This window comes from Rhinolophus sinicus, chromosome 1, assembly GCF_057876585.1.
Source record: "Rhinolophus sinicus isolate RSI-liver-muscle chromosome 1, RSI-T2T, whole genome shotgun sequence".
Taxonomy (NCBI): Eukaryota; Metazoa; Chordata; class Mammalia; order Chiroptera; family Rhinolophidae; genus Rhinolophus; species Rhinolophus sinicus.
The window spans coordinates 21,535,143-21,823,500 of NC_142501.1; the positions used below are offsets into that span (position 1 = coordinate 21,535,143).

Below are 288,358 nucleotides of genomic sequence, written 5' to 3' on the forward strand. Positions count from 1 at the left end.
AACCTCTCTGAGCCTCAATTTCCTTATCTATAAAGTGAGGATAATAATACTCTACTTCATATGGTTATGGTGAGACTTAAGTGAGATAAATTTAATGCTTGGCAGAACGCCTGATATCTGTTGGGTCCTTACTTTATAGTAGGAATACTACCTAGTAATAACTTAGTAGTGTTATTACTCCAGTTTGTCATTTGGCTGTTCATTCACTCAGCAAGCATCTCCTGAGTGCCTTCCGTGTCTCAGGCACAGTCTCAGGCTCTGGCCTCCTTACAGTAGCAACGATAATATATGGAAGGCAGAGACGCGTTGGGCTTTCAGGCATTGTGAACGTTGTCACTGGCTGTGCAGTGCCAGCCATTATCGTTGGGGTTGGCAAGCCTGGCTCGAAGGACAAGCAAGGGCTTGTCACCTAAGCCTGTCTGATATTGCAATATTATCTTTCGCCTTGTCCCAGTAGAGACTCCTGCTCTCATAATAACAACTCTCTCGTTTTAAACAGTTGGGCTGTTACTAAGGAGAGGCAGGAGAAATGAACCGTCCTCCCGGTTCAAATGTGTGTCCTCAGGTCCCATCTGACAAGTGGGGGCTGGTTGCACAGCATGCAAAATCCCCATCAGCAACCAGCTGCTCCCTGCAGCTCGTGCCCAGGGGCCTCCTCTGACATCCAGAATCCATTCCTCAAATATCGAGGTGGCAGAAAGCGTAGGAAAGGTAACAATGTCCAACTCTTTCCTATACGTAATCATAAAAGAACTCTGCAAAGCAAAGCATTCTAAAATAAAACCGAAAGCAACACTTCAAGGAGAATGCAAGCCAAAGTAGGAGAAGCCATTTGGCAGGAAACCTCAGTCCCACAGTCTGGTCTCTGTGTCTTATTTGATTATTTTCCAGACACCAGGAACTAATTAAAAATGAAGGGGCAGAGCTTCTAACCCAGTACCTTTCAAACCCTCCAGGCTTCCTATAACAGCCATGTGAAAAATCGCACTTGCTCAAATGAGCATCTTCGACTTTCGTCGGAAGACACTGGCGTTTTAAGTAAATCTCACTTTCAGGATCTTGTTTTTTAGGTTAATTATAAAGGAATTCACAGTCATGAAGCTCCACTGTCCCAGCATCTAAAAGCCACATGGTGTAGAATCACTGAATCTGTCATGTTTCCCTTAGTCCAGTTGCCCACCCAGAGCACGAATACCTGGTCCCTACCCCTGACAGATGGAGACCAAGCGTCTCCATGGTAATGGTGACCAAGACCAAGAGCCCACAGCCTCATGTGGAGGCTGCAGAAGTCAGAAGCCCCCAGAAGTCAGAAGCCCTGCCTGCCTTTCAGAGGGGACCCATCGCACACAAGGAGGCAAAGCTGACCAGGATGTGAGTGCCGAGTGTAGGCAGTCACAGGGCTCAGCCCTCTTTGTGCAGTGATGGCCAGAGCTGTCTGCCAGCCCTCCTCCACTATCATTTGTTGGTGCGTTGCTAATTTACTAGTCTGACTCATCCTTGGAGGCAAATACGGGCTCAGTGTTCATTTCGGGAAGTGCTCGGCTGGCTCTGCGAGGTTTGCTGTCTCCAGCAAGCGCATATCCGTCTTGTGGGGCCATTATGTCTCAACAAGTAGCTCAAAGGAGAACACACATTGTCATCTGTCAAACCAACTGTCATGCTCAGCAGCATGTCCCTGCTTGGGTCTACGACCATGTCAGTCTGGTATTGATCTGAAACGTGGTTGGCCTAGAAGCCCATGGGCCTCTGCCATGTGGCCTCTGGAGGCCATCTTGTACCTCCCGCTCCACCTTTGTCAAGTGGGATCCATCCCAAACGGTCCTCCTGAGAATCCTGGGAATTAAGTTAGTCCTGGGGGAGAGGGCATAGGTGGAAAATCAGCATAATCAGAATGCTCTTTCTGTGGGTTTGAAAAACTATAAACAGACACTCATCAGAATGAAAAGTTGGGACAGACTGCACCTGCTCTGTGACCAGTAGGCGTCCACTTCGAATGTGCCGTGACAGCAGGGGATGTTGTCAAGACCCTGCCTCCTTGGGGCCAGACAAAGTCATGTGTTCTCAGTGAGAGAAGACGGAGGAGCTGGGCTGGGAAGAGAAGGCAGAAATAAAGATTCGCATCTGGAGAAAAGAAAAGAAAGCTAGAAGCCGTCTTGAGGGGAGTGATTGAAGGTCTGAAGAAAACAACCTTTCTCCCAGGCACTGCTTGGCTTGGCATTCAGGCCTGACAGGATCTCCTGTCTCTTGCTGATTTGATGATAAAATATGGCGTGGACCCACAGGGAGAGCAAACGCCTCAAGAAATAGATGGATAATTGGCTGTTTGCATGCTCGCTGCTGTAACTGTGAGACACCACACCAGCATGACTAATGCCTCTCCCCTCTGCCTAAATTAGATTTTGATTGTGTTTCAGAGATGTTCACTGACTCACAGATGTTTGAGGTAAAAAGACCCAAACTTCTGAGGAACACCTCCCGTGGAGTGTGTGGGATTGTCCTCACAGGCATGGTTGAGTTGCACCCAGGATTCAGCAGCCCGCCGGAGTAACCCCTTTCCTTCCAAGGCCTGGGGAGCAAGCAGCTGCCTGTGGGGGGTTCTAATGGAGTGGGCTCCTGGGCCGGGGTGGGGGCCCTGTTCCCCATGGAGAGAAGTGGGGAGTCCGCTCCTTTGCGTGGCTATAAGCAAGTGTGTCGTGTCAGTGACTAATGCCTCGCATAGACAGACCTGACATAGGACTTGGAGTGTCCTTTTCGCACAGAATTCCGCTGACTCACTGCCACGTCACGTGGAGCAGTTCAAGGTCTTCACTGGTTCACCTCCCACGGTGTTCCTCAGTCGCTGGACTCGTTCTGGTCTGCAGTGTGCCGTAGTAAACGCTGTCTCTCTTCTCTTGCAGAACTTAGCCTACGAAATCATCCTAACACTGGGACAGGCATTTGAAGTCGCTTACCAGCTCGCACTACAAGCAAGGAAAGGGGGACATTCCTCCACACTTCCAGAAAGCTTTGAAAACAAACCCTCCAAGCCCATCCCCAAGCCCCGCGTTAGCATTCGCAAGTCAGTGGTAAGTAGAAAAGATACAGATGTTCTGAAAACCTTGAGGGGGAGGGAAAGGGGGCTGCTCACCCGGCCCTTGCGGGGTGTGGGTACCGGTTAGAATCCAGGGCCTGCCCTTCTTTTCCATTTCCTTGGCCTCCTCCCGGCATGCGTCCACCCTCTGCTCAGCCTAGTTCCTGAAAAGACTGGGGGACCCTCTGCCTGAACCTAGAGGCTCCCAAGAAAGTTCCACTTTGTCATCTGTGGCAACCCTGGGAGGGGGACTGGGGGCTGCTGCTGTCCTTGGTGATTCTCCTGAAGGTCCCAGCTTGGGACCAATGACATTCCAGAGGCTTTGGCTGCCATCCCACTAGAGGACAAAGCCTCTCACAAGCCCCTGGCCAACAGAGGTTGGCAGAGGTTCACGGTGAAGGTGTCCCCGGGGTCCAGCTAGAGGAAGCAAGATGCACAGGCTGTGGGCAGGTCAGAGCAGAGCTGCCCCCATGGAGAGACCGAGGTACCCGGCCCTGTGTGCTCTCTCCCACCTCTGAGGCTTCCTGCACAGTGGAGACTGTTCAGAAGGTGCCTCCCCTCCTCCTTGTCATCTGCCTTCCTCCAGGAATTTCCTCCCCTGCCCTCCCACAAGCTCTGCAGACATCCTGTCTTAACAGACTTTCATGATTTCAAAGCAGCCTCCTCTGGTAGTAGCAATACCCAGAAGTGGGAAGGTTCCCAACCGGCCTCCCATCTGGTTTCTGCTCCAGCTGCCTGCGCTGTGGCATCCTGGAAATGCTGGGACTCGGGGCAGGCAGGCGTCCCCCAGATGCCTCACTCACACAACCACATATCCTTCCATCTGTCACTCTCTGTTCCTCCCCGCCACCTCTTGTCCCCCAGGGTCACGGGGGAGTGTAGGATTGTTAATGTTCGCAGAGAGGCACCTTACTTTGTGACCATGTAGCTTTTTGTCGACAATCTTCTTTTTGGTTTCTACGTCTGTCACCATTCTTGGCGACTTCAACATCCATGGGATGGTCCCTCCAGTGCCTGGCCCCTCTGTTCCTTGCCAGCTCATTCCCAGGATCTTTCCTCTCCCCGCATCAGCCCTCCACGCCCGTGCTCACCCCTCATCGCCGATCGTCACCAGAAACCGCACATCCCCTGAAAATCTTTGCTTCACGCACCATGTCCTGACCCCTTGGCCCTCCCCACCTCACACCTAACCAGCCCCACCGGCTCCCAGTCCTGACTCACTCCAGACTTACGTGCTCCCTTTGTTCTTCGGTATTTAAGACATCTGAAACTCAGTATGTCCCAACAGAATTCTTGATTGTCCCCTGAGCTGTTTCTCGCTCCCGATCTTTGCCAGCTCAGCAAACGGCATAACCATTCACCATGTTGCTCAAGCCATAAATCCAGAAGTCATCCTTGATGCTGGTCTTCACCTCACCCATGGCCAACCCCTGAGCAGATTCCATCCACTCAACCCCTGAAACAGGTCTCCATCCACTCCTCTCCATTTCCGCTGTCACTCTCCTCACCCTCTCCCACCGCTGCTGCTCTCCAGCATGACTAGTACCTCCCAGCAGCCTCCCTTCCCGCACACAGCACCCAGGGGCATCTTAAAGCAGAGCTCACATCATGGCACCACCGCCCTAGTTTCCCACCCCACTCCTCTGTGACACCCAGGCCTTCCTGTTCCTGGAACAGACAAAGCTCACGCCTACCTGAGGCCTTTGTCCCAGCTGTTCCCTCCACCTGGCACAGTCTCCCCCTAATTTCTGCTGACTCCAGCTTGTCATTCAGCTCTCAGGTACACGAACACTTTTCCTGGACCACCCCACCTGAGGTAGATACCCAGTCATGCTCAAGTCCATCAGCGCTTTTATTTTATTTATTTATATATATATATATATATATATATATTTTTTTTTTAAGCTGCTATTATTTTTTTTTTCATTAGTTTCAGGTGTACAAAACAATGTAATAGACATTTACATTCCTCACAAGGTGATAACCTCCCCCCAATCTGCTACCCCTCTGACATCTCATATAGCTGTTGCATTTCCATTGCCTATATTCCTTATGCTGTGCTTTACATCCCGTGAATATCTATATAGTATATATAATTATAGTTGACATTCAATATTATTCTACTTCAGCTTCAGGTGTATAGCTCATTGGTCAGGCATCACCAGTCTATGAAGTGATCCCCCTGATAAGACCAGTGCCCATCTGACACCCTACCTAATCGTTACATTATTGATTATATTCTCCATGCTGTATTTCATATCCCCGTGACTATTTTGTGACTACTAATTTGTACTTTCTAATCCCTTCACCTTCTCTCCCATCCTCACCCCCTGCCCACCTAGCAACCATCAGGTTTTTCCTCTATATTTCTGAGTCTATTTCTGTTTTGTTTGCTTGTTTATTCTGTTCTTTAGATTCCATATGTAAGTGAGATCATATGGTATTTGTCTTCCTCAGTCTTATTTCACTTAGCATAATATTCTCTAGGTCCATCCATGTTGTTGCAAATGGTAAGATGTCATTCTTTTATATGGCCGAGTAATACTCCATTGTATAAATGTACCAGTTTCTTTATCCAATTGTCTATTGATGGACATTTCAGTTGTTTCCATATCTTGGCTATTGTGAATAGTGCTGCAATAAACATAGGAGTGCGTATATTAATTGAATTAGTATTTTGGATTTCTTTGGATGAATACCCAGGAATGGAATTGCTGGGTCATAAGGTAGTTCCATTTTTAATTTTCTGAGGAACCTCCATACTGTTTTCCATAGTGGCTGCACCAATCTGCAATCGCACCAACAGTGCACGAGGATTCCCTTTTCTCCACATCCTCGCCAGCACTTGTTGTTTGTTGACTTATTGATGATAGCCATTCTGACAGGAGTGAGGTGGTATCTCATTGTGCTTTTTATTTGCATTTCTCTAATCATTAGTGATGTTGATTAATCATGTCTGTTTGCCATCTGTATGTCCTTTTTAGAGAAATGTCTCTTCATGTCCTCTGCCCATTTTTTAATTGGGTTGTGTTTTTTGGTGTTAATTTTTTAAATAAATTTTGGATATTAACCCCTTATCAGATATATCATTGGCAAATATCATCAGTAGGATGGCCTTTTGTTTTATTGATAGTTCCCTTTGCTGTGAAAAAACTTTTAGTTTGATGTAATCGCACATTTATTTGGGGGTTTTTTGCCTCCCTTGCCCAAAGGGATGTATCAGTAAAAATATCACTAAGGGTAATGTCTGTGAATTTACTTCCTATATTTTCTTCTAGGAGTTTCATGGTTTCAGGTCTTACATTTAAGTCTTTAATCCATTTTGAGTTTATTCTTTTATATGGTATAAGAAGGTGATCCAGTTTCATTTTTTTTGCATGTATCTGTTTTCCCAGCACCATTTATTAAATAGACTGTCTTTACCCCAATGTAAATTCTTGCTTCAATTGTCATAAATTAAATGACCATATAGGCATGGATTTATTTCTGGGCTCTCTATTCTGTTCCATTGATCTGTTTGTCTGTTTTTATGCCAATGCCATGCTGCTTTGATTACTATAGCCTTGTAGTATGATTTGACGTCAGGTAGTGTGATACCTCCCACTTTGTTCTTATTTCTGTGGGAGGTATCACAAGATTGCTGTGGCTATTTGGGGTCTTTTATGGTTCCATATAAATTTTAGGGTTATTTGTTCTAGTTCTGTGAAACATGTAATTGGTAATTTAATAGGGATTCCATTGAATCTATCTATTGCCTTAGGTAATATGGACATTTTAAATATATTAATTCTTCCTATCCATAAGCATGGTGTGTGTTTCCATTTATTTGTATCTTCTTTAAGGTCTTATAATTTTCTGAATACACATCTTTTACTTCCTTGGTTAAATTTATTGTTTTTGAAGCAATTGTAAATGGAATTGTTTTCTTAATTTCTCCTTCTGATGTTTGTTATTGGTGTATACAAATGCAACTGATTTCGGAATAATTTTGTATCCTGCTGTTTTACTAAATTCATTTATCAGTTCTAATAGTTTTTTGGTGGAATCTTTGGAGTTCTCTATATATAGTATCATGTCATCTGCAAATAATGACAATTTTACTTCCTCCTTTCCAATTTGAATGTCTTTTATTTCTTTTTCTTGTCTGATTGCTGTGGCTAGAACTTCCAGCACTGTGCTGAGTGAAAGTGGGCATCTCCTGATCTTAAGGAGAATATGTTTAGCTTTTCCCCATTGAATATGATGTTAGCTGTGGGTTTATTATGTATGGCCTTTATTATGTTGAGATATGTTCCCTCTATTCCCGCTTTGCTAAGAGTTTTTATCATAAATCGATGCTGGAGTTTGTCAAATGCTTTTCTGCATCTATTGATATGACCATGATTTATATTTTTCATTTTGTTAATGTAGTGTATCACTTTGATTTGCAGATATTGAACCAACCTTGCATACCAGGAATGAATCCCACTTGATCATGGTGCATGATCTTTTTAATGTATTGTTCAATTCAGTTTCCTAATATTTTGTTAAGGATTTTTGCCTCTGTGTTCATTAGGGATATTGGCCTATAGTTTTCTTTTTTTGTACTGTCTTTGTCTGGTTTGGGGATCAAAGTAATAGTGGCCTCATAAAATGAGCTTGGGAGCCTTCCCTCCTTCTGGATTTTTTGGAATAGTTTGAGAATAGGTGATAATTCTTTTTTTAATGTTTGGTAAAATTCACCTGTGAAGCCATCGGGTCCAGGACTTCTGTTTGTTGGGAGCTTGTTGATTACGATTCAATTTCATTGGTAGTAATCCATCTGTTCAGATTTTCTTTCTTTTTGATTCAGCAATGTAAGATTATATGCTTCTAGGAATTTATCCATTTTTTTCCAGATTGTCTAATTTGTTGGCGTATAGTTGCTCATAGTATTTTCTTTAATTTTTTTATTTATTTGGTCAGTCCTGGTGGCTCATGTGGTTACAGTGCCGCACTCCTAACACCGAGGTTGCTGGTTGGATTTCCACATGGGCCAGTGAGCTGCGCCCTCTACAGCTAAGATTGTGAACAACAGCTCTCCTTGGAGCTGGGTTGCTGTGAGCAGCCAGAGGTTGGCATTAGCTGCTGAGTGCTGCCACGGGTTACTGTGTGCTGCCATGGGCAACTGTGTGCCTCCATAAGCATCCAGGGCCAGCGTGAGTGGCCAGCAGCCATTGTGAGCGGCCGGCAGCCGGCGAGAGCTGCCGTGGGCTACCATATGCTACCATGTGCTGCCATGAGTGGCCGGTGACCAGTATAAGTGGCCGGCAGCCAGCATGAGCTGACGTAGGCTGCTGTGTGCTGCCGTGGGCTACCGTGTGCTGCCAGGAATGGCCGGTGGCCAGTGTGAGTGGCTGGCATCCATCGTGAGTGGCTGGCAGCCGGCGAGAGCTGCTGTGAGCTGCTGTGAGTGGCCGACCAACAACCGGGTCGACCGACTACCTCAGCCGGGGAGAGTGCAAGGCTCATAACACCAGCATGGGCCAGGGAGCTGTGTCCTACACAACTAGACTGAGAAACAACAGCTTGAACTGGAGTGGGAGGTGGGAGGAAGGCAGACGAAAGGGGGGAAATTTTTTTATTTCTGTGGTGTCTGTTGTCACGTTTCTTCTTTCATTTCTGATTTTGTTTATTTGCGTCCTCTTTTTTTCTTGATGAGTGTGGTTTTTCAATTTTGTTTATCTTTTCAAAAAAACCATCTCTTAGTTTCATTGATCTTTTGTGTTGTTTTTTTGTATTTCATTTATTTCCGCTCTGACTCCATCAACCGCTTTTAATTCTGTGCACCATTTATTAACGGAAATTTGTTTATTGTCTAGCTTTACCCACAAAAATGTAAGTTAAATGTCCAGGAATTTTCAGAATACTTTGGGATTTCTCTTAGACTACTGTATTCCTGTTCATGTGGGCCAGATAAATCTGTTCGTGGCAGGTGCCTCCATCTGATGTCACTTTGGGCCCCGTCTTCTGCCAGAAAAGCACTAAGGGTTGGGTGCTCATTGAGTGAGCCTTCTACAAGTCTTCACTGAGAAACATGAAAACATACAGTGAATAATACGGAGGTGCTTTAACGGCCTCAACATCCCATCCCCTCAGCTGCTGTCCCTGTTCCACTTCCCTCAGCTCCAGTTGTTTTCTTGTTGAGAACTATTCCGTGGTTCCTATGAACAGTCCCCTCCTCCCTGACCCCAGCCTGGTGGAGATGCATTCAGATCATACTGGAAGGTAGGCGACAGCACGGATCTCAGATCCTGCGACCTTCCAGCAGGCTTCAAAGCTCAGTGCCAGAGAAGGGCCAGGGGAAGGACTTCCACAGCAAGCTTGCCTAGCATTCCCCAGCAGGACAGGGGGCCGGGGCAGACGTGGAACACCCAAGGATGAGGCAGCTCCCAGGCCCCTCCTAAGAGCTCATGGCTTAAGCCCTACCCGAATGGCCTGTTTGTGTCATGGGGGCTAACGCGGTTTTAACCATATTATATATAGTTCAGCTCACTTTGGTTCAAGGCTCAGCCAGACCTGGCCCTCCTCACCTCTTCACCCTCAGTGGTCTCCCCCTCTGTGAACTGTCTGTCAGCCCCAGACAGCCACTTCTCCTCTCTTGGGGACTTGACACATGCTGTCCCTCTCCCCCTACCTGCACCAGCAAACGCTTGCTTGTCCTCCAGCTCTCTGTTCAGACATTACCTCATTCTTTTAATAGTTATCTATTCAACAAGTGTTTATTGTGTGCCTCCAAATTACTGGGTTGCCAGGAGCTTTTCTAAGTTCAGGAGAAACAGTAGTGAAAAGAACAGATAAAACCCACCTTCATGAGCATACGTTGGCGAGGAGGATGAACAAGTAAACAGATATGATGTGTGTGGCATGAGGACTATAACGAATAAGAGGAGAGCAGGACAGCTGGGGAGCTGTTTTGCACGGGCACACGGGTGAGGAGGTGACAGTCTGCGCAGCAACCTGAGTGACATTAGGGTATAAAGCATGCAAGTGCCTGGAGAAGAGCATCTAGCAGAACATTTGACGCAAACAGTGGCCCTGGCCGTGGACTTGGCATGCAGGGAGCAGCAAGGGGGCTGGTGTGGCTGGCACGCAGAAAGGCAGGTGGGCAGGGCCACCGTACGTCACCTTGAGGACTTTGGGTTCATTCTGTGATGGAGGCTTGCACATCAGGGAGTGGCACAATCTGTCTCACCTCCTCCTGAAGCCCCCCTGGCTCCCTGATGTGGGGTCAGTGGCCTCCCTCTGTGCCCACAGAGCACCCTTGCTTCCCCCTCCTAGCCCACTTCTCAGGACTGAAACATTTCTGTGTCTGTTCCCCATCTGTGTGCCTTGGACAGCAAGGCCTGTCTCATTCACCATCCCCTCTTCAGTGTCTTGCACACAGTCCACATGTAATAAATGCTGTCAAAACAATGAACAAATGATTCTCACAACCAACACCTCTGAAGTCCTGCCAGGGCAGCGTGTTGGTCTCCAAGCAGTGTTAGGATGCATGCCCGAGCCCCCGTACAGGTACCACATAACAGGCATCAGCCTTTCTCTTTTAAAGCAGATCGACCCATCTGAGCAAAAGACTCTGGCCAATCTGCCGTGGATTGTGGAGCCGGGACAAGAAGCCAAGAGGGGAATTAATACCAAGTATGAGACCACGATTTTCTGATACTCACCGTCCTCCCATCCTCGCGGTGCCTTGCACGCCGAGCAGTCTGGAGCAGGCTTTCCTTCCCGCCTCCGTTTCCACCCAGCCCAGGAGGAAGACTGCTCTGTTTGTGTGGCCTTGTCACAGGCGAAATGCCGCTGGCCATTCCTGGGGACGTTCTTTCTGTACCAGTGACAGAAAGTGCAACTGAGAGTTTCCAGCCGTAACCCCTGAGAGGCATGAGTTGAGATTTTCGCTGACTCCCCTCCCTGCCACCACCCAAGGTATTTCTAGTGACTTGGCCCCAACACTTGCTTTGCTATAGTTGGGGATAACGCCTTTAAAAAAAAAAAAAAAAAGTACAGGGGATCTCTAATACTGCCTAAAAGTATACAAATCTTGGGTTTTTCACTGTCAGTTTTAAAGGTAGAATCAGAACCCCCATAAAGCATCTGTAAAACGATGACATCACTGAGTATCCTTTCATACAACAGGACAAAACCATCCCCATGGTTACCAGGAAACCCTGCTTCCAAATTTCTATATTTGTGGATTTTATATGTAATCAATTATGTCAGATAAAGAAAACCTTTACATCTCTGGACTGATTCACAATTTACGAATGATTTAAAACAGAGGAATTTATTATGCACAGAAATATGTGTCTTGTATTAAATATTTTTACTAAAAGAATGTTTCATTAATGCATTGATAAGAAAATTAGGTTAGTTGTGAGGGATATTTCTGGTTTCATTTCAAATAACTAAATTTCTACTGCTACTACCAAGAAGACTGGCTCAGGCCTGGCTAAGTACTGATGACACTCGGACCAGAGCAGGAGATTCGGCCAAGCAGACCGGCGTCCAGCCCAAAGTGCTGATGCAGCCATATTAGCCTGAAAAGATTGTTGTTGTTTTTTTAAATTCTCACAGTGTTTTAAAGAACATATTAAAAAAAATAAATGGGGGCTCCTGCTGTCAAGACCTTGTTTGAGAAAGGTGTTAATAAAATTCTGTTGCAAAAAAAAATTTTTTTTCTAGAAAAAAAAGAAATAAAAAAAAAAAAAAAAGAGAGATTCCAAAGTAATAAAACTCTTTTCTTGAAAGAAAAAAAAAAACAAATAAATGTTTGCTTACTATTTGATTAAATAAAATTTACTTACATTTCTTTAAGGCATTTTAATTTTTTTAATGTCTCTGTGGAGTATTTGTATGATAAATACCATAAGGTATATTTATGTAGTCAAATTATATAAACAGTACCAATATCATTATAGAAAAAAATAACATTTTAATGTATATTGTTCTAACCAATCATATATTGTGAATCCTTTTGAAGTTCACTATAGCGATATTGATAAATTGTGGGATTGTCTTAATGTTGTTGGTTTTTTTTTATTAACCAATATTATTTTAAACCTGAGATTATCAGTTATGTTCATCAGTTGGTGAGTTTGAGAGGATAACTAAATTTTATTTCAAACTGACAAATGTATATGGTTTTAGTTCAGTGTTGAAAAATTTTAATACAATATTAAATTACTTGAACTGAACAGTTCCTTGTATATATTTTGCCTATTCACTGTTGATATGTATGTACTAAAATGGAAGGTAAAATAACACATATATGGTACCAAAAGGAAATTGTATAGGAGCAAAGTAAATAGTCACTTTGCTGAAACAGAAACATATGTGTAAATATGCTTGGGCTTCCAGTTATAAATTTTGTAATTTTTGTCATTATTTATATCCTATAAAAAAGCACACAAAATAAAAAGTAAATTGTACAGCCACTGGTGCTTGGCATCGTTCTGTGAGCACCTTCCTGCCTCCATTTAGGAACAAAACCAAAGGACCAGTCTTCTCAGCATTCACAGCTAAAGGGATCTTTTAACTGGCAAAATTATTGAGAAAATTTGCTCATTTCCAAATTCAACCCATAGAGAAAGATACAGTGGCCTTTAAAGTTTGAATTTCAGCCCCAAAACCACACTGTCTTTGTTGAAAGATTAAAGGAGGAATTGCCAAAAGCAAAATTTTAAAAGAGGAAGGACAACCAAACTGGGATCACTTTTATATTGTTTCCCCAAAAATAAGACCGGGTCTAATATTAATTTTTGCTCCAAAAGACGTAGTAGGGCTTATGTTCAGGGGATGTCATCCTGAAAAATCATGCTAGGGCTTATTTTCCAGTTAGGTCTTATTTTCGGGGAAACACGGCAGGACACCACAGATGGCAGGTTGGGAAAAAATATTTGCACATTTTGTCAGCTCAGGCTGCCGTAACGAAATACCTTGTTTTCCAAAAAAATAGGACCTAACCAGACCATCAGCTCTACTGTGTACTTTGGAGCAAAAATTAATATAAGACCGGGTCTTATTACAAAGACCCGGTCTTATATTATAGTAAAATAAGACCGGGTCTTATATTAATTTTTGCTCCAAAAGGCACATTAGAGCTGATTGTCCAGCTAGGTCTTCTTTTCGGGGAAACACAGTACCATCGACTGTGAGGCTTAAACAACGAATTTATTTCTGTTCTGTTGGCTGGAAAGGCCAAGATCAAGGTGCCAGCAAGGTAGTTTTCATTCTAAGGCCTTTTCTCTTGGCTTGTATGCAGCTGCCATCTCACTGTGTGCTCATGTGGCGTCTTTGTCAGTGCAAGCAGAGGGTGGGGGAGCAGCAAGCTCTCTGGTGTCTCTTCTTCTATGGGCACTAATGCCATCAGAAGGGCCCCACCCTCATGACCTCATCTAACCCTAATTATCTCCCAAAGGCCCATCTCCAAATACTATCACAGTGGAGAATTAGGGCTTCAACATATGAATTTTGAAGGGATACAAACATTCCGTAACAACATCCACCAATCCCGTCATTCTTCCTAAAATACATGCCAGCTGTGAGTTGCATAATACTAGGGCCAATAGAAACACACTGGGACGATCAATGACTCACATTCATATCCTGTGACTTTCAGAAGACCTCCCCGCTGCTGGATCCAAGTCTGTTACTCTCCAGAATACACACCAAAGCAATCTCAGGGTGCTTCTGGCCTGACATGCAGAGGCCCAGAGCACAGCGAGGTGGGGCAGTGACCTTCACAGAAGCACAAAGGGCAGGTTTCATGAAAGAAGGTTTGGGCCAGAAATTTAGATGGTAATGTTTTGATTGGACTACTCTGGCCCCTTTTTCTCTTTGCCAACCATCAAGAGGTCAGTAATCTTATTTGTTATTTCTGTGGACCAAATGCCTCTCTGTATCAGTTATAGTCCCAGCACAAAAGAGATGGCACTCTCCCGTTAGGTAATTTAAGAGTTTAACAAATAGAATACTTACATAGGTGTTGGCAGCAGGTAGGACAACAGAGAGGTGGAGCAGTGTCCCCAGGCTGGTAATGGCCTGAAGTGGATTGGAAAGGAGAAGGCTGCGTGGAGGGGCTGCCAGACAGGTTGAAGGACATGGCCAGGTGCAGGGGCCCTCAGCAAGGGAGCCAGGGATTAAAATACCCTGATCTCACTCTCTACCTTCCATCCTGCATTACCTGAACCCACAGAAACCAGAGGGCAAGGAGCCTGCGGACACAGTCTACACAGGGCAGCCTCCAGTCACCAATCAGGGCAGGGAGGAGGGAAGAGTGGATCTGAGGGGCAAACAGAAGCGAGCCAGGCCACATACTAAAGGGACTTGCAGATTACTTGAAGGGTAAATTTGACAGGTTGGTAACTCCAATATCCATGGGAGTGGGGAATCCTTGAATGCTAATATTATTCCAAAAAAGGACTTCAATTCAATTACGCCATTAATTTTTTTCTTCTTAAATTATATTCTATGATAAATTTGGGTGAATGAACCCTATGAAAATTATGCCTACTTAGTTCACTAATAAGTCATGGAAGTGATTTTTCTCAAGCCATATCAGATTCTCTGTTGGAATACTTGGGAATATTGCTGGTGTGTATGAGGTCAGACAATTAAGTTCGCACACACATCCAAAACAAAAGTGCTACATAGCTCTTTGCTGGATATCACTATGGTCACCTTTGAAGTGCTCCCTTTGGGAAGCTATGCACCAACACCTAGTCTACCCTTCAAAGTAATTTTGGAACTCTTTTTTCTGGAATGGCCATCAGAGCTGTCGTATTATCTTGATGTCCTGAATGTCATCAAAATGTCTTCCTTTCAATATTTTCTTTATCTTCGGGTAAAGAAAAAAGTCATTGGGGGTCAGATCAGGTGAGTAGGGAGGGTGTTCCAATAGTGATTTGTTTACTGGCTAAAAACTCCCTCACAGACAGTGCCCAGTGAGCTGGTACATTGTCGTGATGCAAGAGCCATGAATTGTTGGTGAAAAGTTCAGGTCGTTTTCATCTTTTTCATGCAGGCTTTTCAGCACTTCCAAATACCATGTTTCCCCGAAAATAAGACCTAGCCGGACAATCAGCTCTAATGCGTCTTTTGGAGCAAAAATTAATATATGACCTGGTATATTATTTATATTTATATACTATATTATATTATGACCCAGTCTTATATATAGTAAAATAAGACCAGGTCTTATATTGATTTTTGCTCCAAAAGACGCATTAGAGCTGACTGTCCGGCTAGGTCTTATTTTCGGGCAAACACGGTCGTTAAGTATTTCTCCAGTTGGTACAAATTCATAATGACTAATCCTTCTGATATCAAAAAAGGTTAGCAACATCACTGTAACAAGTTCGTGAACTTCATTGTCAGACCTCGTATAATGTCTGGATATGATGGGGCAGAAGATAGACTTAGATAAAGAACAAACAGCCCAATTTCAAAAATCAATAAAAATTCACACTTGGACTGAGTAACATTGCTCCTAAGCTATTTCTGAAAAGAAATGAAAATCGGGTGAGTGGGCTAGCTTCCAGAGGTCTTCCACAGAATTGGAGTATAATGACCATGTTCAGAAGTCTATAAGGAATAAAGTTTTTAAGACATTAAGTTTTCCAGTTGTTTTTATACAGGCTATTCATTTAGTATGTTTCCGGTGAAAATTAAGCAACCTGACAGTTATAAACACATTTTCTTAAAACAAAACTGAGCAGCCAGCCAACACAGGCCAGCAGAGCCTCCCTGCACCGAGGCCCATCAGGAACCCCTACTCCATTCCTGTTTCCCCCACGTCCAGCCAGCCCCACACCCATTTACTCCTGGCTGTGCAAATGAACCCAGGCATCTGCGTGTCCCAGCAACAGAGTCCTGCTTTCCACAGAAACCAGTTCCAAAGCAGGCTGAGCATTTTCCTTAGGCTTGTTGCCCAATCAGGATCCTGCAAACAGATTCCCTTAGTGCTCACAAACAGAATGTATTATTTGTGGTGGAATTAACCATGAGACTTTGATGCCGACCTGGGGAATGCCTGTCCTACCTACCTGTCTCCTGTCTTCATCTCAAGCCAATGTATTCCTTGAGAACTCGCTGTGCTCAGTGTGGCGCCATTTTACTTTGCTAATGCAAATGTCATTCATTCCCACCCAACATATTGCACTATGTGTGCAACTGAGAGAATCACAGCTGCAAATTATCACGAACATAGTTGTGTTTCTCTCCCAAACCCTAAAGACCTATGTTTGTAAAAGCTTCACAGACGTTTAACTTTCCAAAAAGTAGTTAATGACGGGTGATGCAAAGACTCAGACATACATCAGACTGAAATAGAGATCCTCCATGGAACAGCTCGGGGGGTTCACCCCAGTTGAAGGTGGTAGCCACAGCAACTGCAGTTTTCTCAGAGCTCATTGCTTGGTTCAGACGGCCAAGAGGTCCGCAAGTCGCCTAACGGACTCATGGGCACCATAGAGCTAAATGCGCATTCCAAGTCCTGCCAGTTAGGAAACGTCTGAGTATTTTCAGTGCCACAGTAATTGCATCTGAGATGGAGTCACTCTTACAGCCCAAGTCAGCACACAACACGGTAATTAATAAAAGCCGTTCAAAGCAATCCATATTCGATCCTCATGTAGTAGGTTGGTGCAAAAGTAACTGAGGTTTTTGCGATTATTTTTAACCTTTTAAACCAGAATTACTTTTGCACCAACCTAGTAATTGTCCTCTGGATGTCTCAGTGCCTCAATCAAGCATCCCAACAGCTGCTCCTGGGGGAGCCTGCGCTCTCCCTCTTACTTCCTCCTGTCAATAAGACACGCGAGGAGGGAAGTCAAGATGCCTCCAAGTAAGAAGAAACATCAGCTGTTTTCTGACATTTGAGAGGCTGATTTCTCACCACTTCTCAAAACTGCATGCTCAGTTTTCTGAAACAAAAAAACAATGTGCTCAGTGTCGAGTCAGGGGAGACTGGGAAAGAAGAAAGGCTCAGGAAACCCAGGAGTCCCATTTTAGCAGGCCACTTCTGGCGCGTGGTTGTGGGAGAGGGGAGGGGGCGGTTGCCAACTCAGATGTGTCAGGGCCACAGGAGTGAAGGGAGGGCTGTGACATCCAGAGCACCTGCCTCGTCTCGGGGCAGCTGCTACTCAGTTCCAGCTGACTGTTGCCAGGCAGAAAGGAAGACCCCGAGTCAACATTTTCTAAGAAATCAGGACTCTTAGGCCACCAGATTTTCCAATGCTGGCAACAAATTCAGTTTTAAAAAATAAGTGTGGGCCAAACAAAATTCATGACTGGCTGGGCATGGTCTATGCATCACTTGTTTGAGACTTTCTGAGATTCCACAAAGTTTCAACGGCCTCACAGCTAGATATCCAGTTATTTACTTATCAGAAGAGGAACAGTGTCTGTCACTGGGGTGAGGGGGAGGCAGAGGCAGGGATGCAGGGTCACTGACATCTGTTGAGCTGATCTTATACACCAGGTTAGTTTATGGGACTATCAGGCAGGGGCTAGTAGCAAAGACCAGAAATAACAGTCTCCTAAACAAGGGAGGGGTTGGATTTTTTCTAATGTAACATGAACTTCAGAGATAGTACAAGGCTGGAATGGTAGCTCCATAGTCATTAAAATCCCACGCTCCTGTATTTCTCCCCTGCCATGCCTACCATGTCATCCTCTGCAAGATCACTTCATGATCACAGAATGGCTGCTGGAACATCATCCAGCACATACACATTCCAGGCAGGAAAAAGGACGGTGGGGACCAAAGGGCTCCTGCCTCCCAACTGAGTTAAGTCAACCTTTTAGGAGCTTCCCTGTAAGCTTCACCCCACAACTTCTGCGTACATGGCCACCGGCCACTCCTAGAAGGGGATTAAAATGAAATGTATAGATGCCCAATAGACATATGAAAAGATGTTCAACCTCACTAATCAGAGAAATGCAAATAAAAACTACAATGAGATGTCACCTCAACCCTGTCAGAATAACCATCATCAATAAATCAACAAACAAATGTTGGCGAGGCTGTAGAGAAAAGGGAGCCCTTGTGTACTGTTGATGAGATTGAAAATAGGTGCAGCCACTGTGGAAAAAATTAAAAATAGAACTACCTTATGACCCAGCAATTCCACTTCTGGGTATTTATCTAAAGAAATCCAAAACACTAATTCGAAAAGATGTATGTTTACTGCAGCACTAGTCACAATAGGCAATTTATGGAAAAAAACAAAATGCCCTTCAGTAGACACTGGATAAAGAAACTATGGTACATTTATACAATGGAGTGTTTCTCTGCCATAAAAAAAGATGAAATATTACCATTTATGACAACATGGATGGACCTAGAGGGTATTATGCTAAGTGAAATAAGTCAGACAGGGAAAGACAAATACCATATGATCTCACATGTAGAATCTAAAGAACCAAATAAATGAACAAACAAAACAGAAAGACTCATAGACACGAAGAACAAAATGATGGTTAATAGATTGGAGGGGGGATTTGGGGGCCGGGTAAGCTGTAGGGATTAAGAAATACAAATTGGTAGTTACAAAATAGTCATGGGAATGTGCTACACAGTATGGGGAATATAGTCAATAATGTTGTAAAAACTAAGTATAGTTTCAGATGGTACTAGACTTATTGGGGGATCACTTCATAAATTGTATAAAAGTCTAACCACTACACTGTACACCTCAAACTAGTATAGTATTGAATGTCAACTATAATTAAAAAAAATAGGGATATATATAGTACAGCACAGGGAATATAGTCAATAATATTGTAATAACTATGAACAGTGTCAGATGGTTAACAGACCTATTGGGATTATCACTTTGTGAGGTATATAAATGTCTAGTCACTATGTTGTTTTGTACACCTGAAACTAATTTAAAAAAAAAAAATTAGTGTGGAAGCACCCAGCACAGGGCCTGACAATAAAAGAACCATAAAAAATCATACCTCCCCCTTCCTTCCTCCTAAAAAGGATTTGTTACGTCTCAGACATTTACTTGACAGAGTGGGGCAAATCCAAGGTGAAGGGTTTAGAATCCTTACTAATTAAAGATTAATCAAAATGAAAGCAGATTTCCAACAGCTTCTCCAGCTGCTGAAACCCAAGCTTTGACCCCTAGACTGTTGTTCATCTGCCTTGAAACCAAGAAGATTCCACTTCCAATTGCAACTGACACTCAGCTTGTAGCCCAGTGGGTCTGGGTCTTCCTATAAAGAAAACCAGATTTGGATTCTGGTCCTGGGTTTGTCACTGATTAAATGCCTGGAGTGTAGTTCTTTCTCTATAAATGGGAACTGCATAGTCTACAAATCCACTTAACTACTGTGAAGATAAAATAAGAACTAGGTAGGGCCCAGAGTGGGGAGGTCATGAAGATGTGAAGTCCTGCACCAGCTCCTTAGAACAGCCACCTTGGTCCTCAGCAGGAGTCCTGACTCACCTGCTGGGTGTTTTCCAGTGTGATCAGTTGTTCAGACCACCAAGCACAAACTCAGGCCTGGAATGCTCTCTCTGGTTACTTATTCCAGCGCTGGGTGCTGGGAAATCACAGAGGCATCTCTCTCCTCTCTCTTCAGTTCTGTGTGAGAAGCAGTATTCCCAGTTCTGAGGGACTGACTCATAAATGAATTTACAATGAATACCAGCAACTCATTTTCCTGAATCATAACTGAAATGAAAATTTCCCAACTTTTGGTCTCCTCACAACATCATCTGATTCAGAAGTCCCTGTTGATGTCAAATGACTTCAAAGGCCTGGTCTCTGATGAGTCCCAGGTTTGATGCAAATTCTTCTGTGCCCTCCACGTGAATATACACAACTACACAACAATTCTGTGGTTAAACTCTTAGCCCAACAACAGCTGATTTCCTAATTCAGGCATTTTAATAACCGTATAGTATATCTGTAGTCTTAGACGGAGAGGTTATGGGCAAGGAAAGCTATTCAAGTAACAATCTTCAGAGACTAAGAATTACTAGTAAATCATTTTCTCCTTCTCTAAAGGTCAGTACGTAAATTATGATAACACAAAAACATTTGTTGAGTAATAATAGATCACCTCACTTGCCAACTTATAACACTCAGGGGATATGTTTATTTCATGAAATTTGTAAGCAAATCTTTTCTACCCAAGAAAAGTTTTACTTTTCCCTAATGATGCTTCACAACAAAATGCCAAACTAAAATGGGAAGATAAAGAAAACGCCCGTGAGATGCTACACCTCAATTTGACAGCTTCATGACATCCTGGTGCAGAGGGAGAACACAGAATGTGCCACAGGCATGCGGGCATATAAGAGTGTCAATCATTCACAAATATTTACTGAGGCTCCAGTTGGAGCCAGGCTTGTGTTGGATTCTGGTGTAATATAGACCTGGCTTTCATGGAGCTTCCAATCTAATGGGGGACTCCTATAAGTAAACAACGCAGGGCAACAAGAGCCATGTTAGGGAGAAGAGGATGCTACGAGAGGGCAGGGCAGACCTTCAGCAGAAGGGTCATCTCAAAGAATACTTGTATATGGAGGGTAAGAAGGAATTAGGACAAACGAAAATTAGGCTGGAGAGGGGCAGTACAGAAGGGAGAACAATGCATACAAAGCCAGAGAAGCAAGAGAACACACCGCAGGTCTGGAGTTTTAAAGAGAAGAGACATGACTAACAGGAGCACTTTGGAAAAATCACGCAGAGGGGCAGGACTGGTGGCAGAGACAGCAGTTGGGGACCTGTTGTCAGGCAGAAGATGCGACCCAAATCACACCAAGCACTGTTCACTGAGCATTTTCTTGGTCCAAGCACGAAAGTACTTCACAAGCATTATCTTGTTAAATCCTTCCAACCCTGAGAAGCAGAACTGATAATCATTCTACAGATAACTGCTGATCTCTTCTTGTCTTCTTATTATCTATTATCCCCAATCTCTCCCCCACACCTAAAATGAGTTTGTTTATTTATTGATTGATTGCCTTGGCTGCTGCTTAAAATAGAGCTGGGCACACAGCATATATTCAAAGCATAGAGGATAGGTGGCTGAACGACCAAGCCAATGAAGGAACGTGGCCCAAGATCACACTGAGCGAAGGAACGCCGACCCACTGCATTCACTGCACTTCCCACACTAATTTGCAGATTTTAGTCTCTGCTGGTCCTTCTCAGTCCCCTGTGCTGGTCCCTCATCTCACCAACCTCCAGGCTGCCCTGGACTCAGTCCTGGGCCTCCTGCCTTGACTGTCTATACCCATATCATTGCTGATTTCATCTGGTCCTGTGGTTTTAAATACCATGGATTCACTGATGACTCAGATTTCTATCTCCATCAGAGATTTTTCTCATGAACTCCAGACACTTTTATCCAACCACCTACTCAACATCCCCACTTGGATGCCTAACAGCCATCTCAAACTTACCAGGTCGGAAAATCAGCTCCTTTCATTGTCTTCATCTCGGTTAATGGCAATTCTATTCTTTTAGTTGCCAAAGAGATCAAAACCTTGCTCTCATTCTTGACTTGTCTCTTTCCCAACCTTTATCCAATCCGTTATGAAATCCTATTAATTCTTATCTTCAAAATACACCCAGAGTCCAACTTGTTACAACCTTGCTTCCCCCTAGTCTGGCCACCTTCATTTTGCCTAAATTATTGCAAAAGCTTCTTGTTGGTCTCCGTCTTTCAACCCTTGCCTATCCCCCTTTCAAATTTTTCTCAACTGGTTCCCACAGCCTGAGTGATCAAGTTAAAGCTTACGTCAGATCCCTCCGCTGCTCAAACCCCTCCACTAACTCCTAGAGGCCCTCCACAGTGCCGGCTGCATCTCCTATTATACGTCCCTCACTCACTCTTCTCCAACCACACCAGCCTCTTTGCCAGTTCTGGAAAAGACCAACCCATCCCACTTTCAAGTCTTTGCACCTGCTGTCCTCTCCCTTGGGAATGCTCTCCAGACACCTGTGTGATTCACTCCTGCACCTTCCAGGTCTTCACTGTAGATTTTACTTAGTTACTTTTCATCTCCTCTCCCTAGCCCCCTACTGCAGTAGGGCAAGGACTTCGATTTGCTTACTACTATATCCCCAATACCTACAAAAATGCCAGGCATATGGTAGATTTCAATAAATATTCACTAAATGAAAGAATAAATGAGTTTTCTTTTTCACAGGATCTTCTCCATGCCAACCATACCAGGCAGCAATCATCAGAGACAAAGAAAATTTTGATAGAATTGAATTCGACATAGCTGATAAAGCATAAATAAAGGTTGATGAATTTAGTTTGAAGAATAGTTTACATTTGTTTTCTAATCAACAAAGGACAAGCATGGAGTCTGAAACAATCTAAAAATGTTTTTTAAAAATATTTTAGGAATTTTATTCTTATAAAATTTTTAAAATTCATGTATTAAAATGTATACCAAGGCAAAAAAAAATCCTGTAAACTGTGTCATTAATACAAAACTAACAGTTTTCAAAACATACAAGACACATACAATGTAAAAAAAAATCTTTATATATACAAACTGCAATGTAATTTCCAATAAAAAGGGGGAGACGGATACTTAAAAAATGCTCATCTACAAATACAAAACGAAACCCTCCCCTTGACTGACCACTTGAGCTGTCACAAAATTTGTATAGCTGCATCATGCTAGGCTTCTCTTCTTTCCCGTGTTTGCTTTCTTCCCAGTCTTCCTTCCAGTCTTCCTTCCAGTCTTCTTTTCAATTTATTTTTAAAACAAGGGTCAATCAAGCCTTTTTAAAAGCTATGTCTGCTGTTTAACAGTCCAGTGCTTTTAATTCTAAAAGTTAACACTTTATACTCTTGAGCTATAAATGAGTTTCTAAATATTGTATGCAAATCAAATAATGATGTAGATACTCTGAGAACATACCATTTACAGGAATTTCTTTTATAAAATTAAGATTTCACATCATATTTGCTTAAATCACAGTAAGCCTGTAAAGTAGGTCCTCAACCCATTATTTAAAAAAAAAAAAAAATCCTTAACCATGTAAAAGATTTTTATTCACTCTGTTTATGGTTCCTTCAAAGGCTAAATTGGAATATCTAATCTAAATACATCTAGAGTGGTGTATTCCCCCTACTAATAAACACTAGCAACAGAAACTGGCTCACTGCTTATCTACTGTTAACACTAATACTCATTTGACTTAGTCCCTGTTACAGCAACAAAATTTTTTGAATTTTGGCTATTTTTTTATATGAGAATCACATCTATTATTAATTTATCACCATTTCTCTCAACAGTCTATTTCAGGAAAAATGTTTAGATTTAAGCTGCAATTAGGGTTCCTAATCAGGAGGTCAAAAAGCTAGTTATTGATGCTGATGTGCTTTTTCCCTGTCAAAAGCTATCATTTCTGATTAACCTTGGAGGGAGGAAGAGAGGGAGAAAGCGAAAGAGAAAGACGGAGAGAGGGAAAGGAGATAAGGAGGGCGAGAAGGGGAAGGGAGATAAACTGGTTGGTGGGTTAAAAGTGACATCTTCCAAAGTCACGATGATTTCTGGTACTGCATAGAAAACCCACAGAGACTTCTCTTGAAATTCACTAAGAAAATAGCACTGACAATGCCATTTATCTAAAAGTAAATGAAATTAGAAGAAAGTAATTTTTCACTATGTTGTAGTTCTTAGAAAAATTCTGTTGTTAAAACTTACGATTAAAGTTGGATCCTTCCCAATTATTCTGATTTACTAACATTTAACTGTGGAGCAATTGCTTTAAACAAAAGAAAAAAGTGAAGATTAAGAAAGGTCAAGTTCAGGGGTGGCCGGTTGGCTCAGTTGGTTAGAGTGGGAGCTCTTAACAACAGGGTTGCCGGTTCAATTTCCACATGGGCCAGTGAGCTGCGCCCTCCACAATCAGAATGAAAACGACTTGACTCGGAGCTGAGCTGTCAGTGTGCGGCTGGTTGGCTCAGTTGATTAGAGTGCAGTGCTCCTAACACCCAGGTCGCTGGTTCAATTCCCACATGGGCCAGTGAACTGTGCCCTCCACAACTGGATTGAAAACGACGACTTGACTTGGAGCTGATGGGTCCTGGAAAAACACACCTCCCCGATATTCCCCAATTAAGGGAAAAAATAAAGAAAGCTCTAGTTCAGTCAAGTTCAAGTTCAGCAAAGTAAGAGGCCTAGTATATAAAAAACCAAAGCGAGCGGAATAGTAACCAACTCAGAGACTAACAACTAGAGCCTAGTTATGGCACCGGACTGCCATCAGCTAGTGAGAAAAAGGTAGATAAATAAAATCTGCTCTCTCCAACACACATAATTTTTGCTTCACAGAAAAAACTTAAAATCCAAGACTCACTTATCCAGTGAATTAAAGGAAATGATGCCAACTGTGTGTGCGCACACAATATTTTTACAGCAAATTTAAGGGGTGCAAATAAGGTCCAAGATTGTATTTGGGAGCACCATCTTCCTTGGGTCAGTGTGGTTCACAAATCAGGCCACTGCGACTCTGAGGCACAGCCTGCATAATGACAATATTAAATACACATTTCCTTCAAACTGTTCTCATTCATTATGTCAACCAATATGAATGTATCAAGAGATAATTTTACCAACAATATAGCAAGGTATGTATTTACATTTTCATTTGCATCTTAAGTACAAACTGTTAACAATAATGACGATTATGAAAAACAAGATTAAAGGTGTGTTCATTTGGGGAAAAGCTACAATTAATATTATTCATCCAACCACAAACACTTCTGTAATGAATGCAATCCTGCCAAAAAATTCACAGCTTTAAAAAAAGTTGAAATACACGGTTCATTACATTTTTTTCCAATTCAGAATTAAAAAGAGTTCAACTTACATTAATGCTTAGCTATTTCACTCTAAAATCTGTAAAATATATAAAATACCAAGATTATCAACAGTCACATATGTTTTGAAGTCAGGAGACACGTGTATTTTCTTAAGATTGGTTCCATTTGTGTAGAAAGTCTGTGAGGATTCCCCAGTGACAACATTCCACCACTGTTCAGAAAAAATAAAATTCTCATTAGATTGATAATGACACTGTGTGACAATCCGGAGTGCCAGCCAGATCCTTCAACCTATCACCTCTCCACTCCCAAACTTCAGCAAACGGCAGGAAAGAAGTCTCAGATTAATGCTGAATATAGTATTATCAACCTGGTCAGCCTTTCCTGACTAACCCTGGTGACTGCCTTGCAGCTCCCTTACCCCTAACTCCGCGCAAGTCAGGCTGGAGAAACGTGCAGCCTACGGACAGCTGCAGACACAAGGCTACATGTCCTGTAAGGCCATGGCTGGACTGAACTCGCCTGTGTGCATGTCTTTCAGTGGAATGGACAGAAGAACGCCCTCTTCTCTAAAAAGGCCCCTTTGCAGACGCGGACTGGTATGACGGCAGACACGGAGACTATTCATAGTACGGGCTGCAGGATAGAGTCCTCTCTACTGAATCCTCCCTTTCACTAGAAGTGATCCAAGAGCCCATGACCAGGTTTCTTTATAAAACACCCTATACATTTATTTGCTAAATAAATGTTGAACATCTCAAATGTAGCACATGCTCTGGCCAAGTCCTTCCTTTCCTCTCCCGTTCACTGAATTTGCTAAGATTATAACAGTATTTATATTCATTTGCCAAATGGAGAACATAAAGCTACCCATATATCTCCCAGCCAGAATGAGGGCAAAAGAGACAATGTACATGAACACCTTTTGAAAAGGGCTCAGGTGCATCAAGATTCTGAGTATTATGAACACAATGATGGTGTCCCTCACTTTTGTATCCGTGGCAGTGCCTAGCATTCTGCCTTGCACGCATGACTGGGTCAATTATTCACATTCCCTATCAGTAATAGTAACTGGCAAAAGTACACCCCATGGACTTCAATAAATCTCACTGAAGCAACATGTACTGACTTGAAATTTTCCAGAACTGACAACTGTGCTTTGTAAAAGAGTAATGTAATCAAGACTACACAGGACACTCCACCTACTTAGAGAAAACTGTTTTCAGTTGCTACAGGCACATCATAGAGATAGTAAGGCTCTTAGAGATCACCTAGTCCAAGTGCCTCATTTTACAAATAAGGAAATCAGGGTTCTGAGAGAAGAAAGGCCTTGTCACCCAAGATGACACTGCTAACAAGTGGCAAGGGTGGAACAGTTTCTGGCTTCCTAATCTAGTGCTCCCATTACCTTTCCCTCTGTTAAAGCAGATCACTCTACTTGGAAACACTATACCAGCAATTAATTTGAATATGGACTAAAAAACAATGATATTAAAGTGGTAGCTAATACAGGGAATTTTTAGGGCAGTGAAACCAATTCTGTATGGTGGACACATGTCATTATACACGTGTCAAAATTCATAGCACACACAACAATGAGAGTGAGCCCTGCTGTAAACCTCAGGTGGCAATGACGCATCAATGAACCTTCATCAGCTGTAACAATGTCCCCCTCTGGTGGGGGATGTGGGTAGTTGGGGGAGGCTGTACATGTGGGGGCAGGGGAACTCTGCAGTTCTGGCTCAGTTTTGTTGTGAACCTAAAATTGCTCTAAGAAATAATATGAACTTAAAAAATAGCAGCTAACATTTATTCAGGGTAATGCGCTACTATGTATAAATACTTTACATGGTTAACTCCTTTAACCCTCCCAACCCTATGAGATAGAAATTACTGTGCCCATTTTACAGATAAGAAAAGTGAGGCACAGAGCAGTTAAGTAATCCTGAATCAGTAAGATTATTAACTTAACAAAGCTAATGAGTAGCAGAGCCAGCCTCTGAACTCAGGCAGTCTGCCCCAAGGCTCACTCTCCTGACCATGGCACTCTGCTTCCTCTAAGTAATGGTCAACCTGCATTTATTGCCATGTCTTCCATATTTCAAGTCAGCCATTCTCCTCATGAATATGAATTAACATGGATTTCTCATCATTCTAACAGTACATACTCTGTGCACAGCACAGGTCAACAGCTAATTATATTATTTTTTAATTTACAAGTAGGAATAATTTTGAAAGTTAAGAGCTTTTTAGCTACTGAATATCAACTTTACCTTATTGACATGCAATTTATACAGCTTGGATTCTAAAGTAAACAGACTAAAAAAGGCTTGTTTTATTGGACATTACAACAGCTGCTCCTTTTTTACTTTTAATTTGCTCTGTGCTTTGGATAGTCTCAACACGCTGGGTAGACAGATGCAGGCTGGGTTCTATCATGATCAGTTTAACCATGCTGGTAATCAACAAGAGTGAAGTAGCCTGATTGTCACTTATGATGTAACCTCTGCAGTACAGATATCTCTTCTGCTGCTCGTTTTCAAAGTTCTCCAAGAACTCTGGAAATCTGGTCACTGATCTCGATCACATCTTATAAGCCAGACTCAGGATTATGGGATAGCCTTCCATGGGGCCCAGAGCATCAAATGACATGGTTTCTAGAAGCTCAGTGTCAAAGCTGAGCAGCTAAGGTTTTTAGCAGTTACTACAGATCTAGATTCCCAGCTTCCAACACAAAAGCAGCAATGCTACTCCTCTATCATCCTCAGAGCAGACTAAGAGCTCACTGTTACGCTAAAGGACAAGTAGTGATAGTCTCACATTCCCTGAAAATTTAATAAAGGTGTGCCCAAAAAAGGTATAGGTTAACGCAATGTTGTATAAACAGTGTGGGGACAGAGCCAGGAGTGCAGTTTCCAGGCTCTCGCCCTCACGTGGAAAGGTGCTGGCTCAGGTAGTAAATGGCCATCAACTGTGATTGGATGGCCATCAGCTGTGGCTAGTTGGCCGTCAGCTGTAACCAGTGAGCCATTGGCCACTAATATAACTGCCATGGCTACACTAGTAGCAAATGGGGGCTAGGAAGAAGATGGTGGCTGAGCTAGCAAGCGTGGATTGCAGTTAGCACGACGATTACAGCTTGCAAGTGAGGTTGGTTGGCAGAGAGAAGCGGACGGCGGGTTGCGAATAGTGTGGCTCCTGCTTCCTGTGTCTCCAACCCAGCCACCAGCGAGACTATAGTGGTATGACTCCCCTATCTATGGCTCTGTGGGTGTTCCTTTTTGCCTAGCCACATCCTGCATTCTTATGTGGGGAGCGGGAGCTGAGACCCTGCAGGCCGCCCTGCATGACAAACAGCATTGCATTTTAAATGCAAACTTATAAAGGGATCATAACATATATCTTCCCATAGACCTAAAAACTGCCTTGTAATTTACCTTTTTAATAAGCTAGATTTTTATGTTGAGTAAAACTGCAATTACATGGACCCCCATAACCAAAAACTTCAATTCATTCATTCAAGTATTTCTGAACATCTACACTGTGTTTGACAATCAGAATCATGTCCTACACTTGAATGGTTTCAGTAAAAAATAACAGTATCATAAAATCTACTTGATTAGCAATCTATTTTAAATAGTCAGTACAATATATAATATCGTCTTCAACCCCTTTTATAAATAAACCACTATTCAAAAGCCTCACCTCAAACAGCCCCTCCACAGAAAGCCTCTGCTGCCTCCCAAAGGTAGAACTTCTCCCTCTCCCTTTGTGTCTCCGCTATCCTTCCACAAACATGTCCAGACCGCCCCCTACACTCTATGGAGACTGTATTTGTTTACTGTCTGCTTCCCCCGCAGACTGTAAGCCACCTGAAGGCAAGAACCAAGTCGTAATCACTGTGCCTCACAGCAGTGTCGTACCCTAAGCGCACTCGTACTGAGTGCATGGAAACACAGAGGCGAGCACGACACACAGCCTTGGCCTCAGGCTTCACGCACAGCAAGCCTGTATAAGCCAGCTTACGAACTATGGAATGTTAGGAAGTCACAACACTCATGAACATCAGTTTCTCATCTATAAACCAAGGATAATAAAATTTTGCCTCACAGAGCTGGTTAGTGAGATGACGTAAGTAAAGCATTTTGTACACTATAAAGCAATATGCTGCTGCTATTATTGTTATTATTACTACTACCACTACTACTAATACTTAAAGGAAATTTCACAAATATTTCGAAAGACTTTCAACCAAAATAGTTAATAATTAGCAAGGTAGATAGTAAAATTAAGTTAGACACCCCCACTTTCTAGTCATTCTGATCATCTAAGACTTTGTGCGGCAGTATGAGAGCTCTGGACCGAGAGCATCCCTAACACAGCCACCAAAACTTCCAAGAGGTCGCAGGGAAGAAGCCTGGCAGAGCTCAGTCTCATCACTGCCAAATGGGGATAACAGTAATTGTCCTTCCACCCCGCTGGGTCGTATGAAGACCAACTGAGAAACAAGTGAGAATAACTTAGAAAGTAGGACATAGGCTGTTCTTTTCATTCAGTCTTTGAGGAACCCTTACCTTTAGATACCCTCCAGCAGAAACGAGCATTTTGCTATCTGGAGAAAAGCAAAGGTCGGTCACCCAGCCTCCGTGGGTAGCAGCTCCTTCTTCTATTGAAATCGGAGCACACAAGTGAAGAAGCTCACCGTTTGAGACATTCCATATCTATACAAGCATGATACACAATTCAGTAACAGGGTTACCCAGAAGTTACATATGCAGAGGGTGCCAAAAAAATGTATACACATTTTAAGAAAGGAAAAAACTGTATTAAAATTATGCTGATGGTAACCACTTTGAGCATCTCTTGTAATTGCAGAAGTCAAACGTGACTTGTATTCATCTTTTGTTATCGGTGTATATTGAGCATCACAATTTTAATACAGCTTTCCTTTCTTAAAATGTGTATACATTTTTTTGGCATGTTCTGTACATATCATCTAAAACATATTTGGAAATCTTTCTTAAAAATGTAATTACAATTCAGTGATAACTTAGGAATTTTTTTAGATTGCACTCCTTCCTATTCCAATTTTTAAAAACCACTAATCATAATACAAATGTATTACTTACAATATTTATCATTAATATACTCCAAAAAAATAAAAGGATTCAGAGTAACTGATTAGAATAATGTGACTCTTTTCATTTAATAATAAGAGAATGATGAGAGAAGCAAGGAATAAACAAAAAGGCCTAATAAATAAACTACCTCAAAAAAAAAAAAGAAAAAGAGAACTGTAGTCCAGGATTTACCACCAAGAATGTTGACAGATGTCATTCAAACTCATAACATATACATATTTTAAACAATAAGTCCCAGTAAGCTGTACACACACACACATACACACACACTCACACACAAGAGTTTATTTTACTAGACTCTTATAAGCCCAATTACTTACAGAGGCTAATATTCCCATTTATTTCTACTGACACTTAACAACTGAGCACTATTCTAATTTTTCAAAGATATGCACACCAGAATAAGAAATGGAGGCATTAAAAAAAATCAACTGACCACTGCACTGTACACCTGAAGCTGAAGCTCAATAATACTGTATGTTAACTATAATTTTATATATATATGTATATATATATATATATATATATATATATATATATATATATATATATGTAGTTACGGGATATGGAGTACAGCATAGGAAATAGAGTCAATGGAATTGTAATAGATACACCATGTTTCCCCCAAAATAAGACCTAGCTGGACCATCAGCTCTAATGCATCTTTTGGAGCAAAAATTAATATAAGACCCGGTCTCTTATTTTAATATAAGACCAGGTCATAATATAATATATAATATATATTATATATGATATATGATATGATATAGTATATAATACATAATACGATATAAGTCATATTAATTTTTGCTCCAAAACATACAGAGCTGATGGTCCATCTAGGTCTTATTTTCAGGGAAACACGGTATACAATGTCAGAGGGGCAACAGATTGGTGAAGGTGAGTTACTCTTTGAGGGATGAAACGTCTAACTATTGCATTGTTTTATGCACCTGAAACTAATTAAAAAAAAAAAAAATCAAAATCACCATTTGTAAATGTAACCCAAGAAAATCTAAGAGAATCAAATGGAAAAATTAATCAGAGCAAGTTGAGTAAAACAGCTAGATGTAACATACACATATAAAAATTAATAGCTTTCCTACATTTTGAATAATCAGGTAGAAAAACAAAAAACAATTTTTTTAATGTACTGCAGAAAAATTTTTAAATAACACTCATTTCAAGAGGGGCAATTTTTTCCTTCAGTGGTTTCTGAGAAATGAAACACTCCCTCATAACCAGTAAAGGAGCCCTTTCATCCAAGATGAGCACTTAAAGCAAAAGGACTGTTCCCAAAGCAGCCCTGCCACTTCAGTTGACGTGGCACTGATGTATGAGATGGGGTAGCGAAGGTTGCTCACTTACTCCATACACAGCAGAATCTTAATTTTCCTGGAAAGCCTGACTAATAACACCTCTGTTCCTGCAACCTGCACTCTCTCTCATTCTGCATCATATACAGATCCCTTGAATTTTAAATCCTTCTTTGTGAAAAAGAAAAAGAACAAGACTCTCCTCAAATATACTGGTTCCAAAGCGGCTATCCCCATTGCCTCAACTTGCCCCATCAACTGCCCAATCCTAACACAACCAGGCGCAGGCCGGCCCATGAGGACTGCAACAGTGTTAACGACCTAATGGGCACAGTGCTAAAGAGATCTTCTCTCTCAGGACTGAAAACAGCCGAATATGCAATTCATTTATAATCTAGATAATGATTTCCAAAATTATTTTCCTCACATTCTGCCACTAAAGCCAACCTTTGGTTCAGATCCAAGAACTAAGATGATTCATCCTCAAGCTAACAGCAGAGAACCAACTGCAAATAACTAGGGCATGTGCCTCCTCACAGACACAGGAAATGCTTTCCTCTAACTCTAAACTACAAATCTGCAACACAACATGCACAACAGACAGAACAAAAAATGCCTCGTCCAACAGAACCCCCAGGGCTGTGCTTACATGTCATATTACCACAGGTCCCCAGTGTGGTGCAGAGGGCTTGCCCAAGCTACAGGATGAGCACTGCGGCCAGGTCAGCAAGCACCTACCCTGATTTCTCCGTTGTCATCTCCAGTCGCAAGCAGGGTGCTGTCCACAGAGAAGACAGAGCAGCGCACACAGCCTTTGTGGCCCCTCAGTTCATGCAGAGGCGAAAAGTGTTCAAAACTCCAAATCTGGAAGGAAGTTAGGGTTGTTTAGGAATGGTAAATACATTCGAAATAAGCATCTGCAAACCCTGCCTTGAGTGGTAGTTAGCCATCAATTCAATCACATGGAAGTTCTAACATTCAACAGTTTATAACTTTCATGAAAGGCCCAAGTTCCAACTTGCAACCTCATTCCTTTTTGAGTTTCCCTTTAATTACTCAAGTCAACTTCAGCTCAAGGATCAAAGCCCTTAACTTTAAATTTAGAAGGGAGAACAGTAAATCAGTTAAGAGCAGTCTGTGGCGTGAATCAGACTCGAGAGTGAGTTCTGGCTCCACTGTTTACTACTAGTTCCCTGTGGCCTAAGACAACCCACATAAACTGCTATTGCTTCAGTTTGTGCATCTGGTAAATGGGACAACAGTACCTATAGTGTGAAGATTAAATGAGATAATAGAGAATGAAATTCCTAGCACAGGGCCAAACATATGGCAACCTTTAAAGGTTAGTCACTATACTATCTTATGTTCTTGGCAGTCAAATTCAATTCTTTTCCTTCCATATTCTCCCTCACAGTTCTGTCATCACCATTCAACAAGCATATACCGAAAACTACCATGTTTCCAGCACTGTGAGCTAAGAACTGGTGGTACAAAGATGAACTGGATACAGTCTGTCCTTGAAGAGTTTATAATTTAATCCGGAATACCGGCTTATGAATGGTTAAGTGAATAATTGTAATGTAATAGCTCTAATAAATATGAGTACTCTGTAATGGGAACTTCACCTGAAGGTGAAGCAGCTAATCCTGCCTGAGGGCCGGGAAAGGGTTCACTGAAGAGCTGACACCAAATCTAGGTCTGGAAGAATGAGTCATAATGTTTTGAGGTAAAGAAGGAACACAAAGTTGTGCCAAGCCAAAGTTAACAGAACACACACAAAAAACGAGGGAGAAGGAGAGAAGTAGCCTGGCACAGAGGGAAAAATGTAGCAGAAGGAGATGGTGATGGGCTAAGGCATTCAGCTTATAAACCATCAGGTCACAGAAGTGATTCAGCAGGGGACTCAGACAGCATCAGGGATAAGAAACTGTGCCTCGCACAGACCAGAGGCAGGTCCACCAATGAAGGAAGAGAGCCTGGTCGTAAGCACAAAGACAAGCAGGAAAAGAAGGATCCAAGAGACACTGAGAAGTAACCAACAGAGCACAAAAGACAAGACAGAGTCCCGGGCAATTCCAAGGTTTGTAGTTTGGAAAGAGGCCATTAACACAGATGAAGAAAAAAGAAGAGAAGGAGTATTCAATGCCCCCAACCATCATTTCACGAAAGATGATTTTCAGAAGCATCAACTTACATCAATTATATAAAAACTTACTGTGGGTGTGCAATTAAATGTAAACCCCTTTCAATGCTTTTTATTGCCTATCATATGCAGTAGAGCTCATAGTTGGTTAGTAACAGACAAAATGTAACCAGTAAGGGAGAAATTAAAAACCCTCAACGTCATTCAATCTATTTGACATCAACTAAATGCCAATGGGCATCCTCCAGAAACTCACAAAATATAAGGCAGATATGTAAACTGAAACTTATTACTATATTTCACACATTATTTGGACTCATAATACATAACCAATACCAAAGTTTTATGTGTGCACATTTCAACTCGCTGGCCTACCTTTGCAGTCTTGTCAGTAGAGGTAGATGAAAACTTGGTACCATCAGAAGAAATATCACAAGAAAGTACTGTATGCTGGTGACAGACAAAGTCTTTTTCTATTCTTCCCGTAATTATATTCCATACCTTTAAAGAAAAACTCAAAAGTTGGCACTTTTAACTTTTAACATTTTATATAACTGAGCATAATCAGCTAGAAGACAGATTATAAAACAAGAGCTTTAGCACACTGGTTGTTCCGACCTCTTTAAGTGTCCTTTAGTACAAATGCTCATATAAAGTAGATGTAGTTGATTGTAGTAAAGTTAAAACAAGCAAGAAAAAATAGAAACTTAAAAATGTAAATAGTTACTTATCATCTGTCTGCTTTTGGCTGTCACAATACAATCACTGCAACATTAAAATACTTTTTTAAAAAGAAATCTGTGCTTCAAATTACCTTCACCGTTCCATCAAATGACCAAGAAAGCAGTCTTGAATTTTTCAAGAGCCTGAAGTCTTTCACTGTTTCCTGATGTGCTTGTAAAAAGACATATTCCTCTGACTGCCAATTCCACACCTGAATATCAAAGAATATGTCTGTTATAACCCTCTCCTCACAGTATCCCCCTGGAGGGGGGAGGATGCACACACTTGTCTGAAGTCTTTTATCCCCATGGCATAACACCAAGAAAGAGTGTGGTGTCCCCATTTTACAAACAGAGAAGAGAAAATCGGGTTAACTAACTTGACTAGGGGTAAAATAAAGTACTTTTCCTCTTAAATAAAATTTGTTTTCTTTAGTTTCTTGGAGAGCAGTTAATTATACCAGAAGACAGAGAAAAACCACAATATGCTAGTGAGCTCACCATCTGATTAAATTTTCCAATTACATATTCACAGATTTCTAAACCTCACAAGTTTAAACCAGGTCATGGAATTTCTGAGCTTCACAGGTCTTAGCTATCCCTTCACACAATCCTCAAAATGACAAAAGAGGTGATATAGTACATTATTTTTCACATGGAGTGCCAGGAAGAACTCCTCAGGCACAAAGGGAAAAGAAATTGAAATAATGAGTAATTGGCACAAAATAAGCCATACAAGCATATGGAGACATATAGGTGAACAAAAAGAATTTCATTTCTATGTCATGTCCATGTACAGAACTCTTAATTACTAAATCCAAGCAACTGTATTTAGAGCCTTATTAATTCTTGACTTGAATTTAACAAATGTCTTTATTTAGCACCTATATGTGAGGCAAATATACAAGGATCTAGCATCAAGAAACCTAAGAGACTAGCAAAGAAAATGAGACATACTAAAAACAACAACAACAAAACTCAATAATAGAAGCTATAACGGTAGAGAGAAAAGTTCTGTGGAACTCAAAAGAGCAATTCCTTAGAAAGACTTGATGGAATGCATTCAAAGTAGGCTCGAAGAAAGATCTGGAAGTACGATTCATAAACTGAGGAAGTCATTTCAAACACAGGAATGAATGCTTGAGTTAAAGTATCAGCACAGGAAAACATGGAAAGATTATACGGACCTGATCATAGTTCAAAATCTGGTGGGAGTACAGGAATGATAGGAAAAAAAGGTTGGGAATATTTGACAAAACAGCCCAAGGGGCTCGATGAAGCTAGATTTCTGAGCAGTCTCCAACAGAATTTTCTTCGATTTTTTAATATCAGAAATAAAAAGGTAAAGAAAAACCAGCCACCACCACAGGTATGCACACTGGTAATATTCTGGGTCTGGTTTTTCACTGGCAAAGGTTAAACAACAGAAATGTCTTTAAGGTTTTTTCCTACCAGGCTTAGGCAAAATTGTAAAAGAAATGACATCTCTCTACCCGCCTTCTTGACTCCTTTATCCTCCACACTTAGCAGCCACCCTGCACACTGAGCCCTGCTCTCAGATCCTCTCCATCTCATCTGTCTCGGAGCGCTCATTCACAGACGCACAATAAGCAGAACAAGAGGAGCTGGAAGTGAGAATGACTTTAAAGAGAATAAATTAGGAAGTTCAGTTTTTGAAGAACCCAGTGAGATATGCTGGAGGAGGGGGAAGAAAGAGAGGCTGTTCTGGCTCCCCAAATCATAACAGCAAGGAAAGACACCTGTGCAACTACACACAAATTGCCGTAGACCATTCCCACTAGGAACTGTCTGCTTCCCTCCTCCCTTTAGGGCCGTACTGGAGGATCAGGGGCTACTGTTAACAACTCTTCCTGGTTGACGGGCACCGCCATTCCCAGCTCTTCATTCCTGACCTAGGGCCATGCTGCCGCCCTCCACATCCTGAGCAGACATAACAAAGAATCTGATCATCACTGAGGGAGGTCAAGACGCCCTTAGCAGATTTTGTTGCAGAAGCTTTCTGATAAGGCAATGGTGGCCGGGATACTTTTTTGTTGTTGGATTCAAACATACTGTGCTAATGAATCACCTTACATAACAGCTAAACTTCTACCAGCATTAGTCACAAGTATTAAGGTTAAGTTTGGGGATGTCTCTACCATTAGCTATAATTTTTGCAATGTATATACACTGTAGAATTTTTTTCAGTTATATAATTAATTTTTTTTAAATGCTAAGGAATCTTCCTATACCTACAAGAATCATATATTCTCAAATCATATACTTTGGCTTAGGTGAACATGGCAACTATTTGGGCTTTATTTACCTCAAGGTAAAGGATCAAAAACTACCAAGGCAGACTGCAATTTTCACAACTCTAAATGCTATCATCAGGCAAGGTGATTCTTCAAATGTTGGCAATAACTTTAAATCAACGAACCCTGAACCCCTACAATATATTGCAGGCACTGACAATACAAAGATGATTAAAATAAACCTCCAAAATGGTAACTATGTGAGGTGTGTGCAGACTTGTTAATTAACTTGACTATAGTAATTATTTCACACTGTGTACATAAATCATCACTCTGCATGTCTTATACATATACAATTTTGTCAGTCATACCTCAGTAAAACTGGGGGTAAGGAGACAAATCCAACTAATTATACTAAAACACCAAAAAATGAAAACAAAAATCCAACCAGTCAATTCTTGGAAATACCTACCAAGAGTTTTGTTACATAAATATATACTCATTAAAACATTTTAAATATAAAACGTATACTGAGTAGAACAGAACTTAACTCATATTTCTAAAATAATTTAACTCCGACCCTAAAACTATTCCTAGAAATTATTTCTCCCTCTGGCTGAAAATATCTGATCTTCAAGCAGGTCATAAAACTTATAAATTTAGCTTTGACAGAAAGGCTACACAGTACACATTGTCTCAGCAGAATTTCATCGGATGTAATTTAGTTTTACCCATTCCAAAGCCACCTGGAAAGGAAGAAAGATGAATATTACACTGAGTTTCAGAGCTAATACACCAGTATCATGGGAGCCTATAATAAATAAGTTGCTGTACTGAAGCCAAATTTCGTTCCAATCATATAGGACTCACAAAAATATAACATAAAAAGATTTTTTTCCAAAATAGCTTTTAATAGTGTAAATTATTCTTATCATTAAATTAATATTGCCACCATAAGACATAGACATATACACACACTAAATAAAAATATATAGTAACTTCCATTGAACATATGTATTCATCTATTTCACTTCTAAAATCCTACTAAAATGACATGGTCTACAGAATGGGAAAGAAGATAACAAAATGTTAGAGGAGGAAAGTAGGAGAAGATAACTGACTTAGCAGAACCGAGAAAACAGAATCCTAAAAGCATTAGAGAAAGACAAAAGCAACAAAATTGATAATTACATGGGGATTGATTTCACATTATATGGGTGGCTGGTTAGCTCAGCTGGTTAGAACATGGTGATAATAACACCAAGGTTGCCAGTTCAATCCCCATATGGGCCACTGTGAGCTATGCCCACCTTAAAAAAAAAAAAAAAAAAAAGATAATGGGGATTGATAAAAGGGTGTATGCACTAGTCGAAGGTAGGACAGGTGGAAGAAGAAAAAAAAAGCTAAATTTTCATATAGGGAGGTTAGTAGATAAATCCTCAAAAGTAAAAATCAAGAATTAGCATTACATGCTAAGTGAAATAAGTCAGACTGAAAAAGCAGAGAACCATATGATTTCACTGATATGTGGCATATAAACCAAAAACAACAAAAGAACAAGACAAACAAATGAGAAACAAAAACTCATAGACACAGACAATAGTTTAGTGGTTACCAGAGGGTAAGGGGGGAGGAGAGGTGGTAGATGAGGGTAAAGGGGATCAAATATATGGTGATGGAAGGAGAACTGACTCTGGTGATGAACACACAATGTGATTTATAGATGATGTAATACAAAATTGTACACCTGGAATCTATGTAGCTTTACTAACAACTGTCACCCCAATAAACTTTAATTAAAAAAAAAGAATTAGCATTACAAGCAATATGGGACGTGAAGGTAAAGATCAAAAGAAATATCTAAAAGCTAAAAGTGGTGCTTCTGGAGAATGAGAAATGGGGAGTCTATTTTTCGTAACAGGCCTTGTAATACTACTTGAGTCTTTAAAGTACGTGCATTGGAACTTTAATAAAAAATAAAGTAAATTTAAACAGAACATGTAGCTGGCTTAAGGCTTCTATATCCACAATCCTTCACAATGGTAAACTACCCTTTTTCACAGGATTTTATCATTGCAATAAACATCTTATTCTTAAATTGAAAGAAATCATTTCATTCAGATTTTACTACTACTAAGAAATATAAAGATAAATTATATAAATGTGCGAAAAAGTATAGTTATTGATACAAATCCAAATACCAAAGCAGATGGGAGAATTCAAATGAATCCTTGATATTCAAAATAAACAACCTTCTAGTTCTAAGTCAAACTGCCTGCTTCACCCACAGAAAAATATGAAACACAAATGGGTTTCATGTAAGCCCATGTGCATAGACTGAATGTATACCCAAGGCAATATGAGCTTCAAGAAATGGTTAAAATGCACACCAGATCTAAGCCATAATCGACATGCTCCTCTGCTCGAGTCAGCATTATGTGTGTTAGGAGTTCAATCTCCCTCTCACCTGAATTGTAGAATCATCAGAGCTTGAAATAAGACTCTTCCCATCAGCTGTGAACTGGATGTGCCGTACAGTGTTCTTGTGCCCAGTCCTAGACTGGAAGATTCTGTTGTTTAGGAGTTCTAAAATCTTCAAAGTAGAAAATCACAGAAAATTAATACAAAGAAATTCAGCAACACCCAGGCATTACACCCCAAAGACATTAAATTAAAATTAGACTACAGAAGGGTATAGAGTTTCCATCTCATGGTGCTTACAGTTTAACTAAAGACACACAAATTAATGGTACACATACATACACGCACATCTGTGCACACACACACACATAAACCCTAAAATACAACACTCACTGGAATGACCACATGGCAGTAGAAACCAGTGGTTCTCCCAAGTACTCAATTCATCAAACAAGTGTTAGTCTGGGCTCAGCCTCCAAAAAGAAAATGGCATTTAAGATGGATGAGAGAAATTAAAAAAAAAAAAATCCCAGATGAGCGACAAGGCAAGCTCTTTATAGAGCAACAAAGAGACAAGGTAAGATAAAACATGATGAGGGAGACAGGTAAAGGAAAAGAAGATATGAGTAGGATGGAAGGCAGTGCACTGAGAAGACTTAAAAGGGCTAGTGCAGAGATTAAGAAAGTGTTAACAAAACTCAAAAAATGACGATATCAAAAAGGTTTTCAAATGAACTCATACCCTCCAAAAAATATGGTTCCTTTGCCCAAATGACAATGTACTCAAGGAAGCCTAAGGAAAATACAGATGATGCTAAAATAGGAGATTGTAAAAATGCAAACCAAATGTGCATGTCTGAAAAAGGCACCTTAGAAAGCAAAGGGGATTGTGTGAATGAAAGCCTTCCTGAATGAGCAGGCTGGACAATCTCACAGCTCCTATGGGAGGAGGGCAAGATAGCATAACAGTTGAGCACAGAGGCTCAAAGACACGGGTTTGCATCCTAGCTCTGTCACTTACTGACTTTATGAAAGTTGTGGAAACTAGGCGTTTAGACATCTGTAAAACAAGAATAATAATATCTAAGATCTAGGATGTTACAATAATTCGATGAGAGCATCTGACACAGTAAACACCTAATAAATGGTAGCTGTTATTGTTATTTGATCTTAGGCTGAACCACATAAAACTGCCATTTTATAAGTTAAATACGGTCAAATATTGGTAATTTCACACATTATTTATATTATTTGATAACTTTGAGGAGGATAAGGATAAGACTATTCCCCACCCCCAGGCAAGATGGAAGTGTCCCCATGTGATGCTTCTAACCCAGTCCCCACAGCCAGGTACTACCTCTTCCCCAAGTGACAGGGGAATATGAATGAGGCACACGTGTGTTTTGTGAGTTATTTTTGTAAACTATCTGTAAGGTTCATTTTGAGATCCCTAGATAATAAAAATGAAAAGAATGTAGTGCTCGCTGGGCAACAAGATGGGAAAAAAAGGGAAACCAAGGATCCTTTAGGAAGAGGAAAAAGATGTTCTTTGCATAGTTAGCTGAATCTCTGATAGTATTTGATATACTTGGAGAACAAAAAAACCGACTAGGTAGAGAATAAGGAACACAAAAAGACAAAAGGTATGAGAAACAGCAGAGAAGGCAAACAGAAATACACCACCAACAGAACTGTGTTTTTAGTTTAACAGAAGAATGACGAAGAGAAGCCTTATTTAGGACATGAGGCTGCTATGCCAAACATATTATTAATTTTAAATAAATAAGTGTGCTGCACAGAATGACTTGAAGACCAGAGGTAAGTACCTGAACGGCTCCGTCGTTGCCTCCAAATGCAACGAACTGCAGACGTGGGCTGAAGCAACAGCAGCTAGCTTGCACTTCAGTCAGATAATCAATCTGACCTGTTTTTCCATTAATGAGCTAATGGAAAATAAGCCACAATCAGTTATTAGGCTGTATGAGCAGTTTTTATTCTTCAGAACAGAGACCTCAATTGGAAAAAAATAGTAATAAAACACAGAAAATAACCAACAAGAGCTCCCGGGAGAACAACAAAGGCCTATCCTAGTCTCAGCAGCTGCATTTAGCACTTTGTGCTTTCATTTCATTTCACTTTTGTGGTTCAAATACATTTTCATAAAATAAAATGAGCTTTAAAAGGTTTATAAAGCAGCTGATATGCCCACCACCTGAGACACATCTGTCTGATTTGTAATCCCACAGCTATCTCCACACCCTGTTTTCCATTTCTTCACAAAGCCCATTTTAATAGGGCTATCGGTTGTAAAAATACACTTTTGTAATATTATTCAAGGGGGTTGGTGAAACAAGACTGAGACAGACATTACATAAAAAGACAAATTCAAATTAAAATGGGTTTTATATCCTCCAAATCACTCACAAAAAAAGTATAAATTAAGATTCCCTTTTCTTTTGGGAGAAGGGGACACTGGAGAAGAGCCCATGAGCATAATTTGGGTGGCTGGACTTGTAATGCTTAAACTAAGATTACCCAATTTCATAATATATACCAATGCTAATAATTATTTTTTTAAGTTCCACTAATAAAGATGACTTATCACTCAACTAAAACATGGGATCTGGGTAAACATTTCTCAAGCTTAAATCAATTGTCAGATACCTCTCTCTATGTGCTATAACCTAAAAGTGTTGAATTATTTTTCAATATGAAATAAGCAGTAATCTTTGTTTCAGGTACAAGATTATAGGGTCAATCAATCAAGGTAGCTTTTCCTTTACAATATTTTACCCAGCATGTTCTGATCTATTAGATATTCCAAGTAAAAACTGACTACTAAAAGTTGACTATTTTCTCTCAAAAATCGATTTCCCTATTTTTTTGAAGTGGTGACTAAAAAATGTTTTGTTCACTTAAATGGAGCTATTATTTGTCAGTTTAATTATCTTCTAAACTCTCCCACAATCATTGACATAAAATAAAATGATACTTTTAGTCAGATGACATCTTCTTTAAGTCTCACAGTTATGACAACTGTTAAAGAAAGGTTTCAAATTTAATAAAGCATGAGGACCCTGAACTTGACAAGAAAACTGCAGTGGAAAATATCCCAAGTGGAAAAACCAGTCTGCTAAAAATCAGTAACGAGGAATTCACATTCAATCCCACATCCCAATTCATCCCAGAAATACAGAGCATTTGGAGCTCCTTATCAACATATTAAGGAGGACTGTCAAACTTGTAAAATACAGAACAAACCATATTTAGGGGTGTCTCACAGCTCGACTCTGATCCCCACTGTAGACAAGAAGAAATTACCCAATACCATAGACAATTTACCCCCGATACCAGTCTCCTGAATTTGGAGTCCACCTTGACCCTATAACCAGCCCACCGACTTTTGAAGATAAAAAGGACCTTAGAGGTGAAGAAGTGAGGCTCAAAGAAGTGATGCAATTTACTCGACATCACAGAACTAGCTGACAACAAAGCCAGAACTTGTACCTGGGTCTCCTGAGTGAACAGTCACTGTTCTCTCCACTACATCAAGCTGAGGTTTACAGCTTTAGAACTTGCTAAGCTCTGCCCTACTCTTTGCCAGTCTATCTCAAGCTCTTGCTAGCTCTCGACCCTCAATATGCATGTTCCCTTTACTTCTCCCTCCTCTATTTCCCTTTACTCTCTCCCTCTTCTCTATTGTTTCTCTGTACGTTGTACCTCAACTTCACTATCTCCTTTCATTCTCTTACACATTTCTTGCCCTCTATCTTTCAATAACCAAATCAAGAAAAATCACATGCAAAAATAGCATAAGATCACATTATCACTGCTAAAACCTTTCACTAGAAGTTAACTAGGCACTACCACAAACCCAGCCGGAAAAAAGGTTAACTCAAGTTGTATTCGTGCTCTTAAAAAGCTAATGAAGGGCCTAACCTAACAAACAAACTTTGAGAAAATAGTTCACAGGATCATTAGCCCTCACCTCCCACAGGGTTTCTGTTCTTCCCAATCCTGTCTCTCAAGGAATCCTCAGGGCAAGGGGAATGTCTCAGTAACTTACATAAAGCCAGCTGATCCCTGCCCTTCGTCTCTGGCTGCTGCTCTGCCATCTCTCTCAGCCAGGAGTCTGTCACTCAGCTCCACATGCTGACACATCGTGGAATGGTGCCCTACTCAGCTTTCTGGTTGGGCTGGCCAACATGAAAGCTTCCATGAGGTGCTTGCTATCTCCGCAGCCACTACCTAGCATGCTACCTCCACTTGCAGGACTTCTCCACCAGTTCAACACCAACTGCACTGGACTTCCATGTAGACAACACATTATTTGGGCTAGTTAACGCAGTGGTGCTAACCTGTTCTTGAGCCCCAATGATCCTTAAGGCATCTGCTCTCTGTTACCACCACTCAAAACTCCTAACTATCAATCTTCTGCCAATGGACCTCTGGGGCCCCTTTCTTCTTCAGCAAGGCAAGAAATGCCTCTCTCTCTTATGTGTTTCACTCTTTGTTGAGGAGCAAGGTAGAGAGCAGTCTGGAGTACAACTGTTTGGATCCTAAATGACACAATTCTTTTAATTTTATGTCATAAACCTTTCCTGTACAGGGAATGTAAGAAGCATTCAAGAAATATTTCTTGAACAAATGTGTGAGTAAATGAATAAATGAACAGGCATACTTCAGTACATAAAGCCCAGCTCCTTCCAACTCAGTTCCAATGGGTCAGAGTCCTTCCCACTTAAAGTAATTTTTGTTCTTTCAAAGAGACCCTATTATTCTTTCCCTGCAATAAAACTTCCATTGGTATGCCCTTCCCCCTTGCACACTCCAACAGACATGTTTAAATCACTACTGTGGACAAGTTCAAGGTGGTCCTCATGATATCCTAGACTCCATGCAGATCAAGGAATGTGCTCACAGATACCAACAGACAAGGAATGAGGTGAGACACAAGGTATCTTACTTCTAAATCCTAGCATGTCTGAGCCTCAGCTCAAGACCCATATATTTATTCAATTAATACCTACTGAGCATCTGTTAGATACTATACAATTGTACCTGATCCCAAGTCCAAAAACAAACAAGATTGTGAACTGTGAGTTCAATCAAAACAATTTTTCCAATTGTGTTCTAAAAAAATACTCACTTGTAGACGTCTTGTATTGTCAACTGCAAGAACCATCACTTCATTTTCTTGAAAGGCAACATCTATTTCTTGCTTTAACACTGTAGCAGAGTTCTCACATACTTTCTTTGTCTCCCAGAGCTGATTAAGAGATATAAAAAAACTAAAAGATTACTGTATCCTCTGAAATATTGTAAAGACAAGTCCTAGTCTTGATGCAAGAAACAAAGCAGACTTCACACTTAAAATGCTTATGGTGCCAGAAATTTTTCAATTATTAGATTATAATTCAACAATAAATATTTATTGATTACATGCTATAGTAGGTAGCAGTTAATATTAAAAGTAATGGGTGCTAGAGCCAAAATACCTTACTTATGAATTCTAGTTCTACCTGAAATTGAAACTTTGGGCAGGTTACTTAACCCTGTGCCACTCAAAGGTAAAGACCTCCTGCTGTTTCTCAAACTGTTTGATACCAAGGTAAGGAGCCTGTACCAGAATGTAAATCAACTATATCACTATACACACTGTTAACAGTATTCCTAGTGGTAAAGTTCATTTTTTTAACAAGATTTTCTTGATGAAAGAAACAGTGCATTGATTTACATTCTGGAACAAGCTTACTGAGATAGGTTCTTTAAGTAGCATTGACTTAACCTTTCTGTGTCTGTTTCCTCGGCTGCAAAAAGAACTAAAATGAGAATTAGCAAATGAATACATGTAGCACTTTGTACGGTCGGCATACAGCAAATACTAAATAAATTTTAGCTACAATTTGTACAAAACACTGTTAGATGTTACAGGGACAAGCCAGGGTCCCTGGCCTCAATGAGTTTGTAATTTAAAATGTGTGATTAAATCAGAGGAGCAGTAGAAGAGCACTGGAGATGAGGAGTAAATCAAGCCTATACCTAAATCCAAGGCAGAACTCAGTAAGTACCATAGGAAAAGGAGAGTTATATGGCATTGAAGGAGAGACACTCCCCCAAATGGAATACTAGGAAAGGCTTCACAGAAGCCTCTCCCTGGGGTGCTTGCAGGATCATTAGGATTTCAACAAGGAGACACATGAGGAGGTAGGGTACTCCAAACATAAGAAATCACATAAGCAAAAGTACAGAGGCAGGGAACTACAGGGTGTTAGAGAAAAATGTAAGCAGTCTAGTGTAGGTTACCTGTAGAAATAAATTAGAAGACAGACTGCAGCAGAATGAGGCCATACTGTGGAGAAGTTTGATGGCAGACTTAGGAGTACATATTTACTTTGGTAGGCAAGGGAAACACTCTCTGTTTTTGAGCAAAAATGACATGACTATGTACATGAGGAAAATATCTTGGAAGCAGCACGTAGAAAACCAAGAAAGAAAAGACTTGTGGCAGAAACTGATACAAGACAGGCCACAGGCAATGAGCACCTAAACATGAAATGGAAAAGTAGAAATAAATGATAGAAAATGGAAAGGTAGAATCCTTAGAATTGGCAACTGGGAATTCAAGGTATAGGAAAGAGTCAAAAATTACTCTGAGAAATCAAATGTAATATATTTAAATTAATCAAAATACAGTTTAATCATTGGACTTCTCCAGCACCTGGCTCACAGTAACACTGAATAAATGAGACTGGTATAGTCCATATAATAGTACTTTTCAAGGATAAATATGAATCTAGTAGTTTCCCGTTTTACTTCCCCCAACACTACCCATTAATTTCTTAGTTTATAGGAGGTTTAGCTTACCATCAGTAAATGTTTAAAATGAAAATCTCAGTATTTCTCACCCTGATTGTCTGGTCATCAGAAGATGTCAAAAATGATGATCCATCAGGAGAAAACATCACACAATGAACCCAACTTAAATGTCCTCTGCAGTCAGCTACTTTTAAACACGAGTCCATATTCCACAACTACAGAATAAACACAGCATATAGGAAATAACATTCATAAGCATCTACATATAAAGTGACTTGTGCAGATTATTCATTGTATCATTATTTTTAACAGCAAAAAACTGGAAATAACCCAAATGACCATCAAAAGGACCAAGTGAATAAACTACATTTATTGCACTATGGAATACTATGAGGCCATAAAAGGTAAAGTGAAAAGCACCCTAATAATGACTGGTCTCTAGGATATATTGTTTACAGAAAAAAAAGTAAGAATATATATTTCTGCAAAAGAGTATACATATTATACTATATGTATGTGTATGTGTGTATATGTGTGCAGCGTGTGTGTGTGTGTGTGTGTGTGTGTATATATATATATATATATATATGAGAATGAAATATGTAAACACATAGATGGATACAGATGTGGAGAAAAATAATACATATAAATATCTACTTATATATGCAAAAAGAAACACTGGAATGTTAAACAAAAAAAAATGGTTACCTATGGGGAGGGGTAGGAAAGAATGGAGAGGAAAGGACAGTGATGAAAACAGGACTTCTCTGAATATAACTTACTATAAAGCTTTGATTTGGAATCATGCAAACGTTTTATGTGTTTTTTAAAAATCAATCTAAAAAAAATAGATGAACAGAAGAAGCTTCCATATTCAGACTATTCTCCACTTCATCTAATCCTCATTTTAACCGACTGCAAAACCCTACAATAAATAAACGTACTAATTGTACACATTTCTATTATTCATGCTTATTACAAATTGTCAGTGTCTGCCACCATTCTGCCTGTATTTTGTCCTGAGCTCTGCTGTAAATTACTCAAATATATTCCATTCTAATGAAGTACCATATGTGCCTGAGTTCCTCTCATTACACTCTGAATTACAGACCTACTTTATGATTTCAGAACTACCATGGACAGAACAAGTATTTCATCACATGCCCAGTGGTTTTCAATCAGTGAGTTCTACGGTTACAAATTAATTACATGAAATTTTCTCTCTCCTTATCTCTAGAGTCTAAGTGGGACATACAGAGCTAAAGTACAGAGATGAAAGTGGTTCCACAACTGAAAAATCTCCCTTGAAATCCTTCATTCTCTTCCCTTCTGGTTCTCCCCCATCATTTCTTTGTCACTCACAGCCTCCAAAACCAAGTGCGGATATTTTAAGAAGAAGACAATGTTTCCTAAAGCTTTCTAAGAATAGGGTAAAAAAAATTTTTAAATAATAGGAAAGGCAGAAAGAGGGGTTGCTCCTCCACACCTCCTAAAAATCCTAACAAAACCCAGAAAGGGGAAATTTCCAATCATACCTATCTTGAGGATCTATCTACAGTAAGGTACAAGATCTACTAGCCCATCTGAATCTTTCAATCCAAGGCCTCTGCCAAAGAGAACACTGCCCACAGCACCCTACTTCCTCCCACTGTTTCAAACAGGACAGGAGCCTGTTCACACTCACTGCCTCTGCTTCCAATGGAAGGATTCTGCATCTCCACGCTGAACGGCTATAGCTCAACAACTCTCCTCCCACACCTTCATAGTAAGGGGCAAGTTTGGCAAACTCACTAAAAATGACTGAAATAGCACAAAACACTGAAGAAGGGCTTGCAGCAGTGAAGCTTCCTTTGAAGACAGCCTATGAACCAAGTGAATTTCCCTGTTTTCCAGATAAAGGCCCATCCCCATTTTTCGGGCTGTAATCACAGGGGGCTTCAAATTATCTGGTGGTAAAACTCACTCAAGGAATGAGTAATAACTAAGCTTGGACAAAACGAATCCTTCTTTGGAAGAAAAATATCAGAAAATTCACTGCTCTTTGAAAAAATTAATATATCAATCACTGGATGGGATTCTTCCAGGGCCAGTTAGGTACAAACTCTCAATATAAAATCTATCAGGTAAGTGCAAAATTATAAATATAAACAAGTAATTTCTAAGAGTCATTTTATTCATTAGTGCTTAGCAATGAACATGCTAGGGTAACCAGTTCTAAATTTAACTACCATCTTAGCCTTCTCAGTGATCTAAGAAATCTTAACTGGACCCATCATTCATCATTTCCTTCACAGAAGAGTCTATGCCTGTACTGTTTCAGAGATGCAATGTTTCTGCTTAGGAAACCAGTGGTCACTGCACCATTTCCCCACACCTTGGCACATACTAGCCATTCAATAAACACTTGTTAAATACCGTCGTCCCCAGTATGATTTGTCATACTGTCAATCAAGTCTTTAATCACTGCTAAAGTAATAAAGCAAACTACTGTGTTTCCCCCGAGAATAAAACCTAGCCAGACCATCAGCTCTAATGTGTCTAGGAGCAAAAATTGATATAAGACCAGGTATAGTATATTATACTATATATTATACTATACTATACTATACTATACTATACTATACTATACTATACCCGGTCTTACAGTAAAATAAGATCGGATCTTATATTAATTTTTGCTCCAAAAGACACATTAGAGCTAATTGTCCAGCTAGGTCTTATTTTTGGGGAAACATGGTAGTTTATTATCCTAAAGCTATAGGTCACTATGTTATGAAGAAAATATTCTATAATTTCTCAAGCAAACATCCTCAGCAGTTAATGGTTTAAGTAGCCCATTCTTCATCATCCCTATACCTCTGGAGACCCAGACTTGACAAAAAAATTCAACTACTCACCTCCACACAGTAATGGGACAAAGCCACCACTGCCAAGTCGTTATGGGGGGAGAAGTCACAGTACTGGATGGTGCTGTGATGGCCTGTATAGATTTCTGCCAACAGACTATTGGTATGAACGTCAAAAAGCTGTCAACATAAAAGAGAGAGACATCTATGAAAGTACGGTATTTTTTAAAATAAGCTATACCCAAGTGAATCTAAATTTATTTCTAAAATAATATCCTCTTATTTCAAGTATAAAGTATAAATCCTAGAAAAATACTGTAATTACTGATAATTGGCACAATTATTGACAGTCATAAGATACAAATCAATATATGTATACTTTCAAAATATTGCTCATCTTGAAACATATTTCCTAAAAAGGAAAATTTATCACAGATGATCTCTCAAGCTGGCCTAGAAAGAAAGAAAACCTTTCTGAATAAATGAATGGACTAGCCAAATTAACATACAGAGCAGTTCTCCCTAATGCTTGTTTATTCAAGAGAAAATGGATCCTCACAAATGAAGATGATCACAATAATACAGAGCAGAGGCTTGCTAAAATGAAATTAGTTCAATCACTTCTAGTTCTCTTCAGAGCTACCAAATTACTCCATGACAATGAATAATTTCCCCATTTTTGAACCAAAAAAAGAGCTATTTTTGAGTATTTCAAGCTTCTTCATTTCAATTTTTGAAAGATTTTTAAATGCTGAATATACTCTTCCAAAAGTTTTTGCCAAGTAATAAAAACATTTATACCAATATATAGTACAGCAATTTACGACCAAGGCAGTCTTAGGGAAGGTTAAAAAAAAGCTTCCAGAGCTTCCAGTGGGAGCCATGAAAATGTTCTGTGAATGCACAGATCTGTAAGCAGCACAGCAGTGGAGGCCCACAACAAAGGAAATCATACTGAAACTTCCCATGTCAGATCGTTCTTAAGAACTAGTGGCTGAGAGTGATAGAGGAAACTTGGAAAATATGGATTAGGCAGTTGTCCCAATTATTGGATGGAAAAAAGAAAAGACCTACCACTAGGTTGAGACATCCCCCAGAGCACAGTTCTGAAAACTATGAGGGTTAGGGAGCCTGCCCCAAATCATGTAGCTATACTTTATATCAATGAACAATGTAAAATGCAAAAATCAACAGAAACTTTAATTTTCTTTAAATTAGACTAAATTTGGCTTGTTAAAATACTAATACTTACAAAGACTTTATTTTTTGCTGCCACCATTATCCTAGAACCATCAGAAGACCATGAACAACATTTCACTATCACTTCCAAGTCCTCTTGAGGCTCCTCTGAATTTAGGAAGAACTGCTTCACGTTAATGCTTTTCCTCTCATTGGCTGATTTCACATCCCAAAACTTCGAATTACAAAAATACAAAAATAATTAAGTTTATTTTAATCTCAAATCACAGCTCTAGAAATCCACCTGGATTAAATATCCCACAAATTATTCACTATACTTAATGGATTATTTTTACTTATGCATGACTTTTTATAAGGCCTTTAAGTGCTCCAGTTTCATTCAGCACATTCCTAAAGTGGAAAAAAATTAGAAGTACTGCCTGAAATGCAGAATGCAACACTAAGTAAAACGTTAAAAGAGCCTTGCATGGTGTGGAGGAGGCTAAAGAGGAATTGGTGACAGTAAGGATGTGTTTGGAAGAAAGGTCAGATGCAGAGACGCACGACTTGTCACTGCTGCCCTCTGCTGTATCAGGCGTGAAGTGTGCTTCACATCTACTGTGCACAGCACGGACACTACACAGGACCCAGTCCCAGCCTAGTTAGAACCTAGTAGAGCATCCAGAGACATAAGGAAGTCCCTGAAAACAGAAAACACAGGATATGTTGAAGAAAGCAAGACACCTTGTGTGCTTGGTGGGGCCAGATAGGGCTGTAAAAACAACTGGATCCTGAGGAATGGGATACAAAAGACCAAACCTACTCACTTAGCAGAGCCACTTGAGCAGCACGAAAGACAAAGGCCTTCAAGAAGATCCAGCTTTTTACTCCCTGGGTTTGAGCAGCATCCCAGCTTCACAGAGTAATAACAGCTGCCGTGCCCAGACCAAGAATTGGCCAAGGACAAGAACCAAAAAAAAAAAAAAAAAAAAAAAGCTGCTTCTCAGACTTTAACTCAGCTTTCAAAGCACAGCTCCAAGACAAAACTCGACTTTTCTGGCCAGGCACATTTTTAAATCTCTCGAGTTTAGAAAAGTATTACATACATTCAGAAATATAGCCAAAACCAAAACCTCTCCCCTTGAACAACTGTGGATAAATTGGATGAAGAAAAGAAACATCAGATACTAAAATAATTAGCTTTTCTTGATACTAAAAAGGAAAAAAAAAAATCTAAACATAAATGCCAGAAGCTTCAGTCACAACAGCCAGAATATATGAGAAATCCCTCTCTGTTTCCCTCTTAATACAAAAAATAAAACAACCAGCCTGGATTTAAGATAGAAAAAGAAAATTAACCCTACCCAATTTCATTACATCTGTCTAAACTACATCTTCTGCATGTAGGCCTGACTTGAGCTCCTGTCCAAGGAGTGACGAAATTCCACACATCAAGGGACCAAGTAAATACCAGCATTTCATTCTGAGCAAGTCACTGCACTGTATTTAAGAGACTCATGTGCACCTGAAAAACACATGTTTATCCACCTGGTACCCTAACAAAATGCTTAGAAGATTACAGAGCCATCTGGGACAGGAAATAATTTTACAGTTCTTCATCCTCTCAGAAAGTAAAAGCTTTAGAAGACTTTGACCTTGAAATGCTGTTATCCAACATCATTTTGCAGGATCTCTGCTTACGACGTGTCACTAGATCAGTGTGAACCAGCCAACAACGCCGGCTTAATAGCACTCTGGGAAAGCTGCCACCACACGGCAGTTCTCACCGTGAGTGCAGCAATGTCTGTCCCCTGCTGTTAGTGCTCTGTGCTCTACAATCACATTCTGATACACGTGAAATCAAAATTCTGTCCATGAAAACGTTAAACTTTTTTTTTCTTTTGAATTTGGAGAAGTCTTAATTTGATTTGAAGGGACACAGCAAAGGTTTCTTATCTTGGACACATTTATTAACCACCGTGCTACACGTCACTTTGAGGTTATACAAATAAATCAGACACAGATACTACTCTCAAGGAGTTTACAGGCCAACAGAGGAGGCAGGACACACACATAAATGACTCTAACACCAGATATGTCAGATGTGCCATTTGAGAAGTGAAGGTACAGCATGATGGGAATGCTATACCCAAGCTGTGGGCGTGAGGGAACACTTTTTGCCAAGGTGGCCACCTCACTCTCCTCCCTAAACATTAGCCTAATTCATACTGCCTTAGACAGACAGAATTTCAACACCCGGAAGACAGGAGGTTTGTTTTAATTGGTTAAAACCCAAATGCTTCGTACAATATCTGGCACATCATAAGTATTCAATAAATGATCAACTTTAAGTGAACAGGCAGATTATTCCCATGTTGCAAGCACAGGTAAGTAGACAACAGCGTTATTGAAAGAAATAGGGTTCAGGTTAAAGATGCAGATAGAATACAAACATTCATCTCCACACCCTCCCAAAACCCACTAAAGAGAATTTTTCTCTATAGGCATAATTCACAAGGTGAAGGACAATGGAGGAAGAGATAACCCCAACAAAACTGTAAAGGCTAGAAAGCAGAAAGACAAGTGATAAGGAGACTCCTAAATATTGAATTCTGAGCCAACAGTGAGGAAAGCCACTAAGTAGCCCAATTCACACCAAAGAACTCCTAAAATGCTCAGCAAGTGTTGCACCAGGTACTTGCTGGTAAAGGTGGAGCTAAATCAGGAGAAACTGATGAAAGAAAGTCCCTTGAAATCCCCTCCCCTACTACGCAATCCAGGTTGCTGGGCCCCTACTCTGGCTAAAGAATAGAGGGTTACTCTACACCCAACACAGCTGAGAGCAGGACCACCATTCTGAAAACAGGGAAATTAGGAAACAGTCTCTATTCCAAATGTTGAGAGCTCTGCCTAGACATCTTCACAGAACTTGCCTGCCAGACTTATACCCTACAAGAAGAAAACTGAAGGTGTTTCTCTGAATACCCCACCAGATCAACACAAAAGATCTAAAGAGCCTGGCATCAGGGGTTCACCATCAAAAATGACAGCCAGATAAACCTACAGGGAAACGTATAATAAAGTCCGCAATTTACCATCAGTTTTTTGCTGCTGCACTCCTAAATACAGAGGTTGCAAAAAAACCATACACACATTTTAAGAAAAAAAAAACTGTTTAAAATTGTAATACAGTGAATGACGCTAGCATTCATTTGATTAACGCCATCTTTTGAGCGAAGATCATACTATTGCTACCATAATTCAATTCAACTTCGAAAAGTAACACATAGATAGCATCTCTTAAAATGTGTACATTTTGTGGCACACTCGGTATAAGCAGATATACAAGGATCAGGCAACTAAGACATATCTCTAAAATGTATACAGAAACCAAAACTAACAAGTAGGAAAAAAACACCCAGCAACTATACAGAAATATGAAAACTTCAAAAACACTATTATTAACATCCACAAAAAGATAAAAGATACTGCATCCATGAAACAAGAATAGGATAATATACAAAGGGACCCGATCATGAGAATGGGTACTTAAAAATATGATAGCAGAAATTAAAAACTCACTAGAAGGATTAGAAAATAAAGCTAAAGAAATCTTCCAGAAAACAGGACAAATGGACAGAGTAGGAATGAGAGAAAAAAAATAAGAAAACATCCCAAACAAATAGACATTCTAGAAGGAGAAAGTAAAGAAGAATAAATCAAACAATTTACAGGAAACCTCCAAAACAGAAGGATATGATTTTCCAAACTGAAAGAAGCCATGAAGTGCCAAACACAATGAATGAAAAGAAACCCACACCAACGCACATTATCATAACACTTTCAAAAAGAAAAAATACTGGGAATAAATAGAAGATCTTAAAAGTTCCAAGACAGGAACACAGATCACATATGAATCAGAATGACTTCAAACGTCTCAAGGGGAACTTTGGAAGCCAGAAGGCAAGGGAGTAATGTCCCCAAAATTCTAAGGAAAAATCATTTCCAACCTAGTTTTCTGTATGTATTCAAAAATATCAATTAAGAATGAAGCTAGAATAAAGACATTTTTAGACAGGAAATGTCTTAAAATTTCACCTCCAACAGATTCTTCCTTAGGAAGATAGAGGATTTCTTCAAAGCTGAGAAAATAAATCAAGAAAGACAAGAAATCCAGGAAAAAAGGGGTTTCAACTCAAGAGGAAAAACTAAAGGAATACACAGGATGACAGTAAAGGGAGATCCCAGACAGGCAGGTGGGACACTGGGAATAGTATCACCAGTCAAAACAGAGCAAGACAGAATCCTTCAAGAAAGTTATTTCTAAGAAAAGAAAATTTATCAAATACCTGATTAGTTTGAATTATATAAGAAGTAATTTAGATAAGGGATAGTTTGAAGATGAACTAGTGATAAGCATATTTTAAAAATAAGCAAATGAAAAAACAAAACTGCAATGCTAAATGTACAACACATTTAATCCCAAAGAAAACAAAAAGTTGTATGAGAAAGGACATTCATCATATACTACAAGGCTCAACTGTGATCAGTCACAATGACATAAATTCCAAACATTGATCTAACCAAAATCATGAAACATGCAGAAGCCACAAAAGTGAGTCAAATTTGGAAAGAAAAAATAATTAGTTCAGTTTGGAGCACAAGAAGTTTAAGGCATGAAGTTTTAGTGAAGCGAGAACAACTCGCAGGCAGTTAGGGACGCAGGACACAGCAGCACATAAGAGAAATGAGGGCTGGATATCACACATCTGAAAGTCACTCAGATGACAGTTAAAGCCATGAGAACGGATGAAGAAGGGTGGAAGAAAGGTGACGGAGGTCTGATGCTTGAGGAACAGGTATCTTTTACTGGGCAGGAGAAAGAGTTAAAGAAGGGATTAGAGAGATAAGAGGAGAAAGAAGAAAACACTGATGGCAAATGAAGTTTCAAAAAGGAAATATAGGTGGCCAATGGGGAGCTGAATGCTGGTAATACAACAAAACAAATAAGGTTTGGATAAAGAAAAATATCAGATTTCACACTAATCCAAAGAGCATTAGACTTGACAACAAAAAGAATGAAGACTAAAAATAGAACTGGATTTTATTTTTCAAGGGAATATAGGGAGACGGGACCAGGCTCAAAATGGAGGTTATTTAATTTTATTTTATTTTTATTTAATTTTATTTTTTTATATTAGTTTCAGGTGTCCAAAACAACATAATTAGACATTTACACCCCTCACAAAGTGATAACCCCACCAAGTCTACTACCCCTCTGACATCATATATAGCTGTTACAGTACCACTGACTATCGCCCATATTTCCTATGCTGTACTTTATATCCCATGACTATATAGGTGCCAAAACAATGTACATACATTTTAAGAAAGGAAAAAACTATATTAAAATTATGCTGATGGTAACCACTTTGAGCACTCTTGTAATTGCAGAAGTCAAATATGATTTGTATTCATCTTTTGTTATCAGTATATATTGGATATTTCAATTTTATAATAGTTTTTCCCTTTCTTAAAATGTGTATATTTTTGGCACCCTGTGTGTGTGTGTGTGTGTGTGTGTGTGTGTGTGTGTATGTGTGTGTATTTAATTATAGTTGACATTCAAAATTATTCTACTTCAGTTTCAGGTAGACAGCGCAGTGGTCAGGCATCTACACAATCTACGAGGTGACCCCCTGATAAATCCAGAGCCCATCTGGCACCCTCATAATCTTTACATTATTGTTATATTCCCCATACTGTATTTCACATCCCTATGGCTATTTTGTGACTGCCAATTTGTCCTTTCTAATCCCTTCACCTTCTCCCCCATCCCCCAAAACCCCCTCCCATTTAGCAACCGTGAGTTTTTTCTCTGTATCTCTGAGTCTATTTCTATTTTATTTACTCATTTATTCTGTTCTTTAGATTCCACATATAAGTGAGATCATTTGGTATTTGTCCTCTGCAGTCTGACTTATTTCACTTAGCATATTATCCTCTAGGTCCATCCCTTTTGTTGCAAATGGTAAGAAGCAGAGGTGATTTTAGAAGTCTAGTCATAAAGGGAAAGAGAAAAACAGAGTGACTATTTCAGACGATAATACAATCAAGGAAGAATCAAAGGTTTTTCACTTTTTGGCTTTATAATGCTTAGGAAGGCTGTGGGAAAGGATCCAAAAGAGAAGAAAAACTAAAGATGCAACATAGAGAGGAAATAATGATTGAAGCAAGGTGCCAGAAGGATAAAAAGGACAGTAGGCATAAGTAGAGGACTTTCTGGGCACTGAGATGAGGAATAAAAAGAGGGGAGTAGAGATTTTTTTTACGGCAATTTTTAAGGGAGCTCATGGTGGGGAGCTCTCGGTGAGTGGTATCAACCCTCTGAATAGGTATAAGGTAAGGCTATCACCATGTAAAGATGCAATGACAGGGTTGAGGACACCAGAACAGCAGAAAAGGCTTAGAATAAGCACTATGGTAAATACAGCAGATCAATTTGGGACGAAAAGACCATAACTCAGCAGCAAAGAAGGCCCAGTTGAGTTGCACAACTTAAATTTGCAGAACAGATAAATGGCCTAGTTTCACAACTTTCTTGAACATTAAGCAACCTAATTATAATGGAATAATGCTAAAGATAATGGAATCTTCCCAGAATTTGGAATTAGCAATGGAAGATGGTAGAAGAAACTGGCTTGACATATAAAATGCCTTCTTCTGGAGCCATTCACTTAGTAAAAACCAAGAAATAATAGGCTTACAGGACTGCAAGGATCTCTGATAAGAAGGTTGCCTTAGCCCATCCAAGGGTATTCTGAAAAAACTCCTCTGATATGAATCATCCTAAAGGAAGCGACAGATAACATGTCACAGAAGCCGAAATCCACTTACCTGATTTTGGTAATTCTTACCAATTCTTCCTAAGAATGCTCCCAATATCCACTAACAGGCAGGAAATTCTATAAAGTAGAATTTTACCCAGAAAGGATTCCTAGATGCCCTGAAGTAATTTATACGAAAATGAGTTATCCTCAGTCAGTGAAATCAAAGATGCAAACAGAGGCTCAGCATCAACAGAGTTTACCTTGCTGTAACTTAGAAGTTGTCAAGAAGCATGAACAAACCTCCTCCTCTAGAGAGTCTAAGCAACAAAATAGTGCCCAGGAGGGTTTAAGCATTTCCCTGGAAGAAGTATATGTCAAGAAAATGTATTGAGTGCATGTTTTGAGTACAGCTGTGTTCTATGAACTTTAGAGAGATACAAGATGACAAAATTTCTGCAGATCATAAACCTCATATATTCAACCTTACCAAAGAAACAGAAGACATGTGAAAATGACTGAGCAGTACAAAAATTACAAATAGAAATCAGAAGACAAACCAAGCAGTTTCCATCTATATAAATATAGACAGACAGGTATGTATGTATGTATGTACTCAGAACCAGATGGGTGAATGTTGCAAGAGAACACTTTCTGAAGAAGGCTTTGCATAAAACTTTAAAGGTCCTTAAAAACCATGGACAAGCAAATTGGAGGCCAAAAAATCCCAAGAAAGACTAATGAAACATATATAAGAACAGTAGATAAAATAAATCCCCAAAATTACTTGCCCAGAGTGACAATAAATGCATTGGGGTGAAAAAGAAAAAACTGGATATGAACAGAGGCAGCAGAATGATGGAAGGTGAAGAAAAGCCTTAGAGGTACACCTGATGAACCTGGATTTATCACAATTCATAATATGACATTTTTGCGTCCCAGCTAAAAGTGGCAAGATGAAAATAGAGGTAGAGAGTTATTAGTTATTCTAGCAGCTCTGCACTGGGATAAAGAGAGATGGACAGTGCATCTTAGAAAGCTGTTATTAGACATAAGAGGACAACAGCATGAACCACAACAAACACTACAGACGGGAGGGGAAAAGGTAGACCAAAAGGCAAGGAAGTCAAAGAGAATGGGACATATGACCAAGGAAGAAAGAAGAAACAATAAACAGGATACTAGAATGACAGTAGAAATAGGAAAAATAAAGAAAGTAGGATAAAATTAGCATCTTATTTGAGAAGTTAAGGTGGAGGTTTAAGAAGGACAAATTTAGTTTTTTTAGAACTATAAATTTCAAGAGGCTGAAATAAGCTTTTTTCCCTAGCTCTGAGATTCCCTCACCCATAACTTCTCAAAAATAGGAAATAACATAAAAGGCAGGATGAATAAATCATAAATAAAAGCAGAACCTTTACAGTTTGACCACAGAGACCTCAAAAGATTTTATGAAACTGTAAAATATATAATATATGCTTAAAAATTAAGAATTCAAATTATATGAACTTTAAAGCATAAGGTAATAAACCATTAACAAATAATCATTATAAGCAATTACAGTTATATTAAATGTTCTTGAAAGTTGAAGGAAGAAGCTATTTCTGTATAAATGTAAAAAACAGAAATCTAATACCATAACCCAAATCTAAGCCCATAAAATTACAACCCACTTTAATGATGAACAAAAGCATACCTTTAATGTTCCATCAGCTGAACAACTAGCCAAAAGCTCATCGTCTGGTGAAAATCTGCAGTGATTGACTGAATTGGTGTGGCCAAAAAGGGTATTTCGACATGTGTTTTGATTCAAATCCCAGAGCTATTTGAAAAAAGATAACAAGATAACTGAAAAACTAGTACTGAATGGAGAAAAGTCAGAAATCAGGTAAAGTTCTTTCTTCCCTCTCATTTTCACCTTTTTCAGTTACAAACAGATGTTCAATTCACAGTAACAGAAGGCGTCAAACACAAAGGTGAACTTGCGATTAACAAGTAATGGGGCAGCCCTTAGATCAGCACCTAAATCTACTAAGGGACTCAAAGGCTGGCCCAGGCTTTTAGTCTGAGCACTAAATAACTAACTAAACGATTACTTCTTATTTTAACAGAGCAGTTTGGAATCATTATTATTTTACTCAGCTCTATAATAAGTAATATGCAAAATAAATCACCATAAACATGCTTGAAAGGTACTATGAGGGACGGGGGGCTAAGAGGGAACAAGAAAGAGCAGAAATGCAGGCCCGTATCCCCCCTCAACAAGAAAAATAGGCTGAGCTTCTATGTAAGTTTTCTTTGGAGGATAAAAAAGGAAAAGATTCAGCTTCCTAAAAAGGGGAGAGGGGACAATTTTCAACAAATGTTTCCATATTTTCTTAAATTTTTAAAAAGTAGCTTATTTAAACGTCAAAACACAGAGTCTATGAGGCTTTCCAAAGAGAAATGTTTTACCTACTCCACCCAAAAATACAATGTCTCGTTGCAAAAATGGTGTGACAGAAAGAAAAGGCAGAAACCAAACCAAAAAAGAATCCAAAATAAGTCAGCAGATATTTCTGGGATCCCAGAAAATTTAATGTAGCTATCTTTAGTATGCCACTTAAGAGGAAAAAAAGATACAATACTTTATAATTTGTAATTATAATACATTATCAAACATGTGAAATGAATATCCATTTTTGGTTTTTTAAATTTTTTTCCTATCAGCACTTTTTCCTTCCTCATTCCGATAACAGAACCTCTCTTTGAATCAAATCCCACTTACGATTCAAGTGCAGCTGACCTCACCTCATCTGTCCCATCTCTACATGGCTAAACTTGTGACCCTTGGTCAATCAAGGTTCCATCCTACTGGCCACTGGGGTTATTTAGCAATGAGCATGTAACACAAACGAGGTCTATTAAGAGTTTTCTCTAAAATTAAATCTATGGATCTGGGACTGAGCAAGAGTCTCTTCCTCTGTGCTTATGAGTTGTACAACCTATGTGAGCCTAGAGCTGAGGATAGCCGTATTTCCTGCCAAACAGAGAGAACATGCCTGAACCAACGAAGAGGGAAACAGAGTCTAGAAATGGAGAGGGAGTTAGAGCCTGAGAATGTAGTACAAGCATCTGGAATCAGCTATGCCTGAAGCCACGCTCCCTCTAGTCTTTCCAATTACGTGAGCCAATAATATCTTCTTCGTTGTTGTTGATGTTGTTGTTGTTGCTTAAGCTAACATGAAAGTTTCTATCACTGCAACCAAAAGAGCCCTGATTAATACAATGTAGGAGAAAATCAAAGGAGATGTTCTACTGTGTGCACAAATTTATCCACCTAATTCTCATTACGCACACTTACTTTGAGGAGGGAGTCACTTGACCCAGTAGCTAAGAGAAGGTGATGACTGTTGTTGGTGAAGTGGCAGCAACTGACTTGCTCTGAGTGCTCGTCGTAGGTGTATACTAGCTTCCCAGTCATAGAATTCCAAATCTAAAGAGAACAGAAAAAATAAAATTTACAACTACCCTTTATTTTCAAATAAAGCAAAGCAAATGTGAGCTGCTTTGAGGATGCTATCCATACTGTCTGCCAGATTTTCCCAGTCGGACATGAATACCTCCCCTTCCCTAAAATATGTCAGTATTTTGCCAGGATGTTTTTGTGTTTTTTTAATTAAATTAATTGGGGTGACATTAGTTAGTAAAACTATATAGGTTTCGAGTTTACATTTCTATAATACATCATCTATATACTGCATTGTGTTCGCTACCCAGAGTCAGTTCTCTTTCCATCACCATATATTTGATCCCTTTTACCCTCATCTCCCACCTCCCCTCCCCACTTATCCTCTGGTAACCACTAAATTATTATCTGTGTCTATGAGTTTTTGTTTGTTTGTCTTGTTCATTTGTTGCTTTCAGTTTTATATCCCACATATGAGTGAAATCATATGGTTCTCGATTTTTTCTCTGACTTATTTCACTTAGCGTGATAATCTCAAGATCTGTTGGTGGTATAGTGGTGAACATAGTGCTTTCCAGGATTTTTCTTTTTAAAATTACTTGCAAGTCTATATATATGTCTTTCTATAGCATAATTACAATCTCATGAAAACTTTATATTCATCATGGGCGAAACTTCACATGTTCATATAAATGAAAACAGGCAGAGACGCGCTATAAAGTGGATGGGAGAATGGACTTCAGACAGGAAGGAAGAACTCCAAGGCCTGGCTCTGCCATTCACAATTTGCATGTCCCTGGTCAAGTCCTTGATTTACCAAACTCTCAGTTCCCTCCTCTGTAAACTGGGGATACTTATCCCTGTCCTGCAAATGCGTGGTATTTGATGAGATCAAGGACATGATAAGTGTTCTGCTGGCTTCAAGGTACCAGTGAGGAAGAAAAGGCAAATGGTTCAGTATAAAAAATAAAGGCTTTACATTCTGAGGGAAGCCTAACTTTCAACCCTGGCTGTTAGTTATTATTTAATGTGAGCTGGCGCAAATGACTTCATCTCTAAACCTGTTCCCTCATCTGAAAAATACTTTGCAAGTTGTAGTGTGAAACTGAAAATGTAATATAGGAAAGTATGTAGTATAAAGCCTCATGCAGTGTTCACAATAAAAAGTAATCACCACTCCAATTACTATGTAAGACAACTAAACTGTCTATTCCATCTAATGACAAACAAAAGAAATAGATTACATAATGAATCTTCACTGGGTTTTGGTCTTCTCAGAGGTACTAACGTCCCTCCCACAGCATTTTCTTTTTATCTTATCAAAGCACTCCCCAGAGGTCCAAAGAGTTTCTTTTATTTTGAAGTTCTTTTAATTTCTACTTCTTGCTTCAAATTTTGCATTTGAAAACAGAAACTTGGTATTATTTCCTTTTACTCCACATAACTGCCTCTGGAACTGCTCAGAGTGGCCAACTCCGAGTCTGACTCAGAGCAGAGGCTACAGAGTGAATTAAGTAGTTGGTTGTAAAGCCAACTAGAGAGTCCAATTGATCAAGGTCTCTATTTAGTTTGGATACTACAGAGCCCTCTTCAAGTGGGTGCAAACTCCAGGCAAACTTCCAAGCCAACTTTTTTGCTCCCAGGTCCACTAAGACCCACCTCACCCAGCCAGACTCAGCACTCCACAACCCCTTTGAAAAAAGACTGAGGTGAGGGTCCCCCTCCATTTATCAGATAAAGAGATACTGAAGTCTAGGGGGAAGACTTCAGTATCTCTTATATTCCACATAAATGTTCTGGCTAACAGCCAAATTTAGGGACAAGGGACAAGAAAGGAAAATTAACAGAGGGCAATAAAAATTACCCTGTGTTTATTGTTTTTCTTCTACTTTTTAGACTAGTAACCTAATTATTAGTTTGTTCATGCATCTGGTTTTGCACAGAATATAAACCAGTTCACAAAGGTAAAAAAGTCTGGGTTGCACTTCAAAAATTATGTATTTTACAACAAAATCCAATTTCAGACTGTAATTCTGTACCGTTAACATTGCCAACACAGTCCACTCAAAGATTTCAACTGAATTTAACCCACAGACCAGTCAATAAATTGCAGGCAAATTTGTTAATTTCTAATTGATTTTCCCAGCTGCCTGATCATCCTAGGAATTTCTGCTGGTACATAAAAATAAAAGGTTTTCAGAGTGTTAATTTATAATGGATAAAAACTGGTTTGACTCAACTTAGTACATCAACAGGCAAGAGTCCTTCAACCCTACTTACCCTGGCCCCTCTATTATGGAAAAAGAAAATGACTTCTGTGGTGACTACAACTCAAGAGGAAAATGTTTCCATACCTTCACTTTCTTATCCACTGAGCAGGTTGCTATAAATTTGTCATCCGTAGAGAATGCACAGCAAAGCACTTCATCCTCATGCGCCTTGATTTCTAGAAGTTTCTCTCCTGTTTCAGCTTTGAACACCTGCACAAGCAACAATAAAATCTTTTTTATTATATACCATTTAACCATGAGCTATTATTCAATAAAAATCTTTCCTTAAAAGATTTTAATCATTGTTATTTTGCAATAAAATGAACCTTGGCAAAGCCACTCCAAAAATCAGAATTTGTCAGAATTTGTATATTTTAACATAGATAAGTATCCACTGTTAAACATTTGTAATATCAATAAAAAGAACTGACAGACTATAGCTTCTGTTCTTGAGACTAGTTTGGCAAATTCCTAACAATCAAATAGAAAACACTGCATGCAATACACTCTCTTTCTGGGGCTCAAAAAACCAATTTTAATAAAATTAGTAATACAGTACACATATAGAAATAAGGCTTATAGTCATAATCTTGCAAAGAATAAAGCTAGCCTAAATATAAAAGTTTTAACTAATCTGATTCTGATTCCTTCAAAATCAAAAGGTAGAGCACGAATTTAAAGAAAAGCACTCATTCATGTTTTCAGAAAACAAATGAGAACTTCAAGGAAATTCCTTCAAGCACCTTAGGAAGTAATCTAGTCCAATTCCTACTTACAGTCAGAAATCTATTCCTGAGGCAGTGATAAAATAGGTATTTTATTTAATCACTGTTTTTTAATTAGAGTCCTGTTCACCGTGCTATGAAGTCCTTATGTCTTTTAACAATTATCTCCTCATTACCCTTAGATGGCACATGGATGATGGTAATTAACTGGCAGGGTAAAAGGCACTTCTATGTCACTTGGCAAGTTTAGAATTATGAAAACACACAACCATAGCTTTTAAATCTCTAGAGAAAGCTTTCATAAAACGTTCAAGAGTTTTGGATTTCTCTTTCTAATGTGAAATTTTCTTGAATTTTAGGATTTATGTGTCCGACTATGCAGAGTATTGGGTACATGCCTATTTCAATTTGTATCCAGAGATGTTTTACCTGTAAGGTTTTATCAGCTCCACAAGAAGCTATTCTTTGACCATTTGCAGAAAAGCAAGCATGATAAACAGCATCTGTATGGGGGCGGACAACTAAGCGGGAGAGATGCTTGATGTTTTTTTGGTTTCTAAATAGAAGGAAAAAAATGAACAGAAACCCAATAAATGAGAGTAAAAGCAATTCTTTTCTTTCAGTAATAAACTGTCTTTTAACATAGTTATGTTCCCAAAAATACAAATTCTTTAAATTGCCTACATGTAAATGACAGCATAGATCACCTAAAGAAAAAAAAACATCGTATAACAAAATTGGCATTTTTAAGAGAAATGTTACCCTATATCAAGCAACCTGTCATGTGTTACAAATGTCACTGAGTTGGAAGAAATCTAGTTAGTCAAATACACATCACTTCCCATTTTCTTTTGACGCATTAACATGTACAGAGAAAACATTATATAAGGATAACCTCAAAAAAAAAAAACTCCGTATTTTTCAAAAAGAAATAAGACATGGCAAAATTAAGTTCATTTCCTAACTAAAGTTTGACACTACACACACCATAATGATGATATACTTTAAAACTGCTCTTCTCTAATTATTCAGGTATAAAGAAAAAAAGAAAAAGCAATGTCATTTTCTTTGTATCTTAATCTACTGATTAACTGTTCCACTAATATAAATATAATATTATTTCTCGTGGGCTAAAGGGTAAAGGAGTGTACTGTACACTTAAAAGGAAGTATTAGAACAGTGTCAGAATTTCAATGTCGGTCATTTTGAGTACAAGTAAATGTTAAATGGTATCATGCTTGATTTAAGGTAAAAAGTTAGGAGTTAGATAAATCTAGAGGGCAACCCCACTTCTACTACTTATCAGGTGTGTAAACTTAAGCAAATTACTTAACCTATTAGTTTCCTTTCCTTGTATGTAAAATGGGAGTAATCGTACGTGCTCTTAATAATATCTGGCACATAAAGATGCCAGTGCTATTATTCTTTTAAAAAATCAACTACACACAAGACAGACCAAATGAAAACGGGAACTCAGAGGTAAAACAGACTTAGACCGTGCCTGGTAAGTATTACACTTAACTAAAAGTGATAAAACAAACAACTATAAGAACTAGAGTGATGAGAACCTGGAAGAAAAACACGCAAGTTCACAACCAAAGCTGAGAGGATTAGATAGAGAAAATCCTTTCTTTCCCCTTGATCTATCTACTGAATTCCCCAAACAAAGCTCAGAAAGTGACTTGTCATTAATGATGGGCATATAGTAGATGGCTGAAAGTATTAAATAAATAACAAATGCATGAAAAAATAATTTCTTTGAAAGCTGAAACTCAGTACTGGGGGGGTGGGGAGGGAAGGACTTCTAGTCCTGAAAAATAAGGCATTCTTTGAATATGACCTGGTCAAACCCAGTTAAAAATACAGCTATGAATGATTAACCATTCTATGAAAGAATGGTTAAATGTAATTGAAACGTAGTTGATGGAATGGAAAAAAGCAGCAGCATAAAAAAGTAAAAATAACAAACTCGGGGGCAGCCGATGGCTCAGTTCATTAGAGAGTGAGCTCTCAACAACAAGGTTGCTGGTTCAATTCCCGCATGGGATGGTGGGCTGCGCCCCCTGCAACTAAAGACTGAAAATGGCGACTGGACTTGGAGCTGAGCTGTACCCTCCACAACTAGATTGAAGAACAACAAGTTGGAGCTGATGGGCCCTGGAGAACCACACTGTTCCCCAATATTCCCCAATAAGATTAAAAAAAAAAAAAAAAAAAGCTTAAAAAAAATTTAAATAACAAACAATTCATAAGAAAAAAACTAAACCTGGGCTGGCCCAGTGGCTCAGGCGGTTAGAGCTCCGTGCTCCTAACTCCAAAAGCTGCCAGTTCGATTCCCACATGGGCCAGTGGGCTCTCCCACAGGGACTCTCAACCACAAGGTTGTCAGTTCATTCCCTCGAGTCCCGCAAGGGATGGTGGGCTCTGCCCCCTGCAACTAAGATTGAACATGGCACCTTGAGTTGAGCTGCCGCTGAGCTCCCGGATGGCTCAGTTGGTTGGAGCGTGTCCTCTCAACCACAAGGTTGCCAGTTCAACTCCCGCAAGGGATGGTGGGCTGGGCCCCCTGCAACTAGCAACGGCAACTGGACCTGGAGCTGAGCTGCGCCCTCCACAACTAAGACTGAAAGGACAACAACTTGAAGCTGAACAGAACCCTCCACAACTAAGATTGAAAGGACAACTTGACTTGGAAAAAAGTCCTGGAAGTGCACATTGTTCCCCAATAAAGTCCTGTTCCCCTTCCCCAATAAAATCTTTAAAAAACAAAACAAAACAAAAAACTAAACCTATGCCCATCTGATTATCAAACCAAGTATTAAAATTCTATTTCAGCCACTAACTAAAACATGAATTCAATCAATCTTCCACAAATTTCTATTGAATACCAACTTTTTGGACCAGGCAATATGCTAAATGCTATTCTTAATAACTAATATTTATTGAGCACTTTCTATGATCTAGGTACTGTTCTAAGCACACTATGGATGTGTGCATGTTTCTATACACACACTCGCATTTAATCCTCACAACAATGTAATGAAATAGTACTATTAGGTGAGAGAAATCTAATAACTTTCCCTAGTTATACATAACTATAAATAGCAAAGCTAGGAGTCAAGCCCAGGCAGTCCAGAGCCAGCCTGTATTTTAACCTCCAATCTCTTCTATACTTCAGAACGTAAGGACTATTCCGGGAGACAAACAAGTAAACAGTCACCATAAAAAGAGACAATGCTTTGATATGGGGTAAACAAGTATTCTAGACTATAGATAGATCTAACCTAGCCTCAGCAAGTTGCGGAGCTGCTTCCACAGAGTGAAACCTCTTCCCAAGAAAGTGTTAAAGAATGGATAACTCTGGGAAGTGGGAAGGTGGGGGAAGTTGGGGAGTCTTTACTTTTCATTTTACATCCCTCTAATATTGATTTTTTTAAAAAAACAAAAAACAGGAATATGGATTACTTTAAAATAAAAATCAACAAAAAATTCAATCTTAATTTTAAATAAAAAAATTTTTTAAGAAACTTTTCCCTTCACTGGTCCTTCCCAAAATTCCTTACCCATTCAAGTTAATTACCCACTTCTCATTTCTATCTCTATTTTATATATATCTTTGTTGCACTCATCACATTATATTGCAATTATTTGCTTAAATTTCTTTCTCTCATACTAGAGTGTAAGCTCCTTAGGAAGAGCCTTAGCACCTAGTAACAAGTGCTTACTTAGCACATTACAGAAATTCAAATGTTTGTTGAACTAAACTGAATTAGGGGAATCACCCAAGGCAACCTGACTTATTTGGAAAGAGGGTCCGGGGCTATAAAGATCACAGACATCAACCTAGAGTTCAATTCAGATATAAATTATACATGTGAAAAGACAACCACTTATACTTACTATTTCTAGCTGTAAGAAAAGCATGACATATAGAAGAATCATGGAAAATAAAGCTACACAGACCGAGGGTTTAAATGCCATTCAGCAAGCCACATGAGATTAATCAAGTCTTAACCTCTCTGTGCCTCAATGTTCTCATTTGTAAACTAGGGCAAATAGTATTAACCTTATCAGGTTGTTTTCAAGATAAAATGAATAACGTGAGCATATTGTATATAACAGGCATTGAAAAGATGGGGGTGTATCTTTCCTTTTCCTAACTGATAAAATTAAGGTAAGCAAAACTGAATGACCTCTTTTAGGAGTTAGAAGAATCATGATTCAGTGGAAGTCTAATAAAGGCTATGTGCAAAGCAAAGTGTTAATCCCTTTATATGCAGTATCTCATTTAAATCTTCACAAAAATAGTACCTACCTCAAAGGATTGTTATTTCTATTTTACAAATGAGAAAGGAGATTAACCTATAACTTGTTCAAACTCACAAAACTATTAGGTTTTAGAATTGAGTCCCAAGCCTAGGTTTGTGACTTCAAAGCCCATGATCTTCACTACTTACTGTAATACAATAAGTAAAGCATTTGGTGTTAATATTTAGGATAACTTGTTAAAAATGCCATAAAGGCAAGCATCTATTCTTACGGTCTCTTTGAAAATGCATGTTTTTTCTCTACTTACTTCTCTAGAACTTTTCAGTAAGTAAGAATGCTTATTAAAAGTTCCAGCCTTTCCAAAGAACTGTAGTTAAATCTTCCTGGAGTGAACTTATTCACTACCTGAAAAAATAATGATATCATTAGCACTCTGCTCCGTTTGGTTTTTCTCCTAACCTACTTACATCCACTCCAAGTAAAGCATTCCGTTATCGACCTCCTGCTTGGCCCGCAGCTTAGCTTGCCGATAAACTTCTGAAGTTTCCGGTTCACAGAGACCCAATTGTACAATATTAGGAAATGGTTGTCGTCCAAGAAGATGTCCATTTAAAGATAAAAACTCCTGGAAATTCTCACAGACTGCACAGTCCTATGAACAAACTGAAATCTCTTAGAAACATAACCAGAGGCAAGATCTGACAATTTTCTGTTTCTGTTATCTTGTCATTTTACAGGTTTAAATGAGATATTCTCTATGAGCTAAAATTAAATAGCCAAGCATTAGGTAACAAATATAGTGACCCTCTTCAGACTTTTAAACATAGGGTAAAAATCTTCTTATCAAAGTACTACTTTCTCAACACATTCTTTTCTTTAAAAAACAGTGAACACTTCAGTTCCTTAACTGTCAAGACTTAATCCTAGCCACATTCCCAGTAGGCTAGGAAGAAAAATAAGAATAATCAAAGATCAAAATAAAAGAATTATCTTTCTTTGCCCCTTCTACTCTGCTCATCCCCACTATTAAACCTATAATTTAATGTCAAGAAGTATGTCCTTTAAGGACTTTTTTTTTCATATTAATATATACCTTTTCATCCAGTATATGCCTGTACTCCACAAATTCATGAATCAGATGAGCAGGGCCTACGAGTTCTGTTTTTGCTTTAATCCAATCCAGGGAAAACATTAAAGCACAAAGTTCCTTTAAAAAATAATAATAAATAAGATCAGGTGCCCTGTTAAAAAGATCAAAGAATTTAAATCTACCATCATTATCCTAACACTAGTGAGAGAAACTTAACAGATATTCAAATTTAAAGATGAAAAGTAGGCAACTTAAAAGAAACACATCAATAGTTCCAAAGAAAAACATAAAATTAACCTTATACCTTAACTCAAAATAAATTTTAGTTGGATTAAAGACTTAAATATAAAATAGAACACTTCAAAAAATACTAGAAGGTACAGGTAAATATTTTTGTAACATTAGGGTGAAGGAAAATTTGGAAATCATGACACCAGAGCAAAAAACCAAAAAGAAAAATAGTGGTACATTTAACACATAAAATCTCAAATCTTCAATATAATAGAAAACAATCTAATTAAATTTAAGACAAAAAATAAACCAAGAAAAAAGTATTTACAACACATACGATAAATGAGGGCTTAATATTCCTTTTTATAGAAAATTCTAAAGAAGTAAAAAAGATACACACCCCAATAAAGATAGACAATGGATGAGAATCAATTCACAAAATAAAAAGTACAAATGGCCAAAAACTTTACCAGTAATCAAAGTGGAACAACAAAGATTTAATATTTTGAATATCAGATTTCTAAAGACTCAAGGGTGTGATAAGAATATTAGCTGGAATCAGAGGAAATGAACACTCTCTCATACACTGTTGGTAGTGATGTAAATCATAGAAACCCTTTTAGAAGACAGTTTATCAATAGGTATTAAAATTCAAACTGTACACACCATTTGGCCTAGAAATTACACTTATAAATATGTGTCCTAAGAAAATAAGCAGATGAGTATGCTGAAGCAATGTAATTCTCCATAACCAACTGGTCAATCATACTAGCTATACAATGAAATAGCATGCAGCTTTAAAAATTACATTATTCTATATAGTGACATAAAAAGATGACCAGGAAATACAATTAAATGGAAATAAAACAAGATGTAAGACTCTATTTCTATTACTATCCCATTTTGGTTTTAAAGAATAAGTGTGTGTATGTGAGCAACAAGATGATCTAGAAAAGCATCCACAAAAGCATTAGCAATAATTTTGATCTTCATTTTCTTCATTTTTCTAATTTTTTTCCAATGAAAATAAACTATCATCTTCAATCATCAGGAAAGAAAACGTTAAAAAAGTGGGAAGAAACTGAATCCTGCCACATTATCATATATATCAAAAGTTTTTTAAAATAAGCATTGACCCAGTGATTCCACTTTAAGGAATTTTCAAAAAAAATAGTACAGGAGCAAAGACAAACAAGAATGTTCATTACAGCATCATAAGGGAAAAAAACCTAAAAACAACCTAAATGGTCAACAATTACAGTTTGGTTAAATAAATTAGGGCACTGATATTTACTGGCATCCCTTTATTCCAATATAGGTTATTAAACATAAACGGTATTTTACTAAGTGAAAAAAATCAGGCTACAACACCATTTTTGTGTAACCAAGAGATAATGTACCTAAGTATAGAAAAATTACTCAAAGTACATATGGTTTTCCAAAGTCTTAACATGTGTAGTAGTTAGTTGGCAGTTATGACTTCAAACATCATCTATGTGCAGATGATTCCCAAATTTTATCTTTAGTCCATAATCTTCCCCAGAAATCTAGATTCATATATACAACTATGTACTCAATAATTCCAGTTAGATGTCTTAATATGTGTATCAGACTTAATATACCTTCCCTTTGCCCCCTGAAAAATATTTGTCCTACCACAGACATCCCCATCTGAGATCATGGCAACTGCGATCTTCCTACTGCACAGGCGTGGAGCCATCTTTGACTCCCCTTTCTCTTACAATGCACATCAAATCCATAGCAACTCATGATGACTCAACCCTGATGTCATCACTTTCTTTCTCCTTCCATGGTTTTTTCTTCTTCTGAGCACTTACTAACCCTGACATAGTATAAATTTATTTGTCCACTCTCAGTCTCCCCTTAGAATGTGCGCTCAATGACAGAAGGGACTTTGTGCCTGGGGCACACTCTCATAATGAAGAACGTTCCAGTACGTAACAAGCACTCAATATTTATTGAATGAATATACTTTCTCACCCTCCATTTCCTCTCAAAATTTAAAAACCGCCCATAAAGGAATGCTCCTGGTAAGAAGAGAGTGAATTTTTAGGCGGTTTATATACTGCAATTACTAAGGTACCTTATTAAATCGCTGCAGGTAAGAACAGTAACTAAAACAAAAACAATGACATAGTCTATAATTCTATTTTTACTAATAAAAGAAAATCTTAAACATAAGACACAATAAAAATGAGATGAAAGAAAATAGTTTTCAAATAGGTCATCTTACCTTATGCATGTTGGCACTGGCCATGTGATAGGCCAGAAAACTGTACCAGTACATGCAGTCCTCCTGATCCGATGAGAGAGTATGTGGCTGGTGATGTCTCTGGAACTGAGTGATTATCTTCTTATGTAGATCCTAAAGCCCAGATGAAACATTTCAGGGGATAGAAACAATGTCAAAATCTAAACATCACAGTAACTCCAGCTTCCGAAGCTATTTAAGAATGTACAGAGAATCTCCCCCACAAGACACTTAGGAGAAAATAGTAACTTTACAGTAGACAAACTGGCAGATACCACTTTAACCAAGTGATCAGTGTTAACACCACTTATAATAAGATATATCAACATCCGGATATGATGATGTACCAAGAAGGTCACAACATCACTTTTGTGGTATTCTTGCCAAAAATATATAAGCCTGATCTAGTCAGGAGAAAACATGAGACAAGCCCAAACTAAGGGACACTCTCCAGTATAACTAGCTAGTACTCCTCAAAAGTGACTATGAAAGATAAAGCTGAGAAATTTTGATAGATTTGAGAAAACCAAGGAAACATGACAATTACAATGCAATATGGGATCCTGAATTGGACAAAACAGATATTAGTGGGAAAGCTGGCGAAATTCAAATAAAGTCTGTGGATTAGTAAACAGCATTGTATCAATGTTAATTTTCAGGCTTTGGTAACGTATTATAGTTACATAAGATGTTAACACGGGGAAGCTGAGGGAAGCTGGGGGAAGGGTATATGCATAGAAACTCTGTACTATTATGCAAGTTTTCTAAAAGTCTAAAATTATTGCAAAATAAAAAGTTAAAAAAAAGAATGTACAGAGGTATGAGTACCTGAAGCTGGGTGCGATTCTTCTCTGTAAGGAAATCTACTTGAAGATCATGTAAATGATAGCGAAAAGATTTTCCATTCCGATCACAGAATAGGAGAGACTTATTAACAAACTCCTGCAGTATGTCTTCAACTTCTTCAGTTTCCATGTCCCAGAGAACACATAACACCTAGGAATCATTTTAAGCATTTAATATGCCATAAAAGTATACTGACCAGGATTACAGACAAAGTGTTAAGACAAAATTTGTATCTTAAAACCCTGAATAAGAACCTCTCCATTTCATATGAAGCAGCTCAACCATTCAAGATAGAAAAGAGATTTAAAAAAAAAAAAAAAAAAAGTCAGATGTTTCTCCAGCTTCACAAGAACCACCAAGAAATAGGTAAGTCGTCTGGGATCAACACCAAGCTCTTGATGGAGACCGAGAACAGTGAGGCTTCTGAATCCTAAAACCCACCATCTCAGTCACCAGGTCTTATCTTTCCAATAGCCTCTGTGACAATGTTCTCGGTACTATATCAAAGGTTACATGACATAAATACCCAGTGACGAGAATTGTTGGTCCTTCTATTACCTTTGTAGGCACCTTAACATCCTTCTGAAAGATAGAAAGATCTGTGTAATAATCTTTGATGTCTTCTCTGAGCATTTCAACACTGATAGACATGGCTTCATCCAGAGCCTCATAATCGTAAGATGAAGATTTCCTTATCCTCTTAAATTGCTTATTCTGAAGCTGCCTGAGGTAGTAATCCCAGCGGTTGGGAAAATCACGTAAAAGTGCACCGATTAAAGACACTACGAGAGGAGAACCTACAGAAAAAGCAGTCACAGTGTTAACACTGGCTCATTTCAGACATACCACTAAGAATCAATTTATTCTTAAGGAATCATTTCCTTTGCATGTTATCCAAAGCCTTAAAATACTTACAAATCTTGAATTCACTTTAGGTATTTATTCTAAGGAGGTCATTAGATATAGAAATATTTCCTTTCAGGATATTCATCACAGCATTATTTAAAATAGTGAAAAATCTTAAACAATAACCAAGAAATGACTAAATAAAGTAAATTATATCACATTACCCATTGGTAAATTTTTTTCAAAAGACATTTAATGGTGTGGGAAAATGTTCAAGATTTGTTATATAAAAAGGACAAGATTCAAAATTATGTATACCACTTTATAGTCTCAATGGTTTTTTCAAAGTTTTAGATGTAGTAAAAGAAGACTGAAAGAAACACTCTCATGATACTAATAATTATCAGGTTATGGATAATTTGTATTTATTCTTTATAATTTCACATTTTTTTAAATGTTTCAAAATGGACATGCATCAGCTTTATAATGAATATAAATCAGGTATTTTTTTCCTAAGTTTAAGAGTTTTTTAAGTCAATTAACTTAAAACTCAAGTATGTATTTGATGGCAGAAAGAAAAGAAGGTATTTCTAAGCATTAACAATGATGGAAGAAATATAGATAGATTTGACTATATAAAATTTCTGTATGTTAAAAAATACTACAAAAAAAAAAGACCAGTTAAAAAAAAAATAAAATAAAATAAAAAAATACTACAGTCCTTTTTGAGCCCGGGCCCTTGGCCCTTTGGGCCTTTTTAAGTTTTGAGCCTCATCTTTTGCCCAGCCTGCTCCAAACTCTTTGTACTTTTGCTTCTGATAATGCCACCTTGGGTCCTAGAGCCATTCTCTACTGCTCAGGTCCACTTCTATTTCTTTGAAGTGTACTATCTCTCCTAATAAACTACTCTTTCACCACTTTAAATTAAAAAAAAAAAGTACTACAAATGAAATTAAAAGATAGACCAAAAACTGGGGAAAATACTTGCAAATATATGACAAAGAGTTAATAGCTTCAATAGTTAGAATTCCTAAAAGTCTATTAAAAATACTTTTATCACAAAAGAAAAGTGAGTCAATGATAATTTCTTAAAATGCAAATATTCAATAAACAAGTAAAAAGTTTAACTTCATTAATAAAAATGCAAATTTAGACACCACGAGTTTTCACTTTTCAAATTAGAACACTTTTATAAAATTCCAACAAAAACATTTAATTTTTTTTTTAATTTTATTTTATTAAATTTATTGGGGTGACAATTGTTAGTAAAATTACATAGATTTCAGGTGTACAATTCTGTATTACATCATCTATAAATCCCATTGTGTGTTCATCACCCAGAGTCAGTTCTCCTTCCATCACCATATATTGGATCCCCCTTACCCTCATCTCCCACCCACATTTTTTAATTTTGACTCACTGTATTTTTTATTCTTTGACAGTAGAGGTCACATCTTCATCTCACACCACCACCCCCGCCCATCACTAACATATTGTGGGTGTTCATTAAATACTATTTTAATGAATGAATGAATACCAAAATATCATTATATATTAGGTTGGTGCAAAAAGAATTGCACTTTTTGCAATATTTTTAGCCTTTTAAACCACAATTACTTTTCTTTTTCCCCTTTATTCCACCTCCCCCCACCTCCCCAGTCCAAGCCGTTGTTTCTCAGTCTAGTTGTGTAGGACACAGCTCCCTGGCCCATGCTGGCACTATGAGCCTTGCGCCATCCCCCCACCCCCAGCTGAGGCAGTAGGTCGCCAGTCATAGGTCTGCCGCTCACAGCAGCTCACAGCAGCACACAGCAGCCCACGGCCACCGGCCACTCACGCTGGCCACCGGCCACCATGACACAAGGTAGCCCGTGGCAGCTCACACCAACCTCTGGCTGCTCACAGCAGTCAACTCCAGGGAGAGCTGTTGTTCACAATCTTAGCTGTAGAGGGCGCAGCTCACTGGCCCATGTGGGAATTGCACCAGAGACCTCGGCACTCCAACCACCTGGGCCATCGGGCAGGCCCTAAACTGCTATTACTTTTGCACCAACCTAATATTTAGGGTATCAGAGAAGAATCTAAAATATTAAATATTCTAGTAAAGTTTTTGGATGTTCATGTGCTAAATTGTCATGTTCATTAGCTTAACTTACATAAAATAAATTAACATCTCTATAATCCCCTTATCCACAAAATAAATAACTATACCTTTACATTCTTTTATAATACTATGAGCTTGTTCTGGCAAATCTGCTTTCTTCATATTAACAAAAAGGGATAAAATTTCAAGTCCTTTTTCTTTTCCTAAGCCACTCTCCACGGAGACTACATATTTAGGACCTGCAAAATCATAAGATGTAATATGTAATTTGGTATGCAACTATTTAAATGTAATTGAACTAAAACATAAAAATAACTAAAAAGCAAATTAATAATCCTTACCCATTACTGAGTCTGTAACACTCTTGTCTCTGGTTGTAAGAAGAATCTGACATTGATTGTCAAAAGCTTTTAGCACCCAAGGATCCCAAACATCATCCAAGATCAACAGAGACCTAATTTAAAAAACTGTATTGAGTCACTAATTACATTTTAAGCTTCCTTTAAAAGAGAATGCCATCAGTGTTGTTAAATTTACAAAATAAAAAAAGAAAGAATACATGCCTCATGGTTCTTTCTCTTTTCTTTTTTGTTGTTTTTAAACTTTTATTTTAAATATGTTTTTCCAGGACCCTCAGCTCCAAGTCAAGTAGTTGTTTCAACCTAGTTGTGGAAGGCACAGCTCACAGTGGCCCATGTGGGGATCAAACCGAAAACCTTGTTAAGAGCACTACGCCCTAACCAAATGAGCTAGCCAGCTGCACCCCTCTTTTCTTTGCTATCTCTCTTCCACAACACACTGATCCAAATAAGGAAAAGAAAATTAGAGCCTCCCCCACCCACCCCAAATCAATGCATATTAAAATTAAGGGACTTATTAAAAAGAGGGCTGTGTGTACCACATAAGTACCAGAAATCAGCTACCTAGTACCTAAAAAGAAGTATCCATATAAACGGATTTTGGAAAAATCCAATTCAGTCTTTAAGCACCAAAACCAAATGAGAACTGGGTTCAGGTTAGTATTACAATGAATCATATAACAATGATTATATTTGAGCATTTTTTCCTATAAAACTAGCAATTTCATATGTGTCAACCTAACAGAAAGCACTAACAAGGACATTACTTTTCATTTGGTACACTAGTGGGGTGTTTTTCATCCAAGAAATCAGTTTCTTTATTCATAATGACAAAGAACCTTTGTGTCAATTCTTGACTGGTCTCTTCCAAAAACTTTTTTAAACTCACCAGAACAAGTGGAGAAAAAAACAACTAACACCTGACAGCATAATTATATACTTGCATTTTACCTGAATGGCACACCACTTCTATACACTACAAAAAAACAGACTCTAGATACATATGCAGATTGGAATACTGCAAAAGCATACTAAAATGATGCTGAGAATGAAACAAAATAATTGGATTTATAAGTCATGGTCTGATACATCTGAGAGTGGTTACATTTTCCTGAACAGAAATCACTTTTATTTTTGCAAAGAAGGGAAGTAGGATTAGGGAAAAGACTGAGCAGGAAAACAAGGAATGGTTAGTGGTCTCAAATCTACTTGCTATGGGAAAATGGATTCCAGTGACTATCAAGGGGAAGGGGAGATAATGGAGGGATCTGGAGCAGAAAGAAGCCAGAGAGAACGGAGCTTACCCTCTGTAGTGAGTATCCATCATAAGCACCTAGGAGGCTTTTTCCAAAACTTACTCCTCTCACCCAATATTCTGATATTAATCCCCTTATCAATTTTAGAATCACTGCCATCCTCAGCCACTGTTACATGTGAAAATGTACTACATAGTCAGGTGCATTGGACATTAAAAAAAGTTCAGTGCCATTGCCTAATTCTTGACCAATTTACTGTTACACTCCCAAGGAAGGCTTTATTCATCTTTGTACTTTCAACACTAACATAGGAAAAATATTCAATGCTAGTTAAATGAACAAATTAAAGGAATGGTCACTGGAACATGAAAATCAAACTGTTGACTGAATTCCAAGTTATACTCAACACAAGCAGCAACTAAGCTGCTGTCACCCTTCTGGCTAATGAAAATTGTGAAAACTGTGGTAACAGTGCCTGGCACATAATTATAACAGTATTTATTGAATGAATGAATGATTTAAATAAATAAAACAAACTCTTGAAGTACATGAAAGTAGAAGAGTTACACATATACCCAAAAACTAAGACAACAATAGAAGCGGCCTATTAAATAAATAATCCTTCCTGACTATTTTTTTAGCAGTTGCCTACATTTATTCTGTCTCTTGTTGTATGTTATTCCACTAGAAATAATGGATTTAAGGTAAGAAACTAGCATTTTCCAGCAAAGACCATTCATCAACTCATCTACTTAAGAAAGTATTTCTTGAGAGCCTACAATGGTACATAAAAGACTATGTGGTAGGTAGGAGGCAAAGAAGAGAAAAGTAGCAATTTTAGGCCAGTGGCGGCCACTTTTTGTTTTTTAATACAAGAGCGAGAACAACAGGAGAGCAATGGTTCTTTCTTAGATATTCTACCGAACAGCAAGAAAAGGGTAAAACATATACAGGATGTCACTAGTTAGGTGCACTGGGACTTCATATGCCAACCTAATCTGACCATCTATCTGTACCTTGGGTGTTTGCGCAGCATCAGAAGGCGGAGACGGTCCTTAGCCTCTTCAATGTTAAGTGGAAGCCTCTGGGAGAAACTCTCATCCTCATCCAACCGTGTACAAAGATTCTGCAGTTTCATCAGAAGCCCAGCTTTGTCTTGTTTCCCAACTGAAACCCAATGCACACCCCCTGGGAAACAACCTGGTGAGGAAAAGAATCATAAACTTAAAGACTTCGAACAGGAGTGCTTCTTTGAAAGATTTTACGGATAGGCAGCAAATTTGCTCCAATCTTCAATCTCACCACATCTTCAGCCTTTCTTTGTAGCCTGAATCTAAGAAACATTGAATATATGGATAAATTGAAGTTTGGAGTAAAATCTGCTTTTTATCAATAAAACCTTACCAAACAAAATTTCATAATCTTTGTCCTATGTCATCAATCATCGCTGTACAGCAGTTTCTCACCCTAAACACTCTGGATATTTTGGGTCAGGTAATTCATTACTGTGAGGGACTGCCCTGTGCATTGCAGGATGTTTAACAGCTTCCCTAGCACCTATCCACTACTGCCAGCAGCATTCCCCCTCGCCAGTTATGACATCCAAAAATGTCTCCAAACACTGCCAAATGTCTACTGGGGGGCAAAATCACCTCTGACTGAGAACCACTGATGTCTAAGGATGCGTAATCACTCATTAAGGTTCTCATTAGAGAACAAGTTATGTTCAAGTCTGGCTCTACTGCTTACTAACTATGCGATCTTTAGCAAATCGCTTAATCTGTCTCATTTATTAGCCTGGCATAAGACTGTTTATCCGACCTATTTCAGAGTTACTCTGAGAAATTAATGATATAAAATACGTGAATTTGCTATGTTAACTGTAAAGGGTTGTAACAGACTTACTGGTGATACGGATCTAAGAGCACCTCACAAACATTACGTTTTGAAATAGTAAGCACTATATGAGTGGACATTACTGTTACTATCAACTGTTACCATCATCATTATTGTTAATTAAGCCATAGCATATCCTAAAATACATATTTTTAATTACATATTATCAGAAACCAAAAATCTTAAGTTTTCACAGACTATACTTAATTAGCTTCACATAGATAGAAAAAACAGTAAGAGGCATCCCTATGTGTAAAATATGGTGAACAGTAGTAGCATTAGATCACACCAGTGGCATTAACCATAAGATTTATATTATGTGACGGCAAAAGTATAAGAAAAAGCAAAAAACAGCTACAAACATAAATGAGTTATACCAAAGGAAATTTATTTACTGGTATTCACAAATAAGTACAAAAAGAAATCACTATCTTAAATTTAAGAAATATTTGTATATATGCTCAAAGATTTATAACATATTTTTGAGCATTAGTCTAATAGTTCTACACGTTAATCTATATTTAATCCTCACAGAAGACTATCAAGCAGACACTATTGTTATCCCCTTTACAGATGAAGAAATTGAGGGATACAAAGGTTGAGTAATTTATCCAAGATTATGCAGCTAATAAAGCAGAGATGGGACTCAAACCTCCAGGATCAATGCTCGACTTCTAAACTATTCTTCCTCCACAAGGATATCACTGCAGTATTGTTTGCAACAGGAAAAATCTGGAAACCACCTGCAATGTCCATTTGAACCTCCTCTTTCCCTGCAGGTTTTCAAAGCCTGAGGTAGGCCCAACTGAGGAAGGAGAGAACTTTACATATAAATGAAGTCTGGAGTATTAAATAGGACCTGACATTTTAATTATTGAAATGAGACTGTTTTTAAAACGTTAAGTGACCTGGGGACTCTGAATCTATATACAGCCAGGGAAAGAATCAGTCCCAGAGAAGAGTTTGAAACAGGCAATGAGGGAAAAGAGTAAAGTTGTTTTCTGATTACATCCTACAAACACCAACGCAATGGTTACACATCCACTAAATAAACCTAATAAAATTGCCAAGGTTTATGATCATGAATTTAAATTGAAACTCAGTTGAGTGATTTTCTCCAGCAAAGAGGAAGCAAGTAATGGCCTGGATGAAGCAACAGGGAGTAAGAAAGAACGCCTACTCCATCTTCTAGCATAGAGAAGTAATCAGCTTTCACCCAAGATACGGAAAGAACCCAAGAGCCAAGAGTATGTGCTAAAGAGCAAATGAATGATGGGCAATAAAAATCTAGGGCCAAGCCTACGAGGGGACTGATGGGATAAATACCCGTAGTGAAGATATTATGGAACCAATGGATAAATCTTGATACACCAGCAAACTGTAGTAGTGAACTTGAAGAACAGAATAGGTGGAGATAGGCAAAGAGTATAGAATAGAATGCTTAACATCAAGATTTCAAAGTGGCATCGTTTCTGGTAATGCCAAGGACCGGGGTCCAGGCCAGGGTCCAGGGAAGTATATGGGTGAAGGGGAGCGAAGAAAATGATCACTGCAGATAAAGAGGTCAAGGAACTGAGAGGTCAAGGTTCGGGATGACTCATCCACATAGATACCAAAGTCCCTAAGAATACCAATAGAAGGGCTTAGATTTATAATTAAGAACTCCAATTGTCAATGAATGAGAGGGCAGTTAACATAACTGGGAAAGATTAGAGAAAAGAATCTCAAAGGACAAGGAATTTGGCTGGAGGAGTATTAATAGTGTGGATAAGGCAACAGAGAGTAAGGACAATATCCACCCATTTCCTGGTGCTGAAGTATGTGGGATATAAAGGAAAAGCAGTTGCCACATCACTGAAGACAGCTATGGAGAAGGTGATATATCCTCAGGGAACTGTCCGGTTTCAGATAATGCAAGAAGGAAAACAACTTAAGAAGGGGTTAATGACACAGAGGAGTTTCCTAATCACAGAGGAGGAAGTCTAAATAGCATATGGCAGAAAGGCTTGGAAGTGAGGGAAGGGGACCTAGATCAGAACTTGGCAATGAATGTACTGAGTGTATCTCCATGAGCCTCTAAAAGATAACAAATGACCAGGAGACAGAGAACTCTGTGATAACTGAGGTATGAAGTATGGTTTGATAATCAGTGCCAGTGTCTTAGAAGGAGGCAGACAAGTCCTACATTTTCCTCCTGAAAGCTCCCTGAAGTTCCCTGAAGTTCCCACAGGCTTCCTTCAGTGTAAGTCAACAGTTATAGAGCAGTAAATCCTTGATTTCTGTTTCACTTTCTTGTTTCGCTTAGTGTGGTAGCTGTGTTCTATGGATGTTCATGTTTATAAATGCACAAGGAAAAGTTTGGAAAAATTCACTCTAAACTGTTAACCATGATTATCTCTGGTGAACAATTTAGGAGAAAGGGGAGCAAGGCAAATGAAAAGAATTTTTACTTCTTTTTAAATGAAAATACTGCAATACTTATAACAAAGTTTCAAACTACCTGTTGCCCCTCAGGTTTGTTTTGGGGTTCTTTTTGTTTGTTTATGCTTTCTACTTAAATTTTTTGTAAATCATCCCAGGATTAAAGACAAGGCAAAGAAAGTGCCGGACATAGCTAGACAGTAAATTTTTCAGATTTAAATTTAAGTACCTATTATCTACATAAAGGTCTTCCCTAAATTCAAAACTAAACAACAAGTGCATTATAAGTATATGCAAAAAAAATAAAACACTACTAGCTTTAAAAGGAAAGACAAAGAGACCAAATGACCAACTGATCTGCTAATCTTCTACCATCACAATATGACAGTTAAACACTGAAGTATTAATTCCACGTTTCTGAAAGAATCTAAACATCTTGACTATGGGCACAAGAGGGAGCAATTTAGCCTTGAATGAGGCTTGTACCTATAATTCACTCAGAGAAAAATTGCCTTTATTCAGAGAAAATTAACCCCATCCTACTTTCACATGAGGCTGATCCTACTAGCAATTAATTATCTAATCGCATCAAGGAAATCTTGGGAAGGACAGAAAATAGGTAGACGGCTTCTGGAGAAAGCTTCCACGCTTTAAAAACTCAGGGGGAGAGAGGTTGGAGACTGAGTTCAATCACGAATGCCCGATGATTTAATCAAACATGTTTATGTAATGAACCCTCCATAAAAAAGGGTGGGATTCCGAGAGCTTCTGGATCAGTGAACACATGGAGGTGTGGGGAGAGTAGCGCACCCAGAGAGGACATGGAAGCTCGGAGCCCTTTCCCACACACTTTGCCTTATGCATCTCCTCCATCTGGCTATTCCTTAGTTATATTCTTTTATGATAAACCAGTCATCTAGTAAGTAAAATGTTTTCCTGAGTTCTGTGAGCCACTCTAGCAAATTAGTCAAACCCAAGGAGAGGGAACCTCTGATCTATACTATAGCCGTTTGGTCAGAAGCACAAGTAACAATCTGGAATTGTAATCAGCATCTGAAGGGGGGCGGAGGGGGGGGCAGTCTTGTGGAACTGAACCCTTACTCTGTGGGATCGATCTGACGCTATCTCCAGATAGGTAAGTGTCAGAATTGAGTTTAAATCATAGGATACCCAGCTGGTGCTAAAGAACTGCGGGGTGTGTGGAAAACCCACACACGTGGTGTCAGAAATGAAGTAGTGTTGTAGTTGTGTAGAGAAGACGTATAGGTGTTTTTCCTTAGAGGAGAAGGGAAATGAGAATAAGAAATTGCTTTTTACATCTTTTTTTTTTAATTAAAGTTTATTGGGGTGACAATTGTTAGCAAAGTTACATAGGTTTCAGGTGTACAATTCTATAATACATCATCTATATTGGGAAATTTTTAAAAGGCAATAAATATAGCGAGAAGCTAAGTCTTATACAGACCTAATATAACAATGGGCTATAAAATAAAAAATATGACTGACTAAATCCTCTGTACTTAAGATTTCACAAAAGCATATGAGGAATATGAATTAAGTTCACTGTGCACCAGACAACTGCTATTATCTCTGACATTTTCTCAAAACCAAATGGTTAAAATCTATTCCCAGACCACAATTTACACAACATGATTCCTGGGTAATTAATTCCCAAGTTGATGGTCAATTTTAACCACTAAAATGGAAAATTCACCCCAATAATTGAGAGAGTAATTTTAATTCAGTTGAGCGGCTCACTTTTCACACTATAAATTAGTGTATTATAAATATATATTTTAAAGGAAATTCATCATAATATTGAAAGAAAAACCCAGTTTTTCACACTAAAGGAACTTAAACCAATTTTATCCTGAGATATCTTTGATGATCAACTTTGCAGTAGAGGTTTAAAAAAAAGAGTAAATAAATAAAAATAAAGCCTTGGCCCTGGGATCTTCATAGAGCTGAGTCCCAGGAAACTTTCTATAACGACAAAGGGGGAAAGCCAGGGTTTAGGAAATGGGCATACTTCCAACAAGAGTATGACCAATACTGCTGACAAAGGTTGTGAAGTATACATGAAGCCAGGTGTGTACAATAGATGTCCCCTAGCTTCCATCTTTCTAAATCTCTTAGAAGTATATCATTCATTCCATTAATTTTGTCATCTCATAAACTGTCTTAACCACGGATTTGTGCTATAAACAAGAAAGTTATTTACAACTAGAAATCCGGAACTGTCTTTAGATTCCCCTGGAACTCACTAATGAATGGAGGTAATCAAAGACTGAGGGAGCTACATGACTATTCCTGGCGAACACCCTGAGAACCTACCAGACTCATTAAGATCAGCAGCATACCTGCTGAATGTCCTAAATCCTCTGCTGTACAGAATGCCCTTCTCCACTCCAGTAACTACCCAATACCCTTCCCACCTTCCCTACTCTCCCATCCCAACCTAGACTGCCTGGAAAACTTCTATTCTTCCTCCAAACTCCAGCTAAAATGTCATCTCATTCAGGAAACTTGTGCAATCCACCCTCTTCCCCCAGACAGATAACGCTCCCTTCCTTTGTTCTAACTATGTACCTTATCCTTGTTTCTACTGCTCAATTTATCACATATATCATATTTTCTTAATGTCTATCTCCCCTACTAGTATGTGAGTGAATTCCTTAGATGCACAGACTGTGCTGTCTTTTGGGATCCCCAGTACCCTAAACAGTGCCAAGCACCACATCAGGCTCTCAAGTATTACTGAACACATGAATACCTGCAGCAAGAAAAGTAAGTCACCAGATAGCAAATGAATCAATAAAGCCCACCTATAAAAATCCATCAGTTGCTATAGTCGACTCCTTGGGGCTTTTTCTTGGGGCTTACCATAAAATAGACAAGTTACTAAAGATTTTCATTTTTAAAGATAAGCAACTGATATACGTGTAATTAATTACAGAAATGGAATTAACAGTTTAATACAGGATGCCAAATACATGGGAGAATCACCCACTGGGAGAGTCATTAGGGGAACTGAGTTTCCAAGAATTTCCTTCCCTATAGCACTCCATGCCACAACAGACAGGAGGGTATAAGTCTAGTACTGCCTGAAGGGCAGGGATATAAGCTGAACAACCTTTCAAAACCCTTTTTCAACCCTCGATTGTTAAGATACAAGAGAACTACCACATTTCCCCGAAAATAAGACCTCACTGGAAAAAATGCCCTAGCATGATTTTTCAGGATGCCATCCCCTGAACATAAGCCCCAATGTGTCTTTTGGAGCAAACCTTAATATAAGACCCGGTCCTATTTTCGGAGAAACACGGTAGCTTCATTCCAATAATAAGCACCACCCGATAATGTATAAGTTTATTGATCTGGCTACCCAAGCCTCGTTGTGACAGGCTAAGTAGAAAATAAAATCCAAATTTTTGTTTGTTTTTTGTTTTTTTTTTGTTTTTTTTTATTTATTTATTGGGGTGACAATTGTTAGTAAAATTACATAGATTTCAGGTGTACAATTCTGTATTACATCATCTATAAATCCCATTGTGTGTTCACCACCCAGAGTCAGTTCTCCTTCCATCACCATATATTTGATCCATAAAATCCAAATTTAATCATGCCTGTGGTAGGCAGAATAATAGTCCCTCAAAAACATCCACATCCTATTCCACAGAACTTGTAAATGTTACCTAACATGGCAAAAGGGACTTTGCAGATACAATTAAATTAAGAATTTTAAAATGAGATTATTCCAGATTATCCGGTGGGCCCAATGAGGGCCTTAATAAGAGTGTGGTGAGAAGGTTAAGAGTCAGAGGATATGGAATGACAGAAGCAAAGCTCAGAAAGAAAGAGAAAGATGTGAAGATGCTATGCAATGCCAACTTTGAAAATGAAGGGAAAAACCATGAGCCAAGGAATGTAGGCCATCTCTAGAAGCTAGAAAAGCAAGGAAAAGGATTCTCCCTAAAGCCTCTAGAAGGAACTCAGTCCCGCCGACACCTTGATTTTAGCCTAGTAAGATCTATTTTGGACTTCTGACCTCTAAAACTATAAGATAATAGACTGTTAGTTATCTTAAGCCACCAAATTTTTGGTACTTTGTTACAGCAGCAACAGAGAACTAATCCAATACCTAAAGGTTATCTCCTTAGCCCGTAACACATGGTAATCAAAACTTACCTTCTAAGAAGTCATGATCTCGAACAGCTTCTGCAGCTAATACCGACTTTCCACATCCTGCCATTCCATACACGGTGACCCATCCTGGTTCACCATTCAGTTTGGAGAGTTTCTGCTGAATTGCACTCACCAGCTTCTTCCTAGTAACAAAAACAACCGGCCTCTGTGGTACTCCTCCTTCACACAGCACTGTCCTTACTGAAACCCAAAACAAAACAAGCATAAATGAAGAGAACTTTGTATGGTTACTCAAGTAATACCATAAAAACCCAAGAGAATAAGGCTGAGGCCTTAACCTCAGAATTTCCAGAAGTAAGAAATGTGATTAGCATATTAATTTCAACTTTCTGATTTCTCAGAAAACCCAGAATAAAAGCAAATATATACCTTTCAAGATGACTACAGACAATGGAAATTTCCATCTGTATCTTACCCTATTTTTCTCTGATTCTCCAATCTCTTTTCCTCATATTAAAGATTGGGAAGGAGAGTGTAAAAGTGAAGAATATGGAATTCCTTTCAAGAATATAGATTTCTAAAGATCCTTATTCTTTCCTACACATGAACTCGATAAACACAGAACTGGAGAACTTAAATAAAGGCCTACAAATTGTCTATCTCCAAAAATTAAGGTATGTATATTACCACCTCAGCAGGAGATAGCTCCCTGGGCAGGTAGAAAATGTCAGAGTTAATACAGATGCAAATAAAAACATGTAAATTGGAAAACCTAGCTAAAATTTTTCACATGCATTTTTTTTCACATTCATTTTTCAGTGAACTGATCAGTCTCTTCAGCAGACGCCATCTATAGTAAGACAAAACTGCAGCAATATAGCCATTGCGATACAAATGTGATAGAAGGTATTATGGATACAAACCATATGAAGTTATTCCACCAAATGAATCTTTGCCATTGGAAAAAGGGACCACAGGAATGCCATCAGAGAGAAGAGCAGCAAGATCTTTATACCCTTCATGTAGTAGAGCATTGTAGAATGATATGTAGGAATAATTATCTTTCTTAAGTATCATTTTAATTAGCATAGCTGCTCGTTGCTGCTGAGTGGGCTTAAAAAAAAAAAAAAGTAGTTTAGTATACTACAAAGAACATGTCTGCAACAATTTAGTGGAGACCGGTATAAGCTCTGAAATAAATTCTAAAAATGTTTAAGAAAGCGTAGACTGCCTCTGAGAGCTTTACCTCATTTTTCACTTTTTCCTCCTCTGATACTGTTAGAACTCCAGCACTAATCATATGATCCATTATGTAGGATGTTTTGATGTCCTTTTCCAGGGCTTCTCTATGTTGAAGCAAACAATTTCGAGCTTTTGCATCCATCCTCTCTCAATTTTTTCTCTCTGAGCTGTCAACCTCAGCTACAGCCAAAAAAATCAAAATATTTGTCAGGCCAATAAAAACATGAAAGATGTGTAACTTCATTGGTAATCAAGAAATGTAAAGAAAATAAGATTTCGCAAAGTTTTTTAAATGGGTAAAACCCAATGCTTTTAAAGGTGTGAGAAAAATGGGTATTTTTAGGTATTACTTGAGGTGAGTACAAAATGGATGCAACTTTTCTGGAAGGCAATATAAGATACAGAAGTGTTTAAAATACACATTCTCTTTAACCCAGAAATGCCACTTCTAGGAATTTACCTCAAGGAGACATTCACATGTACATGCAAAAATACCCACAAAAAAGAATTAACAGTATGGATTTAAAAAACTATTTTACACACACACACACACAGACACACACACACACACACACACACACACACACACACGATGGAATATTATACACCCATTTAAAATAAAACACATTTCCAAGTACCAACATGGAAAGATGCTAATGACACATTGATGATTGAAAAAATTAGAAATACGTTCCCAGATACAGCATAAAATGTGTGTTGGCATCATATAAATACAAAGAGATGTTTAGAGGTCTGTTCAACAAAATGTTTGGGTTACTTCTAAGGTAGCAAAACTGGGGTTTTTTTTTCCCCCTTTTTCTGTACTGTTCTATATTGTCTTACTTTTTTTCAATGCACATTTTCACTTTTACAACAAAAATAATTTTTTAATATTTTATAAACATGATCATACTGAAGTCCTAGTGTTTAGAAACTTGTTTTATTTATCCATTATAAGACTAAATAGAGCATTGCTGGTATTGAGTATTAGTTCTTCCTCAAGGTGGGTGCAAGCTCTAGGTCTTCAACGGTAAACACATTTCTCATATGCTCACTCCACTAATGTTTCAGCTGAGCTGCTAAGTATGACAAAGCAACAGGAAATACCCTCTGATGTCATCTCTTGGAGTAAGAGAACACAAAAAAAGAATAACATTCTTTACAGAATAATACTTTAAGGTTCTACTGACTTTATTTAAAATACAACGCAAAATTTTCCATGAGTATAAAACACAGATCAGAATGTTTGCAAGTTTTTAAAACATTAACAGAACTCTACTCAAGGTATTACAGTGTCTAAATGTGTTTATTAATGTATTCATTCAATAAACATTTGAACCTTCCTATGAGCCAGGCCCTGAGTCTAAAGAGAAGATTAAAATCATACCCTGAAGGAATTCACAATCTAATGGAAGAGAGAAATTTCATTAGGATGTGATGTCAAAGTGCAAAAACAAATATAAGCACAAGTAATTTAGATTGCACAAAGAAAAGCAATAGTCATTAAGCTTCAATAACTATATATTTTTTAAACGCCACCAAATGTGGCACTTGCATAGGGAAGTAGAGAATTTCCCTAGCTTGTCAAGTTTCACAAAATGCCCAGCACTGGCATGAAACTGAGAAAAGAAAAAGTTATGACTAGAATCAAGACTATTGTATTTTTTAAATGTTAATAACGTTTTTATTATCTCAATTTAAACATCCCTTAACTTTTAGTAACAAAACTCCATTTGACAAAACAAAAATGAATTTTTTTAGGTTATGGCCAACAGCCTAGCAAATAGACACTCTGACAACCTGAAACTAATGTCCAAGTTTACCCAGTCCTATTACAATTACGTAAACTTTAAACCGCACAAATTGAAGTATTCTGAACAAATTCTCAGAGTCCCACTTTTGAAACCACACAAAAATGAGAACCCAAAACTCTTCATAGATGTGAAATAGAAAGAAGGGCAATTTCATCCAGGAAACCGTTAATAGTTAACTACTTCCTCTTTAATTTCTCTTCCTGATATAGGACGGACAATTCCTTGTCCCAGAATTCTAAGTCCCTAAGCTCGGTACTGAACCTGCAAAGAACCCGGCTCCGGGAGAAAAGCGAGGCGCAAACTTACCCAAACCTTCGTACAAACCTTCACTGAGAAGAGCAGCCCTATGGGGACAGAAATGGAAATCAAATGGGCGTGGGGGAGGCAGCGGAGGCTTCGGAAAGGGAATGCAGGACACTGGGCGCAGCCCCCGTACAAATCCGGGTCTCCAGGTGCCTTACCTGGGCTTCCGCAGCCTGCGGTACCTGAAGACCTCCGCGGACCTCCGACCCCCGGAGAGGTAGGCGTCACCTCGGCGGGCGGACAACACAGTCCCGGGGTCGCAGCCGCCCTCCCGGTGGACGCCACCCCAGACACAAAGGGAGGAGGGTCACTCGGGCTGTCGCTCCTTCCCTCAGGCAGTAGCTGAACCCCTGCGCCCCGGCGCCACTGAGGGCCCTGATTTCCCCACCTCCCGCTCCCTCACCCCTTCTGCCCAAGAAGAAAGCATCCGCGTCCACTTGCACCTCCCCCTCTTTGCCTGAGGACCGCCGAGTAGTCAAAATGCACCCAGCCCGCCCAAACAGGACACCGAGCCCGCGTATGCAAATAAACACTGAGCCCGGCTGGGGCTGCCGCCGCCGCGCGCGCTCCCGCCCCGACTTGTGCCCGCGCGCGCACAAGGAAGCGCCCTTCGCCCCACCCCCCAGCGGGCGCAGCTAAGCCACGGGGACGCGCCGCGTTCCAGTGAGAGGAGGCCCGAGGCGGCGGCGCGCCCGACGTGGCGCGAGCTGCCCCGCCCCACACCGCCCCGTCCCGCCCCCTGGAGTTCCCACGGCTCGCACGTGCCGGGGAACTATGATCTCCTCAGGTCTACAGCATTAACGCAGAGGAAGCGGAAGGTAGGGTCCTCACCTGTCACAGCTAGAGGAACTTGAAGACCGGAGGACGCCTTGAAGCAGCATTGATGGCAGGGAGAAGGAGGGGGCTGGTTTCTGGGCGGCGCTAAATCTGGGCGGGGGCGCGGTCACGGCCGAGGCTTCCAACTGAGACCAAGGCGGCCACGTCCAGCTCCCCCAGGGTGTAGAGGCCGCCCCGGGTTTGTCGTGCTCAGGACCTCCAGACATGTCCGAGGTGAAGAGCCGGAAGAAGTCGGGGCCCAAGGGAGCCCCCGCGGATCTTGGGAAGCGAAGCGAGGGCGGGAAGAACCTCGAGGCCCGGGATCGTAGAGGCGCAGGCTGGGTGGACCCCCGGACTGGCGTGAGCCTGCTGTCGCTGGGGACGTGCCTGGGCTTGGCCTGGTAAGTGGACGTGAGGCCGCCTGGGCCCTGTGTCGGGCCTCCGGTGGTCGCCCCGCTCTTCTCCGGGTCCCGCCTCTGCATCCTCAAACTTACGGCCTCTGTTCTGACTCGACCCCCAAGAAAGAAAAGCCGATTTTTTTTTTCTTTCGATCGTTTCTTGTAACTCATTTTTCCTTTGTACTAGTAACTAGTGCTCTGATAGCTCAGCTGGAGTTGAGGCTGATTTGGGAATGAGTCGGCCATTTCTTAAGAGATGCTAATTTGTCCAAACTGTATGAAGCGCCTGCTACACGTCGGAAGCTTTCCAGTTTTATAAACCCTTACTTCCAGTCCGCTGTGCATTTGTCCGGGACAAATTTGCCCAACGCTATAAATGCCTAATGGCAATGTTTGCAGCCTTAAAAGAATTCATTATCTCAAAGCAGCAAACGTTAATGATTACATCAAAATTTGGAGGATTTCTCATATTTTGGTCAATGTGCATGCGTTGTGAGTTTAAGGTTGTTTCCTAAGCTACAGATTGAATCTTAGTGCTCGCAATCTACAAAAGTATAGCACCTGTGTTCACCTAAAACTAAATATAATTTTTAAACCAAGCAAATAGTGATATATTGGTGTCATGTCAGGAAAAGTTCATATTAGAAATAACCTAAAACCAACTTACTAATTTTATTTTCCCCAGTATATTCTTAGGAATAACCCATTTCATTTTAATAACAAGACTGACTCTTTAAATTAGACTTTCCCTCCATTTTTCACTGATTTTTAAAGTATTTAGAAGATAGTTAACTCATCTTCAGAAATAATCAAATTCTAGAGACTCTGGACGTCCTCCAGTCTAGAACATTTTCATGATACTAGTAAATTTTGGATTATACTTTAGTGGTGACTCATCCGGAGTTGAAGTTAAAAGATTTGTTACAATAATGTGAAATGCTGGTTATTAAATGTTCTCTTCCAAAAACATTTTAATTTACTAATAATGTTATTTTTGTTTATGGAATTTTTTTTTTTATGTTAGAAGAATAAATGTACTGAATTTACTGTTTTAAATAAACTGCTCTTTTATCTTAAAATGCATGGCTTTCTTTGGGTAAGTTAAAAGACCCTTTTTGTATTGGGAAAGTTAATCAGTAATAGAACTTAGTATGCTCAAAGATATGTGTTTCTTCTCTCTGGAACCTTATATAGCTGGTCTTAGTTACTGGATTTATTAATTCTCATTAATTATCCAAAGATTCATATTCATGTGAGATGAATTATCACAAAATGTTTGGCTTTTCAATAATTTGGTTATTGTCCTGGGGAAAAACACTGATAGGAATCTGACAACATAAGAAACATCCAAAACCGTAGATAATTTTTATTAAGAGTTTATTTGAGCCAAAACTGATGATAGTTGCTGGGAAGCAAGATCTCAGATGCTCTGGAGAAGAACACTTCTGCAGTTTCTTTTATACATTTGAAATTAAGGGATTGTAAGGAAGATTACACGAAGGTGGGAGAAAGCAAGGTGGGCATTTGATTACAGGATGGTTAACAAGATTATGTGCTTTTTTGAGGTTCGTTATTTCAAAGGTGTGTTAGCCTAGATACACAAAAACAATGGACATGGCTTGCTTAAGGCAAAGATAAACCTTTTACTAAAAAAGTTACGTACCTGGGGTGTGACTACCCATCCTGACCTGCCCAGTTAGAAATTTATGATCAGATCACCCTGTGAGGTTACTTTCCACAGAATCCTGTTTCGTCCACAAAACTGTTAAGGAAAAACCTGTTGAAAAGCAGAAGCTTTAGCTCAGGAATTTTCAGTTAGTTCCTGCAGTAAAGACACAAACAAGTTACATTTGGTAGGAAGATTTTATTTGAACTGTGTCTTTGCAAAATAATAAAACAATACTCAAAGATTATTTCTAAAAATGGGCAGATTTTATGATTGTTATTAAAATAGTTGACTGTTAATTGCTCTTGTAAAATCTTTTGCCACAAGAGATGAAGTATAAATACTTCAGTCACTGTTTATAGCAAATATTTATAGTAAATTTGGGAATAAAAAATTCTGCTAAGACATTTACAAGCATTTTCTAAATAAAAAAACATTTGGTATCTCAAAATACTTAAAAGCACACTAGAATTATAACAACACCATTGAAAATTTCACCTCTCGAACACATACTAAGCATCTAAAGGTCATTTTTCAAATGTTTATTGAATGCTTACTGTACTGACACTGTCCTGGTTGTTAAAATACAACATAAAAATATTTGCCTATCTGTACTTCTAGCAGTTTATCCATCCTCTCACACTTAGATTAAATTTGAGGGGTAGGAACGGTTGAACCCTTCCACTGCTCAAAGGAGGACTTCAAGGCATCACTATTTCACTGTCTTCAGGCCTTTAGTCTTTGGATCCTTGTTTAGAAAGTAAACAGAAATAATACATCATAACATAAAGTCCTGGCAGGCCATCCTACAAGTATGATAGTGAGAAGAAGCCCCAAAACAGAATGCTTTTCTTCCTGATAGTGGTCTCATCCATCCATTCCATCCTTCATTTGCTATAAACCCAACCCTGGTTTCAATGGCAGACAGGCCTGGGGCTTCTATCAAGGGCAGTAGAAGGGAGCCCTGATCCTTTGTACCATTATAGGTTTGTCAGAGGAGTGGAAAACAGTTGCACAGAGCACTTCAAAAGAGAATAGCTGATGTGATATGCTCTAGGCACTATCTAGGAGCTTTATAAATAAGAACCTGTTAGATCTCTACAACAACCCTATGAACTAAGTGGTAGTAGTATCCCCACTTTACAGGTGAGGAAACTATGGCAAAGATAAATAAAACGTGCCCACGGTGTTTATACAGCTAGTAAATGCAGAGCCAAAGTTGTCTAGCTCTACATACATGCCTCCCTTTGATATTAATCCAAAAAGAGGCCAAGATCCTAGAAATAGAAATTCTTACTCCAGAACTATTTATAGCCCTTTTCTTTCTTCAACTAGAAGTTGTAGTCCTTAGCAGACCCTAATTGTCTTATCTAAACCAGGGAAGATAAGGTGTAAGGAGGCTTTGAACAGCTTCTGTTAGAAAATGCCTCTGAGTCAAAAAAGGAACCGAAGCACCTTGGCCACTAATCTGGATGCCAGTTTTAAAAATAAGTTTTTCAGAATTGATGCTGCCTTCTGTCAGCATTTTTGGTTTCTAGAAAATCATCTTCCTTAATGTTAAAGAGTTAATATTTATAAAGCACTTAGAATAATATCTGGCACATCTAAGTGAAAAATATGACAAATATATTTTAACTCAGCACCATACAAACCACTTTTCATTTTTTTCATTACTAGCACTAAGTCAACTTCATGCTTGTTTTTTCTTACATACACTACTCACATGTAGCAGTGGTGTATCTTTATTTTTCGTGAGAAGCTAACCATGAAAAAAAAAAACACCTACAAATTATCATCAGAGATGATATTTCCCCTAACATGGCAGTGTTCTTCAAGCTTTTAATGAGTGCTGAATTTTGAAGAGAAGTGCAGAGGTAGACAACATTAAAAATATTTAATAAAATGGAAAGTCCTATAATGATGTATTATTGTAGTGGACCAATCTTCACAAAACGTCTTATTTATAATAAATGCTTTTATTCTGAATGTTTATAGGATGAATCCATGAGGTAATACTGTGGAGTAATAGGTGATAAAACTAGTCCCTGAAATCATACTTATTTCTTTAGAATAGTCCTCTATCCCTGGTCTCTGCTGATCTCAGATAAGCCTGTATTCTGAGAAGAATCTCTTAAAAGCCAAGAAGGAAACAGCCAATCAAAACAGAATTAAGCTCACACATCCATCTGTGAAAATTAGGATAATGGTGTTTTCTAATAACCGGAAGTTTTGTTTAAAAGTTCATATTAGCACACACTAGAAAAATCTAATTAGCCTGTACTAGTTATGTAACCTGGACTTAATTAATTCAGTGTTATAGGATAGACACGAGCCATCATTAAAAAAAATTTGTTTCATCCAACATTTTTAAACATTTGTTTAAAAAGCAAAACATCCATTTTTGCTTTAACAGTTTTATAGTAACAGTTAGCCTAATGACATTTATGAGTTTGAAACATCACCACCTTTGCAATGATGCACAAAGCTCAGAAGTCTTTCACCCCCTCCATTGAGTTTAGGAATCTTTAAATGTTTGTCTTTCAACAGCAGTCAGTTGCGCAAAACTGTCAATTATTGGTTCTCACTTTACTGAGCACTCAGATAACCTGAGGAGCTTTTAAAATTTACAATATCCATGTCACATCCCAAACCAGTTAAGCCAGAATTTCTGTGAGTGGGACCCAGGGATCAGTTTTTTTTTAAGCTGCTGGGTGACTCCAACATGCAGTGCAGCTTTTGAACCACTGGTCTGTGTACTCTGATTTAGATATTGACTTCATGTGGTTCTGCTCCACTGGTTTTTTTTTTTTTTTTTAAGATTTTTTTTTTTTTTTAAATTGGGGAAGGGGAACAGGAACAGGACTTTATTGGGGAACAGTGTGTACTTCCAGGACTTTTTCCAAGTCAAGTTGTTGTCCTTTCAATCTTAGTTGTTCAATCTTAGTTGCAGGGGGCACAGCCCACCATCCTTTCCGGAGTCGAGGAATCGAACTAGCAACCTGGTGGTTGAGAGCCCACTGGCCCATATGGGAATCGAACCGGCAGCCTTCGGAGTTAGGAGCACGGAGCTCCAACCCTGCCTGAGCCACCGGCCAGCTCTCCACTGCTTTTTGATGATTCAATAAATACACAAAGAATTTCAACTGCTTTTTCTGAGCCCAACGAACTGAGTCAAAGTAAATGAACCAAAATGGTATTAGAATCACAGCATTTCTTTTCTGCTTGCTTATTTCAAGTTCTATCCACACAAAAGTCCATTTATTGTTTTTAAGGTTGGGATAAGTTTTTTATGCTTCTACCCTTTACTATTTACCAGATGAAAAATGCACTCCAATTTTAGAAGGACATCTGAAGTACACCTATATGACTTGTATTTTTTAGCATAACCAATTGTGCATGTTATACACCTTGCACTGCATATGTGTTCTGTTGTCATTTTGACAATGACTCCTGTTTTCAATAGTTTTGACTTCAGTTAGCTTGCAACTTCTAATCATCATCACCTCTCTGCCTTCCACTCCACTGCGTTTTTTTCTCTTCTACGTTTTAATTTAAAAAATACTTTTTAAAATATAGATAACCCTTGCTTCTACATTTCAGTATAAAAACACTTAATTTATAGCTACTGACCAAATATGGCCTTGAGGAAAATAGTAGAGATCACATATTTTTTTCTAAATAATTCATATTTCTTCCTCCAGAATATTTCTTGTGCATACATCTATAACAGGTATCACACCATCTCACTCACTGAGCTGTGAACTTGGACAGGGGCAGTGTTTCACTCATCTTTGCATGAGTATTCCAGTAAACCGCTGGTCATAGCCGACTTCTAAATGTTGGCTGAAATAAACTAATAAAAGCTGCCACTCCCCATACCAGAATTTATGTTTGGGTATAAAATACTCCTTTAAAATTCATACTTAATGTGGCCGACCCAGTGGCTCAGGTGGTTAGAGCTCCATGTTCCTAACTCCTAAGGCTGCTGGTTCGATTCCCACATGGGCCAGTGGGCTCTCAACCACAAGGTTGCCGGTTCAATTCCTCGAGTCCCACAAGGGATGGTGGGCAGCGCCCCCTGCAACTAAGATTGAACATGGCACCTTGAGCTGAGCTGCCTCCCGGATGGCTCAGTTGGTTGGAGCACGTCCTCTCTACCACAAGGTTGCCGGTTCGACTCCCGCAAGGGATGGTGGGCTGTGCCCCCTGCAACTAACAACCGCAACTGGACCTGGAGCTGAGCTGTGCCCTCCACAACTAAGATTGAAAGGACAACAACTTGACTTGGAAAAAAGGCCTGGAAGTACACACTGTTCCCCAATAAAGTCCTGTTCCCCTTCCCCAATAAAATCTTTAAAAAAAAAAAAAAAATTCATACTTAAATAGGTATGAGTTATGAGGTAGTGATTTTTCTTTTCTTTTCCAGGTTTGTATTTCAGCAGTCGGAAAAGTTTGCAAAGGTGGAAAACCAATACCAGTTACTGAAAATAGAAACAAAGGAATTCCAAGGGCTTCAAAGTAAAATCAGTTTAATTTCAGAAAAGGTAATTATAAACTGGCTTATTTGTGGAGATGTTCCCATTTTTCTTCCCCACTATCACTCTTCTGCCCCAGTTCATAAAATTCTTTTTTCCTGCCTTTTAGACCATTACTATTTTAACTCACTGGACTTCCTAGTACCTCTTTACATTCTCCCTTCAGTCCAATTTAAACTTAAATTACATTTTGGAAAAGCAAGGATTTTATATATATATATATATATATATATATATATATATATATAACAAATGTTATTGTTTAAAAAGACCGATATGCTCATTTCAATATGACCTCAGTTTTCTATTTAAATATCAAGCATCTAGAGCATTGAAAATATGGCTGGAAGTTAGGTATAAAATTAAAACAGAAAAAGTAAAGATCCATCCGTGTTTTTTCTTTACTTTCCACTTGGTAAGCACATATACATATGCATATAAGAAGGACTAACCTAAAAATAAATACTGATTTTGTAGCTAAATGAAAATTAAAATCTGTGTCTTTGTTGTGTTTCTTTAAGCTGCAAATGCAGGTGCATTATTTCTGTGATTCTTAAAAATGTGAGACAAAAAATTTTTATCTACCATGTTTCTCAGGAGAGGGTCTGCTATAATCAATAAGGCATCATATGGGACTCACCTGGCTACTCTACTACCGTGTTTCCCCAAAAATAAGACTGGGTCTTATATTAATTTTTGCTCCAAAATACGCGTTAGGGCTTATGTTCAGGGGATGTTATCCTGAAAAATCATACTAGGACTTATTTTCTGGTTAGGTCTTATTTTTGGGGAAACACAGTAGGGCCCAAGCTATCACTGGGAAACATGCCTTGTTTGTTCATTTACTCACTCACTAACCCTTCGCTCATGCCATAAGGTAGACAAGGACTTGTACTTAGTACCAGGGTGAGCAAGGATGTTACAAAAATAGCCAAAAACAAATAGAGGGTCTGAGTGCAAAAGAGAAAAGCCATGGGCTGAAAATTATGCATCTGCTCGAACATGCCAGGGGATTCAATTGAGCTTGCTGGGGGCGGGGGGCGAAGGGGGTGGATTCTGAGAAGGAGCTGCAAGAGTTGGTATTTTGACCTAGGACTCAAGTTGGAATCTGGTTTTGCTTGTAGTTGTTGGGGGCCCTCAGTGGAAACAAAATGATAGAAAAAATTCCAGGAGATAGACACTTTCTGTACTTAAAAGCTATTAAAAACAAAAGTTGGAGAAAGATTTCCTTTGTAAATGAAAATTTTGGTAGCAATTAAATGCTTTCTGAAATAGACGTTTTAATAATACCATGGGATCCAAAAAATACTCAGTCTTTGCATAGCTCTCTCTTCCAATCTGCCTTAGGAGGAGATTAACCGTGGCTGCCTTTTCACAAAACTGACCCTAATAGCCAGCATAATGCAGTGGGAGGGGAAAACAACTCGACGTGGGCTCTCATCACAACTGTGACCTTGGAAAAATCACTTTACCTTCTCTTGGCCTCCATTTCATCATTTGTTAAATGTGAATAACAAGATTTTTATAAGGATAAGATGAGCTATAGTATAAATGCAAACTCTTTGAAAACTTTCAAGCAATAATAAATTTAAGGTATTATAATAGATCTTTTTTAAAAATGAAAAACTATTAGAATATATTGGCAGCCCATAAATGCTAGCTCTTGTGGTATACTAGTCAGTATATGTTCGCAGATTAAATCTTGAGACCTTATTATCCTGAAAAGTTGATCTTTTCAACCTTTGGGGTCTGCTGGCGGATATTGCCTCCAGTTCATAGTGATGCTCTGAGGCACAGCCCAAACAAGAAATTCCCTTAGGTGAAGAGGAGCTTTCCTCCTCAAAATGCTGCTAGTAAGACAACTCAACCTAACATATTACCAATGTACAAGTATTTCTCAGAACTGCTTTTTAGAGCAACATGTATTACGGCTACATGTGTACGTTAAAATAATTTTTAAACAAGGTTTCAAAGTGGCCTCGTATTATTCAGTAATGTTGCACATGTTCCCAACTATCACCTGAAACTGCTTCAGGTCTTGATTGGGGTGGGCCCAGAAGGTTTATGGCCATTCTTCTTACTAAACATCAAAAAACATATTCTTTATACCCTGAGATAAGGGGACTGCAAAAATGCATAGGACATGGTCTCTTCTCCTAAGGAACTTAGAAGCTCTCCTATCTTTACTTGGCTCATTCATCAGTCTGTTAAAGAGTCAGATTTCGGAGTCACTTCTAAGCCTTTCCTCACTGACCTCCAGACTTCTGATCTCTCCTCTCAGCATCCATTTTCCAGGGCTAATTCTGTCATGACACGCATCATAATCTATTGTGATTTGTTTGTGTGTGTGTTGTTTTAATTCGTTTCCTTTACTGCTCTTTAGAGCAAATGCCATTTCTTTTATCTCTATATGCCTACCAACTAATAATTGAACAGAGGACACTCAATGAGTCTTATTAGTACTCCAAAATATATGATGTAAAAAATCTAAAGCACTAGCTCCACTCTCAAATTGTAAAGCCAGAGGCTATACTATATATTTTATATACAGGGTCTAGCACAAGGTCTGGCACAGAGCGAACACTCAAAACTTCTTGAATTACATGTGCTAAGTGCCAAATAGGTGGCAGAGACATAATACAATATGTGCTATAGGAGTTCAGGCTGAGGAGCTGAGATTGGGTCTGAGCCTTAAAGGAAGGACAGACCTTAGCTAAGCAAAGAGGAGGGAAGAATAGCATATAGAGAGATTATGGAACTTGGCACTTCATCTTAGAAGTATTAGGAAACATTGTGGGGTTTTTCATGTTGTACCATAACGTGCATAGCAGTTTTTTAAAAAGCTTAATCTGGCTGTGGTGTGTAGGATGATTTATAGAGGAAGTAACTAGAAGCAGATATTAGACAATACTTCTAGAATACTTTCCTTGATCATCCAACTCTGGTTTGGATGCCCCCTGTAAGTGCTCCCGTAGTTCTTCCCGTCATTGAATATGTAGACTTGGCTTTCTGCCTAATTAAACTAAGCTGCTTGAGGGCAGAACTGTATTTTGTGCAGTATTATATCTTCAATACAATGCTGCAAACGTAATAATATTCATTTCTAAGCCTTTTTGTAGTCTCTATGGCTGTTATCTATGTGTGAGTATAGACTAAGAGAGGTCCACCATCTGGCCCTTCTATTTTCCGGACACATATTAGGACAAGCCAGGAGCTCTCCATAATTTGCAGATACTTAGAACACTTTACTATTTAACATGAGTTGTCTCACTAAACTGGTTTTTTATTCATTTTTGCCTTTGTGATATCTGTAAGATCTGATCTGGTACCTTCTCTGCAGAGTTCAGTCAATGGTTTCTTTTTTCAGACAGAAACTCTTCCATAATCTTTGAATTTAGCAAAGTTAAATTTTATAACTAAGTTACACTTTCTAAAAAAGCCAAATAACCATAAAAATGATAACTAAGTCGCTTTCCATTAGAGTAAAAAAGAGGGGAATGTGATATACTTCCGGATCCTTTAACATTATTTTTCACTTGAATACCCTCCATGAAAATGTGCAAATATTTAGGATTACAAGTTCAGGTGTATGTATATGTTTCTACCATATGTAGAAACATGTTTCTACATATGTTTCTACCATATGTTTCAACAATTATGGTGCTAATCGGTTTTAAATTTGTTTAAAATTGTTAAGACATATTTTAAGTATGTTAAAGTAATAAATGTTTTTGTCAATATGATTCTGACATACTTGGATATTTTAGACATCTTCAGAATGTGATTGTTAAAGTGTGTTTCCCTAATTGAAAAGTTATTAAGTAGCCTTGGGAATTGTTTTGTGTTATAAATGCAGCTTGAGTCTACTGAAAGTATCCTGCAGGAAGCTACATCGTCCATGTCTTTGGTGACTCAGTTTGAGCAGGAACTATCCAGACTCCAAAGTATCATGCGTGACATTCAAAATAGTGAAGAGATGCTCACTCAAAAGATGCAAAGCCTTAATGAGAAATTCCAGAATGTTACGAATTTCTGGAAGAGAAGCCTAGAAGAAATGAATGTTAATACAGACATTTTCAAATCAGAATCAAAATATGTACATTCTCAAATTACTGTCCAAATTAACTCAGCTGAACAGGGAGTAAAATTGCTCACTGAAAGGCTAAAAGATTTGGAAGACAGCACGCTAAGAAATATTAGAACAGTAAAAAGACAAGAAGAAGATGATCTTCTGCGAGTAGAGGAGCAGCTTGACTCTGATACAAAAGCAGTGGAAAAGTTGGAAGAGGAACAGCATGCTCTCTTTGCCCGAGATGAAGACCTGACGAATAAACTTGCCAACTACGAACCCAAAGTTGAAGAATGCAAGACACATTTGCCAACCATTGAAAGTGCTGTTCGCTCTGTTCTCAGAGTCTCTCAGGATCTGATAGTGACAGAAAAGAAAATGGAAGACTTAACTATTCAGATGTTTAATATGGAAGATGATATGCTGAAAGCAGTATCTGAAATAATGGAAATGCAGAAAACCCTTGAAGGAATTCAGTATGATAATAGCATATTAAAGATGCAAAATGAATTGGATGTTCTGAAAGGAAAAGTTCATGATTTTGTAGTATATTCAAGTACAAAAGAAAAAGGGACTTTAGAAAACTATAATCTAGAAAATAAAGAAATTGATAGTGATTTTTAAATGCACTACATTTATTTCGATGAACCATATTATACATAAATTGTTCTGTGTTTTTGTGTTGATAAATTGCCTCATTTTATCCTACATTGTTGGAAAAGAAGTGAGATGTCCACACAAATGGGTTATCCAGATAATCAAAGCTTATCTTTTTAAGCAATAAAATATTTCATTTTAACCATTTTAATAGAAATATTTCTAAAGTATATATTTGTCTACTTTTAAAAGTAATATTAATACTATAAAATGCTTTTCTAGTAATTAATGGGCATCATCATGAATTTCACCTGTTTGACCCAAATATATTAATGTGTCTAGGAGTATGTACCTCCTCACTAAATGACCCCAGTTTGCTATATTTCAAACCTTATATCTACTTCATACCCCTTTTTTGTCACCTGAAAAGGTAACCCACTGTCAGGTCAGTTGGTAATGTGCCAGTCTCAGCCAGCTCTTCGTTTCCTTTGTAATTGACTGCAGGCTAAGAATCCACACAACCAAGTTCATGGGAATTTTGTCTAAAATAAAAGATAGCATGCTTGATGGAGAGCCTGGGTCCTTTGCTATGAATTAATATGCACTTCTTGAAAACTGTGGCACCTAGGAAACATTTTTCCTTCTTATTAAGGTTCTAAACTGTGTTATAGATACTTGTAAGAATTTATAAATAAGAGTAAATATATTTTCATTGGACGCTTTTCCTACAAATTAAGTGTGTATGCTTTGAAGTATGGACTTTCAGAATATTTTTGTATACCTGTGTTGTTTTTTTAAGGTTCTGACTGTGTTGCAGACTCTTGAGTTTGCTAGATACATGATCTCTAGATAAACTATGCGTATTCTACTTAAAATAAAAATATACCAACGAGCCTGTGGCCTATTTTAAAGAGGAAAAAACAGCCTAATGAGTAATGGTGACAATTATGGTTAATTAAAAGTATGTCATTATTTTAAAGAATCCCCAAACTAATTACCAAACCAAATTTCTTTTACATAGTGATTTTATTTTACTCAAAATTATATAATGGAGTCACAAGGAATAAGACATGGACGTACTGAGATGAGATTAAGCAAAGGTCTAGACATAATTTTCTAATAATGATCATCAGAAATGTGCAGGATGGGGGAGCACATAAGACTTTTATTGGTAAACTGATGTGTCAAGAGTGTCCAAGCTTGCTGTTGAAAACAGAGTCAACTGCATATGGAAGTACTGTTCTTTCTTGTTTCTTCTTACCAATAACCAACTGTAGTCCCAGTTTTATAATGCAATTTCAGTGGAATTAAACACAAAGAACTTGAAAGCAGTCAGTTACAAAAGAATTAGTTGTGGACAGGTAGTTTTATTATGTAAATTTGTACATTTTAGGAAAAATCCCCAAAAGTTCTGTGGTAGACAGCCATGGGTCATAAAAAAAAATAACCTGGAAAACTGCTACTATCAAAGGGCATAGCATTAATTTCTAGAATCTTAACATTAAATTTCTTGACTTCTGAATGTCTAAGTTCTTATCTGTGTGCACTGACAAACTTCTATTTGTTTCCTTTTATTTTCATGCTAATAAAATAGATTATACAGTTAGCTGGAACTTTGCTTTTTCAACCTTTGTCCTGTCAGGGCAGATGTAATCTCTTGTACTCTTCACTTTTTATTTTTTTGGCCTATCACCATATTTGATACATTATTATTATTATTGTATATATCATAGTAATGGTTACAGAAAATAAATGAAAACAGATGGCCACTGTGCTCTATAGTGACTGTTACAAGGAAAATAAAAACTGCCTTTCTCCAAGTATTTCATGAGAAAGCTATGTGTATGTGTATATACACATGTATATATTCCTTTACTCAGAGGTTTCCTTATAAAAAGTTGTCATTAGAGAGTTTCAGATGTACCTAATTTGTCTTCCTGTTTTTCACATTCAACACAAATACTTGAAATTTCAAAAACTTCCCTGTGTACCAAATATTAAATCTTATATTTAGGAAAGATTACCATATTCTAAGATACCTTTTTTTGTATCTTTGTAATTGAGAATAAATTTTATATCAGTCGATTTCTGAGAAAGTACTGGGTCCAATTTTTTTAGTTAAGACATATAAATCACTTATAAAACAGACGCCTAAGTTTTAACTTTTGGATGTAAAGTTTCAATGTATCTTTATGTTAATATCGCCTTAAATTTTGTTTAATGATTAGAAGCTGATGACTAAGTGTACTTTTATATTTTATAAAGAAAAATGTTGATTTATTAGCCTGTATGTTTCCATAGAAAATTAAACTCTTAAGATACAAAGTTAATGGCATTATTTTTAATCTCAACATAATTGTAGACCTTTGTGTGAATCCATAATCTTGATCACAGCTTAAAATAATGATGCTGTAAATTCACCAAACACACACACAAAAAAACTTTTCTTTATAGACTTAGTTCATATTTGCACAGTTGGCAAAAGCTATGCAAATTCACCCAGTATCTATTCAGCTATGAACTATTAATTTAATTCAAATCAAAGTGTTCCATCCCAGCTTTACACATCGCGGGAGGAGAGAACTAACATTTTGGAGCCTATTATATGTCACCGCTAGGGGTCTCCATTCATCGCCATCATATTGACAGGCTCCATGTATTGAGTACCTAGCATATCCCAGTCTTTGTGCAATGCACTTTGCATGTGTTATTACTAATGCTCACCACAGTTTTGCTAGCTATGGAGACCCATTTTACAAATGAGGAAATTGAAATACAGGAAGATAAGAAATCTTGCAATCATAGTGCAGGGTCTGTCCAATTGCAGAGGCCACTGACCTCCCACTATTCTAATGAAACCTGCTGCTGTTCAACCAGGGGAAGAAAAAAAAATCACGAGAAATATGTCAGTGGAACTATCTTGAGAATTTAAAAATCTGTTTAATTCAGCCAAAGTTGGTGGAAGCCAAATGGCAACTGCCATGTTACCATTAAACTAGATTGTAAGTCACTCAAAAGTTGTAAGTGACCTGAAATTGTTTGGGCCTTAGGCATAGGAAGGAATCAATGTTTAGGGAAGAGTGGGAAAGCAGTGGTGGAGAAAGAGCTCTAGATGGGAATCTTCTAATCTAGGCTTTGCCACTAACTGTTTTGGGCACCTGATTTTGGGGCTGTTTTTAATTTGTAAAATGAGGTATTGTATCAAATAATCTAAGATCCCTTCTGGCTTTAAGTGGTTTTAGATTTTAGAGATCAATACAATTTTCAGGTCATTTATTGCAGTTCCTAAAAGATCCTTTAGGAAAGTTTTTGGAAGATCAGTTGGACACAGAAATCATTCCTTTCAACCATGTTGCAGTGCTGTAGACCCAGACAATAGTTAACCATTACAGGACAGCATCCAGCTTAGCACTTTGCATATGTATAGGAACTTGGTAAATATTCAAATTACTGGCTGAATCTTTTGAGCTACTGATAAGACTCTCCAACTCTTCTGTCCATCCTGGGCAAGTAGCTTAAACAAGCCATAAGTACTGTTTTTAAATAATTAAGTAAAATAATTTCTAGACTATTCCTATACTGTATTGAGTTTGTATTTTAGTGCAGATCAACAGAAGTTCATGATAAATTCCTTTTGTAAGCTACCAAGTGAAACAAAGCTTGCTAGCAGTTTCTTAATTATCTGATCCTTCTAAGAATAAACTTAGCTCTTTCTGAGGTGCCATAATTGTGTAACGCTGTTAAGCTACATTTACTCTACCAGAGTAGATACATTACTAAATGATAACCTAGTAATGAAACATAAAAATAAGCCATCTCCTTTTACCCTTGGAGATCCTTTCAGCAAATACACTATTGCAAAACGTTTCCCTTAAAAGGCGGCTTTGCAGTCACTACTTGATTTCCTTCCTGTTTGGCTGTTTCTCATTGTCATACCCACAATAACATTTTTACAATCTAACTTCTCTCTCAAAAAAAATTGGGGACCACCTCCCCCACCAGTAATTAATGTAGCATAAACCTATTGAGGAGAGAAATCCTAAACTATATTTTGAAACCAAACATATATGATGAGGCAACAGCTTGTCATTCCTTTGCAACTATATAGCTGCTCCTTTTTAAAGCTGCCATAAAAGTAATAGTACAGGCATATTAAATTTTTATTTGCATTAAACAAAACTAAGTAATGTTACCAAAATCTCAAAAGTTTAGCTGAGTAAACCAAGCAAACGCAATTTAAGAAAAGTGATTCATGAAAAACATATTGAAGAAATGTACAATCAGTTTGGAAAAAACTTGATGTCTTTAAACAGCGTATCATTTTTAGGCCTGCATATTTGCTTTTTATTCCATATTTTTTCTGAATTTTAAAAAATCCATTATTGATAGTTTTTCCCCAAACTACAAACTGTGAAAGCAGAGACTGTTCTTGATCATACTAGCAAATGTTGAATCAAACTGGTTTTGATTCGTACAAAACTGTAGACAATCTCTATTTTAAAACAATGCTTTCCTAGAAAATGAGCTGAAAAATGTGCAAAAGCCAAACAATTGACTTACACATTATAACTGGAATTCCTTTTTTCCATGTAATCACGATGGATATGTATCTTTGGACATAAGCTTTAATATATTTTATATTTGTCTTTAATTTTTTTCTTCATAGTTGAACACACAATCCATAGTCTTAATCTTCTGATTGAAGCTTAATAGTCTTACCTGACAATTCCTATCTTTATTATTTTAATTGAATAAATATTTGACATATAACGTTGTGTAAATTTAAAGTGTACAACGTGTTACTTTAATAGATTTATATATTCAGCTATGGAAAGGATATCTTGCCATTTGTGATAACATGGATGAAACTGGAGCACATTTAATTTTCAATTTTGTATCCTTTATGAGATCCACATTCTCACTATAATTAACACTTTAATTTTCCCTTTTTCATCTAAATTTTATTAACTTATGGCACAATGCAATAAAATTTCAAGTATTCAAAATACAGTAACTCAACTTCCCCAATACCTCTATATAAACACACACCAGCAACAAAAACTACAACGTGAAATGTTGCCAGGCACTTTTGCGGCTCAAAATGTTCATCAGTTAACATGTCGGTGTTAAACCAAAACAATTCAGATACCAGTATACAATGGAGATGGTGAGGAAGGAGGACAGCTCTGAAACATACAGGAGTTGAGAACCACTTGTATTTGGAATCATGGAATTTTAGAACCTTGGATAGTTTTTGTTTTGTTTGCTTACATGTCTGTCTTCTCTACTAAACTAATAAACTGAGTTGAAGCCAAAAACATAAGCTGTACATGTCTTTGTATCTCTCACACTACGTATGCCTAATAACATATTAGGAACTTAAGAATTAACTGAATTATTCAAGGTCTAATGGATAGATACCCCAGGTAATTATTTATAGTAGTAATGGAACAATAAAGTGTATACACATAGTCTTGGACGTTGGTCCCTTCATTCTAGCACATCTTACAACTATAAATAACTTGTGTTTCAGAAGTTATGTTGCCTTGTCTAACCCCCCTCCAAATCTACCGAAGCTCATCTAAAGGAGGCTTCCTCCTCCCTCTCCAGCCACTGAAAAACAAGTCATTGTCTAACATTTTAGCTCATTTTGTCACTGTCTAGAGGACTGATGGTACAAAAACAACAGAAAAATGTCACTTCCAATGATCTTTTATATTTCCTTCTTATTCATTAGTAATAAACTTAATACATCTTTACCAAATGCTTTCCAGAGGAGCAGTGAAGTTGTGGTTAAAAATAACAAAATTTAAGTTGAATTTTAAATGTTAAGCTTTTAATCAATTTAATTATTGTGGTATATTTTCTTATAGTGTCAGAAGTCTGAAGCTATCATGGAACAATTGAAGTCTTTTCAAATAATCGCTCATCTAAGGCATCTACAGGAGGAAATTTATGAGGTGAAAACTTGGTCCAATAGGATAACTGAAAAACAGGACATATTGAAAAATAATTTGACAACTCTTTCTCAAGATGTTACAAAAGTAGACCTAAGTACAACTTCCATGGCAAAAGATGTTGGTCTCAAGATTACAACTATAAAAACAGATATACGACGTATTTCGGGTTTGGTAACTGATGTAACATCATTGACGGATTCTGTGCAAGAACTAGAAAAAAAAATAGAAAAAGTAGAAAAAAATACAGTAAAAAACATAGGTGATCTTCTCTCAAGTAGCATTGACCGAACAGCAATGCTCCGAAAGACAGCATCTGAAAATTCACAAAGAATTAACTCTGTTAAGAATATACTTTCGGAGCTAAAGAATGATTTTAACAAGCACACAGATATGTTTTTAAGCTTAGAAAGTGACAGAGCTAAAGTTCTGAAGACAGTGACTTTTGCAAATGATCTAAAACCAAAGGTGTATAATCTAAAGAAGGATTTTTCCCGTTTGGAACCATTGGTAAATGACTTAACACTACGCATTGGGAGGTTGGTTACTGACTTACTCCAAAGAGAGAAGGAAATTGCTTTCTTAAATGAAAAAATATCTAATTTAACAATAGTCCAAGCTGAAATTAAAGACATCAAAGATGAAATAACACACATTTCAGATATGGATTGATTTTAAATTACTCAGACTGAAGTAACTTTTTTAAAAAATGGTACCTCTTGTCATGTTATAAAAAGACCAGTAAGTCAGAAATAAGTGTTAGAGTAATACCATTTTTTTTATTTGATTCAATTTTGTACAGCAAAAATAAAATTTTTTAAAGGGTTGAGCATTTGATTCTTCAAAATGAATGTTAAAACATATACTTGCAACTTTATATAGAAAGAACCTTATGCATCTCACACACTAATAAGAAGAAGCAGGATCTGCCAGCCTAGCACTGGGAAATTCAGATGGGGCAGGATCTGAACCCCTACGTACCCTCACTGCCAGGGAGCACAGGATGTGTGGTTGGGGCCCTAACTGGATCTTGCTCACCACATTCAGAGTTAAAAAGAGGTAATTGATTAGATAATATCGGAGATAAGCACTGTTGGGAGTGGCTGACTCTCCCCACCCCCTCACCTTTGGGTTGCACAATATAGATATATCCAACTCCACAGGGCTCTTCTTACACTGTAATAGACACTCCTCCCAGCAAGAGGTCATGTCTGCATTACTTTTCCCTGAAGCGGGGATTTGCTCTTCTGGGACTTCTGATGTGGCCAAGAGCATAGTGAAAGTGATGCTATATGACTTCCAAGACAGAATCCTAAGACTCAGCTTCTGCCTGGCTCCACTGTGAAGCCCTGAAGTCCAGCTGCCCTGAGCTGTAGATGTTGAGGAAAGACTGAGCCACTGATAGGGATCCCTCCAACCTGGATGAGTGAAAAAGCCTTTGGAGATGACCCCGGAGCTACCATCTGACTGTAACTTTGACACACAGACCCGGAAGAATCCAGCAGAGACGCTCCTAAATTCCTGACCCACAGAAAGCTTAAAATTATAAAATCTCAAACTATTGCATTTCAGATGATTTATTACACATCACTGGTGATGCTAATTTACCATAGCCACTGGCTCGGGCTCAGACTGCCGCTCTTTTACCAGTTTGGCTCAAATTTGCACCCTAACCCTGTCTGCAACCCAAAGTAAAGATTGGAACCTTAAACAAGACCAGGTGATAATGATATAGAGAAGTTAACATGCAGTTACCATGTTTCCCCGAAAATAAGACCTAGCCGGACCATCAGCTCTAATGCGTCTTTTGAAGCAAAAATTAATACAAGACTGGGTATTACATAAGACCTGGCCTTTTATTATAGTAAAACAATGAGTATTAATTTTTGCTCCAAAAGACGCATTAGAGCTGATGGTCCGGCTAGGTCTTATTTTTGGGGAAACACGCAAGAGGCATCCAGTTTCTAAATTTAGTTGACTGACCTTACAATATGGATTTGTAACAAAAACATTTCTCTCCCTGATGAGACTCCTTGAAAGTTATTTTCCTGAGGCCCCATCTGTATATTTTACACAAGAGATTGTCAACCCAACCCAGATACTATACACAAAGGCCTCAAGGTAAAATGTAATCAGATTTGAAAAACATTTAACTATATTGTGAATTGGACTTTTATACTTCCTAACCAAAAACTAAGAGTGGCTTACTTCCTAGAAGCTATAAAATTAGTTTAGGCTTAATTTGCAATCAAATTTCAGATGCTCAAGTATGCCAGAGTGTTGCTTTCCAGTGGCATTCACCTACTTCAGTTCACAAACAGGTATCATTCTTAAAACCAAAACTGAAAAATAGCTTATGGTAATTTTTTTGTAATTTTAAGTCAGATTTGTGTGAAGACAATTAAGTTACCTGAAACAGTTTTCAGCTATGGATTGCTTTGGTCCTTTAAAAAACTATCATTTTAAGAATCAGCCTAATTTAAGATTACCTTCTTTTACAAATAAGGATTAGCCAACTCAGGATTTTAAATAGTAAATGGTACAAAAATTTGACTATATGCCAAAATCAACTTGTTAAAATATAACCACAAATATTTGTCCATATTTAAACTACAATCAAATCAAGTTTTTGAAAATTTAAGGTATTTCCTAAAAATATAGGAACTCCCGAGTGACAAAACTTGAAACACATGAAAATTTATGAGTAGGGATAAGAGTATTCAACCAACAATGGTTAGTTTGCATTTTTTCCTCGAGGTCTTAACTTATACTAATTATTCCCATTTTAGGGTTAAATCTTTAAAACTAGTTTTAAAAATAATGATCAAGTCACAGACAAATCATGAATAGCTGGGTTTATTTCAACAGCAAGTTTGAAACTCTTGCCTTAGGCATGAGTACTACAGTCATTATATCAGGAATAGACAATTTCCCACACTGTGAAATATATAAAAGTTCCTTTAGCACTTTCCTCAACACTGACCAACAAGCCGATTCAGTCCGTATTTGCTTTGCTCCATCTACTCAGTTAACCCAAGCTTCTTCTTCAGAGACTCTGGCATCTCAGGTGGAGGAGGGCGCGGGAGCCTGAAGTAGACCTTCACGGAGTCATAGATGAACCACTGCAGTGCAGTCAGAGTGCCAATCATGATGATACGGGCAAAGAGTCCCTTCCAGACACCTGGTTGAAATACAAAACATGAGTGAAAAGGGTACTATACCCAAAAGTGTTATTTCCTTTCTTTAGAGGAAAAACAATCCTACCTTTAAATCCAAGTCTCTGGAGGACCTGAGAAGCACTGCTACCTTTCTCTTTATTCAACACAGACACCACAGAATCAGCAGGGTGAGAAACAATTGCACAGAAGACTCCAGCTGAAAAAAGTCAAAAACATGATTCAATACAGGGTTAAAAAAAAAAAAAATCGTATCATAGCCAACCTTTTCAAGACTAATAAAATTTTCTTCTAGTGCTTAAAAAGTATCAGATTTAGAATGAGACTGACAAGGTTAAAAAGCAGTCTGCCCCAATCCTTCAAAAGTTTTTATATTTCAGATTTTAATCAACACCTTGTCTTAGTATTACAAATTTATTCTTGAAAAACTAAAGAAACAAACAAAAAAAATGGTGCAGCAGTGAAATCAGTACATTCCCAAGCTTAATCATGACATGCAAACCATGAAACAATTCTTTCAAGAACTACTTAGCAAGTATTTATGACTACTGAATGGCATATGAAATGCTATGGGAAGACGTAACTTCTCTGGAATATTTTTTCCTCACAAAATAGGTCAACAATGGAAAAAATTATTTGTCTTTAATTTCACAGATAAGTGTGTCCTAAATAATTCATACCTATGTAACCTGCCACAAATGTTACAACCAGCTGCTCGGCCTTTGTACATTCACTTCGGGGCTTAGGAACCACAAACTTGTACAATGCTTCAACAGTACGTTCAAAGCAGGCGAATTTCATCATGGTGTATGGTATCTGTCTCATCCAGAGTGGAGCAACCCCCTTGTAGAATCTAGGAAATCAGGAGACTTATTTTACCCAGTTGCATATACTCATCTAGCAGAAATTTCTATCACTAACACAGTGTCCGCACACCAGTCAAGTCCTGATAGCAAAAAATGGCAGCACAATTGCATGTCATTTCCATCAGAACCTAAGACTAACATGCAGGTGTATTTATCTCACATGCCAATGACTCAAGCACCTTTGACTGTACAACCAGAAAAGTTGCTGGATGTTTCCTGACTGGAACTACAAGAAACAAGAAGTTTACTAGTAGAACTCAGTTCAAGATTGGCATCCACAAAGGTGGATCTAAGGAAGCATGTTGTGGCCTGACTACATGCAAATTCTTAACTGTGAACACAAATGAGAATTCTAATAAGGCCTCCCCAAAAGTTAACAGTTCATGTTTAGGTCAAATATCAAGTCATTTGTAGACTGACAAATGGTTCCTACTTTAGAAAAAATTCTTAATTCAGGGCTCAGGCCACGTGTAACTTATCCCTGCTCCTGGAGTTTATGTTCTATGTAAGAGGTTGGGGGTGGGAATAGACGTTAAACATTAAAAAGGAAAAAAAAAAAGTCTAGTAGGCTTAATGCTAAAAAATGCAGTTCCCACAAATGCATATTTTTATACTATAAATTTAGGCAAATGTTTACTTACGCATTTAAGCCTTCTTCCTTATACATTTTCGGCGCTGCATCTCTCAGAGTGTTGGCATAACCTGGTTGGGTTTGAATTCGAACCTTAGCAGCTTCCATAGGAGCCAGGGCAATGTCAGCAAAGAATTCAGCACTGGCAGAGGCGGCCAAATACAGTGATGTACGCCAAAGATAGGTGTTCTCCTAATTGAAAAACATGAGGAGGGACATGAATTGCTGTTGCCTTAGCTGTTTTCAACTTAAACGGACAGTTCTAGAAACAGTTAAAATTTCAGACTTTTTAAAAGTGTTTCATTATCATACAGTTCATAGATAACACAAGGATGAATATGTTTATCTCATATCTTCATCAACCACAGTGCTATGTGAATTTTTTTTTTAATACGTAGGTGCCAAGGACGGCTGGTCCTTAATAACCCAAAGGAATCTGTGGAGGAGAAACTATCCCACGAGTGACCACTACTGGACCCTTGTGCTAGATCCAGTTAAATCCTGGCCAAAACTGAGGATGCTTTCTGAAAAAATCCTCAGAGTCTGTCTGATCAACTTCTCCTCAATGCCCCAGGCATGCTGGTTCTGTTGCCGTCCCAGGCAAGCATGCAAGGCACTTTTCCCCTTACCTGGGGCAGGTCATACCCCAGTACCCTCATTCATCTTGCCCTGTCCTATATAACCCCTAGTGCCTGCCACGTGGTGCGCAGAATATCCATGACTCACCTTGCCAAGCCCAAGATGCACCTCGTGATATAATGGAGTGAGTTGTCAATCTCTTTGGACTCTCAACCCAGGCAAATTTTAACTAACAGAATCCCAGAATCCTTCTCTTTAAAAACCGCACAAATTCAACTTATTTGGAAAGCAGCAGTGTATAACAAAAAGAGCACTGAAATCTAATGATGTACATGTTCTTTTTCTCATCCTCTCCGCTAAAAGAGGCTTAGGAACAGAAATGCTCATCCATTCTAAGACCATTTCCTCAGTTCTAAAAAGGTGGGTCAGACAAAAATCTAAGGTCCTTCTGGTCTTAAACTTTAAGTTAAACACTCAGGACTTTCAATTTCAAAGTTAACTCACACACCTCTCCAAGCATGTTGCTGTACAAGACTTTGAAGACTTCATAAAAGCCAAACTTGCAGAGACCCTGCATAGAGTAGCCAATGAAAGTCGGAGCCCATCCTTTAGCCAAACCACGAACACCATCCTCTTTAAGTGTAACTGAGAATCCATTAAATATGCCCTTGTACTTTTGGGGGTCCACCTATATTTAAAACAAGAAAAAAAAGTAATTAAATGTACCAAAAAGCTAACTCTTCTCATAAATATTTAATTTTGTTATTAGTTTTTCCTTTTGGTTCTAAAATAAACTTTAATAACAAAAAAGGTAGGTAAACACAAGCTCATGCATGATATCAGGTTAATATCTAAAATTATCTTTGTGAATATAACTTTTTGTACATTAAGGTCTAGCTTTCTTTTAAAGTCTTGGAGGGTTAGTTAAAATGGTAAAACTCCTACAAAAATACATAATAAAACAGACTCTAACAGGTTTTTTTACCAACCAACTCTACCACTTTTAAAAAATTAATGTTAAAGCTACTGCCTAAATAATAGATAAATCTACAGGTTTATCTTGGAGATACTGCGGGTTCGTTTCCAGACCACCACAATAAAACGAATTATTACAATAAAGCCAAGTCACACAAATTTTTTTGGTTTCCCAGTGCATATAAAAGTTATGTTTACACTGTACTGTAGTCTATTAAGTGTGCAATAGCATTATGTCTTTAAAAAAAGTATACATACCCTATATAATAAATACTTTACTGCTAAAAATGCTAACCATCACCTGAGCTTTCAGCGAATCATAATCCTTTACTGGTGAAGGATCTTGCCTTCCTTTAAAAACAAACAAACAAAAAACCCCTGCAATATCTACTAAGCATAATAGAGCGGAGTGCAATAAAGCGAGGTCTGCCTCTATATCCCTGCTATAGGCTAGCCTATTAAGATTATACTATAAAGTTTTGTGAACTTAAGACAAACTAAATACAAGTTTAAAATGTACATCAATGCAATAATCTGTCTTTTGACATAAATTCACTTCAACAGACATGCATAAAAAATTTTAGCGAAGGTACATTTCAGATCCATTCCATTAACTAAATGGGAAAATATCTCACTGTTTCTGCCACTACTAAAGGGCTGGTATACGTCACCTTCCTTTCCCTAATATTTCACCTTCCTTTCTTTTAGGTAAGTAGACTTCTAAATCTGCTTGGAATAAATTCTGACGTTTATTTTTGTTGCAATAATCCTAATTAAAATATTCTAATTGTAAAAAAAAACTTTTATGTAAGTGAATATACAAGCTATACCCACAAATGCTAAGATACTGTGTATTTTTTAATCTACAAAGTGCTCTCTGCCTTAATCAGTAAGAGATATAAAGTTAGTTTACATACTACACAAAGAGTGATTACCCACTCTGATATGTAACTGCTCATAAAATGACTATTTGTAGTATAAAGAACCAGTAGGCCTTGAAGAGAACTCGAGCCAGAATTCACCCCAACCGCAAAAAACATTTATAGCCAGAATCTGAGCTCCAACAATCTACCCACACTCTTATTTTAAAAGAGGCATTTCTTAGATATAAAACACTAATTAAAATAAAGATCATGAGTTGAAGAAATTCAGGTTTGGTTTCCTACTAAAGTTTCTAGTGGTTGTGGTATCTTCAAATTCTTCTCATTTGTGAAGTCCTTCAAGATTTGGAATTAAATCACACACAAAAGATATGTTCAACGATGTCATCTCAATACAAACCTGCATTCGGCATTTCACTAAATCCAGAGGAACGACTGCAGTGTGTGTCAGACCACAACTTAAGACCCCACCAAAGCCACACAGTGCATAATACTTCATGGAGCCATATTCACAACTGTACTCTGTAATAAGACAAGACACACCATGCATTTTAATATAAAACTCATGTTACTGGTTATCAACTTACCTCCTGGATAGTTAGGTTTCCACACAGCTTGTTAGTAGATGACTACATCTTATATCGTAACAGCCATGCTTCAACTATATGATTTATTTAGCCCAACATGCAAAACAAACCTGCATTCTGCATTTAACCAGATCTAGAGGAACCAATGCTGTATGTGTTGTGCCACAGCTAACAATTCCTCCAAGTCCACAAAGGATAAAGAATCTGCCAGATCCATAGTCACAGCTATACTGCTCTGTTTGATTGAAAAAAAAATCAAGTAAGTATATCTTCAGAGAAGATTAAGGCCATGGGAATAAAAGAGAACTATGCTTCCCTGTGAAATAGTACAACTGAATAGCTTTGGCCACCTGTTTACAATTAAGTTGAAAGATGCAAGTTTCCCTCCTAGTGGGAGTAACAAGAAATTCACTGCCAAAATCAAAACAATCACTTAAAGATTATGAAGAGAACCTCTGCGATAATAACGATCTCTTATTATACCATATTAATTAAAAAAATCGTTTTCTGTATTAATAGCTTTGCCAATTAAAATCAAATTTCAAATTATTAATCGCTGATAACAGTTCAGAGTACAAATCAAATTAAGAAAGAGCACTCGACATGTAAAAGTTTGTATACTTTGATGTTTACCCCAGCCACTAACCACTACTAACCCCACATTTGGATTCCTATAGCAAAAAACTAGAGAAACAAATCCCTGCAACCAAATATATTTACATACTACACAAATGACATTAGCTTTAACTTTCTAAACGGAAAGACAGAAGGCTAGTGCAAGGATTTTTCATCCACACTAAAGACATAACACACACATGATTTTAAAAAAATTAATTTTACAGGCACCATGTAGATAACATTTTTAGGACTCCTACCAATTCGGTTTTCTGGTTTCTCTGTACTCCACTGGGATTTGAAATATACACAATTCAGTTCGAGTTGGATTTAACCAAGAATCCTAAGAAATAAGACCAAAGGGATCCCTACCAATTATTATCTCCTTTCTATCGCCTATCTGAGGCTGCAAGTCGCCTCCTTTACCAACGGTAATAAAACAGGAGACCCAGTTATCTCATATACCTTGGGACAACTAATATTAGACTTCGGAAATGCATAAAGGAGGAGGGAGTATTTTTAAGAAGAGAACTCAAGCCAAATCAAAAAACAGATAATACAGTTAAAACTGCAGGGAACCAGTGGTTAGGAAGGAGACTTTACCCAATACTTAAGTCTGCTGACCAAGCGGGCTCAAGGCACAGAAGATAAGGCGCTAGTCAAGGCCTCTGTGCCTACATTCCCTCGAGGACGTGGAGGTCACAGAGAGCTGTGCCTTGGCCCTTCCACGCCCTTGAGGGAGGGCCAAGGATCAGACACCCAGCGTAGGGTGGACATCGTCTGGCAAGCGAGCGCCGTCCTGCAGCGCAGCGGGCTGGGCGCGTCCTTCCCTGTCCTCCAGGCCATCAAGGCCAAGCAGACCACTAGTGGACATAACGACCGTATCTGGGCAGGGTCTGACCTCACCTTCCACAGCTGCGGCTGCCAGGTTGCGGGAGCGGCGGGGCGGGCCCTGGGGCCCGACCGGGCTGCTGCAGGGGCCCGCGAGGCCATCATGCACGAGCTGCAGGTGGGGCGCGTTGAAGGGGTTCGCCCGCGCCAGGTGCGCCACGGACGAGAACATCTTCCTATGGGAAGAAGGACCGACAGTCAGAGGAAAGGCAAAGGGAGCCGTCAGACCGGCCAAAGTCAACCCCGACCCAGGCCTTCCCTTTTCCCGCCTCCGCGTCCTTGAGGAGGTCACGGCTCCCCAAAAGACGAGGCTGACCGGGCCTACAGCAAAAGCATCGTCCCACAGGAGGTCCGCGCTCCGCTCCCTGTACCTGCCGCGGGGAAGGCCAGGCCACACTCACTCCCTAAGATGGCGAACACACGGACGCTCCTTGGAAAGGCTGCGGCTCACAGAGGCCGAATGTCCTCGGAGCCCTCAGATCTGTGCCCTTCGTGCGTCGTCAGCGTGACGTACACAGTGAGTCACTACAAGCAGGCGGTACCCATTGGCGAAGAAGAGCGCCGCGACCGCAACGTCATCGCGTTCTCCTAGCAACGCTATCCCCGCCCCCTCCGGCCCAGCCCTTCCGGCCAGGCTTCTGCGCAGGAGGATTCGTCCTGCGCAAGCGCGCGTTGTGGGCAGAGTTTTTGAGTGGTGTGGGTGGTATACTCGTGACCTCCGCATTTTGTCCCTTCACCTTGACGAATCTCACCTTGGCGCCAGGGCTTCGGTTCTTTACCTTTAAGTGAGTCCCAGTGTAGTAATCGTTTTTTAAAAAAACCGAATGCTTTATGTTATTATTTCGGTCTTGTGGTTAGAACGTCACTGCACTATTATGTGTCACAACTTATGCCGTTATGGTACATTATTTTTTAGTTCCATCCATTCATATTACACGTAGATATGTCTGCATTTTTCATCAGACTTCAGGAGCGTATTTTGAACGGAAATGTGCAGCAAGAACTGTTTAGACAACTGGCTGCTTCATTACAATAGTTTATATAACATTAAAATATTCAATAAATGCCTTTTTACTCCTGGGAGTCCAGAAATGAACTAGAGTAAAAATGATTGGCAGCGGATGTTTCGTGTTTAATAAATTTAGAAAATCTTCGTTGGAGTCAGTTAAGCAGAGAAGGGACTACTTTAATTAGGGAGTTTAGTAGGGGTCATACTTAAGAGGAAAGAGTGAAGATAGGGAATATATAATATGGAGTCTTTTTAACCAATCTGCTAAAATTAACATTATGAAGGTTGAGGCATGAGGAACTGATTCAATTCTGTTCTAACTAGCTTGGGAACTTAAACTTTTGAGCTTTCCAATCCTCTGTTCAGATACATGTATCTGGACACATGCCAGACTTCTGATTATACCCTGAAGGATTCACGTATCCAGGACCTGCCATTCACTTGACATCCAACATTCGGACTGCCTAATACTTGACTGATAACCTGCCTGGACCAATCCTAGAGCTAAGAATGCAGGACTGATAATTCTCAAGAATGTACATTTTACTGAAAGAACTCTTCTACACTTACAAGGTTTTGCCTAGCAAAACTCCCAGTTTGCCCAGTTTGCAAACTCTTGAGACTCTTCAATAAATCTTTATCATTTATTTCTCGTCAAAGCCTCCAGACTCTGGGTATGTTCTACACCTGTTAGCATTCTGGCTCTGACATTTTCCCAGCTCTTGATAAAGTAACCTTGGAAATTTACTTGAATTTCTATGAACCTGTTTCTTAAATGTAAGATAGAAGCAGTGCCAGCCTCACAGGCTTGCCAACTGTACAGTCACACAGCACCCTGCGCTTGATTTAATGCTATGCTGTCACCATTTTGAAATTCTTAATATATAAATATGTTAAAATTCAACCAAGTAAATTTGAAGATCTTATTGGCCTTATTAAGCAATTCATGAATCCAGCAGCATCACAGCTAGCGATTGGAAGGGTGCTCTAAGAGGTCCAAAATCGAAAAGTTATATAGGAAGAAGTGTGGGCAAGCGAGCTATTAACAAAAGAAAAGAATTATTTTTTGACCAGGATATCTTCTTTTGGGGAAAAAGGAAAGGCAAGAGTTTTTATAATACAGATTGTCTCTTCTTTGGGTGGAGAGCAGGGAGTGGAGAGGACCCATGTAACAGATTACCTTACTGTTGCTTGACCAGAAAATTCCAGACTGATTGAGATTACATTTCTGGGAGAGGCTGAAACTGCAATTAGATCAGGCATTAAATCTATGTTTGGTATCATGGGCTTTTAGCATGAGTGACACCATTTTGGGCTTGTGGTTTTCTCTTTAACAAACATAGAGGCCCTGTGTCATGCAGGGACTCTGCTCCCGCTCCCCGCACAGGAACGCAGGATATGGTGAGGCCAAAAAGGAACACCAACGGAGCCATGGATAGGGGGTTCATACCACTATATTCTCGCCGGCAGCTGGGTTGGAGACACAGGAAGCAGGAGCCACAATCCACTTCTCTGCCAACCAACCAACCCCCTAGCCCAGCCACGGCAGTTATATTAGTGGCTAATGACTAACTGGTTACATCTGATGGCCATCCAGCCCCAGCGGATGGCCATCTGATTGCAGCTGATGGCCATCTAATAACTGAGCCAGCACCTTTTCACGTGAGGCCGAGAGCCTGGAAACTGCTCTCTGGGACTTTGCCCCACACCCTGCATTTTTCATTTTGCATTGGGTCATGCAGATTTTATAGCTGGAACTACATGGGAGTAATACCTATCTTGAAAAGTTTGTAAGAACTCGATAAGACGATTTCTACAAGAGGGGATTTTTAGCCAAGGAGCAGGTTTGGTGAGGGGATCAGCGGATAGGATGTCCCTAAGAGGGTAGGGTAATTCTTGCTGAATTGCCCTAACAGGATTCTTGATGCCGGCAGGCCAAGGTAATCAGATATCACTTGGGGGATGAGGAATTTGATCAGATATCAAGGTTGGGGGATTCTGGCTTAACTGACTTGACAGAATTCTTGTTACACTGGGCTGTTCAAAGACATGCCCGTGGACAGGCCTGGTAGACAAGGAGCTCAGAGGAGCCGAACTAGTGTTTGGTCAAGGAGAGAATCTTACCTTCTAGGATCCCCTGCAATGGATTCTAGAAGCAGTGGGAGGTGTTGGCAATTGGTCTTGAGGATCAGCAGACCCTGCAAGGCAATTAATTCAAGGAGGCCATTACAGATTTTACAGGTAAGGAGAAACTAGGCTTCTCTGGCAAAGGAGGAAGGGATATTTCTACTGGCAAAGGAGGCTCAGCAGAATTTAGGGGTTCACAATCCCAGTGTCCTCTGATCTGCCCATATATTCCCATTCCATTGTTGAGAGTCTCACTGCTGTTCAAAAAAATAAAAAATAAAAAATAAAAAGCCCTAACTTGAACATAAAACCTGAAAAATTTGGAATTCAATTGCAATGTAATTCAAGATTAGATTTTGGGTTTGGTTTTTAGAAATTACAGACTTGCAGATATAGGAAGGCAGTCATACAAACTTTATGGTCGTTTACATCATTTTCAACTGAGACGTTAAAGCCCTGAGCTCATCAATTCCTTTCCCCCAGTTATCAAACATAATTAGGAAAAACCAACTAACTCCACTGTATTCCTTATTTCCGCTTAAATATTTTATGAAAGTATCTACTTGTTCCCCCAAAACCTTGCCTTCTTTAGCCATTTGATTACAGGTGTCCACAAGTGATAATTTTTTGTTAATGCATGCCATGGACAACCAGGGTCACCTTTATTATTGACAACTGGTAATCAGTGCCTTTAAATTCAAATCAGATCAGATAACCCGAATTCAGAGAACCCATTATTAACGTTTGATTCTCCTGGAAATACTTCCAATACCCTGTCTGTATCAGAGTTTGACCAGAGAAGCAAAACTAGCATGAGTCATATGGAATAAAATATTTATTTTAGGGATTAGGCCTAATGAAATGGTGAGAGCTGGAGAAAAAAATTGCCTCTGTGTCTGGGTTGGACCTGAAATTGGTGTAAATCAATAGGAGAGCTGGGCATGAAGTAGGGGTGAACAGGGACAAAATGGCACCCACAAAGACAAACTGGATTCCCTAAAGATTAACTAAGCTTGTGCATCTGTCTCTTATCACCTACAGCGTTGATGGTGCAAGTGCTTATGGGAGCCATGGTGCAGTGCATGCATCTGGCCCAGGATTCACAGAAACTGAAGAAGAAGGTCCAGAAGTTGTGAAAGAGCTCCACACCTGGCCACTGCCCCACTCCAAGGTGAGCCAGCAAACTAGCAACAACGTGTATGAGCTGCCATAGCCTCTTGTCCTATACTGACCTTCAGAGTGTAATGACTGCGGCTTCACTTCTGCCTTTGAAGTCTTGCACTAATTTCCCCCGTGGCCAATCCTAACCCAGAACCATATTTGGGAGATAAACAGAATCTGAGATGCTAGAGAGACAGGACATTCAAGTGGAACTTTCCAACAGGCATTTGTAAACTTAGAGCTAGAGGTCAAGTTTACGCTTAGATTGGAAGATCATCCCTTTCATGGGGATTCACAAGAAAATCCTTAAATAATTCCTAGCACCCATGGAATAGAGGGATATAATAAATTATGCAAAGGAGACTAAAATTCCTTTTCATATCTTCCGTGAGGAAAAAAAGAATAACATCCACTTAGTTGTTGTTTTTTATTAGAAATCCTGTTTGTATTTATTTTTTATTTTTTTTGTATGTCTATAGATACAATAGAGAGAAATTTGTCTCTTTGTATCTGAAATAAGATAAAAATAGACGTCATCATGGGGACATAATTTTCATTCTGGAAAGTTTTAAAAGGTCAAACTATCCCCATTCTTCTATGAAAGGGTATCATAGGTTGGGCCTAGAGTACCTAGATCATGTAAGGTTAGGGGTGACCCCTTCACCAAAGTGTACCCCAAGAGGGCAGACCCAGCTCTGAGGCTCATGTTCAGACTCTTGAAGTCACCCACCTTTGTTCAGGGGGTTGAAAACTGTGAAAGTTATACATGAATATTCAGGGACATTGTATTTTATAGGAAATTAAAAGCAGTTGAATTATTTTAGCCAGTTTTTATCTCTTGACATTTTGAAATTTCCTTCTTTCTGAAATTAAACGTATAAAATCTGGTTTGGCCCAGAGAGGAGAGACATACCTAGATATGGCAGACCCTAAAATAGTCCACATAAAAGGTGCACACACATGTGGCAACTTCAGTCACTCATTGGCTACAAGCTGTCCACTCATTGGCTACCTGGACAGCTTCATATGAGGCCTGTCCATCACAAGTCAGAGCATCCCAAATCTGGTTTCTCATCGAAGAACCTGGGGAGTTGTTTTGGACACAGATGTTCTCAGGCCTGAAAAGATTCTACTTTCTAAGTCTGATGAGGAGTCCTGGACTCTGCCATTTTTTTAAAGATCCCCAGTTGATTCTTATAAACAGCCAGGTTTAGGAACCTATGCCTTAAGAAACCCAAAGGTAAACACGAGCCTGTGGAATGAGCCTGACACTAGTTTCCCATCTGTAAACTGAGATATCCTGAATTACCTGGTTTGCCATGGATACAAAGTGCTTAGTTACTAGAAAGGCTCTCTGCAGATCTGGTTTGATCGCATGCAAGAGCAAGGAGCTAGGCTGTGGTGTACACTGGACAACACCGGGTAACTTCTTAAGTAAGAGAAGTATAAAAGGAGACGGAGATTACCAGCTGCTTAAAAATGGACACAGCCACAGGCTTGGTAACATAAAGGAGATTTTAGGGAGAAATATGTACACCTGAAGAACAGCAAATATGAAAAATAATGAATATAAAATAAAGTCATTACATTTTACTAAAAGGAGTAGAAATAGTTCCTTCCGTTCATCCTTAGAGACATGGGACAGATTATACCCAATACCTAAGTTTCTCTTTGTTTATGCCCTAGATCATTATGAACTGAAATGTTTTTTAGTTTTGTTGTAAGTCATACCTCATCCCACTTATGATATTTTTTGCTGTAGATACCAAGGGCCCTGCTCACAAATGAGCACAACTTAGGGCAATTGCAGTCAGCCCTAAATGAAATTAAAATTTGCAAAAATAATGAAACTTCAGGAAAAAATGTTATTATACCTTTAAACTTGGAGATTAGTCAGTTTGGAAGGAATAGCTTAAGGGAATCAAACATATTCTTTAGAGAGCAATAACTTCAAATATTAGTGGAATTAACTGACTGACCTTATTCTTCTTAGAGAAACTAACTATTGCTGTTACACAATTACAGTTAACCTACATAACCCTAGCAATTACTTAAATTTTCTACAATTTGTGCCACTTTGAAAAATTGTGGAAAAGAAACAGTATTTTTCTTTTGATTTTAAGAACGTCAACTTTAAAAAATACTTAAATCATCTCTCATTTAAACTGTAAAGTCGGAGAAAATAAAAATTAGAGTTTTGTCAACCATCTAATTTACTTGCCCAGGACAGTTTATGGATCAGAATAACTTGTTCCTGGGTGTTTAATCAGACTACTAGATGTCTAAATTAAATGAACAGTATTACTCACGTCATTGTTTAAGTGGTATGAGTGACGCTTAGGAAGCAATTTTTTATTTTTTTTAATATGATTAAATACCTGAAGTCTGTGTAAATGGAAATGTAATTACTCTTACTGTGTTTCCCCGAAAATAAGACCTAACCAGAAAATAAGCCGTAGCATGATTTTTTCAGGATGCTCGTAATATAAAATAAGCCCTACCATATTTCCCCCAAAATAAGACCGGGTCTTATATTAATTTTTGCTCCAAAAGACGCATTAGGGCTTATTTTATATTACGGGCATCCTGAAAAATAATGCTAGGGCTAATTTTCCAGTTAGGTCTTATTTTCGGGGAAACATGGTAGAACTGAGTTGCTATGCATTCTTCATGCATTGGTGGAGTCCAGGATTCTTTTTACACTGTGTTCTTGCACATGAACAGTATAATTTGTTCCAATATTACTACTGTCTTTTCAAACAAATTGTACCCAGCCTGGATGTCTTTATGTATTCTTATTTTCGCAATTTGCATTACATAAATGAATCTTCTGAGTTATGTAGACAAGTTTCAGTCATAAACATTAAGAACTCTTCTACCTTATTTTGCCCTGCCCTAGTCCTTGTTGGCCACTTGTAGTCATTGTTTTTCTAAAACAATCTCCCATTTAGGTTCAATCTTTCAGTAGGTATCTAAGCATCCTTCCTTCTTTCTTGCCCATTTACCAATATATATTGAAACTGCTCTCTGTAATAGTAATCTAGACAACTTAAAAGTTTTTGGAACACCATTCACTCTAGGAAATATTATTGCAAAAAAATAAGAACAAGGCAAAGTAACATCACATATTTTTTAAAAATTGTTGAAATTTTTGAGATATTGCATTAACACAATGGATTCAGGGTAATTGAAAAAGATCATAGGCATATCTCGACTGTTAAAATGTCTAATGTAGCATGATTGTTAAAATATATAAATATATATGAGAAAAATAGAAGTATCCTAGTATAGTAATTTTTTAAAAACTATATAGTAGCTAGGTTAGGCTAGGCTATCTATTTTTAAATTACTTAAAATCTATTGGACACCTAGTTTAGGGTACTGTGAATATTTCCGAAGTTTTGTCTTTGGCTTATCTTCTTTTACATTATCTTCTCAGGAATCTTCTTTAGTCCCATGGGTATCAGCTTTCGTTCTTTATGAAAATTTTTTCAATATTTTATTTTTCATATTTTCTGGGTTTACTTGTTTACTTTTTTTAAAAAATTGAATTTTAAATTTACAGAAGAGATGCAAGAATAGTGCGAAGAATTTATATATACCCTTCACTCAGGTCCCTGATTGTTGACATTTTGCCACATGTGCTTTATCATTCTGTCTCTCGCATTAATTTTTATACACACGTGTATAGAAAGATACACACATATATGATACACTTAATATGTATGAATACATAGATTACATATACATATATACAGATACACATATTTTTTTCTGAACATACGTGGTTCCTCATTACTCCTAAAATTTCAGGGGGTTTTTTCCTAAAAGAGCACAACCATCAAAATCAGGATATGAACACTGATATAGTACTACCATCCAATTTATAGATCCTATCCAAGTTTCCCAATAATGTCATTTACAACAAAAAACAAATCAAAAATACCTTTTCTTCTAGTCCAGGAGCACATTGCGTTTAATTTTCATGTCTTTTTAAACTTCTTCAGTCTGGAACAGTTCTTCTGTCTTTCTTTGTCATTCATGACCTTGGCATTTTTGAAGAGCACAAGACAGTTATATTGGAGAATGTTATTCAATTTGGATTTGTCTGATGTTTTCTCATGATTAGATTTATAGTAAACATTTAGGGTAGGAATATTATAGAAGTGATTCTTTGTTCTTTTCGGAGTGTCATATCAGAAGGCATGTGATGTTGATTTGTCCTCTTACTAGTGAGGTGAGCTTTGATCACTTTATCAGGGTGTGGTTTGCCAGGTTTCTTCACTGTAAAGTTACTATTTTTATCTCTAATTAATAAGTAACTTGTGGGGAAATCCTTTGAAATTACGTAAGTATTCTGTTCTTCAACAAACTTTCACCCACTAATTTTCACATCTATCAATAGTCCTTGCCCGAATCAATTATTGTGATAATTGCCAAATGGTGGTATTTTAACTCCATCCGTCCTACATTTACTAGTATTCTACTGTAGGGAAGCACTTTCCTTTCTCATTTATTTAGTTCATTCTACATCTATTTATATCAGTATGAACTAATGCATTCCTATTTTATTCCATGAGTTATAATATAGTACTAACATTTATTCTGATGGTTACATTGTCCCAGATTTGGCCAGTGGAAACCCCTTTAAGCTGATCCTGTGTTCTTTTGACAAGTCCCCCTCATTTTTGAACACTTTCTTACTTTCTGTTATAGCAAGATGTTCCAGGCTCAACCTTATGCTTTTTCTACCCCAGCCCTGGAATCAGCCATTTCTCCAAAGAACTATGGTACTGTTTAGAGGAACAGAGCATTTAGAAACAAAGATCTGGGAGCAAAATATGCGTATTGCTCTAGGGTATTATTGTTACTAGGCTTTCTCCCATACATACTCATGTCTCCCTCCTTTTCTTCCTTCCTTCCTTCCTTCCTTCCTTCCTTCCTTCCTTCCTTCCTTCCTTCCTCTCTCCCTCTCTCTTTCCCTCTCCCTCTCCCTCCCCATCTATCTATCTACCGTGTTTCCCCGAAAATGAGACCTAGCCGGAAAAAAATTAATATAAGACTGAGATATTATATTATATTATATTATATTATATTATATTATATTATATTATATTATATTATTGTATATTATTGTATATTATTGTATATTATTGTATATTATTGTATATTATTGTATATTATGTTATATTATATTATATAAGACCCGGTATTATATTATATTACATTACATTATATTATATAAGACCCGGTCTTATTTTACTATAGTAAAATAAGACCGGGTCTTATATTAATTTTTGCCCCAAATGACGCATTAAGGAGCTGATGGTTCGGCTAGGTCTTATTTTCGGGGAAACATGGTATCTATCTATCTATCTATCTATCTATCTATCAATCAATCTATCTTTTAAAAACCATGAGTTCACACTTATGCCTCCAATTCTAAATCAAAATACCACAGAATTCAGTCCAGCCTTTTTTATTTTACATATTTGTAACTCCCTTCTCTGACAGAGATAATACTAGTGTTCATTATCTTTTTTTTAATTATTAGTTTCAGGTGTACAAAACAACATACTGATAGACATTTACACCCCTCACAAAGTGATAACCCCAACAAGTCTACTACCCATCTGACACCGTACATAGCTATTACAATACCATTGACTATATTCTCTATGCTGTACTGGTGTCCATTATCTTCAATACATTGTCTCTTATTTCCTCATTTCAAAGAGTATAGAGGGGTAGGCTTGGAGCAGAGAAACAATCAATGAACAACCAGCACAGCAATTATAGAAACTCTGTTTTAAAGCAATCTATTTATTATATTGATAAATTTAGACTCTGAAATACTACCTATAGACAGAACATTGGAATGCCTACTTGATGGATTTGATGTACATACAAACTCAATTTCTAAATTATTCTAAACTGAATTAAAAACCTTGACAATCAAATTATATTGGAAATTATAAGCCAAAATTAAGGCTGCTTGTTTCCTATTAGCTGATTTTCTATTACTTTACCTTTATGCTCATTTTAGTGTAATTATATGAATGTAATGAATAAAGTCTCATAGCATTTTTGATCAGCATGCAATGAGAGCAACTCGACATTTTAAGTGTTACAAATGACATACTATTTGGTAAAGCTCTGGTAGTAGGATATATTACAAACTACAGTGAGTTCCACAGCGACATCTAGTGTACCCTTTTTGTAAAATTGTTCAGACTGTGATTTTATTTCTGAGATAGTAGATTGTGACCTTGTGACTAGGCACTACTTTTATAGTCCTGAAGTAAACAGCCTAATCAAAGTCTGCTTATTAATCCTTATTATGATTTTTTTTAGATTACAGTATAAAATGTGGTATTATTTGGGGTTCTCACTGTACATGTTTAAGCTCGATTAGAATTTACTACAGCAGTTGACGCTGCAGTCTAAAAATAGTTGTTTGGTTGCTTTAAAAATATACTGTAAAATTTTCAGTTTTTGATGAGAAAATTTGAGAAAGTTTGAATTATCTGTAAATTTTAAAATTATTAACTCTAATTCAAAGTTACCTAACACAAGCTATTATAGTATGAAAATGGTATAGAAAAAAACCTTTGTACATCAAAATATTCTGTTTGTAGAATATTGGGAAGTTAGAAATCACCTGAGTGAAAATATCAGAGATATTCTTGACTAATAAAGGAGTAACAAACAATAATAGGTATATGCCTTGGTGTTGCTAACAAACATTCTCTTTAGTGTGGTAAAAGTGCCCAAATAGCTTCAAAGTGACTCATTTACAAAAACAAAACAATCCATGAGTGAACATTTACTGATAAAGCCATAGAACTTTTTTCTGTTGTATCTATTTGGAATAATCTTAGGAAAAGTGTCACTGTTACTATACCTGAAAAAACAAAAAACACCACCTTAGTATTGTGTCTCAAATCCAATTAAATAAACAAAGCTCACTTGAAGCCCTTCTGGCCCCTTAATCAAAGAAAAAATTTGGCTTGCTCTGGTATCTGATGATGGCAGCCCTCTTAGTTAAGGGATCAAATGCTCCCTTAACTAAGGAGTAGAGTCTAAATGTCTGGAGTTACTTTGTTGTGCCTGGTTTGACATTTCTTTGTCGTTATCACAGTAGGAATACACCTTATAATTCCCAAGTAAGAATGCCCTTGCGTCAGATCTGGATTCAAAATTTCAGCCTCTATTACTAGCTGTATGGCCCCATGAGAATTACTTAATCTGTTTGGGCTTTAGTGTCCTCGCCTGCAAAATGAAGATTTAGCCTACTTCCTAGACATGAACAACTATTAATGATAATAAGCATTCTCATTTAGTTCCTAAAATAACTACTTAGGAACTATTTATTTAGTTCATATTGTTTTACTATAAAGTATATCACTGGGTTTTTGATAGTTAACCTTTATCAATTAAGGACCTTCCCTTCTATTGCCATATTGCAGAGTTGAATTTTTATTAATAACGAATGGGTGTTGAATTTTATTGAATGTTTTTTCTGCATCTTTTAAGATTATTACATAGTTGAAATTAGAAGGAACAACATGGTTAAAAAGACTCAGGATTATAAGAGCCCATGATTTTTGGAGCACAATAAAAATAATTCACAAAATCAGATAAAGCTTGAAAATTTTGTACAGTATTTGAACAAAGATTGTACAGATAGATTTTTCATTTTCATTGCTCTGTAACATTTCGCTGTATGCGGTACCACGATTTATCATCCGTTTACCATAGATGTACATTTGAGTTGTTTCCAGGTTTGGGATATTACGAGTAGTGCTGCTACAGATATTGTCATGTATGTGTTTGGTGAGCATGTGAACACATTCAGTTGGGTATGTACCTACGAATGCAACTGCTGAGTTACAGACTACACGATCTTCTATTTTAGTGGATACTTGTTCCAGGTAGTTCCCACTTTAAACTTCCATGCAGAAGAAGGTTCACTTGCTCCTCAGCTTCACGAAACCTAGGTATTCTGTTTTTTCCTTTTAGCCCTTCTGTGTGAAGTAGTATGGCATTCTGGCTTTAATTTGTACTTCCCTACTAATTAATGAAGCTGACCATTTCCCTATTTATTTATAGGACATTTGAGTGTCCTGTTTTGTGAAATGCCTAAGTCTCTCACCCATTGTTCTATTGGTTGTCTGCCTTTTTTTTTCCTTAAGATCAATTTTTAGAAATTCTTTATATATTCTGGATATTAACCCTTTGCCAGACACATGTATAGCAAATATCTTCTCCCATTCTTTGGCTTTCCTTTCCACTCTCTTAATGGTGTCTTTTGGTGAACAGAAGTTCTTAATTTTACTAGAATCCAATTTATGAATTATTTTGTTTATAGTTAACACTTTTTGCATCCTTTTTTAAAAAGCTTTATCTCCTCAAAGTTTATAAAGATATTATTTTCCTATACTTTCTTGAGAAATCTTTATAGCTTTATCTTTTTCATGTAGAGGACAATCCACCTGGAATTAATTTTTAGATGATTCTGAGGTAGGGATCAAGTTTAATGTTTTTCCTTAAGGCTATCCACTTGACACATAATAAAAAAAAAACACATCCTTTCCCCGTTGCACAGCAATATCATCTCTGTCATTTATCAGGTGACTCTGTTCTGTTCCATTGGCCTGTTTGTCTATGGTTGGCACAAAACCACAGTTTAAATTTCCACAGCTTTATAATAAGTCATATTATCCAGCAGTGTGATTGTTCAGCGTTGTTCTTCTTTAAGATTATCTATTCTTGGCTTTTTGCATTGCCATCTAAATTTTGGAATCAGCTAAATCAAAATTTTGTGGGGTGGCCGGTTAGAGTGTGGTGCTGATAACATCAGTTGGTTAGAGTGTGGGGCTGATAACACCAAGGTTGACGGTTCAGTCCCCGCATGGGCCACTGCGAGCTGCGCCCTCCTTAAGAAAAAAAAAAAAAATTGTGTCAATTTTTACACCAAAAAACTGCTGGGACTTTGATTGGGATTACAGTGAACTGGAAAAAAAATTAACATCTTTATATTAACTCTTCCAGTCTATGAACATGGTATTTATTTGGATTTCTTTTTTTTTTTTTTTCAAAATCAGTTGTTTCCAGTAAAAGGTCTTTGACATTATTTGTTAGATTTAGTTTCTCATTTGTGATACTGTTTTTTAAATTTATTTTCCAGTTATAGCTGACATTCAGTATTACTTTTATTAGTTTGAAGTGTACAGCCTAGTAGTTAAACATTTATATAATTTATGCAGTGATACATTTGTGATGTTTTTGATATTGTAAGTGGTATTTTTTTCAGAATTTCATTTTCTATTTGTTTATTGCTGATAAACAGCAACACAACTAATTTTAGTGTGATAACCTTACATTCAGAGACTTTGCTAAATAAACCTATTAATTTTAATAGTTCATTTGTAGATTCTTTTGTATTTTCTACATATATAATCATGTCATATGTAAACAATGAGTTTTATTTCTTTCTTTCTAGACTTTTATTTATTTTTCCTGACTTATTGTTATTTAAAAACTCCAGTATAATGTTGAATAAACATGGTGATGGTGGGCATCCTCGTCTTACTCTTAATTTCAAATGGAAAGCTTTCAAAATTTTGCCATTCAGTATGATGTTTGCTCTAATCACTGATTATGTCTCACAGGTTTTTCATAGGTTGTATCTTTATTATCATTCAGGTCGAAATATTTTTTTAATTTCTGTTGTAATTCCTTCTTTGATTCATAAGTTGTTTGAAAGTGCATTGCTTAATTTCCAAGCAGTTGAAGATATTCGTGATATCATTCTTTATTGATTTCTAGCTTAATTGCATGTGGTCAGAGAATATACTATAAAATATTTCAATCTTTTAAAATTTGGATGTCTTACTTTATGGTCCAGCATGTGGTCAATTTTGATTAATGTTCCAGCTCCAGTTGAAAAGAATATGTGTTGTAAGCAGAATTCTGACTCCCATGACCTTCATCTGCTGATGTTCATGGGTGGATATGTTACGTTACATGATAAAGGGATCTTGCAGATGTAATGATTAAAATAGATTATCCTGAATTATCCAGACAGGCCCACAATAATCACATGAGCTTTGACAAGCAGAAAAGGAAGGCAGAAGAGGAAGGCAGAGATTCAAAATGTGAGAAGGACTTGGCTTACCTTGCTGGCTTGAAGATGGAGGGGGGCCAGGTGCAAAGCATGAGAAGGAATTGAATTCTGCCACAATCCCGAATGAGTTTAGATGCAGCTTCTTCCCGCAAGCCTCCAGTAAAAAAATACAACCCTGCTGAATCCTTGTGTGAGACCCTAAGTGGAGAACTTGGCTAGATCACGCTGTACTTCTGACTCACAGAAACTGTGAGACAATACATGGGTATTGTTTTAAGTTGCTAAATTCATGGTAATTTGTTATGGTAGCAAATAGCAAATTCAAACAACAATAATATGCATGTCTTTGTTGTATAAGGTGTTCTATAGTTGTTACCTCAGTTACCAATTTTTATATAAAACCTAGTTGCTTAAAACCACATAGTGATGATCCAGACTATATAAAGAACTGTTACAACTCCATAAGAAGACAAATAACTCCCCAAATCAGCAAAAGATTTAAGCAAACGGTTCACAAAAGACAATCTACAAATGCCCGATAACATGAAAGGTTGTTCGACATCACACATCATCTGGGAGAATACAAATTAAAACCACAATGAGATATTGCTATACACCTACGATAATAGCCATAATAAATAGACTGTCAATACTAATGGCAGTACTTTCTGATAGGACTGTAAATGTTACAGCCATTTTGAAAAAATTACTGCATAATTCCCTTCTCTGTTACTCTTCCCCACAAATTCTAACTGCCTCAGCATCCTTGAACTTTGATCTCTGTGTCCTCAACTAACCAGAGACCATTGCTCTGCTTTGGGTTCACTCTGCTTTTGTCACCAGCTGGAAAGCACTGTAGGAAAAAAGGGCAATTGTATGCTTCACTTTGTTTCTCTTTGTCAGGGGTCACAGACATGTACTGTTATCTAATGTCAGAAAAAATGTTTCATATATTTTGCTTAGTTTTCTAGCTGTTTACAATGGGAGGACAAATCTGTTACCAGTTATTGTCAGGGCCAGCAGCAGATGTGAAAAGCAATGGTTTCTCACTAATAATAGACAACTTATGTGTTACGAAAGATACTATAAACCAACTGAAAGAAGCTAGGAAAAACCTGAAATGTAGGCATAACATAAAATATTAAAAAGATCAAACCTTTCAATAAGAACCAACCTGCCAAATTACCAAAGACAGGCAAAAATACAAATGGGCAATAAATGAAAATGACCAATAAATAGATGAAAAGCTACATTAGTGTTAAATTAAGTTTCTCAATCTCTTTGATAAGAAATGTTTTTACTTATTGAGGTTCAAAGTAAAGTGAACCAAATCTGAAGTAAATAGATTGATGAATGTTTACATACGTATATATCCATGTTGTCCACCACCTAGATCAAGATACAGAACATTCTGTCACCCTGAAAGAATCACTCAGGTTCAGCTAATATCCACCCTTCGCCGAGGTGGGCACTATTCTGACTTCTATCACCATAGAATATCTTTGCCTATTTTGCTACTTTAGGAATTTTGAAGGGAATCATACACTAAATACTTTTGTCCCAGGCTTGTTTATCCATGTTGTTACATGTAGCTGGAGATTGCTTACATCATGTAGTGTTCCATTATAAGAGTATTCTACAGTTTATTCTCCTGTTGATGGACATGCAAACTATGTCCAATGGGAATATAATTAATAAAAACTGTTAGGAGCATTTACTAACTAGTCTTTTTTTGTGGATATGTTTTCATGCCTCTTGGATATACAACTGAGTGGAATTGCTGGGTTGGGGGGATTAGCATTAGTAGGTACAGTAGTCTTATCTGCAGGGGATACGTTCCAAGACCCCCAGTGGGTGCCCGGAACCACAGATAGTACTGAACCCTATATGTACTATGTTTTTTCCTATACATACATACCTATGATAAAGTTTAATTTATAAATAAGGCACAATAAGAGATTAACAATAACTGATAAAATAGAATTGTAACAATATACTGTAGTAAAAGTTATGTGAGTATGGTCTCTCTCTCTCAAAGCATCTTATTGTGCTGTCCTTACCCTCTTCTTGTGATGATGCAATGATGAAATGCCTGTGTGATGAGATGAAGTGAGGTGAATTGAGACGTTAAGTAAAATAAGGATGACTGGAGTCCAAGCACTGCAATACTGCCACAGAGGATCTGATAACTGAGATGGCTACTAAGTGACTAATGGGCGGGGAGCACATACAGTGTGGAGACGCAAAGGGATGAGTCCTGTCCTGGGTGGGACGGAGCAGGACGGTGCAAGATTTCATCAGGCAACCAAGAACATCATGCAATTTAAAAATTATGAGTTGTTTATTTCTGGAATTTTCCAGTTAATATTTTCTTACTGGGTTGACCATGGGTAACTGAAACTGCGAAAAGTGAAACCACAGATAAGGGGTGGGGGACTATTGTACTACCAAATAGTATTCCAAAGTAATTTTGTAAGCGGTTGCCGTTGCTCCATTAGCTTTCGAGTCCAACGCCTTAACCACTCGATCACAGCCTCCATGAGCTTTCACAAGCTTGATGTCAGTCTCTAGCCACATTCTCAAGTGTTTTTTTGGATATTCCCTTTAGTGAAGGGATTTTTCAAGTTTTTATTAGTTTTTATTTGGGTTGTCTTTTTCTTCTTGAGACTTTTTAAATATTCTAATTAAGTCCTTTGTCAGATATATTATGTATTAGGAGTATCTTCGGCCAATTCTTTTTCTTAACAGTGTCTTTTGATTCACATTTCTTAGTATGAAATCCAATTTATCAACTGGTTAGTGCTTTGGGGGTCTTATTTTAAGAAGTGTTTGCCAACTCTAAGGTAAAGAAGATATTCTCATGTTTTCTTTCAGTTTTTCTGTAGCATCCACTGTCGGCATAACTTAACGGGGAACCAGCCAGCAGAGTATGTGGCAGCGTCCCAGCCTCAGCATCACAAAGCAGAGTATGGAAGGTTATGTGTTTGGAGTTAAGAGAATAATTGGTACAAGTCAACTTACCAAAACTAACTCAAGAAAAAAACAACAGTATTATATCTATTAAATACATTAAATATATATTTTAAAACTTCACACCAAGAAAACTCACTAATGAATTCTATCAAAAATATAAGGAAAACATCAGGCCAATCTTGCGCTCTCAAAGAACGGAAATATATGAATCACTGCTCAACTTGTTCCATGCAATTCTGCAGGGAAAGGATAGGTTTTCTAAAATAAATAGTGCTGGAATTATTATAACTCCTAGAGGAAAAAAAAACTTACCTGGACCCTCACTCACACTACGCACAAAGATTAACTTGCAGTGGATCATTAACCTAAATGTGCAAGCTAAATCAAGCTTCTAGAAGACAACATGCTCCTTCCTGTGAATCTTCACCCAGTGATGCCTCTTCTCCGTAGCAACTGCAGTTCTTTCACTGCTCAGTAGCTGAATCCAGGGTGGTGCCCCTCCTCTCCTTTCAGCTGGCAGCATCCCCTCTTCAGAGGTCTGAGTTTCAGCCCTGAAGGGTCCTGCTCTAAGATTCTAAGTTTTAATAATTCCAACCTCTTCTCTCTGTTTTCTCGGCCTTAGATATTGTAGCTGCTGCTGTTGCTATGTCCATAATATGTCAAAATTCTCGTTACTCTTAGTTACCTACTCAGTAGCTTTATGACTGGTTAATAATTCTTTAAATTATTTCTGTGCAAATAACTGGTGTCACATTTCTGTCTCCTGCTTAGAATATGATACATTAAGAAAATATCCAGAACATACAAAGAACTTCGACAAATTAGTATGAAAGACAGGCAACTGGCACATATGCAAACCTTATTACCGAAATATCTTTTATATGCACCCACCAAGAACATATAATGTACGTGGCATTTGTGGTAATAGCCAAAACCTTGAAACTACTTAAATGCCCATTATAAGTTAAATGGATAAATTATGCTATGTCCACACAACAAAATACATTATAACAATGACAATAATCTACCACTACATATAGAGTACATAATGTGATTTTATTTATAAAGCAGCAAAATCGGGGCGAGGGGTGGAATCCCAAAATCCATGGTGTTATGTTAGCACAGTGGTTGCTCTAGGCGGGTGGTTGGATAGGGAAAGAACTAGAAGAAAGATGAGTCTATGGTGGAACTGTGTATTGATCTGTGTGCTGGCTGTATGGTCTCTCGTTTTAGAAACAAACCCTTCCTTGACGTACTACCAACTCCCGAGTTGCTGCCCTATTCTCTTACGGCTGTTTACGCTTGTCATTAACACTAAAATTCTCACGGAAGTCACCTGATTGTAAATTTAGTAGACATCACTTCTCTGCCCACATTTTACTTAATGTAACTTTAACCATTCTTCAGTTTATTTTTTTTTTTTTATGGCTACTTTTTTTGTTTGTTTGTTTTTCTTCAGGATCCAGCAGCTCTAAGCCAAGTAGTTGTTTCAATCTAGATGTGGACAGCACAGCTCACGGTGGCCCATGTGGGGATTGAACCAGAAACCTTGTTAAGATCACTGTGCTCTAACGAACTGAGCTAACTGGCTGCCCCTGACCATTCCTCTTAAAATGCTCTTCAATGACACTGCATTCTCCTGGTCTTCCTTCGTTATCCATCCCTTAAGTGCTGATATTCATCCTTAGGCCTTTCTCAAATCTGGATAGTCTTACATCTTCCCATCACTTGGAATGTATCTATTTGCTATGGACTCCCAACTCTTTCTAGTTTCTCTACTAAGATTCAGAGTTAACTGAACAGCCAACAATGGATCTCCATTTGGATTTAGTCATAGTATCAGTGCTTACTATATATGTCAAGTATTGTGTTAGGTGCTCGAATTTCTCACAGGGATATCAAGATATTCAAACCCGAAGTTTATCTTCTGTCCCCCCACCCTCCCATTTAGTCTTCCTTTAAAATTCTTTCAGTGACTGGCACCATCTTCCACTAGGCCAATGAAGTAAAAAACCTCCAAGTAATTTTTCAGTTATCCTTCTCTGACGTATCAAGTCTGTTGAATTTATCTCTGAAAGGTAACTCAAACCTACCTACACCTCCAATTTTATTGCTATTCATTCATATTTCATATACAATTTTTTGAAATGAACAGATCAATTCTACAGAAATGTCCATGAATTCCAAAGCAACACTTAACATTGTCTCCAATGCTATGTAGCACGACCAAATTAAATAGTCGTGCGCCCTCATCTGCAGTTTCACTTTCTGTGGTTTCGGTTACCTGCAGTCAAGCAGTCTGAAAATATTAAATGGAAAAGTCCAGAAATAAACAATTCGTAAGTTTTAAATTGTGCGTTGTTCTAAGTAGTATGAAGAAATCTTGCACTGTCCCACACTCCCACCTGTGACGTGAATCATCCCCTTGTCCAGCGCATCCATGCTGTACACGCTCCACACCTGTTCGTCACTTGGTAGCCACTTCAGTTATCAGATTGACTGTCACCATATTGCAGTGCTTGTGTTCAAGGTAGCCATCACAATGCCTATACATCACTCACATGAGTAGTCTTGTCAGAGACCACATTCTCATAACTTTTATTACAGTATACTGTTCTAATGGTTCTATTTTATTATTGTTCATCTCTTACTGTGCCTAATTTACAAATTAAACTTTATCATAGGCAAGTATGTACAGGAAAAAGCAGTATGTACATAGGATTCAGTACTAGGAGCAGTTCCACTTGGGGTCTTGGAACATATCGCCTGTGCGTAAGGGGGGACTACGGTATCTGTATAATCCCCCAGATTAAGATAGCTGTGATAGCCAAACTACAAGTGGAGCCTCAACCATCCCTGCCTCCTGGTATTCACCTGTATACTCCCTTCCCCATTTTGAGTTGACCTGTAAGGCCCATGGAATCTGGCAAAAGTGATGGTATGTCATGTCTAATATTCGGTTGTGTAAATGCTGCAGCTTCAATCATGGGTGCCCTTTCTTTCTTGCATTACTCTGAGAAAGCCAGCTGTCATGTTATGAGGGCACCAGGTAACCTGTCTCCAGCCAACAGCCATTAGGAACTGAGGCCTGCCAACTACATGAGCTTGGAAGATTTTGCCCCACTTGAGGCTTCAGATGACACTGTAGCACTGGCTGACAGTTTAATTACAAAGCCATGAAATCTTGAGTCAGAACCACACCGCTAAATCACTTCCTTGACCCATAGAAAGTGCAATGATTGTTTTAAGTTGCTAAATTTTGAGGTCACATAGCAATAGATAACTTATTTCTTCTTTCAAAGCACAAGATGTGATAGACTATAATTTGTTACTAGGACAAATAAAAGTGCTTTGCAATTTCAAATTACTATTACAACAGCAATGTGTTAAATTCTGGACAATAAAGTCAATAGAAGTCTAGTATAAAAGCATATGATCAAGATTGTATTTTCATCATCAGCTTTGGTTTATTCCAAACAAGCTCTGACAAATATTTGGTTTTGACTTACAAGGGTTAAACATTACTAGTTTCTTGGGGAGGACTCCATGCTCCAAGCCACACCCCAATGGGAGCCTCAAATACAGGCCCATTAAAAGCTTTCATTCCCTTCAGATGAGCTGGTATTGAGGTGGAAGGGAACAAAAAGTGTTAAAAATGAAGTAAACATTTCTTGAAACTTCTTCCGGATCAGCTGGTCTTCTTTCTGGAACATCTCTTGGAGCAGAAGACCCTGAACCCCAGAACTCTGCAAAGACTTGAAAGGCCACACCACCTCCCTCAGCAGGACACAGGTTCACCATTGGTGCTGTGAGCTCATTGTTAAGCACGCATACACAAAAGCGTACAGAAATGTGAGGATTCCTCAGGAGGATCAGGCCATGGGCATATCCCTGTGGGGAGCTGATGGTGAGGGAGGACGCCAGGCAGCAGCAGCTTGCCCGAAGTTGCTTTGAGCTGCCAAGGAGCAGAGGGACAGATGCTCATCCCAGGTGGAGGCCAAAATGTTAGAGGAAAGAGGGCAGCGAGGTTCTTCCTCATAATCTTGTAGACCTGGTGGGACAAGGATGGCATTGACCCTGGACATCGAAGGGATTAGAGGGCTGCTACAGCCATCAGCCAACAGCAGCGTCCACATCTTAGTGCTCCTCTTCCGGAGGCTGCTGTCAGCAGAGCACACGTGAAAGGGACGTCCTCATAAATAGTCTCCATTGGGTGGTAGGGCTTTTGTCCTCACCCTGAACATGCCACCTCAATCAAACACTGAACCCGAACTGGGTCTCTTCTAAGAGTTTAAGACAGTTCTTTCACATAAATGATTCAAAGATATGAGACACGTCAAAAAACCTGAACATTTTGTATCGGTCCCCTCAGCATATGGCTGCATTAGCTATTTCTGTAATCCCAGAAAGTCACAGAATTTCTGTGTTCTGGGACTAGTGAACACCATTTGATGTTCTCTGGGTCATTTCAGAAAGAGTTTGCAGAATTCTTTTGATATGTCTATTAGATTTTTCTCAAAATCTTAGTACCCTTAGGTAAAAGTACAGAATGAGAATCTAAGATGTATTAATATTAAAAGATAATGGAGTAAAAAAAAAATTACTAATTTCTCTCAATAAGATAAAGAATAATTAATAACAATACTTAAATTAATAATAAACCTATAATGTTAAAAAAAAAAGACAGCAATTCATCAAACACACACACACACTAAATAAACCTATATTGTTATTAGTTAATGATATGGTCAAAAATTTTTTTCTTTTTAAAATAAGTTCAAAGTTTTTATTTTTTTGGAAAGAAAAGCAGGTTTATTCAAAATGCCAGCATTCTGTGAGGATGGTGGACTCCTGTGCAAAATCCATCCCCCCAAGATATTTTTAAAACTGCATCCATTAGCTGCCAAACATGATACCTAGCACAGAGGAAGTATCAAATAAATATTTGGAGTGGTAAAAATTTATAAGCAATCAATTCCAAAGCACTGTGAATTAACCTAAGTGTCATCAACTGTCAGTTCAACTAGTGATTCTAAACCAGAACGTAACAAAATTGTTTTGCATCCCCTTGCACTCAAGACTCTGTGTCTCCTCCACTTGCTTTCCAAATCTTTGGTGAGAAGATGGTAGGTGAACTCTGAAAAGCTCTGTGACTGACAGATTGACCACATATGTTCATAACCTCTTCCTGTTGCGAATCTATTACTAAAAGGGGAATTTAAAAATGTTTTAACACAATGACAGAAAATGGGAGAGAAGGGAGACATCAAAAGACAATATATTTCAAAAAACTGTATGGAGATGGAAAACATTAAAAAATAGAAAATGAATTAACAAAGCTAAAGTAGGCTCAAACTTAAATGGCTACAGAGAAAGATTAAACTAGAAGTGAACCTTAACTCCTGAAGAGGTTTGGAACCTAGACACCCCACCAAAGTCATGGAAGGAGCAAGGCTGAATATGAGAACTAGTGGAGAGTATGAACAGAATGTTCATTTTCCCGGTCCCCTCTGCCACAGCATGTGTAACCAGACCCATCATTTCCCAGCTGTGAAAACTTGGGCAAGTTCCTTAACCCCTTTGGGCATCATTTTCCTGATTTGTAGTAAGAAAAAACCTTCTTCACAGGATCATTATGAGGATTAAGTGAGTCAATAAATCAAGTGCATAGAACATGATCTGGCACATAGTAAGCATGCCATAAAACAGTTTATTGTTATCTTAAGCTTTTGATGCTTTTTAATTAATTATAATAGTGTATGTATTACATGAGAATCACTAGTTTAAACAAAATCACCTTTGGGGGGGATGCATGAATGATGAAGAGATAAAGGCACTCTCATCCTTGTAACCACAGCTCCCTGATAAATATACCTAGCAACATCTTTGCTTCATCTCTAAGCAAGACTAACAATCATAAGTGCCAAAGAAAAGTACTAAGACAGTACAACAGATGGGGAGGGAGAGACTGAAAAGTAGTAGTTACCATACTGTAGGGTGGGAGAGCTGCCTCTGTGAGCTTCCCTACACCATGCTGCAAGTATAATGGCTATATATCACTTACGTATGAATAAACAAGGACCTGATTACAATGATTAGAAGCAAAACATAAAGGAGTATACTGAAATGAGAACTAAAACAACAATCCAGAAATATTACATAAGAAATGTTATCAGGAAATCTCAGTCTGTGCTATCTAAAAACCATTTATTGCAATGACAAAACTAGCGGTTAATTACTTTTTATTGTTGAATTATATTGTAAAGTCTACATCTACAATTTAATCAGGAAGAAATGCTTTGCATTTACATCAAGGACACATTCATTCTAATGGAATAAAACAGACACAGACAAAGACCAAATACACATTAAAAAAAAAAAAAAGATTACGTTTTACCTTGTCCTACTTTTCCTATTTTGGACCATACCTTTCCTATTAGAAAATTGATTTTATATACATATTAAGAGTGATTTATTGTCCCACGTTTTAAAACATTAAATGCAACTTCTCACAATTTTTAATTAAAAGATTGAAAACAAAATGGGAAAGTTTAAAAAGAAAGTAAAAATAGACTATTACCTTACAGAGGAAAAGTTGAGTAAACAGTGCCCCCACTGTGGCTCATCTCAAAGAAACACTTTTACTCAGAGAGGCAAACATTTCTGACCTGGGAGTATGTTTCTCACTCCCCCTGCAGGACCAGGCTTACAAACATCTGGTAAATTGCCAATTAGGTAAAAAATGTCTACAAACTATCTAAAAGCTAAATACCAGAATGGGACTAATTCAAATCAGTGTGCTGGTCTAAATACACATCTGTAGCTTTTTCATTTTTTAAAATTATCCTTTTATTTCAGATGATATTTCAAAATAACTTACATTTTTTGTGTGCTTTATGGTCAAAGACTGTAAAATTGAAACAATTTATTAAAGTTTTTGTTTTACTTGATTCTATTGAAATTTCTTCAATTACCTACCATTTTACTTAACCAGGTTATACATGAGGTAAGTTTTAGTTAAAAAATAAAATAAATCAACCACAAAGATAAAGTTAGCCACTTCAAGGGTATACAAAAATCATAATGCCCACCTCATATTCAGAGTTTACAAATTTATGTACTAACTACTGTGTATCCAAGAAAAGTTTACTATGTAATTTAAAAGCATATATCTTTTGCACTTTTAAATCAAATTAGGTTGGGAAATAGAGGGCAAAAAAACTTGGCAAAATTTGTTTTTGGTAACAGAAGACAATGTAATACAAATTCAAATGGAACTTAACACCAGTGTTTAACGTTTCCTACTTCTAAAGAGACACACACTTATTTATCTAAAAAATATTTTGGTAGCAAATTGGTTTGACAAAATGTTTTGCTGTAAATAAAAAGTACAGATTTCCAATTATAGCCTTATAGCTAGCTAAACAGCTTTTAAAAACATATACAGCCAGCTAACAGTTCTCTAAAATGTGTATGTTACACTAAAAGATCCCTGCTAAAAATCAACAGTATTTAAATGGGTCTTACTGAAGTAGAACATCCATGATACTAGAAATCTTTTAAAAAGTGAGTACAATAGGGCTACAACAATAATGTTACCATTAAAAGTTACAGAAGAGATTATTGCCGTACTTTTCCCCATAAACACCATTAAACTTGGTTGCAGTTACAAAAAGTACAACCCCATTACTTTTTCCTTTACTGAATTTTGTTTCATATATCTCAAAAGTTTTTATTCAGCAAACAATAATTCTTAAAATCTTTTCTGTAAGAATTCAAAGTATTTAAATGTGTTGCTTCACATTATACTGCCATGTTTTGCCCTTCTTGTTTCCCAAAATACACAAAAACAATATACATTTTTCTCAAAAATGAAATAAGATGTCCACATTAAAAAAATAAAGCCTACAAAAAAGTTCCAAAGCTAAAAAAGATTATTCATATGGCACGAAGTGATCTCCTACTAGTCCGAAGTCCAAAACATTTAAATGAAGTCCATTTATATATCTTGTCTGCATTTCAATGGAATACATTTGTTGAGGTGAAATCACATTATTTTTAGCTCTTGAGTCAACAAGTGTACACAAATGCTTTTTTTTTTTTTTTTAATAATTATTAAAAATAGGAGACCAAGGTGAGTGTGCCACGAGAGACATTATTTAGTTGGCATCTGTATGGTTATCACGAACAAATTTATAGAACGGATTTCGTTGGTTGGTTTCCATAGCTTGATAGACCAAAAACAAAAAAATGGCCATGACAACAAACAGCAAAATTTTTATCCACATGGGAATGAAGCGTCCCTTTTTTGTTTTTTCTGACTTGACATCTGCCAAGGGAACATATTTAGGAATATATTTAGATGAAAAAGATTCCTCCATCCTGAAATCACTGAGTTCTAATGGTCGGCCTGCAGCCCCTTTGATTGGTCTGCGGCAACTAGCACTGTTAGGAGTGAAAGGGGAAAGAGAAAAATTGATTTTAGATAAAGTCATGAGTTAGATAAAGAATATGTAATTACTACTCCTAATTCCAAAAACATTCCTTGAGGTAAACAGTAGAAAGTTGTCACATATAAAGAGTGAAGTTTGTCAACCTATATAAAACTTCTATATGTTTTCCATTTAAAAAGTTAGATGCATATCTTTTATTAGAAAATAATATTCAGAACATTGATAAATATTCACTAAACTTGCCTTCTTAAAGACTAATATATTTGGGAGATAAGAGGAAAGAAATAAGGTAGTTTTGCTGTGATTCCTTTAGTCCGGAAATAATTCAACAAGTATCTACAGTCTTTTCAATCAGAAAAGAGAAACTCTCAGGGAGAACAATGATTTCCTTCTTACTTCTAGGTTTCTGTGTAGATTTAAAAATAGGAATTAAATAGTCGATAAATGACTTACAATCCTTCAGCTTAAGAAAGTTAATTTTGAAACTGACTCAAATTCTGGTCAAGATGGTGGAATAGGGATTCTGAATTGTATATGTATCACTTTTATAAGAAAAACTTACTAAAAATTAAAAGATAATAATACTGAACATATCTCTGTATTTGAGTACATGGAGACATATACCAAAAACGTTAACAGCTAATATTTCTAATTTGTAAGACTTTGGATGATTTTTACCTATACTTTCTAATCAATGACCAAATTATATGTATAAATACAGAGGAAAAAAGTGTTACTTAACACATAGTTTGTGGGAAACGAGTAAATTCGTCATATCGCCTCTAGTTGGAACCGGCAAAAATTTTGCAAAGTAAATAAATAGAGACCTCTTTTTAAACTAAAACACTGAAAGTTTCATAGAAAAATATCAAATAGATCGAAAGATATGAATATTTTACGGAAAGTCTAATTTTGGCGAGAAAATGTCAAAAAAGCCCCATGTTACGACGCGATTTGGCAGGAAAATGCCCGCTTACAAAGTGTTAAAAACAAACAAACAAAAACCACCTGACTCAACTTTCCACAATAGGAACCGGTGGCTAGGGAGAATTAAATCACACCCAAAAGAACAGTTTGATTCTGAGAACACAGGTATAACTTTGTGAAGAGTTAACAATTAAAATTCCCATTTATATATTAAATAATCATGTTGTATATACCCTAAACATGTAAAATTTTCATGTGTAAATTATACTGCAATAAAGTGGGAAAAAATAAGTGAATAAATAAAAAATGTCCCAATAGAATATACTAATATTTGTTTCAATGTATCTGAATACCTAATTCCTGTAGGTGTAGATGCTTCAAAGGGAAACATTTCTTTAAGAATATCCCTTTCTATTCTTCTTTCCTCTTTTTCTCCCACCTAATAAGAAACAAACAACAGTTAAAATTTAGTATAAAGGTGCAACAATTAAAGTATATTTTTAAACAAAAGTTTCAGAGAATAGAATGCACTTTATCTATCCCAGCTTTTATAACTGCCATTTCTAAATTCATTATCGCCTAAGTATCCACACATTTCTAAGGCTCTTCAAATTTCTTCAAGGTAAAGATATGTTAATGTGATAATGGGGGCGGGGGGAAAAATCGCCACACATTCAAATAAGGTAAAGGCAAAACCCAAAAATTCAGTGCAGCTAATATGGCAGTATAAGTTCCCCCACTAGATTTCTCATGCTTTTCATTAACATTAAGAGTATATTGCGTCTTCCTTTATTAAGAATTTTGTAATAAAATGATCAAATATAGAAGATATCAAATTAGCATGGATCTTTAACAAATTTTAGTATGTCTTTAACCAGAGTCAATCTAATCTTCCTAACTTAAAAAACATAAATATATATTTTTAACCCAATTGTTTTGCTGTGTTTACCTTTATACCCAGATCAAAATAACTTTTGGCAGATTCATTAAAACTATAATGCATCATGCAGTTAGTACTTTAAAGCTTAATTATACGTGAGTTAATCAAGTGAAGCATCATACAGACACTTTAAAGTCCCATTATTTGACCTTTCAGTGAAAGATAGTACAGCCTCCCCTATAGCCCAGATACCCGTTCAGCTCACATCCGTAACAAAGAGAACATGTTACAAGCAGCACACAAATGACCACTCCCTTGGAAACTGGAGCTTAAGAGGCACAGAGTAGCAAGAAGATAGTATTAGCATGTCATATTAGTTACTTTCTCTGTCACTAATAAAGGTATGTCCTTAAAATAATATATGCATATACACACACCCAAACCCACACCACCCCATAAAGAAGTTCTGCTCCCTCCCACTCCAAAGCCAAATAAAAATATTTCCTCTTTAAAAGATCAATGATAACATCGATCTAAATTTTATTCATTTACTTCAGCTCTTGTCAATGGTTTCTTTGGTGTTCTTCGGGGTATGTCTGAGAATTCAGTGATTGGCAGAATAGAAGCTGCATGCTTGAAATTTCCAGTCACCCTATTGACAACCTGCCAAGATTCAAATTATTCAGACTCAGAATTATCCAAACATAACAAAGAAATGTGAAAAAAAGAAAAAGATATTTCTGTAATATTTGAAACTTCCTTAATAAAAATTTAGGCAAAAGGACCCAGAAATGAACATATTGCCTGGTTCACATGTGAAGTCTTATCATTCATTAATTATTTTAGCAAAACAGTGTCCTTACAATACTTAAGATTCTTGTACAATGAATTAAATTTATATATATAGGCTATACTGAAAAATTCTAAAATTCAGAATTATGTGGGGAAAATGAGTTTAAATATTTAAAAACATGAAAATTTGAGATCTGCCAAAATTCACCACCTCCCCAATTCTAATTAAAGGGTAATTTACAAAGAAAACCACTTGTATAGTTTATGAAACATATTTACTAAAGTTTCGTTGCTTGAAGCCATTATAGTTTCAGCTATGGGAGTACTCTCTGAAATTATTGCACCATCTATACGAAAATGTTCTGAAGTATCCACCTGTTAGTTTGAAAACAAAACAAAAACAATAAATATAAAATAACCACTAAAACCCTACCAATCTGAAAACCCAATTCTAAGCAATAAGCCTTGCATCACCCTTTTCCTCGGAGTTCTTCTCGACCCTCTTGTGGATTCCCTAGTTAATGCCTGCAGAGGTCCGCCTTTTGAAGATCCACTTGTCCATTCAGTTTCAGTTAGTCCAGCTTGAGTATAGCTCTATTTAAGCATTGACACATTAAAAAGTCATATTCTAACATCAAACACCTTAATAATGGCCTTATTAGCACACTGAGAAGCCATGAAGTCGCCAAATGCCAGCATTTGCAAACAATGCTATGCCCTCTATATATTTCAGTATGTATCGATTGAACGGATATGTAGGTATCAGAAAATACTTAGTATACAGTAAAAATACACTAGAGTCCAACTATATAGCTTGCAATTATAATAAAAACGAGGGGGGGAGGCACTTCAGTTTATCACTTGCTCCTTCTGTGACTGCTGTTTGCTATTTGGCTCCAGCATTACAGCTGCATCTCTTTAGCTGTCTCAACAAAAAGGCTGAGCATGACTTTCTTTGACTTACAAGGAAGTCATCTGTTACAAGTCAGTTTCCTTTTAAAACAAAATACAAATTTTATAATTGTTAAAATAGATTAAACATTATTTTCGTGCGGTTAGGATTATTTAAATAGAATCAGTTTAAATTATTATCTATACACAGCCGTCTGAACTTAACAAGTCTCAGGTGTCACTCTTCTTAGAAACAGATATTAAAATTGAGCAGCAACAAAAACCTAGGGGTCATTTCTTTCACAAACATGCAAGCCTAGAATGTCACTGCCAAAGCTCAGTGCTACCCACTCCTCACTACAGAAAGGCAAGTGACAAACCACTGGTGACCTTCCAGTCCCAGATTCATTTCTTCCTGAAAAGCCGAGTGATTTTTCCTCATTAAAAAAATAATAAGTTAGCAGGCCCTATATATAACAGATTGAAACCATTAGACTAGTCTTCTCAAACTGAAATTTGTGTACCAGTCACCTGAAGCTTTTGTTAAAATGCAGATTCTGATGCAGTAGCTCTAAGGTGGAGCCTGAAGGTCTGCATTCCAAGTAGGAAGTTATTCAACTTTGATGCCACTATTACCAGATGATACTTTTAAATCCTTTTCACTAGAAAACAGCCATCAATGATTAGTAGTATACTAGAGTGCGCTTTTATTGTCACTTTTGCTTTCAAGCTAATATTTTATTTAGGTAACGGATGTTTTTTTATATCCAAGTCAGTGTCTATTAATTTTAAAGACATATATTTTACTCTCACACTGGACAAGAGCAGTCATCCAGTAAGTATGCTTATTTGGCTGGAACTATTACTGCCAAAACCGCACAGGGTACAATCTCATAGAACTGATTCTGTAATTTCCTTTTGACTCACAATAGAACCTCTGGGTTCCTTTTCCTGCTGTTAATTAGGACATATTTGCTGAACGCACACTTAATGTTAGTCAAAAGACAAATCTGGGAACAAATTATATGTAACAAATACTTAAGAGCTAAATTCCTGATTATTTGAATAGAGGGAAACAATAGTTCTAGTGTCAAACCTGGCAGCACAGTATCATTCGGGCAGCTTTTCAAAATATGTCAAATGCCCTCAGTCCCGCCTTAGACTAACCAAGTCAGAATCTAGAAGGGTCTGGGCACGGTACATTTTTATAGTTCCTGAGGGGATCCTAATGTGCAGCCAGAGTTGAGAACAACTGGCTTAAGATAATATAACTGACTCTGAGGCATCTCAAAGCCAAGTATTGTTTTAAACTACTTTCAACACTACTTCCTCTTTAATAATCAACTGCTCAATGCCAATAAAAATTAGATTTAAAAAATATTCCGGTTTGATAGTCTATCTGGTATTATCAGTATATACTATTTTAAAACTCTTCCAAGAATTAAAAACTACATTGCTTGAAAGTTCTAATAAAGTTATCAGTTATGCAACTGATACAAAATAAAGACCAGATGTTTTACCTTTGTCCATAAAGGTAGGGAGGTCGGGGAGAAAAAACATCCTTTTTCCTTAAAATTCGTTATTGACCAAATTCCAGGGCTTTCCATGTTACGTTTTTTAAAATATATAATTGAAATAATCTCTTCATAAAAGACTTTATCAAATATCTGTTGAAACTATTATGGTTAATAAAAAAGGGCCAAGCTCCATTTAACGATTCTTTATTTTCTTCCATGGAAGGAAACACAAGAAACTCATTGGTTACCTGTAGGAATACTGAAGAATAGAAGTGGGAAGGACACTTTTCCCTATAAGTCATTTATACTTTCTTTTGTTCAGGTTTATTAAATTCTTTAGTTGAGGACTAGCAACCAATTCTATTAGTTCTTTATTTTCATTATCTAATTTAGAATTACTCATCTTCACAGAAAGCTAATTGACAACCCTTCACACAACCAGAAAAGATATTCTGAAGATACAAAAATTTTTTTTCTATCAGAATCCACTATAAACAAGTGACTTTGAGAAAAAAAAAATTAAAAAATAATAAAATTACAATTCAGTGTTATAACTTCTTAGCAAGATGGACCAAACAATTACCAATGGCAAAGAAATACATTGCTATGTAAAATTAGTAGTTAATGTGATTGCTATATGTTCTGTGGCCAAAATCCAAAATAAGAATTGGAGGGTCATCTATTTTGAGCAAGATGTTCTACAAAAGTCCTGAATTTATCATAGAGACAAACAGGTGGAAGAAACAAAAACCTTCTTACAGTACCTTTCGATAAGCTATCAGGTAAAAAATTATTCAGAAAACACTAGGCAGTTGAGGAATGTGACAATGCAGAAGCTGAGCTATTAAAGGAGGCTATAAACCCGTGAGTAAAAATACAAGCTATAAACAAAAAATTTACACAAAACTAGGTTATAAAAGGAAATAGGTTAATTAAAAGCCATCTTACTCTAAAGAACTATCAATTTAAGTAAAACGTGACCAATATAGTTATTTGTATTAATTTTTTAAAAAGCAGGGCCATATTCCTCCGTTAGATATAGGTACTCATACATTGCTGGTGAGAATGCAAAATGCTTCAACTACAAGTATTATGCAGAGGAATTTGGTAACATCTAGCAAAATTACCCAGCATTTTCACTTCTAGATTTCCTGAAGATAAACTGGCTAAAATATTACATGATACATGTAGAAGGCTATTCGTTGGTTCTTTTTTGCATTTTACAAGCTAGCATATAACTGAAAACAATCCATATATTCACCAAAAAGAAAGTGGCTGACTAAATTACAGTACATCCATAAAATGCACTATATAACGCAGTGGTACAAAGCAATGAGGAAGAAGGCTGTACTATATTCTGTCATGAAGTGAATTCCAGGGTATGTGTGTAGATAAGACAAAAAGAAATGTACAATGTATGCTGCCTTTCATCTAAAGAGGAGGTATATAAATAATATATAAATCTATGTAGTTACCTACATTTTCAAAAAGAAACAAATTGCTAACCAAAACTTAATAAAAATGATTACTGGTGGATGGGAAGAACAAAGATAGAAGCCAGATTTCTGAATCAATCTATTTTACCTAAATAAAATCATACACATGTCCTCAATAATAATAAATGAACAAGAAAAAATTATTTCAAGTGACTTTAAGATATTCAGCGTAAGAGAAAAAAGATACAAATATAAAAGAAGTTAAATAGGCCTGAATTCATAAATTTGATGAATTCATGATTTATTTTCTCTTTCTAAAAAATAAGTACTCCTAGCTCTACCTACTGAAAAGGCCTAGAAGCAATGACAACCCAGTAAGAATGAACAACCTAGCATCCAGATTGTAGGTAGCCTCCAAATAATATTTTCTATTACAAGGATTAGAGTTCTTAAGAAAAATGGCCGATATGATAATAGGCAGGAAATTTTAATGAGCATGGGCCATTTTACTGTGCCAGAAAATGAGAAAGACAAATGGGGTCAAGAAAAGGATACAGGAACCAACTCAGTACTTCCCAGTGGCTAAAGATGGCACAGTTTGAACATGAAGAATGACTGCAACTGATCATAAATCAAATATATAAAAATCACAGCAGTAAAAAAAAAAGTATTTATCACCTTTCAAAGTGACTAGGGCACTTTAACTTGAAAAGTGGCAAATAAAAGGCAAGAAGCAAGCATTTATCCTGGCTCTCTTGTATGAATTTTATTTCATGGTAACTAAGCAGTTCATGAGGAAAAGTTCTTTATAAAAGAATTCCAGTTATAAATGTAAAGGAATGAGAGAATGAGAAAAATCACCATCTTACAAACCTCAAATAAAACAATGGGTCTGGGTAATAATCATAAATTGCTGTCATTACCATTAAATGAAAGGGTGACGTGGAACTTTATAATGGATGGATTAGGCTTTCAACATTTGAACCCATTACTAATTAATTCTAGCATCTCCAAAAGGACATCATTTGCCTCCTGAAGTGATGCAGTTATGAAGGCCACACCTTTTATGAAACATTCTTGTCTAAGAAACTGAACCTGAATCTAACCGACCCTCTAATCCGTGTGGTAGCTACTAGCCACATGTGGCAATTTAAGTTAAATAAAATTTAAATTTAAATTTCTCAGCCACACTGACCACATTCCAAGTATTCAATACCCAAATGTGGCCAGTGGCTACCACAATGGACAACAGTTACAAAACATTTCCTTCATCACAGAAAGGTCTACTGCATAGCCCTAAATAAGTCTCACTCCTAGACAGGAAATATAGGGTATAGAAGAGCAAATTCAATGACACTTGAAGAAGCAATCTGCAAAACCCAAAATGTGGGTAATTCTGCGGCGAACTGACCTGGTTTCTTCACCAAATGAGTGGAGAGGAAACAATTATACCCGAAAAAGCTACAGAGTCAAGGGATAAAACAATATAAAACAAATAATATGTGAAGTTTGGATCCTGACTTGAATAATTTAATCATAAGGAACATTTCTGAAACTGGAGGAATTTGAACACAGATATGAAAACTATCAATTTTATTAGGTGTGATAGTGGCATTACGCGTGTATGTGTATACAAACAGCTATCTTTTAGAGATATACATCGAAATACTGACATTTTAATGTATGAAATGATATATCAGATTTGCTTTATTATAATCCAGGAAAAAGGAAAACAAAACTAAAAGGATTTTTAAAAGCTGGAGGGTGCAGGTAAAGATGAAATAAAACTGTTGAGGCTCTATGACTGGAGGGTTATTAAACTCTTCCCTCCACTTTTCTACCTTTTTAAATTTTGTATAATAAGGCTATTGCCTAATTCTGCCTGTTGTTTCCTAAATCTACTCTCCTTTGACCATCCTATTGCTCAGTTTAGATTCCTCAACTCAATTACCCCTTAAACTACCTTTCATACCATCCTTCCTCCCTCATTTTAACCTATTATCTGACCAGTCACACTTTCTTGCTAGCACTCTAGCATCTTGCCTTCATACTCTGGGCCAAAATTCTCCATGCTTATCTATTTCAGTGTCCTTCCCCAAATTTTCCTACGTCCTGTATTAATTGCATTTTGCCTCACCCACAATAAAAAAAGTAAATTTTCATCTAGAATAAGGAAAGAAAACAGTGTAGTCTTAGGGTCAGACTAGCTCCAGAGTTGAGGGAAAAGTCACAGAACACAGGCAAAAGTAAAAGTAAAGTCAGAAATCTAGAAAAACACAAATATAACACTCTTCCCGTCTTTTAAAAAGATTGTATCAGAATTGCATAGGCATTTCCATCTTTTAAAATACTTCTCTTAGAAAGACAAATACCATATGATATCACTTATGAAGAATCTAAAGAACAAAATGAACAAACAAAACAGAAACAGATTCATAGATCCAGAGAACAAACTGATGGTTGCCAGATGGGAGGGGGTTGGGCACTGGGTGAAAAAGGTGAAGGGATTAAGAAGTACATATTGATAGTTACAAAATAGTCATGGGGATGTCAAGTAAAGCATAGGGAATGTAGTCAATGATATGGTAATACCTATGTATGGTGCCAGGTGAGTACTAAACTTATAAAGCGAGGATCACTTTGTAAATTATATAAATGTCTAACCACTATGCTATACATTTTAAACTAATATTTAATGTTAGCTATAATTGAAAAATAAAAATTAAAAAAAGAAGAAGATATGGTCAAAAAAAATACTTCTCTTAAAAAACAGGATGACTGGCTTGAACTATGCTTAGCACAGAATCAAACACAAATGAGACATTAAACATTTTTGCACAGGCTACACTACTGACAAAAAAAAAAACAGAAACTTTAGATTTCTAATGCTATTTGATGAACAACGGAATGAACACTTTGAGTACGCTGGAATCTGGGTGTCAACTATTAACCAAAGGCTAGCACACAGGCAAATTAGTGTTGTCTGGAGATTACTTATACCTAAACACAGCGATCATAAAACTAAATATACCTGATTTTGCTCAACTCTTCTTTGCTTGAGTGTTACTGGAGTCTTTGCTCTGCCCTTTAGTGGTTCTCTCTTCTCAAGCTTGAGCTCTATTTTAGAGTCTGCAAATAACATCAGAGAAACCATTACTCTTCGAAACACAATAAACTATAATCGTCTTAACATTATTTTGGAATGTTGGTTTTAGGCACGTTAATATGTAAAACAAGTTTGTCTATTGATATTAGTTACCTCAACATACCAAAACTGCTTAACCACAATTTATCTTTAAAATTTTTATTTCCCATTCTTATTTTATTCCATTTCTATTTATCTCCCCCACTCTTTAATCTGATCACTACTTCCTATTTATTCTCCTTTCCTTTTTCTAGGACAAAAGCCTGAAACATAAAAGTAAATTCAAACTGTTCCCATGGAGACTTTTCACTAAAAAAAATTTAGATGTGGGAAGAGAACATTAAAATATACAGTTGTTACCATTCTATTGTCCATACAGTACAAAGATTAGTTTTTAAATTAAAATTTGGAATATGAAAAGGAAAAAGCTATAGGGAGTTTTATGGGGAAAAAACCTATATGGTACCAGGCTTATAACAAAGTTAACGCAAGAACATTAATATGTAATTGCAGTTTAAGTCTCTCCTCCCTTCTTTTTTGATGTGATTATAAAAAACCTGGGTACAGCTGAGGAGGTAAGGAGGAATCTTATTGGCAGAAAAGTACAACAAATCACAGGCTAGTTCTTTGTCCCCTCCCCATAATACAAGTAAGATTAACATTTCCTTGAACCAAAGCTAGTGCATATATATTATTTAGCATATCACCATGATGGTTATTAACCTAACTCATATATCTTTTCATAGGCTTCAAAATTCCATTCCCATGTCTTGATTTTATCACTATTTAGAGCTGAATATATTAAAAGACTGATGTAAATTTTAGTTAACTTCTACATTTTTGCAGCCATTTAACATCCTATAGCAAAATTAGTGTCAGTTGTTACTTCTAAAACCTGTTATCAAAACTTCTAGACTTTCTTGTCAGAGATAGAAATGGAATCAATTCTTAAATAAAAGCTTAGTTTTGCATTAATTCAATGCAGTTATACTAAAAAGTAGTCAAAATAGTCATGTGTCTTGCTAACTCTAGTACTGGTCAGTCCAGGATCTACTTACAAGCTTCCCCCAAATGAACAGTGATTTGTACCATGATATTCAAATAGTTCAATCTTTACTTAGGATTAAGGTGTCAACCCCACTTCCCAGTGCTCCTAATAATAAACCTATAAATATACCTATGTTGAAATAGATACTTAGCATTATAAAATCTTAAGCTTTGTTAAGTGAGATTCTAAGAATTAGAAAGCATCATAAGAACCCAATAGTAGTTAAACAGAAACTAAACAAAATCTGTATCAGGTTACAGATTAATTCCTCTTAAAATTTTAAAATTCCAACAGCCAATGAAAACATAGTGCTCAGAGAGTAAAAAACAATATTTAGAATATTTTCAACTACACCGTTGAAATGTCAAGTGAGTTTCAATGATGAAATGATAAAGGGATGTTCATCCACAAATATCTAACTTGTTGCAACTCCAAGAATAAAACACACATACAACATGTTTCTGGAGACCACACAGAACTTCAAATTTAACAACTTTATTGAATTTGCAGAAGCATTCTACAGTAATACATTTTAAAATCACATAGCACTTAGTAGGTACATGTATACATGTACATTTCACAAGACAAATAACAAATAAAATTACTCCCACAAAGCTGCAAAGATGGACATGTGTAGTCTAAGAATATGGCTAAAAGTACCAAAGGGAGCATATTTTGCTTATATTTAATACTATTTCCATAAAAACACAAAGAAATTCGATTATCAAATGCCTCTACAGTTAGACTCTCTCATCTTACAATCATAGAAATGAAAACACAGGATAATATACTGTTTTATATAGACACACAGACACTGGGATATAGTATGATTTCTTATGACTTTTTTAAAAAAACTAACTTAAATTTGCTTTTAGAATTTTGACTAAGCCTATGAATGACAACATACCTTGAAAGTATTACTTTTTTAAAAAAAGCCCCATCGTTCCAGTGTCTAGGTCACCTGACAAACTACAGTGATGGTGAGAATGCACTATCCTTGAATATTATGGTCTGGAGCAGGATTTCTCAGAGTGGTCCACAAACTGTTTGCTACCAGTCCATGAAGAAATGAGGCACTTACAACAGAATATAAATCAGCAGTTTTCTCTATCAATAAAATTTTACCACATAAATAAACCCTGTCATTGATCTAAAAAGGGTCTCTAGATTAAAATTCTGGTGTATGCTTATCTTATCTGTGGATCAGTAACAGTTTGTAGACTGACACCGTGAGTTGCAATGATCTAGAATATTATGAATGATACTAAAGACATAAGTAAAAAACAAAGTGAGAACATAAAAGAAAAATACAGAAAAGTTCTAGCAAGTGAAAAGATATTTAGACCAGTGAAGAGTCTACATATACTCTAGTAAATGGTATTTTCTTAGTTTTGAAGAGTATAAAATAGGAAAGAGTGAACTATTTGAGATAAAAATGTGAAATCGAGAAAGCTTTAAATTATTTTTATCAGGCTTTCTATCTGTGCAACTTCAAAAAAAGGGACATTTCTATGTAGGCAATTACTTTTAAACTATAATTTGATGGCTAAACCCCCATCTGGAGACTAAAAAGACCTTAAAAGAAAATTTGGGGAAACAAGTACTTGAAATGCCTAGAAAATCTGCTAAGTTCCCCATATCAAAGATAGATATCTTTATTTTTAATTTTATTAGTGTTTATTTCCACGCTTTTTAACTACTTTGTGAACTTCTCCTCCAAATAATGTTCCACCTTTAAAGGGAGTCACAGCCAGCTTATTCTTAGAAGCTGGATTAATTTTGCAGTCCTTCAGCCAGAGATAACGGCGACCGAAAGTGGAAGAGCCCATGATTTGGGCAGCCATCTTTACTTCATCAAATGCAGCATCACAAAGAAATGAGGCTGCATCATGTGTTTTGCTCAGAATCCCAAGGGCTTGGTGCACATGACTAGGATCTGAGCTAAGAATTTGTGCAGCCTGACTAATGTCTGCCTGCATAGCCCGAACTACAAAGGCAGTATGGGTTGCAATCTGCAACGCTGATGCGGCAGCTTCATATGTTCTACGAAGTGCTAAGTCCAACTGTTTATCAGTGGAAGCTGCCTGAGTATCTGCTGGTGGAGTGGCTTCGGAAATAAACCCCAGGATTTCATCATCTACTTTTGGAACTGATAATATCTGTGTTGCCTCTTTGGAAGAAATCGGATACTTGCATGCCAGTGAAGGCAGTTGCCTGTCAATTTGCTGCCACTCCTCTTTAATTACTTTCAAAATAGATCCGTGGAAAGGAAAAGATAGTTCTGGGGCATCTGTTTTATCATGCTGTGATTGCTTAGACACTTCTATGCCTAAGGTAGCAAGTGAGTGAGAGACAACAGTTTTGGCAAAAGAAGACATTAATTCAGATCCACCTGTATTTTGAAATGCCACAAAGGAACCCGAATCCTTTTCCTCCTCTGACTTTTTATTGAGTCTAGGCAATTTTCGTGGAGGAGACAGGGATCTAGTTTCTTGAAAATTAGACTGATCAATTCTCTTCCATATGTTTTCTACATCCAGTGGGGGTGCAGAGTTAGAAGTCCCAGGCACATTGCTTACCCCACCCTGGACCAACAGAGAATTGACATAATCTCTGATTGCCTGAGCAAGTGGTGGAGAAATTACTTGTGATCTCTCAGACTCTTCTAGTGTTTTCCTTTTACTGGAGAGAATCGACTGATCTGAACCCTGGGACCTCTCAGTACATACTGGTTGACTTCCACTTTTCTCTCCAGGGTAAATATTTTCTACTACATCTTTATAACAAGTAGTGGTGGTTTCTTTAATCAGTGAAGGAGAAGCTGCAGCAGAGACCAACAGGGCAGCGAGTTCATGCTGAGAAGACGTCGAAGAACTTTTCTCTAAACACCTATCATGGCTAGACTTGGAGGAAATAAACAAATTCCCTCCAGAGGCTAACTTATGCATCTGTTCCCTGCCAGGCAAGGTTGTGGCAATAAGAGGTTCCCTAGGTGGGTATCCCTTAGATGTATGTACTTTCTTAGCTGCCTGTAGTTCAGTCCTGCCCAAAGGAGGACGGGGGGAGATGTCAGGAAAAGAAATACCCTGAAAAAATCCACCAGAGGGAGTAGTTGGAAGTTCAGAAAAAGGAACAAAATCCCTAGTGGACTTCACTTTCTTGTGTTCTTTCTTCTTTCCTGTAGAGGCAAAAGAGGCAGGAAGTTTAAGCATTACTTGTGTTTAAGCTGATTTTATTCTTTGCCTCCTTGCTAACATAGTGCTGTTGAAGGAAAAGACTATATTTCATATTCTGAAAAACCAATTTGACAGGCTGTGCCCTGGCATGCAATGCTTATGGAGATATAAGCAATTTGGGTCAAATTCATGAAATAAATAAACATTTCACATGAATTAAACATTTATAAATACCAACTTTTTCTTAAATTTTAAAAGCTCATTTATTTCTTGCACTATTTTCAAAAATATTTAAATATCATGGTCAAAATTGCTTAAAATAGTCAACTAAAATATGTCAAAATATTTGCTTTCAAGTTGCTTTGAAATCATATTATCCAACAAAAACTACAAATTTCAATGCCTATCAATACAGAAGGATAAAACGTGCCATATGTAAATACTACTGCTATGTATTACTTACAAGGAATAAAAAAGATGTAATAAATCAATGAGATCTTGATAATAAAAAAGTGACAAGTTTAGCATATCATTTATATAGATCTTTTAAAGTACAAAATAATACCATGTATTAGATAAATGCATATGAAAAAGTATTTAAAAATAGGCTGAAAAGATAAACATCAAATTAACGACAGTGGTTGCTTCTATGGAGATGATAGTTGGAAAGGGGTAAGAGGGGGAACTTTGTCTTTATTTTCAATACTTTATTTTAGAAAAATGGTATTTGAAGGAAAAAAGATAAAGGTAGATGGTAATTTTAGATGACACAAAATTAGACATTTGTACTTTTGTTTCTTAGAATTCTCAACAAAAGGTATTTATAAATCAAATTATGTGGAGAATTACTCTAATGATATGAACAAAAACTACATATATCTTGGTAATATTTAAAATTTTGTCTTCATCATGATTACTTTATCTTATGAATCTGAAAAAAATCACATACATTTAATTAACATCATTTAAAATTTTACCTTCCTCGTTGTCACTGTATCTGTCAGAGTCATTACTTCCATTCTGTCTTGTATTTTCTGCTGAAGAAGAAATTGTTGGCAAAGGAGTAGAAGATCTTGATTCTGTTCCTTGTTCCCTCAGTTTCAACAATTTTTTCTCATATAGCTTCCTGGTTGTTCCTGTTAAGGCAGAACTTGCTTTAGTAGTTGTATCGCCTAATGTAAGATACAACTCAGACATTATCTTTAGCAACATTAAAATGTAACTTTCACTCTTTCCCTCCAAAATTTAAGTGCTTAAAAATAATATGTGCAAATTCTTTTATAAAAAGGTGTTTTTCTGGTATTTTAATATATAATTACAACAATGATTCTTTTATAGCATGGACTGCATAGTAGATTGATACAGGTCTTACTAGACCACATACTGAAGAGCTATGTACAACTGAGTATTTTGGGGTGAAAAGCTTTGGACTTTGCCTATTTTCTCCAATACAAAATAACAGTATTTGCCTTTACAGAAAATTGTTATTAACAGATTGCATTCCTCTGAATTACTATGATTAAAACCCTACAACTCTAAGATATTAATACGCCTATAAATAGCCATTCAATTATGGGAAAAGTCCTATAAACGACATTTTAAAAAATTAAATATATTTCACATGATAAAGAGGGTCAGAGGGTACAAAATTCCAGTTATGCAAGATGAATAAGTTCTGGAAATCTGATGTATAACATAGGTCATGGTTAACAATATTGTATTACATACTTGAAATTTGCTAAGAAGGCAGATCTTAAGTGCTCTCACCACATACACAAAAGAAAACTAAAAACTGTTAGGTGATGGATATGTTAATTAACTTGATTACGGGTGATCATTTCACAATTTTATGAATATCAAAACATCAAGTTGTACACCTTAAATATATACAACTTTTGTTTGTCAGTTATATCTCAATATAGCTGGGGGGAAAAATGAACAACTGGTATACCAACATGTAATTTAATGTAATAATTATACGTAATAATATACATTTTTCAGCATCTCCCTTTTGGAATTTTAAATGAAATTTAAATTTAAAATGGATATTAAAAGTCTGCTGGTAATTATATTAACAGGCTTTTAATCATCTATTTAGAAATTGTGTATTAAATAAAAGAATTTAGACAACATTCTAAGTCCATTTACGCCTATAGGAAAAAACAGAATGACAAATCTCCAGTGTTCAAACTTTTACGCAACTCACTCAGAAGATCAAAATAGTACATAGACCTTCCTTATCTTGAGGTTATTGCCAAGATCCTCCAAAATTAAGGCATAATCAGACTTGCAAAATCACCAAAAGTAACCAAATGATGGAAATCCAGTGTATTTAGTTCCAAGTTTTCTTTTTAGTTTGTTTCTTAGGATATCATTCTTGAATTCCAATCAACTCAAGACTTTTTAAAATGCACTTTTAGTAACTGAAAATGGGTACTATGCTGGGAACTGAGTAACTTGAGTTATTGTAAAAAGTCTGTCACTAACTTACTTATTTGAATGAATTTGGACAGCTATGTTACCTCAGATTTTCCTCAACTCACATATAAGACTCACGTGTCTCACCAGGTAGTGTGATATGAGCACCATATGAAACCATCTCAACAACAGAGGCAAACTTGGAGATTCTAGTTCAATTCTCCCATTTTATTTCCCTAATTTATAGTTAAGAAACCTAAGTTCTTGGTCATATATATGTTTAACAACTGACTGGCCCTGGGAACCCAAACTTAACTGCTAGGCAAGAAGGAAAAACGATGGGTTCTGCTCCATAGAAAAGATATTTCACATTTTATCATCTTACCCACAATAGGACCAGGATTCACTCCATATTTCACAAGCTGATCCAGAAGGTCTTCATTAGTGAGTTCTGTTACATCGACATCATCTTTATCTTCTGGTCTGGGTTTATCAGTTTTCCTGGTGGCTTTCTGTAAGTAAAGTCCAGTTATCATTTCCACAAGAATTTAAAAATTAATTTACTATGTAAGTAACACTATATTCAATAAACATGGCAATTCTCCTTCAAGTTGATTTAGTTATATTAAGCCTTGGCAATTTGATTAAATTAAAAGTGATTCACTGTTTGGAGACATTTTCTAAATTTGGTTATAATTACAAAAACCTAATAGCCAAGCAAGTAACTCAAATTTTAGACATTACTGTTAAAATAGTCAGTTGTTGGCTAATCTGTCTAAAAAGGAGGTGATGGCATAAAAAATTCAAACAAGCAAATAGACTGGATTTAAACATTTTCATTCATATAACTGTAAAAACAATTTACTACTGGCTTCTTCCAATAATATTTAAAAGTTTAAATTAACTTAGGAGTTTAAGACTTTACCATAAAGGTTTATTCTTAGCTATGTATAAAAATGATTTCTTTTAAACAAGCATATTAGAATTTATGAAGCCCAAATGAATATTCTCTCATAATGTGGTGACTTTAGAAGCTAGTTTTTGACCCATAAAGGAAGTCAGATATATCACCTCTAATACAGCTTTGCTGCCACACTTAGTTCTACATGACCTTTTCATTAAGAATACAGTAGCTGCCCCTCCTTATCCGAGGGGGTATGTCCTAAGATTCCTAGTGGATGTCTGAAACTGTGGATAGTACTAAACCATACATATATTATGTTTTTAACTATACATATGTACCTACCATAAAGTTTGTAAATTTGGCACAATAAGAGATTAACAGCAACTAGTAAAATAGAACACCAGTAACAATATACTGTAATGAAAGTCCTGAGTAGGACGGAGCTGGACAGAGCAAGATTTTGTCACATTACTCAGAACAGCGCACAATTTAAAACTCATGTATTGTTTATTTCTGGAATTTTTCATTTAATATTTACAGACTGGTTGACCGAGGGTAAATGAAACCACAGATAAGGGGTAACACTACTATTATTAAAAGAACATGAAACAAGCTTTGAGAAAAATTAAAGAAAGTTTTTAAAATGTAAACAATGGCAGGTATCTACTGGATAAAGAACTATATAAACTTCCAAGGTTAAACAGGAAAAGGGAGCAAAAGTATGGGTACCTTTCAGGTTTGTGGCAAACAGCTCTACAAATGACTAAACACTGAACATAACAGGCCGTTTAAATAATGGCCATAAATATCAAAGCCAATTTAGGCCCAAATTACCATTTAAGGAAGAAGAGTCAATACTAGGAATATTTTATGCAAAATGGCAAAAATCATAAAGTTGTATAGACTGCTTACTTTCCAGTGATGCTGGGGAGTGGGGGGATGGGAAGGGGGCATGGGAAATCAGGCACTATATTGACCATGCATTAAAATTTGTTTAACCAACTACAAATTTAAAATACTTCATCAGAAAAGACTGAGAAATTATTTTTTAAAGATAGCTGCTAATAAGAATGATGATGTCAATTTAAGAGAAATCTTTAATATAATTAAAATATGGCTGTGAAAAGTTAGTGATGGTACTTTCAGAAGGCTTTATTAAACATATCGCACTCATCTAAGATCCACAGGCTCAAATCCTGAAGCAACCCATACCTTGCTATCAAAACAGTTGCCTAGAGTCTAAGAGTTCTATATATTAAAGCCTTAGATTCTTTAGAGAAAAGACTTCTTTAATCAGCCTAATCCCAATGTAAGTGAAATGTTTCAATTTTCCAAAACATGTTGGACAGATTGGAAAGAAAAACTCAACGGAAAAACCAAGCAAATTAGTTGTAGATAATCCCTTCGCACCAGAAGAATGTTCAAACTCTAATTATCAACCAAACATAGAGGAATTTCAACTTCTTGCACCAGCCTGAAGTTTTCAAGAAAACTTTCTTTGGCACTCACCATATTCAACCTACTTTTTATTAGTTATTTGTATAAATGCTTTATCTTTTCCAGATGGTGAACTACTTGAGCAATAGTCCCTAAGTCTTGTTTCTTATCAAAACTTCTGGAAAAGTTATCTGTTTTAAAAAGTCTTACCCCATTGTGAGTCCTAATCTTGGGCCTGAGAATCTGCATTTTAATGTGTATCTCAGGTAATTCTGGATGCAGCATTTAAGGAGATGGCAAAAAGCAAGAGTCCTGTCATATTCATATTTGTATCCCAAGCACCTAAAATAAAGAATGCCTGACACAGGAATAGGCATCCGACAGATGTTTTGTTGAATGAATAAATGAATGAAAGTGCCATCTGGTAAGGGAAAAGCCACTTATTTTTTAAAGTCCATTTCTTATTAACAACAAAGGCTTATCAAATCAAAGCAGAAAACCAACTCTCTTATGTTTTCATAAAATAATGAAAAACTACAGATATACCAAGTAATCTTACAAGGTCAATAAATCGGAATAAGGTAAGTCAAATAGAGCAGGGGTTCAACTACTTGATTTTTATTTTTAATTTGTAGGGAGAAAAGTCCCAGGAAAGTAATGCCATTTGATGAAATATCAAATTTAATAAGAATAAAAATTGGGTGACAGGAAGTGTGGCACAAATAATTATCAAGCCAGCAGTTTCAATAAGGAAGGAACCATTAATTGTACGGATTCCTCCCTCCAGAAAGCTATTCCTTTAAGTAAATCATGTAATTTCTTGTTTCATTCAGTCAAAAATACTCAGTACCTACTATGTGCCAGACACTGTTCTCTAGTTTATTCCCAATGACCAGATTACATCTAATATTTTTTAACTTTAAAATCCAACAGTTATAATACCACCTATGAGCTACTCTTATTTCTTAACCTCTACCATTAGTAGCAAAGATGCTGAAGTATAACAATAATTATTGTTATAAAATAGATTCTAGTGAGCACTTATTATGTACCAAGTTATATTCTAAGTCCCTTATGTGTATTAACTTACTGAATCCTAAAAATCCTGAGATAGCTACTAATATTCCCATTTTACAAGGGAGGAAACTGAAGTCAAAAGTTGCACAGCTAGCTCAGGCAATCTGCATACTATGCTATATAGTAACATCTGAATAGACTTTATGTACACATCACTTTTACAAATTTAACTCATCCGGTTCTGAAGAATGTATTATGCTATCACTGTAGTACTGTTTTGACATTAAAAACAAAAAAGAACTACACACTACCACAAATGCGATCTACCGTAATCCTCATCTAATTAAGTAGCTATTAGATTATTACTATTTTCCAAACGAAAATTGAGCAGCTGATGGGCACTGTTCATTTTTCAAGGCCAGTAAGTGGCAGATCCGGAATCTGAATCTATAACCTATACACTTAACACCTTACTGTAGAGTATGATGGCCAATTCATGATTTAATTAACATTTACATCATTAACATTAACTTTTTCTGTTTTGTTCCATGCCTTTAAATATTTTCTGTTAAGAATTCGTAATTCACAAGATTAAACCATTCAAGAATGTTATGCTCCACTGGATTCCAAATAGCTACACTGCTTTGCACCTTGGAAGGAAAAGGCAGATTGCCAACTCTAAATGTTTATTTTGTGTCGATAATCTAGATAATCTCAACATCTAAAATAACTGGTATCACCAAAAATGCATAAAATAAAAAGCTTAGAAATAAGAAAGCTAAAAACCAAAACCAAATTTTGAATATGCAAAGTATTTTTTGTCATATTATACCAAATGAATTTAAAAGACCACAGCAATGAATGAAATAAAACTCTCCTTTAATTGAAAACATTCCTCATAAACCCATGTTTAAATAGAAGGTATATTCTATGCCTTTGACAAATCTACATTAATATTTGATTTGTTTTAAAATGTCAAAAATTCACCCATCTAAAAAATTTGCATTATCTGTAACTTTCAAACATAATTTGGCTTTCTCCTAGATTATAAATAAATACACTCTAAGAAAAGTGAATCTATAGTTATTATACATGGTATACCAGCAATAACTAGAATATAAAATATATACATAAAAGGAATGTTCTAGAGAATTTATTACTATAAATGCCTTAGGTTCTTTTCTTATAAATTCAAGATATTTTTCCTATGCCTGATAAAACGTCTATCACACTCCTAAGTTAAATTATAACTCACTTTTATTTAATGTGCTTTAAAACAGAAAATGATGCTACTGACCAACTACTATTAACTTTTTCAAATTGTTGACACCATTGAGCCTAGCCAAGGGTACACATTTTTGAGTTTTAAACACTCAAGGTAGATAAGACTTAAATCTATGGCTATGAAATAATTTTTCTCTACATGTATCAAAATATTAGATGAGATTTTAAAGGGTTTAGCATGCCACTGGACGGAACAGGTTCTCTTAAAAGGTTAATTCCTTTCACTCAGCTTATTTGCGTAGTGCTAAACATCTTGGATGACATGGGAAATTTGTTGAGATGAGTAATAAACATGATCAATTATCATACAAGAAAAGCTATTAAGTTATAATGGTGGTGGGTGGGGTTTGCAGAAATCCATATCCAGTAGTTAAGAGCATGTGGTAGAAACTAAAAAACGTTGGATAACTGAATTAAAATTTAAAATTTTTACACTCAGGTCTTCTTACAACCCAAAGAACACTGGGTGGATTGGAACATACTCTTAAAAAGTTGCTGAAGGAAAAACATCAAAACCAAGATCGATGTTTCTGTCGAAAATGAATCAACATCAAAATAAGAATGAATAATCCTATTATAAACATACAACCAAATACTTTCATGGCTGAAAAATAAAACGTATGCACATAAGACTAACATAGGTTTCTACAGAAGATCTGCTTTTTTAAAATGTGCTAATGTAAATGGAAAACATTTCACTTTCAACCAAATCTTTACTGAAATAGCTTGAAAATTACTTCAAGAGGGATTTGGGGAAAAACAAAGGGTATGCTTTACTTCAAAAGTAAATTTCTGTTTATTATGGAGCAATCAAGGGGCTTTATTTTTTTTTTAATATTTGTAAACATTTATTTTCTTGAACTGAAAAAGGCTTGCTTACATCAGCACACATTGCACAGCCTTGGAAATTACACAAATTGAAAAAAAGGTTTCTTGTTCAGAAGTGCAATGAATCTTTGCTGTCCATTGATCCACTGCAAACAATGAAAACAAATTCTAAGCCACTTAAAAAGTTTCCAGCACTCATCAAATGTATTCCCTTAGGTGACAAAAAAAACACAAAAGAAGGGGAGGAGAATGCAAATAAGTGGCAGTTATTGAAGGGACATCAAAAGTGGCTTGCTTTAAATCCACAAAAAACAAGACATCAGGATCAGTAAGGTGCGGGTGGCCTTTTATTTATTGAACAAATATTTATTTGGCACTACTATGTGCCAGGCACGAAATTAAAACGTAACTTTTAAAATTCTCTAAAGCCCAGGCTAAGATTTAATTAAGTTGATATGTATCTATTACATCTTTCATTTCCACCTAGGTAGTCCAGAAAGGATATCAGACAGACTTTTAACAACTAAAGTTAAACAACATAACTTTGAAAGCAGCAGTACTTTTTGGTTTTGAGTTATACTAGTAATCAGTAGCAACAACTCCAAAGTCTACATTGTTTTACAAAGCATTCATTGTACGTTACACCACTTACTTTTTGCATTTTGTTAGGATTTGAAGTCTGGTAACTATGCAGTTTCACAGCAATAAAATAGCATACAGGAACACACAGAACAAAAAAACCAAACTATTGTCAAACAAAATATTAATTAGCTGGAGCCAATTTGAGATTTACCCGGGATTAGAGAGTCCAAATTTCGATACCGACATATCAAAATGTCATGAAATAAACCTTTCTCCTGATTCTGAACCTTTCCCTTTCCTCATGCAAAATTTACCAAAAAGGAAAAATATCCAAAAACCCAAGCCTCTAGAAAGTAGAATTTTCAAATATTTCGGCCTCAATGAAAACCGCTTAACGAGTATTTTTAAACGCTCATTTTAATTTACAGTAACGCTGCCCCGCGAAAAGATGGCCTGTCGTGAAAAAGAATAACGCAAACAAGAAAAACATAAACGGTTCAAAAAGCCCTCCACATAAAAAAAAAAAACATAAAAAGGCGGGAATTTATTTCAAATTTTGGTTAGAAATTAGTATGCACAAACTGCCCTCCAGGGAGCGCTCTGAGACTCGGTTAACTAGTCATTTCGGTTAAGAAAGCGGGAAAACACGCCAACGTAACCTATAGCAGTTTCGGGCTAACCCCTCCTTAGCGCTTTCAAAAAGGGCTCGAAGTCCCAGTCCAAATACACACTCCTGGCAGCCGCAGATCAAGGAACACCCAACCACCCGCGTGAGCCCGTCACCCACGCTCAACCTCAGAGCACACGCCAACTTCACACCTACCACACACACACACACGGCAAAGACACCAGCCCTGCGTCCCCAACTTTGGGACTCTCCTCTCTCCAGCGCCCTCCCCTTCCAAAGCCTGCAAGCCCGCGACCAAAGGCCCGAATCCAGCGCTGGCAGACCCAGAGGCCAGCCACCTAGTGAGGAAAGGAACAGCCCCGCCGCCGAGGAGGCCCGAGGGGGCGCCAAGGAGGGAGGACTACGAGCGCGCGGGGCACGACAACCGCTAACCGCCCGCTTTTGTGGCCCCGGCCGAGCGTCCTTACCCTGCCGACGGTGGCTCGGCTGCGGCCCGCGGCGGCGGCCCCGGAGCCAAGGACCGGGGTGGGCTCGCGTTCCTCGTCGCTGGAGAAGTCCGGGGGCCCCTTGCTGTTGGCGCCGGCGGCGAGCGGCGGTCGGTTGCGCGCCGTGAGGTGCTGCAGGTACAGCTGCACGTACACGTCTTTGCGCTGCTCCCCGGCCGGGAGCGTCACATTGTTGGCCACCAACTCACTCTTCAACTTCTCTTTCGTCAGGACCGAAGGGTCTTCCAGGAACTCCGGCATCTCGGCGACGTATCCCCTTCCCCGCTGCTCTCACACCCGCCGCTCACGCCGGCGCGCTCGCTCCTAGCCCAGCGGTGGGGGGCGGGGGGGCCGCGCTGCCGCCTCCGAGCCTCAGGGCTCCCGCCCTGGACCAACACCGCGGAGCAAAAACAAAAAAAAAACTCGCACACACAAAGCAAAGCACAAGCCGGACACAAAAGCCCCCGGAGCCGAACTACGGACCAAGTGCAGCCAAGCTAGGAGCCCGCACCAACCCCAACCCACACACTACAGCCAAGGAGAGCAGCCTGCTTCGCCCACGCCCCAAGAACACGCGCCGCCATTGGCCGGCGGCGGGAGGAAGCGCGGCGGCGATTGGCGGGACGCCTCGCGCGGGTTCCATTAGCCGCGGCGCCCTGCGAGAGGTTGTAGAAACGCAGTTTAAAAGCCTCTCGGGCGGGATCCTCGGCGTTGGGCTCGTTTCTGTTTCTCTTTTCTCCACCCTTCCCCTTGGACGCTGATAAGGGACAAGTCGTATTGCTTTTGTGCGCTGTTTCCTCTCCCTCCCCTGCTTAAGAAGCCTTTCGCCTCGTGGTGGGTCGCCTACGAACGGACCAAGTTGCACGCCAGCTGCGAGGACCCGCGCTGGGCCCGTCTCAATCTCAGGACACTGATCCACCGAAGAATAGCCGCAGCCTTTCTTTCCCCAAATGCTAGCCCTGAAAGGAAGGAAAATAAGCGAGGCGTGTTTGTAGGCACTCGTCTTCCTTGATTTGATTTACTTTCCGGGGAGGAAAGAGGAGAGCTGGCAGTTAGAGCTCTGTCTCGGCTTGCGAACGCTTCTTTTGTTCCTGAAATTGAGGAAAAGCCAGACGTCGACTACTGGGCACTTTAAAGTGCCCTTGAATTTGGGACGAAATTGTATTGTCAAATGTTCCATGTGCTTCCTACCCTAAAGGTTGGGGCATTTCTAAATTACTTCATTTGAACAGTTAGTTGGGACTCAACTGCATTTTTGTTGAGAGCCTTCCCTAGGTTAGATCCCTCCACCTGTAAGTTTCTTGCCGTAATTTAATCAAACCTAATGTTTAATAATACAACAAAATGAAAGGAAACATTTAGGAATGCCTGAATGGGCAACTAAAGATAAATTGAGATCGGTACATACTGGATTTTAATCATACAGGAAGTCTAGCGACCTATAATTAGGCCAAGAACCCTAATCAAATCCATATTACTGATTCAAATTAAAACCCAGTAGAGTCTCAGAAATTTGCTACAATTAAAATGTCTTCCTGAAACAAATACTGTTTATGACAAAAATTTCTATTTCTTACTAATTTATATATGTTTCAAGATGTTTTTCTTCCAAGAAAAGATAGAGGCTGACCTTGGATTCAGAGTGTCTTAATCATTTCCCCAGATTCTGATGTTCAAACTATATATGCTCCTTAAAAATAGTGTTTTAAATTTTATCTGATTTGTGCATGGTTAAGTTCGAGTAAATATGTGCGGGTTTTTTTTCCCAGGTAAATTTAAAACAAACACCTTCACTAAAAATGTTTCCTATGAATTAAGCCATTTTATTTTGTTCAAATTGAGGAGAAATCCCTATTAATAAGGGATTACTGTCCTAGAGGCAATTTTATATATTAATTCTTTTCTAAAAATCCCAGTATTTACATATATTTAAGCAATAGTATTAAGTTCAGTAATACAAATTAAAAATAGTATTTTAGTTAGCAAGTTTTGTAGATGTTTGAGGTTGCCTTATAAAAGTTACCTCATCCTCCCCCACTGCGCCCTCCCCCCAACTTCGCTGAACACATAGGCAAGTATATTTATCTTCAGAGGGGGAACTGAGCAGACTAGCAAAGGACCATGATTTTGCAGTGACTGGTAACCCCACCAATGTAATTAATGCATGTGTGATGTCCCAGTGTGCCTGCAACAGTTCAGTTATTTCTTCCAGAATAGTCTCAAATTATAACGATCAGAGCAATAAAGTCCTGATCATAATCTGCGCGTTTTACTATTAGATCGTTACCTTGCTAATAGTCAAAGAGTTTGACACTGGCTTAACTGTAGTAGCAGTTTTTAAGAGAGAGGTTTTACTACTCTAGCTGAAAAGGGTCAGAATTACCAGGGCTAGATTTGATCTGACTGGTAGTGTTTCTAGCCTCTGACAGCTGCCCTATGGTCTTAAGATACCTGGGCAGCTAGGTCCCTGAAGTGGACCCTTAGAGGAGGTGGCATCAACTGACACTTGAAGATAATATTCTTCTACCTTAATCTGATGTGAGTAGAGTACAATGCAAGAGTCACAGAGACACCTAAGAGAGTCATCCAAGGATGATGCATGGGAACTGCCTTTGCACCAGAAATTTTCCCAGCAGTATAATCATTTGAGTGGGGAAAACAAAGGAGTACACACACACAAGTTTAAAAGGTTTTACTATATATAAACATTTACTATGATCAAAAATCACCTGGCTAAATATACAAAGAAAGTTAATAGAGAGCATCCAAAAACAGTAATAAATTCTGTAGGATAGCAACTATTACAGTAGATACCAAAAGCTCATCAAACCATGGGGAAGTAACACTAGAGAGGTCAGGAACTGATCAGATCTCACCAGGTCTGCGGCGGCTGGAGATCAGGGTGTCCCCTTGTGGGGACAGGGCCCCAGAAAGCAGTTTCCAGGCTCTTGGCCTCATATAGAAAGGTGCTGGCTCAGGTAGTAAATGGCCATCAACTGTGATTGGATGGCCATCAGCTGTGGCTAGTTGGCCGTCAGCTGTAACCAGTGAGCCATTGGCCACTAATATAACTGCCGTGGCTACGCTAGTACTAAATGGGGGCTAGCAAGAAGATGGTGCCTGGCAAGCGAGGATTGCTGTTAGGATGGCGGGTTGCGGACAGTGTGGATCCAGCCTCCAGTGAGATTATAGTGGTATGACTCCCCTACCTGTGGGTCCGTGGGTGTTCCTTTTTAGGCCTCGCCGTGTCCTGTGTTCTTATGTGGGGAGCAGGAGCTGACACCACACAGGCCGCCCTGCATGACAAATGGTGCAGCGAACAGGGTCTCCTGTATGACAAATGGCGTAGCGAGCAGGGTAAGGTGCCGGCCAAAGCCCTCTGAAAGGCGGTGGAGCAGTCTGTGCATATGAACACTCAGTCACAGGAAGACTAGGAGGAGCAGCTGCCGGAGAGTTGGACCCCCGTGGAGGGGTGGAAAGACCTGGACAGTTCCCCAACCAGTATAAGACGGAGAAAGCTAAGGTCTTTGCGGCCCTGTGGGCTGGGAAGTTCTTGCTGAGGTAGTCTGGATGCGGGACTTGTCCCAGGAGGAAAGGCTTGCTGAGTCCTCCGTGGGAGATGAAGGTGAGGTCAAGGTCGTCCCTCACCCCCAGGACAGCCCTGGCGAATGATTGGACTATGGGGAATTGTCTTCTATCCCAAATTTAATGGACAGCTTGACTGTTTGCTTGGGAACATACCACCATGTAGTGGAACTAGCGGAGGTTTGCTTTTGTGTCTTGACCAGCGGCCATCGAGACTCTGTAAGCAAGCACCTTGACTGTGAGCCGCTGTTGTTCCAGCACAGTACCCTGAGAGGCCCAGAGAAAGTGACAGTGCCCTGAGAGCCCTGGCTGAGTCTGGGAAGTCTGGCTGTGCCCAGAGAGAGTGGCAGTGCCCTGAGAGTCCTGGCTGAGTCTGGGAAGTCTGGCTGTGCCCAGAGAGAGTGACAATGCCCTGAGAGCCCTGACTGAGTCCAGGAAGTCTGGCTGTGCCCACAAAGAGTGGCAGTGCCCTGAGACCCCTGGCTGAGCCCAGAAAGTCTGGCTGTGCCCAGAGAGCGTGGCAGTGCCCTGAGAGCCCTGGCTGAGTCCAGGAAGTCTGGCTGAGCCTAGAGAGAGTGGCAGTGCCCTGAGAGGCCTTGGCTGTGCCTGGGGAGACTGGTGGTACCCTAAGAAGCCCAGGAAGTCTGGCTGTGCCCAGAAAAACTGGTGGTGCCCTGAGTAACCCTGGCTGTGCCCAGAGAGGCTGGCTGTGTCCAGGATATTGCATTTACCTCCAGGCTCCTCGCACAGGGCCCCTCGCAGAAGACGCTTGTCGCGTAGATTGTAAGGCGAGACCCTGTAGGGGTGGAGTGTGGGGACAGAGCCCGAGAAAGCAGTTTCCAGTTTCTTGGCCTCACATAGAAAGGTGCTGGCTCAGGTAGTAAATGGCCATCAACTGTGATTGGATGGCCATCAGCTGTGGCTAGTTGGCCATCAGCTGTAACCAGCGAGCCATTGGCCACTAATATAACTGCTGTGGCTACGCTAGCAGAAAAATGGGGGCTAGCAAGAAGATGGTGGCTGGCAAGCGCGGATTGCAGTTAGGACGGTGGGTTGCGGACAGTGTGGTTCCTGCTTCCTGTGTCTCCAACCCAGCCACCAGCGAGACTATAGTGGTATGACTCCCCTACCTATGGCTCCGTGGGTGTTCCTTTTTGGCCTCACCGTGTCCTGTGTTCTTGTGTGGGGAGTGGGAGCTGACACCCCGCAGGCTGCCCCGCAGTACACCCCTGATGCTGCAAGCTGCATACAAGTTCCCAATAAAGGCAGTTAAGACTAAACTATACACGTTAGTAAGAATGTTACACCAAAGAAGCTCACCACACCATGGGGAAACACTGGAGAGGTCGGGAACCAGCCAGACCTCACCAGGTCCACGGCTAGAAGTCAGGGCATCTCTTGATATTGAAAGCTGCATACAGGTTCCCAAGTCCAATGTCAGAATGATGACGAATGATGAATGAACAAATACACTGCTAACTGAGGTCTGTCTTATATATCTCTCCAGATGTACGTTAGAGCCAAGCTCCTTGTTCCTGCCTCCCCCTCAGGGAATGGCCAGTTCTGGGAGGGTTTGGCAGTTACTGTGATAGAAATATTACTTATCTGGTTGAAGGGTCAGTTTATTTGGACAAACAATACCTACTGTTTTCACCTGGGACCATCGGCCCAAGGCCTTCTAAAGCCTGGCAATGTGCCTGTCACGTCACTCTAATATAACTTAGTTACTTCTTTGCCTCATCTGCTGATGCAGGCAAAATAGACAGAAAGCAATATCATCCCATATCTCCTGCTGGGGATGAAATGAGGGAGAATTTTCTTAACCTGAAGCTAACCATCATCTCACATGAAAGAAAAACAACAGCACCCCATGTGAGGGAACAAAAAGCTAACAGACAAACCTAACCATCACCTCATGAGGTGATGGTAGTTCCCTTATGAGGTGATGATTAGGTTTGTATGTTAGCTTTTTGTTCCCTCACATCAGGTGCTATTGTTTTTCTGTCATGTGAGGTGATGGTTAGCTTAGGGTTAAGAAAATTCTCCCTCATTTCATCCCCAGCAGGATGGGATGATGTTGCTATCTGTCTATTTTGCCTGCATCAGCTTATGAGGGGAAGAAGTAACTAAGTGGTGAGCTTAGTTACGTCTTAGTTACTTCACTAAGTGGTGTGGTGAGCTTCTTTGGCATAACATTATTAATGTATATAGTTTAGTCTTAACTGCCTTTACTTTCTGTTATTAGTACATTGTTTTAAGTGCCTTTGTCTTTTGCTGTTGTATATTGCTAAATAAATTAATTGAATATTACTAAATAAAGTAATTTATTTGTTCCTCCCTAGCCTGTGCTCCTCTTTGCACCACAAGCAAAAAAAAAAAAAAAAAAAGGGAAAGAAAAACAACAATCACCTGCTGAGTCTGAAACTTATTTTAGATAGAGACAGTACAAGCCTACAGGCCAACATTAAAGGTGATTCACAAAGAACTGCATTCTACATGCCTGAGATACATGTTCCCTGAGCAAAAACATCATTTTCATATCACTCATTATCTCTCCTTTCCTTATCCCAGGACACTATCAACAGGAGGTAACTTGCAGATTATACATTTCTTAGGAGACATAGTTGATGTCATAAGCCATCAGTGAGATTGACTTTCTACATTATCCACAAAGTCATAAGTTATCAAATTCAGACTTGGTATCATTCTAGAGGTACCTTGGCATATCCCTAGTACCACCATTTTTAGTCATGAAGCTAATTTTTTCTTTTGACTCTCCTGTAGATGTCCAAAGTAGAGGCTATTTTTTTTCTCATACCCTAAGTACCTTAAGGCCAAGAGGTTGGGTCTAAAGAGTTTATGTGGCTGCTTTTTTCCTGATTACTACTTCCAAACTATTTCTTCTCTTTCCTCCTTTGAAAACATACAAAGTTCGAAATTTTTATCATCTGGCAAAATCACTCTCTACCATCTACCTCCTGCCCACTCTGTCTCAGAAATTATAGACTGTTGTTCCTTGCTCTAGGTTTTCCTCACCATCCCTCTTGTCTACATTCTGTGTGAACTCAACAAAATTGTAGATGACCCATGGAATACCAACACTTGCCTCTCAGATCTTTGACCTCTTCATCTCTAGCTATTTATTCCTCTATTCCATCTCATCCATCCATTCCAGTTGTTTAGACTGAATCTTGTTATCAATAACTGTTTACACACCTTCTAAATCTCAATTTCAAGCATCCCAATTGTCAATCACTAGCCTTTTCCCTCTACTCATTTTGCACTCTCACTGACTTAATTCAGATCTTTAATCCATTAACCTCAACACTTTCAAAAAAATCTATTATCCTGCTTCTGCCATCATGTAATAATTTCCAACTCACCTGACTTAGATTTTTTGCAAAGGGGTTCAACTCTCTTATCCCAACGTCTCTCTATCTTTCTTACTTGGAAGAACCTCAGCCTCACTTGGACCTAACACTGCTGGAACAAATTTTCTCATTGCTTGCAACCAAGCAGCATATATTACTTGAGAAAAATCATACACAACAGGGCTGACTGGTTTTAATTTAAGACCTCAGACCTCATAGGAGCCCTCAACACTGGCTGGAAAAGCTATTCATCCTCTGGATTATTCACACTTGCACTTCTCTCCATAAATCACTCACATCCCTTTCCCCCACCATCCCCTATTTTCAGCTAGTGACCTTGCTTCATATATGGAAAACAGAAACCATCTGTGGGGAATGCCTCAACTTCATTGTGAAATCTGGACCCATTTTCTCTTGTATCTATCATTCTTGTTTCAATTGAGGAAGTGTCCTATTGGAGTGAATTCCACCACTTGTATTCTGACTCATCCTCTTTTTCTCAAGGAGTTGATTCTTTCAGTCATCTTGAAATTTCTGAATTAAAAAAAAATTGGCCTTTTATTTTGTGTTATATTCATCCAATAAAAAAATTGTTCTGTACTATCTTTTATGTTGAAACAAGTATTAGGTTTAAAAAAAATCTTTAAAATGTTACAGCATTGATAACTAAAACCTTGGGAAACAGTGGAAAGATATTTCTCTTGAAGCCATAGCTGTAAAAAAAATGATGCAATAACTTTGTCAGAAAACTCTTCCAAAACTTTTTTTTTCCTAAATCACTTGGATAATTGCCTCCATTTTCCTTTTTGAAGTTCTTAATGTTATTAGCATACAGCTGGCTTTTTTGTCTTTCATTATCAAAACATTACATGTAAAAATTACATTATTGTTGTTTTGCATAGGACTTGGTTTTGAATTTACGGGTGTAACCTCAAAACAGAGAAGATGAAGTACAATGTGGTCATAAAAATTATGTTCTTGAAATTCATTTAATATTATGAAAAAACGTTTACAATACAGCAGTAAGTAAAAAACAAATAGAGAACCATATTAGGGTAAGATCTCAGTTCTATAAAGAACTAAAGTGTGTATGGATATGTTTATTTAAAAATATATACAAAGAAAAAAGACTAAATGAATATAGACCAAAATGTTTGTAGTAATTTCCTCTGTGTAGTGGGAAACAGGTGATTTTTATTTCATCCATATGTTTTTGTATATTTCTCAAGATTTCTACAATAAACACATATGATTTAATAACCATAACATTTTTTTGAATTAGTGTGAAAAATGAGGGGATCACTTGTGTTATCGGCATTCAGAGTCTGTCACTTTTGCATTTCCAAAGGCTCCATTTTATCAGTTCATCCAGAGTATTTCAGTCTCAGGTAAACTGATTAAAAAATATTCTCAAAAGAGAAAGCTAGTTTATTAAATAGGTGAAATAAATGCTCAGAGCATTCTGTACTGGTGGATAAATCTACTTGGAAGAATAAATGATACACTGGAAAATTTTTGGTGAAATAGAAGAAAATCACAGAGCTATTGTCAGGATTTGGTAATTCAAACATGGATCTATTCCAGAGACTCTTTCCTCACATCATTCCTATATAATGATGGTAGCAGTTTAAGTTAAAATAAAGTGTTGGATTTTAGGTCATTTCAAAGTTATAGCAAGTCAGCAAATGGGCCATACTAAGAAACTACAGATGTCCCAGCTTTGGAAAAGAAGCTGGAACCTGTGAAGTGATAGTTTTAGAGCTATAACAGTATTAATAATGACATATATATGCACACACACACACATACATACAAATTAGAAAACATTTTTATGTATTTTATCTTATTTGATTCTCTTAACAACCCTACAAGTTAAGTGGGATCTCCAGTCTTGACTTGTTTTGTATAGGTAGGCCAGTGATTCTCAAACATTAGCTTGCATCGAATCACCTGGAAGGCCTGGTTAAAACTCAGGTTGCTAGGCCCCACCCCCAGTTTTCTGAGTCTGTAGGTCTAGGGTAGGGCCTGAAATTTTGCATTTCTAACTTGTTCTCAAGTCTGGTCTGGAAACAACTGTGCTAGGCCATTTTTTACATTCTCTGTAAAGGCAGAGCTGACCATGTCACATTCTTGAATAATAGCTCAGCTTTGCGCTCGGAATAAAATATGAATTAGAAGGGCACACAAGGTCCTGAGTGTTCTGACTACAGTTTACCCCTACAGCTTTATGTCTCTCTCCTCTCCAGCCAGACCGGAGAACTAGCAATTCTCCAAAGAAGCTGAAATAGAGAGGGTCCTTATGAGTTTGATTACACTTAGTTTTAAATCCTAGCTCTAGAAATCATATCCCTCTCTCTCTATCTACCCCTCAGAGACCTAGGGTCCCCTCACGCCATCCCATACACACTAAATCGGCAGCCCCTGAGGCAGCAGAAGACAGTAGCCCTGATCTGACTAATGGTCATACCATCAGGACCTCTGGCAGGCTAAAGATAGCATCTTAACCTAAGTTACTTTCAGTTCCTGAGCCCTAAGGTGAAATGACCCTGTGGATACTTTCCCATGAGATTGGACAGAGGGACTCCAGAAAAGACAGCAAAGCTGTCCTCAAGACCTGAAAGAATGATTCATTACCCTTACCTCACCTCTGACCAACCAGCTCCCAGCATGACCCTGAACCCCTAACCCATGGTGTCTTGTGATTTTGCTCCATATAACCTGTAACCTACACACCATTGGGGAACTAGCTCTTTGATTGTTAACTCACCTGTGTCTCTGGGCTTGGCGTGATTTCCTTAAATAAACTTTTACTTTCTTTTCTGCAACCCCCTGTTCATGTCTCCTTTGGCTTTGATGCATACAGGCAAAATGAACCCCTTGATTTCGGTAACAAAGTTGTATTAGTTTACTAGAGCTGCCATAACAAAATGATTAACAAGGTAATACAACTTGCCCTGTCTACCTCACAAGAGTATGATTTTGTACAAGTGCTTAGCCCAAGCTAAAGTCAAGTAAGTATTGTTGAGATATATGCTGTATATGCAAAGGTTGCCAGGGGGAGAAAGACATTTCATGTTTCAGACTGAATTCTGTCACCCTAAAATTCATATGTTGAAGCCCTAACCCCCAACACTTCAAAATGTGAATGTATTTGGAGATGAGATCTTTTAAGAGGAGATTAGTTAAAATGAGGCTATGAGAGTGGGCCCTAATCCAATCTGACTGGTGTCCTTAATAAGAGGAAGCTTGCACACACAGAGAGACACCAGGGATATGACAGTACAGAAGAAAGACCATGTGAGGACACAGTTAAAATGTGGCCATCTATAAGCCAAAGACGGGTCTCAGAAGACTCCAACTGTGCTGTCACCTTGATCTTGGACTTCTAGCCTCCAGAACTGTGAAAAAATAAATTTCTGTTGTTTAAGCTGCCTAATCTGTGGTATTTTGCTATAGCAGCCCTATGGCAAACTAATATAAACCTGTACTTTTGTAGTTGAACAAATCACATCACAGAGATGTTAAGTGGCAAGTGCTTGACTCCTAGAAGGCATTCAGATTTGTCCATTGGATGAATAAATGCCTTAAAATCACATAGCAAACTTTTCATTATTTTTCAAAATCCTCCTTTCTGAGGCCTTCTTGAACTACCCAAGGCAGAGTTAATGTCCCTATTTTAGTACCATCATACCACTCTGTTCATGCTGCTTTCATGGCACTTATCCCAACATATTATGGTATTTGGTTACTTAACATATCTGTCTCCTGCTGCTCAAAAAAAACCCCATTTTTCTCAGTATATCCTTTTTCCTCAGTGCTTTAGCACAGTATCAGGCTCATCATAGTTGGTGGTCCATAAGTATTGGTTACAATGGATGATCTAACCTCACTTCAAACAAATGGAAGGACAAATTACACAAAGTGAAAATACAGTATCCAGCTTGTCATGCAGGGACTCTGGTCCCGCTCCCTGCATAAGAACGCAGGATATGGTGAGGCCAAAAAGGAACACCAATGGAGCCATATGTAGGGGAGTCATACCACTATATTCTCGCTGGCGGCTGGGTTGGAGATACAAAAGCAAACATCCACCAATACCCCAACAAGGGGTCTTCCTGCACCCCAGTCTCCCTGACCGCTAGGCAAAACACACGAAGTAGGAGTGGTACGATCCGCAATCTGCCATCCGCTTTTCTGCCTGCCAACCAACTAACGTAGCCATGGCAGTTATATCTGTGGCCAACTGTCTAACTGGTTACAGCGGATGGCCAACCAGTCACAGCCAATGGGCATCCACTACCCAAGCCAGCACCTTTCCAGGTGAGGCCGAGAGCCTGGAAACTGCTCTCTGGGATTCTGTCCCCACACAGCTATACTGCTATATTAGATTAAATCATAAGAAATTAATATTTGATAGTTTTAAAACACTGAACAGAAAAACTCAGAGACTTTTATGGAACATATCCAATAAAACTCTAAAAACATTAATATCTCATGCTCTTTCTAATTCATTTTTTTGTACATCAAATATTTGACGTATGCCTCTAAGGAACTATTTATTATTAAGAATTTTGAAGCTTACAAAGGTGAATGAGTAAAGTTTGCTCCCTGCTATTAAAGAGATTAATACTCTAGTTGAAAGTGGTATCTAACTTGTCACCACTTGCATGAATTGATGAAAATATAAAAGGTGTATTAGTGTATCATGTAAGGCCAACAGCACGTTCTTTCAACAGTTTGTTTCCACCTTTATTATAAAACAGTTGGTAAGGAAGGGGATCTGGAGTCAGTCACCTGGGTTGGAACCTTGGGTGACTTTTGGCAGGTCACTATTCCTGTGTGCCACAGTTTCATCTGTAAAAGCAGAACATTAATCACGTTGTAAGGTTGTTTACAGGGCATGGCACACGGATTAAAACGTGTAAACTATTATAATATTCAAAGTTAAAAACTGTACTCTATTTTACTTGCTTTCAAGCAAACCGGTCTAAATTTGTTTTTTAAAAAACAGTTTGTACGGTATGTTGTACATTACGTGTGAAGGACCACCGTGGACTAATATGCCCACTAATGCACAGCAGTAACAGCTATAGTTCTACGCATTATGCATGTTAAATAAGAGAAAACTCACTTTCCAAGGCCAAACTGTACAAAAATACATCAGCTTTAAGGCTCTAAGATATATAGTGAGCCTCATCGTTTTGCAGAGTAACGATTACTAGGATAACATTTGAACGAGAAGTATTTAATCCTAAAAGGACAGGCCTTTTCAAAAAATGGCGGGAATACATCCACGTTTATAAGAAGCCAGTGTTTAGAAGGAAAAGAAAAACACTATGACCCCGACGTGATTCGAACACGCAGCCTTCTGATCTGGAGTCAGACGCGCTACCGTTGCGCCACGAGGTCCTGCTGGGCTGTGGCTCTCGCAGTTTCTTAGGACTCGAGTAATATGGCTATCTTCCGGGTGCCCACCACCTTTTCTTCCTTTTTTTCCTGGCCCCTCCTCCAAGTATACGTCGATTAGAGATTGCTTCCTTTAGCGCCAAGATTTTCCTGACAGCTGACCCTCTGCCTTGCTTGGGATGGAACTAGTGGAGGTGGGAGAATAGAGCTTCCGTTTAGTCGAGACCCCAGCGTCAAAGGAAAACAGTCCTTCCTCCACTTGAGCAAGAGATTTCCGTTTTCACCCTCCCCGTTAGGGGCGGAGACTCCGCCCTTTCTTTCCCTTCCCCCCAGGGGTTTGCGCTGAGTTCATGACCTCCCTCGAGTTGGAATTTGTCCGGGCGCCTGTGCGCACGCCCAGACCTTTGCCAGCTAGCGGCTGGAAGCGATCCCAGAGGCCCGTCTGAACGTTTTCTTTCTCTCTCCCTTCCCTTTTTGCCAACAATATAAAGCATTTACTCTCTGTGTAAGCTTTTGTTTCACTGTGAGCATTAAGCTTTAAAGTTATTTTGTAAAGACATACAAAATACATTAGCATACTGTGTGTGTCAGCAATGGTGTTCAGTTGAATTACACTGAAAAATAGGAAGCTGTTAGTAAAACACATTGTTCTCCCCGTCGGGGAATTGAACCCCGGTCTCCCGCGTGACAGGCGGGGATACTAACCACTATACTAACGAGGAGCCGTCGGTAGGGCCTCTCCCAAATTTCTACTTAAGGTGAAACAAGATTTCACCTTTCCCTCTCATCTGTTCCGCCCGCCACTCGGAAATGTGAAAACTTGGACGCTTGGGTCTCTTCCTCGTTCATTATCCTTTCACGGTACCTTGAGCTCCGCTTCCGTGAAAAGAGTTAGTAAATGGTTTAGAATAAAAGAAACAAAATGCACTGCCAGTTTTAGGGATGGTGTATTGTTGAAAATAGTTTCCGGGCTGGGTGATTTAGGTTTCTGGCGGGAGGTTTCTATTTGTTTTAATAGTGACCAAGAGTATGTGAGTTGAAGCAGAGCTTTACTTTCACAAATTTATATTTTCATTTTGAAGTCGAAGTTCAAGGATATCATATGGTTGCCGGATGATCGGAACCGTCAAGGTTGTCCCGCAGTCCAGCTTTCGTGACACAAAAAGGTTCATGTATTTGACCAGCTGAGGCCAAATGAAATTTTGTTAACTGATTTGTCCTGTGTTTTGATCTCATTCCTGAGGTGTCTACAGTTACTTGAATATGACAAATAAACACATAAATTGTTAAATAATACATTTAAGTAATTCAAAACAAGGATGTGCCATTTAACCCTAGTATGATTAAACATGGGATTAGGAAAGTGCACTAACAGAGTAATTTCTATCAACCTGAGCCTTTTCAGAAACAGGATCAAGCCTGTTCCCAGGGGTACCAGGAAGGCCTCACATAAACTTTGGTAAGTTTTTCTATAATGAAAACTTTCAATCGTGTCAGTTCAATCACTTATTTAGAGGTAATATCAAATCCATTCCTTGTAGTGTATGATGAATAAATACATTTTTATTGATCATAAGTTACATAGTATTATTATCCATCAAATGAATGAGATTGTTTAATGCAGACATTAAAATATGGCAGTTTCTAATAGAGACAGTGGAAATGTAATGGCTGTGTGCAATGTTAGAGGGATAGTGGATGGGGAGGCTGACACAGTGTGAGGGATATAAATGATAAATGTCTAACTTTTACATTGTTTTGTGCACCTGAAACTAATAAAAAAATATGATAATAGACAAAAAAATCACTGGCACACTGAATGTGATGAACAGGGAATCGCAAAGAATAATTTTAATAAAAAGAATGGATGATGATGATATCTGAAAAAAAAATATGGCAGTTTCTGAGGTCTGCTTTGGCATATTTTTTTCATTCTTAAATGCACCAAAATCCTCAATAAAACTCAATGTCCTGGGGTCTCTTTCTACGTCTGACCCTCCAATAACTTGTGAGGTTCAGAGACTACTGTGGTAACTATAGAGGGTGCCAAAAAAATGTATAGACATTTTAAGAAAGGAAAACTGTATTAAAATTGTAGTACTCACTATATACCAATAACAAAAGATGAATACAAGTGACTTCTGCAATTACAATCAGTGCGCAAAATGGTTACCATCAGCAGCCAGGCACTTCTGATTACAGCAAACTACTGCTTGAACAACGTAGACCAAAGTGTCTACTTGTATACATTATTTTGGCACCCCCGGTATTTTCATCTCCTTTTCCTGGCGAGATCAGGGGGACTAGTCCCAGGTCTCTCCGTTGTCAAAGCCCAAGGGCAGTGGGAATCTAGCTCTCATGAACGGCCTGTTGGTCATCCCCCCACCTCACCCCACTCCACCCCACCCCCACGCCCCAGTGCCTCCCCACCAATACACCTGCCTTCCATGCTTTGGTAGAAGAGGCTTAATCTTTGTCCCTTCAGAAGAGACACCATGCTCTCCACCTAACCTCTGGTAAAGCTATGTCAATATTCACACATGTGTTATTGCTGTTTTTTTCTTCCTCCCTGGGGAAATGAAGAAGGAGCCTGAGTCAGCAGAGATCATGGAGCAGAGAACCCAACACCTGCTGTCCGTCTTCCTAAAATGGAAAGGAAAAGAGGGTTATTAATCTGAACAGGGTAAGGGAGCTGAGAGATTCCTCACTGTCAGCACTGGGAGAGAGTAAAGGTTAAAAATCTGACTGGCAGTACAGAGGACACAGGACTCTCTTTGGAAGTAAATAGCATGGTGGAAATCGGTGTTATTGAAAGTTTCCAATCTTGCTCTCCCTACCTTATCACAGCTTGCAAAACCATTCACATTAATTTTATTTTCTCAAAAGCCCTGAGAGGTTAGTAGGGCAAGTATTTTATTCTTATTTCACAAGCAGATAAAGAAAATGTTGTGCAGACTCATACAGGTAGCAAGTCATAGAGGCCACAATCACCCAAGCCTTGCCTGCAAATTTTGTACAATTTTCACTCTGCTGCACAATTCCTCACACATGTATATTAACAGATAAATATGTGTTATGGATAGAAAAACTTTATTACTAATATCAGCATGTGTCATGCTTTTCCCGGTAATAATACTTACTGATCTCTAATACTTAGCAGGCACTATAGTTATTCATTCACTATTGAACGTACAATATGCCAGACATTATTTTAGATGCTTGGGGAGGTTTCAATGGATAAATCTTATTCTTGTGGAACTTATATCCTAACAGAAGGAAGATAGGCAATACACAATGAACATAACAAGTGAATATGTTAGATGGTGAGAGAGTGGAAATGGAAAAAAATAGCATGGTAAGGGGCTTTGGAGAGTGGCAAGTTAAATGGAATGCTCAGCGTAGGCCTCATTTTAAGAAGGTAACATTTGAACAGGGATGTAGTCATACAGGGGTCTGGGAGGCCCTTGGGTCCTTAGAGCTGTTGTAAAGACTGGCTTTTATTATGAGGGGAAATAAGAAGCTTCCACAGGGTTTTGAACAAAGAAGTGACATGGGCTGATTGATGTTTAAAGAGTTTTTGGCTACATGGTTGAGAGTAGTGTAGGGGGCACGAGCAGAAGCAGGACGATCAAAGAGGTCGATTGCATTAACGCACAAGGGAGATGTTGATGGTGCAGGCTGGAGTGGGAGTAGTGGAGAATATAAGAAGTGCTGATATATTTGAAGGCAGAGCCAATACAATTTCCTTATAGAGTGAATGTGAGGTGTGAAAGTAAAAGAGGACTCAAAGATGCTTCTAAAATTTTTGGCCTGAGCAACAGGAGGGATAGCATTGCCATCAACTGGAGAGGAATAATGTACAACTTCGGAGGATATCCACCATCCATATTGACAGTGCACGTGAGGGGCACACTGGGGAGGAGGCAGGGCACCGTTCACATAGGTGTTGTTTGGATGGTACTCCTTGGAATTGTGCAACATGGCAGCTCTGCATGTAGAGCAGTATTTTGGAGGACGACAAGCATTTCAGTTTTGGATGTGGTAAGGTTGAGACATTGAATAAGCAGTTGAATGAATATAATGGTTAAGTACTCATCGTGTAGGCCGAACAAAGCGCTGGCTCCTGGGAGATACAGTGATGAGCAAAGACAGACCCTGATATCAAGAAGCTTTCATTTTAGTGGAGGAGACACATATCACTAATCAAAGGATAACAATAACAACAACAAAGTAAAATTACAACTGTGACACTTACTAAGAAGATTAGGGAAGAGCTTTCTAGGTGGATGGAAATGGATGTGCAAAGCTTATAGGAACTGAGGAAACATGATGAGTACAGGGGTTGAAAGAAGACTAAAGTGGCTAGGGAGAGAGAGGAGCATCATGGGAGAAATGAAGCTGGAAGGCCAATGGGAATAGGATAATGTAGGGCCTCTCAGGCTGTTTTAAGAACATTTTTTTTTTTTTTTTGCCTCTTATTCATTACTACTTATTTATTATTTTTAGGGTTTATTGAGGTATAACTTAAAAACATTTTTTTACACTTCATTTATTTTGACATTCAATATTATTTTATATTAATTTCAGGGGTACAGCACAGTGGTTAGACATTTATGTAATTTAAGAAGTGATCCCCCTGACTAGTCTAGTACCTACCTTGCACTATGCATAGTTATTACCATATTATTGACTATATTCTCTATGCTTTATTTTACAGCCCCATGATTATTTTGTAACTACCAATTGTGCTTTTTAATCATTTCACCTTTTTTTTTTTAAAAGATTTTATTGGGGAAGGGGAACAGGACTGTACTGGGGAACAGTGTGTTCTTCCAGGCCTTTTTTCCAAGTCAAGTTGTTGTCCTTTCAATCTTAGTTATGGAGGGTGCCGTTCAGCTTCAAGTTGTTGTCCTTTCAGTCTTAGTTGTGGAGGGCACAGCTCAGCTCCAGGTCCAGTTGCCGTTGCCGTTGCCGTTGCCATTGCCGGTCGCCGTTGCTAGTTGCAGGGGGCACAGCCCACCATCCCTTGCGGGACTCGAGGAGTTGAACTGGCAACCTTGTGGTTGAGAGCCCACTGGCCCATGTGGGAATCGAACCAGCAGCCTTCGGAGTTAGGAGCTTGGAGCTCTAACTGTCTGAGCCACCAAGCCGGCCCCCACTTTACCTTTTTCACCCTGACCCTCAATTCCTGTCCCATCTATCACCCAATAAATCTAGTACCCATCTGACATTATATATAATTACAATGTTTTTGACTGTATTCCTTATGCTACATCCTACATTCCCATGACTACTATGTAACAACCAATTTGTATTTCTTAATCCATTCCCTTTTTTTCACTCACCCCCAACCCCTCCCATCTGGCAATCATCAAAATGTTCTCTGTATCTATGTTCTGTTTTGCTTGTTTGTTTAGTTTGTTGTTTAAATTCCACATATAAGTGAAATCTGTCTGACATACTCCACTCAGCACAATACCCTCCAGGTCCATCTATGCTGCCGCAGATGGCAAGAACCCATTCCCTTCCATGGTCAAGCAATATTCTATTGTATACAAGCATGTACCACCTACTCCTTATCCATTCATCCATTGATGGAAATCCAGGTTGCCTTCATATCTTGACTTAAATAAATGCTACAATGCACATATGGATAAGCACATCCCCTTGAAGCAGCATTTTGGGTTTGTTCGAATAGATATCCAGAAGTGGGATTACTAGGTCCTTCTTTGTCTCTTGTTATAGCCTTTGTTTTAAAGTCCAATTTGTCTGGTATAAGTATTACTACCTCAGCTTTTTCTTTTTGTTTGTTTGTTTCCATTTTTATGAAATATCTTTTCCCCATCACTTTACTTTTAGTCTGTGTGTGCTTTTCAATTTGAAGTGAGACTCTTGTAGGCAGCATATGTAAAGGTCTTGTTTTCTTCTCCATTCAACCATCCTATATTTTAATTGGAATATTTGATACATCTACATTTAAAGTAATTTTTGATAGACATGTAGCTATTGCCATTTTATTATTCATATTTTTTATCTTTTAATTTTAAAGAAGCCCCTCTAAAATTCCTTGTAATACTGGTTTGGTGATAATGAACTCTTTTAGCTTTTTCTTGTCTGGGAAGCTCCTTATCTGTCCTTGGATTCTAAATGATAGCTTTGCTGGGTAGAAAAATCTTGGTTGTAGGTCCTTGCTTTTCATCACTTTGAATATTTCCTGCTAATCCCTTCTGGTGTGCAAAGTTTCTGTTGAGAAATCAGCTGATAGTCTTATGAGAGCTCCCTTGTAGGTAACTAACTGCTTTTCTCTTGGTGCTTTTAAGATTCTCTCTGTTTTTAACCTTTGGCATTTTCATTATGATGTGTTGCTAGTGCTGGGCTTAGGGCTGGTCAGCCAGAAGTATAGGGCACACCCAAGCCAGGTGCTGCTTGTTTGGGTTTTGTGAACATTTGGGAGATTTTATGAAAGTCTGCAGCATGAGCTAAGACAAGCTGTTTGAATGGAAAAGCCACTGGAAGCAGCTTGAGCGTACCTGAAAATTGGGTGAGGTGGGGTCTCAGTTGCCCCGACCAGCGGGGCATTCAACAGGGACCGAAGGGAGACACCCTGAAAAGAGAAAATAGGAGGCGCGAAGAAATGGAGGCAAGACAAAGTTCTGATCAAGCCTCAAATTTTTTATTGCAGCTACAAGATTATATGGGTTAGGGTAAACTGGGTGGGGAGTGAATGAGGAAGGAGAGAGCGGAATGAGGAAGGGGCTTTACTTATCAGAGACGTGACCTTCTAAGGGCAAACTGACGGTTCCAGGAATTAGGTCATGTGCTGCCGGATAGCATAGTTTCTCTGAGTCAGGCTCCTACACTCAGTTAATCACTAGGGCAGAGCAGACCAAAGATTATAGCCAGTTTGATGGAGTCTCAAACATGGCGGCACCTATGTCTGCACGCAGGGAGGGAGAGGGCTCAAAAAAGAAAACAATGACCTTTGCCAGCTCTTCCCTCCAGGAAGAAGCTGTCCCTCCAGGCCTCATCCCACAGCCAAACAACTCAGTTCTTCCCCTCATGTCCCTGGTGCCACAACCCCCACTCCTAGCTGCTGCCCCAGAGATGGAGTTCAGAGCAAATGACTCTGCCAGTGAATAAGTTCACGTGCGGGCCCTTTAAGAGGATCACTTGCAACTCCAGCTGCCCTCTGTCTCACTCAGCCACAATTTATGCTGGTTTCATAGCTATAAGTTATAGGGACTTCTCTCCTCAGCCATGGAACCCTGGGATGGGGAACCTGGTGTGGGACTGGGATGCCTCACTCCTCTAGGGGGAGACCTCCACAGCTGAGATATCACTCCTGAATTTTAATGATCACATGCAGGTATGGGACCAGTCTGTTCCACGTCTCTGTCCCTCCTACCAGTCTTGAGGTGGCTTCTGTATATCTGCAGTTGTAGGGCTTTCGTTCAGCTAGACTTCAGGTGATTCTCAATGATGGGTGTTCTGTAGTTTAGTTTAATTGATTTGGTCCTGTGAGGAAGTGAGCACAGAGTTTACCTACTCAGCCATCTTGACTGGAAATCCTGAGGTATAACTTATATTCAGTAAAATTTACTCTTTTTTAGGTGTACCAGTCTATAAATTTTGATCATAATAAAGTTATAGACTATTTCCATCACCCCCATCACTTCCATCACAAAGTTCCCTTATGCCCCTTTCCAGCCAATCCCTTCCTTCCAGCCCCAGGCAACCACAGGTCTGATTTCCATCTCCAGAATGTCATATTAATGGAACCATACAGTTTGTAGCCTTTCGAATATGGATTCTTTCAATTAGCATAATGCTTGTGAGAGTCATCCACATTGTTGTGTGTATCAGTAGTTTTTTTTTTCTTTTTAATTGCTGTTTAGTATTCCCTTGTAAGGATGTTTGTTTATCCATTTGCTAGCTGATGGACACTAGGGTTGTTTCCAGTTTTCAATTATTATAAATATAGCTATTAAAACACTAATGTACAGGTTTTTGTTTAGATATATATCTTCATTTTCTTGGGTCAATACCAGAAGTTGGACTGCCTGGTCTTCGGGTAAGTGTATGTTTACCTTTATAAGAAACTGCCAAACTGTTTTCCCAAGTGGCTATAACATTTTACCTTCCCACCAATAATACATGAGAGTTCTTGCTGTTCCACCTCTTTTCTAGCACTTGGTATTGTGTTACACATTTTTTTATTTTAAATTCAAGCCATTCTGATACATGTGTAGTGGAATGTCACTATGGTTTTAATATGCCTTTCCTTAGGGATTAATAACATTGAGCATCTTTTTATGGATTTATTTAAGCATCCAAATCTTTTGCCCATTTTAAAATTCAGTTTTCTTACTAAGTTTTGAAAGTTCTTTATCTATTCTAATTTCCAGTCTTTTAAAAAAACATATATCTTGGGATATGTCAATACATATATATCTTGGGAGATATATTTTCTCCCAAGCTGTCTTTTCACTCTCTTAAATAATTTTTGTTTTTATCAGAGTGTATATGACATGGTTTCTTGTGTTTTGCTTTTTTTTCCTTTTCTTCTCTCTTATTCTCATTTCCTCAACTCAGCCTTTGAACATAACGTAAACATGAACTTGGGCCAGCTCACTACACAACCTTCCTTCTTCCTTTCCCTCCTGTCACATAATTAAAGAAGAGCCTAAATTGCTCGTGGTTAGTTTTTGAATTCTATAATCATTTATTCACAGAAATATTATTTACATCTATTAAAATGCAAAATTCCCCATGCTAATATGGGAACTAACCTTCCATAAACATTAAAATTCAAAGGTGAATGTTTATGATGTGGGCCTGTAATACAGACCTAGATGGGTATATGTTTAGATTATTAAGGGAAAAAAAATCTATTTTTTCATACTTCACTATTTCACATCGTTATTTAAATAGTAATCCTAAATTAAAATTGAGAGGCAAAAGTCTGTCCCCCTCCAGTTCAATCAACACTTTAACTGTTTCTTTTTTTTTTTTTTCCATTAAAACATAAAACTAAAAAAGCCTTTACTGATTTATTCTTTGTGCCAGGCATGGTGTTAGGCATTGGGTACAAAAATATGAGTGTCATGCAAAGTCTCTGGTCCTGCTCCCTGCACAAGAATGCAGGACACAGTGAGGCCAAAAAGGAACACCAAAGGAGTGATATATCGGGTAGTCATACCGCTATATTCTCGCTGGTGGCTAGGTTGGAGACACAGGAAGCAGGAGCCACACGATTCTCAATCTGCCGTCCGCTTCTCTGCCAACCGACCCCACGTGCTAACTGCAATCTGTGCTTGCTAGCTCAGCCACGGCAGTTATATCGGTGGCCAATGGCTAACTGGCAACAGCTGATGGCCACCCAGACACAGCGGATGGCCATCTGATTCCAGTTGATGGCCATCTAATAACTGAGCCAGCACCTTTCCACCTGAGGCCCAGAGCCTGGAAACTGCTTTCTGTCCTCACAATGAGTAAGACTCACTTCCTGCCCTGGAGGAATTTCATGGGGTAGGTGGACCCTTCAACTGATAGTTCTAATAGAATTTGTTAAGTACTATGGTGGAGGCATAGTCTACATTTAATGAGCGCCTACAATGTGAAGGCTCTGTTTTAAGTGCTTTACGTATGTTAATCATTTAATCCTTATTACAATCCTAAGAGTTTGGTACAATAATTCTCCCCCTTTTATACATGACACTGGGGCACAGGAAGGTTAAGGTCACACGGGTAGAAAGTGATGGAAGTATGTGTAAAATACTATTGGACTACAGAGAAGGAAGCACTAGCTCTCTCGGGATGGTTGAAAAAGACCTACTTTCAGCTGGGCCTTCAAAAGATGATGAGCTTGGAAAGAGAAGGGGAAAAGGTTTTCCAGCACTTCCAAGAGGGAAGCACTAACAAAGGCTCAGAGCCTGTGAAAGAGGATGTGGGGATTTGGGAAATAGCAAGTAGAGGGGCTGCTGCTTGTGGAGTAGGATTGCAGGAGACAGGAAACGTCTTCGCTGTTCAATTTCATGCACAGTTTGGGATAGTGACAAGTCGTACAGTTTAAGGAGCTGGCAGAAAACTTTCAGATCGTTTAGACCCTTTCATTATACAGATAAGGCAACTGATGACGTAGGAATATTTTTCTGTGAGCCCCCAAATGATGTTAATGATAAAGGATCTGCTTGCAGTTTTCATGGCTGTGGGCCGGGATCGTGTCTCGCAAGACCGAAGAATGGAAACACAGACCCAGGAGAGGCAAAGAGTTTTTAAAAAAGGATAGTTTATTGAAAGCAAAGGGTCAGAGCTCCCGAGCAGGAGAGAATCCCGAATGGGGGTACCCAGTGACTGAGGCAAAACTCTTTACTTTTATGCCTTCCCTTGCCTGTTGGGAAGGGGACTGAAGCCTTCTAATTGAATTCATCTATCAGGTTTGTCCTGTTTTCCCATCCTGAAGGGATTAATGAAATAACCCATTCCTATCTATCAGATCTGCTCCTTTGTCTGGCCAGAAGGGATTTGAGATTATTTATTAACCTCAAGTCCTATTCTCATAACTCTGTCTTGGAGTGAAGGAGACATTCCAGGAACTGTCCATTGGTGGCTCCAGGTCATCAGATCTTGGCATAACCTTCCTTGTGGCTGCCTCTGCCTCTGGGCTGGTCTCAGCTTCCTCTCCTTTGAGGAAACGACCTGCTGGCATTGGCCCCACACCTCAAGGTCACTGACCTTCCTGTTCCTGACTTTTGTTGTCTTGCTGACCACCTGCTGGCCTGCCTGTGTTAGCAATTTTGCAGACAGAACTATCTGGCCTTAAGGCAAGCACTGGCCCCACGGGGAGGACCTCTGGGGCCTAGTGACCTATGCTCTCCCCTGGCCCTTTGGGGTCAGTCCTCAGGCTTCTGCGAAGGACAAATTCATTCTGCTTATTTTGGGGTGGGATGAAATAGTTTCTACTTTAGTCTTTATCGGTTTCATTTTCTAAAGGCAAAGCAGCAGAAACACTCCTGCCTCAAATACATCACTGGGGGCTGACAACTTGCTATCTTAGAAAAAAAGCTGCCTGTAGTACTTTTGAGATTTCTTACTTTTGTGATTAGCAAGGTTATGTTATTAGAATTTATTGATAAAAGTGAAGTTGATGATACAATAAGTAGAAAAGCAGTGCAACGTGTAATGCAGAATCCTATTTTTCTGTGCATTTATAAATATTGAAAAAAGTCTGAAAAGAACTTCAGGAAGATATTAAACATAGTTCTATCTGGGTTAGAGTATGTTGACGACCTCTGTTCTTTTTGATTTTCTGTATTTTCTAAATTTTCTACTAGGTGCATAGATTATTCTTGAACTCAGAAAAACAAACAACAGAAATGTTTTTTAAATTACTAATATCAGGCAAGCAAGCTGATTCAATGCACACCTGTGATAGTCTTCCCCGGACCTATGGTGACTAAGTGATTTCTTCTCTGATTTTGCTTGTTAGTTGAAGATTTCATTATTTTGCAGGTTAAGTTGTTTACTTCTAGTTTCTTAAGGCAAGGAGGTGGGAGTCGGATGAGGAAGCAATTTCAACTCCAGTAAAACAGGGCGTGCAGCCTGTTTTTCCTAGTCCTTTGTCTCCCGGCCCGTGTTCAGTCTTTTGTTGTTCTCAGCACAGACTTTGATTCAGAATTTAAAGAAAAACAAGTGCCGGCCCTCCGCGCGCCCTCTGGTGTCCTAGTGAGGTATAACCAGAAATAACCCACAAAGATCACTGCCATTTCCACACTGTATTCTCCCCACCCTCGTGGTGATGCCTAGAGACAAGTATGTCTGGAATTTTAGGGAAGGTACCACACACCAAGAATCTTGGCATGCTTACTCTTTGAAACTATAAAGGTGTGGATACTGATTTTTAAAAAAAATTTTAAATCTGCATATAGGTATTTAAAAAAATAAAGTCAATTCTTAAAGCATTTGAGACATGTTTCTGTGTTCTAAAACTAAGAATGTCAAATTTCATTTTGTAATTTCCACACAAATATATACTTCGAATTAATTTCAGATAAATGAGGTGAAGGGGTCTGGATACTTAGGCTTTAGCTTGTCTACTGGTACTGATTTTTGCTGCTCTGAGAGTTGGTACTGAAGGTCCTTTAGGTCTATAATTTAGTTCTTTGTGTTGCGTTTTTCATCAAACTACATGGTTTTTAAAATTACATTTCCATTAAAAAAATAAACCAATATAGACAAAGAATATTTTTGGCTTAAATGTTTAAGAATTGATAGGATCCCAAGCATTACAGTTTTATTTGAATAAGTGTTAGGAAGGCAAAACTTTATCTCTACCCTCTTAGGGTCTCCTACTGGGCCTGGGGGTTAGTTAAACGGACATAAGACAGATTAACAGGAGAAAAGCGTGCAGAGTTTTACATACACATGGGAGCCCCAAAAGGAAAATGAAGACCCAAAGAAGTGGTAATACCTAAATGCTTTATAATACTAGATTGAACAAAGAGAGGCAATTGTGTAAAAGTAACCAAAATATACGGGGATGCTAAAGGAAGATAAGAGTTATTTTAACTAAGTCTGTTGACCTTGATGCTTCATCTTTGGTCATAAGAATTTTTTGTTTCTCCTGGTATAGGCACGACACCTTTCACTCAGGGGTTTTATTTCCTGCTTTCAAGAAAAAAAGGGGAGGTCAGAACTCTGTTCTTACACCTGCTCTTTTTCTAGTGCCTTTTACTCAAAATAATCCTTATGCCAAAGTGGCATATTTTGGGGTGGCATATTCTGCTACCCTTCATAAATGATGCATGCACATAGTATGACCTTTAAAAAGTACCGAAGGGTATACAGAGGAGTCTTTCTGTTACCTTTGACCCACAGCTACAATTCTCAGGTGATGGAAGGATTGGTCCAGCAGCTCAACAAGGTCTGGGTTCTTTCTTCTTTTTCCTCTGGGTCTTGCTTTCCTGCAACCCTTAACAGACTGACTTTTCTTTTCATGATTGTCATTTCACAGTTACAAGACAGCTGCTGCAGCTCCAGGCATCATGGCCACTTTTGAGGTTGGAGCATGAGGGAACAGGCAGCTCCAGCAAACTCTCTTTTTGAATTTACCCCTTTTCACAGTAAGAAAGCCTTCCCCAAACCACTGTCAGTTGTTTCTTTATATTTCTTTAGCTACTATTGGATCACAAGGAGACTGGTACAGTGACTATCTGGCAAAAGGGAATGGATAGTGATTACAATATTGTTTTTTAGTATTCTAGTGTTCTGTGCTGTTTTTAAACACTGAAATCTGGTTAGTATAATACTGTTTTTCCTTAATTTCACAATAATGTTTTAATCAGTTTGTGTCTAGAAATATGCCCAGAAAATGAAATACTGCATTAAAATTTCAAATCAAAGGTATGCATGCTTTGAAAGCATTCTGATCACATCCTTTCTCAATTTTAAATCATTCCAAGGCATCTTATTGTTGATTTAATTTTAATTTTCTTCATTAGTAAAGAAGTTGAGGACCTTTTCATATTTATCTGTCATTTGTACTTTCTCTAGAGCTAATTCGGGTTCCCCTTTTTCCCCAGACTGGACTGGAAGACTCCTGGTGGAGTTGTTTTAGAATCGAAGGACACTGTTTAGAACAGCAACTGAGACAGTAGTGACATCATCATTATTTTAGGATTACTAGGGTGACCATAGTTTTTAGTTTGCCTGTGACAATCCCAGTTAGCGCCTGTGGTCCTGGTGTATTTTATTAATAGGTCTCCATTCACTCTCGTAAGTATTTCCATTTTGATGAAAATTATGTGGTCATCTATTATCTGAAGTGTACATCAAAATACCCCAGTAGGCATTTTGCTCTGGAATCTTAATCAGTTGGCACAGGATTATCATGAAGACTGGGGTTTGGTCTGCTTCCTTCACTGTTGTATCCCGAGAGCCCAGAACAGTGCCTAGTACACAGTAAATCCTTAATAAATATGAATGAATCAATAAATAAGCTCATTGCTTGGAGTTTGGTTCATTGTCATCTGAGCAACGGTTAGCAAGGAATATGGAGGAATGATTTTGGGGTATACAAGTAATGGTGCCTGCCTTTAGAATATGCATTTTAGATTTTGATAGATATTGTCACATTGTTCTCCATAGGGTTTGAGCCAGTTTACACTCCCACCAGCAATATGTGAGAGCATCTGTTTCGCTAACCTTCATCCACAGGGTGTTATCAAATTTTTTATCTGCCAAATGGTAGTTTTAATTTGCATATCTCTTATTATGGAGATTGAGCACATTTTCATTTGTTTACAAGCCATCTGAAATTCTTTTCCTGGGAACTGTCTGCTAGGATCCTTTGCCTATTTTTGATTGAGGTGTTGGCCTTTTTCTTACTGACTTGCAGGAATGCAAATAGTTGCTCCCAGTTTTTAATGCCTTTTGAGTTTGTTTATAATGGTTTTTTTTATATATATAAGCAGAAGTTTAAAAAGTCTGTATGTATATTTAGCTCCTTTCTTTTTATAGCTACTATCATCCTCACAAAGTCTTTCCACACTCTGAGATTCTAAAATAATTCTCCCATGTTTTCTACTCATACTTTCAGGTTTCCAACTTCTCACATGTAGATCTTGATCCATTTGGAATTTATTTTGGTGTAAGGTTTGGGGTATGAATCCAATCTAATATTCTACCTTTTCTCCACTAATAGAAACTCTGAAGGATTCCTGGTTTTCAGGGACTCCATTTCCCATGACCAGTATTTTTAACACTTTGGTTAAAAGGTCTAAGGAAAGGAATTCAAAGGCACAGCAGTCAGGATGAAAATGTAATCTGTAGTTTCATATGTCGCACTTCCTTATTTTATACCATCCTGTGCTAAGCGCTTTTGTGTTGAGTATAGTGCACACAGACAACTGTATAAAATACATGTAGTGTGAAAAGAATAATGGTAACATGACACTTGTGTACCGGTTACAAGTTAAAGTTAAACACTGTTAACCTACCAGGTTAACAAATGAAACATTGCCAGTATCTTGAAATTCCTCTGTGTGTTCTACTTCAATCATATTCTCCGCCCTCTTCCTCAAGAGGTAACCACTCTTTTGATGTTTTGGTAATTGCTCCTTGCTTTTTGCTTTATACTTTTACCACCAATATGTGTCTTTAGATAACATATTGTTTATATTTTTGACGACTGAGTGACAAGCACAACCACTGTGACAAACTCTCAAAAGATAAGTTGAGCAGATCTGTGAGTCAAGTTGAGCTTCTGTGTTTCTGAAGAGAATCCAAGAGCTCCTTCTGGGAAGTCAGGGGTCAGAATCAAGAGTGAGTTCTGGGAAACACAGGCTATACCATAGTTGGGACATTTGGGAGAGCTGTAGTTTGGGTCAGATAATGGACATCTGCAGTTATAAAGTCAGGGAGTGGGCGGCTTTCTACCTGCTGCTTTCAAGTTCTTTATGGTCTCGTATTTTCAAGAGGAAATCAACGTCGACCCCTTTTATGAAGTGAAGTGAATTTCTTCAGCTCATCCAGACAGCAGGCCATGGCAGATGTATTAGTTTTCTATTGCCACAGAGCAAATTCCCACAAATGTAGCAACTTAAAACAGCACACATTTATTATCCCACAGTATCCACGGGTCAGGAATCTAGTATAATTCTAGCTGGCTCCTCTGCTCAGGTCTCTTAACGCTGAATTCACAGTGTCTGTCGGCTGTATCCTCATCTGGAGGCTCAACCAGGGGAAGCTCCATTTCCAGGCTCCCAAGGGTTGTTAACAGAATTCATTTCCTTTTAGCGGTAAGACTGAAGTCCTCATGGCCTTGCTGGCTGTTAGCAGGGACTGTTCTCAGTTCTTTCAGGTGGCTTTCAGGTCCTTGCTCAGCAGGTGGAATTAAAGGCAGTGGCTTGCCTCAGAGTGCTGAGATTTTCCACAGCTTGCAGGTGAATTCCTGTGAATCACTGCTTCTACTGGCTTGTGTCCTGACCTTTCACACCCTCAACCATTAGTTGTTTAAGCCTCTGAGTCCCTCTGTTAAAACCCTTCCCATTTGTGTACCTAGAGTGGCTTCTGTTTTCTTGGCCAAACACTGACTGATACAGTTGTCTTGAAGCCTTGTTGATTCCTAATACTTTATATATGACCCCCTTTTCCTCTCCAGGGGCTGGTGGAATCATCTCTATGACCCTCGGTGTTTTGAAATTCCACAATGATCTGCCATGAGTGGTTCTATTTTCATTCTTGGAGTATGGCTTCCAGAAAGTCCTTTCAATCTGGTGATTCATGCCCTGCAGTTCTAGGATCTTTTTCTTAGTTGATTATTTTCTTTGTTTTATCTTTTTAGAGCTCTTATTATCTGGATGTTGGTCTTCTTGGGCTAGTTCTCTAATTAAAAAAAAGTTAATTGCTATTTCCCATTGCTTTTGTCTTTTTGTTTTACTTTTGAGAGATTTCTACAAATGTATTTTCTAACCCTGATTTTGAGTTTTCAATTCTGTTAGCATGTTTTAAAAATTTCAAGTGATAATTTTTACATACAAATTATACTTTAAAAGTAGCATTTAGTTTTTGTTTTACGGAAACAAAGTATTCTTTTTGCTCTCTGCGAATATTTTAGGGAGCGTTTTCGAAGTTTTTCTTTCCCTTCTGTTTCCTTCACGTTGCTTTCATTTTTTTCGCTTCTGTTTGTTTGATTTCTGTGTCTGTGCTTGGGGCTTTTCTCAGATGACTTGAAATCCTGGGTTGTCTGCTCCTGATTAAAAGCGAGAACCCAAAAGACAATTGCAGTTCTGAGAGTGTGGGTAAAGCTTGTTCACTTAGGGAACCTCCTATAGGTGCGTGGTGAACATGTACTAATTACAAGTTCATATTATTGTGGCTGATGTCGTTGGTATTATTGTTGATAATAAGGACATTCAAAGCTGAGGATATAAAATTGAATCTTTATAATACATTTGATGGTTTCGGTGCCAGGAATTACAGTTTCATTGTTAAATTCAGGTTCCCTTTGCTGGTTACACAAAAGCAAGAGGGATTAGTACCAATACCTGACAAATTATAAATGCCTCTGTCGTACTGACAGTCTTATACCTTGTCCCCACTTTGTCCATTACAATCACAGAATGCCAGTCATAGGTCAATGTGTGCCCTTATAAAAATCAAAGTAGAAAAAGAATAGCTCAATGCATGGTGGGATTGATAATGTCATGTTTGGCGTTTCTTGGGATCTTTTATATATGTGCGAGTATGTGCTAGCAAATAAACTGGTTTGATAAAAATTTTGTCTGAGAAAAGGATATTAACTCATATAAATAATTCCTATCAAATAAAAGTATAGTGGACGCATTGTGAGCAGTTACCATCACAAGAAATAACAGGAATGAGACAGTAGAATCCTCTCCGTGACCAGGTTTCACTGAAATCCTTCCCCTATTTTTAGCGGAATGGTGAAAATATGGTTTTGCTATGCTACATAAGCTTTTCTGCAAGTGCTACACGGTGACACAGTTAGCTTTCGTGTAGTGTAGTGAATAGAGCACAGTGTTTTGGAGTCAGATGGTTGGCACACAAGTCTCTGCTCTGTCATTTATTAGCTGAGTAACTATTTTGAGCCTCAGATCTGTCATCCGTAAAATTGGGATAAAATACTTTTCTTGCAGAGTTCTTGTGAATTAAATGAAGTGTTTATTATGTTTGGTGCTTAGTACCAGTGTCTGATATATAATATGCATTAGCCACACATGATGAAGCCACACATTGACAAAGGGGAAAGGTGGCTGGGATAATAAAACAAACACATTAAACTGGGGCTTGACTTTCATTGTACTACGTTAACTGTTTATAGAGACTTTGCTTTGTTAATTCGTTTTTAGATTGACAACATTATTTTAGTTTTCACTATGTCTTAGTCTGTTCAGGCTGTTTTAACAAAGAACCATAAACTAGGTGGCTTATAAACAACAGAAATTTATTTCTCAGAGTTTTGGAGGCTGGGACATTCATATCAAGATTGAGGCAGATTTGGTGTCTGGTGAGAGCGCTCTTCCTGGTTCATAGATGGTTGCCTTCTTCCTGTGTCTTCACATGGTGGAAGGGATGAGAAAGCCCTCTGGGGTCTCTTTCATAAGGGACTGCTCTGATGACCTAATCACCTCCCAAATGCCCCATGTCCTAATACCATCACAATGGGTGTTAGGATCTAACATATGAATTTTGGGGGGAGACACAATCAGTCTATACAACCCTGGATACTGTTGAACCTGCGGTCTGGTTTTTAATTGCCACAGAACAAACCACCGTAAAACTTGCTGGTGTAAAATAACACAATTTTGTTGTGCTCCCAGATTCTGTGGGTCAGGAATCCAGCAGGGGTCCATGGAAATGTCTTGCCTGTGTTCCACGACATTGAGAGCCTCCGGTGGGAAGACTTGAATAAGTGAAGGATGACTCAAAAGGCAAGAGGCTGGAATCATCTGGAGACTAGACTTACACATCGGGTGCCTGGGCTGGGATGACTTAGAGGCCAGATTTAACTGGGGCTGCCACCCAGAGCACCTGCCTTTGGCTTCCCTATGGGGCTTGGGCTTGTTACAGCATGGCAAGTGGGCTCCAGAAGAGAGCAGCTAGACAGCGAGCAATCCAAGAGTACCAGGGGGAAGCTGCATGGCCTTTTCCGGCCTAGTTTCAGAAGTCACAAAGCGGTCACCCTTATCACACTCTATTGGTATAAGTGAGTCACCAAGCCCAGTCCAGATTTAAGGGGAGGGGAATTAGGCTCCACTTCCTGGTGGTGGAGTGGCCAGATCACACTGCAGAAAAGCATGTGGGATAGGAAGTGTTGAGGCCTCTTTAGAAAATGCAGCCTCCCAGAACTTTGTAGTGTGAGGTGGACTGAGCACATTTCAGACTGGCATTGAAAATTTGGTCCACGTAAAGATGTTCCAGATATGTTATTAAACAAGAAAAGCAGGTTATATGAGAACATGTACAGTGCAATTCCATTTTTGTTTAAAAATATGCAAAGCTGTCTGTGTATGCGTGTGTGTGTGTATATATATGTGTGTGTGCATGGAGTATGCTAGACATGTGACTTAAATATCTTCTAAAACTCAATTTATGACTACCATTCCCATATTCTCACCTCCCAGAGTCCATCCCATGACCATTATTCCTGATACAGAAAATGGTACTTAGTTGCTTGCTAATAAACACAATTGATTTCATTGGTTTCTTGGTGGCTTAGGTTTTAAGGTCCTGACATACTCAGGATTGTTTCCTCTCTGTATTACTGTTGTGCCCCTTGGAATTGATGCTAAGCCCTGGGGAGTGTTAAAAGAGAAACTGAGGCATATTAAAAATTTTAAGAGTTTATCTGAGCAAACATTTATTTGAATGGGGCAGTGCCAAACCAGAAGTGGTTAGGAGCACTCCCCAGACAGCAGCCAGGGGAAAGACCTATATAGAGAAGATGTAGAAGCAAATAAGAGAAATTATTTGATTGGCTATAGCTTAGAGCCTAGATGGCTGTTTATGATTGGTTGTCCTTAGCTTTTGGTTTTGTAACCTTCAGGCATGTACAGACTTATATTTTGCTTTGCTTATGTAGGCTGTCAAGGCATTAGAACCACCTCAGTCTAATGGCCTCCTTGTTTAATTCATTTAATAGGAGCTTGTGTAAATGCCACTTTGGAAGCAGAGGGAAGAGGGTCCCTATTTTTCCATGCTGCCCATGACATCCTGTATCAAATGTCTCCGCTTACCTGTGGGTCTGAAGGCATTGGCTTGGCGCTGCTTGGTTTCCTGATGCTGGCGCTCTCTGGAGATAGGGCCTCAGTCTCAACACTCTCCAGCGCAGCGACTCCACATCATATCCCTCCTGTGGTGATTAATTGTCTGGGCTGAAGGATGATCTTATAGTCCAGAGTGTTCTTTTCCTCTGTCAGCTTACTTCTGAGCTTCACTCGGGCCCGGGGAACTTTTGAATGCTCTTGCATGACCACGTGGGAGCCATGGAGATCTGGGGGGCCGGCTAGTCTCCTTTAATACATAGAGTGCCCCTCTGGCCCTTCTCTATGACTGTGCTCCACGAGGATAACAGGAGCTTCTATACCTCCTCAGCTTATACTCGGCTTAACACACCTTCTCTATTCTTGGCTCCACAAAGTTCAAAAGGGTTCTTCAATTTCCACCCATCCTGTGACTTCACCTTAAGGAGTCTTGTATCTGCCAGGAATGCTTTTGGTTGCAAGAAACAGACAACCTGACAGACAGCAGCGGAAATCAACATGGATTTATTTTTCTCTCTCAGCCAGAGGGGTGCAGTGACTCCATTGTGTCCTTCGTGTCCTAGGGCAGTGCTGTCCAATAGAAATATCTTGGGAGCCACACACGTAATTTTAAAACTTCTATCAGCAACATGAAAAAAGTAAAACCGGCAAGACTAATTTTAATTATACATTATTTAACCCAATATATCCAAAATACTGTCATTTCAATCTGCAATCAGCATAAAACTTATTAAGGAGATCTTTTACATGTCTCTGGTACTAATTCTGCAAAATTTGCTGTGTATTTTACACTTATGGCACATCCCTATTTGAGCTAGCTGCTCTTGAATTGCTCAATGGCTTCGTGTGGCTAGGGGCTACTGTTTTGGGCAATATAGTTCCTAGGGCCTGTTAGCTGTTGTCTCTTGGTTGCAAAGTGACTGCTGCATTCTAGGTATCAGCTCTGCATTTAAGGAAAGAAGAAAGAAGAGATGGTGTCTATATCAAGAAAGCAAAATATTTTCTAGAGCTCTCTATTGGCCTTTTGCTCATATCTGATTGGCTAGTACTGGGTGACATGGCCGTACTTTACTGCAAAGAAGGATGGGAAAATGGCACCTGACCAAAACTGGGCTTCTGTAAGTAAGAAAGAACGAGGAGGTTACATACTGGGGCACAGTCAGCAGAGTCTTTGGCAGGGCCCAGTGCTTCCACCACTTTCTGCCTTTGCTTCTCTTGATTCTCCTCATATTTCCCAGCGTAGAGAGTCTTAACCAGTCGGGTAGTGGGAGGTCCAGTAGGGGAGGGGACAGGAAAAACTATTTTCAACTATTTGCATATCCCTTCCAATCCTTTCTGTTTGACACTGCAATGTGGCTTTTGGTCTTAAAAGAAAAAAAGTGGGGTATGCTATCCTTTAGTACCTACGCTAAAAGTCTCTAAAGTAATGGGTGCCCACCCATCTAGCTTGGTGTGGGGAGCAATAAACATTGAGTCTTAGAAAGCAAAGCAATTAATATTTTATATATTATCCTGCTACATAGGCATAGGTAAGAGAAGGACGTATATCTGGATGATGTATTTCTAAGTTTTATACCATAAGGAAGTATAACTTACTTACATGATTAAATTTCTTGAGCCCTATAATCCAGATATAGAAAATCAAGATTGTTTTTGGTACCAGATCATCCCAGGATATAATTTTAATTACTGTAATACCATAGCACTCAATTAAATATTAGTATATATTGCCAACAGGATATTTAGGGAGGATATTTAAAAGAGTAGAGTTACAACCCAATTTAATGAATTTCATCAGAGGCTAATGAAGTCATTAGAGGAAGTGTAAATGCTAGTTTAGTTGAGAGGCAGCCCTTGGTTTATGTTAGCTTAGGTTGGTGGGTTTTAACTTGCCTACTTGTTATCATTCGTAGGTCAGAAGAAGCCAAGGTGCCTGGCTTGGAGCGATTGGTTTGCTGTAGGCTAGAAGTTCGGATCCTAGTCTGGATTACAAGTCTGGTTCAGGCTCACGCAGTCTCTGACGGAGGGGAGATGGGGTGCTGTTTTCTTGGCAGTCGCTTCAGCCCAGAGCATGTTCTTGCTGCCAGCCGGCCGTGCCTGTCCAGTGCAATCTATGAGGAGGGAATGTTTGGCATTCTTGGACAACAGCATAGAGAGAAAATGAAGATTCCTTGGGAGGTGCCAATCTCCTTGAAAATAAATGAGATTATTAGGGAAGCTCTGGGAAAGGAGAATGTGTGTGTGTGTGTGTGTGTGTGTGTGTGTGTGTGTGTGTGTGTGGTTTTGATTTGGTGTTATAAAGTAAGTTGTAAAACATGGAAGGCTTAAATAAAGGGAGGGTTAGAGGGAGCTTCCCGACTGCTGAAACTGGTACAATACCAGGATGTAGCCATGGAAGTCGTCTAGGAGTAAATCTTTTAAATAGGAAAAAAAGAAAAGGTGATGTATTTTTCTTAAATAGACCTGTTGATTCAGGATTTTTTTTTTTTTTTAAGGAACTTAAGTCTTGCCTGTCTAAACAAAACTTAAATAGCATTTTAATTTCCAAAGGTTTATGTTCACTGATTGCTTATTAAGTTTCAATAACGAGGAAGGTTGAAACATTCTTATTACCATGAAAATCAATTGTAGGAAATTGTATTAAAATAATTTCCTTGCAGTGTGTCAATATTTTTTCCCACCTCAAATTCCTGAAAATGTGAAAACACAACCCAATTTTCGTTGTCTAAGTAATAAAGGAATAGTATTGTGAATAAATCTACTGCATTTGCATAGAGTTCTAAAGTTTGGATATTATAAAATGAAATGGTCTAAGATTAACATAATTCAATTATTTGTAAGACTTGTGCACCTCTTAAGTGTGCAGCATTATGGAACCATCAAGTTGAACGAGACAATTGTCTAGTGTCCCTGTTAACAGAGTAGGACCCTAAGAGGAAATTTCCTTGAGATCCCTGTACTTACTGCATAAGAGCCCTTCTATTTTCCAGTGAGGCAGGACTGTCTGCTTTCCACTGGGTTGTAGCAGTGAGGTAGCTTTGACTCCATTTTTTTTAGCTTTTCAAAAAAGAGGCTATACAAAACACAACTCCAAGAGACAAGGGCTACCTGGTTTGTGTCCCTTCAAGGTTGAAAATGGAAATTACGGGAGACTACTTCCAACTCCTCCAGATGCCCACCGACTCCGGTGTCTGATTATGAGAGAGCAGAATAAGCAACTATCACATTTTTTCCTTTTTCTCAACAAGGACATTCTGGCCTATTCTCACAATTGAATTTTTTATTTTTTATTTTTATTGGGGAGTATTGGGGAACAGTATGGTTTTCCAGGACCCATCAGCTCCAAGTCAAGTCATTGTCTTCAGTCTGATTGTGGAGGGCACAGCTTACTGGCCCATGTGGGAATCAAACCAGCACTCCTGTTGTTAAGAGCTCACACTCTAACCAACTGAACTAATCAGCTGCCCTTCTCACAATTGATTATTGATGGAAAGTCTTGTATGAAAATTGTGAATAATGTAACTGAAGCCCACATAATGCTCAGATTTTTTTTTTTTAAGATTTTATTGGGGAAGGGGAACAGGACTTTATTGGGGAACAGTGTGTACTTACAGGCCTTTTTTCCAAGTCAAGTTGTTGTCCTTTCAATCTCAGTTGTGGAGGGTTCTGTTCAGCTTCAAGTTGTTGTTCTTTCAGTCTTAGTTGTGGAGGGCACAGCTCAGCTCCAGGTCCAGTTGCTGTTGCTAGTTGCAGGGGGCACAGCCCACCATCCCTTGTGGGAGTTGAACTGGCAACCTTGTGGTTGAGAGCCCACTGGCCCATGTGGGAATCGAACCGGCAGCCTTCGGCGTTAGGAGCATGGAGCTCTAACCGCCTGAGCCACTAGGCCGGCCCAATGCTCAGACTTTTAGCAGGCAGTGAGGAACTTCATTGAGTTTGGCATTCCTAGAGTTAAAAAAGGGTCACAAATCTAGTACTTTATTTCAAAAATCCAGAACTGCTTATTTAAGGTCGGTGTACGGAATCGTGCTTAGATGTTAGCTCTCAGGTGACGAGGTGAATCGTTTACCTTTCATCAATAGGTTTGGAAGGTAGGGCACCTGAATAAAATGAATAAGGAATATATACCCCTAGACTAAGACCATTAAACCACAGCACACAGAAACTATTACACAAGAGAATTCCGTACCAATTATTTGTACACCACCATGTTCAAACTCTAAGCTCTGAAAAGAGAGAGAGAAAAAGAGATTGATAACCGTCTCTTGGGCTCTCCACCATTTCCTCCTAACTGAAGTTCATGCCATCATTGAGGATTTTACTAACAAGTTGCCATTAAAGTGGACTTATTTTGGCAATCAGACCTTCAGTTCTGATTGGCAGCCTGACTGGTAAGGCTGGCCAGGAGAAAATGCTTCAAGGAATTGAGCATTTTGAGCTAGCTCTGAACTTTTCTCTATGATTGTTTTCTCAGTGCTAAAATAGAGATAATAAAATGGTTAAATGAGACAATGCAGGAAAAGCACTGTGGAAGAAGATTGCTATGTGCTGCCTGAATTATTTCCTCTTCTTTCTGAGCACATACCGGGACCATATTTTTCAGTCTCCTTACAGTGAGATGTGGCCACATATTGAGTTTTGCCAATGGAATGTGGGCAGGGGTGATGATGATTATCGCTTTCAGGCCTGTTCCACAAAAACCTCCCAGGGGCAATCTTTAATGCTATTAATAGTTTCTCCCTCTGGATGGCTGGAGTGGAGACAGCCTCCAGGGTTGAACTTGGGTGCCATATGTGGAAGATGGCAAAGCCACAGGAAGGAACCCAAGTCCCTAGATTGCTGATGGAGGATAATTGCCCCACGTGTTCCACTTGCTTTGATCTGTGATACAAGAAAGAAACAAGATTTATTATAATATGGCTCAGATTTATCTCTTATAGCAGCAACTGTTTAAGTTAACTAAACCTGGGGCCTACTTACTTGCCTGATAGTGAGTAATCAATAAAAGACTGACTAGAAAATGAAAAACAGACTTACTCTGTGTCTTACATCACACCATACTCTTAATCACCTGTGTAAGGCTGGATTTTAATCCAAGCCACCGTATTTTATTCATGAAACTCATCCTACCGCTGATAAATTCATGAACATATATTCCTGGCATATAAATAAGTTGGATTTATGGACTTGGAACTTAGGTGAGAATGCTGAATTTAGAAATATAGATATGGAAGTTGTCATCTTTTGATGATATTTGCAGGCCCAGTTGTGGATAATATCACCCACGGAGACTGAGCAAGAATAGAAGGAAACCTGAGGAACCGTGAGGAACTGCAAAATTTATGATAAGTAAAAGAAAGGGAAAAAGAAAATGGATGAGTGTGGTATCATGGAAGCTCAGGGAAGGGGGCTGCTTTTTTCTGGGGGGCTGGGGGAGGGAGGTGACCCTAGGTGTAAAGGGTTGAGCTGACCATACTCTCAGGTTCACGGCACACTATGAACAGTTTATTGCTCTGTGTCAGGCCTTACTCTGCTTGTCTATTTATTTCTTTTTTTATCTCCTTCACCACACCCTTTCCTCTTCCCATTCTAATGCGTTTGTATGTATTTGAAAAATGTATATTGATGCTTTGTGTGTATATTTTTAGTTTGTGTAAATGATGTGTTAGAGATCTCTTTCCGTTTCTTACTTTTCCCACCAAACAGTAAGTTTGAAGTTCCACGCATGTCTGTTGTGATGCATATACATATAACCCATAGTTTTTAATTGCTGTAAATACCCCATGATGTGTATTGTTAGTGGGAGAGCATCCTAAGAAGGCAAGAGTATATTTGACAGATACAGCAGAAAGAGTCAATGAGAAAGCTTAAAACCTGGGGCATTGGCAGCGTAGAGGCCAGTGGTGACCATTGCTGGGGCAGTTTTGTTGGGGTTGTGCGGGCAGAAGCCAGGCTGTGGTGGGTGCGTGGAGGAGTGTTTGGGAGGACAGCAAGTAGAGACAGTGAGTGTAGACGGTTTTGGGGAGAAGCCTGGCTGGAAAGGGAAGGCACAAGGGATGCAGAATCAAGAAAGGGTTTGGAAGTTTTAAGCTTTTGTTGTCCAAGTAATCCATGCTCATTGGAAAAAAAAATTAGAAAATTCAGATGAGCAAAAAGAAAAATAGCAAAATGGGAAGTGTATTAGTCTCCTACGCCTTGTGTAATAAAATTACCACAAACTGGGTGATTTAAGACAACTGAAATTTATTTGCATAGTTCTGGAGGCATAGTCCAAACTCAAGGTCTCTGCAGGGCCGTGCTCCCCCTGAAGGCTCTAGGAGAGGATGCCTCCTTGCCTTTTCCAGCTTCTGGTGGTTGCTGGCAGTCCTTGGCGTTCCCTGGCTTACAGACAGATCCCTCCTATCTCTACCTCTGTCATCACATAGTATTCTCTCTGCATGTCTCCTCTGGGTCTCTGTTTTCTCTTATAAGGACACCAATCATTAGATTAGGGTTCACCCTAATCCAGTATGATCTCACCTTAATTTAACTAGTTATGTATGCAAGGATCTTATTTCCAAATAAGGTCACATTCTGAGGTTCCAGGTAGCCACAAATTTTTTGGGGGGACACTATTGGATCCAATACAGAAAGGTTTTCTATTTCCCTCCCTTCCTCCCTCCTTCCCTCCCTGCATATCTCTCTCTCTCTCTCTCTCTCTCTCTCTCTCTCTCTCTCTCTCTCTCTCTCACACACACACACACACACACACACACACACACACACACACACAAAAGATGGGAAGCAATTTGAGCATGTTTATAGATTAAGTGGAAGAGTCAGGGAGAAGAAGAGGTTGGAGATAAGGGGAAAATCGTAGCTACTTGGCAGATCAAGGTTCCGGTAGAAGATGGAAAGATGGGCTGGAGAGCATTGGTGAGGGGGTCGGCACCAGGGCCCAGAGGGATAAAGGTTCTGTCTGGGGTCCCACAGCTTTGCCCAGTCTCTGGCTCACAGAGTGATGCAGAGTCACTCTTTTCAAGTGCTCACTGCCTAGGTTCAGCCTTTCAATGGGACCAGCTTTGTTAAAAGCTGTGATGAAATGAGAGTGGAATATGTCCAAGGAGGGATCGAATGCAGCGTGGTGGGAGAGAGTTCATCAGAAGTGCACATGCATGCACCCTACTTTGCTGCAATCTCCCAGGGACTTTCTTTGTTTTCCTCTGATGTTGAAGATCTCCGTACCCCTTCCCCCTCTCGTCTCATCTTTTAAACTGGAAAAACCCAAGAAGTTCCTAAATTCTATATACTTCAGGAGTAGGTAGTAGCTAGCTTCTGTCAGTTCCCAACATTTAAACATAAGCTAGTAAATTTGTATTTTCTTGTGAGTAAATAATACTTTAAATAAAGCATAATAGATGGGGAAATTTTAAATGCAGCCCAAAATACAAGGCATTTTATGCTGCTAAGCTTGGAATTATTCCATGTGTTTTAACCATTCTATAAATTTCTGTCAACTCTGGGGCTCTAAGTCCACCCTTTTAAAACTAGTAGGTTTATACCTGCTGAGTGGCAGGCCTGAGAGACTGTGGAAAAGCCTTTTTCTATAGTAGAAACTGTCTCATACAGTAGTCTCCCCTTAACCACTTTTCTGTGATTTTAGTTACCCGAGGTCAACCATGGTCCAAAAATATTAAATGGAAATTTCCAAAAATAAACAATTCATAAGTTTTAAACTGTGCTGTTCTGAGTAGTGATGAAATCTTGTGCTATCTGGCTCATCTCACATCTCAACGCTGTAGACGTTCCGTGCCCGTTAGTCACTTAGTAGCCATCTTGGTTATCAGATGACAGTTGTGGTATCTATAACACAGTGCTTGTGTTCAAGTAACCCTTATCTCACTTCATAATGGCCCCAAAGAGCAAGAATAATGATGCTGGAAATTTGGATATGCCAAAGAGAAGCCATAAAGTGCTTCCTGAAAAAGTGAACATTGCTGACTTAATAAGGAAAGAAAACAAATTGTGTGCTGAGGTTGCTAAGATCTATGGGAAGAATGAATCTTCTATCCGTGAAATTGTGAAGAAGGAAAAACAAATTCATGCTAGTTTTGCTGTTGCACCTCAAACTGAAAAAGTTACGCCGCAGAGCATAATAAGTGCTTGGTTACGAGGGAAAAGGCATTAAATTTGTGAGTGGAAGACTTGAACAGAAAATGTGCTCCAATTGACGGCAACGTGTTGTGCCAGAAAGCATTGAGAGTATATGAAGACTTCAGCAAGGGATCCCCTTAAATGAGTGACAACAAGCCATTTACTGCAAAGGGCATGGTTGCACAGATTCAGAATAGGTTTGGCATTTGATCATTTCACATCCTCACAAGAAGAAGGGTGTGTACAGTCCAATAAGATATTTTGAGAGGGGGGCAGGGGGAGAGAGAGAGAAACAGAGCGAGAAAAAGAGAGCGAGAGAAAGAGAACAAAAGAGAACATTCAAACATAGCATGTTGTTATAATTGTTCAATTTCATTATTATTGTTAATCTCTTACTGTGACTAATCTATAAATTAAACTTTATCTTATGTATGTATAGGAAAAAACATAGTATGTACAGAGTTTGGTACTATCTGTGGTTTTAGGTATCCACTGGGAGTCTTGAAATATAACTCCCGTGGATGGGGGGGGGGCTACTGTAGTTCTGTGCAGACTCTAGCATATGGCACTTGCTAGTTAGCCCTCATGTACTGGTTCATACTTTTAGGTGTTAAGTACCAGAAAAGTGAACTCAAACTTATCTAACCTATTAGAGAGTTTATTGGCTTATGTCACTGCAAAGTCCAGAGGTAGAATGGCCTTCAGGGTCAGTTTGATCTAGGAACTCAGTGATGTTACCCAGAGCTTAGTTCATTTCTATTTTTCAACTGTGCCTTTCATAGTGTGAGCTTTATCCAAAAGATGCCTTTCCTCCTGGGTGCAAGATGGCTGCCAGCAGTCCAGTGTCACCAGTGCTGGGTGTAGGGAAGCATGGAGTTACATGGGAATGTATCAGTCAAGATTCTTTTGGAGGCAAGTTTTAGAAACACAACATAAACCAATCTAGGCAAAAGGGAAACTTAATAGAAGGTGCACAATGAGAAGAGTGAGGGGCAGGTGGTATGGGGGGGGGGGGGCACTGGATCTAGAGACTTAATTCCATGTTTCCCCAAAAATAAGACCTAGCCAGACAATCAGCTCTAATATGTCTTTTAGTATACCATAATATAATATAATATAATATAATATAATATAATATAATATAATATAATAATATAATATGATATGATATAATACCAGGTGTTATATTAATTTTTGCTCCCAAATATGCATATATTATATTATATCATAGCATACTATATAATATAATATGATATAAAATAATATAATATAATATAATACCCAGTCTTATATTATAGTAAAATAAGACTGGGTCTTATATCAATTTTTGCTCCAAAAGATGCATTAGACTTGATTGTCCAGCTAGGTCTTATTTTCTGGGAAACACAGTTGCCACTAGATATGGTTTTTCTCAGTTGCTTAACCTTGCTTTTCTGTGTTGCCAAGTTGTTTCTCTTAGAAAAGATTTCTTTACACACTTTACACATATGGCCACTGGCAGCTTCTGAGTCCCGTATCTCTTGGTCTCGCCACCAGAGAATAAATTTCTTTGTCTAGCTACAGTTACAAAGATCCTAAGGAATGACCCTGATTGGCTTGGCTTTAGGTAAAAGTCCATCCCTTAACCAACTGACTGTCTAGAGAGGTAGAATAGTGTAAAAACATATTTCACATTACAGCTTCATGATGGTTAAGTGACAAACCAAAATGATTGATACCAAATGCTTTAATTTTCCCTGTACTAGTTATCTATTGCTGCATAACAAGTTACCCCCAAAGTTAGTGGCTAAAACAGGAATAAGAATTTATGATCTGAGGTAGTCTCTGTGGTTTGAAACTCAGGACTGCCTTAGCTGGGTAGTTCTGGCTCAGGGTCTTTCCTGAGGTTGCAGTCAAGATGTCAGCTGGGGCTGGAGTCATCTGAAGGCTTGATTGGGGCTGGAGGGTTAGCTTCCAAGTTGGCTCACTCACATGGTACTCACTTCCTCCACATGTGGGCTTCTCCACAGGCAGCTTGAGTGTCCTTATGACATGGTGGCTGGCTTTTCCCAGGATGAACAATTCAAGAGTACAGAGTGAAAGCCACAATGTCTTTAATGGCCTAACTTCAAAACTCACACTTTATCATTTTTACAATATCATTTGCATTATACAAATCAGTTCTATGAAATGTGGGGCGTGAACTACACAAGGGTGTAAATTCCAGGAGGCAAGACTCAACTGGGGGCCATCTTGGAGCTGTCTTACTTAGGCTGCCATGTTTCCCAAAACACATCTTTTAGAACTGGGATGTTAAAGTGGTTATATCAGGGGTGTCCAAACTGTGACCCGCGGGCCAACTGCGGCCCGCAATCCATTTTTAATTGGCCCGCAGCAAATTCCAAAAATATATTTAGTTTACTTAAATAAACCAGGTGAGGCAATACGTACTTCACCTCGAGTGAGTGGCCCGGCTATTTGTGTATTTTACCGCATATGGCCCTTGGTAAAAAACGTTGAAAAAAGTTTGGACACCCCTGGGTTATGTGATGAAGGGGATTTGCAGTCAAGCCAGTTTGAGAAAGGATATGTTAAACCAAGTTAAACAGGTTTATTTCCTGCAGTGTTTCCCTACAACTTTTAGTATGCTGATACCTGCTTTGAATTCCTGAAAGGGGAATGGAGTGAAAAACAGCACTTTCTCCAACTTTCATTCTCCAACTTTTCCTCCATACCCTTTCTCCCTATCCCGACCTCTGTCTACTTCTTTCCCTGTAAAAGCATATCAGAATGCTGCCTGTCTCCTGTTAAGAATGTATGTTTCTGGAAAAACAATACATTTTCATTTGGCGTTGCTCATCCTTGACCCTCCAAAGCCTTTTTATTTGGACAAGGCACATTATGAAAACCTGAGATTAAAAAGTAAAGGAACACATTTTCTGGTGAGAACAGTGGTCAGTCTCTGAAGAAATTCTGCAGAGAAGTTTTACAAGGCTCTATATGGTGGCAACCGTGTTGGGTGATATTAAGTCACATAGTGACAACTACTGTTTGAAGGCCAGAGATAATTCATACCTGAAAGTTTGGGTCTCTTCTTTAAGATATATTTGTTGGCAGAAACACAAGATGTGGCTAACATCTTGTGCTTTGGGTTTTTGCCAATAAATACTGATCCTTTCAGTTTTGAGATCTTCCTCATCTAAATGGGTTTCTTTTTCTTGTTGTTGTTTCTTCCATTTAGATTATTTGTCATAGCAATGGCCCAATGTATTTAGTGTTTTGTCACATTGGTGTAAGCTAGTTACACCATCTTGAATTATTTAACTCAGTATAAACACTGAGGTGGTATGTATGTGAAAGCTCATCCACCATATGTGTTTATGGAAATGTGCATATTGAGATGTTGCCAAGCATAGCATCTGCTCTTATGCATCTTTTATAGTTTACATCAAGCCCATGCAATAAGGGATCCACACCATCTGAAAATTTTTTAAGAGAGTTTCCCCTCTTATGTGTTTGATAAATGGTAATTTGAAAAATATTTTGGAGCAAATAAGCATCTAAATTAAAAGGAAGAACAATCAATAAGAATGTCTTCCCTGAGATCTTTAATTTCTATTATCCAGTGCATACTTTTTAGAAAGAGCTGAAGTCTGTGCATTTAGAAGATCAAGGCCTTCTGGATATTATCTCAAATGGAAAAACTTGTTTATTCACCTTGTGATTCACGTGGAAGTATAGGTCACATAATCATGGAAGAAGCTAGTGTTCATCTGCCTTCTCGAAATAGCACTTGAAACAATCTATTATTAATAACATTTTCTAAGTTCTCAAAACCCGGAAATTGGCAATTTCTAGGGGACCAACTTCTTGATTTACCAAAACATACATTGGTTCAAATGCAGTAAAGGAAGTGGCTATAAAATCTGCTGCTTTTAAAACTAGGAGAGATGCCCAAGGGCTTCCACACGTGTACACCAAGGTCTGCCTAGCAGAATGCAAGATGATTTTATGTGGCTCATGGATAAACTTTCAAAAAAATTGTAATCATTATTTACTTGTAGTGGGTTGATAGTGTCTCTCTCAAAATTCATCCACCAGAACCAAAATTTATGACCTTAATTGGAAATAGGGTCCTTGCCGATGTGATTAGTTAATCTCAAATGTGATTACTTCATCTCAAGATGAACTAATCTTAGATTTAGGGTGGCCTTGAAACCAATGAGTAGTATTTTTATAAGAGAAAGGAGAGGCAGATTTGGACACAGAAACATACAGAGAGGAAGTAGTCGTGTGAATGTGGAGGTAGAGTTTGGAATGATGTGTGTACAAGCCAAAGAACATCAAGAAGCTAGGAGAGGGGCATGGAGCATTTTCTCTTCCAGAAGGAACCAAACCTACTGACACCTTTATTTTGAACTTCTGGCCTAATGAACTGTGAGAGAATCAATTTCTGTTGTTTCAACCCACTGAGTTTATAGTATTTTGTTATGGCAGCCCTAGGAAATGAATACACTTAAAAATGTAATACACAAACTATATATGCTGTGTAAAACCTGTGATTTCACAGCTATTACTATTTAGACTGATAATCCCCTCATTTATTTAGGTAGCAAAAAGTGCATTGATTTTAAAAAAAAAGTAAGCAAATAATCCCATAGGGGGTAGAAAGATATTGCAAAACTGCTGTGGGTGGCACAAGGATGGGAACAATTTGGGAAGCATTGCTGTATGCAACAGGCTCTTTCCACCTGGGGCAGCGGTTGTGGGAGATCTGGGTCAACTGTTATCTCTATCTCTAATCAACTGTCTGCCTTTGGGTAAAATTTAAAAAATGGCCTTAAGAAGCCCCAGCTTCCTCAGCAGTAAAATGGGGACAGCAATAAATATCTCACAGAACTTCTGTGGGGATGATGAGTTCCTTTTTCCAGTGCTGAAATACTGAAAGCTTGGTTATCTGAAACAATTTCAGATTGGTGCGTGTGGGGGTGGGGAGCTCGTGGAAGCTGGGTGATGTACAAAAGAACATTTTGTAATCGGTGCCCTCAAATGTGAGTTGTGGGTGATAAATATATAGGGCTGAGCGATATGGGAAGTGAGTTGTGGTAAAGCAGTAGGAACTGAAGCAAATAGCCCTTGATGAGTCATAGCGGAAGTCAACTTTCTATTCCTTCTGAGTCTTATTATGCATTGTACGGGTTATGAGGCCTTTATTTCTCCCTCTTTTCAATCCTACCATCTTGGAGTTCATAAAAGTGAGTAAAAGAACTCCAAACATAATCCGACTGATCTTAAATGTAGGCAAGTATGTATTTAAGACAGCTCAGAGAAGCTTTGTAATTTGATGTGGATTCCTGGACATGCTCTAGGATGGTTTCCTAAGCAGACTTGACTGGTACCAGCAGTGAACTGGAGTGGGAGTAATACAGCTAACATCTGTTGTGGACTAGCCAATGGGTAGGCACTGTGTTAAACGCTATCTCATTTAACCAGAAACCTCTGAGGCAGGTATTGCTATTAAAATTCTTATTTTGCAGATGGGGAAACTGAGGCTTGGAGAAGTTAAGTAACTTGTCCCAGCTCAAATAAGTAGAGACTAAGTAACTTGTTCCAGATCATCAGAGAAGGTAGTCTGCCCCTAGAGCTTGCACTCGTAATCTCATTATGCTGTGTAGAGGCTTAAAAATGTAGAAATACAGGAAGGGGAAGAATGCCCCTAAGTGGTGCAAGAGAAAGAACTTGGTCTTTGAAGTCGGGAATGTCTATTATAACCTTGGGTCGGACTGACACTTAGCAACTATTTGACCTCAGGCAAACTACTTAAACTTTATAAATCTCAGATTTCCCGTCTGTAAAATGGAGGCGGATCGGATCACAGGGTTCCTGTGAGGATTAAATAAGACGTATTCAGTACAACGTGAGATGCATGGGAAATAGCCTGCATTGTCCCAAATATTTCTCCTGAGGCATCTTACTTAATCCTTACAAGAAACCTTTAAGGTAGGTGTTCTTATTGTCACTGCTCCTTTACAGGTGAGAAAATTAAAGTTTAAAGACATTAAGTTTTCCCAACATCACACAGTGAGCACATTGGCAGAACAACAATTCAAACTTGGAAAGTCTGATTCCATAGCACCAGCTCTCACCTACTTTTACTGTCTTCTTCCCCATGTGAAAAAGACTTGGGCGTGGGTTAATTACAAGCTCGAGAAGATTCTACAAGTATAGCAGCTGGTGAAAACGCCAGTTTGTATTTAGTGTGCAGTCTTACAAAAATAGAGTCATATGTGCATATGACACACTCCGTGCTGTTCCAACTGCATCTGGAGTAGTGTGTTCAAATTTGGGTGATACTTTTTAACAACTACTAACAAACTGGAAATGACTATGATAATGAGAGGGGTTGGAAGTGATCTCAAGAGAGGAATAGTTTTAAATGTTTCGGTTGGATGAAGAGGTCAGAGAGACAGATATTTTGGGGAAAGGCTGACTGGTCCAGGAGGCTGACAGTACCTTGGTATAATCACTATGGGTCTTAACTCTGTTGCCAGACTTGCAGGTCCAAGGATTTCACTGTAACAGTTAATCAACGTTCAGGGTTAAGCATATACTTGGCAATTGACTCACACTAACCAAACTTCTAAGACACTGATTTATATACCAGAATGTCAATTAATTGCTTAAAATCAGGAACATAAGCACCAAACAGATTTTATACATGTATTTCTCGATAAGAGCATTTTTAAAGGGGGTCTAAATTCTTCTATCAAAATGTATGTAATACTGTGTGGTAAGCTAACTTATTAGCTTGCTAGTAGGGTAAAATTGTAGGCCCTTTACAGTTTCTGACTTAGGATGATAGTTAAAAATTGATATCTCATTGATTTATTAACTTGATTTATATCTCATTATTTTATTAACTGAATTTATTCTTATGAGCAGTATTTCATATGTGGCTTTGAACATTTGTATCTTGTCTGCAAATGACCTGTTTATATTCTTTATGTATTTTTCAACTGGGTTACTTTTAATTGAATAGTACATTTCTATTGGTTTTTTCCCCCCTATAGTTTCAAAGGTTTTTAAAAATTATGTGTAACTTAGGCAAAATTATTTAAAGTCAATACATTTTTATTTAAGGAATTTTACATGTTGTGATTCCTCCCACTGCCCCAAAAGTCACCTTAGTTCCTCAAAATCTTGAGTTGAGGTTTATTTTCAAGATAGCCCTTTTCATAAGAACCTATGCTTAATCCACAGTTTTCCTGTCAGTTACCCCTTAATTCTTTTAGTTTGGCTTCTTTTATCTCCACTTGAATGTGGACATACTGATGACATACTTCAAACATTTCCCCACCTAGAATTTTTGGAATCTAATTTCTCAAGGAATTTACTTTAGGGTCACTTGTAGGGTCAGAGTAAGTGCATCTGCCTGGTTCTCAACTACATACACCCTCTAAAGCTGAATGAGTTCAAATCATACTCACTCCTAAGTTATCACCCAAGAATAGTGCAGACTGTGGGATATGCCAATACCTAACGTAAAACAATTTAACCATTAGGTCTTTCATACTTTTAGCAACTCTGTCTTGTAGTTCTTTCCCACAGATCTAAAATAGTTCTGCGAGTAAAGCAAAACCACATCGTTACTCAATGAGGAATAGCTAACAATGTGGGTCTATAGGAAAAACCCCATGGGGATGGGCCTCAACTACTGGGTTATTTCTTGTCAACTGATAGGTTCTTTATATAAATATATGCATATAAAATATTCAGCTATATTTAGAGAATTCAAATGAAATGAGATATATGTATATGTAGTAAAATAATACGAGGTATAAAATTTTGTTGTATCAGTTGCAAGTATTTTTTGTCATAATGTACTTGCATTTTTACTTTGTTTATGTGTCCTCTGCCATATACATAATGTATCTGGAGTTCAGGTTTTGTCAAGATAGCTTTCTCCCCTGAAGATTATAAATGTTTTCCTATTTCTTTCATCCTGTAAAAAGTTTGTATTCTAAATACAAGGAATTTATTTTTAAGTAAGGTGTGAGGAAGGCATTTAATTTTACTTTTTCCAAATGGATAGCTTTTTGTCCCAACACTATTTATTAGTCTGTCATTTCCTCACTGATTTTAAGTACCTCATCTATCATATGCTAAGATCATACACCGGGGGTGCCATAAAAATGTATACACATGACTTGTATTCATCTTTTCTTATATTGAGTATTACAATTTTAATAGTTTTTTTCCTATCTGAAAATGTGTATACATTTTTTTGGCACCTCTGTATATATATTTTTTCTTCTGGGCTTTTAATTCTGCTTTATTGATCTCTTTGTCTATTTTTTACAATACCACATTGTTTCAATTACTGTAACTTTATAGTACATTTTGACATCTCATGAAGTAAGCTCTTTTTTTCTAAAAAAATGTTTACTTTTTTGGCACATCTTATAGATGAACTTTAGAATTAATTTGCCAATTCTATAAAATAGCCTGTTATTAAGTTGGTGCAAAAGTAATTGTGGTTTTTGCAATTATTTTTAACGTTTTAAACCGCAATTACTTTTGCACCAACCTACTAGAATTTTGATTAAAATCATATTACATTTATTATTTAATTTTGGGAACATTAATATCTGTATGATATTGAAACTTTTTATCTAGAAATATCTTTTATGACCTTAGTAAAATTATGTGGTTATCTTCAATAAATTTCATACTTTCAAGTTTTTTTCCTAGGTAATTCAAGGTTTCATTGGAGTTGAATATAGCTTTCTCCTCTATTACATTTTCAAATTAATTTTTGCTGATCATAGAACAGCTGTAGAGTTTTTTATTTTTTATTATTATTATTTTTTTAGGAGGCTGTAGAGTTTTTTAATGTTAATCTTGTTTCTACCTTTCCAAAAAATTAATTAATATATATGTAGATATAGATATTATGTGATTTCCTTGGATTATCTAGATATATGTCTACCTTGCCGATATTCATATTTATTTCTTTTTTTCTGATCTTTTTATATTGACCAGTAGTAACTCTAAGACAAAATTATTGACCATAAAAATAAGCATCATTATATCTTGTTCCTGACTTTAATGGTGATGTGATCTAATAGTTTACTCTTCAGAAGCTATTTGGAAATTGGCAAAATGTTGATAATTGTTGAAGATGAATGGTAGGTACATAGAGCTCATAAATCTATTTTCTCTATGTTTATGTATGTTTTAAAATTTCCATAATAAAAAGTTAAATGAAAAAATGAGTTGAATTAAAAAAAAGAAAAAAGATATGTTTTAGGTTTTTGGTAGAAACCTCTTTTCAAATTAAAGAAGTATCTTTTTTTTTCTTAGCTTATTGTTTCTTATTTGAGATGGGAAAAGAATTAAATGTGCCTTCAAAAAATATTTTTGAAAGAAAAACTGTAACAGGGTCCACCCATCTCAGAAGACCAAGGCAAAAAGTATGAGAATCTCAATATAAAAAATTGAGAACTCATTCACCACGTATTTAGATCGACTTCTCTCTCTTTTCATCAACTGACAGTTTTCAATACAAGTAGAAATGCCTCCAGGGCCCAGCACATGCTGAAAACAGGAGGGACTAAATAAATCATGCAGCATTACTAGAAGGTTTTTTGGAGGAGAAAGATGTAGGTCATGGAAACTATCTTGCACCACCCAGATCCCCCTCCAGGACTGAAGGATTTATCCCTCCAACTTCTGGGATTATCGTTGGCTGACACTTTCCAGCTACCAACCCTTTCCAGGAATTACTTGTGGCAGAAGAGAACTACTTTGCTCCATTTTCTGCCCCCTTGCCAGGAGCAGCTGTAACCATAGACTGGCCTGTGTGGGGCTTTAAAATCCCAGTACGGTTTGCCCAGCTCAGGACAGGTGTTGGCAGGGCTGGTTCCTTCTGAGGACTGTGAGGGAAGGATCTGCTCCTGGCCTCTCTGCTTGCTTTGTAAATGCCCATCCGTCTTCTCCCTGTGTGTCTTCACATCAACTTCTCTCTACATGTGTTTGTGTCTGTATCCAAATATGACACCAGTTATATTGAATTAGGGGTTTACTCTCCTCTAGTGTGACCTCATCTTAATTTAACAAATTACATCTGCCAGAACCCTAGTTCCAAAGAAGGTGGTATTTTGAGGTACTGGGTGTTAGGACTTCAATATATGGATTTTTATGGGACACAATTCAACTGATAACAAAGAGTCACTTTAAGCTTCGCTCTGACACCTTGGCCCCTCTATAAGGTTTCTTTGCACCCCAGATATCCTCTCTCCTATATCGAGTCACTTTCTCATTTTATAGTATAATATTTGTGGACAGTTTAATTGGAATATATATTCTTTCCTTCTCTTTGGTGGACTAGCCTGGCTTTGATGATTTCTTATTTTCTTTTTATATCAATTTAGTTTTTTCTCTAGGGCCTTACCCTTTCTCCCAAGGAATTCTTTCTCTTTCTCTAGAATCTAACGTAATCAAACTGTTCTTTTCTTTTATTTTTTTTTCTCCTCTGTTCTCAGTCTGCTAATAAAACTGAAGCATGTCTTTTAAAATCAATGCATTTCTTTCCTTATGTCCTGAGCAAAACTGATTCCCAGAGACAGTGTGCCAGACAGAGGCCTTTACAATTATTCTTCCCTTTTCATTTTAAGATTTCACTTAAAACATTTTTTAAAAATTGTGTTAAAATACACATAACAAAATGTACCATCTTAACTATTTTTTAGTGTACAGTTAAATAGTGCTGGGTATATTCACATTGTTGTGTTTAAATTATACTTAACCATTGGTTTATAATAATTTTATTGAGTTGCTCCTGTTCCTCAAACCAAGATGATAAAATGCACCCCTCCTCCGAATGAATACTTACGTTCTTGTCTTCTCTAATTTTTTTATTATGAAAATTTTCAGATCTAAGGAAAAGTTGAAAGAAAAGTACAATGAATACTCTTATACCTACATTCAACAATATCATTTAGCCATAATTGTTTTGTCTATCTATATGTATATATGTATTTATATGCATTAGTATATGTGCATATTTACATATTTGTGTGTTTATGAATGCATGTATGTTTATTAGAAAAACATATGTATACATCTTTTCTGTACTATCCTGAAAGCAAATTATGGAAATCAGAACACTTTGCCCCTAATATTTTAGCATGTATCACATAAAAAAAGGATATTTTCCTACATATATGCTCACACTGTCATTGTCACATACAAATGAACACATACAAATGAACACATTTTCTGATATCATCAATATTCAGTCCATATTCAAATTTACCCCATCTTCTCCAAAATGTTTTTTATAACTTTTTTGGTTGTTTTTTGCAGAACCATCAAAGTTCATGCATTGCATTCCAATATTTATTTATTTATTTATCCATTGATATACTTTTCACTTGTATTTGAAGCCAAAATTTGAGTCTCTAAGAAAAAAAACCCAATGGTGGACTTATGTAATTAATAAAATATGGTGGACAAGCCAAATGATTTCAAGAGATTTATACTCAAATCTTACCTTGGCTCTTGTTGAAGTTCAAAAAAGACGGAGAGGAATAGAACCTAAGTCTGCTGAATTATTGCCACCTATTAATACCCAGATGCTGCAATTAAAAGGCCAGTCCTCTGTGGTCTATGTACATTTAACTGTCTTTTGTAATTTCTAGCCCTAATCCACTGTCTTTTCTAAGAAATACAAGGAGCAAAAAGTATTTCACCAACGCATAGTAATCCTGCATAATGAAGTTTTATTAGTCTTATATGGTATGAAAATACTTTTCTGGGGGGGTAAACTAATATTTGATTAAGTCATACCCACTTAGGTCTAAGTCTGCCAGAAAATACTTCTTACTAATGCCAGTAAAAATTGGTCTTGTGTCTGTAAACGCCAGCCAGAATATGTGTTGCAGCCTGTAATGGTCAACATTCATAAAAGTACTGAAGTTAAAGGCCTCCTATCTTCCTTCATCTTTCCATGTATTTCAGCTGTCCCAATCTAGTGTGGTATTGCGCTCACAAGATTTCCTGATCAATATGGCCATATATTGACAGATGAGTTGGAGTGATGATTAATTCCACCTCCTCTCTTCCTCCCTGAATTTAGAACTATTTGAGAAGTAGATTCAGGGGTCATTAAGGAGATGGACATGACTTATTATCGTAAGGTGGCTTGGAACATGCAGTGAACTTCCTCTTCCCAGGTTCTAGATCTTGGGGTAATCCACCTGAGGGAGAATTTCAGTGTTTAGAGCAGACTCAGCATACCCAGAATTGCTGCCTCACACTCTGTGAACCCCAAAAGTGCAAGCAGAAAAAAAACACCACCATAACTGGATACTATTTTTTTAAAAATTGAAGCATAATTTAATTACAGTAAAATTATCACTTTCAATGTGTAGTTGGATGAGTTTTGACAGATATACGGAATCATGTAACCACCATCACAATCAATATCTAGCACATTTCCATTAGCCCGGGAGTTTCCCTCCTATGACTTTGCAATCTCCTCTCCTTTCCCCTCTTACCTCCAGACTGTGGCAATCCTGATCAGATTTCTGTACTTGTAGTTTTGCTTCTAGGATGCTATATAAATGGAGTTGTACAGTATGTGACATCTGTGTTGTTGTATATATCAGTTGTTTCTTTTTATTGCTGAGTTGTAGTCCATTGCATGGATGTATCACAGTTCATTTATCCATTCCCCAGTTGCTGGACATTTGGGTTGATTCCAGCTTTTGGCTATTATGAATAATGTTACTATAACCATTTGTGTGTTTGGGTGGAGTTATGTTTTCATTTCTCTTGAGTAAATTCCTAGGAATGTGATTGTTGGATCATATGGTATGTTTATGTTTAACTTTGTAAAGCTATGATACATTGCTTTTTAGAATATTAATTCCACCCATTGGAGGAACATGAACCAATATATGTCATACTCTAAACACTCACAAGGCAGGTACATTCCTCTCTTGGGGATGAGGAAGTGAGGGGTGGGGAAAGAGGACAGAACATGACTTTATTGTAGTAACTCACAACTCCGGGTGATCATCAGAATCTCTTAGGAAGCTTTTATAAAATGTGATGCTGTTTCCTCACCCCCTTCAGAATTAATAGGTTTTTGGTGAAAATGTATATATTTTTAAAGAGGCTCAGGTAATTCTAATTATAGTGAGGACTGACGACTGCTCTAGTGGAAGTTCCTCATGGAAACATGGTGCCTGTGAAATAGACGTGGTTTCTTAATAACCAAGAGGCCACGTCCTTGATGAAAAAGAATCAGTACTATGATACAATCAGTGGTAACTTTCATGGTGTTGTATGAAAGTATGAAACTAATAACATTTTAAGCTCTAATGGGTTGTCAAAGTAAAGTGTTAATAATTCAAGAGAAACATCTGTACGTTTCACAGATGGCTTTCTCATTGTATTTAGAAGTAAAATAGACAGGCTATTTTAGGGTGATACTTTCCAAAAACAAAGTGAAATAAATTGACAGATAATAAAGAAATGAAGAGCCTCACTGGGCACAGGAAGCTCCAAACTGGCTGGTCTGAAGAGTTGAAACCTGAGGCTACATTAATAGATAACATGTTTTGAAATGTCTTTCCGTGGAGCACTTACAATGTAAACTGAAGATTACTTATGATTGTTCTGAATTGCCAATGCTACAGAATAGGGCAAAAGGAAGGAGAAAAGAAAAAGGAAGATTCTTTATCTTGGGTACGTAGTAGCTCATTCATTAAGAGACATATAGCAACATCAATGGAACTTTAAATAAAAGAAAAAACCGCACTCACATTCCTGCTACCCCAGAATCAATCTGTTCTCATTTTTCATTTTTTAGGATTCTTTTGTTCCATTAATTGGGTAGAACATTATTTATTCACCATTTCCAAAATGGAAGTTACACAGCCCAGGTTTTTTGTTTGTTTTATTTTGGTATTATAATATTCCCATGGAAATCTTTATGCAAGTTTAGGAAAATCTTTTGGATTATTTTTTTAGAATAAATACATGGAAATAGTATTTCAGAATCAAAGGACATAACATTGTGATAGTTCTTTAGAATGTTAACGCTTCTTTCAAAAAGTGTTATCCTACTCATTTATTCTAGGCAGGTACAAGTGTACCACCTCACCAGTATTCTAATTCGAAATCAAATTGGCATTAAATGGTGCTTCATTATTTTAACGATTACTTCTTTGATTACTAGAGGGATTGAATGTTTCCCCATATTTTTGTTTACTAATTATAATTTATATTTTTTGATGCAAACTGATTATGTCATACATTCATTTGTGTCTTTCCTGAGAAGTATTAATACCTTCAGTATGGCCGGCACCCCTGAGACCCAACTGAGTTGTAAGAATGACGTAGGGAGTATGGCACTTTATGGGAAATTTAGCTTCAGGGAGGTAGCCAACTAGTTGATTCACATAGTTTTGTTTTGTTTTAGTTGTTTGGGATGAACAGGATGTAAGTAGAAGTCTAACTAAAACATAGGTCCAGGAAAGAATGAACTCTCACAGTGGTGCAACTATTGCTAAATAATTTCCTGCTTGCTCCCAAATTGACCAATTTCAGGAGCATTGGGGAGATCTCATCTTACAAAATATGATAACAAAGAAGAAGGGGTTAAGAAATCATTCTCCCTCATTGCCACATGCCTGTAGTACTTATAGTAACTGGAGATTTTCTGGGATGTCCTCAATTCAAACATCTTGTTTTGTTGATCTGTGTTCACTCCTCCACTTGTCAGGTTACAGGTCCCAACTTCTATTCAAAAAGCAGAGTCACCATAGGAATTTGGCAACAGATTCCTAGCAGGTGTTCTCAACCCCATTCTTCTCTTCTAATCCATTTTGCTTATCTTTTTCTTTTTTTTAAGAACACTTTTATGTGCCAGAAACGCCGTTTCAGAAACTCTTATAGTTCTCTATTACACATCATAACAAGCCCAGACTTCTTTTTCCAGCTTTTACCCTACTTAGCTAATTTTATCCTCCTTCCTGTACACTCACCCTTTACTCCAGTCAAGTACCTCTAGTCTCTTTTCCTTGCAACGCCCTATTCACTCCCACTGTTATGCCTTTGCTTCCCTCTTTCTTAGTCCATTTGGCCTGCTAAAATAGAATGTGATAGACTGAGTGGCTTATCAAAAACATAAATTTATTTCTCACGGTTTTGGAGGCTGGGAAGTCCAAGATCAAGGTGCTGACAGATTCGATGTCTGGTGAGGGCCTGCTTCCTGGTTCTTAGATGTGTCTTCACATGGTGAGAGGGTCAAGGGAGTTGTCTGAAGTCTCTTTATAAGGGCACTAATCTCATTTACAAGGGCTCCCCCCTTATGATCTAATCACCTCCTAAAGGCTGCACCTCCACATACCATCACATTGGGGATTAAGTTTCAACATAGAATTTTTGAGGCACACAAACATTTAGTTTATAGCATCTTCTATACGTCATGCTTCTCTCCTGAGACGCATTCCCTTCTTTCCTTACTTAAAACCAGACTCACTTATCAAATCCCAGCTCAAGTCTGACATTCAAAAAACAACAATAATGCATGTATAGAGCTCATCCTCCCAGGGAAGTTTTGGTGCCATCGCATAACTAAGTCTCTGGGCAGAATCTTAACCAAAGGCTGCTGTAGCCCCTCAGAAATGGTTTTCCCCTGGTGGTTCTCTTTTTGTGTCTACTGATTTTTGTGGAGCAAGTACACATCTGTTGGATGGTATCCTGGTTCTTAAAGGATCCTAGATGGGCCCCCACAAATGTGATTCGTATATTGAATGTACTGGTCTTAGATGCTGTACCAGGAAGAAACCACTTTATTCTTTCTCTCCACTTCCTTCAAATAAAACCTTCAAATAAACTCCATTCCACGCTCCTGGATGGTGTCTCAGGTTTTTATTTTTCTGGACATTGGGGATAGGACAGTTTCAGTTATTAAAAATTCCAGCCCAGTATAAATCAAAACTTTAATTACATATCTGATTGAAAGCTTCTCCTTCCATATTCTCTTAGAGACTTGAAGTGGGAAAGAAGGGAGGTGAGGTCTGCCTTTTCTTTCTTTCTCTCTCCACCTTTTGCTCCTATTTGCTAGATGCTCCAGCATGGGGGGTGGGGCTAGAAGTTAAGGGGTATTTTTTTAAACCAGATTGGTGCTAGCCTGTGGAAACCCTCACAGCACAGCAAATATCCAAACGCTGACCACTTTTCGAAATGAGGGCTTTTGTGGGTTTGAGGACTGCCTGTTGGAGACCTCTGACATTACAACATTTCCTGACATGGGCAGCGCACTCTCTTGCTGCCCTCTTTTGATACGCCCTCAACCCTGCTCCAGCAATTCACACCGTATACTCTCTTTCTGCTGAGACAGCCTGGACCCTGGTGGGCAGTGTTCTTGGGTGGGATTCTTTCAATGGAAAGCTCTAACTTGGTTATCCTTTGCAGCATCCATTTGGCCCTCAGGTACCCTGGCATGTTTCCTTTCTAAAATTTGGAGGTGCGGTGTTCTCTCTTTGCTCTCCGTCATAGATAGCTCCAGCTGGCCTCTTCCCTTTGGGCTTTTCGAGTTGAGAATCAGGCATCAGTCTCTGTGCTCCCCAGACTCCAGGGAACCCAGGTCAAACCCTCTGTGGTAGGCAGAAAAAAATCCCCCCTCCCCCCACTGCATGCCCACCTTAATCCCTGGAACCTGTGAATATGTTCCCTCACATAGCAGGTATGATTGAGTTTATGGACCTAGAGGTGGGGGAATTACCCTGGATTCTCTGGTAAGCCTAATCTAATCATCTAACCACATGAGTGCAGACTCTATTCCAGTTGTAGTCTGTGAAAGGGATGTGATTATAGAGAAAAGGTCAGAGACATGTTGCTTGAAGATGGAGGAAGAGGGCCATAAACCAAGGAATGCACTGACCTCTAGAAGCCGGGAAGGGTCCTCAGCTGTAGGAAGAAAATGGGCATCCACAAAGACAAGAAACTGAATTTTGCCAACAGCTTAAGCAGGTAATGGTTTATGCCCTGGAGCCTCCTCAGCTTGCTGACACCTTGGTTTTAGTCAGGTGAGATGCCTACTAGACTTCTGCCCTACAGGCTGTAAGATAATAAATCTGTGTTGTTTTAAGGCACACAATTTATGGTGATTCATTATGGCAGCAATGGAAAATGAATATGCCCTCCCCCAGAATTTCTCCCTGAGTCTACTGGCTTCTGCCTGTTAGTGTAAGAGCATGGTGTAAGAGGGAGATGAGATGGAGTCCTTCCCTTGGCAGGAAATCTCTGCCTCCACTCTCTACCACTCCTTCTCTGGAAGCTCCTCCCACGTGGTTTAGGATGGCGATGGCATATTTTTCCAGACCACTGGACAACCTTGTTGGTATATACGCTGGAGGGGGATGTCTTCGTACCCAGCACCTTATTTAAGCACCCTTCCTCCCTCAGTCAGGAAAAGCCTCATTTAACATTGGTGGACAATACCAATCATAAATCTTTGCCCCTTGTTCTGTGTTTCAGTGCAAGCACATGTAGACCATTTCTGAACATTTCCATTACTCACTAGCCACCTGAAGTCCTCTGCCAGACAGTCTCCTTGATGGAAATCCTGTTACAGAGCGTCCTCTGCATTTTGATGAACACATCCCTCACGTCGGACTCTGTACAATTTTGGTCCTATTACCTGTCTGAAATTAATCTTTGGCCATGTCAGTTTTTTTGCTCTGTCATTCTGTTTTATGCCAATTGCCAACAGGACATCATGCCTTCCGCTTGTGCCTTCCAGAGCCTAGATAGAACCTCAGGTTTGGAAAGGTAGGAGGGGCTCTACAGACCAGCTGTTTCACTGCTTCTTTCTTCCCACTCCTCACTCTGAAATCATCCCTCCTCACTGTCATCCAGGGTAAGCATGCCTGAGATCTGTGGGGGATCTTACTACTTCTTACTACTTCTGGTGGCAGCTTATTCCATTATGGAGATTGTCTTTGAGCAGCTTGAGGCAAAGAGCACATCTCATCCATCGTGGTAACACCAGAGGGACTCAGTGAATGAATGAGTGATTGAATGAATATCATGGGACCCAAAACTGGCTTCCCTGTGGTTTCCACAAAGCAGTCCTTGGGATGATTCTAAATAATTTAAATCCTTTCCCTACAGAATGGCCTTTAACTGTATAAAGCTCTCCTGCCCTAATTAAGTAATTTCTTCTCATCTGATATATTTTTGACCCCCAAAGGATATTCCTACATATCATTTACAACCCTTTCTACTTTAGTTGCATGATAGCCTCCTAAAGAATGTTGAGTTTTCTGGAATGCATTCAGCATGAGGGTGGGCCAGAAGTGATTGTGTAACTGTTGCGAAAGTCTGTGGTTTGAACCTTTCCAAAAGTCTTATCTCAGCAGCCCAGACGCCGGACTCTGCCAATAGTTACAGCTTCTCTGTTTCCCATTGTGTAGTCTGTGGATGCCCTTGATGAGGACGGAGGGTTACACGGAAGGCGTCATTGTGTGATTTAAGGGTAGCAGGATATCACATAGGACTTTTCATGGTGTCTGTAAATTTCATCTGAAGCCCCAAAGCTGGGAACAAAAGGTGATGAATATCCTCAGGTTTCTGAATGGGGTACTAGCACTAGACATATCCATGCAGATATTGTGAGAAGACATCAAACTTGGTACAGTGATTATCAACCTCCATCACACACCTCCAGCTGAGGCAGGGGAAAGGGGGTTAAAGCGTCTTTCGGGCAGGGAACAGTGCTGTGGCATTTCCCTTTTTCTTACGAGGGGCGCTTGAGAGAACTGTGGTTCCAGTGGTGCCTGGGGATTTGGAATAAAGCAAGGAGAGAGAATTCATGGAGAAATGGATATGTGTTGTCTGGAATTTAGGGACAGAAATTAATGGAAATTGGTGCCTTGCTTCCTAGTGAAGAGGGCAGCAGTGAAAGCTGTCCGTACTACCAGAATTTGTAATGGTGAAGATATGTGTTTCCCAGGAGCTACAGTGGAAGATAGCTGGCATTGAAATAGGGGGCTTGCCTATAGGGTGAAGGGACCCCAGCAATAAGCTGCTATGTATATAATATAGTAGTGAATAGGAGCCGAGAAGCTTGCAAGAAACTTCTGGGAGAAGAGGGAGAATGTGTTGGTGTTGAAGGGGGCTTTGCAGCCAGGTGGTCTCCACAGTGAACTTTGAAAGCCGCACAATGCATCCCATTGGAGAGAGCCAGCGTACGGGCTCCTCCTAAATCAAGGCCATGGTCTACTGCATTATAACAGCACCTACCCCAAAGGAGAAATGTGCTCCCTTTCCTCTAATCCTTTCCGCGCTATAGGACCGTAGTCAGAATGCCACAGATCGGAGTAGGGCTAGGGGTATGGTGGTGGTGGTGGGGAACCACTCTGAATGGAGTATGCGATTGCAATTTTAAAGAGGACTTTTTAATGAGTTTTAATTCCTGAAAGTAACTTAAAGATCTATGAGATATGCCTGAGATGTGGCCCAGAGGTGAGGAAGGGTGATATGACAGAGTATGTTGGGAGGGAGTGATTAGAGAAAAATAAAACTGTTTTCTGTTTGTATGCCACTAAGTTTATCCCATTTGATAAACTGATTAAATAAATAATAATTGTAGGTAAATTCCAAGGAGGCCAGGCTTGAGAGACAAGTGGGCAGCAGAATAGTCTCTGGAACTTTGGTATTATGGACTCTGTTTTTCTGAAGTTTTTGATATTGCTGTTAATTATTTTTTTTAAAGTTTTTATTTTGAAATAAGGTTACAACTACGGAAAAGTTATAAAAATAATTCAGAATTCCCATATACCCTTTCTTCAGCTTCTCCTAATGTTAAAATCTCGTATAACCATAGTAGAATGATCAAAACCAAGAAAGTAACACTGGTACAATATTATTAACTAATCTACAGCCCTTATTCTGAGGTGGAAAACTGGGCAAAGTAAGAATGTTTTCAATACAAGCTTGGATTGACAAGATTCCAATTGAAAATGGTGCCTGGCTAGAGGCTTCTGAAAGCAATACATTTGCAAAAACTAGAACAAATTCTCCATTTATTGGCAGAACCTGAGACCTTAATTTACTGAAAAGCCAATGCAAATGGACTGAGAAGCACAATGTGGCCTGAAACAGAGCAAGGATCTTTGTTTAAAAATCATTTTCAAACACTTTGATCTGTCTACTACTGTTTGTTCCCTGGTTTGAAAGGCAGGGTATGTTTTGACCTTACCAGTACTGTGGGTATTGCTGGAGCAGAGGACTGGAGTACTTTTCTCCTCACTGTTCCCATGAATACCTCTCTTTCCTCACAGTCTCAGAGCCTGAATGGCAGGAAGGGATTGGTGATGGTACACTTCATCTTGGAGATAAACCTTAGTACAAGTTCAAGCTAGAATACTTTGGTTTTGTTTGGTGAGTGAGAGAACCAGCAATGGAGATAGAATAATACTAGATGAACGTCTGCTTGATCCTGGGAATTGGGCCAAGAAACAGTCAGCAACAGCTTTCCCTCCAGTGGTGGATTTCGGAGTAGAATTATACTAGCATCTAAGTGACGAGAAAGAGAAAAGCAGTTCCTGACATCCAGGAACTAGCCCTGGGCGTTGTGATAGGCTAGCCCGGAACTCACAGCTAAGGACTGTTGTGGTTGGACATAACAAATTTCACAGAACACCAACATCAGACAAGGCCAATCCATGACCTTGATGCTTCAAAGCCAAAATGAGAGCACGTGACCATTACATCTGATCACAGATAGCACATGAACATTGTCCAAGTTACCTAATACCAAACATCCTCTGCCAGCTCTAAGCAATAGCTTTTTTCCCCAATTACATCTTTAGCCTTGCTGTAGTCTTCCCTCCCTATAAATAAGACTTACTGAGATACCCCATTATAAAACTGTCACTGCTGTCTGATAATGCTCAATCCACCAAAGCACCCAACCAAAGCCCAAATCCTACAACAAGGCCTTTCGGACATCCTCTTACTGAGACGCCCATGGTTCCCCATTGTGTGTAGTTTCTCCCACTGCAACTCGTAGTGAATCTACCTTGTTCACTGTGTCACTTGTGGTCTTTGGTTTGAAGGCATTGATGGTGGACAGAGAGTAGGACAATACATATTTGGCAAATACTAATTAAGGATTTATCTCCCTTCAAAGATAAGCAAACAATAAAATGAAACAAAACATGGGGTATAGGGAAAAAATAGACCACCATTTCTACTTAGACTTGGTTGGGACCCCTTGCTATATGTTTCCATAACTTTCATTTTTGTACTATTCATCACAGAATTACAAGGAAAATAATATTTAATCGGAGAACTAACATCCTAATTAGAAGTATGAAGGAGCCAAACGGATATTGTAGAAAATGGAGGGGTAACACCAAAAAGAAACTTTAGAGGTTTTCCTAGAATACAGAGAAGGATAATGGGAAAGTACATTATAGACATAAAGTGATACAATCCAAGAAGCATTTGTGTTTGCAATGAAGAAACAAGAGTGATTGTAATAGAAGCTGTGCTGGGTGATATAGATTGGGTCGCTCAAAATGCATTCCAACCCTCAAGCAGTGTGCAAAGGCTGGAAAGCCAAATCCCACTTGTCCCAGGATTGCCTACAGCTTTGGATGTGATTTAAGTTCTGCCAAGATGTTGCATTCAAGTGAGACTGGATTTAGAGCTGATGCACGTGGGGGACAGGGTGTTCGTGGGGTGTTCAGTTTGCTGGTCCTGATTATGACAGAGGCAACTCCAGAGACAGCTTTCCGATTCAGCAATCTGCTTCTTGATTGGGGGCAGGCGCCGAGTTCAGGAGCCATCATGTGTCACAGTGGCTCCCATCTTGGCAGGCAGCCTCCTGATTTTATGACCCCTGACTGGGGCTGGAGGAGCAGCTCCATTGGCAGCCCAGTTCTCAGATGTGCCTTCGGGAGTCACTCATGGAAGGTTCTATAGAAATGTAATGGGACACACATATGTAATTTAAAATTTTCTAGTAGCTGCAGTTAAAGAAGTACAAAGAAATAGGTGACATTAATGAATGTTAATAGTGTATTTTACTTAACCCACCAAAATATTATCATTTCCATATGTAGTCAGTATATTACATTTATTTGTTTGTTTATTTATTTATTTATTTATTTATACTAAAGCCTAACTCATTTGAGACTAGCTACATTTTAAGTACCCAATGATCCCATGTGTCTCCTGTGTTGGACAGTGCTGGTGTAAAATTTGTTTTTCCAGTTCTCTTGGTGATTTAGTAAATTATTTAGTACTTTGTAATCAATTTCTCTCTGCTTAAACTTGTGGGTTGTTTTCTTCAATTGAACACTGGCTGATACAGAAGCAATAACCAGATGAGAATAAACACAAAAAGGATTCAATATTTACCAGCAAATTAATGAGAAGAAAACCATACCCAGACACACTTGGACAATTTTTTGAATCTCAAAGATAAAGAAACTCAGATTCATTCCGACAACCTCCCCTGACCCCTGCAATCTATTAAAGATCAAAATACAGATTGGCCTCAGCCTTCTTTTCTGCTAAGATAAATGGCAGAAGGAAATGGAATGATGGCTATATATTTGGGGGATAAAGGTATGGCTTGAGAATTTTATACTCAGTCAAGTTGTTTTTCAGGTGTAAACACAACAGAATGACATTTTAGATATGCAAGGGCTCGTGAAATATACCATGCATAGAGCTTTCCTGAAAAAGTTATTAGCTGATAATTTCTTTTTCATATCAACCATTCCCTGTTTTACTTCTGCATTTTTTTTGTTCATAATTTGTTCTTTTTAAATTGGATATATATATATATATATATATATATATATATATATACACACACACACACACACACACACACACACACACATATATACACATATATATGTATATATTTAAATTTAAAGTATTTCCTTTTTATTTTCTTGTAATAGTGATTGTGATAGTGCTGGTTGTCTTTCTTAACATTAGTTTTCTTCCGGTGTTCTGGATTTTAGTTTGCAGGACCTTCTTGAATGGAAGATTTTATTTCTTTATTCTTCTGTCCATTGTCTTTCTCCGGTCCCCTCCTACCCCTCATTCTAGCAGTTATGAGGTTTGTCTCTACCTGGTCCATGGAGTCTCAAGGTCTTGTATTGGTGCTCATGCTCTGCAATGATGTCAGGATATCACACATACAGTCCCTGAGCCCTTACATGACTTGCCTGGAACCCAAGGAGAGAGGATGAGGCGTGCCTTCCTAAGCTTGCAATGTCATAGGAGCTGTGCTTGCAGGCAGCAATTGGTAGAGCTGTTTTCAGCCTCTTAATCTGGGGAGCGCCACCTCAGCCCCTGTTCTCAGGCAGGGAGCCCAGCCTCCAGTGGGTATGCCTGTTCTTTTTGCTAGGGGCCACAGTCAGCCCCTGTGCTCTGGTGTGGTCCTATTGTTTGTTTACAGCCACAGTTTCTTCTAACTGGTTGTCACATCCATTTTTATGGGTTGGTGCCTGTGCTATGCAATTTCTAAGGGAAAAAACAAAGAAATTAAACTCAATTGTATTGAATTGAATAATCTCCACTTAATCATTTCATCAGGTTAAGAAGAGTTTAGGGGCGGCCAGTTAGCTCAGTTGGTTAGAGTGCGGCGCTCTTAGCAACAAGGTTTCTGGTTCGATCCCCACATCGGCCACTGTGAGCTGCGCCCTCCACAACTAGATTGAAATAACTACTTGACTTGGAGCTGATGGGTCCTGGAAAAACACACTTAAAACGTACTGACTGATGTCCACAGAAGGACAGATGCTCATAACAAATTTGCTCTGGTGTGTTCTTGCAGTTTTGCTCCAATAATAACAGGTTTCTAAACTAGTTTCCAAACGAGTTATGTAATCTAATTAAATATTTATGTACACTGATGAAATATGAGTGGAAAAAGAATTGTTCCTGTGAAAGCTAATTTGAATATATTGGAAGAAATCAATGCAAGTGAGTCACTAAAGAAAGAGGATGAGACAACTATAAAATTTGGGGAAAAATCAACAAAAGTCTAGAAAAATTCTGCACACATATTGCTTTACAATTCTTTAAAGAAACTAAATGGCAAATAGTAATGCATTAGAAATTTGATTTTGGTGAAAAAAGATTGCACAGAATTCTAATTAGCAAACTGATACTAAGGTCTTTCTCTATATATTAAAGGAAATACTAGCTAGCTAAGGCAACACTACTTACTGTACTAGACAAACCCCCAAACCTCAATGGCTAATACACTAAACAAAAATCAAATCTTACTGAAACCAGTTTAATAATAAAGGACAATTATTGGCACATATAGAGCTGATATTAAAAATGTTTAACAACCAGTGCAGCGTGGGTATTGACCAATTGGAATGGACACCCGACTAATAAGAATGGATGAAACCATGTTCAACAACTAGGATGTGTGTATAAATGAATATATGTGCCTCGGCTCATGTAATAGCAAAATCCTGAAGCAGGCTTCCTGCAGGAGGCTTGATTTGGCGACTCCGCAGTATTTCAGATATACTTGGTTGATCTCTCTGCTCTGCTTTCTTTGCTGTGAGCTTTATCCTAAACTGATTCTCCAAGATGGTTGACATCAGCTCCTGGAGTTATGTGCTTCATTGGTTTTGTTTAGCAAGAAATAGGGGATACCTTTGTGTCAGCATTTATAGCAAGATTTCTGAGATTCACTTTGCTTTGACTGACTTGGGTCACATGCTCACCCTTGTACCAATCATAGGCCATGGCTTGTGATGATTGGCTTCGACAACGTCTATACCCCAGCTGGAGGTGGGGGTGAAGTCAGCTTTTCTGGAACCAGGTGGATCCCCTGAGAATCATCAGAAGGCTACGGGGAAGAGATGAGTGTGGATCCTGGGGAGATAATCAAAACACGTTCTCTATATTAATACAAAATATGTCATCAACATATCCAATTAAAAAACACATGATAATCATAATGGAGTAAAAGACAAGCTATATAAAAATATTTGACAAATTAAAGAGTAAAACATTAATAGCCCAAAGAAAAATTGGGCAAAATATAAATAAATTATAGAAAGAATGTAACTGGCGAATAAGTATGTGAAAAGGCATATAATTTCATTAGTAATCAAAAAATGAAAATAAAAGCTATCATGTCACACCACTTTATGCTTAACCAATTGACTAAGTATTATGCAAGGAGCAGGATTCTCCCAAATTACCCTGTGTGCTTACTTGGCATTGTGGACTGAATTGTGCCCCATCCCTCTGCAAAAGATTCATAGGTTGAAGCCCTAACCCCCAATGTGACTGGATTTGGAGAGAAGGCCTTTAAGGAGATAATGAATGCGAAATGAGGTCATAAGAGGGGGGCCCCAATCCAGTAGGATTGGTATCCTTATAAGAAGAGGAAGAGACACGAGGAGGGCCGTGTAAAGAGACAAGGCCACGTGAGGACACAGTGAGGAGGCCAAGGAGAGATGCCTCAGGAGAAACAAAACCTGCCAACACCTTGATCTTGGACTTCTAATCTTCAGATTTGTGAAAAATACATTTGTGTTCTTTAAGCCACTCAAAATATGGCAGCCCTAGAAGACCAGTTTACCTGCATTGCCTAGGCCAGAGTCTAACTAGGACTCAGGGCCATGCCCTTCTCTCTGTGGCAGGGGCAGTGCCCAAGCTCAGCTTCTCATAGAATCTGGGATTCTTCCCTCCTGCCAAGGGAAGGACTGACTGAAACATCCGTGGGGCACCAGAGTCTCCAGGTGTTGGGCAGCTGGTATTCCAAGACAGTTCCTGTAAATAGCTGGCACCCCTAATCAGATTGCTTGGCATGCTGATCAAGCTGCTCTCTCATGTTTGCCATATAAGAAGGACTACAGCATGGGTCCAGCAGAGCCTGGCATAGCTCTTCATGGACTGAGGGAGTGACTATGGGCCCTGGTCATGCTGATCTTGGCCTTAAAAATGTCTTCTTTATCCAATTAGGCCTATTCCTTAGCCTATGCCGTGTGATCTGAAATTTTCCCCAAACCCTAGTGCATTACATGGCAGCACTAGCTGCTAAACTAGGCAACCCCCCAAATCATGTTCAAGGGAACATCTTACACAAAGGAAAGATTAAAAAACATATACTTAATGTTGAGGTGCAGGTATTGGGCAGTCTTCTCATCTCGTATGTTAGCCTAAAGCTAGTTACAACCTTTTGCGGGAGCAATTTATGATATGTTTAAAGAGTTTTCAGTATATCAATTTTAAAAAGGAATATACTTATTCAATAGTGGATTCATTGCTATGCATCGAGATACCAGGGAAATTTAACAAAAGTATATATAGTGTTGAACAGAAGCATTTTGGCTGTACACTGGAGTTAAAACATGCATAATCTATTTTTTCCCCCACTGGAGACTCCATACCTACATTGTTGTAGGTAACCTAAGTGAAGCACCCAGAGAACAGAAAAGCTGTCACTTCCTGATTTCAGTGGCAATCTTTAAAATGTCCTTCTTGTACCGCCATTCTGCTTTGAAGATGAAAACTGCATGCAACCTGAACTTAGAACGTCTGTCTGAACAGTGAGGCCATCTTGTGGCCACTTAGAAAATTCTCCGATTCCAGACACCCAGCATTGTCCGCGTTCCTATACTGCACCCTCTCAGGCTGAAGCATGGCCTTGTACGTGAAGCTGCTGCACAGTGGTGAGGAACTTTGGTATTTCTTGAATTCAATCTTCTGGAATGAGTCCAAGATTGAGCTGCCAAATCCAAATTCCATTGTATGTGGGCTGGTTGGTGTTGTAGGAAGATTTCATGCTATGTGGTCAGTATGTAGACACATGTTCTGCCTGTCATCTCTTCACAGAGAGGCTCAGCTATCAATCATCTTGTTGAAATGGAAAGTTTTAAAACAAAGAGATTCTGCTGGAAGCATATAATAAGGGAGATCTGTGAACAGAAGCGGCGCCAGAGTGGAAGGATAGTGCATAGAGAGAAAAACATATTTCTGGACCTTTCCTAGTCTCAGTCTTTTGTGGATTATTTATATAGTCAGTTCCCAGAATATATTCTTCCCTTTGTGGGTGAAAGAGAAATATTATTAAGATGTAAAGAACAGCTTAGTCGTATTTTCTAAGAATCTCTCTTTTCTTGGACAAAGCCCTAGACAAAGATGAGAATCTACTAGAATTATGACTTGAGCTGTGATAAGCAAATTTATCTTTGCTTAGCAATGATTTGCAAATACTTAGGGCATCTCTTTGACCATTTTATCTCTCTATGCTGTGCACTTATTTCTACTTAACTCTACATCTAATCTTTTTTCAATCGTCCTTGAGTGTGTGAGATGGAATTTTCCAATTCTCAAGTTCTCTTATTTTCCTGTTTTTTCCTTCTCCTCTGAATCAAAATGTAAAATTTCCTTATAGATTAGAGAAACAAAAAAACAAAAAGCATATTTTGAACAAAAAGTGTTTTTCTCTCCTTTCAGTCACTTAAGCTTTCTTGGACTATCTTTTTGGGTTGGAATACCACATAATATCTTGAATAACTATGTGAATTCCAAAACAAATGAAAACCTGTTTTTTTTTGGCTACTTTGAGCTTGTGTAGGGAGATCAAAGGAACTGGAAGAAAAAACAAAGACCAAAAAAAATTGCGATGCATAGTGAACCTGTGTCTGAAAAACATATTGAAAACTTCAGACAGCTGTGCTGTAATATTAACAGCCTATGCTTATCTAGCGATTTCTAGTTTCTAAAGCCCTTTTATGTCCTTTAGCTCAGGGCCAACCTACAGAGAAGAGCAGGACAGGCATTATTGTTTTTCTCATTTCAGAGGAGAGCACAAAGTTAGAGAGACAGAGTGTGTAGCAGGTGGCAGCCCACCCTGCGAGCATGGGAACTGGTATTTGAACATGGGTCAGCTGACTCCAAATCTTAGCCTCTTTCTGCTTCACAGATTCCACTGGCTTCGGTTACCCTGGAAAGGTATCCTGTGTTCACACACCCTCCGTTAGTAGGACTCAGACTGTTCGTCTTGCATTCCTGGGTCTCCTCCAGCCCCACACCCTCCATCTGCCTACTGCAAATACTTTTTCCATGGAAGAACTCCAGATGGGGAAATATTTTGGAATTAGTCTGAGTTAGATACCAAACCCTATTTGTAATTTCTGCTTAGGCTATGACATTTAAAGTTTTCCAAAGGGTGACAATTATGAGTCCGTTTGTTATTCCTCCTTGGGACAATGGTGAAGGAGATGACAAGTCAAAGGAAGTTAGAATTATCCAGTGCCACCCAGCACAGCCCAGCTGCCAAAGCCTAAGCTGAATTGATTGTAAGAGGAAGACCCAACAGACAGCTCTCTGAATCAGATTTCAGTGGTTCCACCTTGAATGGGATTTTCTCATGGGTCTGGCTAGAGCCATGCTGGATTTAAAGTGAAATTAAGCTGTAGACCCTGGGGGACAGCACAGGAAATTACAAATGACAGCTCTGTCTCAGTACCACATCTGGTCAAGAGGCCCAATCCAGGGCCCCTGTTATGTGAGGAATGGGGATACATTGGCATCTAGTTTCGAGCCTGAGGGAAAGTTGTTTCAGAGCAGAGCGGAGACTAAGAGGGCTTGTTCTATTTTGCTAGCAATGTGATCTTGAATCTGCTTCTCCAAGCCTTGGTTTGCTAATCTGTAGGAGAGTAATATTGGAGAGTAATTAGAGAGTAATCTACAGGAGAGTAATAATATTGGTCTCTTGGTTTTTTTTTTTTGTGTGTGTGTGTGTGTGTGTGTGTGTGAAAAGTATTTTGCAAACTGTAAAATATCCTAGAAATGCAGAGTTTGTTATTGTTTATTTTTAATTATGAGTTTAAATTTCCTTCAGGAACAGAGAATAGAGAAGCATAAGAAATCATGACAGTACTAAAGAGAAGAAAAATGAACAGCAATAACGTAATTAAAATCAATTTTTAAGTGATTATAGACACCTGGAACCATGTTAGGAGCTATAAAAATAATGTTACTGAGGTATGGTTGTTAATCCAAGGCTGTCACATGAAATGGTGCAAAGCTGATATAGAATGGGGTAGAGGTGGGAGTTAGGGGAGGAACAAGAAGTAGCATCAGTGGAGTGCCCGTGATGTGCAAGGCATTGATGAAGATGCCATTATCTCATTAAGCCTCCATGTGAAGTATACACCAGCCTCATTTCAGAGAGGTGGAAACCAAGACCCAGAGACATTGAGTAATTTGCTCATGGCCATGTGGCTCGTAAATAATAGAGCAGGGACTTGGCCTCCAAAGCACATACTCAGATGCAGACAAATGAGTCAATACATGAAGTATTAACTAGGTAATTCCCAGGCCATGTTATCCAAAGGGGTGAGGACTGAGAAACAGAAAGTTAGCCCTGACAGCTAAGGTGACCAGCACATCCCTGTGTGCCCATGACATCCTCCAGTTTTGTACTGAAAATCCTGCATTCCAGTCCTTCAGTCTTGAGGCCTCCTCAGTCCCAGGCAAACTGGGACAGTTGGTCACCCCACAGCTCATAGCTAGTAGCTGGCTTACTTGTGACCCGTTGGGTCACGCTGTTCCCTTGGTGAACATAAGGAATGTCACGAATATCAATAGCAGACGAGGACTTTCATGAATGTGATGGAACAAAACAAAAATAAGACCACTCCATAATCATGCCTGAACCAAGATAAAGACACCATACAACCACAAAAATGACCAAACAACCCCTTTTTCTAGCTAACATGAGTGACTACTGCTTCTTCTTCAATGACAACTCTAAGCCTGCTTTCTTCCAGCCCACCAGAGAAAAATTAAGATAATTATTAAATTTCCCCAATTTCTGACAGCTCCCAATTGACTTCCTTGGGCCCTCTCCCAAATCAGTTACCACACGCCCAACTCCTAGAACAAGCCCTTCCTGATATTCTTTATGTTCATGGCTCCTTATAGTGTGAGATGTCCCCACAGCAGGGATCAACTCCAACTCTAATTGACCTCAAGTGTGCTCCTGGATGGTCTTTGACTGGAGGACACTGATGGGGCTTACACAGGGAAAGTGTGTGAGGAGGGGCCACCCGTCACATACGGTACTGTCCTCTCTCTCTCTGGGCCATCCTAAAGCTACACCACATGCTTCTTCAAAGTAGAATCGCTTACTAAAAGTGAGAATTAGCATATATTGAGGACTTCCACTCCCCAGGCACCATGCTCAAGCAGGTGCTGTAATTCTCACTGCACAGATGCCAAGAAGAAGGCTGAATGAAACTATGGCAGTTACCCCGAGTTAGGAAGTGACAGAGCCAGGGTTCAGAACCATTGAGATTGACTCTAGAGGGCTGATGGCACCTGTAGAACATCCAGTATTTGGGGGAATAAACCAATAACCAATTTGTGTTCAGATGAGTCAGAGAAGATCTTGAAATAATGATAATACTAAGGTTTCCTGCCCTGAGCCTTACACTGTTTTACATACTTTATATGTATTAAGTTACTTGACCCTTATTACAATACCATCTGGTTGGTATCATTATTACCTCAATTTTAAAGATAAGAATGCTGAGGCCCAAAGAGGTACATAAAAACATTTATATAGAGCTTATAATGAATAAAATGTTTTTACATTTGCATTTTCTAAGCCCTGTGAAGAACTGTATTTCATTAAGATGCTGGCGATCATAGGCTGCACCATTATTTTACGTGCCACTAAGAAAAAAAGGTGCCAATTAGAATTTGTAAGAAGCCCTTGATTTTATCAAGTTTTCAGAGATGCTAAAATGCAATGAAGAAGTGCATTTTAGATCGATGAAATAGAGTAGGTATTATTTATCTCCTTTGTAGAGAAACAGAAGCTGGGGCTCAGAAATAAGGACATTTTGCAAAGTCACAAAAGAGGCAAAAGAAGAACTTGAATCAAGGTCCCCCAAATATGCTCTTTCTTTAGTGCTATTCGAAACGTTATGGGAATCTTTGACCTCAGAGAGAGAGATTACGAAATTGGAGGGAAACTAGAGAGGGAAATTAGAAATGAAAAAGAAGAAAGAATGAAAAAGTAGAACTAACAAATTGCGAGAGTCTTGGTACATTAAGAAATTGGAGGAGAAATAAAAGAGGAATAATTGGACAAGGAGAAGACAGTAAGCAAGATAAACAGTAATGCAAGGAAATAATATTCCCATCTTGTCCAGAGTTTTAATCAAGCACCACAAAGTTTTACTGCATGAGGGTTAAAATACACCCACTTCTGGGAGGTGGTGTGCACAGGGTAAGCTAGCTGGTGTTTGGACACGATTCACAAAGTAATTACAAGGCCTAACAATGCTGTTTCCAAGACTGAATCATTAATCACCATTTTCAATGATGTTGAAACCATAATGAGAAAACCCATACCAATGCTTTCCAGGTCAATTTCAAGCTCTGTTATAAGAGGTATGGAGAGAAATCGATGGCATATTATTTTCCTGATTCTGAGTTGACATTTCAAACAGCACAGTGTGAAAATATAAAGACAGTGCCCTTTTAAAGGTCAACAGTGATTTCCATTACAATCCTTGATTTATCATTCAGCCCAGAAGATTTATTCCAGGCTAGGATGAGTTTGCTCTACAAGGAGAAAAGCACAGCAGAAAAAAAAATTACTTAGTAGTTTTAAGGGCCTTCCCCTCACCTCTCCCCCTTTACTTTTTCTCCTTTGAGCTCAAAAGGCAGGCACCTGAAAAGACCAAATCTTCAAACATTTATATTTGAGTTTTTCTATCTGTTTTGGCCAAGCGATAAATTCTTTTTAACCCCTCTGCAGAAGTTCTGTTCCCAGTAGCCTGAGAGAGCAGGGAAAAATACCCTTAGAGTTTCTCCTTTTTGGCATCTTGAAAAAGTATTCTTAAATAATGTTCAGGGTCTCTTCCTTGCTCTCCACCTGCCTTCCTCTATCTGACTGCCAGCCAGAGAGCACTGCTTCTGGAGAATTCCTAAGGCCCTTTAGCCATCCAGGGAAAGAATGATTTCAAAACAGGGGATCTCACATATTTAAGAAAGGGCTGTCCTACGGTATGTGGCTTCTGCCAACAGAAGCCAGGTTCTTACCAGCCCTGGCAGCTCCGTGGCTGCAAGTGCTTTGGGTCAAATTGGGGAGCAGACTGGCTGTGAGGCTGCAGAGTAAGGCACATGACCAGCTGGATTGATGAAAGGTGATAGAAAGTATTATTCTGTGGTGTTCTTTCCTTAGTTATATTACTAAGTAGTATTGTGGGTCCCCAAACGAATGGAAAATGACTAAGTTGACTAGGCTGCCTGGGCCTCTGGTTATTTTGTTGACTTGATAGCAATGCTATCTGCTATCTCTTCTAATCATTTACCTTGACCTGGTGGACGTAACACATGTGGCCAAATTCAAAATCTTTATAGAATGAATCTGAAAACAGGTGTATTTGGAGTCAACGTAAGTTGCGGGTGGGAGAGCAGAAACTTCTCCACTCCTGTTGTTTTCCTCCATGGGAGAAACTGGGCACCCCATTAGTTTACTAGCCTCTCCATTTCCTCCCTCACTGCCTGCAGGAAGTGGAAAGATGCCTCTCATCAGTTAGTGTGGACCAAGAAGTTGTATATTTGGGGCCCAAACCCTTTCGCCTTTGCTCTTGGGGATGAATTGTCCACAGGGACCCTGTGTTCTGCCCTGCTTTTCTCCACCATAATTTTTCTTATTTTGGTCTGTTTTTTTTTCCAATTTCTAAAAATTGTCATAAAATACATATCACATAAAATTTACCATCTGAACCATTTTAAGTGTACAGTTCAGTGGTATTAAATACATTCATGATGTTGTGCAACCATCACCACCATCCATCTTCAGAACTCTTTTCATCTTGTAAAACTGAAACTTCACACTCATTAAATAATAACTTCCCATGTACTCCTTTCCACAGGCCCTTGGCAACCACCATTCTGCTTTCTTTCTCTGTGATTTCAACAGTTTGTATTTTTGTGGCTGGCTTATTTCCCTTAGCATAATGTCCTCAAGATTCATCCATGTTGTAGCATATGCCATTTAAAAATATGTTATTTTTCAAATACAGCTGACATACAATATTATATTGAGTTCAGCTGCACAACATAGTGATTAGTTGTTTATGTAACTTATGAAGTGATCACCCTGATAAGTCTAGTACCCATGCAACACCATACATAGTTATTACAGTATTATTAATTATGTTTCCTGTACTGCAGTTAATATCCCCATGACTGTTACAAAGTCAGAGTTTTTTAAAGGAAGCTCCCCCACCCTGAAGTAGAGACAGCTTGGAGATTAGGGGTTAATTTTACATGATTCTGAGGTTTAGTACCATGGGGTTATTTGCCAAGCTCTTTGATTTTAGCTTGATTGTTAATAAAAGTAACATTTTGATTCTCTAGCTACCAACTCCTTTGTTTCGACTTTCAATTGGTTCAGAAAGGGGAAAAGAGTTCTATTTACTGGGTCTCCTTTATGCCCCAGGCTGGAATTATGACTTTCCTTAATCATCGTGAAAATGTAATAAAAGTAGCTGACAGAATGCAGAGATTCTGTAAGACAGTTTGTTCCATATGTATTGGCTTCACTCATTTCCTGGACAAATGTTTTTTGAACATTTATTGTGTGTCCAGAGCTGTGTCTCAGTAATGAGCAAGACAGACAAAATCCCCACCATCAAGAACTTCTAGTGGGAAAAAAAAACAGCAACAAGAGGCAACTGTTATAAATTGTGATTAGTCCTAGGGTGGAAATAAACAAAAGTCAAGAAAGAATAAGGGCGGTGGAAGGTGACTTTAGGTAGAGTGAATTTGGTTAAGAGGAGATCTTACCCTTGCGTGTTCTACGGTTAACTCAAGTTGCTCATGATGTTTGAATGGAGACAAGACCAGTACATCTGATCTATTTTAGTCTCTCCATAATTTTACATATCATCATGCATTCATTTATTTAGTCAATGTATGTTTTATGCCAGGAAATCTGAGAGGGGCTAAGGATATAGGGATGAATAAGACATTCTTGCTGCCCCAAGGAGTAAACTGCCCAGCTGAGAGCCAGTGCCATAAATAAATAACTGTAATATGGTGCGATAAGCTGTGGGAAGATCATGGAAACAGAGTAGGGCGTGATCAGCCTGAGATATGGAAGTTGGGAAATTTCAGGTTGAGTGGGTATAAACATCTGCAGAGGCACCAAAGCAATGAAAAGCATGGCTCCTTTTTCAGTATAGTGGGCGTGAAGGGTTCTAAGGAGAGAGTGTGGTTAATCTACGAAGATTCTGGAAAAGTAAGAGTATTTTCAGCATTCCTCAGAAACATAGGCCCAATAGCCTCACCTTTTGCTTTGAAACTGTCCTTAAACCTTCTCTTAATTATTGTTCTCATTTTATGGATGTGTGTATACGTGTATGTAGTTTACAAATCACTCTGATTCCTTTTTTATTTTTAAGAGATGTTAAGCAAGAAAAACTACATTTGGACATTCATCTCACATTTATTATTTCCACTTTAAAGGTAAGCAAACCAAACTTCAGATGGGTTAAGTGATTTGTCCAGGTCACATGGTTGATAAGGGACAAGCTAGGTTAGAATGACCATGAACATAAAATGGATTTTATTAGTATTGATTTAGAGTTCATGGAAAGTCAGGGTTAAGATAGCTTTAAAAATATATATATCCCACAAAGTACACTTGGCTGTTTTGTGTAAACTTTCTGCTTAATCCCCAGCAAATCCCACAAGAATTTAAATGGTGGTTGTGGATCTCTCCATGTCCACTAATGAAATTATAATTTGAAGGGAAAGTTATCCATTTACTTCTGAGCTAAAACACAACAGACAAAATTTAAGAGTGAAAGGGAGTGAGATTTAAAAACAAGGAAAAAAGTCTGTTTAATTATTATTTTGTTTGGCCTGAGTGCAAACAATTTCTTGTTTAAGTTCTTGTTGGATAGAGTACAAGGTATTTTCTAAAATAGCCAAAGTAGCATTTAGTGAATTGGTCCTGGTACATGTTTGAGAGGATAATTAGAGAAAAGGAGGGGTTTAAAAGTAACTTATGCACTATTTCCACTAATTATTTTTAATAAGCAGAGATTCGCAATGCAGAGTGCTATTTTTTCCCTCCCTTTGCATGTCTAAAGCAGAAGCAATGCTATGTGTGTGCTGAAGCATATCAAAGCTTGGCTGAGCCTTCCTTAGCAGGTCTGGTGGTTTGATGTTAGTTCAAAGGAAACCTCCAATCCCAAAGACTTTTGCATTTCTTTCTGCAAAATTAATTAAATGCAAAAAGCCAGTATAAACCTCTCTATGCCTCTGTGTGTGAGCAATATAACCAAGCAGTTTCTCTCCAAAGTGTTCTTTGGAAATGAGTGTTTTTCTTGTGCGTAGCATATATTTATATAATGTTCAAAATGTGGTTCAATCCTGGGAAGATGGACCAAGATTATGGGGGCTGCTGTTGAGGGTGGCTCTGCTCACCTTCCCTGTGTCTGGCTCAGGGTGAGGCACTGTGGGGTGGGGAATGCATGAGTGCTCTGTAATAATTTATTCTCCACACTGAAGTTTTCTGCAGCATACATATAAGCATTTCACTTCCTCTCCCCCAAGTGAATAAAGAAAAAAATCCTTCATTTGACCTATGTGCCACACAGGATCTGGGTCCTTTCTCCTTTTCCAGCCCCATCTGTTACCATCCTCATTCTGGTGGTCCTTCAGCTCACCCTACCATAAGAACTTTGCATGAGTATTCTCTTCCTCATGGGATGTTCTTTCCTATTTTCTTCGCATTGGATAACTCCTATTATCGGTTAGGTCTCAGATATCATCACTGCTTTAGGCAAACCTTTCTTGATGGCCTTGTGCAGTTAAACCCTTCTATTATGTGCTCACATAGCACTGTGCACATCTGATATTGTGATATAACAAGAAATACATAGTTGGCCTTTGTGCCCAGTTTCTGACACAGAGCTCCTGAAGCTCTTGGAATTTCTGAGTGATGGAACTAACAGAGGCATCTTTAGTGATGCCATCGCTATTGCTGTAGTTTTGCATTTATCTGTGTGATCAGATAATATCAGTCTCCCCCACTTGACTATGTTCTCCATGAGAGCTGAGACTGAGTCTACTTTTTCTCACTATTTTACCTCCTGTGCCAAACACAGGAACATGGCAGGTGCTCAATAAATATTTCTTGTATGAATGAGTCAATGAATAACAAAGCCAGTGGGTTTCAGGAAAAGGTGGCTAGAGGCAGTGTGGCATTGTGGAAAGAGCACTGGACTGGAGTCAAAGGCCCAGAGCTTTACATTTCTTAAATCAATAAACCAATTATTGATTTCACCTCCTATGAGTTAAGTACAGTGAACACCCAGTTTGGTGAGAAGAGTAAAATGCTATCCTTGACTTTGAGAACTTCACAGTCTCCATAAGGAAACAGGCATGTAAACTGGTCTTTAAAATATATTGCAGTAGGCACCATATTGGAAGTATCAAAGACCTGGCATGTGTGTGTGTGTGTGTGTGTGTGTGTGTGTGTGTGTGTGTGTGTGTGTATGTGCACCCACATCGCATAAGTAGTAGCATTAACCTTGTCTTGGGGAGTAAGGTCAAGCACCATAGAGGAGGCCCCTTTCACTTGGGACTTAAAGGACAATAGAAATTTGCTTTTTGACTCCGGGCAAATCATTTAACCTCACTCATTTCACAAATAATTTTGAGAACCAGTCAACAGGGACTGTAATTTAACTTCCTGAAGAGTCAGGTTTTTCATGTATAACGGTGGTGATGATGCAGATTTCCCTGCTTCCATCAGAGGATTGTGGTGTTTAGTAAATTGGAACTTATCATCATCTTTTCCAACTTCTATATGGTGCCCTCCTGAACTATAGAAGCCAAAAAGTTAACTACGACATTTCCAAGACTCTCTTGCAGCTAGAGCTACTCATGTGATTTAGGTTTCTCCAACTAGATTGCACAGCTTATGATTAGGAAGATGGAGGTTAGGTGGAAGCCCTACCAGAGGGCAATTCCAAATTCTTGGTGAAGAGTGTGACCTCATGATTGCTGTTATAATGGTGAGGCTGGTGACCACTTTCTAGGCTTCAGTTTTGTTATCTGTAAGTGACTTGAACCAGGTGGCCTATGACATCCCTTCTGAGAGTCTAAGCTTTCATGATTAAGAGGAAAGAGAATTTCTACTAATTGGCTTAGTAATAAAAGACAAACACAGCTGACATTTGTATATTTTATCAAGTTTGCAAGTCACTTTTATATAAATTTTCATTAACACCTCTTAGCAATTCTGTGCTTAGGGGCCATCATCCCAATTTACAGATAAGGAAACAGGGTCAGAAAAGTCATGTGATCTACTCAAGAGGTTAGCATGAGGTTAGCAAATGGCAGAATTGACACTCATCTTTCCAACACAACACCAGATGGCATTTATGGTTCCCTAAAAGGTACTCACATTTGCAGCTCTCTGTCTCTGCTCATCCTCTTTCATCTTGTCTGGAATGTTCTTCCCATTGAAATATCTCTTTCCAGATTCTGTCAGTTCCTTTTTCGTCCTCCTAGAACATGTACTATGAACATGCCACATCACAGCTTTTGTCCCCATGTGATTGTCCCCTCTTTGCATTGGAAAGACCTTGTGGGGACAGAGCCAGGAGTGCGGTTTCCAGGCTCTCGGCCTCATGTGGAAAGGTGCTCACTCGGGTAGTAAATGGCCATCAACTGTGATTGGGTGGCCATCAGCTGTGGCTAGTTGGCCGTCAGCTATAACCAGTGAGCCATTGGCCACTAAAATAACTGCTGTGGCTACGCTAGCAGAAAATGGGGGATAACAAGAAGATGGTGGCTGAGCTAGCAAGTCTGGATTGCTGTTAGTATGGTGGATTGCAGTTAGCAAGTGGGGTCGGTTGACAGGCAGAAAACCGGACAGCAGGTCACACGTTGTGTGAACCCAGCCTCCAGTGAGACTATAGTGGTATGACTCCCCTACCTATGACTCCGTGAGTGTTCCTTTTTGGCTTCATCATATCCTGCGTTCTTATGTGGGGAGCGGGACCAGAGACCCTGTAGGCTGCCCCGCATGACAAATGGCACAGCGAGCAGGGTACGGTGCCAGCCAAAGTTCTCCGAAGGGCAGTGAAGCAGTTTGTGCATATGAACACTCGGTCTCGGGAAGACCAGGAGGAGCAGCTGCCGGAGAGCTCGATCCCCGTGGAGGGGTAGAAAGACGTGGACAGTTCCCCAACCAACATAGGCCGGAGAAAGCGAAGGTCGTTGCGGCCCTGTGGGCTGGGAAGTGCTTGATGAGGCAGCCTGAATGTGGGACTTGTCCCAGGAGGAAACGCTTGCTGAGTCCTCCACAGGAGATGTCGTCCCTCCAAGGTCGTCCCTCACCCCCAGGACAGCCCTGGCGAATGACTATGGACTATGGGGAATTGCCTTCTATCCCTAATTTAATGGACAGCTTGACTGTTTGCATTGGGAACATACCATCATGTAGTGGAACTGGTGGATGTTTGCTTTTGTGTCCCAACCAGCCGCCATAGAGAATATATAAGCACCTTGACTGTGAGCCACTGTTGTTCCAGCATGGTACCCTGAGAGGCCCAGAGAGAGAGAGAGAGTGGCAGTGCCCTGAGAGCCCTGGCTGAGTCCAGGAAGTCTGGCTGTGCCCAGAGAGAGTGGCAGTGCCCTGAGAACCCTGGCTGTGCTTGGGGAGACTGGTGGTACCCTAAGAAGCCCAGGAAGTCTGGCTATGCCCAGAAGTACTGTTGGTGCCCTGAGAAACCCTGGCTGTGCCCAGAGAGGCTGGCTGTGTCCAGGATATTGCATTCACCTCCAGGCTCCTTGCACAGTGCCCCTCTCAGAAGACGCTTGTCGCGTAGATTGTGAGGCGAGACCCTGTAGGGGTGGACCGTGGGGACAGAGCCAGGGGAGCAGTTTCCAGGCTCTCAGCCTCACGTGGAAAGGTGCTGGCTCAACTGTGATTGGATGGCCATCAGCTGTGGCTAGTTGGCCATCAGCTGTAACCAGTGAGCGATTGGCCACTAATATAACTGCTGTGGCTACACTAGCAGCAAATGGGGGCTAGCAAGAAGATGGTGGCTGGCAAGCGCATAGTGTGGCGGAGTGTGGGTTGCAGATCGTGTGGCTCCTGCCTCCTGTGTCTCCTGCCTCCTGTGTCTCCAATCCAGTCGCCAGTGAGACCTCAGTGGTGTGACTCCCCTATCTATGGCTCCGTGGGTGTTCCTTTTTGGCCTCACCATGTCCTGCGTTCTTATGGGGACCAGAGACCTGCATGACACACTGCGTGACAGACCTTTAAGACAGAAGGTAGTTTTTATTTGTCTTTATATCCCTAGTTCCTATCACACCATATGACACATAGTAGGTTCTTAATAAATGTTCAACCAGTGAATGAGTATAAGTCATGCACATTGCCCATCAGCCTGGCTGGGGAAAGATGTATTTGACGGCATATAAAAATATTGGAGAACCAATCTATTTTACAATGGCCCACATGAATATTTGTTTATTTTTATAAGACCTCCCTCTATCTTTGTAATTTGTATAACACTTATTGAAACCCATTGAAAATTACAATATACCTTCTTAGAAAATTACAATATACCTTCTTAGAAAATTACAATATACATTCTTATAATTACAGTATATCTTATTTTCCTGGTCAGCATTTTTCAAAGTGGTGTTTGGAACGAAAAATACATTTGAAGGGCTAAGTTTGATGAATATCATTTAATTCCAGGCATACCACAAAAAGAGACCAACACAAAGTGATGTGTTGTAAGTGATGTGTTCGATAGAGACCTTGCTTCTTTAAGCCTGTTTTTATTTCTTTCTCATCCTGGGCTTATGGGTCATTTATTTTATCCCCAAAAGGTTCAATCTGATGCTTGTTTTAGACTACTTTGATAGGATTTTAAATGTCATGGCTCTGTGTAGGAGGAGGTGATTCAAGGTTAATGAGAACCTAGACCACACTGAGTGTAAATCTGGCCCTTTGGATTGACAGCCGTGGGTGACAGAGAGGGAAGATTTCTGGGCACAAACAGTGGATGTGTTTTGACCTTTACCTGGGGAAGGAAATGAGCTGACTCATTCTGAACCAGGTGGAGCTCTGCTGGGATTAAAGTTTCGGGAAGATCAATTTGAGAGCTGAAAGGGACCTTGAGGACGTGTCTCTCTCTCTCTCTCTCTCTCTCTCTCTCTCTCTCTCCCCCCCCGCCTCTCTTGTGTGTGTGTGTGTGTTCATATGTGTGTATGTGTGTGTGTACCTATCCCCATCCCCTTCTATGCTTAAGCTGTGGATTTTTAGAGATATACCTATGGATGGAATGTTTGTGTCCTCCCAAAATCCATTTGTGGAAGCCCCAAGCCTCACTGTGATAGTATTAGGCAGTGGGGCCTTTGGGACATAATTAGGTTTAGATGAGGTCAAGAGGGTGGAGCCCCTATGATGGAATTAGTGCCATTAGAAGAAGAGGAGACTACAGCGTTCTCTCTCTCTCTCAGTCTCTCTCCCTCCCCCTCCCCCTCCCCTCCCCCTCCCCCTCCCCCTCCCCCTCCCCCTCTCCCTCTCTCACACAGTAAGAAGACAGCCATCTGCAAACCAGGAAGCAGGCTTTCACCAGACTGACCCAAAATTAGAAGGCACTTGATGTTGGACTTTCCAGCCTCCAGAACTGTGAGAAATAAATGTCCGTTGTTTAAACCATCAGTCTATGGTATTTTGCTATAGCAGCTCAAGCCAAGCGAGACAATACTCAGGGATTTTGTGAAGCACATGAAAGTGTGCAAAGTGTAGTGTGCGTGTGTATAACTTGCACCATCTTCTCTAGAAATGTCCCAGAATGGTGGCTCATTTCTTCCCCATTCTTCATTTTCTGTTGAGAAGAAGGAAGGCATTTTCTCTGGTTGGGGAGGCTGAGGCTGCTCCTGTAAGGGCGTCCTGGGCTTCTCTCTGATTGGCATCTGCTGCCACAGCGGCAGGGCCAGATCCACGGGTGTGCAGCCTGTGCAGTTGCCCGGCGCCTGTGCTCGGACGGGTCCTGTGCTTGGTTTAACATTCTGCTGTTGCAGTTTTGAAATTATTGACAATATTTGAATGAGGGCCCTGCATTTTTATTCTGCACGAGTCCTTGCAAATTATGTAGCTGGTCCTGGGAAGAAGGCACAGTCTCATCAGCTCTCCATGAAGGGGAAGGTTCTGCTCTTGCAAGGGGAGGCCTGTGGTTTTTAGAAGGTAAATTTCAATTTAGCAGGGCTGCTTTTAGGAAGGCCATTGGCCACAGAACCAAGGCTGACTCTCCAACAGGCTTCACTCACATGTTAAGGTGTTTGAGAGGCAGTGCTGTGGGGTGGTTTTGAGGGTGGGACCTGGCACCACTGCCAGGTACAATCCCGGTTCTGCCACTTACTGTTGACATGACCATGGGCAAAGTACTCAACCTCAGGTTTTCTATCCTGTAATACTGTTAAATGACTTAACACGTCTAAGTACTTACGGTTCCTAGAATGTAGCGTTATTAATGATTGCTATTCTATTTTGATCTTTGTGACTCCTGTACCTTTTTTTCTCACTTCATTGGATTTCAGAAGGGGAAGACAGGGTATTATTTGTTGGATTCTCTAAAACCCATGTCTCAAAAAAAGTTCAGAATCACTGTTATATTTTAGAAGTCTTTCCCTGCCCTCAAGGAACTTGTAAATCCATAGCCTGAAAACTAACCCCACAAAGTAACATGGGATAAGCTTTACAAGGGTTAGAAATGAAATTCTCTAGGATTAGTTGGTGACAGATGAACCCCTCTAATTTTTAAAAGAAGGCTCTTTTATCATCATCTTTGTAATATCCTCCAAGGCACCACAGATGTGTGTTTTTTCTTCCCTAGACAATAGCCACAAGCATGTACCTGAAAGGATGATGCATGTATAACAGATTTGGTTTCTATCGCAGTAAATCAGGTACAGTGCGGCATTTGGGTAGAGCTGTGAGCCTATGACGGGCTTAATAATTCTCTAGCGTCATCTTGATTATTCTCTGAACTCCAAAGGGGGATGATTACTTATTCTTTCATACCACTCTTGACCTCAAGAAACTTGTGGTCTAGTGAGGCAACCAAAGTGTAGGTGGTTAGTGATTATGCAGGGTGGGAAAGGGGGTAGAGGCAGAGTCGTACTCAGTTTGGGCTCCTATAAGAAATTACCACAGACTGGGTAGCTTAAACAACAATTTATTTCTGACAGTTCTAGAGACTGGAAGTCTGAGATCAGGGCGCCAGCATGGTTGGGTTCTGGTGAAGACTCTCTTCTTGGGGTGTCCTCATAGGTTGCTGTGTTCTACATAACTCGGGTCTCTAAGAGCACCGATCCCATTCATAAAATCTCCACCCTCATGACCCAATCACCTCCCAAAGTCTCTACCTCCACATACTATTGCATTCAGATTAAAGTTTGAACACATCCATTTTGGAGGGGACACAAACATTTAGTCCATTGCAGAAGGGAGCGGGTAGCAAGCCCACTCAAGAGGCCAGCTGGAAGAGCTTCACAGGAGTTAGTCCTGAACTCTCTTGAAGTGTGTGAAGTGTGTGTGTGCGTGTGTGTGCGTGTGTGTACGTGCGATGAGTCTTTTAAGAAAAGTAAGATAAATGTAAAAGTATTAATATGCAGATATAGCCTACTCTCATGGTGGCAATTGCTTCAATTTTTGGACTCATTGGTGCTGTAAATGAAAATCTTAATTTAAAGACTCTTCCCATTCAAGACTCCCCTGCTCCTCCTTTCTCCCCAGAATGGCTTTATGTTTCTTTAAAAAATCATCACTTGTGATTCATACCTGGTTTAATAAAATTGCTCTCTGAGAGTTTATCATTGATAAATAGTTTTCTAGATGTCCATGGTGAGATAAAGTTTTGGAAAGCTTCAAATGGCCTTTGACGGGCTCTTTCTGAGTGCAGATGCCACATGGAGAAGTGGGAAGGAAGGATGTCTCAGTAGAGGCCAAGTGTGCCTGTGGGACACAGAGAGGCCTGGCCTATGCAGGGGACACGTTCTACATTGGAGCCCTCCAATGATAGACCCCTCATAGCTTCTCAGGCAAATGCTTGCTTCCATGGACAGACTTTCAAGAGGCAAAGACGAAACGCCTTAAAGTAAATCCCAGGTTAGAGTTCAGAGCATCTCTTTTGAAGCTATGTCTATGAATGAAATTTGCAAGGGGGGTCCTGCTATGCCCCACCCACAGGAAGTTTTCCAGGTGAGAAGTCAGTGTGATCTTGTGGAGGAGACCTGAGTTTGTGCTGCTACAGAATTTTGATGTGACTCTGGGTGAGTTCTCTAACTTCTGGAGTCTCAGTTTCCACATCTGCAAAATGGTGCCTCTGTCTCATCTTAATCCCAAGTGAGATGTTTGTAAACTGTAAAGTACTTTAGGTATTATTATTCCACATCATTATATATTTATTTCACACCATGTAGTATGTTCTGAAGTTACCTAAAAACAAAGAAACTAGATCGAATCAAAGAAAAACAAAGTCAAGGAAAAGTGGGAGATCTTTTTGAAGCTGCTATAATACAAACACCATCGACTGGGTAGCTTAAATGACAGACATTTATTTCTCACAGTTCTGGAGGCTGGGAAGCCCACGGTCAAGGAACCAATGGATTGGGTTCCTGGTGATAACCTTCTTTCTGGTTTGCAGATGAATGACTTCCTGCTGTGTCCTCATCTGGGGTGTGGGGTGGGGTGTGGGGTGGGGTGGGGTGAGGGAGAGAAAGCTCTTGGTTTTTTTCTTCTTCTTCACCCTCATGACCTAATCACCTCCCAAAGGCCCTATCTTCAAGTGTCATCACTTTAGAGAATGGTGTTTCAACATAGGACAACAAACTTTCAGTCCATAGCACGAGGAATTGGAGAGATTGTACCTGTCATAACCCCTAGGGCCCCAAAGCCTCAGGATAATGGTGAAAATGTTCGGGAGACCACAGGCCTGTGCCAAACCAGAGTTTCTATTGAAATTTGCCTCAGTGCTCCGGTAAGGATGCTTGCTTCCCAACCCTCCTTTCTTCCCTCCTTCTCTATTTCTTTCCCTCTCTCTCTGATCTATTATGTGATAGTCGTGGTGCAGGGCACTTGGGATCAAAAGCCTCCTCTGAAAGTTCACAGCCCACAGGGGACAGAGGCCTTTCAACCCACCATTACTGCACGATGCAGAACTAGCTAGAATGGGAGGAGGGTGTTTGAGGTGTAGGTGCACATCAAGGAAGGGGCTCCTATGACTGATGGTGGCAGTTAGGAAACTGTTACTTCTGTTCTGGCCTGCTTATTAAGGTCTTGAGTTTATTTTTTGTTTGTTTACTTCTGTGCTTATTTCCTGAATGTTTGTAGAGTGTCAGAAACCGGGTTTATACTGTCGTCCAAGTAGGCCATATTTGATCACCATTTGAGCTGAGGCACACACTATAGCCTGGCTTTTTGAGATCTTCTCTGACAAAACTCACTGCTCATTATGATTTGAGTTGCAGAGATGTTTACCTTTTGTCTAAAAAAATATTGTGCTTTTGTAGATTCAGGAGTAGGTCATAAAAACCTGGTCATTGTTCCAATATAATCCTGTCCATCTTCTGCTCATTCAATTCACTTCACTTCAGTCAAATTCAGCTTAATTTCATTCAATTCAGTTTGGTTGAAAACATTTGTGAACATTTGCCAGGTACTGGGGTCTAAGGACAGACACCAAGGCACCCTCTGTGCTTCCTAGTCTTGACAATTTCCCTGATGGCCACTGGGTGGCAGTGTGTCCCAGGAAATGTTCATTTTATGGGGCAGGTATGTGATTCCTCCCCCAATTCTAAGGCACACAGATTGTTGCTCCTCACTTGGATTTGTTTAATGCACACTTTCAAATTAAACCGACAGCTTGTATTATAGCCGTGCATGTGCAGTATATGTGCTTAATTATACTGTGGAATTAAATTCAAAAGGGTGAAAAAGTGGTTACATGTGTACATTTCCAAAGCCTGCTCTAGTTCTCAGCTTTTGCCTGGGGCTCAGGCAGGGATGATGAAACTGCAGAGGAAGCCTCACACCTAACGGTAGGTGGCATCTATTTGAAGCAAAGGCAACTGCAAATTTTGCTTCCTGGGCCCTAGACAGTCACAGCCCTGCAGTCCCTTCCCTACCCTGGTTCAGATGCCAAGCCTCTCTGCTCTTCCTCGGCTCCCAGCTGGGTTGCCTCCTGAGAGCTGGCCGTCAGGGGTCTAGCACCCTGCCCCAGACCTTCTCCTTATCTCCCAGCATCACCTACTCACTCCTACCCACCTACAGAGCACTGCAAACATTACTATGTGGGTTATCAGTGAGTTTCAAATGATATTTATTAGACAGGGATTTAATGTCCAGGGATGTCTCTAACGGTGCAGTTTCAGGCACTGGAAAGGTCAAGGGGGAACGATCATCAGAATGAAAAGGCCTCAAGTTTGTCTTTGAAGCATCCCTAGTAAGTAGGCTGTCCAATGATGTTGAATATCTCCAGTGATGTGGAACTCACTGCTTTGTAAGCAGATCCTTTCCTTAATTACTTAAATCCTTAATTACTTAAAAGTTTCTTATTGTCTTTGAACTGAAATCTGGCCTCCTGTAGCTTTCAACGAGTGGTCCTCATTCTTTCCCCTACACCCATATAGGTAAGACTTGTGGATCTTATTAAATTGCATATTTTGATCTGGTAGATCTGGGATAGGGCCAGATATCCTGCGTCTCTAACAAGCTCCCAGGTGATGCTGTACCTGCTGCTTCAAAGACCACATTGTGAGGAGCAAGGGAATAGAGGAAAAACATTGAGCTTTGAAATTATCCCTTGGATCAAATTCTGGTATTAGGCTGTAGCACTGAGACCTTGCAAAAGTCACTCCAGTTCCAATCTATAAAATGGGGATAATAAAGCTTAAATAAATAATACCTAATTCATTTATATGCGGTCCTGGGAAGTGTTTTTGTTTAATGCCTCTGATAGTTCTCTTCCCTCAATTTTCTCTGTGCTGAATTTCTGGAATTCCTGTTTGTTGCATGGTAGATTTTCTGGATTAATCCCCTAGCATTCTTATCATTTTTTTGCCTAGTTTTCCTCTTTTTATCTTTTTGTTTTCTGTGAGATTTTTTGGCTTGATTATCCAAAGTCCTTAGTAACTTTTTTATTTGCTTTTTTTTCTATCTAAGAGTTCTTTTTTGTTTTTTAATAAATTCCTTTTCATAACATCCTATTTTATGTATAAAATACTGCTCTGATGATATATATTTTTTGAGACTTTCTTCTCTTGCCCATATTTTAGGTTGTCTCTAGGTTCCTTTTCTTCTGTTTTGTTTTTAGTTTGCTGTACTGTCTCTTGTGGTGGAATATTTCCTCGTATGCATAATGGCTCCTCGTCTGTTTGTCCACATGAAAGAGGCAGTACTAAAAGGCTGGTTGGAAGCTCTGAGTACCTGGGCTGGGCTTGTTGATGGGGGGAGGGGACTTTATGGAGGATGATTGGAGCATAGGATAACCTTTTGATGGGATATCCCCAAAGTCAAAATACGTAGGCCTTTATTCTAGGACCGTTTCCAATTTGGTCTTGATAAGACCTCACGGTAGGTATCTGCAATGTTAATTTATTCATGTTTTTCAAGAGACCAAACTTCCGTAGGCCTCAGTTTCCTTGTGTATAATCAGATGGAATTGGGCTAGGTGACCTCAAAGGACTCCTTCCGTTCTATGGTATTATAATATGATTCAGGGTAGAGATTAGTTAAGGGACAGAAGCATATTAGAGGGAATCAACTATGCTAAAGTATAAAAATCCTTTGAAGCTGTCAGGAGATGGCTCCTAAAAATCTAATAAAAATTTTGACTCACTGGGGACATGACTCAATGGGAGATAATTAGAAATAAACTTGGGAGGGAGGACTCAAGGAGGGCTAATATTTAGTGGCAATGCCTTAATTAATTTTGCCTATGCCCTTGGGATGTTGAAGTCACTAAGTTTAGCAGTCTACCTCTTGGAACTGAATTGCACACGTAAGCTGGACGTTGCTGATTGAATGGGGCATTATAGATCCAGAGAGAAGGATGGAGTATTAGATTTTAATTTATAATAACCCATCTAAGACTCTGGGTCTTAGGCTGACAGATCCCTACACAAAGGTCAATATCTTGGAGGAGTTCTAAAATTAGATTCTTGTTTACTCTAAAATGAAGCTGTGCTTCCACCCCCCCCACCCCCCCCCACCCCCCCGAGCTGCATGAGGTTTCAGGGACTCTCAAAAGGTGGTAGGGAAAAACATTACTTGGAGATTTCACATTTCCGCACAGGAATTTATTAGGCTCTGATTTGTGTGTATTAAAATTAAAACTAAGTCTTAGTTTAAAGTCTATTTGCTTACTTAGACTGTGAATTCCTGAAAAATTGGTGCCCGTCTCCACTTTTTTATGTGTCACACATACAATGTGTGCAGTTGGTGTTTATTGCAAGGTTGAGTAAATGAATATTGAGATGCAAACATGCCCTAGGAAACTGCTTTCTTTTCATCTACCTCTAACTCTTGTTGAAAATCCACAGGTCACCATCCAAGTTCAGTTGTTCTAAGCAGGCTGAGCATTGAAACTGGGGCTTGTTTAGAAGATAACGGTACATTCAGCACCCTTTGACAGAATTCCAATGTCACAAAATACCTTGAGGAATAACATCTCAGCCAATACTCATTCTTGTCCTACAGTCACCTCAAAATCATATTGCCTGAGTAGAAACATAGCTAACCTGTCATAATGGTATTTACACAGAGCACGGGAGAGAGCGATGACGGGGGAGACATTTAGGGGGAGATTTCCTGGATTTACGATATTGATTTTTGTTCTTTGTATGAAGAAGAAATTAACATCCCTCTTCCTGGAAATATGTTCTCTGTAATGAGCCTGGTTAACTCCATGAAATATAGCTTACCAAGCTAGTGTTTGCCAAGAAGGGGAATGGGTTGGATTCAGAGGGGGCAGGCAATCTTGCCCACAGACGGAGTTCTGTTAAATTGCAGACAAGGAAGGAGAAAATTGAGGCTGTCTTCAGTTTTGGTAAAGCTCATGAAAGAGAAGCTTTAGTTGGGGAAACTTATTTAAGACAGAGCTGGAAGGGAGAGAGGATTTGCATAGTGCACATACTTGCGGGGGTGGGGAGGTGGGGGTTGGGGTGCGGTGACTTTTATGTTTTTGTTTTGAATAAAGCCATCCATTCATTTATTCATTCAACAAACATTACCAAGGGCTAGACATTGTCCTCAATACGTTGCCTTTAGGGAGCTCAGAGACCAGAAGATGACACCACCAAAACCAGCCTCACAGTGGTTGAGCCATGGAGACTTTAACTCTTCAGGAAATTCAGAATCTGCTCTGAGCATTATAAAAAGGGAAACTTAGTTTTGGTAAAGCCTGACGTCTATGTATCATCTTTAGTTCTCCGGCACCTAGCATAGCATCTGGCTCAAACTTTAAAATCAGTCCTCCTAAAAATATGCCTTTCATCATTTCTCCCTTTCTTAGGGATCTGGTGACTTCCTATGTTGCCTGCTGAACTCAAGATCGAAAGCCTAGGCCTGAATTTCAAGGCTGCTTATAATTTAGCTTATCTTCCTTACCAATGACATGGGCACTCCCTCACCCCCAACCCAGGGACACCTTTCACGTCTACAATTGCCCTCAGTCAGCTGGTAACCTCCAATAGAATCTTTAGCTTGTTGAAATGTTGATAGATAGCTGCTGCCTGAGGAGCACCCTTATCCTCCAGCCCCAGGGGCACCTTTGCCTGGTATCCTCCCACCCTTCCACAACCCAGGAGCTGAAGGGTTAATGCCTGACAAGACAGGGAGCACCAGACCCAGCACCACTGCCCTGCTGGTCTGAGCCCCGGATGGACAGCTGGTGAAATACTTTGCATCCACCCTGTGCAGACTAATGGGACCCGCTCTGCACTCTTCCCACCCTCCATGCTTGTTCTTCCTCTTCTTTTGCCTGTTGAGATACTTGTCATTTTTCAATACCCAACACAGCACACTCCACCTATGCATTTAACAACTATTTATTGAGGGTCTGCAATGGACATAATGGTGCAAGACAGATGTGATTGGGCCCTCACAGAACCTGCTGTCCAGAGTTGGGAGAGAAACGCATCAAATAATCATCCAAACCAACATTCGTTGTATGATGTGGGCCATGCATGGTGTGGTAGTAAGGGGCTGGGGCAGTGAGGTCTGTGGGAACTGCACCTGGGTACCCGATGGGACCTCTGCATTCAGGCCCTGGCCCTGATCTGGGGTTGGGGAAAGGAAGGGGAGGTTGGGGACACCTTCCCTGCCGTCCTGGCCTTTTGGTTGAGGTCTGAAATATGAATAGATATTAACTATTCATAGAGGAGGGAAGGGAGTGTCACACAGTAAAAGTGGTATGTACAAAGGCCCTGGGGTAGGGGAAGCAGGGTGTGTTTGAGGAACTGACAATGGCCAGTGTGGTGGCCTGCAAGTTCCATTTCTTCTCATGTAGTCTTCTAGAACTCCTCAGAATGTTATCCTTATATCCTCTTGTTGATTCATGAATAAAGAGATTGATGGCGTCAACGAGCATTAATTTAGGAACTGTGATATGCTGTGAAAAGGTAATGGGAATGTAAAGCCTCCTATGAACTCCTATAATACTTTGAAAAACTTTTTCTTTCCCTTTTGTAATACTCAGCCCACTTCATTTTGAATTATTTATTTCCTTTAGTTACAGTTGACATTCAGTATTATTTTATATTAGTTTTAGGTGTACAGCATAGTGTTTAGACATTGATATAATTTAAGAAGTGATCCTCTAGATTAATCTAGTACTCACCTGGCACTATATATAGGTATGATCATATTACTGACTGTATTTTCTATTCAGCCCACATTTAAGTATTGTGCATTGCTTGTTCTCCCTTCCCCGTACCTCATCAGAGGCTATAAGTTACATTCTGAAGTGACTGTCTGCCCTTGGTCCTGGAACAGAGCCTGGCACATAGTAGGTGCTCAATACACATCTGTTGAGAGAATAGTTGTGTTGAATTAAAGCCTGATGAGATATGGTTGTGACCTTAAAATCTGATAACTCTTTTATGTATTGTTTTGCATTATTCTTTAACTGTTTCATGTGCAGAGGGCTCTCCCACTAGACTGTAAGCTCTTAGAGGGTAGGACTGGTCAGTTAGGGATCGTCTGTGCAGCCTTAGTCTAAGAACTCATAAGAATGAGAAGATATGATTCAAGCCAGAATCCAGAAGCTGAGGGACAGAAGGTGGCAATGAAATCCCTAACAATAAAACAAATTCTTTTGAAACTTCCAGGAGAAATTACTATAAGAGATGATGATGACGATGATGATGATGGTGATGATGATGATAAAGTTCTAACTCAATTCTCTTAGTGCTATGGTGCTTTTCCTGTGAATTCCTGACTTTGCAATACAGAGCTCTGTATTTATTGCGATTAAAGAAGGTATTTGGTCTGCCAGTTAAGCACCATATGTATTTTATATATGTTTTTTGACTTTTGAGAGGTAGATAGACCTAATCTCCAGCTATTTCCCATCTCAGCTTCCTGGGTTACTGCCTGAACTCTCATATGCAGAAGTGATACGAAAAACCAGTGGTGTTATTATTACCTCTCTCCATGGTTTATTGCCTCCCTTAAAGAAAAATGGGTCGGAGATGGGGTCCTTCAGCTAGGGATCTGAGGAGGCTAGCCTCAGTCCCCCCCCCCCCCCCCCCCCGTGGGAGGGCCAGGGGTCATTTTATACTACCATGGGCCTGATGCAGGAAGTTCTTTGAGAGAAAACTCATTAGGCACGGAATGGAATTCTATTTGGGGCTTTGCAGGTCTGGAATAACCTCTGCAGTGACCTCACCCAGACTCTGCTGCTTGTGTGCTGGCTTGTTCAGCCTTCTCTCCTGTGTTTTAGGCGATGGCTTAGAGGAAGAGAAGAGGGCGTGGTACTCCTTCGGGAAGAAATGAGCCCAAAGGAGACTCTGCCAATTACGGCACCTGTCATTGTTCAACAACAGATAAAATTAATTCAGAAACCCAAACAGTCTGCAGAAAACCGAACACAATTATTTAAGAAATTAAGTTATACCGTTGCCATGACCTTTAATCAATCATCCAACTGTTAATGTTAATTTTGTGATCTAAAAATCATAGTTCTATTTGCATTTTAATGGCTGCTAAATGAGTGTCATCAGGAAGAAATAATGGCAGGGTGGCCTTTTGCTACAAATTCTTCCTTCCTAATGGTGATGCAGAAAGAGAGGAAACGGTGTTTGGAAAAGGTTTTGTTTCGCCTTCTAGCAGATGTATGGAGCTGCCCTTCTCAAATGAAAAAACAAGCAATTCTCCACAAATACCACCACCTGTTGTTATAAATAAATCCAAGCTGTAAAATGGAACGCAAGCGTAATGGCAAAATCATTATGGGCCTCCTACCCCCCTCCTACCAGGCCTTCATTATAGCCTCTTAACAACTTGTTTCTCAGTCATGTACCTTTTTAAGCTTTCGACCAGCCATCAGGCCCCATCCCTAACCAAGAGAGATGGCCTGTGGATTTGTGGCTAAAAATAAAAAGTTACCAACCTCGGGGAGAATGATCACACATTTGGTTCTACAGTTTAAGCGGCTAGAAACTGGCTACATGCCACTCCATATTTAGGGTTTCCTTTAAATCTTAATCCAGACATCCACTGGCATATTTCACAGCTAATGAACCTAACCTTCAAGAAGGAGCATAAAATTCTAATTAGATCAGGCTATTGGCGGGCTGTTTATAATTCGGTGGGATCTTGCTTCTAGGAGTAGTTATAGGAAAATTATAAAGCAGTAGAACTGGAATGTTACATCCTTTAATTATCCTCTTATCTATTTCCAAATTCCTTTGGCCTATAGTAGACTGTATCACTCCATCTATAAATATTGATTGTTTAGCAGGCCCAGGATATTATACTTATTAAAATATTGTGTCCCCCACCTGAAACTCAGCTTCTTTCCTTCAACCTCCTGGAAGAGGGTCTATATGAATTATTTCTTCTGATGAAAGAGGTCTTGAACTTATGAATTTGGGAAAAAGCTTTAAAGATAAACAGCCTCAGAGATTTTCTGAGTACAGGAAATTCAAATAGGAAAGGAAGGAGAAAATATTAGAAACGAATCCTAACATTTCTTTCTTCCAAGGAAAGTTGGGGGAGGGGGATGTTGCTGCAAAGATTGCAAAACTCCATTTCATAAAAGATTTATTAGCAATGACAGAGGGAGATTGCTGAGTGGAACCCGGACAAATGCCTCACTTTTTTTCGCTGCTTTAAAATTACAGGTGCTGTCCAGAAAGTACTGATTAATTCATATTCACTCATTGACATACCCTCTTTTTCTCCCCCAAACAAAGATTGTTAGCATTTTACTTCAACAAATAAAGAACTCTGGGTCGGATGCATACTAATTCATTTAGCTTTGTAACTTGCACTACAGTTTATGCAGCTAATAGCAAAGCTATTTTTTTCTTTTCTTTTTCCCCCCACTGACAAGACTGGCCTACTTTTCAGCATTCCCCCTGGGCCCCACCCACCAAGGCATTATTAATCTCTAAAAGTCACAAAATTGAAAACTCATCTAAGACCCTTTAAAACACAGTGGCGTCATACATAGCAACTCCCAAAGAGAGAAGTTTCTTTGCCTTTCTAAAAGACTGACAGTAGCTATTGGAATCTTTTCTTGTTTAAAGAATCCAGATAAAGTAACTGGTATGTGTGTACTAAAGTTCCACGGGAAATTGGTTGGATTATTTCAGAATACTGGGTGGTTCAGGCCTAGAAAAATGTCAAAGTACCTGGAGGGAAGAGAGTAGATGTCAGGCAGTAGAGGAGGAGCCAGCAGTGGCCGGAGCTCAGGAGTTTACCTGGGAGAAGCAATGCTATTTCAGTGACGACCAGGACTTCCTGCTCCATAAGCAAGACTTCCTGCCCCATAAGGTGCTCTGACAAAAACTTTCATGTACTTCTCAGAGAGTCAGCAAATAGTTTTCAATTTTAATGAAGTTTTCAAATTATAAGAATAATAGGCTCCCATTTAAAGTACCAGAAAAGAAAAGTACCAGCAAAATAATTATTTCACAAGCTAGCACTGTGCGAGACACTGACCGGGGTTAGTAAGGAGCTTTCACAAAAGAAATTCCTTGAATCCTGGTTCGGCACTTTGGGCTGTAACGTCTGTAAGTGCAAATGTCAGGTTTGTCTTGTTCACACGGTCCAGTGCTTGGCACATGGTAGACGTTCCCTGTATATTTGTTGAGGAATTGAAATTGTAGACAAACAGTAAAAATAGTGTATGTCCAAATTTAATTTTGGGATAATTTTGACTGAGACCTAAAAGTATTGGTGTGAGCAGCTATCTGGCTTTTGAGTAATTTCTAGTAGTTTTGTTATGGATCTACTTTAAATAGGTAGAGAGTGGTGGATATCAAGTTGCAGTGAAGAGGAATCCTACTTTCCATAAAAAAATAATACTGACATTGAATGCTTCTATGTAGCAGTTATGGAACTAAGCCAATTTATCTCTTTCAATTCCACAGCAAATCTGGGAAGTATACACTTTTCTCCCTGTTTTATAATTTGGTTCAGAAAGCAGAAGTAATTGTTCAAGACATCATAGCTAGTAAGTGACAGACCTGGGATTTGAACTCTCCTTTGTGCAACTCCAGCACTGTGTCCATAGCTGTCATGCTTTACTGCCTGGAGTCTAGGCCATCCAAAGATGTGAGCCAAATATAGGAACAGGTCGAGGGTTGGTACACAGCGATGTTTAGAATATCCACCACAAGGAGCTAAGTCTAGGAGAAGAACATGTGCGATTCCTGAACCTTTGATCCAGGATCTACTGAGGATCCAAAATCTGGAAAACAATGCTTGGCCAAGACTCACACAGCTTTGAAGAGGTTGAATTCTGCTCATGCTGGCAGTGAATATTGAGAAAGCCAGGGAACAGGGGGAAAGGAAGCTAATGACAGGCATTGAGGGACAGGAAACGTAGCCATAGAAGGCTGGGGCATAAGATTCTGTGTTCAGTTACTGGGAAGGTTGGGATTTTGCAGTAGAAAACTTGAGATGCAAGACAGGGTTGCTCAGCCACTGGTAGAAATGGAATGAATTATGATTAACTCTGTAAGGCACCCTGTTGACAGAGAGGTCATCCTATTTGTCTTATTTGGGGACAAAATTAGTAATAGTGCCTGGAGTAAAACCGAATGGAAATCAAGTTGACTCAGTTAGCAGGATCGGAAGGTGTGAGTCAGTGAGGGGCAGACCATTGTGTGTTTGTCTGACCTCAGGAAACAGTCACTCCTAATACAGGAGACTCAGGTTCACTTTTGCCAAACTTTATTGATATGTTGTATATGAGGTGGGACAATTACATTCAAAAAAGTGCTGCATACCTCACTGCTGAATATCACTACGGTCTCCTTCGCAGTACTCCCTTTGGGAAGCTATTCACTGACACCAGCGCGTAGATCACCCTTCAAAGCAATTTTGGAACTCTTTTCCTGGAATGGCCATCAGCGCCATCGTCATATTACTCTTGATGTCTTGAATGTCATTAAAATGTCTTCCTTTCAATATTTCCTTTATCTTCGGGTAAAGAAAGAAGTCATTGGGGGCCAGATCAGGTGAGTAGGGAGGGTGTTCCCATACAGTGATTTGTTTATTGACTAAAAACTCCCTCACAGACAGTGTTGTGTGAGCTGGTGCATTGTTGTGATGCAAGAGCCATGAATTGGTGAAAAGTTCAGGTTTTCGTCTAACTTTTTCACGTGGCTTTTTCAGCTCTTCCAAACAGTAAACTTGGTTAACTGTCCAGTTGGTACAAATTCGTAATGAATAATCCCTCTGATATCAAAAAATGTTAGCAATGTTGTTGCAACAAGTTCACGAACTTAATTGTTAGACCGCGTATGTCAAGCTTTCTCCATTAATGATAATGAGTGTTGATATTTATTGTACATCTAGTATGTGTGAGGAACAGTGCATAGCACTGCACTTGCATCTCATTTAATCTTCACAACAGTTTTGGGTGGTAAGCACTGTTATCATCTCCATTTTTACAAGTAAATGAAATGAAGGCTTGAAAGGGTTAAGTAATTTGTGTAAGGTCACATATCTAGGAAGTGTGGAGCAGGGATAAATGTTTGGATGTACCAGAACAGCTGGACCAGTCGTTAAAATACTGACATTTTCCTATTCTAGTGGGTAAGTGGTCAATACAAGCCCCTCTGAGTGTCTGTACACCCAGGAGACCCTCTACATTGCCCCATATAAGCCAACTAAAGAGGGGTTAGTATGGCAGGAGGTCTCTAGGATCTGTGTCTGCTCTCATTGGGTGGTCCCTCTGCTGAACTACATAGGTGCACATATTTTGAATATTATCCCTGGGTGGAGGTAGTTTTCATGACACACATCCCACCTGGCAGGCTAGAGCTCAATAAGCCTAACCATCCTATAAGAAAATGTATGCATCCATGTGAGAGTTCAGACTCATAAGCTCTTCCTGATGTTCCTTCAACAGTTGCTACAGGGAGGGGCTGATGGTTTTTCCTGCCATTAACCCAACATCTTTTCTCAGTTTTCTGGCTTTTTGCCTTTTGTAAAGTTGCCAATCGTGTTAAAACCCTCCTATACATTCTGCCATTGCTTTCAGTGGGGCGGGTGGTGAAATAATGGAGGGTAAGTAATGAACTCCAAGAATGTTGCATTATTTCAGTGCAGTGTAATGAAAAAACTGGGCTCCAACAATTGCTGACTTGAGTTCAAGTCTTACGACCTCGTGTAGTTCACCAAACCTTTGTCAGGGGGTTCATTTGTACAATGAGGATAACACTTCCTGTTCCTCCTAGATTCCTACCATCCCTTGAAACTTTTTCACCAGAGAAAGACATAAATTAATATCACAGTGGATATAGTCTACTGTGCAATGTAGTTGTCTAATCCTTGAGAGGATTGAAAAATTGGCAGAGCAGGTTATTAATAGTTTCCAAGATAGAATCCATACCAAATGCTGCACTATTTTCTGCCTCCAAAGAGCAGATGTTATTTGTTGTGATGGGTTTGTTTATGGGAGCTCTTCTTTTAGAACTGTCTAGAACTTTTCCAATTTAAGTGATTCTGAAATGACATTTCCAAAAGTAGCCTAAGACTTTTCTCTGCTCTCCCTAGCCTCATCTCACATCCTTATGAAAGCACACCCAGGCTTCATTACATTTACCAAGATAGACTCAAGTAAATCCTACTGTAGATAAACAGCCCATAAAATTAACCATGGGTGAGCAGACTGCCTCTAAATGAACTCTGTAAAGGGCATGCTCTTTAAGGGGAGAATCCAACCAGGGAATGGATTCGGAGATAATTTGTGTGTTGCAGGTGTGACCTGATAAGGCACTAAAACGCTCAATTTTATGACTTGTAGAAATGCAGCATGCGCATCATCAGTGGAGCCTACATAAGCAGTCATTTACTGCAGCAAGATGAATAGTTCATTATTTGTCATGAGTAAAAACGAACAGGTACAAAAAATAATAATATGGTAAAATTTGCTTAGTACTTGTTATATACATTATTTCTTTTAGTCCTTAAAGCTACCCTGTGTGATAGGTATTACTAATCCTCTTTTACAAACAAGGAAATTAACCCCCACAGGGGTTTACTACTTTATCTCAGTTTCCATAGTGAGAGTTGGATTAGAGGTTCTCAATGCCCAGGAGACATTTAGCAATGTCTGGAGACATTTTTGGTTGTCACAACTGGGGGGAACTCTTACTGAAATCTAGTGGGTAGAGGCTAGAGCTGCTGCTAAACATCCTACAATGCACAGTACCTCCTCCCATCAAAGAATTGCATCATACAAAATGTCAATTGTGCTGAGGTTGAGAAACCCTGAGTTGGAGGCAATGACAATGAACCCAGGTTTTTGATTCCGAATTCAATGCTTATTTGTCTACAAGTTTTTGAAGATAACAGTGTAGTAGAACTGTCACTGCTCATAAATTTCTTCAGGCCCACATTGCTCTGGTACAGGCTAGTTTCAGCTGGCATTATTTTGATTGGTCATTATGTCCATTCTGATGGGTCCCTGCACAGCAGGTTGTTGACAATTTTGAATATCACCTCTGGTGTCACATGATCAAACTTGGCAGTATGTACTCTGTAGGTGATAAAGGAGGAATCTCCTTATCATGTAGCAAAGAGGAGAAAAATGAACTGGGGATTTTTTGTTAAAGGCTGTCTTTGGCCTACCCATGTAAATAATAATAATGCCATACCTCATGTACTTAGTGCTTTATAATTTTCAAAATTTTCAACAAATATTTATTGAGAAGAAAATAAGTGCCAGAGTCTGTTCCAGTTCTGAGCATGCAGTAGTGACTGAAATAGACTCTTGGCCTCCTGGAGCTTATGTAGGAGGGGCAAAGGGTGCAGACAATAAGAAAACAAGTAAGTATGTAATATGCTGGAGAAAGGTACTAAGTGCTGTGGAAAAGAATAAAGCAGCACAGCGTAATAGGGAGTGTGGGGTGGAAGGTCTAACAGGTAAGGTGGTATTTTTGCAAAGACGTGAAGAGTGGAAGAGAGTAAATGATGTGGCTCTCAGGTGGAGAGTTTCAGGCAGAGAGAACAGCAACTGCTCTGGGGTTGGTGTGTGCTTGACAAAGTCAAGGAAGAGTGAGGAGGCCAGTGTGGCTGGAGCTGAGTGAGTGAAGGGGGCGCAGGTGGACACGGGGTCTCAGAAGCAGCAGCAGGGAGGCCTTGTAAGCCACTGAATTGCTTGGGTTTCACTCTGATCGAGATGGGAAGCCCCTGGAGAGTTTTGAGCGGAAGAGTGACATGATCAGACATAATTTTAAAAGATCATTCTGGCTGCTGTGTTGCGACTAAACTGGAGGGCTGAGATGAAACCAGAAAACCAGTTCCAACGCTGTTGCAATAATCAGAAAAGAAACAGTAGTGGTTGAGATGCAGCATTGGAGGTGGTGAAATCAATCTGATTCTGGGTCTCTTTCGAAGGGTGAGCCAACAGTATTTGCATCATATGTGGGGTACGAGAGAAAGAGGGAACAGAGATGGCTCCAGGGATCCTGCCCGAGAGACTTCTCCATTTGGAGATGCAGAAGCTAAAGGAGGAGCAAGTTGGAGGTGAAAAATTAGGAGTTCTGGTTTGAACATGTTAAATGTAAGGTGCTTATTAGACATCTGAGTGGAGATGTAGAGTTATGCCATATTGGGTAGCATATACATTTCAAATATTATATCTTTGACCAAAGGCCAATGTTTAATTAACATGCCCAGGGCTACAACATGGTGGAACTGGGATGAAATCATACTCTTTTGATTGTAATACCAATGTCCTACTACTGATGGATTATTCTAGATATGTAAATCAGCATAAAGAAGAGAGTTTCTAACAGCAACAGTTTCTAAAAACTGTCTTTAAGCTGTGCTTCTTTATAACCTTTCCTAAAAAGCAAGAGATGGTCACTTTGGACAGAAGCACACAACACATCAAAATAAGCCGACCTCCTGGTGTAGCCCTGGGAATTATTATCAAAGTCATGAAAAGAGCAGAACAAAGAAGCCCAAATAACTCAGATTCTGCCTACTTCAAATATCACTTTTTAAAAAAACTTTTTTTTTTTTTTCTTTACTCATCTTTAGAATTAACAAAAAATGACATCTTGCTCTATTGTTTGTTTTTTTTGGCCAACACTTTATTTTTCCCCCCCAAGTTTTTCTTATAAAAATTTTTAGACATATAGAATTGTTCAATAAACATCCATATACCCACCTCTTAGCTTCTATAGTTAATGTTTTTCCTGTAGTTGCTTTTCACATATCTATCCATCTACCCCTCTATTCATCCATTAGTCCATCTTTTTGTTGTTGTTGATGCATTCCATAGTAAATTACATCAGTACACTTCACCCTTAAAGTCTTCAGCACGCATATCATCAACTAAGTTCCACACTAAACCCTTTATTTTTTACACATGTATATCATTTGGTTTTCAGTGGCTCTCTTATAAACAACTTGTAGCTAAATTTTGAATTCAGATCTAATCTAAGAGTGCACATCATTTAAAGAGGAGCCAATAACCGTATCACGTTGATTGGGATTGTGGAATGTCAGTTCTTACTTCTGTCTTCTCAGTTTATGTCTTTCTTTGTGTTTGCCCCCTTAACATCCCCCTTTTTATTCTTTTGTGATCTTTAGTCATTTATTCAACTTGCCTTTGGTCTTTTTCCTCCAGTGAATGTATTCATTTCCCCCCCCACCCCATCTAGTAGTTACCTTTAAATTAAAACAAATATTGAGTCTAAATTTCTCTACTTGCATTAAGAATAAAGCCGCATCTTCCTTGTGAGATGAGATCATTGAAAGTCCTTTGATTTCCTTGGCTTCTGAGCCATTTAAAAGTTTTGGCCCAAGAAATCACAGACTCAGAACATGTCAGGTTCTGAGACCCAGAGGAGGGAAAAAGACTTTCTCCTTCTGAAAAGCCCCAGCTTCTGAATGGAAGAATCAGAGAGCTAGCCTGTACACAGGGCATCTAGTTTACCTACACCGTTAGCTCGGACAACACTCAAACAACAATTTAATGGCTCCCAGACAGATGAGAAAATATACTAGCTTTGAGGATTAAAGAAAATGGATTTCTCAATTCATTGTAGAAGTTTAAAAGCCTTCCAAGAAATCCTACCATCTCTATAATAAAAAAATTTTAGCCTACATTCAACTAATCTTTGTGTCCATAAAGGAAAAGCCTTTTGCTTAATAATATCCCCTCAAATATTTGAAGACTATCCTTAAGTCTCCCCATAAACTCTTTTTCTTGAGAATAAATAATTGAAATTCCTTTAAACTTTTCTCATGGATTTTTCTTCCCACTCTTTTATTAATCCTTAAAACTTTGCATGAGTTTTCTTCCAATTTTCTATCTTGCTTCTAAACTGTGAAGCCAGGAAACAACAAAGTACTATAAGACTGATTATTGAGTTCATGCCAAACTGTGAGTTCCTTGAGGGCAGGGGCCATCTTTTACTCAACCTTGCACTCCTAGATTAGGGGGTCAGCAAACTTTTTTGTTTTTCGTTTTCATGAAAAGGGGCTGGATAATAAATATTTCAGGCTTTGTAAGCCAAGAGGCAATGTCCTTTACTCTTTGAGCAGCTATTTTCTCTGAAAGGCTAATACTGCTTTTATGTTTTACATTATAGAAATGTGAAAATCATTCTTAGCTTAGGGGCCATGCAAAAACAGGTGGTAGGCCAGATTTGGCCTGTAGGAGCGGTTTGTTTACTCCTGCTTTAGATCATAGCACAGTGTGTGGTGCATAGAAGGCATTTAGTAGTTTGTTGAATAAAAGAATGCATGAGTCTATGAAAATTATTCATAATTTCTGTCTTCTGTATTCCTGCGAACACTTCTGTTACATGGCTGGCTCACTGAGCTTGTCCACTAAGACCCTCAGATGTTCCTTTGCCATATGTAACCCATGGCCAGTACTTTCACATGCTGTTGGTTCTTGGGTAGTTTTAGTGTTCCTCCCTTTATCTAAGTTTTATTTTAATTTAGTTTTAGTGCTCTTCCCTTAATGCTAAAATGTGGTAGGGGCCTACTATTCACCTTCATCTGCAGGTGCCTTTGGATCTCACCTTTAATTTAGTGAGGCCTGTTTGAACTTTTGTTTTTCCAGTGTGTTCAGAAGCTGCCCTAGCTACAAATGATCTGTGAACTTAACAAGCAACCCCAGGCAATTGACAAAACCAAAATGCTGGACCCAGTTCTACTACCTCAACCAAGGCTCCAAGTTCTATTTCCATTCTTATGGCTCTTACCTGCCCCACAGAGGTTGGGAAGCTCATTTCTACTTATTGTCCTGGAATAGATTGGAGAGGATCAGACAGGCTCACAGAGAAAGAAGGCTGGCATTAATGGCAAAAAGAAAAAAAAAAAAGCCCTTCCTTTCTTTCTTCTCAGTTTCTGGGCCTGTAGAGAACACTTGTCACAGCCCGAGGGAGTATGGAGTTCTGTATTAGTTAGAAGAATTTCCATTCTGAGCTGAATTTGGATGAAGCAGCCGTGAGTAGCACAAATCCATAGTATCAGGGGGATTGAGCCGCTTTACAGAATGCCCGGAGGCTGATCCCCAAGACTGAGCACGTCATTCCTGCCACCCCTCTGTGCCATTCACTATTTCAGATGAACTGATTCCTAGTTCCACAAATGCCTTTTTGATTGAAGCCCCCTATTTATCTGCAGTGATCTTAGGTGGGTATCTGCTGTCTGTTTTGACCAGCCTAGTGGAACCACCTCTAAACTGCCAATGGGTCAATATGGAGCCATGCCTCTCCAGCTGTCGGCATCCTGCCTTGGGGCACAGAGGGGTTATTAGATTTAGGCAGATGTGACATTAAGGCTTATAGAAAACACGGGACTGGAGTGCTCCTTTTCCTCCAAGCTCTGAGCTATGCTTGGTTACCGCGTTTAATCCAGGGGAACCGGGAAAAGCTTTACCCTGGTACCCTAAGGGTGATATGCATCGCCCGTGGCCACTTTTATCCAGTCCTCAACTTTCCCCTTTCCCTTCCTCTCGGAGTTGCTGAAATTGCTGTGATTGTTACTACTTAAAATGTCCGGGAAAGCTGCATTTATTTACAACTTCCTGTTTAACCAGCTAGGGGAAGTTGCAAAACAGCCAACTCAGTGGTAGATCAATCTTTAACATTTCTTTCAAAGGTTGAAGTAAAGAAAATGATGACAATTTTAAGGCCTTGTTAGGTGGGAATGATCTATCTTTGAGCGCTGGTGGATGGCTGAAGTTCACCAATCAGGTAGCTGCCTCGGGCTTAGTGATTGAGAAATGTGGAGGGCAATGGGAAGTGTGTTTCTGAGTTTCATAAGAGCCCAAGTTTGGGAATTTATCAATCTGTGCCTGGGGTTGGCTGTAATGAGCCTGTTCACTCCTCTCATAAAACAAACCAGTGTCTGATTAAAAGCTGGCTGGCCTTCCTTAGATACAGAAATTAATTCAGATATTAGGGAGAAAATATCACACCTTTTGTCTGGCTTACCTGAGAAATAGCCTCACTTGCATGGGGGTATCATGCTTACTCCTCAGCTGGTCAAAAGAACAATGTCAGTGACATTGAATTTGCACATTTTGCCTCATTAATGTTTGGAGAGCTTCTTTCAAGATGTTTTAGATCATTGTACACCTGAAATCTATGTAATTTTACTAACAATTGTCACCCCAATAAATTTAATAAAAAAAAAAAAGATGTTTTAGATCCTGGCTATATATTATTTTTCTATTTTTGTTACAGATCCTTCTTTACCCTGTGTGTCAGTCAGGATGGATTTGGTCATGCTGGAGTAGCAAAACCACTTCAAAATCTCAGTGGTTTAAACCAACAGAAGTTTATTTCATCCTCGTGCTACATGTCCATCACGTTCAGCATGGGCTGTGCTCTCAGGGACCCCATTATCCAGAGCAGGGGTTGGCAAACCTTTTCTATAAAGGGCCAGATGGAAAATATTTTAGGCTTCGTGGGCCATATGAACTCTGTTACAGCTACTCAACTCTGCCATTGCAGTGTGCAGAAAACCACAGGCAATACATAAAGGGATGGGCACAGCTGTGTTCCAATAAAACTTTATTTATAAAAACTGGCAGTGGGCTGGATTTGGTCTGTAGGTTGTAGTTTGCCCACCCTGTGGGAAGGAGAGGAAGGAGTGGAGAATCTTGCATTAATTCTTTACATCTTAACTTCCATTCACATTTCATTGGCCGCAGCAAACCACATTGTCACATCTAACTTCCTGGAGGTACAGAAAGTACAGTCCTCCTTTGTGCCCAGAAGGAGAACCAAAGATATCAGTGAACGGTACCAATGATCACACACCCTTTCCCTATTCTTTTTAGAGAAGTCAGTATTTCCTCATCTTCTAGGCTAGCGCTTCTTCAAAAAGCATCGTTTAAATGCAATCTATATGTTTTCTAACTCAGCTGCTTTGATGGGAGCAAACAAATTTAGGAGATGAACAGGATCTGATTTCTAGGAGTCATTCTAAGCATTAAGGATGCGACGTTTTTTCTTTAAGCCCACCAAGGTTCTATTTGAGTCCCTGCACCAATCTGAAGTGAGATTAAATTCAGTCATCTAACTCATTCTCAGGTGTTTAGATTTCTGGTTAGATGTCTGGAATCTAGACAGTGATCACATTCTACACTTGGCTTTTTTTTTCTTGATAGGCACAGAAGTTGGGGACTCTCTCACCTTTCACTGGGACAGGCCTGAGTCGTTCTGACTACCTTGAGCACCCCACTTTGTGACCCCAGGGAAGACCAGCAATCCCCACCATACAGGAGCCTTCCCTTGTCTTTTTTCATTATCTCTAAAGAGCTTTGCAAATCAGGAAAGGAGAAGCCCCTTCGTCCAGAAGAGGGCACTGTGTGCAAAGTCTAGAATACTCAGTTTTTTCTGGTAGAGGCACAAATTAAGGATTAATGAAACCCATATTCAAACGCTGAAACTATAGCACCTATTATAAAACATAAACCAAAACACCATACTACAAATGTACTCTATAAAAAGAGAAGAAATGCAATTTATTAATAACCTGCACGTTTCACAAGGTACAAACTGCCTTGTTAAATCAAACATTTTTAGTGGCTGTTCCTCTTCTTTTCTTACAATATGATTTCAGGGTTTTTGATCCAATGCCTGCCCTACTGTTCGCTGCTTAGATGAGGTCCTAGCGACCTTGAGGGCTGAGGCTGCAGGAGAGATGGGAAGGTCAGGTTCTGTTGAAAAAAGAATAATTTGCCTCTTTCAGGCATTTTCTCCCATAGGAAAGTGAATAACACTTCAGAGAAACTTAAGGCAGAATGTAGGAAGCAAATATAACTAAATACAATGGTTCCCTAAGTGCTAAAATGGAAGATGCCAGCATTTCATAAATGGAAAAGTTTGAAAAGATAACTTGGTACTTAGAAACTTTTTTTGTCCTACCCTCCTGGTTCATTTGTACCTAAGCACCTATCTTTCTGTGGCGTGTTCTTAATAGAACCATCCAGATCCTTTTTTTCTGCTGCAAATTTCTATTAATACTTAGCTGCTAAGCTTTCTCTTTGGATCCTGACTATGACCATCAAGTTATAACCCCTCTGTGCCTCAGTCTTCTTGTCTGTAATATAGGCATAGTTCCAGTGCCTATCTCAGAGGATGTCCTGAGATGCTTGTTATCTTGTGTGCTTTTGTTGTTTCTTAGTAGCGAAGATGAAGGCATTACGCAAAGACCCAAATGGATGTTTGAGAGAACTGGAAGATAGGTCGCCACAGTAGCAAATTGGAATAGAAAGCAAAAGCTATAGAAATACAACTGATCCCGTGATGAAGTCACAGTGCTTTAAGTCTGCACAATGAGCAATTTCAGACAGAGAGCCTAAGAATTCTCTGCAGTTGGAATGTCAACCCAGATTAAAAAAAAAGACTAGTCAAACACAAACCTGTATAAATCAGCATGGAAAGCAGATTGATGTAGGACATGAAAGAGAATTAACATAGCCCAGAGAAAAGTTATGGTGACCAGTGTGGAAATAAAGACCAGTAAAATGAGTACAGGCAAAGGCTGTTTATTCAGAGCTTGCTGGAGCAAGGGAGCCAGCCACCATCTCTTGCTTTTGGAAGACCTAAAGGCAGGTGGAGGAGTAGGAAAGCTTTATAGCAGACAACAGAGAAGGCTTCAGGTGTGCCCCGACTGGAGGCAGCTGGCATGAGGAAGCTGTAGGCAGGTTAACTAGAAGTGGGACATCTTATGTGATTGGTGATGGTCCATATTTGGCTCTTTCTGGTTGGTCCTAAGTTGGAAGTGGGGACAAAAATTAGGGACACTGTTGGTTATCAATCAAGTCCTGGCCATTTGGGACCAAATTGTTTGGCTTCCTGGACCAGTTGCTAGAGATACTGTTCTCACGTCCTACAAGCCTGACTTGTTGTCTCTTCCCACTGCTCAGAAACCTCTGCTTTGTGGCCGTTTCCTCAGTTACATGACCAAGGTCTCCTTCTCACCCAGCCAGAAGCTGCCCCAGCGATTAGAAACAGTCTAGCTGCTGCTTACTGTGGGATTTTTCTGTCCAACTAGTTCACGTATCTTCAAATACCAGTAGGTGAAAAATAAAATTGGTGTAAATCTGGGCAGGTAACATCTTAGCTAGAAAGTGTAGGTTTAGTCCTTAAATTGCCTTATTTGTCAAGGTACTCACTCTTCATTCTGGGTTGTACAGAGCTGGCTCTAAAGTGTGGGCCACTTCATGAATACTTATCGTGTGTCAGGAATTGTGTTTGAGATTAAGGAAACAAAGATGTATGAGACTCAGGGCCCCTGGTAGAGAGATATAGAAGACAGGGGACAATGCAAGGTCTTACATTCTAAGTGTAGGATTAGCTAGCTACTCCTCTTTATCGACACCAATGACCATGGGTCTCAGCCAATTCCAGCTTTCCACAGTGCACTCTCCACGGTGCAGTGCAATTGAAGGCATGTTTCCATTTAACCCACTGGACGGTGATCCCTTGAGGACAGGAACTGACTCACATACCTGCTGTGTTGCCAACACCTTTGCCAGTATCTGATTTCTTGTAGGTAGGTTAGGAGTATGAGCTACTTGGTCAAAGAGAAACAAGTTCAAGTCCCAGCTTTCACATATTAACTGTGAGAACTGGGGCAAGTTATTTAGCCTTTTGAAAATCCTCTGTTCTCATTCATAAAAATGGGATAATAATCATAGCCATCCATCCTACCTCATACATCATTTCCATATCATTGGCACATATTAAACACTCAAGTAGCGTCTGCTCTTAGGTTGGTGCAAAAGTAATTGCGGTTTTTGCACTTATTTTTAACCGTTTAAACCGCAATTACTTTTGCACCAATGTAATACAATTATGAATTCAGTTGCCTTGAGATTCCAGTGGTACAGGTGATACATACGCTAGAGTAGAGAGGAAGGAGGGATTGCTGGAGTACGTCCTAAAAGTTGGGTATTTTTCTGGGGTGGAAGCCAAGCAAATCTGTTCCAATGTTATGGGGCAGTAGAGCAAGCGATCACATTGTGTGGTATTTCTGAACAAGGTACTTCTGAACAATACACGTTTAAACAAAACATCTAGTTAATCATGGGGGCACAAAGAACATGAGTTCATGACAAAAACAAGGATTGAAACGTTTGGGAATTTCTGTTTCACATCACAAATACTTACAACCACCTTTCCACAGACGCTCTGCAAAATCCCAATTTATCTACTGGTGCTTCAGAGAAAGGGTCTTGATTGTGGGGAGAGTTGAATAGGGCTGATGGATTCTAAAGAGGAGAAGACTTTAGTTAAATGCATTTCATAGAGGAGAAAACTAAAAGGAACTCTAAGCCTAAATGTTCCCATTTCACATATCAGTGCGGTGACTCTTAATTTCCCCAAATGAGGTTAATACCTTTTGTGAGAATTGCATGAGATAACAAATGTGAAAGCACCAACACAATGCCCAGTATTTCTTGAATACTAGAAATAATCAAACACTATTTCCCCTTTTTATTCTTCTAGTGATAGGAAAAGTAACATTTGGAAAATGTAGAGTGCGCTAGGGTAGTTATCCCAAGATGGGTAATGAATGTATAAAATAGATTGTTTTACTCAGGAATAGTGTGGCTGAGTTTGCTGATGACCCCCCCAAATCTGTTCTTTCCTCATGCTCTAATGGGATCCCTCATGGTTACATGGACCCATGGCTACTTGGAAGAGTGCCAAATTTTCCAGCCTCTTTTGTAGGAGTTGTAGCCGTGGACGAGGGGCTTTAAGGTGAAGTGGGGTATGCACCACCAGCTGTTTTCTTGGAGAGAAGCTATAGGCTCCTTTCCTTCCCTTTCTTCCTCCACTGCCTGGAATGTTGATGTGATGGCTGGAACTGCATGGAGCAGTCATCTGAACTCTGAGGTACGGGCCTCATTTGAGGATGGAGGAGTCCGGGTCCTTGATGGCTACGGAGCTGCCACATCAGCACTGGGCTGCCAATGCTTAGGGGAGAGAACACACTTGGAGCTTTTCAAAGCCACTGTCGTTTGGGCTTTTGGTCGCTTGCAGCAAAACCCAATCCTAATAATTATGTCCCAACTGATACAGCGATTGAGAGACATGACTGTAAAGAGATATGAACACTTTAGGAGACAAACTCAAGACCCCGAAAGAATGGGAGTTCCTATCAATAACGCATTTAAAAAATGCCACGCCTTTCAAAATAAGGAAGGAAAACAACCAAGCCTATTGGTTTCCAATACAAAGGATGGCCAAGGCAAACCATTGATTTCACATTATTCACCAATGAAAAAGACATAAAATATCGACATGCACATGTTGCTGTATTATAAACTTCTGCATCATTTTAGACCATGGAAGTCAAGGATTGCTAAGAAACCTGATCAGAGTAATGCTACAATAATAGGTCTCTCTCTTTTAAAGATTTTTATTAAAAATATAGCTAACATGGAATATTAGTTTCAGGGGTGCACCATAGTTATTCAACATTTATATACCCAAAGAAGGGATCACCATGATAAGTCCATAACCACCTGATGCCATATTATGCTATCACAATATTATTGACTATATTCCCTATGCTGTACATTACATCCCCATGACTTACTTGTTTTATACCTGGAAATTTGGACCTCTTACTCCCCTTCCCCTTCCCTCCCTTTTAAAATTATCAATTACAGTTGACTTTCAATATTATTTTATATTAATTTAAGGTGTATAGCACAGTGGTTAGACATTTATATAATTTAAGAAGTGATCCCCCTGACTAGTCTTGTACACACCTAGACTATACAGTTATTACCATATTATTGACTACATACCCTATGATTTATTTTACATTCCCATGAGTATTTTGTAACTATCAATTTGTACTTCTTAATCTCTTCACCTTTTTCACCCTGTCCCCAACCCCCTCCCATCTATCTTCGCAACAAATCTACTACCCATCTGACACCATACTTAGTTATTACAATATTATTGACTGTATCTCTTATGCTATACCCTACATCTCCTTAGCTACTTTGTAACAACCAATTTGTACTTAATCCCTTCCCCTTCTTTCACACATACCCTCAACCTCTCTCCCATTTGGCAACCATCAGAACATTTTCTGTATCCATTTTCTGTAGATACAGAATGTTTTCTGTATCTGTTTTGTTTGTTAATTTTGTTCGTAGATTCCACATATAAAATCACATCACATCTGTCTTTCTCTATCTGATATACTCCATTCAGCACAGCACCCTCCAGGTCCATCCATGCCTCCACAGATGGCAAGAACCCATTCCCTTCCCTGGCCAAGCAATATTCCATTGTGTATATGTATCACCTCCTCTTTAGTCATTCTTCCATCAACGGACATCCAGGCCACCTCCACATCTTAGCCATTGTAAACAATGCTGCAATGAGCATGTGGATGTACACATCCCCCCAAAGTAGTGTTCTGGGTTTCTTTGGATAATTATCCTGAAGCGGAGTTAGTTACTGGGTCCTTCATTCTTTCTTCTTATAGCCTTTGTTTTAAAGTTTACTTTGTCTGGTATAAATATTGCTACCCCTGATTTTTTTTTTCTTTTCCATTTTCGTGTAATATCTTTTCCCATGCCTTTACTTTCTGTCTGTGTGTGTCTTTCAATCTGAAGTGAGTCTCTTGTAGGTTGCGTATGTAAGGGTTTTGTTTTCTTATCCATTTAGCTCTCCTATGTCTTTTGATTGGAACATTTAATCCATTTATATTGAAAGTAATTATTGACAGATATGTAGCTATTGCCATTGTATTATTCACAATTTTGACTTTTTTTTCATCTTAAATAATTCCCTGTAATATTCCTCGTAATACTGGTTTGGTGGTGATGAACTTTAGCTTTTTCTTATCTGGGAAGCTCTTTATCTGTCCTCCAATTTTAAGTGATAGCCTTGCTGGGTACAGTAGTCTTGGTTGTACGCTCTTACTTTTCATCACATTGAATATTTTGTGCCAATCCCTTCTGGCCTGTGAAGTTTCTGTTGAGAAATCAGCTGATAAGCTTGTAGGAGATCTCTTATAAGTTACTAGTTGTCTTTCTCTTGCTGCTTTTAGGATTCTCTTTGTCTTTAACCTTTACCATTTTAATTATAAATGTGTCTTGTTATAGGCCTGTTTGGGTTCATCCTGTTTGGGACTCTCTGGGTTTCCTGGACTTGTATGTCTGTTTCCTTCACCAAGTTAGGAAAGTTTTTAGTCATTATTTCTTCAAATGGGTTCTCAATCTCTTGCTTTCTCTCTTCTCCTTCTTGTACTGCTATGATGCGAATCTTGTTATGCTTGATGTTGTCTCAGCCCCTTAAACTCTTTTTATTTTTTTGGATTCTTTTTTCTTTTTTGCTGTTCTGATTGGGTGTTTGGTACTACCTTATCTTCCAAATCACTGATTCAGTCGTCTGCTTCATCTAGTCTGCTGGTGATTCCTTCTAGTGAATTCTTCACTTCAGTTGTTGTATTTTTCACTTCTGACTGGTTCTTTTCTATGGTTTCTATGTCCCTTTTTATATTTGCAATCTTATTTTTGAAGTTCTTACTAAGTTCCTTGAGCATCCTTATAACCATTGTTTTGAACTCTGTCTCTGGTTGCTTGCCTCTGTTTCATGTAGTTCTTTTTCTGGAGTTTCATTTGGTACATATTTCTTTGTTTCCTCATTTTGGCTGCCTGTCTGTGTCGGTGTCTACATATTAGGTAGTTCTGCTATGTCTTCTAGTCTTGGCCAGGTGCCTTATGTAGTATATGTCCTGTGGGGCCCAGTGGCACACAGTCTCCTTGGTCACCTAAGCCGGGTGCTCCAGGAGCCTCCCTTGTGTGGATTGTGTGTCCCCTCCTGTTATAGTTGAGACCTGATTGCTATTGGCACATCAGTAGGTGGGATTGACCCTCAGGCTGACTGGCTGTGGCGTTTGGCCATGTCCACAGCTTATGGGCTGCTGTGAGTAAGGCTTACCCCACTGAGTGGGATTTGCCCCCGTGGGCTCTGGTGCCTGTTGAGACCACCCTTTGTGTGTGCCACTTATGGGGCCAATTGGGTGGTGCTCTGCTGTGGCCTGAAGCCAACCTCTAAGTATGTTGATTCTGGGGCCTCTTGGGAGGGGCTCCAGTGCAGACCCAGGTCAGCCACTGCCTCTGACTGTCTGGGGGTAACCTGGTAGGAGCTACAAAGCAATCTGCAGTTGTTCTCTGCTTGTGCTAAGTCTGGAGTCATGTGGGAAAGGCCACACTGTAAACCAAGGATGGCTTCTATCAGTACCAGACCTTGGGTAACTCGGCAAAAAGCCAGGACAGCTGGAGGCCTGCTGCCACCTGCTGGCTCCCTTAAAGTTCAGCTACTGATAAAGCCCCATGCAGTATGCGAGTTAAGTGAGGGAGGTTGTCAGGGAGTCACTAGAATGGGAATAGCTGTGGCCACCAGGTTAATGTAGACTCTGGTTTGGTGCCAGCGCTGGTCAGCCTGGATCAACTCAGCAAAAGTATCAGAGCACACCAAGGCCAGTTGCCATCTGCCGGGTGCCTGCCAGACTCTGATAGTTTTCCAAGAAAGAGTACAATGTGGGAGGGGCTGGCTGGTGGCAGAAAAAGTGCCTCCAGCTGTGAGTGAGTTGGGTGGGGTGGGGTCCCAGCTGAGTCAGCAGGGTGGAGCAGTGGAGCTCACCAGGCCAATCAGGTTCAGATTTGTCCTATGGGGGCGGGCTCAACATAGGAAAGATGGCGCCCACCTGCCCACTGCGCGGGAAGAGAACCCCTCATGGGAAAATGCTGACTGTCCTCCAGTCCTCTCCCTGAAGCCAGACTCCTCAGTCTGCCCCCCCTTATGTCTCCAAGGCCCTCCATGTCATCGTCCCTCTGCTGAAGCCCAAGGTGAGTGCTTACAAGTGAGTGAGCCTGGGTGTGGGCTATTTAAGAAAATATCTGGTTTTCCTGCAGCCTTCTGTTCTACACAAACAGTCAGAATCCCCACTGTTTTTCACAGTCAGAAGTTGTGGGGGCTCCTTTTCCTGGCACCAGTATTCCGGGCTGGGGAGCCTGGTGTTGGGGGCTGGGGTCTCTCACTCCTCCGGGGAAACTCTGCGGCTGAGGTATCCCTCCTGATTCTCAACAACAATGGGAGGTTTGGGGCCTGTTCCATGTCTCTGCCTCTGCTCCCAGTCTCGACGTGGCTTCTTTATGTTTTCAGTTATAGGACTTCTGTTTGGCTTGATTTCAGACAGTTCTCCAGGTTGACTGTTCGATAATTTAGTTGTAATTTTAATGTGTTCATGGAAGGACACAGGCATAGTGTTTATCTACTCTGCCATCTTGGATCTCTTAGGACATCTCTTTAGACTGGATTTGGGGATGGCTTATAGTATTGCAAAAAAAATTATGCCTATGTATATTTGATGTTTGTATTAAAACACACAAATTAAAAATTAGGAGTCCATCCACAGCATAATTATATCACTTTGCATTTGCATCTCATTACTGAATTTAGTATCATTAATAATTTGATAAGATTTGAAAGAAATTGGTGCAAAATTTTTTTTCCTCCTCCAATCTCTTGAATAATAATTTCCTACATGTTTATCTTCTGTCCACAGTGCCATCACTGGCTCACCTCCTAGGGAATGAGCTCATCTTAACTGTAATACCAGATATCATGAGGTGTTAGTTAACCTGGAGGCTAAGGTCACTTGGAATTATTTTGTTATGAATCTTCCCATTTTGTGTAGCTTTTGGAAAACTTGTAGCTTAAGCATCTCTTTTTAAAATTATTTTATTTTTTAAATTGAAGTATAATTGACATATAACATTGTATTAATTTCAGGTACACAACATAATGATTTGATATTTGCATATATTGTGAAATGATCACCACAATAAGTCTAGTTACTATCCCTCACCACATATAATTATACATTTTTTCTTATGAGAACTTTTAAGATCTACTCTCAGCAACTTTCAAATATGCAATACAATATTATTAACTGTAGTCAGCATGCTGTACATTATATCCCCATTTTTCAATTGGATTGTTTATTTTTTGCTATCGAGTTGCATGAGTTTCTTATATATTTTGAATATCAACCCTTTATCAGATGTATCATTTACAAATTTATTCTCTCATTCAGTAGGTTGCTTTTTTGTTTTGTTGAAGGTTTCCTTTACTGTGCAGAAGCTTTTTAGTTTGATGTAGTCCCATTTGTTTATTTTTTCTTTTGTTTCCCTTGCTCAAGGGGATGTGTCCAAAAAAATATTACTCAGACTGATATCCGATAGTTTACTTGCTGTTTTCTTTGAGGAGATTTATGGTTTTGAGTCTTACATTTAAGTCTTTAACACATTTTGAGTTTATTTTTCTATATGGTGTAAGAGACTGGTCGTTTCTTTTGTTTCTTTTCTGTTTTTTTCATGTATCTGTCCAGTTTTCCCAACATCACTTGTTGAAGAGACTGTCATTACACCAAAGTATACTTTTTAAATCTCCTTTGTCATAGATTAGTTGATTATAATAGTGAGGATTTATTTCTGAGCTCTCTATTCTGTTCCATTGATTTATGTGTCTGCTTTTGTGTTAGTAGCATACTGTTATGATTATAATAACTTTGTAGTATAGTTTGATATTAGGGAGCATGATACCTCTAACTTTGTTCTCTGTAAGCATCTCTTAATAAGGAGATCCATTAAAAGTTATGACGCAGCTGATGGGGTCAACTCTGCTTCCCACTTCTGAGAAGTCTTCCCTAGTACTCCAGCTATTAATACAAGTAGTTTGGAATGGCTTTCAACAGCTGTAGTTGGTAGTGCTAAACTTGTCCTTAAACTTAGTATTTTATATTTTAAAATTTACATTAATGATTTTCTTTTCCTTCATTGTAGCCAATTCAGTGTCTTTCACATAGTTGGCACTTAATACATGCTTGTTTATTTATTACCCAATGGCTCTGTTGGCTCAGAATGGGTACTGGGGCAAGCTGGGCCTACCTGTAGTCATATCTTAATTATAAGCTGATCCTAATTTTAGGGCGAGTTTTTGAACTTTGAACAGTTTGACTTACCACAAATGCGAGTTGGAAATAATCATTTACCAACTCAGTAAGGCAGATGATTGATAACTTGACTATTAAATTCTTGTGATTTTTTTAAAATGTGAACTGAAGAGGATTAAATTAATCATACTTCTGAGTTCATAAATTAACATCACTATTTCATGCAAAGCTCCTCTTGTTTGTCTGTATTTATTCTATCCCCATTCTGTTCCCTATAGGCAGTTGTTCCATTGTCTTTAATATGTATCTTTTCTTTGTATGTGTTTTTAAAAAATACAATAATAATGAATAACACTGTATGGAAATTACTATGTGCCAGGCAGGCTTTGTTCTAAGCCCTTATGTAAAATCATTTGATTCTCATAACAACCTTATGAGTTAAGTACCTTTACTATACCCATTTAATAGATGAAAGAACTGAGGCATAGAGAGGTTAAATAATTTGCTTGAGGTCACACAGCTACTAGGCAATGAGGTTGGGATTTGAACCCAGGCAGTTGAGCTCCTGAATCATGCTCTTATTACTAAACTAACAACATGACCACAATTTCTACCCAATGGCTGTGTTGGCTCAGAATGTGTATTGGGGCAGGCTGGGCTTCACTGTAGCCATATCTTAATTATAAGTTTTGTGTGTATGCATTTTTAATTTATGGAAATGGTACGGTGTAAATGGTACTGGTATAAGTCTTTGTTTCTTCTTTCACTCACCACTTTGCCTTTAAGAAGAACCCATGTTGCTTTGTCCACTTATGATCTATTTTTCCAATGGCTGCACCGAGGGAGAACATCTATCACATATTGCCTTTCTATTCTCCCGGTGATGATACTCCAATTTCCTACCTCCACAAATAATGCTGCAGTGAACATCCTCCCTCAGGACCTGTGGGAGAATCCTCCTTTATGTACTAAATGTGTGCCTCCTGTGCAGGGAGCTGGTAGATTTAGAGCCCTTTTCTGAAAAAGTTACTTATGCCATTGCAATCAAGTTGCAGGCACTGTTCCAGATGTAGGATCATGTGAAAGTGGAACATAGATATTCATTTATATAATATCAGAATCCTTTTATTTACTAAATAATCACTTTATAATTGTTTATTTATGCCTCTCGTGCTAATTCGTGTTGGAGGGATGACACAAGAATGGCTAAAATATCCTGGCTCCTGACATGGTGAAGATTAAGGATATGGACTTGGATTTGGAGTGACATTTGTGCAGAGACCACCCCCATTAATTGTGCCTGTGCGAACTTGTGTGCAAGTTTCTTAAACCCTCCAAGGCCAATTTTCTAATATTTAGGGTGGGGATAATTGTTGTTTGTTGTGAGGATGGAATAAGATAACGTATGTGGAGTGACTAGCACAGAGACGGACCTGAAATAAGTGCTCATAAATGTGGGATAATTCCTGCCCTTGAGAACTCCCAGCCTATGGTATATAAGGATCTTGACACCGACATGTACAAAGTGTGGTGGGAGCACAGAGGAGAAGACATTGAAGAAAATATTAATAGTTACAATTTATTCCATACCTACCTTGTTCTAGGCACTGCTTATATGTTACATAATATATTTTTTTCTGGCACTCTAAGGTGGCTATCACTGTTTCTATTTAATAGAAGTGGAACTCAAGGCTCAGTGACAACTTGCCATTCAAAATCACTCAGCCAGTTGTGGTGCGGAAAATATTTGAATTCCTGTCTGGCTGACTCCAAAGCCTGTGTTTGTTTCAACTGCACGGTAGAGGAGCTGGCATTCGATCTGCTTCATTAAGGATGAGCAGGCATTTTCTAGGTGGGCAGGATATGCAAACATTTTTCTTGGCACTTTGACTTTGAGGTCTTTCCAAAGAACCACCTTTTTTATTCATTCCTTGATGTCACACATGTTTACCCAGGATTTACCCTGGCCGGATGCTAGAAATGCAAAGGCAACAATAAATGTCTTTGTCTTCTAGAGGTTTGTAATCCCATCAGACAGATTGGCTAGGTACACACACACACACACACACACACACACACACACACACCACCCATCACCAGATGAATAACGACACAAAGTTGCATAAATTACATTCCAGGATATTGTGCAAGTGTCAGTGAGTCCAGAGGAGGAAGTGATCACTGAGGGCTCAGTGGTCAGAGGCAGCACTGAGGAGTCGGTGGGACTCAACGGTGCATTGAAACTAAGAGGGAATTAAGTTGGGCGCTTGGATTAGGCATAGCAGTGTCATGTCTAATGCAAGAGTTACATTTAAAAGAGTGGCACATAAACATCAATGTCTGGAAAGTCAGATTTTACTCTTAAAACTCCCTTAAAGAGACAACAATGTCGGTCCTCGTATTGATTCCGTGGGGTGCATACTCAACAGAGTCGCTTTTCCCTGCAGAGTTAGCACAGATTGCTACTTCTCGGACCACAGAGCTTCTTCCAGCCCTCACATTTCTATAGTTGGCTTGTGTTTGGGACGGTGTTGAAGAAAAATAGCGTTGCTGAAATCACTAGAGTCAAATTGGTGAAGCAAGAGGCTTGTGATAGCTGGAGTAAAAGGCAACTGAAGGTTGGTGAGGGGAAAGGAGGCCGTCCTTTGCCTCCAGGGCCAGCTCTTTGGTGTCTCTAAGCTCTATCTCAATTTGCTGAGGACAAGCCCCCGTGAGCTCAAAGAAGGAGGAATGATCACACCTCCCTTGCTGATGCCCACGCGGTTTATATGAAAGCAGGTCAAATATCATGGAGCTACTTTGAGGGCTGGTGTTCAGTTTGAGGAAGAGGAATGGTAGCAGTGGAGTGAACTTCACTCAAAAGGAGATGCGATCTGTGTACATCCCATGTGGAATGGAGGGAAGTCCAGGGAAGCGGGAAGATTGTGTAACGCTGAATTCTCACAAGTTTAACTTATTTAATATATGACGTTAGTGTAAAAGTGGGAAGATGGGAATTCCTGTGGGTATACCTGGGTTTATTGGGAGAAGAAGATTTGGGGGAAATAGAGACAAATTTGGAAAGGAACCAGATGGTGGAAGACCGTGATAGATAGGATACAGAATTGGGGCTCAATCCTCTAGGGTGACATTTGGATGTCTTTGCGCATGCCTGACCGAGGGATTGCCATTTTAAGAGAAAAATTCCAGGAAGATTAAACATGGCAATTATGTGTAGGCTGGATTTGTCGGGGACCTAAGACTTGTGTCTGGGAGCCCAGTTGGAGGTGATAGCAAAAGTCTGGTAAAAGGCAATTAAGGCCCAGACATGGTGATGGAAAAGAATAAGAACCAGCACGAGAGAAATGTTATGAAGAATCAGGAGGGCTTTGTGAGCCAACGTGGCACTGGGAACAATCACATCTACATCACAATCACCAACTCCAACATAAATACAGACTTGCCTCTCTTGCTGCCTGACATCCGTGCAATTGGCATCTTTTATTGAGGCTGAAGAGGACCTCTGAGTTAAAAGCCAATAGAGAAATAAATGTAGAATGGAGGCAAAATGTAGATGGAGGCAAACTCTTGGATTTTTGCTGGCAGCAGTGGACTGGACGACATGACTTTGAACCTTTGCCAAACAGGTTTCCTATCCAGACTTTGGGGCCACCCACTGCAGGGATAGAGTAGGTCAGCAACTTCCCTGACAGTGGTGGGGCTCCTGATGATATGGGCAGAGAAACCACACAGACAGGAACCCACCCAGGTAATAAACGTGGACTCTTCCCCACCACCCAATCAGATGTACAGATACTTCTGGCTTGGAGAGGAATGAGCAAGAGATAGGGCAGGTTGGAAGATTTACTCTATGGGAAGGGTGCAGTCATGTGCAGATCTGCAAGGAGGAGGAAATGGACTTCCCCAACATTGCTGGACATGATTAAAGATGAGAATAGAAGCAAGAGTGAAATTTGTGGCCTAGACTATACCACAGGAGTTATTTAATGAATTGGTTTTGCCCATGTGAAGGCAAATGCTAAAGTGTTCACCAGCAATCTCAAGAAAAGCATAAAGGATTGGTGATTGGTATGGAAGAAGTGGCCTCATGAGGGTGTTCTGGTTAACAGCCGATCTGCTCCCCCATGGAGACTCCACAATCGCTTCACACACTCTTGGTTGACCACAATCTGGATGCTTAAACCTCGTGGGTAAAGAGCAAAATCTTTGGAATCGTAAGGGAAAGCATTTTCTTTCTTCTGTTCCTTTTTCTTTTTTTTCTTTTTCCTGCCTTGATCCATAAAGTGGGAACTTGCACTCTGTGGCAGAATGCACGACTTGGGAAGAAGGAAGCCTCTGTCCCTTTTTCCGTACCCCTCCCTGGCTGGGAAGAGAGTCATGGTGTGTGAAAGTGCAGCCCCTTGGGTTTGCTCTTTCCCAGCAGCCTGTCCTCACCACGTGTCTATTCTATGCTCCTCCAGACCTTGAACTCAGCAGGGTGGTTCGGTCCTTTGGAGGGAGTTCTGGTGTTCTGGTCGGAAGTCGCAAGTCAAGGCAGGTTCTCCAAGGCAGCCTGATTGGAAATAAAGCTGATCCTTTCAGCTTTGTTGATTTGGGTTTATCTCCTCAATGATTCAGAACCCCTGAGGGGAGAGGTATGATTCATTAGCAGCAGCATCCCTTAAATCTCAACATCCATGTCCAGGTAAAAATTCCACCTTTGAGACTCTTTGGAATTATCTTCTTCTCCCCTTTCTTTTTCAAAAACATTTACCAAACTGAGTGGCCACTGTGAGCTTGGCAGGTACATGCTTTGTCTTTTCTTATAAATACCATGGTTGGCCCTGATACAGTGTATAGGTCCACAGGCAGCCCAAATAGATACAAGTACCCACAAATATAAGACACCACTATATAATGAACACACTCAAATCCCAGGGTCTATAAAGGACTCTGCAGATCATATGTCTAGGTGGACATGTGAGTGCACATTCATGTGTTCACATACCCATCACATGAACACACTCCCACATGTACACACATATGTGCAAACACAGCCCGTCACACACACAAACCATGGGCACACATCTGTGTCACAGCATAAACTCACACCATGCATCACACATAGAGACAACATACACAAACACACACCTCATATATGCACCCTCACATGCACAAACACCACCCATGAACACTCACCATGCGCGTGCTCCCACACACACACACATACACTACATACAGACAGACCACTCACACCAATCCCCTACTCCATTGTACATGCACGGGCACACAGATATACCACTGCATACATGTAAGCCCAGGGCCTATGCAGAATTACAGAAAACTCCCCGACATAGCACATACTCTCTGTCTTCTCTCTCTGCCTCTTTCTATCCCTGATTCTCTCTCTGTTTCTGCATTCCTCTCCCTCCCTCCCTCCCTCCCTCCCTCCCTCCCTCCCTCCCTCCCTCCCTCCCTCCCTCTCTCTCTCTCTCTCTCTCTCTCTCTCTCTCTCTCTTCTTTCCTCTCTTAATCCCTGGGTCCATATATATGGGACTATACAAAGCACACACACAGACACAGCAAACCTCTGGACTCACATAAAAACTACTGCCAAGACCCTGGGAAGCTCAGCCTTTGTGCACAAGCCCCTGCCACGGTGGACCACTCCCCCCTCCCCTAGGAACGCACTCCAACAAAGAAGCACCTGCACCGGAGCCCGACATCTTTATTTCTTTTTGCCTTTGATTAAGTCTCACAATAAAATGGCACACCAAGGGGCACGACATTACAGTGTCATTAAACGGAACATTTCATGAGGAGCCTTGCCTGAACTGATGCTTCTGATGTTTTTATTTTCACTGAATCTTTGAGGCCAGCATACGGGAAAAAAATCACTCTGGCCAGAGCTTGAGGAGACCAGATCACCTGAGAGGTGAGTTGGTCAGGCTGCCCTGAGCCCTGACCTAATTTCCTTAAGAAAATGGAAAGGAGTTAAAGTGCTTGATGCATAATCAATAAATGGAACTCACAGGATGAAACGTACACACACACACACACACACACACACACACACACACCTCACACACAGACACCCTACTTGACAGAGTATTAATATAATTACAAAGAAACAAGACATGCACACACCATACTTGACAGAATATTAATATAATTACAAAGAAAATCAACCTTGTAAAGTGCAGGAACACAGCTAATTTTTTTCCTTCAAAATGTCTGCTTTTTATAATAGTGGATTTCCACGATTTTCCCCTCAAGTGAGCGTGTGCATGTACACACACACACACTTCTATTCAGTTTTTTTTTTTTTTTTTAAAGCAAGTCTGGTACAAGTAGCAGTCCATTCTAAAGGAAATCTTTAAATGTGTATATTTAGTGAATTTGGAGCTTTCCAGACCAAGTACTTTTGCTCAAATTGGCCACTGCTCATAGATGAGATACCATACTCCAGTTAATGTCATTAGCCAGCAGAAGAGCAGTGTCTACAAAGCTCAGAGTAGAGAAAAGATACCCAGGGGAACCACACGGTGCCAAATAAATGTGAGGTGATTGACTATTTTCATCACTACCTCCACAGCAAGCTGGAGCCCATTTGTAAGGGCTGCCTGGTGTCGACAGGGAAAGGACAATCAGACAATCCCAAGGCAGCTTCCATTGTCCTCAAAGACACATCATCTCCAGGAACAAAGCCCAGGGTCACACCATTTGTCCTGGAGAAACTCCTGATAAATTTTCGTTTTACAAAAAGCTCCTTTTCTTTGGTTAGCCATAACAAAAGTGTTTCCTTCTAAATATGTGTCCTTACACATCAAAAGCCTAAGATGAAAAATTCCTTGTCATTTGCAAACAATGGTGTCTTTTTGTGACTTGTTATCTGTTGAACTGGATGTTATGAAGTCTCTTTGAGGGTTCTGATAGCAAATAGAATATTCTGTCTCTCGTGACAAACACATTTGAAGGCATAATTATGGGGGGTGAGCTGGGATGATCAGCACATTCTCCCATACCGACCAGATAGTCAGTGGATTTTGTATATGCAGGAAACTTCCTCTCCTTTATATATATTCAATGGAAATGGGACTGATCGCTAGTGATAAGCTGTTCCTGCAGTGGATTCCAGAAACTTCTGTCCTTGTCATCTGGTCTGGATTTACAAACAACTGTCTTCTATTGTTCAACTTTCTAAAGTCAAAATTAGAATGCACTGCATGATATTTGAGTTCTTGAAAAGGTTTTAAATTGTAGTAAATTTTGTTTTAAAAAACAAAAACTAAGTAGTTGAAAGAGAATTATCTTGATTTAAAAAAATGTATTTGTTTTTAAAATTATAATTCCAAGGGGCTTATGGGGAACTATTGTTTAATGGGTACAGAGTTTCAGTTTTGCAAGATGGAAAGAGTTCTGGAAATGGATGGTGGTGATGGTTGCACAACAATGTGAGTGTAACTAATGCCACTGAACTGTATATTTGAACATGATTAAGAGGGTAAATGAAGTATTATGTGTATTTTACCACAATTAAAAATTTTTTTTAAATAAAAAATTGTAATTCTTAGATAAATTGATAGAACAAATACAGGGTTTTTGCTGTGTGTGTGTGTGTACTGTATTAAAAATCTTGCTTCTTAAATGTCCTCCTTTTATCTTACAGTAACGGTTGAGGAGACTTTCTACAATTGACTTATTAATGTTGCTCTGTGGATAAAGTACTGCGTGTAAGCTTGTGCAATTGCTAATGTGATCTTTTGTTTTAACCTGATGTAAACTACAGTACTCTAACCAAATCTTTAGAGATTTAATTATGCAGGAAAATATCCTTAACCCCTCTCATTTCAAGTCAGCTGGTTTGCTACTCATTTATCTTTCAAAACAAAACCTTTGGCTTCTTTTAGCTTTCTTATGCTACTTTACTTAGTTATATGTCACAACCGTCTCCTAATTCATGAAACACTTTAACCTATATCCTTTACATGTTGACTTTTAAAAGATAACTTTGTTGTTGTTTTTTTTTTTTTGCCAATTGAGAGGCTGTTATGAGTAGGGGAAATAACGATGGATATGGAGCCAGGACACCTGGGTTTGAGTTCCAGCTTTGTGAATTGCTGGCTTATTTCTTAAAGTCTCAGTTTCCTTCTCTGTAAATGGAGGCAATAACCACTCTCCCTGTGTGGCTGTTGAGAAGTTCAAGTCACGTAATAATAAGAACAACTATTTATTGAGTGCCTACCACTTGGTAAGCACTGTCCTAAGCAGCTTATCAACTGAATTAGTTAACCTTCCCAATAACATAGTGGAATTATTGTTATGTCCATTTTACAGATGAAACAGAAGCATAGAAACTATCCACGGTCACAAAGCTTGTTCATGCTAGAGCTTGAGTTTGAACCCAGGCAGTCTGATTGCTGAGGCTATTCTTTATCATAATACCACCCAGCTTCTATACAGATGTGAAAATGCAATGCAAATTACTTTAAAGCATTAGATAGAGTAGAATATGTGACTAGTGTTGACTTTTTCCCAGATTTACTTTCCATGTAGAATGTTACAAATGTTGGTTCTGTGTCCATTAGATCACTTCAGCAAACCTCCCTTTAATTCACAGGCCTCAGTTTACCAAGGATGTAAACAATCTAGAACATCATAGCATTTATTGTTCGTGCAATATAAAAAATTACCTGTGTAACTGTATGTTTAATATTTTTGCTTCTGTACTGTAAACTCCACAAGACCAGGGACAATGTATAGCCTGTTATCCATAACCTTGCACAATGCCCAGAACATACTAGGAGTTTAATGATTAATGAGAGCTAACATTTGTTCAAAGCTTGTCACATGCCTGGTGCCAAGGACTTTATATAGATCAACTTATTTCATGCTCACAACAACCCCAGGAGAAGGGTACTATGATTACCATGTCCATTTTCCAGATGAAGAAACTGAGGCTCAGCGCTCTTAAGTAATGTGTCCAAGGTCATGCAGTAGTAAATGGTGGAGTGTGGGTTGCAACCAGACTGTCTGACTTCAGAGCTTCCCCCTGTTTCAGTTCCTGATATGTTAGAGTAGCTAAAACCTGAGTCCTTTCTAATCTGGAATTCGAACTAGGATGTGGTGAAACACTTAGTAACTATTTCCTGTGACAACCTTGGAAGTGAGACCGTGTGTCTCCCAAGCCTATTCTTCTAGGGGAAGTGGTTGAAAAAGGTCAGAATATTGGTTCTGGCAACTTCTTGACATTTTTAGCAAACTTCTATAAGAAAGAAATCTGGCCAGTTTGTAAGCAAAGATGACAGGTCCTTGAGCTGTGCCTGTGAAGTCTCTGCCTTCTCTTTCTGTGGCCTGCAGCCTAAATTGACTGACTGTTTGATCATGTGAGTCCCTTCAGGACTGAAACAGCCAATTGCTTCTGTACTTCTGTACTTCAAAGGGCAGGAGATACGATGCATTCCAAGCTCTTTTCAGGAGCCTCCCATTTCTTTCCTTCCTCTTGGAGAGGTCTGATGTAGAGTGGCCCAGATACATTAGTGCTAAGGTTTGAAAAATTATAATCACAGTTCCTGTGGGCCAGCGATAAGCAGAAGTGTTTTACAAATCTACTTTATCTTATTTATGCTTCATGATGACCTCTGAGGTAAGTATTCTTATTCCCACTTTATAGATGACAAGACTGATGCTCAGAGAGGGTAAATAACATGCCCCAGGTCACACCGTTTGAAATGGTGGAAATAGGACTTGAACCCAGGTTGGACTGATTTCAAAATCTAGATCTTTCTCCCTAGGTTGGAACTGAGGCATCCATCCTGGAGCAAAGTAGTGGTGCGGTGGGGCCGTATTGCTGTGCGAAGCAAGGTCTTGGTGGCCATGGCCTGAGAGGCTGGACGCTCTGGTACCCTTTCTGTAAGGGCTCCGTGGTGTGCACTGGTCTGTGTCAGAATGTTGAGCTGCGCCCACCGCTGACTGCCTGAGGTGCTGAGGCCCCTGGCTGTGCTCAGATCGGCTGAGGCCCAGACACACTGCAGGTCTCAGCAAGCGCCCAGCCCCCATGCCGAGCACAGCAAGACTTTGACACTGGGATTTGCCAGGAGGGCTAAGCGTGTTTACTTCCTCAGGAAAAGAAAAATCATTTTTATTGACACGTAAGAGAGAAACATTCCATTTTTATTCATAATTAAGGAGTTTATTTTCCATTTTGAAGAACATAGC

General features: G+C 39.0%; 5 protein-coding genes, 1 long non-coding RNA gene and 4 other non-coding genes across 28 annotated transcripts in view; 3 read left to right on the plus strand and 7 right to left on the minus strand.

The window, feature by feature from the left end:
• ANKS1B (ankyrin repeat and sterile alpha motif domain containing 1B) overlaps positions 1–12,522 on the plus strand; it is an 895,010-nt gene extending 882,488 nt beyond the window's left edge. For 5 of the 11 annotated variants that reach the window (XR_012494067.2, XM_019732120.3, XM_019732116.3 and 2 more), the window contains 2 exons: positions 2,898–3,065; positions 10,641–12,522. Coding sequence is in view for 10 of the 11 variants with exons in the window: in XM_019732120.3 (XP_019587679.3) it covers positions 2,898–3,065; positions 10,641–10,751 (279 nt within the window). In the remaining variant the exon portion in view is untranslated. Of the gene's footprint in view, positions 1–2,897; positions 3,066–10,624 lie in introns of all 11 variants that reach the window. The other 6 variants (XM_088797361.1, XM_074326202.2, XM_074326203.2 and 3 more) reach the window with 2 other exon arrangements.
• A 9,922-nt stretch (positions 12,523–22,444) lies between these two features.
• APAF1 (apoptotic peptidase activating factor 1) lies at positions 22,445–88,497 on the minus strand. Its single transcript, XM_019732132.3, has 27 exons — positions 88,267–88,497; positions 85,996–86,171; positions 85,673–85,862; positions 84,792–84,989; positions 77,303–77,486; positions 75,013–75,125; positions 74,779–74,910; positions 72,280–72,518; positions 71,704–71,871; positions 70,858–70,989; positions 68,376–68,489; positions 67,750–67,934; positions 63,443–63,569; positions 62,373–62,498; positions 59,914–60,045; positions 58,267–58,392; positions 49,817–49,978; positions 48,616–48,744; positions 45,808–45,933; positions 44,049–44,168; positions 40,726–40,842; positions 38,946–39,071; positions 34,316–34,435; positions 33,877–34,002; positions 32,097–32,222; positions 29,476–29,622; positions 22,445–25,112 (listed from the first exon to the last, which is right to left on the minus strand). The coding sequence occupies exons 2-27, from the start codon at positions 86,131–86,133 to the stop codon at positions 24,966–24,968; spliced, it is 3,750 nt and encodes a 1,249-aa protein (XP_019587691.2). The 5' UTR covers positions 86,134–86,171; positions 88,267–88,497; the 3' UTR covers positions 22,445–24,965.
• A 382-nt stretch (positions 88,498–88,879) lies between these two features.
• On the plus strand, positions 88,880–106,975 carry IKBIP (IKBKB interacting protein). Of its 2 annotated transcripts, none has more exons than XM_074326188.2 (3): positions 88,880–89,325; positions 95,415–95,532; positions 99,380–102,514. In XM_074326188.2, exons 1-3 carry the CDS (start codon positions 89,150–89,152, stop codon positions 100,214–100,216), a joined length of 1,131 nt encoding a protein of 376 aa, XP_074182289.1. In that variant the 5' UTR covers positions 88,880–89,149; the 3' UTR covers positions 100,217–102,514. The 2 variants fall into 2 exon arrangements, with proteins under 2 accessions (XP_074182289.1, XP_019587734.3); XM_019732175.3 differs by lacking the exon at positions 99,380–102,514 and adding an exon at positions 106,063–106,975 and having other exon boundaries at positions 88,938–89,325.
• A 2,011-nt stretch (positions 106,976–108,986) lies between these two features.
• SLC25A3 (solute carrier family 25 member 3) lies at positions 108,987–115,883 on the minus strand. Of its 5 annotated transcripts, none has more exons than XM_019732137.2 (8): positions 115,749–115,883; positions 115,363–115,523; positions 113,655–113,776; positions 111,907–112,086; positions 110,830–111,011; positions 110,003–110,175; positions 109,411–109,521; positions 108,987–109,327 (listed from the first exon to the last, which is right to left on the minus strand). In XM_019732137.2, exons 2-8 carry the CDS (start codon positions 115,517–115,519, stop codon positions 109,167–109,169), a joined length of 1,086 nt encoding a protein of 361 aa, XP_019587696.1. In that variant the 5' UTR covers positions 115,520–115,523; positions 115,749–115,883; the 3' UTR covers positions 108,987–109,166. The 5 variants fall into 5 exon arrangements, with proteins under 5 accessions (XP_019587696.1, XP_019587694.1, XP_019587695.1 ...); XM_019732135.2 differs by lacking the exon at positions 113,655–113,776 and adding an exon at positions 113,952–114,076; XM_019732136.2 differs by having other exon boundaries at positions 115,719–115,868.
• On the minus strand, positions 110,246–110,492 carry LOC141570290 (small nucleolar RNA SNORA53). The gene has a single exon (XR_012494295.1). It is a non-coding gene; the product is annotated as a small nucleolar RNA SNORA53 (small nucleolar RNA).
• A 118-nt stretch (positions 115,884–116,001) lies between the features above and the next one.
• LOC109447613 (uncharacterized) lies at positions 116,002–131,490 on the plus strand. Its single transcript, XR_002137392.3, has 3 exons — positions 116,002–116,132; positions 119,525–119,654; positions 129,731–131,490. It is a non-coding gene; the product is annotated as an uncharacterized LOC109447613 (long non-coding RNA).
• A 6,929-nt stretch (positions 131,491–138,419) lies between these two features.
• On the minus strand, positions 138,420–165,506 carry TMPO (thymopoietin). Of its 4 annotated transcripts, XM_074326185.2 has the most exons (10): positions 164,577–165,179; positions 157,815–157,941; positions 155,989–156,147; positions 154,921–155,013; positions 150,674–150,771; positions 144,273–144,392; positions 144,078–144,173; positions 143,559–143,669; positions 142,480–142,565; positions 138,972–141,191 (listed from the first exon to the last, which is right to left on the minus strand). In XM_074326185.2, the coding sequence occupies exons 1-10, from the start codon at positions 164,853–164,855 to the stop codon at positions 140,906–140,908; spliced, it is 1,455 nt and encodes a 484-aa protein (XP_074182286.1). In that variant the 5' UTR covers positions 164,856–165,179; the 3' UTR covers positions 138,972–140,905. The 4 variants fall into 4 exon arrangements, with proteins under 4 accessions (XP_019587699.1, XP_074182286.1, XP_074182287.1 ...); XM_019732140.3 differs by lacking the exon at positions 154,921–155,013 and having other exon boundaries at positions 138,420–141,191; positions 164,577–165,506; XM_074326186.2 differs by lacking the exons at positions 144,078–144,173; positions 144,273–144,392 and having other exon boundaries at positions 164,577–165,149.
• An 11,381-nt stretch (positions 165,507–176,887) lies between these two features.
• TRNAW-CCA (transfer RNA tryptophan (anticodon CCA)) lies at positions 176,888–176,959 on the minus strand. The gene has a single exon. It is a non-coding gene; the product is annotated as a tRNA-Trp (tRNA).
• A 647-nt stretch (positions 176,960–177,606) lies between these two features.
• TRNAD-GUC (transfer RNA aspartic acid (anticodon GUC)) lies at positions 177,607–177,678 on the minus strand. Its single transcript has one exon. It is a non-coding gene; the product is annotated as a tRNA-Asp (tRNA).
• Positions 177,679–212,434: 34,756 nt separating this feature from the next.
• On the minus strand, positions 212,435–212,564 carry LOC141570284 (small nucleolar RNA SNORA18). Its single transcript, XR_012494289.2, has one exon. It is a non-coding gene; the product is annotated as a small nucleolar RNA SNORA18 (small nucleolar RNA).
• Between the last annotated feature and the right edge of the window lie 75,794 nt (positions 212,565–288,358).

What these genes read in the sequence shown, in the direction of transcription:
- APAF1 (XM_019732132.3), bottom strand. Translation starts at nt 86,133, where the DNA reads ATGGATGCAAAAGCTCGAAATTGTTTGCTTCAACATAGAGAAGCCCTG. An exon ending in CAGTGGATAAGAAAGTGAAG is followed by an intron (nt 60,046 to 62,372) that starts GTATGGAAACAT and finishes TGTTCTCTTTAG; the next exon opens with ATTTGGAATTCTATGACTGG. An exon ending in GCAACGACGGAGCCGTTCAG is followed by an intron (nt 39,072 to 40,725) that starts GTACTTACCTCT and finishes TCTACTTTGAAG; the next exon opens with ATTTTAGAACTCCTAAACAA.
- IKBIP (XM_074326188.2), top strand. Translation starts at nt 89,150, where the DNA reads ATGTCCGAGGTGAAGAGCCGGAAGAAGTCGGGGCCCAAGGGAGCCCCC. An exon ending in ACGTGCCTGGGCTTGGCCTG is followed by an intron (nt 89,326 to 95,414) that starts GTAAGTGGACGT and finishes TTTCTTTTCCAG; the next exon opens with GTTTGTATTTCAGCAGTCGG. An exon ending in TCAGTTTAATTTCAGAAAAG is followed by an intron (nt 95,533 to 99,379) that starts GTAATTATAAAC and finishes TTATAAATGCAG; the next exon opens with CTTGAGTCTACTGAAAGTAT.
- SLC25A3 (XM_019732135.2), bottom strand. Translation starts at nt 115,519, where the DNA reads ATGTTCTCGTCCGTGGCGCACCTGGCGCGGGCGAACCCCTTCAACGCG. An exon ending in TGGTTAAATGCAGAATGCAG is followed by an intron (nt 112,087 to 113,951) that starts GTTTGTTTTGCA and finishes TTTTAAATATAG; the next exon opens with GTGGACCCCCAAAAGTACAA. An exon ending in ACAGCAACATGCTTGGAGAG is followed by an intron (nt 111,012 to 111,906) that starts GTGTGTGAGTTA and finishes TTTTTCAATTAG; the next exon opens with GAGAACACCTATCTTTGGCG.
- TMPO (XM_019732139.3), bottom strand. Translation starts at nt 164,855, where the DNA reads ATGCCGGAGTTCCTGGAAGACCCTTCGGTCCTGACGAAAGAGAAGTTG. An exon ending in GCCGAGCCACCGTCGGCAGG is followed by an intron (nt 157,942 to 164,576) that starts GTAAGGACGCTC and finishes CTTTACTTACAG; the next exon opens with AAAGCCACCAGGAAAACTGA. An exon ending in ATACAGTGACAACGAGGAAG is followed by an intron (nt 155,014 to 155,988) that starts GTAAAATTTTAA and finishes TTGCCTCTACAG; the next exon opens with GAAAGAAGAAAGAACACAAG.